Source organism: Maylandia zebra, linkage group LG1, assembly GCF_041146795.1.
Source record: "Maylandia zebra isolate NMK-2024a linkage group LG1, Mzebra_GT3a, whole genome shotgun sequence".
In the NCBI taxonomy this organism is placed as follows: Eukaryota; Metazoa; Chordata; class Actinopteri; order Cichliformes; family Cichlidae; genus Maylandia; species Maylandia zebra.
Genome location: NC_135167.1, coordinates 37,480,458 through 37,768,815, shown reverse-complemented (window position 1 = coordinate 37,768,815; position 288,358 = coordinate 37,480,458). Strand labels below are relative to the sequence as shown.

Sequence of the window (288,358 nt, the reverse complement as noted above, 5' to 3'; positions counted from 1 at the left end):
CATGATAGCAATGCGCGTCCTCTCTCCACGAAGATGGCGCCAGTGTGTACGGCAGGCCATCCTCGTCTCTGTTGTCGATCTCTTTTCCTTGATATTTGTTTATTATTTGTTATCTTTCTGGCACTATGCCACCCAGATGGTTATGCATTACTCACCTATGACCGGGATACTCTGTTGAATCTTCATTTCCCCCCCATGCTAGGTTGGATCAAGGCTGGAATTTGGGAGACGCTACCTTTCCACGTATCATCTCTTCTACTGGTTCATACGGTTCCCCTCTCTGCTCCCCGCCTAAGAAGCGCTATAGGAAGCGGGGCAAATGGAGTGGGTTAAAGGTTCACTTAAAGGCTTACCTTAAAGCATCAGCTGCAGCTAATTCCCTCACCACCACGGGGATTATACGACTTCCATCCGCTTGGGATCCATCATCCTTCAGGCTGCTTAACCATCGCTGGATCTGTCCGGTCGGTAAACAAGCCTGTCCGGTTTCTCCGGTAGTCTCTCTGCCTGTTCGTGTTTGGATTGGGTCTCCCAGTGATGGTGTACTGCACAGGCATTTAAGCCAGTTAAGACGTGCATCCAGCAGAGATAAGATGCTGATCTCTCGGATGGCTTTATTAAACGCAAGATCGCTGGTGAATAAAACCTTCATCTTAAATGATCTCTTCCTCACCTCTCGGCTTGATGCTCTGTTATTGACTGAAACTTGGATTCGTCCTGGTGAGTCCTCTTCCTTTTCAGAGCTACTACCTCCGGACTGTGTATTCTTCAGTTCACAAAGGCCCTCGGGAAGAGGTGGAGGCGTGGCCTCTGTTTTTATAAACAAACTTAAAGTTCGGCAACTGCCCTCTCCTACCTAATCTAGTTTTGAGGTTCAACTATTGGAGCTTGCCGGACCCCCAACGATTCTATGTGCTGTGATTTATTGACCACCTAAATATAATAGGTCTTTTATTTGTGAATTTGCTGACTTCTTAGGTTCATTTTTATTAAGTTATGACCAAGCTCTTATCACTGGAGATTTTAACATGCATATTTGTTGTGCTGATGACCCCCTAGCCAAGGATTTTCTTGCCCTAATTGACTCTTTTAACCTTACACAGTGGGTCAGGGAACCAACTCATCTTAAAGGTCATACCTTGGATTTGGTCCTCTCATATGCTTTGGATATTTGTACTATGGACATTGATAATACTGGTATTTTTGACCATTTTTTGGTCATGTTTGATGTTGAGCTATGTGCAATTGATTTAAATTCTAAAGGCTGTCATCGCCCTGTACGTATCATTAACTCTGAGACTGTGGCTAACTTCAATACGACCTTTCTAAACTTCACTGATACAAACTGTTACACACCTCCATTGGTTTATGATTTTGCCAACGCTATGCTATCCACCTGTTGTTCCATCTTAGATACTGTGGCCCCTATAAAGATGAAACGTCCCAGAACTTCTCATCAACCATGGCTAAATGACACTATACGAGCCTTACGTCGTGCCTGCCGTCAACCTGAAAGGAGGTGGAAGAAAGACAGGCTTCAGATATCCTATGACATTCTTTGTAGGAGCCGCTTTCTCTACCAGAACTCCGTAAAGGCAGCTAAAGCAGCTTTCCTATCAGACATTATTGAGACTAATAGCCACAACCCTCGAATGTTATTCAAAATTTTTAATTCAGTGATAAATCCCTGTCCGGACTCTTCGAGCTCAGCCTCTCAGGCTCACTGTGAGCAATTTCTTAATCATTTTAGTGGAAAAGTTTTATTACTGAAGGCTTCACACTCTCACTCTCTTGTGCTGAATCCTGTTCCGGTTTTAGGATGCATGTCCACCTTTTCTCACTTTGAGCTGTTATCACTCCCCACTCTTAAGGGAATAATTGAACAACTGAGAAACTCAAATTCTGTGCACGATATCCTTCCATCCTGAATTATCAAGGAAGGTTTTGAGGAAATTGGGCCTTGCATCTTATTCTTAATGAATTTATCATTATTTGTGGGCTGTGTCCCGACTGCCTTTAAACATGCGGTAGTGCACCCCGTTCTTAAAAAAGCAATTTCGATCAGAAAGAATCTGCCAATTATAGGCCAATCTCGAAGCTTCCGTTTTTATTAAAAATTTTAGAGAAAGCCATCTTTCTCCAAATACAGGCTTACTTAGTTGCAAATAATATCACTGACAAATACCAGTCTGGCTTTAATCCACACCATAGCACTGAAACGGCCCTGCTAAGAGTCTATAATGATCTTCCTGGATTTGCTGACTCTGGTCGCCCTGCCGTTTTAGTTTTATTGGATCTGTCTTCAGCCTTTGACATGGTTGATCATAATAGCCTCTTGAGGAGGCTAGAGCATGTTTTAGCATCAAGAGCATCAAGGGTTCTGCCCTTAACTGGTTTAATTCTTACCTCACAGATAGATCCTTCTCTGTTGTGATGGGAGGATACTCTCTCTGTTGCCCCTCTCTGCAGTGGTGTGCCCCAGGGGTCTGTATTGGGCCCTTTATTATTCTCTTTGTATATGCTACCCTTGGGCTCAATATTTGAAAAATACAATATTTCTTATCACTTTTACGCTGATGACATTCAAATCTATTGTCAACTGACTGATGATTTGTCAGCATCACTGAACTCCCTGTACGATTTCCTGAGAGAGGTTAAAGATTGGCTGTCAGAAAATTCTCTTGTTTTAAATGAGAAAAAAACTGAAGTTACGGTGTTCGACAGCCATATTCCTCGAGACCAGCTTGTTGCCCTGCTGGGGCCCCTAGCTAACTCTCTCTCTGATTCTATGCGTAACCTGGGTGTCTATTTGGATAACTCCTTTAAGCTCGACAAGCAAGTATCATCTGTAGTTAAATCTGTTTGGTTTTTTTTCAACTGCGCCAGATTTCTAAAGCTAAGCATTATATACCGCACAGGGACCTGGAAAAACTTATCCATGCTTTTGTGACCTCCAGGTTAGATTATTGTAATTCTCTCTACTGTGGTCTCCAAGCCTTCTCTCTTCGAAGGCTGCAACTCGTTCAGAATGCTGCGGCTCGCCTTCTTACTGGAACTAGAAAATTTGACCCTATTACTCCGGCTCTTGTTGATCTACACTGGTTACCAATCAAATATCGCATTGAGTTTAAATCTTGCTACTCACTTTTAAAATCCTGAATAACATTGCGCCCAGCTACCTCACTGACCTCCTCAATTTGTACACTCCTTGTCGTGCGTTAAGATCATCAGGTCAATTACTCCTGGCCCAACCTAAGTTTAGACTGAAGACCAGAGGCGATCATGCCTTTGCTTCAGCTGCACCCAACCTTTGGAATAGCCTCCCTGCTTCTATTCGAGCCTTGGACTCTATCCAATCCTTTAAATCAAGATTAAAAGCATATCTATTTGACTTGGCTTTCCTGACCAGTTAATACCCTTTTAAATCTTTTAAATTTGAAACTTTTAAATCTTTTATTAGATTTTATTAAATTTTTCATTTTTTTAAAATTAATTTTACTGCTGTTTTTGTCTTCTTAGCAGATTTTTGTATTTATCTAACTCTCCTGGTCTGTTAGTGCCTCTATCCTGTCTGTGCTAGTGCCCGATTTGTACCCTGTTATTGACTTATGTTGACTCTCCATAATACTGTGAAGCACTTTGGTGTGCCTTCGGGTTTTTAAATGTGCTATATAAATAAAATTGTATTGTATTGTTTCTCTGAAACCTTTCATGGCTCATGTGCAAAGAGAAGAAGAAACTGCACACTTCACCTATGGAGAAGAAGTGTTACATTGTTTATTATGGTTTTACTCAAAAACACTGACATCATGAGAAATATTAAACAGCATGCTTGTGGAGAGAGGCACAGCAGTGAAACAGGAAAGAGTCAGCACGTTCATGTTCACTTTTCCAAGGCCAGAACATCTGGTCATAGATCCAAAACAGATTGGATCTATGACCTTCATTTAGCCTGGAATGATTCAGCATTTTAAGCAGTCTAAGTATTTTTAATAGCACATATGTTACCACTTTAGGTACAAGAAAGAAATGACAAAGCCTCTGTTCTCATGATGCTGATGTACACCCTGATGTCAGATGCTCCAGTTCTATTCACGTATCATCAGCGTATTATGTGAGGAAGTGCACTTAGGCCATTTACATATTCTCCATCAGTACAGATGCACAGCAGGCAATAGCAAAGACTGATAGGTCCTCTGGTGTGCCAGAGAAGCTCAGGAGAGAATAAAACCGATAGGTGGAGAGTGCTTACAGGAAATGGACATCAGTGCAGAAAGAAGATTCATTTCCATGGGGATGTTTTAGATCCACATCTGAGCTGAGAGGCTGTAGCAGTGCAGCTGAGTGCTGCTCTGTCTGAAGCACAGATGGCGAGCTGTAAAGCACATGAGCTTCTGTTTAACAGCAAAGTTTAACGGTACTTCTTAACTTTAAAACAGAAAAGTATTCTCTCTCTGGCAGTTTGTTGGAGTGATTTGTTCTCTATAAATCTTAAATATTGGAACTGTGTAAACTCGCTGTTTGTAAAATCACTGCTGGATTCTGGTGCACAAAGAATAAATGATTACTTTATATTTCCAAATTAATGGAACAATATTTTACGATTTGCTGAGAAAGTTTTTCTGTATCTCAGTGAGTCTTGTCAACAGAGCCAAGAGCATGTTAAAAAAAAAAAAAAGCAGGAACTTTGTGGGAGTAAAATGCAACCAGTACAGGCCAAATGTGGCTTCATGCAGCTGCACACAGTGCATTTCACTGCATCCTTATCAATGTCAAACTTTCTGGTTCTTGAACATTTTTTCATCTGTCAACACAAGTGAACCCTTTTGAGTTTCCAAAGTCCCCGTTGCCATTAGTAACTGTGACTGACAAGTGCCTTAAGCTTATTTTATAATTACAACCTTTTTTTCTTAAGATAGAAAGTCCTGTTTAAAGATAATATCTACAATATTTTTCCTGTGCCCTAAATCAATTTCCAGACTGATCTGGCAGAAAGTCTGAACATCCCAGGTGAAAAAACGCAGAGTTCTGATTGATGGCTGCCCCACGTGGCCTTGAGCCTTATCCTGCTTCTCAAAAGCTTCTCAGCTGAAATAAACAGGGATTTGTCTTCACGCGTGTAGTCATGCTGTGTTTCTGGATCACAAGTGTTATCACCCAGGGCCCTATTTCAGGAAGCCGGTTTAGAAAACTCAGAGGGAAAAACGATACTCAGGGTTGAGTAACCCCGAACTGTCCAACTCGGAATATTCGGTTTCATAAAGGCTGATAACAATTAGTTCAATCAACGTGGAGTTGCTTTAACCCCAAGTTAAGCGCGCGCACGAGGATACATAAAGCCCTGATTAGTGGAGCACAGATTAAGCGAGTCACCATGGAGATGGAGGGAAAGAAGGCGCGGTCAATGTATTTTACAGCGCTTGAGGCCGAAAATTCTGATGGCAGTATAGGGCTTTGGAGCGTGATGTCACGGGGGTGGGCGATAACATGCAAATTTTGCGGAAAAAAAGTAACACAGCCTCAGCTGCAAAAGAAAGGGAGCATGCATGGCAAAACATAGCCGACAGAGTCAATGCGTGAGTGTTAATTTAAACATTGATCTAGGGATTTCCACCCATTTAACACGTTATTTTATTATATTTTATTTTATTTTTTATTTCATACATTTTATTTTGTGATGTGATGTGAGCGCAGGTGCAACCCAACAGGCCCCAAATGTTCCTGGCAGCAAGTAAAAATGAAATATAAAAATATAGTCCAAACAGGTAAGGTGTAATTGTATTATGAGCCATAGTGCTTGGTCTGTTTGTCTGATGTAAATCAATTGCAGTTAGAGGCTACATTAATTTCCCCTCTGTAAGCACTTATTGAAATTATCTGAGCACATTACAAGTACATATTTGCTTACTCTGTATGCTCAAATGTGACCTGTTATAGCCAACAGAAAACAAGCGGAGGCCTGAAAAACAGGTGGGGGTCCTCCACCACCACCACTCACAGAGGCTGAGCAGTTGGCTTCCACATTTGTGATAATGTTGGCAGCATCACATATGATCTTCACAGTGCAGAGAACACAAATTAGCATCCATTACTATAATGAAATAATTTGTTACTTTGAAATGCTACAGGGAACTATGTACCTGCACATTAATGCTGTGGAAAGACTTCCTGTTCACATAGTCTCCTTCATTTACTGAAGGAGCAATGATTGGAATGTGAGTGCCATCTATACAGCCAATCACGCCTGGGAACCGTGAGAATAAATGTAAAATTTAAGTAGTAGTTCAAATATCACCACATCATGAATTAAGTTTTGTTCATCCTGATACCTGCAATTTTGTGGAATCCCTCTTTGATAAATCTTGTGGGTCTATGACCGGGGAACACCACAAACGAGTACAGGAGACGTTTCAGTGCAACTGTAACATTCCTGACTGCCCGACAGACGGTAGCCTTGGAAACGTGCTCAGCGTCACCAATATTATACAGAAAGCTCCCGTTTGCAAAAAACCGAAGTGCAATACAAATAATATGCACAGAACTGAGAGGATGTCCACGATGTGTCACATGAGCAATATTAGGCCTGAGGATGTTATTCAAATAAATTATAGATTGTGCTGAAAAACGGTAACGTTCACACAGAAAATCATCAGGAAATGATAAAATGTCCGAACGCGCTCTAATCACTCTCTCCCGGTGGAGAGCTCTGCAGAGAATTTGGGCTTCAACATCTACTGGCTCTTCAAGGAAGGGACACGCCATGTCTGACACTTCCTACAGTCAGGTTTCCGACAAAGAGGCGGAGAAAGTTAGGGTTAGTTGAAGTAAACCTGCTAGGGGGCAGGTTAGCTTCACGGAGTGTGTCGTCATAGTAACTCGCTCAGAATTAATCTAAACTCGCTTTGTGAAACCGAAAACCCAGAGTTTTCGTTAACTCATGGTATACTTACTCATAGTTTGCTCTAAACCGGCTTCCTGAAATAGGGCCCAGGTCATGATTTGAATCCTCTGTATATTGTGTTTCCTCCATGTCTTCGATGATGTTCTAACATTATGCTGAGCTCTAGGTGACTGGTGATTGGATGGAGATGAAGAAAGCCATTATTGACTCTCTGCTGGGGGAACATGACTGCAATTTTCTTAAACTGTACCTCAGTGAGGTTTTGTTTTTCCTTTATCGGATGGTATGTGGGTGTCATGGTTCACGAGTCTGCCCGGCTAGCCCCACCAGGCTACATGGTTCGGGCTTCTGCTTTTGGCCCACACTCCTGTTTCCAGTCACGCTGCTGTTGTGCTTATTTGCCATTTAAAGCCGGGACACAGATCCTCTCATCGCTGGATGATTGTGCGACACACGTTAGTGTTCAGACTCTAGCTTTCCTGAACGCTTTTCTTTGTGAGTGTGCGTCTTTGTTGTAACTACCTTCTTCTGTGTACAGTTTCCCCAGACCTGCATCCAAATCTGACGTCTGGGACGTGAGTGAGTTGGTGTGTGGAACCGTGAGGTGGAGTGTGAGAGGGCCATTCCCTTTCCCGGAAATCCCTTTTGGACCCTTGGAACCCCGGATTTCCCCCTCTTGAATATATATATGTATCGCACCTGGTGACTGTGTGAATAGAAACAACTCTTGGACTGTGAATCCCGGTCTGCACCTGAGTAAACTCCTTTGCCCGTGACAGTGGGGCAGTGAACTTTGAATTGCATCCACTGACACATTAAAGTTTCTGAGCTCTAACATGCAACCTCAGAAACAGCAGCACCAAGAGCGCACTCAGCCTTAATCTCGTCCTAGTCCCCTTATCATTATTGCTTTTATATTTTTGTTCTTTAGAGATTTCTATCATCATTTTCTGTGATGTCTCTGATTGCAGTAGGTGGCACTCACAGGGATTGGGGATTCGATTAAACTAATGAGTTCATAACCAACTTTGTTTGACTACTTATCCCGATCATGTCATATGAAGGCTGTGTGCAGGCAGAAGTGGTGAAATGGAGGTGAAAAGTGCATTCTGAAAAACAGCTTTACTGCTGATACCCAGTCTAACTAAACTGAAAATACCAAATAAACTTACACAGACAGGTAGCCAAAGCACACAGCATGAGATGAAGGTAGATCGCAAGACAGACCAAAGAAAACACAGGGCTTAAATACACAGAGGGAGCAATCAGGGAATGAGAGACAGGAGGGAAACACAGCTGGGGCAAATCAGGGCTGATGAGACAAAGGAAGCAAAACCAGATGCATTAACATGAGACACGGACTTTCACAGTAAAACAAGAACCACAGACTGAACCTACAGACACAGACTCACAAGCAGGCACTGCAACAGAGGGAACAGAGACGAAGAACCAGGGCAGACACAGACACTGACTGGACACAGAACAGAGGGAGTATGGAAACCAACACGTAAGAACTACATAATCACACACCAAGAAGAACTGGAGAAAATAGAAATGCAAAACAGAACCCAAAACCTTAACAATAATAAGATGAGAACACAAATAAAGGTACAAAACTGAAAACGATACTCGTCCCCCTCTTAGCCTCGCTGGAGTTTTTTGTTTATGAGTGAAGAACCTTTTTAATCCTGCGAAAAATGACTTCCTATGTTTTTGTTACTTTCACATGAAGAAAATGCTTTACAACCAATATTTACTTGTTGGGTTTAACTTTTTGTTGCCAAACACAAACAGAAAGGAATTTTATTTGTGCTTATAAGATTACTGCACACACACAGTACATGCCCACTGCTGCCCTTCAGTACATTTGATCAAGAGCTGCTGACTGGCTGAGTGAGCCCACCGTAAATCCGTTTATGTTCTCAATGTGAGTTAAACTGTGTGTTACTTTTTGCTGTATGGGGAATAAGCATTGATTTGTGATATTTTTGATATCTGGTGCTCCATCTGACGGCATTCTATCTCCCACTGGCTGCAGTTTAATCTGAGGGGGAAGGAGAGTCAGGGGAGGCGAGCGGCTGCAAACACTCATATCCATGATTACATTGAGTGAAATTGAAAACAGAGGTGAGCTGATACGAGTGATGTGCGAGCGAAATCGTCACTTCTCCCGTTATTTGCGTTTGAGTTTTCATTATGAGACATCACTGAGCCATCTTCCCATCAAGAAATCACCACAGTGTGGCAAGACGGTCTCAGATAACAGCACGTTGCCTAAACCCCAGCCGAGTCAATATTGCATTTAAAGAGCGAATGAACATATGGTGTGCTGCCAGAGACAAAAGTTTGATTCGAATAGCTGCAAAACTTCTTCATCTTGTTTTGAGCGCTTCATCTATTTATCTCAGCGTGTATCATTAGTTTACAAAGCCAGTAACTGTTGACTTAGAGCTTCCACATCTGTCATGCAAGAGTATATTCGGCTTGCATTAGAATGAAGCTTCTGTGTTCTCAGCTAAGATGATTTTCTACATTTACTTTTATATTTGATTATTTTGCTGCTGCTGTTGTTGTGTGGATCCAAGACTGTAAACACACATCAAATGCACACACAGCTTGGAGCAAACACAAGTCAGAACACGCAGCAGTGTTGTCCTTTGTGTGAGCAGCACTGATGGGCTGGCTTCAGACACAAAGACAGCAATGAAAAGCCAGGTCAGTCTGTCTTTGACAACATTTATTTTTTCCTTTTCTACCTTAAAAAAAAGTTGAGTTCATTAACTCAACCACTGATTTTTATTCTTTACAGAGTACCTGAAACCGGCAGTTTCCCAGGTGATCAAAAGCACAGCTGACCTGTTTCCAGAACATTAGTGACAAAGTGACCAGAATAAAGTCTAGGATCGTAGACTTCAGTTAGTGAAGTCAAGCAGAGCATTTTCCCTTTTACAACTTTTGACTTTTGGGACTTTGTGACCCAAACCAAGAGCTGAGAGAGAAACTGAGAGACATGCACAGGCTTCCCAGGCCAGTCACACTGTAAAGCACAGCTTGCATTATTGTGTTTTCAACTATATAATGTTTGGAAAAACATGATATTATATCCATCAAGAGATGAAACTGGTGGTTATGAAACTGGCAGGCTGGGTTTTTACAGACTAGATGTGTCACCTCTGTTGGAAATTAAAAACACAGTTTAGAGGCACTTCTAGTTTTCAGACCTGATAGCTGTAGTCTCTTATTTGTAATAATGCTAACCAGACTAGTATTTTAGTACAGAACGATAGATGGACGAGATATTCAGTCAGTGTGACTCAAGCTTTGGAAGCTGAAAGGAGGGAGTGTGGGAAAGTGCTGGAAAAATGTGATGCAAAGGACCAAAATGACAAAGCAGGCCTGGGCTGAGTAAAACAAAAAAATAAAATAATGGAGATGCAGCTCAGAAGGAAGACATCAGTGAGGTGCTTGGGTTACCACTGTTCTGATAGAGGAGACAGGAACCTGTTTATAGCTTTAAAGGCCGGACTCTGTACTCTGTAAAGTATTATAGCCTGCTAGGCTCCTGTGCATGATGCAGGTAAAGGTAGCTTAGCCACCATTAACACTGTGGCAGCAGATTGTCCCAAGCAGCTGGGAAACCAGAGGGGACTGGCTGATGGTGAGCAGGAAGCCCAAACGGTACACCACCAAGTTCTTTCTCCACTCAGTGGAGAAAACAGTCTGGTTATTGGTGACAGTTCTGAGAAACAGCCTACAGACACCTGCAGCCATTTAGGTAGCTGTAGGTGGCATAAAAGGAACCCAGAAACTGCTGGGTAAGGGTAAACGCTGATACAATAACATTATAATTCACACTGGTGGTAAGGACACTTGTTACATCAACTGGACGCCACTAAAATTAATATTGAATCCAGCTCCTTGTTTGTTTCTTCTTCACTCACCTCTTTTCACGTTCTGTGTGTTTATACATCACTCTCATTGGTTATTATTAATATCTGGCTCTTCCACAGTGTGTCTTTTGTCCTGTCTTTTGTCCCCTGGCTACCCCTCCCTGAGGTTGGTTCTGCTTGAGGTGTCTTCATGTTAAAAGGAGGTTTTATCAATTTGAACAGGAAGAACTATATGTCAGAAATGATACTGTCTAATATAATCAATATTAATATTGATAAAAGAGAATTTATGTCCTGGGTGCATTAAGGAGCTTTAAATATTTTCTAAATCTCTATGAAATCAGTTTTTGCTGCTGTCTTACAGCGCACACTTTGATGACCTCACCCTCACTGGAAAAAGCAAGAGTTTTCAAGGTCAGCATAGATGGAGGCATCCCTGCTTGAAAATCCAATTCTGTAATCAATTTGAGATTGGTTAACACGTAAGGAGCAGGTTTCCATCAGCAGCTGTTCCATTTTGTCTCCATAATTAAATTTGCCTCTCTTTTTAACTGCTTCCCTGCCTCCTTGGTGAGCCATTTCTGTCTTGTGCTCACTCTCTCACACACAAATATCTGCCTTCTGTATCCCACTCACTCTTTTGAATCCCACTGAGAAGTGCACTCAGGCTTGTAAAGCAAATAGCTTCAGTTCCCATCCACAGTAAATATTTTCCAGCTGCCATCGAGGCAGAGGGAGGAATTTAAATATTTATCACCTGTAATAACTGTCACATCCACCCCCAACACCTGCTGTTCAGGTCACACAGACATACACAAGCAGATATAGAGGAGGCAGTAAAAGTGAAATGCACATTTATCATGCTACATCTCACCTCGGCCAGTGTTTTAAATAAAATGCTTCATGCGCAGTATATGTAAATCCCAAATGGATGTGATAGCAGTGGGCGAGTGCTGTTATCACATCCATTTGGGATTTACATAGAAATTCATTCAGTGTACTTCTAGGATAACGGGAAATTATTCCTTTAGCTAGCATCTTGTGCACCTGATTTACCTTTGCTAAAGTTAGAAAGTAGTCCAAGCGGCCTGCTACAGTTTGTAGACTTTAAGTACTTGGTGTACAACAAAAATGTCACTGTGTACTTGATTATTTATTCAATGTATGTACAGTTAGGTCCATAAGTAGAAGTGCCTCTCCACTCTACAACAGCATATTTTGCAGCTTGAATTAAAGAAGTTTAAAAAAACAAAACAATTTTCAGAGGCTAAAAAAAGGAGTTGGACAATTGACTCAAAGGCTAAACATGGGGTAATGAGGTTGACGAATCAAGCAGGTAATAAGGTGCAGTTGATTCCAAGTGTTTAACAGTTCTACTGGACCCTTCACATGGACATTGACAGGTTTAGCCAATCAAACTCTGAATTAGATTAAACAGCACAATAGCTATTACACAAACATCTGATCCAGATGTTGCGGATACATTAATTTGGCTGACTCCTGTTTCTATTTTTGCATTTGTAAATATTGTTGTCATTTTCAGTGTATATAGTACAAGGACTAGTTCTGCTATTTGTTGTTATAACCTATTGGCCCTCATGTTTTACCTATTATCAACACCTCCCGTTTAACTGTAACCTTTCCACTTGATCTTAAACATGCTATTGCCCACCCACTTCTTAAAAAAACTAACCTTGACGCAACCGTTATTTCAAATTTTAGACCAATCTCTAAACTTTCTTTTCTGTTGCTTTTATTCAGCTCCAGGCCTTTCTGGAGACTAATGCCACCTTAGAGTCATTTCAGTCTGGTTTTAAAGCACTACATAGCACTGAAACTGTGCTTTTAAAAGTTCTTAATGATCTTTTATTGACTACAGATTCTTCATTTTAGTGCTTTTAGATTTGAGTGCGGCATTTGATACAGTGGATCACGGGATTCTGCTATCAAGATTGAAAAATTGTGTGGGCATTAAGGGTACTGCACTTAAATGGTTCAGATCCTACCTAACTGATAGGAGTTTTTCTGTCAGGTTCAATTGCTCCTCTTCTACATCCACCCTCCTTACGCGTAGGGTCCCATAAGGGTCTGTCCTTGGCCCAATGCTTTTTTCCCCTATATGCTCCCGCTAGGTTCTATTGTTAGTAATCATGGAATCTCGTTTCACTGCTACGCTGATGATGATTTTCAAATCTATTTTCCCTTGAAAAAGAACTCTGCAGACCCTTTTAAAGTTTTACTTGACAGTGTTGATTATATGAAGTCATGGTTTGCTTTAAATTTTTTGCATGTAAACGATCAAAAAGCTGAGATTATACCTGACCCCCGTTTTTCCCTTAATGTTGACCTTGTCCCACAAGTTCTGTTTGCTAAAGGTTTAGGAGTGTTTCTCGATAGCTCTTTTCTCATTTGAGAACCAAATAAATTCTGTTATTAAAACCAGGTTTTTCCAGCTGAGGGCGATTGTAAAAACCAAGACCAGGTTGTCATCTGCCGATTTCGAGTGATTCATGCATTTATATCATCCAGGCTTAACTACTGTAATAGTCTCTATTTTGCTATTGACCAGGCCCTACTCTCTCATTTGCAGCTCGTTCAGAATGTGGCGGCCTGACTAGCAAATCATATCTCCCCAATTCTGGCACGTTTGCACTGCCTACCAGTACATCGTAGAATCAAATTCAAGATTTTGTTGTTTGTTTTTAAATCTCTGAATGGATTAGCTCCATCTTATCTCTCGGACCTTTTGAATAAAAATACTCCAAGCAGAGCTCTTAGGTCGGCAGATAAGTTGCTCCTGGACATCCCCAGAACCAGACGGAAAAACCGAGGTGATCGAGCTTTTGCAGCTCTGTAACAGTCTGCCCCTTAACATTAGGTCTTCGCCAACACTTGACATTTTTAAAACCCGCTTGAAAATGCACTTGTATTCTCTAGCTTTCAACTATGACTAGTCTTCCATTATATTTTCTATGAATGTTTACTATTTTCATTATGTACAGCACTCTGGTTAATAATAATAATAATAATGGATTGGATTTATATAGCGCTTTTCAAGGCACCCAAAGCGCTTTACAATGCCACTATTCATTCACTCTTGCATTCACACACACTGGTGGAGGCAGCTACAGTTGTAGCCACAGCTGCCCTGGGGCAGACTGACAGAAGCGAGGCTGCCATATCGCACCATCGGCCCCTCTGGCCAGCACCAGTAGGGTAAAGTGTCTTGCCCAAGGACACAACGACCAGGACAGAGAGCCCGGGGATCGAACCGGCGACCTTCCGGTTACAGATATGCTTCCCAACCCCTGAGCCACGGTCACCCCAAACATGGTTCAACCTATGTTGTTTTTTTAAATGTGCTGATAAATAAATTTGATTTGATTTGATCACCCAGAACATACAGAAATACCTGAAGTGTGATCACAGCCTACAAATATGTGAAACATATTGCAAGAAAAGTTATTTTCAGTGAGATCATGGAAAATATTAAATATTAATATTAAATATGCAGAAACCAACCTAAGCATTAATAGATTAATCTGAAAGCAGAAATCACTGTAAAACAAAAGCAGACATTTAACCCAACGTAACACAGATGATTTCATGAATTTTAAGTTAATTTGAGTTTTCTTTTACTTTTAGTCTTTTGATAAAGTCAAGATATTTTTGAAGTTGAATTCTGTGGCTGAAAGAAAATATCCATAATTGAAACGTGATTTTTTTTTATCCATTTAAGTTTAGGTGGTTAGATTGCACTTTTGATTTAACAAGGTTTTAAAGAGTTACAGGGAGTACTCTAACATGCTGTCTTTGTTCTTGGTACAAAATTGTTTGGTGTGCTTCATGTGTACCAAGGACAAATGATTCTTCCAAAAATACTACATGTGAATAGAACACAACTCTGGCTCCATAGTTAATTTCTTACATTTATTGAGCTAATTTTCAAATTTCAGCTAACAAAAAAGGTCAAGAGAAAACAGAGTAGAGAAAGAGACTGTTAACCAAAGAAGTGCAAGAGATGATAAAAACTATGGTAGTTACAAATGCCACTAAAGGAGTATAACAGTATGAGAAGTCACACCCAGTGCAACTTTACAACAACCTCATGATAACTTTAAGCTCAGGTGGGCAGAGGAACATTCAGCCAACTGAAGACATTTTAGGATAAGTGATAAAAACAGTAAAACATCTGTAGTCTCGATAAAACAAAGAGTTTTAAGGAGTCTGTTAATACTAGCATCACTGTAGTATCAAGAAATGTAGAAAAAGCTGAACTTTGTTGATTTCTGGCATAAGGCTTCATCTACCCAGACAAGAAAGCCGATAAACGAGCAGATTTGGTCCCAAGAGAAAGCAGGAATAGCCACAAAGGCACTCCAAGCAGAGCCAGTGAGCCAACTGGCAAAACCAGTCCGTCCCACGGCTGCTATACCTGGAAGCACAACTAGATCTTGGTTCAACTGGCGATCATTCTAGAAGTATGAAGAACTATCACCATTGTCTCCAATGTCTGGACTACCAAGTAGGAAAAGGTCTGGTGGTCATCAGCAATAGTCAGCACATCCTTCCTTGACCTGGCACAAGACCTGAAAGATCACATTGACCGTGATCACAATCTGGTCTTTCCAACAGAGATAATAGCAACTAATTTCACCTCATCTTGTGGTCATTTTTGCAGAAGATATTATCAAAGAAATACAGAAGACAGGGTACCTACATCACAACCCCAGCAAGGTTGTTACATCCTTCTTCAAACACAGAACATCGGGATTGTACCATCAAGTCCTATAAGCGCTAATGATCTTTTTTAAAATGTGCTCGTAGAATACAGAGTCCCTGCCTGTCCCCAGAAGTCAGCGAAACACAGGACTTGAACTAACCTCAGCATACATCAGATGCTGTGGAGCCCTTTTCAATCAAAGCTTGGACTTCATTTTTATGTCTTACTTTTTAATTAGTTGCCTATTCTTTAACACTTCAGGCCTAACACTATCTCTTGGCAGATTTGTTTCAGTCTCAGTGATTTTATTGTGCCTTAGAGTTAGAGTACAGTCCAGGTTGCCCTGCTGTAGAAATTCTGGAAACGACTTGCTGCTCTCGCTTGTCTTTGTATCTTTCTACTCGCATTTCTTTCATTGTTGATGTCATTCATCTGACCAGTCTTTCCTTCTCTGCGTTTCCTTCTCATATGTTTGAAATTATTAATGTTTTCATCTCTAGTATTTGTACTTTAAATACGCTTCATGGTACATATGAAATTAGAGACTGACTTGGAAGGGCAATCAAAGCATTTTCTATTGAAAAGTAAATGGAAACAGATTTGTAGTTTTTGCTTATTTATTACAGTATCACCCTATTATTAGAAAACACTGTATTTAATTATCAGTGGGACTCTATTCGATCACAAACTAACAGCAGACTGACTCCTTTTTACTGCTGTTTTATTACCACCTTGGTACAAGGGGGTAACTTTGAAGAGAACATCTGATTATGAGCAGCCATTGACCTGGTCCTTGACTTCAAAGCGACCATTTGCAGTGTTCACATTTCACTTTGCATTGTATGTTTTCTTAAATTGGTAGTGTATATTGCACACTGTAGTGGCACACTAAAAATGAAACTACTACTAAGGACATGCTCACTATTGCTGACCACCAGACTTTCTCCTACTCTCACAAAAGGAGTTATACTTAGTAGTCCAGACATTGGAGGAGTGAGGCAATGATGGTAGTTCTTCATAATTCTAGAATGATCGCCAGTTGAACCAAGATCTAGTTGTGCTTCCAGGTATGAGCCTTGCTTTCACTACACAATGCTGTCTAAAGTACAGTACAATATCAAACACAGAACAGAAACAGAAAAGGAAACCAAAAGAGAAAGAGGCTACTTGTTTTGCCTGCTTGTTCCTAGCTTTGCGCGAGTTCTGTAGCTCACCTGTTAACTTCTTACCTGTTAACATCCACCAGGTCACTGGTGGTCCTTTGAGGGTTAGGCTATCACTTGTTTTGTTTTTTGTTTGTTATGTTGCTATAAGATAAGAGTTTTTTCTAGAAGAGATACCTTTTAGATGAATTCTCTTGATTCTGAAACTACAAATTTTCTTATAAAAACCTTTTATATCTGGTTGTTCCATAAAGGCAAAAACCCTGTAAAAGTAGTAGGTGTGAACAGGTTCCTGTGTTGATTTTCATAAAGGTAAAACTGCATCAGCTTAGGTGAATCTGCAGCCTATGAAAACAGGGAAGACTAATCCTGCCATGTAAATAAAAAGAGACTTGAAATCCTTTGCTCTGCTTTACAAAGGCAGCTCTGTTGGTATCATTATTGTAGCAAAGGAGCATCTTAATTCAATATAAATTTAAGTGTCTATTAATATGAGCAAGTGACAGTTTTTATTTTTATCTTTTTTAAACTACATCAACAACATTCCTGCAATTGTAACAAACTAGCAGGTGTTAAGAGTGTGAACCTGGGACAGACGTTCTCTCCATGGAAAGAGCTCCAGCACTGAGAGGACACAAAATACACCCGGGTTTGGTCTCTGCTTATAACCTTTCTTTTTTCAATATCTTTTACATTTTTGAAGTGGAAGGGAAGCTTTGAGTTACTCATCCTACAGTTTTTAGGATGAGCAAGGTTTCTTCCACAATGCTAATATATTAATATTTCATATACCTTCACCTTTGTGTAGGTGTAAATCATCATTGGCGACAACTCCAATCGTTCTTCCAAGTCTTGGCAAGTCAGAAGAAAGAAAATAATTATTCTAGGTGACATACATTCAAAGCTATTTACATTTTTCCCCAAAAAGTAGGTTATGCCTTTCTCCAAATATGATGTTAGTTTTACAACCTATGATGACTTAGACTTTTAAAAAACTTAAAAAACTAAAAAGTTTTTGACTTAGACATTTAAAAAACAAGAGGTCATATTGGCAGAACTTCTTGAGTATAAAAGTTTTTAGAAACTTTTGTCAGAGAAAGTGGATGTGTACACGAGCAAAAAGCCCCACAAGGGTACCCTTCATGGGAGCTGCAGGGACAGTTGATTATTAGCAGCGTACTGGATCAGTCTTTCTTTGAAAATGAATAAAGCCCTTAGCACAGCAGGTATATTCGGTAGAGTAAGATCCCGAGGGGCACGGAATACAGGTATTCGAACATCACTAACAGAGAAGGAGGAGCGCTGTGGTTGAAGTTGGATCTTTCCCAAGGGTCTTAGACCTTCAGAGCAACAGTATCCAGCCTTTTAAAGAAAAAAACACTCTGTCACCAGCAGATATAAACAGTTTGGATATTCATTTTGTTGGGAAAAAAAGACAGCGTGCAGAAAGTGGTGCTAAAAAAAATCTGTCACATTTTACATAATAAAGGGTTTTTGCTAGACCCTGATCTTTGCCTGACATCAGGAAGATGAGATTTGCAGACGGTCAGTACTCTGGTTATGTTTGTGTGTACCGCAAACATAACCAGACACATACACCAGATTCCTGTCACCTTCCATGTATGTCTCACATGGCTGGGGAGAAATCTGGGGAAGGTCACGAGCCGTTTGATATTCAGGACGAGCGGCCCGCCAGAGCTTCGCTGCCAATGGAAACTGACAGCACACCATCAGCAGAACCATCAATCAAATGAGAGCAGAGAGTTTGGAAACATCAAGGTCCCCTGGGATGCTTTCACGAGAAAGAAAGGAGGGAGGTTTGCCATTCACACGAACCTCTGTGAGTTCATTGAGTGAGCAGAAATCGCATCTAAAACACCCGTCTGACTGATTCATGTGTTTTATTACGTTTGTCCCTTTGCATCGTTGTCCCAAAACACTGGCGCTGATTCCAGTTTCCTTACAATAAGTTATTATGCATACTGTGTGACAGCACACATCTCTTTCATTCTTATGTGTACATCAAGATATTCATTGGAGTTATGTGTGTCAGGTACAGTCAGTGAGTAGCTGGACAAAAATCCAGATCTTTTTATGCAGCATCAGTACTCGCCCCCACTTAAAAAAAATTGTTCCAGTGTTGCCCATCTAAACTTCCATAGCTTACTCATGTAAACAAAGTATGTATGTCCTGTTAATACAAATTTTTTACTGGATTTTTACTGAATATCAAACGCAGCGCTCTACAGGCAGACTGACAGACTCCCTTGGATTACATAAGCTGGTAACAGAGGGTTTCACTAGCGTGATTTATTATCCAAAGCTGAACAGCAACGAAAGGGGGGGAAATCCACTTTTTGCTCTTATTGGTCAGTCTCATGGAAGTGGTGGAAACATTGTTGAAAACTACAATTCTGTTAGGATGATGTCAGGTATCTGAGATGTAACATTGATTGGCTCAGGGCACTCTGCTCCCTCAACAGCCTCATATGCATCATGTCATAGTCTGCGTGGGTCTCTGTAGTTATTCAGCAGCAGCCCTGCTCCTCTGGGTGGAGACTGGTTGCTCCTTCCTGGCCGGCCACCTGGGGGCAATTATTCCAGCAGCATATAAGACCTGCGTGCTCAATTAGTCATCGCCTGAGTGTCTGCTAACCCATGTTAGTCAGTGGTGTTACTATCGCTCAGTCCAGATCTAGAGTGAACATTTACTTGTTTTTCCAGTCTTCATAGTGGGCTCGTGGAGTGGGTTTCTTGCCTCAGTCATCCCTGCTTACCTGGACCTTGGTCACCTGCTGCTGGTAAATCATTGCTAATTCTTTTGTCACTCACCTGCCTGCCTCCCTGTGCCTCGGCCTCATGCTCACCTGGACCTTGGGCTCCACCCGTCCTCTCTTGCTTCCCTCCACCTGTAACCAAGTAAGGTGACTCGGTTTGACTTTGGGAACTCGCTGATTTACTGCTGGACCACTCTGACTGTGTTCTCCTCTCATTTCAGTGCCCCGGTTTCTTCATAGTATCCCCCCGGCTCAGCTTCCACCCCCAACAGTCACAGCTGTACCACTGTATTCTAGAGCTGACTAGTTTTATCTTACATGTCTTAGTTTTGATAGCACGCCAACTAATATAGTGCCATAGTTTAAATTTGGATTTTATGTTTACCTCGTGGGAAAATAAACTTTTGTTCACCTTGCTTACGGTTTGGATCCCACGCTTGTGACCATCTCATTTTCCTCTGGCCGCTGGGCCACAACACATACAGTAGATTCAATCAATTTTATTCATACAGCACCAAATCACAACAGTCACCTCAAGGTGCTTTATACTTTAAGGTAGACCCTACAATAACACATACAAAGAAAAGCCCAACAATCATATGACCCCCCTATGAGCAAGCACTTTGGTGACAGTGGGAAGGAAAAACTCCCTTTTAACAGGAAGAAACCTCCGGGAGAACCAGGCTTAGGGAGGGGCGGGATAAAAGACATGCATTCCTATCAATGTAAGTGATTTTATTTTTGTTTAATAGGCAAAAAAAATATCAGCATGTGCAGACTCCATGGGTTGATGGTGTAAGTCAGAGTTCTTAAACTAGGGTTGTTTGGAAGCCTGATGACAGAGACAAAAATCCTGCTTTGGGTTAAGATGCGATTAGGTAAAATAAAATGATTGCTGCTTTTTTACAGGTCTGTTCCCTTTGTTGTAGGCACGAAACACAGCTCATAGTGAAATATAAATTTCAAAGTCATACTGTTTGTAAGGAACGACCAGGACGATTGATATTCAGCTTTGCTCATGAGATGGGGCATTTATGGAAGTAGATTCGAGTTACGTTTTGTTACGAGCACCTGTCGGAGACTCCCAACAGTAAATAGAAAAGTCATTCTTAGAGTGTTACTGTATGTGTGCATTAACAACGTGCTGCATGTTTAAAATGATCATCATGTCAAACACTCACAGCATCTGCTTATTGAAGTCATCCTTATCTCCAGGCAAACTGGCACACAAATCCCCAGAAATGAATCCTAATCTGAGAGATCTGAGGCAGGATTTAGCATTGCTTGTTTAAGTCAGTGTATCCAGGACCACACTGGCTGTTTTAATTATAGAAACCAATTTGACTTAGACACTATCTCTGCTTTATTTCATGCACATCAGAGAATTAAAACTTTCTTAGTAACTTCTGCTAAAATATTTCAAAACTGTTCTTTAATCTGCACCTCGTATGTCAACATTGTGCCCGCAGGTTTATTCTGCCATGTAAGTGGTTTCTTGAGAGGCTGAGCGGCAGGCTACTGTAACTCCTTGGAGAACACTGCTCAACAGTTGAAGTGATGTCACGTCATCTCCTGTCAGTCTTTGTTCTTTTAGCCTGTAGAACAGCAAAATATGAAATCGTTGCAGCTGCGAGAGCTATGAAGTCTGATGCCCCGAGCATCTTTGTGTCTGTGTGTGAGACAGAGTTCATGTCTTACGCTGCTGTCAGCTTCTTTTAAAGAAGGCAAGAAATCCTGAGAGTGACAGAAAACACAGTGTGACTGATACATCTGCAGATTTATTTACTATAATAGCAACACTGAGTCCATTTCCTCTGTCAGACTTTGTTGGTTGAGGACACAAATACTTGATCTGTGTTTGCTGAAGGTTTAAGCTCTTTAAGACACTGAATGTGCATCGTGTGTTGGCTTTATGTCTTTAACTCTTATTCTTATTCTGCTTATGACTTTACTCAGACATATTTTTATTATTTATTTTTGTTTGGTGCTGAACATTTTAGAAATTTGTATAATGTGTGGTACGAGGCACTGATGGACCTCTTTAACCAAACAGTCATCTTGTCTACAGCGTCATGGGGAAGTAGCACTCTAGTCCTGCTCGTGGGTTCATTGACAGCCAGAAAAAAAATCCCTTTTACAGTCAAACTTTCAGAATATTATCTGTAATTAGGTCACAGCCTTTTAAGTGTCGCTTCTTTGGCTGTCTTTATTGGCAGGCACACTGTGGGTAAAAACATCCTACATCAATACTCCTTAATCTATCTGTCAATATGACTGCATTCAGACTCATTCTGCGTGACAGGCGAGAAAGAAAATGTTCCCAGGCCTTATCTGGTAAGAGCAGGGTGTTTGTTCAGACAACAGATGAACGTTAAATTGCTCATTATGAGTAACTGAAGCGAGAACCTCACCTTCATTTAAGAAGAACGCAGGTTTAGTTTAACTGCTGCTCGACTCAGCGGTATCACTAAACGCACATATCACCAAACAGAGCTCTTTAACAGAGTATTAATCGCTTACATTAGAGTCATGTAGATCAATAGTAAAAAGAAAAGGAAACGTAGTAGCAATATTCCAGCACTGGAAACAAATTAAACACAGTGAGAAGTTTGCAGCCTGCTACACAAACTAGTTTTTGGTCTGTGTGGACAGCTCCCCTTCATAACAACCACAGGGGGTGAATGTTTTTTTAAAAGCATCTTTTGGATCCTTGTCAGCTTTAAAGTCAGGAGTGTGGCTGCTTTGGCTGATTGGTTTATGAACACATGGAGCTGTAACTGTATGCTAGGCTCTACCACAGTTAATACGAGTCACTGAACTTAACCTCTCCACTGTTAGCTTAGCATCCTGTCATTCAAATATGGCTTAAAACAAACAAACAAGCAAAAACACACGGTGGAACCCAAACACGATTTCTGAAGATTCAGGACATCAAAAAGTCCAAAGTAATGAGTGACATCACAATGGTGTCATCAGACTCATAGACTTATAAACAGTCAATGAGTCACATCTAAATGTAGGGAAGGAGCAGGTGGAGCACCACACCCACTCTGGGTTTTTTTGCACACCTCTTATAATTTATAATTTCTTTTTATTCATAATTTCTTATGTAAACTGTTATTTGCACATTTTTACTATAAATTTCTAAGATAAAATCTGTACATTTTTGTAGTAATCTATAACACTGTAAATCTTACTGTCATTAAACGGTCGGGCATTGCACAGCAATAAGCGTTTCACCACATGTCATACTGTGTATGGTTGTGTGTGTGAAAAATAAAATTTGAATTTGAAGCAACAGTAGGAGGAATTAAAGGGCCCACAGGGCTGATTATTTCACAGTAATCGTACAGATTCAAAAGAAAAAATTATGTTTTAATGTTTCCTTTTGGAAAGCCATGTGGTGTTGGAGGAAAGGAGGACCCAAAATGACTGATGATACGAGTGGCGTTTATTTACAAGTGGTGGAGTGGCAAAACAGGCAGTGAGGGAAGACCTAAACTGGGAAAACTAAATAATAAACCAGAGAACATACGAAACGGGGTGAGTGGCAGAGAGACGCAGACGAGGAACAGGACACCGTGGAACACAGACGAACTGGCAACAGTCAGGAGAACACACAGGGCTTAAATACACGCACCAGTAATCAGGGGATGAGAGACAGGAAGGCAACACACCAGGGAGAAGTCAGAGCTGACGGGACAGGGGAAACGTAACCTGAACACACTCACACGAGACGGGGACCTTCAGAATAAAACAGGAAACTCAGACACAGAGAACCAGACAAGACACTGAACTAAACAGACAGATTCACAAACAGACAGTGTGACACCATAGACAGACAGAACACAGAAGTGGGACCAGGGCAGGCACAGAACAGAAACCTAACAAATAGCGAATCATAACAGAATACCTACTCAGGATAGACAAAAGCATAAAGAAACACAAAACACTGAGTCGGCAGACTCAGGACCATGATACTTTTGTTTGAGTTTTTTTCACATTAATGGTCTGTGTACACACGGACCACACTCTGCTGTGATAAATGTATTATAGACTTGCTGCTGTGCTGGGGATCGCTTTCCTGTTGCATGATCCAGTCTTGACCAAGCTTTAGCAGTCAGACAGACTGCTCATGTTTGACCCTAAAATACTCTGGTAAACAGTTAATTACCAAATGATCACCCCTCCACCACCGTGCTTGACAGAGGTGTTTGACTTTGGTCCCGTCAGTCCAAGGGACGTTGTTCCACAGGTCTTGTGGTTTGTTCAGATGTAAGCCTCTGTAAGCCACGCTGCCATGTTCTTTATAGAGAGAAGAGGCTTTCTTGTGACAACCCCTTCAAACATGCATATTCAGAGTGTTTCTAATTGTGCCTACACGAACGTTTGAACAGTCTGACCATGGGATATATTTGCTGGGAGGACTCCATCATTGTGTGAATGCACATACGATTGCTCCAGAAAAGCAAAGCTGCCAAAACATCAGTGGTCTCACATTTGCTGATGACCAATCAGGTGCATCCGATTATCAGCACATGGCTGATAATTTACCCCTTTAATTCTTATGGGGGCAATAAGAATGTGCTTAATTTTTCATACTGGGCTGCATAAAGTCCAGCGAAAACGTTCTTCACATGACTGTACTTTGGCGTTAGGGTTGTTGTTTTTGTTACATGTTTTGTTCTCACGTTTGAAATGATTGATGTGAAATCTGCAATCTCCTTCAGATTGTGCAACTCTGCAAATAACTCAAAATGATCTTTTAAACCCAGATTAGGCCTTCCTCGACACCTCGATCGGAGGTAAAAAACCAGCCACATATACATTTTGTACATATCTTTCACTAAGTAAACATGCTGGGTGAAGAAAACATTTGATTTTTGCTCCCCACCCCAACCAGCATGAAAGCCCTCCTTTGTCATCTTCATTCTCACACCTCCGCTGTGGTGAAATGTCACAGCTGTTACACCCTGTGACTCATCATCACTGTGACAGGCTGACATTTGCTTCCTCCGTTGTTGCCCTCATCTGCAGCTTCTTATCTCTTAATACAGCGGGCTGTCCCTGCTCTGTTATTCAGTCTGCATTATCAGGGCGCAGACAGGATGAACATGCATGGAGACAGGAAACGTGCAGCAGCAGCAGCTTCACACAAGAGGATGGTACAGAGAAGAGAAATGATCAGGAGGCAGAAACAGATGGTAGACAGTGCAGATGGATAACTACCCAGTCTTGTTTAGACTACAGTAATGAAGCACTCCTGGTGAAAATAAGAAGCTCGGTGTATTTTCCTATGGCAGCTTTCACAGTCGGTGTTATATCTGCAGCAGTAAAAGTATTAAATAGAGACATCTACATGTACATCAGAGGGCTGATGGGTCATTTTTTCAGCACTCAATGAGTAGAGCCGTAGGGATACAACTGAAAGCAAAGTTAATGGATTCTCCCGAGGTTACAGGGAGGAACTAAACACATTTACAGTGACACTGACTGCACAACTGTTTGGGTTAATGGTGGTCAGCTATGCCCCACAGATGAAGGTCACCTCTGTGAATGTGAAGCAGCACTTGTTTGAAATCAGTTCTCACACTGGCTTTGTGAAAGACAACAAACCAAAACATAAATGCAGTGTCTGTGTGACCTATACAGACTGGATATAGTTGACAATATTCTGTCATGGTCCCCGTGTGTACCCAGCCGGTGTCACGGTCTGGCTGGCAGACTGTGGGGATGTGGGGAAGGAGGACCCAGGCGCGGAGCTCAAAGTTCAAGCAGTGCGTTTATTTACAGAGGGTGATATCAAACAACAATAAATCCCCGTGTTTTTCCCCAGACTCCCGTGTCGTGTCCTCCAAGTGCTCTCTGCTCCCGTGTCTGCACTCCCGGTGCTCGCTGCTCCTTAAGCCTTCCACGCTCCTCCTGCGGGAAACAATAGCGGCAGCAGTCAGGACACTGAACAATGGCAGGCATACACTACACGACCAAAACCTAAACTGGGTAACTAACGTGGAGTCCCAAGCAATGATCCCGCGTCGGTGGGAGCTCCAAGACTCTCTTAAGTAGCTCCCCCGACGAGGCCTGATCAGCAGCAGGTGTGTGGCTTCGGGTGTGGCCAGTCCCCTTGCAGGGCCACACCCTCCAGGCCTGACGCCGCCTATAAACAAGTGCTCAGCCACCCACACACACACACATATACACAAGCACAGAGAAGGGGAAGCAACACCAAAATACACAACAATAACACAGGTCCATGACTGCCCAGGGCTCCTGGGTCGCCCAGTCCCAGGACCCTGACAGTACCCCCCCTCTAAGGGTCGGCTCCCGACGACCCAAAAACACAAACCAAAAACAACAGTACAACCAACCCAGGGCGGGCGGTGGGAGGTCCAGGACGGAGGGCCAGAACAAAAACGAGCAACAACCACCAAAGAAATAACCCCCCCAAGGTCACAGTCCCAAAATCCGACCGCGCATCCGGCAGCGGAGCAAAAAAGAAAAAACGCCACAAAACAGTCTCAGGCGGCCCATCAACACAACAGTTCAGGAGTTCACAAGAGTTCAGGGGGCCTACCTCGAGTCCAATGGCGGCGACGTTGCAGCTCCGGCGGACGGCCACGGGTCCGGCAGCAGCAGAAAAACAGTTCTGGGGGCCTGCCACTGCTCCAGTGGCGGCGGCACTGCTGCCCCTCCGGTGGCGAGCCCCGGGCCCAGTAGCGGCGGCGCTGCTCCCCAGGCGGCCTGCCGGGCTCCAGTGGCGGTAGCGGCGCTGCTGCTCCTCCGGCGGCCTGCCCCGTGTCCGACGGCGGCAGCGCTGCTCCCCAGGCGGCCTGCCCGGGATCCAGTGGCGGCGGCGTCGCAGCTCCGGCGGGTGGCCACGGGTCCGGTGGCGGCGGCGTCGCAGCTCCCGCCTCAGCACAACCCACGATTCCCGATATGGCGGCCGGGCTGCTGGACGTGGCGGCCAGGCTGCTGGACGTGGCGGCCGGGCTGCAGGACGTGGCGGCCGGGCTGCTGGACGTGGCGGCCGGGCTGCAGGACGTGGCGGCCGGGCTGCAGGACGTGGCGGCCCCTCCGGCACGCCGACCTCCAGCTCTGGCTCCGCGGATCCCTCCGGACCTCCGAGCTCCTCCGGTGGCAGCGCGGGCTCACCAGGCTCGCTGAGCTCCTCTGCCGGCAACGCCGGTCCCTCCGGCTCGTTGAGGTTCGCCAGTAGCGGTGCGGGGTCCTCAGTGGGTGGCTTGCTGAGCTGCTCCGGCTCGCTGTGCTCCTCCAGCATTAGCTCGCTGGGCTCCTCCCGCTCGCTGAGCTCCTCCCGCTCGCTGAGCTCCCGCTCGGGCATGCTGAGCTCCTCCGGCTCGCTGAACTCCACAGCTGGCGACGCGGGCTCCTCCCGCTCGCTGAGCTCCTGCTCGGGCTTGCTGAGCTCCTCCGGCTCGCTGGGCTCCTCCGGCTCGCTGGGCTCCTGCTCGGCCAGCGCGAGCTCCGGCTCCGGCTCGCTGAGCCGCAACTCGGCTGGCAGCGCGAGCTCCTCCGGCTCACTGAGCTCCTGCTCCGGCTCGCAGAGCTCCGCAGCTGGCAGTGAAAAAGAAATTAGGACGGTGGCTGCAGGCAGATGAGACGATGGCGGTGTTACAGCTGCAGATGGTGAAGAAGCAGCGGGTGGTGTGGAGACCTCTGACCGAGGTGATGTTACCTGCGCCGTCAGCTCGTCCACTGCAGACAAAAACACAGATGGTGAGGGAAATGGAAAATTGTCCGTACTACTCACCACAGCCGGCTCTTGAGATGACCGTGGATGTGGCTGCGGTGAGGAACGCCGGCGGCGCGAACGTCGTTTCCGAGTAGACGTCGGGGCCGGCGTCTCAGGCTGTGAATCCACCAGCTGACCGGGCCGGTGAGCAGCCTGAACAGGAGAGTGGAGGTGGAGCGTGTTAACCAGGAAGTCCGTGATGATCGGGTAGAGCGTATCCAGTACCCACGGGAAGCAAGACACCGTCTCTTTCAGCCGCTTCTCCACAGTGCGATGAAATCTTTCCTCGTGCGCCTCCAGCAAAAGGTCACAGAGTCTATAAACTTTATCCGTAACCTCCCTCCTGAATCTCTCCGATGAGTCCGCTGGGTCCATGCTGGGCGGGATCATTCTGTCACGGTCTGGCTGGCAGACCGTGGGGATGTGGGGAAGGAGGACCCAGGCGCGGAGCTCAAAGTTCAAGCAGTGCGTTTATTTACAGAGGGTGATATCAAACAACAATAAATCCCCGTGTTTTTCCCCAGACTCCCGTGTCGTGTCCTCCAAGTGCTCTCTGCTCCCGTGTCTGCACTCCCGGTGCTCGCTGCTCCTTAAGCCTTCCACGCTCCTCCTGCGGGAAACAATAGCGGCAGCAGTCAGGACACTGAACAATGGCAGGCATACACTACACGACCAAAACCTAAACTGGGTAACTAACGTGGAGTCCCAAGCAATGATCCCGCGTCGGTGGGAGCTCCAAGACTCTCTTAAGTAGCTCCCCCGACGAGGCCTGATCAGCAGCAGGTGTGTGGCTTCGGGTGTGGCCAGTCCCCTTGCAGGGCCACACCCTCCAGGCCTGACGCCGCCTATAAACAAGTGCTCAGCCACCCACACACACACACATATACACAAGCACAGAGAAGGGGAAGCAACACCAAAATACACAACAATAACACAGGTCCATGACTGCCCAGGGCTCCTGGGTCGCCCAGTCCCAGGACCCTGACAGCCGGCCCCGCAAGGCTACATGTGTTTTCTCTCTCTCTCTCTCTCCTTCACTGCTCTGCCTGGGCGGAGCTCACTGTGGGCTCCGCCCTTGGCCCACACACCTGTTCGCAATTAGCTATCATTACCTTTCCACTATTTAAGGCCGGGATGCAGACCTTCTCATCGCTGGATGGTTGTGCAAGACACGTTAGTGATCCTCTCATCTCCCGTGAATCTGTGCTTGAGTGCTTGAGTGTTTGTGACTTGTGAATAATTTCCCTCTCCTGTGTGATAGTTTTCCTCCCCGGACCTGTGACCTTCCTGCTGCGCAAACGTGTGTAAGTTTGCACGTGGAGATGAGAAAGAGTGTGAGAGAGCTTCAATTTCCCCCCTCACTGTATATATTCTGCACTGGTGTTGTAAATAAACTGTGTTTGGAAACGTCAACCTGCTCTGCGCTTGAGTCCCTGCTATCAACCGTGACACATTCTCCTTGTACCCAGCAGAAATTAGCATAGGTTTATTAGAATGGTAAACTTCAGTAAGTTTAAAAACCCACTACAGTAAACATCACAGTTACAGCAAAAAGAAACTGTTGTCAGAGTGAGGGTGGTGGATCATGGTCACCTTACTGTTCATGCACATTCATAAACTTCTATAGTATCAGCAAAATAGCTGATTTCAGCTGGCTCAGATAATAACTCAACACAATAATGCTCAATGCCCAATGAATGGTTAATAAGCTGTTGTTCCTGAATAGCATTTATCCAGATGAACCTGATGTCAAATACGTGCTCTCTAAAAGGGAAGTATCAGAGTTTAAAATCGGAGCTATGCAGCTTGCTACTGCTGTGGGGATCACCTTACACTGACACCAGAGAGATTCCCAATAGGGATAATAAATGCTAAGAGAATCCTGATGTGGGTGTTGATCAGAACGTACCATCCAAGCAATTCGTTCATCCTTATCTAAAGCAATGTAGTGTGTGTGTGTGTGTGTGTGTGTGTGTGTGTGTGTGTGTGTGTGTGTGTGTGTGTGTTTTTAAAGGGAAACAGAATCAGTAAACTAAGCACACCAGTTATGAAATCTCTTCTGTTTACACTATATTTGCGGGAAATATACACCACTGCACCAGATCTGTCGTGCTGGTCTATTAAGATCTATCCGCAGATATGCATTCTGACTACAGTTCGTCTAGGCCAGGGGTGTCCCATTTTATAAATAGAATATAGCCGCACTTCAACTTTTGCTTGAGTGTATTGATCTTCTTAGTTTCAACACCAGGGGGAGCTGCTGTTGATCAAGGCAGTTGCTCCACCAAAAAGGACATCACAGAAGAAATTTACCCCTAAGTTACTAAACATGGCAGAACCAAAGAAGCCAAAGGTAGAAAGTGAGTGCAGAAAATTTCAGACATAGTGGGAGAGTGAATATTTCTTCAAAGAATTCAAGGGGAAGTGTGCCTGTTTGATCTGCACTGAAACTGTGGCAGTTATGAAAGAGTATAATGTACGACGTCATTATGAAACCAAACATCAGGCCTATGCATCCGACACTGGTGCTGAGCGAGAGCAGAAATTAAAGCAAATGGTAGCTCTCCTGCAGGGTCAGAAACAGTTTTTTTGTTCGTGCTCAAAAGGTCCAGGAAAAGGCTCCAATAGCCAGCTATGAGGTCGCCCAACTCATCGCAAGATATGGCAAGCCTTTTTCAGATGGAGACCTCATAAATGTGCCCGGAAAAAGTGCCGGACTTCAACAACGTCAGCATGTCCAGGAATACAGTCGTGCGACGCATTGAAGACTCGTCAGCCAACATTAAACTGCAACTGTCTGATAAAGCTGTGCTTTTGATTTTTACTCCATCGCATGCAATGAGAGCACCGATGCCACAGACGCCGCACAGATGCTAATTTTTTGAGTGGACGAGACCACGAGCGCTTTAGGTGAGTAAAAAATATATTCCACAGTACCCGTGTGTTAATGTGCAGGTACACATGCTTCAAATATCAATAATACGCATCAATTCTGTCACTACTCTGCTTTTGCGCACCACTTTCTTATATGCGTTTTTCTTGTTAACATACAGAGTACACACCGCTGTGCACAGTGCACGCACACGCAGTCAGCTGATCTCATCTGATGCAGATTTGCTCCTTGATCAAGTGACATTTGTCTGGATTTTTGCCACAAGTGGCGATCAGCACCGCAGCTGGATGGCCCGATTTACATACCCAGCACTGCTGGTACTCACCAGAATAATTTACTAAAATTATGGACTCCTGTTATTAAGTCCAGTTCAGTCTGTTAATGTTGATAACGGTTTCAAATGAACGTTAATAGGTGTGTTGCTAAGCCTAATAACTTAAATAACAAACTTGAAATGTACCCGTCCCATTTTCCCCTTTATTGTTTTTTCTCTGTGCTGTAAATCTTCTGTCTAAGAAGAAATCTGAGGCTGCTGTTCATCTGTGCCAGATGGTATGTTTGAAGGATAATAATGGACTGCATTTATATATCGCTTTTCTAGGCACCCAAAGCGCTTTACAATTTCACTATTCATTCACACACTGGTGCAGGCAAACCACAGTTGTAACCACAGCTGCCCTGGGGCAGACTGACAGAAGCGAGGCTGGCATATTGCGCCATCGGCCCCTCTGGCCAACACTTTACTGTAGCGGTAGGGTAAAGTGTCTTGCCCAAGGACACAACGACCAGGGCAGAGAGAGCTGGGGGATCAAACCGGCAACCTTCTGTTTACAGATGAGCTTCCCAGCCCCCTGAACCACGGTCGCCCCATCTCGATCCTCCCTTCTCTATTTACTATTTACTATTTACTGGAGAGCAGAGCAGCGGCGTAAAGAACGTCCTCACCGTACCTGGGTCCATCAGTTCCTCCACAAGCACGAGCAGTTTGGTGAGTTTCACCATTTGCTCCAGTAGCTGCATCTGGATCACGGCTGCTTTCAGCGGTACCACCGTCTTTCCCTCGCCAAGTTTGAGGAACTGCAGTCCCGCGTCGAGCGTTCCTGCCTTTTTTAAATTTTCTTAATAAATGGAGCTTGCCTCCAAAATAAACTAATCTCACTTTATTCTCTTAAGGAATTGGTCTTTACTATGTTCCTATATAGTAGTATATTTTTTCATTAGTATAATATGAAATAAATACATGTGTCAAGTTGTGTGCCAATTGTTGCTGTGTAGTAGAACTAAGACATTAGTCATTACAAAAAATGTATTTGAAATAATATTAAAATTCTCAAACAGAATAACATTAAACATAAATATATAAAATATAACTATTTACAGAGAGACAGGAATAAAAAAGACTGAAGAATGAATGGCCTTGGCTGGACCTGCCCCTTTGAACTAGGTCAGAGCATCACGTCACCATCCTCCTGATTGGTTGTCGCGGTGCAACTTGAAGCTGGAGTTCAGATTTTTCCAACTTGAGCAGTAGACGCGATACGCGCGAATGCACAAAATCCACCGCACAAACTGCAGCGCATATTTTACTTTGCGCTTCAAACACGTCAGTCACGCTACTTGGTCGCGTGAATCAGGCAGAAAAGCGTTTTTGCGACGCAAATCTGCTTGTGAAGTTTCGCGGGACCGCCAGTCGCGCTTTATCGTGCTCCTCCATTGACTTTACATGTAAACCTGAAGCTCTGTTCGCATCTATCACGTTCGTGTGTACGCACCTTAAGGGAAGCATGTATAATGTAAACATAATTGGTCCTAGCACTGAACCCTGTGGAGCACCATAATTGACCTTAGTGTTTGAAGAGGACTCTCCATTTATATGAACAAACTGGAGTCTGTCTATGGTCGACAGTATCGAATGCTGCACTGAGGTCTAGCAGGACAAGCACAGAGATGAGTCCACTGTCAGAGGCCATAAGAAGATCATTTGTAACCTTCACTAAAGCTGTTTCTGTGCTGTGATGAGCTCTGAAACCTGACTGAAACTCTTCAAATAAGCCTCTGCAGATGATCTGTTAGCTGTTTGACAACTACTCTTTCAAGGATGTTTGATATGAAAGGAAGGTTGAAGATTGGCCTATAATTAGCTAAGACTGCTGGGTCTAGAGATGGCTTTTTGAGTAAAGGTTTAACTACAGCCAGCTTGAAGGCCTGTGGTACATACAGTGGGGCAAAAAAGTATTTAGTCAGCCACTGATTGTGCAAGTTCCCCCACTTAAAATGATGACAGAGGTCAGTAATTTGCACCAGAGGTACACTTCAACTGTGAGAGACAGAATGTGAAAAAAAAAATCCATGAATTCACATGGTAGGATTTGTAAAGAATTTATTCGTAAATTAGGGTGGAAAATAAGTATTTGGTCACCTCAAACAAGGAAAATCTCTGGCTCTCACAGACCTGTAACGTCTTCTGTAAGAAGCTTTTCTGTCCCCCACTCGTTACCTGTATGAATGGCACATGTTTGAACTCATCATCTGTTTAAAAGACACCTGTCCACAGCCTCAAACAGTCAGACTCCAAACTCCGCCATTGCCAAGACCAAAGAGCTTTCGAAGGACACCAGGAAAAGTATTGTAGACATGCACCAGACTGGGAAGAGTGAATCTACAATAGGCAAGCAGCTTGGTGTGAAAAAATCAACTGTGGGAGCAATCATCAGAAAATGGAAGTCATACAAGACCACTGATAATCTCCCTCGATCTGGGGCTCCACGCAAGATCTCATCCTGTGGGGTCAAAATGATCATGAGAACGGTGAGCAAAGATCCCAGAACCACACGGGGGGACCTGGTGAATGACCTGCAGAGAGCTGGGACCAAAGTAACAAAGGTCACCATCAGTAACACACTACAACGGCAGGGAATCAAATCCCGCAGTGCCAGACGTGTTCCGCTGCTGAAGCCAGTGCATGTCCAGGCCCGTCTGAAGTTTGCCAGAGAGCACATGGATGATACAGCAGAGGATTGGGAGAATGTCATGTGGTCAGATGAAACCAAAGTAGAACTTTTTGGTATAAACTCAACTCGTCGTGTTTGGAGGAAGAAGAATACTGAGTTGCATCCCAAGAACACCATACCTACTGTGAAGCATGGGGGTGGAAACATCATGCTATGGGGCTGTTTTTCTGCCAAGGGGACAGGACGACTGATCCATGTTAAGGACAGAATGAATGGGGCCATGTATCGTGAGATTTTGAGCCAAAACCTCCTTCCATCAGTGAAGGAGGTTCACTGATGGAAGATGAAACGAGGCTGGGTCTTCCAACATGACAATGATCCAAAACACACCGCCCGGGCAACAAAGGAGTGGCTCCGTAAGAAGCATTTGAAAGTCCTGGAGTGGCCTAGCCAGTCTCCAGACCTCAACCCCATAGAAAATCTGTGGCGGGAGTTGAAAGTCCGTGTTGCTCGGCGACAGCCCCAAAACATCACTGCTCTCGAGAAGATCTGCATGGAGGAATGGGCCAAAATACCAGCTACTGTGTGTGCAAACCTGGTAAAGACCTATAGTAAACGTTTGACCTCTGTTATTGCCAACAAAGGTTATGTTACAAAGTATTTGGGTTGTATTTTTGTTATTGACCAAATACTTATTTTCCACCCTGATTTACGAATAAATTCTTTACAAATCCTACCATGTGGATTCATGGATTTTTTTTTCACATTCTGTCTCTCACAGTTGAAGTGTACCTCTGGTGCAAATTACTGACCTCTGTCATCATTTTAGGTGGGGGAACTTGCACAATCGGTGGCTGACTAAATACTTTTTTGCCCCACTTTAGCTGATTATTAGAGATAGGTTGATCATACATAAAAAAAAAGCCACATAAAAATATAGGAGGGGCTGGGCCACTTACTAGAAATGAGGTGTACAACCTTAACTTTACTGTATTAAAGTTAGAAAAGTCACTTAAAAGTGGTCGAATATGTTATATTGTTGAATATAATTAAAGACAAAACTGCCTTCAAGCAGCTTTCCATAAAGATCTTTATTGATTTATTCAGAAAAAGCTTTGGTAGCTCATTCTCAGAACAGCAGCCTCAGATTTCTTCTTAGACAGAAGATTTACAGCACAGAGAAAAAACAATAAATGGGACGGGTACAAGTTTGTTATTTAAGTTATTAGTCTCACCACATGTCATTAACTTTGGTGGCCCTGAGACGTCAAATGCACTGCAACTTAAAAAAAAATACCTGAAAAAAGAAAAATGCTGCAAAAGCACAAAAAACCCAACAAAAAACATTAAAACAAAACAAAGTGTCTTTGGGGAGACAACAATGTGTCTGTGGAAGTGAGAAGCAAACCGTAAATGGCTAATAGCATATATGTATCAACAGTATTACCGAATTTTTGCACTATAAGGCGCACTTAAAATCCTTTAATTCTCTCAAAAATCGACAGTGCGCCTTATGGTCTGAAAAATACAGTAATTAAAACACATTTTCCACATCTTCTCCCTCACAACACTGATGAACCTTCTCCTTCTTTGAAGTGTGTCTGAGTGCAGTCCTCTGCATGCTGTGGTTTATGTATCTTCTGCTGCTTGTCTGTCACATTATTGTTTTCTTACGCTGCAGTCCCTTTGACATTTCAGGGTCCCCATATTAAACAGCTAAGGTTTGTTTTTGCAGTATTTCTGCTCGTGTTCAAAACTTGATGTACTTTCCTGTCACACAGATCTGTGTTTCAGGACTCATCTGCACCTCAACTGTGTCTCTGAGTCGGACTCAAAACAAGAGTCCGACTCAGAGACATAGTTGAGACATAGTCTTAATCATAGAAATATAGCAGTTACACAAATATTGGACTCTGACATTTGAAAAATGTCCTAATAAAAAACGGTCTCCTCTTTTCCTTTCTAGCTTCTCTATCACTGAGATTATAACAGTGATTTTGTGTGTGTGTGTGTGTGTGCGTGTGTGTGTGCGTGTGTGTGTGTGTGTGTGTGTGTGTTATTCATGCAATTTGCAATCCACATGCCCTCTTCAGACAGACGGACAGAAATAACTGACAGGACTACAAAAATAAGACTCTGTTTTTTGAAAAGGAAACTTACATCAGAGAAAATTTCTTGAGTGATGCAACAGTTGGCACAACAGGACTGACGGTGTGTAGTACATCAATGGATCTGTTATTTGACCTTATGGTAAAACAAGTCATGCACTGAACTGGCAGGAAAACCTGCACACTGACTACACAAAGGCAACTGGTGAGGCTCAAAAGTAGGAAGACAAAACAAAACATGGAATAGGAGGAGGGATTCTGGACAAACAACCTGAAACAGAAGGACAGAATCAACAACCTCAAAAACCCAGCAGGGAAAAAGAATAATGTAAAGACGACCTCCATCAGACGCCAGGGAGGGCAAGAAAGGAGCAGAGAAGGGAAATAAAAACACAGATCAATGAAGTCTTGATTTGTTAACTGAAATTAATATAACACAACATCACAAAAACTAACACACCTGTCAGCGGCTCTTGCTATAGTTTTCGTCTCCCGCTTGAATTACCCAAATGTAAAATGATCGGCTTGCTGCTGTGAAACATGCAAGGTATAAATAGACTGAAGAGTAATGCATTCTAACAGTAATGGGACAAATAGAGCCTATAAATTTAGGACATAAGCCATCACATTTTCCTATTTAAAAATAAGCTCCATTTGTATTCACTTAACATCACTGCCCTGCTGAAAGCCTCTTTACATCAAGCTAATGTTTTCATTTCCCATATCTCAAAGAAACATCTACTACGCAAAATATGGCACTTATTAGAGGGGAAAACATGCTCTCCGGTTACTCATGTGCAAATAAAATGTAGCAAAAACTTCTTGAATAATTGACTGAAGCAAAACTAAAATAAGAGAGGCAGTTATTTCAGCCATCTTCACAAAATGAGAAAAATCATGCTTTTGCAGAGGTTCACAGGAGGACTGTAAGCTGTAAGTGGACATCAGGGACAATCATAGAAGGTGATGGTGAAAACAACAAACAGGGTAAAGCCGGTGAACTAATAAAAAATAGAACTAATAAAAAATAATAAAACCCAAACAAAAATTACTCAAAAACAGCAGAAAAATCCAATAAAAAAACCTGTCAAAGAGCTAAACTATTATCCTGTTAATAATTTTGCCTCCTCACCTACATATCATTCTGGATACTGTAGCTCCTGTGAAAACTAAGTCCTCAAATCAGTAGTATTTGACTCCCTGGTATAATTCTCAAATGTGCACGTTAAAGATTCAGTAAAAAGGACTAGATGTTACAGTCCCTGATAATGCATTGCTTTAGATCAGGGGTCGGCAAACCTAGGCATGCGTGCCACAGTTGGCACCGAAGGGTTAACTGATGGCACGGCCATAGCTGGACTGGCCATCGGCCCACCGGGCATTTGCTCGGTGGGCCAATGATTAAATTTTTTTTTTTTTGTAACGGTATAAACAATGAAAGGTGGTGGATTGGCCAGATGCAGGCCGGTGTGTAAAAATAACTCAGTTGTTTGGTGGTGGCATGCGGAGCTTCCACAGATTCAGTAAAATTTAAATTAAGAAGTGGTGGAGGCCAGCATGTGGATGAGGGAGATCGGAGGCAGGACGAGGAGAGACCCGAGGCGGCCGCCGGTCTGAGTGTCAGGTGAACTGAACTTCAGGTAAGAAGTTATGACCTGCAGTCTATCTGGGTCAGATATAAACCAAGTTTAGATGGAGTTTATTTTCGTTGTGCTGACTTTTTACCCTCAGTTACAATAACTCGTACTGCGTACTAGCTAGCATGAGAGAGTTTCTATACAGCTGGGTGGGTGCTATGATGTTACTGATGTTGAACTTTATTTTATTCATAAGGTTAGTTAGTAGAGTTGCCAACCGTCCGGTAAAAAGACGGAATTGTCCCGCATTCAGAGAAAATATTATGAGTTTCATATTGAGCTGAAAAGGAGCACAGTTTGTCCCGGACTTCAGCTAGAATGGAAAAAGACACAAAGCTGGAGTTATTCTGTGTCTTTGCTGCACAGCTGCCTCTTCTCCTCTCATTCTCTCCCCCTCCCTCTCCTGTTGCTACTTCAATCATGAAACTGATCAATGATCAGCTGATCGGCTTTTCTCTCTTGTTTGCTTATCGCCCACTTTGCGCCAGAAAGAGGAAACCAGCGGATGTCGCGCTAAACAACAGCAGCACGTTTAAGCTTGATCAGCTGTTGTTAGAATTTACTTAATATTAATTTCTAGTATCAGCTGATGTTTGCTGGAGCCACAGCTGTAAAGCTGCTGGTCATGATGTCGGTTTGGATATGTGGTGAGAGGGAAACATGAAGATGAAACCAGGAGATGTCCTTACTGAATCATCAGAGCTGAACAGGTGATGGAGAAACAGGTTTACCTTTTAGATGACATGGATGAGTTGAAGTTATGAACTGTTTCTGAGAGACAAATAACACCAGGATCCTTTTCTAAGTACAGCTGGTAACTGTGCAGGGGTGGGTCTGGCAAAGTTTTGCAAGGGGGGCCAGGTAGGGTATTAACAGGTAGAGGGGGCACAAAGAAATACTTTTCTTTCTTATTCTCATTTAAAATGTCTCGCTTTTATTAAATAATTATTTGAAGCTTACAGCCAAAGTTTTTATCCGATGTAAAATGTATAGAAATCATACATATACCAACAAGACTGTTCATCACTGTCACAACAGCGTTTGTTTTCATTCAAACGCCCTGGGCACGACACGCAGTGAGTTAATCTGTGCGTGTTCATGGAGCTGCATTTTCACCTGCTGGACATCACTACCTGACAAGTTTAACTGTCTTCAGAACATTGCAGAGGCCTTGTTGACAGTATTTGGCTGAGCAGATTTTCTCTCACATGAGTGTCCTTAGGTAGCCGTCTGAATGCTGGACACTCGGAGACCTGTGTCTCTGAGTGGGAGACCAGAGATCATATTAACAGTTACACACTATATAGAACCACTTTATAGAATTATATTTGTTCGCAGACGTTGGCAGCTATCAGCGAATAGTTATCAGCTATTTTGAAACAAAAGAATGGTAAATGGTAAATGGCCTGTATTTATATAGCGCTTTACTAGTCCCTAAGGACCCCAAAGCGCTTTACATATCCAGTCATCCACCCATTCACACACACATTCACACACTGGTGATGGCAAGCTACATTGTAGCCACAGCCACCCTGGGGCGCACTGACAGAGGCGAAGACTTTTTATCCATAACAGCAGATGAACTGTACAACAGAAAATACAAATGCTATTTATGGTCTCCTTACAACAATGATAAGAAAAATAAACTAAGCCAATATGGCATGTTTGTTAATACAGAGACACACATGTTAATATAGAGCGTTATTAAATTTATTGCTAATGCAATCATAAGGCACGCTGACCTCTGAGGAAATTTTAAATGGCACTCGCCATCAGAAAGGTTGCCTACCGCTGGTGTATTTGTATGGCCTGCCAGTTTTTAGGTTATGGTCTTTTCTCTGAGTGCAGACAAATGCAGCACTAAAAGCTCGGGTACTCATTCCTTCCTCCTGAGGTGGCTCAAAGTGGAAAGTTGAGAGTTTGAATTACATCTCTGTTCTCTTGATAAGAGCTCTGCGCTGCCGGGCACCATTGACAGTTGCCTCCTAAGCTCCACATCTCTGCCTGAAGTGAAAGATGAAACAACCAGTAATTACATCCCCTGCGATAGAATGCCACGCCACGCCATCTAAACAATGACTCAATAACATTTTGTCTTTTTTAACCAACAGAAGAGCCTAAAAGTAGAGGAGGGTATCAGAATATTACTGAAGGTTAGAGAGGGAGAGTATTTCGTTTTTATTTTTCCATTAATGACCCAGGTAAGCGTTCGATGGAGCGGAAAAATAAGGCAGATCAATGTCCATCGACCTGCAGCCCATCCCACCACACTTCCCATTACACTGATGCCTCGGGCATCCTAATCTGCTCCCTGAGTAAGAGGGTAACTGGAAATAACATTCAAGAAAGGAGGAGTTGGGAAGGACTATTGATTAATGCCATAAACGATAAAAATATTGATTGTTGCAAGGTTTCAGATGGTAGTTCATTCTGCTCTGTGTTGTTTTATTTATGGTGGGTTGAAAGGTTCTTTTCTCCAAAGAAATTATATTTATAGACACACTGAGAGTACAGAAGAAGGTCGGTAATAGATTTCACTGTTAGTGTCACCTGCAGAAGGCTACTAAACAATTAGCTTATTAAAATGTGTGGAAGGTTAGACAACAGGAGGGATGTTTGGTTGTTCCTGTGCATAATGACTGCCATTTTTATATTGAACTATCATTCACAAAAACTATTAGTTGGATTTTAATTTCTGTGCCAAATATATCAGGACATTCTTGATAATCTCATATTTTTGCTTTCCCAAATGTAACATGTAGCTACGGTTGATGGGGTCATAGGCAGAGATGGGCAGTACTGTAATCCAATTACTTTTTTCAAGTAACAAGTAATGTAAGGGACCCTAACCCTTTACTGTCACGATCCTGGGTCTTATGACCCAGTGTTTTGAGTTTTAGTTCATTTTGATGTTTTAGTTCATGTAAGCCCTTCAGGTTCCTAAGTTCATTTGTTATCATGCTTAAGTGTTTCTAGTTCTTATTATTTCCCCCTCGTGTTTCCAACTATGGTAAATCTCCCCTGTTCTTCGTGTGTTTCATGTCTGTGTCTTACATTGTGAAGTTTGGGTTGTCATGTCTACGTCTCATTATGTTTCCTGTTTTATTGTGAAGAGGTCTGGTGTTTCTGTGTTCATCATGTTCAGTTTTACTCTTCCCCTGTGGCGTAATGTTCATGTTGATCTACTGTGCCTTTCTGTTCCATGTTTCAGATCCCTATGTTCTGTCTCCCCCAGTCTGTTAAGTTCACATGTCTTGAGTTCCATCAGTGTGTTTCCTGTTTTACTTTCACAGTCTGTTCTATGTTAATGTTTCTAGTTTTGCTTCCCTTGCCTCATCCTGCTTAATTACTCTCAGCTGTGCTCTCCTCCTGTGGCTCATTCCCCCTCGTTATCTCTCAGTGTATTTAAGCCCCATGTTTCTCTTTGTCAGTGTTGCATCCTCCATCATAGCTGTGTGATTTTTCCCTGTGGCTCCTTGTGCTTTAGTTTTCCCAGTTTAGTTTATTTTGTATTGTTTTTCGTGTCCCACTCCACGCCAGCAATAAAGCTGTGTTTTTTGAGTTTACCTTTTGTCTCTGTGAGTTTGCGTTTGGGTCCTACTTTTGCCTGCACACAGCCGTATTGTGACCAGTGTTGGGACTAACGCGTTATTAAGTAACGCGTTACAGTAACTACGTTATTATTGTGGTAACGAGCACGGTAACTAGTTATTATGCCAAAATCAGGAACGCGTTACTCGTTACTGGGATTTAGATAGGGTCGTTACTCGTTACTTCGTGTGGTGGCTATCGCGGAGCTTCCACAGATTCAGTAACATTAGCAAGTGGTGGAAGCAGCAGGTGGATGAAGGAAAAGGGACGCAGAAGGAAAAGAGACCCGAGGCGGCCGCCGGTCCAAGTGTGAACTGAACTTCAGGTAAGAAGTTCTGACCTGCAGTCTCTCTGGGTCAGATATAAACCAAGTTTAGGTGGAGTTTATTTTCGTTATTCTGACTTTTTCCGTACTGCGTGCTAGCTAGCATGACGGAGTTTCTATACAGCTGGGTGGTGCTATGAAGTTAATGATGTTGAACTTTATTTTGTTCATAAGTTATTAGAGTTGCCAACCATCCCGTCTGGTATTCAGAGAAAATATTACGCGTTTCTTATTGAGGTGAAAAGGAACAGTTTGTCCCGTAATTCAGCTACAATGAAAAAGGCACAAAGCTGGAGTTATTCTGTGTCTTTACGCTGCACAGCTGCCTCTTCTTCTCTCATTCTCTCCCCCTCCCTCTAACTGATCAATGATCAGCTGATCGGCTTTTCTCTCTTGTTTGTTTATCGCTCACTTTGCCCGAAAGAGGAAACCAGCGGATGTCGCGCTAAACAACAGCATAAACTACCATAAGCTTGATCAGCTGTTGTTAGAATTTATTTAATATTAATTTCTAGTATCAGCTGACGTTTGTTGGAGCCACAGCTGCAAAAAAGCTGCTGGTCATGATATGGTTTGGTTATCTGGTGAGAGGGAAACATGAAGATGAAACCAGGAGATGTCCTTACTGGATCATCCGAGCTGTGATGGAGAAACAGGTTTACCTTTTAGGTGACATGAATGAGTTGAAGGGAAGTTATCAACTGTTTCTGAGAGACAAATAACACCAGGATCCTTTTTTAGGTAGCTGACAGCTGGTAACTGTGCAGGTGCGGATCTAGCAAAGTGTGGCCAGGGGGGCATGTAGGGCATTAACAGGGAATGGGGGGCACAAAGAAATACTTTTCTTTCTTATTCTCATTTAAAATGTCTAGCTTTTAATAAATAATTATCTGAATCTTACAACAAACGATTGATGCATATATACCATCAAAACAGTGTACATGACTGTCACAACAGTGTTTATTTTCATTCAAAGGCTTTATGATTTTTCCTATAATGGTGGGCCGGTCTCTAGTCAAAATGTCCGGGCCAATTTTCTGTCCCAGTCCAGCCCTGTATGCAGCTCATCTGCAGTCTGGTGTTACCTACATCTTCCTATTCAGAAGGCAGAATTTCTGAGTTCTGAGTACAATTGAAAGCGCCATGACTGCAGTTTTTGTGTTGGATGTAAAAGGCGCACATGACTCTGTGACGTAGGCTAGAATCATGGCAGCAGTCAATGACGGTCCAGGCGTGGGATTTCTCTCGTGGAAATATGCACATTATCTTTTCCTTTCTATTGGTAGGTGGCACAGTGCACTGTGGCAAGTAAGCAAGCTAGAAGACTGGCAAAGTTATGGAAGCAACACATTAACAAGAGAATTCTGAGTAAAACCAAAGTTACTTTCCCTAGTAACTAGTTACTTTGAAAGTAACGAGTAACTTGAAGTAACTGAGTTACTTTTGAGAGAAGTAACTAGTAATGTAACTAAGTTACTATTTTAAAGTAACTTACCCAACACTGATTGTGACACTTTACTATTGCAAAAAAGTAATTAGAACGTTACTTTCCCGTAAGCATGCTGCGTTACTAAACTGTGATTTTGTTTGTGAGAGTGTCTTGTGACAATGATGTACGAGCGTGCGACGTCCGTGGCAGCAACAGACGTGTGCAGATCAACAATGGATAATATGGAGTGATGGAGAGAGTACGACCATGCAGCGTTTACAGCGTGGAAGTAATCACATTACTTTGAGTTTGATTCAGTAAAAAGTGACACAAACATTAGCGTCTGCTGTTCACTCTGCGTGGGAAGAAAACTTCTTTCTACAGCGAAAAATTCAACTTCAAATCTGAGCGAGCAGCGAGCACGCCGCCACGGGAACGTAACATTCACAGAGAAACTCCCGGATCCTCCCACTGACATGACCGCTGTGGGCAAACCTCCACCCCCCCCACTCCTGCTAAAGAGTCTTCGATTCTATTTATTTTTACTGTGTTTTACTTGCATCTATTTGAAAAAGTGTAAACACAGAACATGATTTTAGTTTATACGCTGGAATATTGAGAACATAGGTTTAAATGTTAAACAATTTTGAATGATGGATTATGCAGAACAAATAGAATTGGGCTGAAAGGTCTGTTGCTTTATTACGTATTCAGGTTGTTTTTAAAAAGTAGATAATTACTTTTGAAAAGAAGTAATCAGTAAAGTAACAGGATTCCTTTTTTGGAAAAGTAATCAGTAATCAGTTAATAATTACTCCTTTTCAAGTGACTTGACCAACATTGGTTATTTTGCTCAACTGTATTGGATGTTTTGACTGAATTTGGTCTGCGCTGGATCAACATACGATCAAATTCATGACTTTTTTTTGGGGGGGGGGGGGGGGGTTTGTTTGGTTTTTTTTGCCTGTCCCGTTTGGATCTTTAGCCATCAGAATTGTTGGGGGTTGAGGGGGTTGTAGTGACGTGCGTCACTACAACCCGCGGGCTCTGCCGGCAGCCAGCTGTGTCCCGAGAATATAGACACAGACGAACAGGCGCACACAGACACAAACGTGCATTCCCACCCCCATATACGCAAACAAATACTCGGCACTCACCCGACATGGAGACAGACACAAATAGACACTGTACACACATTCACACTCCCCAAACATACTCTATATCCCAGGTCCGGGTACCCCTGCCCCAGAGGGGCAAACTGTACCCGGACCCAGGAGATGTAACCCTTCTCTCTGGGGTGGAGGAAAGCTGACCGCCTCCTTATCTGCAGTAGCATGGCTCCTCACGAAACCCTCAGTGTCTATATGCATTTAAAATTGAGGGTAGGGCACCAGTGCCAGAGGTGGGTTTGAATACACAGACCATCCTCTGGACGCTGTATACCGTGCCCACCCCCAAGGCCCTATATGTATGTGTTATGAGAGTATGAGTAATGTGGATGTCTAGGTTGCGGAATAAAATTGAGGCACAGGCGTCCAGAAGAGGACAGAGGGGGATGCCTCTCCTGCACCCTGGTGACACACCCCAAGGCCCTGCATGTGTGTGGCTGTGGTGGAGCGGGAAGAGGGACGCAGCTGAGGGAGGGGCAAGTGGATTTTCACTCCCAGTTCCCCTGCTGGCCCCAGTAGGCACCCCCACATTCTTCAAGGGGGCCCAGGCCCATCTGGACCGGGGCCCACAGCAGCAGCACCGCTGCTTTATTTAAAAATAAAACCTCAAATAAAAGCTGACAATCAGCAATGAAAGCACGTCTTGTTATTTTCATTTGGGATCCATTGTGGTGGTGTATAGAGCCAAAATGTTAGAATTTTGTCGATGTCCCAATATTTATGGACCTGACTGTATATTGTCTTACAACTAACAGAGACTGTACATTGTTGTTAAGATGTTTAATATTTTTGTATGTATGTTTATATTTCTGAATTATTTGCAATGAAGCTGCTAAAAGAGAAGCATCGTGTCTGAGCGTCGTCATTGACTTATCCCCTTTTCAGCCCCTTTTCAGGGTGTAACATAAACGTTGGATTTTACTGTTGCTCCTATCCATCTGTCACAAATCACACCTAATCCACCTACCCCACCCTGCATGCACTTTTTGCCTCTCTTGTCAAAGTGAAGCTCGGCCCAACTAGGAATGAACTTTTAAAGTCAACCTGGATCCATGTAGAGAAAATATTTGTTGGAAGAATTCTTTACCATTGTTAGATAGTGGGAATCTTTTACAGTACAAAGCTTGTTCATTCATATTACAGCATTGAGCAAAAGAAGAACTGGCTGTAATTCATAATAAAAAACAAAAACCTGAAACCCTGTGCTTCAATCATATCCTGATTGCTTCATTTTAATTAAACCCTTTGTGCTGGTGTACAAAAGCAAAATTATTAAAACAACCCCGCCATCCAAATATTTTTTCCCCACAAATACATCTCTTATGAAACATGACAAACATTAATTCCTTCTGCTGCAATGACGGCCGACTCCCTGGGGGGCAGTTCGACCGAGAGTGGCTTCCTGGGAGTCAGGTGGGTGCAGCGACAGCCAAGCAGCCGTCACAACTCATTCACTTGTAAATTGGGGAAATAACAGAACCAAATGTTCTCATTATTTCTCCTCAGCCCAGGAGCCTCAGTACCAGTCAGTGTTTTGGACCATTTTCAACAACCAGAAACCTCTCATTTCACAGAGAAGTGTGTCCCTGCATGCTCCTTTCCCAGCCCTCCCGCTGCTGACAGCAGGAGACGAGAGGAAAACAGCGGACGCGTATGACCCCGCAGCTGTTTAGGTTTCTTCTAGAAACAGCACATTGGAGATGTGTGTAACAGCTCACAAACACTACTTTGAGTGGGGTCGATACATTTCCTCACTGTCACAGCTGTTTTATAGACATGCATTATTTTCATTTAAGCCAGCTGAGGCCTCAACTGTTCTTACTGATGTGGTCCTTAAAATTCCTCTGGAATTCTGCAGTTGGTTTTAGATAAGTTATATTTAACATTTTCATCAAAGTTGGGGTTTTATATAATTCTAAGACTACAAACATTCATACAGGGAGTGCAGAATTATTAGGCAAATGAGTATTTTGTCCACATCATCTTCATGCATGTTGTCTTACTCCAAGCTGTATAGGCTCGAAAGCCTACTACCAATTAAGCATATTAGGTGATGTGCAACTCTGTAATGAGAAGGGGTGTGGTCTAATGACATCAACACCTTATATCAGGTGTGCATAATTATTAGGCAATGTCCTTTCCTTTGGCAAAATGGGTCAAAAGAAGGACTTGACAGGCTCAGAAAAGTCAAAAATAGTGAGATATCTTGCAGAGGGATGCAGCAGTCTCAAAATTGCAAAGCTTCTGAAGCGTGATCATCGAACAATCAAGCGTTTCATTCAAAATAGTCAACAGGGTCGCAAGAAGCGTGTGTAAAAACTAAGGCGCAAAATAACTGCCCATGAACTGAGAAAAGTCAAGCGTGCAGCTGCCAAGATGCCACTTGCCACCAGTTTGGCCATATTTCAGAGCTGCAACATCACTGGAGTGCCCAAAAGCACAAGGTGTGCAATACTCAGAGACATGGCCAAGGTAAGAAAGGCTGAAAGACGACCACCACTGAACAAGACACACAAGCTGAAACGTCAAGACTGGGCCAAGAAATATCTCAAGACTGGTTTTTCTAAGGTTTTATGGACTGATGAAATGAGAGTGAGTCTTGATGGGCCAGATGGATGGGCCCGTGGCTGGATTGGTAAAGGGCAGAGAGCTCCAGTCCGACTCAGACGCCAGCAAGGTGGAGGTGGAGTACTGGTTTGGGCTGGTATCATCAAAGATGAGCTTGTGGGGCCGTTTCGGGTTGAGGATGGAGTCAAGCTCAACTCCCAGTCCTACTGCCAGTTTCTGGAAGACACCTTCTTCAAGCAGTGGTACAGGAAGAAGTCTGCATCCTTCAAGAAAAACATGATTTTCATGCAGGACAATGCTCCATCACACGCGTCCAAGTACTCCACAGCGTGGCTGGCAAGAAAGGGTATAAAAGAAGTAAAACTAATGACATGGCCTCCTTGTTCACCTGATCTGAACCCCATTGAGAACCTGTGGTCCATCATCAAATGTGAGATTTACAAGGAGGGAAAACAGTACACCTCTCTGAACAGTGTCTGGGAGGCTGTGGTTGCTGCTGCACGCAATGTTGATGGTGAACAGATCAAAACACTGACAGAATCCATGGATGGCAGGCTTTTGAGTGTCCTTGCAAAGAAAGGTGGCTATATTGGTCGCTGATTTGTTTTTGTTTTGTTTTTGAATGTCAGAAATGTATATTTGTGAATGTGGAGATGTTATATTGGTTTTACTGGTAAAAATAAATAATTGAAATGGGTATATATTTGTTTTTTGTTAAGTTGCCTAATAATTATGCACAGTAATAGTCACCTGCACACACAGATATCCCCCTAAAATAGCTGAAACTAAAAACAAACTAAAAACTACTTCCAAAAACATTCAGCTTTGATATTAATGAGTTTTTTGGGTTCATTGAGAACATGGTTGTTGTTCAATAATAAAATTATTCCTCAAAAATACAACTTGCCTAATAATTCTGCACTCCCTGTATTTAGGTTCTTCATATATTCACTTACAGCCTTCAAAATAACATGCACATATGCTGTCCCCACTACAAACTGTTGCACTCTTTATATTTCCAGGTATATAGATATCTAAACATTATATTGTTCAGCACTCCATCCTCTGAGAAGCAGATGATTTGTTGCATTTTACAGGATTTTGTTGTATTTAATATGTAAAACTGAAAAAAAAGCAGAAACATGTGTAACATACAAATTCCTGCCGAGACCTAACACAGTCAAGTTGTCAAGAAATACCACAGCAGAGATGAACCTATGCAATGCTCCAACTGCTGCTGGTGAAAATAATACAAACATCTGAAACTCTCAAAATTAAATAACTTTGAAGTCTTTAGTCATACAAACCTGCTTGTTATTAGTATATGTACCCAATGAGATTAAGAATTCAAAAGCACACCAAGAAAATGGAGGAACTGCATTTCATACTTATTTTACTGAAGTAAATGTAATAAAAGTCACCATGAATTTCGAGAGGCAGAAATCGAAGGTTTTGTCACATTTCTGTGTTCAGGACACAAATAACGCTGGTTAAGCGTGAGCAACAACACTGACTGGTGCAGTCGTGGTGACCCGTTCAAACATACACACAAACACTGGAAACAAAAATCAAACACAAGAGAACCGAAAAAAGGACAAAATTGAGGATTTGAAGTGAAACAAAACAATCCCATGAGTCTTTGCACCGGCTAGTTTAGAACTGCATTTACAAAAATCAAGTATAATTTATTCCCTGAAACCAATTTGCACAGCCGCCGTCCTTGTTATGTAGCACCGCATCGACCAGTACGGTGTGACGAACAAAGAAAAAAAGGAAGAGCTGCGAGAAATCTCCACGGAGACCAACTAAAGCAACATAAATGTGCCCTCAGAGTTCTGGGTCAGAAATCTGACAGCTTTTGCTGCTGTCAAATTTAGACATGAGCTGCTGAGCTGGGAAAACATGCTAAGATAATTTAATGCTTTCATTTTAAAATTTTACACTCCTCGTCCACTCAGGACATCTATTATGCAAAGAGCAAGCACTCAGGAGAGGTAGCAAAAGAGGAGACAGGGGTAGAAGGAAATTTATTACCAGGCATATTAACATTTAACACTATTGTGTTGGCTGTGAAGGCATTTCACTGATAATAATAACTACAATTCTTTACATTCTTATAGTTACATACAAACATACATTTAGTATGTTTCCATGAATAATTACTCCTCAAAGTTTTGATATTTTGGAAACAATTTACACCTTAAATTTCAGTTTGTCAAAAGTGGCTGAGTGTGTTTCATGCTTTTCCTTGTTGGGATGAAGGCTTGAGGGCTTCTTGGCTTGCAACAGTCTGTTCCTGAATGCCCCGGCTCTTCTATCCATTTGGCCTGAGAAAATGTTAAGTGGGCCATCGCCTTCATATGCAAGCGACATTAGTGAGGCAAAAGGAATGAAAAGTGAGACAGCAGCAGAGAAGAAGCATACTGGGATGGGAAACAAACCAGCCCGACAGACGGCCCAATGTCTACCCGCTCTCAGTACATCAGGCACACTCCAAAGGTTGTGTTTGCCTAATTGAATTAGCGCCTGTGGCCTTGTTGATGTGCAGCTTCAACAAAGGCTTAATGGGAGTCAGAGCTTTGATTGGAGCTCTTGTGGTTTGACATTCATTTCCTGGCAAACAACATTATCAGGAAAACCAGTGTCCAGGCTAAAATTAGCTCTGACAAAACCGTAATTGGATTCCTTGTACAGTTAATTGAAATGGGCTAACAGTGTGCGAGCTAAAGTTTGTTTTTGGTTTTCACTTTTACGCCACAGTGGAAAGTCTGATTTTAATGCACTTTTCACAATAAATATTTTAACTCTGTGTTGCTTATTATAAAACATCAAGAAGGGGTAGGGTTTGAGTTTTGTTCTGTAAGAAGAAGATTAATCTACGGATCAGCAGAGGTGGCAACAATACAGACTTTCTGTACTGAAGTAGAAGTAGAGATAACTGTGTTAAAAATACTGTGGTACAAGTTGAAGTACTGATTCAAAAAAAATACAGGCTCTGAAATGTAGACAAGTAAGAAAGTAAAAAGTAGATCTTTTGAGGATGCTGTTTATCTGCAAACTGTGCTAACGGAATCCTCTGCTTTATTAAAGCAATACAATTCAGTTAGTATTATGCATAAATTACATAGTTTTGCCTCTTTAATTACTTAGTATACAATAACCCCTGTTGACTGATTCACCCACTGGATTGCTTTTCATGTGCTACTGTTTCATGTTTGAAGGTTCACTGTGGTGTGAAATAACTCCCCTTAAATGTCTTAAACCAAACAAGCCTGTTTTAAAATGTAAAGAGTGGAAAGTATTGATATGTTTGCTAAAAGCTGTTGTCAATGTAAAAACCTGAAAATTCAAAGTATTTGTACTTAAGTAACTTTGTTACTTTGGACTTCTGTGGAAGACAAATATCAAAGTTTTAAAGAAAATGTAATGCTGAAAAATAATGTATGAGATGAAAGTCCCAGTGTATATCCAAAGTATGGATATCCACTCAGACAAACAGCATTGGTTGTGAGAATAGCAGCGCTGTTCGTCTGCTGATATCTTTTGATTGAGAGTGACAGACAATTAAAATAAAGCTGCCTTGAAAAAGTGTCTCTCAAACTTCTTCTGATGTGCCCAACTTCAAAAACCCAAAAGCATTCATGCCACACACACCAGAATTATTTAATTAGCTGTTTAGTTTTATATTTAGCAATGCTAACAAAACATCACTAACATTAAACAATAAAACACAGGAATCAGAATGAATTGCAGTCAAATAAAGTAGTACAATAGCATTATTCAACTTAGTTTGATTTATTTTTTAAATCTGGTTGTCCACACCCCACCTGGAGTGGCTCTCCCACAGTTTGAAGACCATCTGTTTAAAAGAAGGAGTAAGGGACAGCATTTATATATATGTGGTGCTGACTGAAGAATCACCTGGTAAAAATAGAATAGAATCAATGGTGGAAGAAATGAAGGAAGAGTAAAGGAGCTACGGTGCACTGATATACCAAAGAACAGAGCAAAGCAGAGAAAATACGCGGCCAGGCATCAGGCAATGAAAATCGTAGGAGCAGCTGGAAAATGTACACTCTAACAACTTGAGTTTCAAATTCAATATATGAATCTGAAAGCAGTTGTTAGAGTTTGTATTGTTGATTGTTATTTATGCTTAGAAATATTTAACCATAGATGCTTAGAGGTGTATAATCAATTGTGTAGTGATAAGTTGTGTGATCTTTAACAGGCTACAGAGGCTTGGTGTGCATTCCACACTAGAATGCACACCTACATCCTGGGAGCACGGGAAGAGGTCGCATCTTGTTTTAATTGTTTTATGGTAGGATTAACGTAGCTACGTCTGTTCTAGTCTAAGTGCTTTTCTGTTTAGATGAACTGCTGGACTTCCTCACCGGGGGGGGTCTAGTCTACCCTCTTCCTGACCAAGGATGTTTGACCCTTTGATCAGCAACACACACACACACACACACACACACACACACACACACACACACACACACACACACACACACACACACACAGGCAAGGTACTCTTTGTTTGTATGTAGACGTCGTATGTTAATGAACCTATGCATATTCATGTAACCTCAATAAAAGGACAGTGTTACGGGAGGACGGACGAGAGCGACTGGGGTCAAGCGAAGGGACGGCGCTCTGTCCGGTCTCTCCCGTGCACGAGTAACATGAAGAACTTTGCCTATTTGTGTCTTGCTTAGCAGTGTAATTATATTGTCTTCAACGTTCCAGCGGATGGGTTCAAGCTACAAACCTATCAGCAGTTAAAGAGGAAAGAAGAAGCAGCATCTGTAGTCAAAAAAAGTAGTCAGACTCCTTCTTGTGTTTTTATCTCTGACATTTCTTCAAATGGCTGTCATCAAAGTCCCCTGGGCCTTTAATGAGGCATTAATGCCGCTCTGTGTTTCCTGCATTTCGATTTGGATGGAGGTAAAAACACCAAACACGGCGAGTCACACGCTGACGAGCCTGCAGTGCACTGTGGCTAATTAGGCAGTCCAGACTAATTAATCATCCCAATTCCTTCTCCCCTTTTAAAGGCAAGAGCAGAGCAGATTAGCAGCTGTGTGCTTCTATTATGTGTTACAGTCAAACCTACTCAAGGTTTTCAGAAGACAAAAAGCAAAAAAAAAGAGAAAGACATTTTTTAGATGGCAGTGCTGATCACACCAAACACCTAACAGCATCCCTCTCTTCCCAAATGACTGATCACCATCTGAGAGAAGTCACGGACTTTTTGATTGACAGCACAGATCTTGAAAACGGGATAGGCTTCAGCTCCTTGAGCAAACCAACTGATTACTGTGGGCTAAAATGAAAAAGAGTCCAGAAATGTATTAAAGAAATGGAAACAGTTGCATTCATTAAAACAGCATCAAATATCAGGTCAGAGGAAAAATAGCTACGGCATTCTCAAACCTACCAGAGAAACAGAATTAAGTGCACTCTGCTCCAGCGTTTAAACTTGAACACATTTAGGTTAATAGAATGAATAAAAGGGTCAAAGCACCAGCTCCTGGTTCCCAGAGCTGCACACTCAACCGGGACTCTAAAACCAGGCAGACCAACCTGAGCACTGGCAGGACTTTGTACAAGAAATCCTATGAATCAGTGATATAGATAATGAAGTGCATGGCACAATACAAGGCTAATAGTATGCTGATAACATTCATCAAGAATTCAGTGGGACTCTAGAAGACAATACCGTAGGCCAACTCCAAGGCAATCACACAAGCTACCATGAAGTGTGGAATACCAAGCTGATGTACTGTCCTCACTGGTATTCTGCATAGGCCTTAACCCCCCAAGCCAGCTCATGATAAAGAGTGGATACAGATATAAATTCAGGAGTGGAGTGACCATCAACTCCTGGTCACTCCAAGAGTTGATGGTCATCTGTGTACCTGCTATACTAAGCTGTGTGCCAAGAGTGAGTGAGATGTCTACTCAGTGATCCACCTTACCCGGCTCTACAGCGAGGACATTGGGATTTGACTTGGTTAGTGTGGGTGGATATTTATAAGGTCGGGGACCTGAGGGACTGAAGGGGTAGAGGTGCCAGAAGGCAGAATAGTGGGCATACTGGGCAGTTAGAAGTACCTGGATCTCCCACAGGGCAATGAGAACCATGACGAAGATGCACAAAGGTCAGCTGCAGCCAAATATTTCCAGAAGATAGAATCGATGCAGAGAAGCCAGCTCAGTGGTAGGAATAACATCCAAGCCATCAATACATATGCTCTATCAGTACCCAGCTGGAATAATAAGCTGACCACAGGAGGAGGTAAATTCCGCTGGTGTTAATGCACAAAAGTTATTTTCTCTTAATCATAAACACGCCCTAAGCACCAAATCCATAGAGGCAGGGCTCAACAACAGCTGGCAGAATCCAACCCTAATCTCACCCTATCCAAGCTGCTGCCTCTGCAAAGATGCACCGGAGACTATCCAAGACCTAGTAGCGGGATTTAAGATGCAAGGTGGGACAGTGTACACTGAGAGGCACAACCTAGTGGCTGGAATAGTGTACAGAAACAGCTGCCACATATGCATTAAAAGTCCCCAACTCTGAATGGGAAACACCACCAAATGTGGTCGACAGCATCAGGCCTAAGATCCTATAGGAGCTCCAAACAGACAAGCAGCCATACTGGTGGTTGATAAGCAAATTACAGCTGGGATAGATATGGCAGTCCCATTGGACACCAACAACATGAAGGAGCATGAGAAACCACAGAAGTGCCACAGGCTGAACGAACAATTGGAGTAGATGTGGAACATCAAAGTGGTCCCAGTGGTAACAGGAGCATTGGGACCAGTAGTCCCCAAACTGGAAGACTGGTTTCACCAGATTCCAGGCAAATCATATATGTGTGTGTGTGTGTGTGTGTGTGTGTGTGTGTGTGTGTGTGTGTGTGTGTGTGTGTGTGTGTAAACTGACAGCACAGATTAAAGTTCTTAAGAACTTTGGACAGTTACACATGTTTGTATGAATGCCTGTATATTCATGCTGCAAAAAAATATGTTTACAGCAAGATAATGTTGACAGTTATAATATATCTAACTTTTTTTTATTTATTTATTTTTTTACTATTCCTGCAGCGTGTACAGCAAGATAAGAACTTTCATTTGAGATAAATCCGAGCAGCACAAAGCTACTTTAAAGTCCAGGAAGCCGGATAAACACATTACAAGATGGTAACAGTGTTGATAAGCTTGGTGGGTTTCTCTGAGCATAATGCTGTTTCACTGTGATCAGGCAGGAAATATAGAAGATAACAGGCATGAAAGAAAAGTGACAACAGCTCAGATTTCTCAATACAGCTCGCATCACTGTCAGACAGGCCGTCTGTTCTCGGTGATGGGAAACCTTTTTTTACAGACTCACAGAGACAAATGTGCACATAGATGAAGTTACATTTCAGCACACACACAGCTGAGAAACACGTACAACCAGGTCGTCACTGCCGTCTATATCACTTTGGCGCTGAGCAGTACGAGACCCAGCAGGTGCTTAATCGAACCAAAGGACCCACTGTAAATATAAGAGGAAAAAAACATCAACTTATAGGCATTAACCTCCTAATATCCACATAGTTTAACCACATACAGTGGGGCAAAAAAGTATTTAGTCAGCCACCGATTGTGCAAGTTCCCCCACTTAAAATGATGACAGAGGTCAGTAATTTGCACCAGAGGTACACTTCAACTGTGAGAGACAGAATGTGAAAAAAAAATCCATGAATTCACATGGTAGGATTTGTAAAGAATTTATTCGTAAATCAAGGTGGAAAATAAGTATTTGGTCACCTCAAACAAGGAAAATCTCTGGCTCTCACAGACCTGTAACGTCTTCTGTAAGAGGCTTTTCTGTCCCCCACTCGTTACCTGTATGAATGGCACCTGTTTGAACTCATCATCTGTATAAAAGACACCTGTCCACAGCCTCAAACAGTCAGACTCCAAACTCCGCCATGGCCAAGACCAAAGAGCTTTGGAAGGACACCAGGAAAAGTATTGTAGACCTGCACCAGACTGGGAAGAGTGAATCTACAATAGGCAAGCAGCTTGGTGTGAAAAAATCAACTGTGGGAGCAATCATCAGAAAATGGAAGACATACAAGACCACTGATAATCTCCCTCGATCTGGGGCTCCACACAAGATCTCATCCCGTGGGGTCAAAATGATCATGAGAATGGTGAGCAAAGATCCCAGAACCACACGGGGGGACCTGGTGAATGACCTGCAGAGAGCTGGGACCAAAGTAACAAAGGTCACCATCAGTAACACACTACAACGGCAGGGAATCAAATCCCGCAGTGCCAGACGTGTTCCGCTGCTGAAGCCAGTGCATGTCCAGGCCCGTCTGAAGTTTGCCAGAGAGCACATGGATGATACAGCAGAGGATTGGGAGGATGTCATGTGGTCAGATGAAACCAAAGTAGAACTTTTTGGTATAAACTCAACTCGTCATGTTTGGAGGAAGAAGAATACTGAGTTGCATCCCAAGAACACCATACCTACTGTGAAGCATGGGGGTGGAAACATCATGCTATGGGGCTGTTTTTCTGCCGAGGGGACAGGACGACTGATCTGTGTTAAGGACAGAATGAATGGGGCCATGTATCGTGAGATTTTGAGCCAAAACCTCCTTCCATCAGTGAGACCTTTGAAGATGAAACGAGGCTGGGTCTTCCAACATGACAATGATCCAAAACACACCGCCCGGGCAACAAAGGAGTGGCTCCGTAAGAAGCATTTGAAAGTCCTGGAGTGGCCTAGCCAGTCTCCAGACCTCAACCCCATAGAAAATCTGTGGCGGGAGTTGAAAGTCCGTGTTGCTCGGCGACAGCCCCAAAACATCACTGCTCTCGAGAAGATCTGCATGGAGGAATGGGCCAAAATACCAGCTACTGTGTGTGCAAACCTGGTAAAGACCTATAGTAAACGTTTGACCTCTGTTATTGCCAACAAAGGTTATGTTACAAAGTATTGAGTTGTATTTTTGTTATTGACCAAATACTTATTTTCCACCCTGATTTACGAATAAATTCTTTACAAATCCTACCATGTGGATTCATGGATTTTTTTTTCACATTCTGTCTCTCACAGTTGAAGTGTACCTCTGGTGCAAATTACTGACCTCTGTCATCATTTTAGGTGGGGGAACTTGCACAATCGGTGGCTGACTAAATACTTTTTTGCCCCACTGTATTTCATATAGGCACATATCCAGAAACTAGAAGATATTACTTTTCAAATGAAGTCTCATGTATTCTTTTTGGTTGTACAGGTTTTCTGTGTGATTGATTACAAAAAGGCCACTTTTTGTAATAACTTTCTGCAAAATTTTTTTTGGATCACAATTCCCAGTGTGATCCAAACCCTGCCCCTAATCTGAGATGGGCTGCTGGTGACTCAGTGGATGCTCAGAGGTTATGGTTTTGTTGCTGATGAGTTTATCTGTATTTATTTACAGCACAGATATTGGATGTCTTTATTCTGTCTGTCGCAGCAGATGGCCCCGCCCCTCCCTGAGCCTGGTTCTGCCGGAGGTTTCTTCCTGTTCAAAGGGAGTTTTTTCCTTCCCACCAAAGTGCTTGCTCATAGGGGGTCATATGATTGTTGGGTTTTTCTCTGTATGTATTATTGTAGGGTCTACCTTACAATATAAAGCTCCTTGAGGCGACTGTTGTTGTGATTTAGTGCTATGTAAATAAAACTGAATTGAATTGAATTGAATTCAACAAAGCAATGCTATTAGCTATTGGCATGTGCTGACTGAAATTAGGTAACCATTGAACTTGATTAATGTCAAAATAACAAAAACCTTTATTAAACTTTTAAGATTCTCAAGATTTAAAAGCATAGGGAGGATGTTTTCCTAAGCAGATTTAATGCTGTTTATTTACTTTATCACAGATGGTGATATCCTCATCCAGTTAAATCTGCTTTCATACTGCTGTCTGATAAAACGGTCACAAAGTCCCTTTGTTCATTACACATGTCACAAATTTAGGCTGTAACTTGATAAAGACAAATTTGTTTACCCCTGATAAAACATACCTGTTATGATTCTGGATTTTGGTTCTAATATTTATCATTTACTGCTTTTTAAAATCCTCCATCTCCTTGTACTCCCTTCAGTTTCACGTGTGCTTGTACTTCTGTTTGCCAACCCTTTTTGTGTCACACTTGTGTTCAATCGGTTTAACACCCACTTCAGTAAATGTACCACCAACTGTTTACCAGGTCATGTATGGTTGCAATCAAACTCTACGACTCAAGTTTCTGTTTTTGGCATGCTTTTGGATTTTGTCTTTTGCCCACTACCTTGTGTGTATGACACATATGATACATACTACAACTAAACAAATTCCCTATGTTTAAGTCTGTTATAACAACTTTTTTCATGCCCACGCAATATTTTACGCCTACCCCTTCATCGCCCAGCTAAGATTGCCATGACATGGCGTCCACGCACTGGCAAGCGAAAGCAAGGCCGACCAAAGACCACATGGCCTCGAACATTCATGGACGATCTGAGAACTGTCGACATTGCCTGGGACGAAGCTGAAGCAGTCGCTGCTGACCGACATCGATGGAGATCACTAGCTGCCCGATGTGCCGCCCGGCCTAGGAGGAACTAAGTGCTAAGTAAGTAAGTGGGTCAGAGTATTATCTGATCTTGGGTAAACTTCCTAGGACATTCATTCCAGGGAAAATGTGACATCATGTTAAACCACACGAACACTTCACACCTGAAAATAGCCAGAAATTCAGCTTTCACAGAGATGGTCCCACTTGATCACTTAATCAGCACACAGCTCTTTTAAAGCTAATTGAGTTTGAGTTGTGACTGAACAGTTTGGTTTTTTTCCCCTCAAAGAACGGAAGAATGGCGTGATCCTTTTACTCTGACTGGCATCTAGTTACCATGAGCACACTGATCCCACCTGCTGATTGCTCGTAGGAACCTTCTGTGGGCTGCCCGTCCACAAACTGACAGCGCCTAAGTGATAGAGCTGTAGCATGTCAGGGAGTGGAAAGCCTTTAAACTTACAAAAAAGAAAAAAGAATTGCTTTCTCGTCTGGTGCACAACATGCTGCAATAAATCAAATCAGAGCAGGTCCTCTTTGGTCAGAGCTGAAGTGGAAAAGTTGTGTTTTTGTGTCGGGCTTGTTTGGGTTCACTGTTTCTAAAGAACAAGTCCAATTTTAGCTGTATGTTTCAATTGATTTCAATTTCAGGTTGATCTCATCACTTCCAAATTCTTTGTGTTTTTATTTTTATCAGGATGTTTCAGACATGTGACATTTAAAACATCCCCTATGTGCGGCTCTGTGGCTAAGGACACTTTTGTCTCCTTGTGCACAGTTTGAATTACGCTGTGCAGATTATGTCTAACTAGTTTTAACATATAATACATCAATGAGTTCTGCTGCAGCAGCGATAAAATGAGAACATTCAGACCACGTTTAAAGAATTAGAACAGAATTAAGAGTTGTCGTTTTGTGCAGTAAATCATTTGCACTGGATGTGTTCCATTCAATCTCAGTTCAGTTTTATTCATAAAGCATGAGTTTCTAGGCTTCTATGTTGGGCAAGACTTACTAATGCACCAGCAGAAAACTCATATTTCCAATAAGTGCACAGTGAGAGGATTGAAGGGAAGAAATCAGGTTTCGCAACTGAGCCCTCTTGATTGTACATTTCTGGGCGATGCTTACTCAAGAAGGAAAATATATATAGAGAAACTGGTTTATGAACATATGTGCAGCACAGTTTACTGATAATTGTGCTGATATTTAACACGGAGTAAAAGCATTGTATTTTTTCTGCTTGAGTTTATTGAGTTATGTTGCACAGAGGAGGCGTTGGAGTGATGTGAGAGTGCATGCTTGAAGAGTGATATATGTCAGTTTATTTGGGATCACACATACACATACATTAACAAACCTTCTAATTATAAATTTGCTCAAGAGCTCAGAGATGGCTTGGAACCTCCAACCAAAACCAATACTAGCGGCAACAAAACGTCTTACGACTCTTTAGTTTTTGGTGTTGACTTCTTTTCATTATACTGTGGCAGGAATTTCAAAGCTTGTTCAGTGTGGATCAAAGTGAAACGTGTGAAGAACAGAGAGAACGGAGGGATGATGACGTTGACTTTGGCAGTGGAAGTCTCAATGTTTTTATTTTGATGTTTTGAAATGGTTTGATAGTTCAAAGGTGCTGGGTGTTTCAGTTCTTGTCAGTGCGTTTATGTTAATAACGTTTTATTACACTCAAAGTGTAATATCATAATAATTATCATACTTGTTATTAATCTCTGGCTCTCTTCCACAGCATGTCTTCCTCGCCTGGTTCTGCTGGAGGTTTCTTCCTGTTAAAGGGGGGTTTGTCCTTCCCACTGTGGCCATTGTTGTTGATTGTTGGGTTTTTCTCTATATAAATAATACAGTATACAGAGTAGTTGGTGTTATACTTTAAACATTTATGAAAAGTATTTCCGTATGTCCTTCCTGACCTCCTCCTGTCTTATTGTTTTCCATCAAGGTCAAAGTGATTAATAAAACACTGACTTCATCTCTTGAGTTTAAAACATTTTTCCTACTTGAAGATTTGGAAATGTTTAAAAAGTGTTCATTAATTAATTTAGTAATTAACTGCTGTTTGCTATAAGAATAGTTGCCCAAAGCAGCCATTCAAGTAAAAAAGAGACGTGAAAACCATGCCATTTATTTTTCTGTATATATTACAAGACATGTATCTTCTTAAAGAAGTATTGCAGGGAAAAGGCAAAGTCTGATCAGTATTCTGACCTAGTGGGGTGTTTTTCTTGCATTTTGACCCCGCCTTCAAAAAACCTTGAGGCTATACCATTCTCCCCTGATATCAGAAGTATCAAATCAAATCAAATCACATCAAATCACTTTTTATTGTCACATCACATGTGCAGGCACACTGGCACAGCACATGCGAGTGAAATTCTTGTGTGCGAGCCCCACAAGCAACAGAGATGTGCAAACACAACAACACAAACGAGCAAAATACAAGAATGGCCAACCTGAAACTAATAAATATATGTACAATATATAATAGTGTATGCATTTCTGGATGTGTATACTAAATATTTTCCTACGTGTGTGTGTGTGTGTGTGTGTGTGTGTGTGTGTGTGTGTGTGTGTGTGTGTATACACATTTTTACAAATTAAATAGTAAAAAAATAAAATAAAATAATAATAATAATAATAATAATAATAAAATATATAAAATATACAGAGTTGAATATGTGCAAAACAAGTGGCATTTATATACAGTATGGAGTGCATAATGTTAAAGTTCCATTTGGAAGCTCCCACTTTATTGACTCTACTCTAAAAATCCATGACAGTGAAAAAAATCCTCAGCTTAAGAGAAATACTGGCAGAGCAGTCTGCATGCATGTACAGTACTTATCTTGGGAGGCTGGTCTGTGCACTCAGTGATCCAGTGAGGAGAGGACCAAAGCTATGTGGGAGCTGGAATCAATGGAGTGGAAAATTAGCCCCTAATTAATAAGTATTTGTATTCAGCTCATCAAGCACTGCAGCAGAAGACACCTGTATGCATGCTAAATACAGCCTGCCACATTTCACACACACACACACACACACACACGCACACACGCACGCACACACACACACACACACACACACACACACACACACACACACACACACACACACACACACACACACACACACAACATAAAACATATAAAACTAGGCCACACGCATTATGACTCATTATACAAAGCATTGATAAGTTACAGTAAAGGGATACAGTAGAGGGATTGTGTATTTTATGTCTATGCTTCTATACGTTGCTAACATTATAGCGTTGTATTCTTTGTTATATACTTAAAGCCCTCAAATGTCTTAGAGCATCTGAAACTGTGAGTGCTAACAAAACACTGGTGAATGTTCTAACAATGTTTCTCTCAAGAAAGCACTTTGATACAATGTTCAAAAAACCTGTTGAGAATTTGTATCAAATTAAATAATTAAAAAGAAAAAACGTTGTTGGGTTAAAAAAATCATAGAAATTCTCATGTTGCATGAAGAATGTGAAGAAATATTCACTTAATTTAAAATCTTCATCGACAACTTCTAAAGTAACTTGAATAACAATCAGGACTCAACAAGGTAATCAGCAATCATACAGAAACACTGAGAACTAATATTTTGAGTAGAACGAAACATTTCTGGCTGAGAAGACAGTCCTAGAGTTTGTGTTGTAGGCCAATATACAGGAACATGAACACATGTCAATGACAAACATGTAATTGGTTAAGAAAGCCATATTAGAATAATTCAGTAATTTATTCATTCTAAAAAAGCCAAAGAGAATTAACATTATTGCACAATTTAAAGATTATTTACAAACAAAAGCGGGACCTGTCTGCTTTATTGTCCAGTTAAAAGTGAGTAAATACAATCCATAATATTATAGTTTCAGAAATAGTTACCTTTAAACAGAGGTGTGGTGTTACACCTGCTAGATTAATACGTCTATGCTCTCTTGTAGCAGGCCTTCTCTGGAAGGACTGCAGTACAGAGGCTGTAAAAATATATTTACTTGCATACTTGTGTCTGAAACATGAGGAGGCCAGAGGGACAGAGCAAAATGTGGAGAAACTGGAGTGGAGGGGGGTGAGAGTGGGAACTTTCATAGAAACAACTCAGTTAACAGTTAGATCGTTAAGTACAGGTACAGGTAACATCAAAATAATGGCTGAAAAGATGCTTGCAGCGGAGAAAAGACCACACCCCTTCCACAACATGACTGAGAGAGAAACAAAGCAAGAGGGGAAAAAGATGCATAATGGCAGATAGTAAGATGAAAGAACTAGTGCCTTATGCCGTTTGTCTGTGAATTACAGGAAATAGATAACGAGATCGCTCCATGACTCTGCAGAACGGTGAAATCTTGACTAGTAAAGCCAAACTGTCTCATGCAGTGATGTAACATAATAATCTACAGTTCCTAAAACTTCAGTTATCTCATAAGACAACAACTGTAACGCCTGTTAAATAAAAGGACAATCAGGACAAAGCTGTTTGTCCTGATTGTGACCAAGTATGGGAGCCATTCCTCTCCTGCAGCAGACTCTTTATCCTGTTTTATTGGAGATTTCTCCTGAGAGACACTTTTAAAGTTTTGGAATATCTGATTGCAGCAGAAGCCAAATACAGCTTTCATCAAATACTGTTATTCTGTCAGATGCTGCTGGTGTCACCGAGAGATGCACAAGGTGTCCTGCAGGATAAGAGCCCTTACATAACAGCTGCATGAATACTCAACACTTTTCTCTTTTAAAGGGTGAGAAAGTAACCAACTGGAGGTTTGCAGTGGATTAAGAAGTTTGTCAGCCACAAAGGTGTGTGTTTTATTTTCAGAGGTGGGAAGAAATGAAATACAAATACATTGTTACTGCTTTACCTGAGTATTTCTCTTTCTGGTAACTTTTTACTTTCATTGTCTACATTTTAACACAAATATTTGTTCTTTCTACTTCTTACATTTAGGTTCATTTGAGGTAAGATATTATTTCACAGCACTGTGCACCACATCGAACCGCTCTGAACCCAAATATAGAGAGCAGTAACACATAAAGACAGTCCTATTGCAATATCAATCAACAGTGATTGTTGCACACTGAGAGATGAAAGATGCAAAACCATATAATTTAGGCATGATTTATACCTTTTTCACAGTTGCAGGTAATTTAACATGCAAGGTTTGTAACAGCTCAACAAACATCAGTAAACGCACAAACTGTTTGTTTGCAGCTTGTCACACAGTGTATCTGCTAGCTACAGATCCAGCTGCTGTATTACTCAGAGAGAGAGAGAAGAGTGTGAGATGACTTCACTCAGAGATGAAGGAAGAAGGAAGAAAAACAAAAGAGCAGCCCTTACCTTCACGTTACAGTGAAGGTAAGGGCTGCTCAGAGGTATTTCATATACCGGGAATTTAAAATGAGCTCATTTGGAGTGTGTGATGTGAACTTGTGTTTTTTCATGTTGTAAAACTTTGTGCCAAACAAACTGATGTATACTAAATTTGTTTCATTCAAATACTTGATAGTTCAGTGCAAGATGTACACACTGCTAAAAAAACATCTTAAAAAAACATCTTACAAAACCATCTTAAAAAAACGGTAATATTCCGGCAGCTGGGGCACCAAAATACTACCGTAAAATAACAGAAAATAACTTCCTCGTAAAAATACGATTATTTCCAGTAATGACAATACAGTTTGTTGCGCTAATTTTACGTGGGATCTTGCCTTTTCAAGTGATTTTAAACATTAAATTAGGAACATGTTAATGTGATTAAACAATGAAATTATCTGTAAATAGGAAAAAAACAAATCCTAAAAATACAGTAATATTCCAGCAGCTGGGGCGTCAAAATACTACCGTAAAATAACAGAAAATAACTTTCTCATGAAAATAAAGTTATTTTCAGTAATGAAAATAGAGTTTGTTGCGCTAATTTTACATGGGATTCTGCCTTTTCCAAGTGCTTTTAGACATTAAATTAGGAACATTTTAATGTGATCAAACAATGAAATTACCTATAAACAAGGTCAATGAATGTGGCAATATGAATCATAATATGTAAATGTACAGAAATATACAGTTAACTTAAATAATAATGGATTGTATGCCCTGGGACAGACTGACAGAGGCGAGGCTGCCATATCGCACCATCGGCCATCACCAGTAGGCGAAGAGTCTTGACCATGGACACAATACCGAGAGTGTCCGAGCCGGGGGTCGAACCAGCAACCTTCTGATCACAAGGCGAACTGCCAACTCTTGAGCCACGATCGCCCTAACTAGCAATGATAATAATACTTATGTGATGTAACACAAGCTTATAGGAATCATGTTATATACTTTTCCATAGCATTACAATTGAATTCAACAGTTCAATCTTTCAAATAACGGACAGATATTTGTGAAATCATGATACATTTGTGAATGTATTTTAACAATCTAAATATGCATATGTACAGACAGATACATTTAATAATCATGAAAATTATGTTTTATTGCATTACAGTGATTTAATGATATTCTAGAAGAACAGAACAAAACTGTGAAATGCACAGTAGAACACTTTTATATTAGGATTTTTTCCTACAGTGCAGCCATACCTGTGACCTTGTGGTTGTTAGTTCACATTCATTGGCCGATGCTTAAGAGTCATGTTATTATGTGGCCCACCATCCAATGGCATCTGGTTTTAAACCCTTTCATAGCACTGGATCAGCCCTTTTAAAAGTTTTTAATGACATATTTTTAGCGACTGATGCTGGGGACTGTGTTGTTCTTGTGCTTTTAGATTTGACAGCTGCGTTTGATACCGTGGATCATGCCATTTTATTCTCTCGTTTGGAGCATTGGGTGGGCATTAGGGGCACAGCACTGGAGTGGTTCAGGTCCTACTTGACGGGGCGAACTTTTTGTGTCAGCCTTGGTGACTATGTGTCGTCCTCCGCTCCCCTCTTGTGTGGTGTCCCACAGGGCTCAGTTCTAGGCCCCCTCCTCTTCTCTTTATATCTGCTTCCTCTTGGTTCTGTACTGAGAAAGCACGGCATTCCTTTCCACTTTTATGCTGATGACTGTCAGATCTATGTCCCTCTAAAGAAAAAAGGCAGATACCTTACACAGCCATTACTTCAGTGTCTCGATGACATTAAGGCTTGGATGTCTGTTAACTTTTTAAAATTCAATGATAAAAAGACAGAGGTGATGGTTTTTGGTAGCTCCACTGAGACCCCCAATGTGTATGTAGATTCCCTGGCACAGTATGTTAAGCCAACTGTCACAAACCCGTGGGTCAAAGTGGACTGTGATCTGAAGTTTGATAATCAAATTAAGGCAGTGGTAAAATCTAGCTTCTTTCACCTCAGGCAGCTGGCAAAAATAAAGCCAATTCTTTCACGGCAGCACTTTGAGACAGTGATCCACGCCTTTGTTAGCACTCGGCTGGATTACTGTAATGCACTTTATATTGGGGTCAGTGCATTATATATTAGTCATCTACAGAGGGTGCAAAATGCCGCAGCTCGTCTTTTAACTGGCACTAGAAAGTTTGAGCACATTTCCCCTGTTTTAGCTTCACTTCACTGGCTGCCCATTTCTTTTAGAATTCATTTTAAAATTATTTTATTTACTTTTAAAGCTCTCCATGGCCAAGCTCCATCTTATCTCTCTGAGCTGCTACAGCCTTATACACCCACCCGCTCTCTCAGGTCAGCTGATCAGCTGCTCCTGAAGATACCCAGGACTGGGCGTAAACTTAGAGGAGATCCTGCTTTTGCTGTAGCAGCTCCCAAACTGTGGAACAAGCTTCCTTTAGAGATTAGACAGGCCAGTTCTTTATCTGTTTTTAAGTCACTCTTGAAAACGCACCTCTTTACCCTGGCCTTTGACATCACCTGAGATGTTGGTTTTTTATTTTAGTTGTTTTTAGGTGATTCGATGCTGTTTTATCTTGTTTTTGTTTTAACATAGGGCTGTTTTAATTTTATGTTTTATCTGTTTTATTTATTTATTTTGCTGTTTTCTGTTATTCTATTGTTTTAACTTATTTTCTGTACAGCACTTTGTTCCTGTGCTGGGTATTTTAAAGTGCTTTATAAATAAAATTGGATTGGATTGGATGTCACATTGTTTTCATGGCCACACCCTCACCCCAGGTGCAGAGGCCTATTTCTGTTCAGGAATGTTGTGAATACTTTGAGATTTATATTAATTGCAATTCCTACCTCTACATTTATTTTTTTAAATATATAATTAGCACAGCGTGGCCGTGCAATGTTTTATATGTTTTTTTTTAGTTTTTATTCCTATTAATTATATTTTCACTTGTTACCTCTGAATTATTGAATCAGACCTAGATGACACAAAATTTTCAGCACAATCATAATTCAAATACTCCTTTAATTATTGATTATTCTCACTAATTTTCTATCATTTTATATATTTTTCCATAGTATTACATTCGAATTTAACAGGTCATTCTCTCACTTAACAGACAAATATTTGTGAAATTATGATACATTTGTGAATGTATTTTTACAATCTAAATATGCATATGTACAAAAAAATATATTTAAATTTATATTTAAATTTTACTATATTTACGTAATAGTTATGTTATTTTACCTTTGACATGTAAAATCACAGTCTACTTATGTAAATTTAATGATATCCTAGAAAGACAGTACAAAACTGTAAAATATACAGTAAGATACTTTGACATTACTATTTTTTGGAACAGTGCAGGTTAGCTGTTACTCTGATTACAGTTGAGTAATTCGGGGTTGTCATGTGGGTCATGAAGTTCCTGCAAGTGTTTAGCGGCTGCTGGAATCTGTGCTGATAACATACAGACGTCTGCCATTGCTGTAAAACAGAAGCTCCACTGGAGTGAACAAAGGTCACGTGACTCTTCCATTATTCCACTGAGAGGCTCTGAGTTACATCAAGTGATGTAGGGATGAATCCTAAACTCACAACGCTTAATGAACCACCTTTACTCCAACTGTACACTGTCAACTGATCACAGCCTGCACACACAATCACATCTACTGGAGTGCTCAATAGAAACAATTGTGAGTTGTGAGTCTTTTCCCACGCTGAGCCACTACACCCAGTCGTGGGGCTCCACCACCCTATGACCTCACTTCAACTCCTGACTGTACTCATTTTTCTATTTAGGGTTGGATGAAAAGTCAAAGAAAGTTTGTATTCCTATTTACTAATGTTATTATATTACCGTAGCAAGAGGCACATTTAGCCTTGCACAAAAATAGCTGTTAGATATGTACTTCAAAGAGCTACATTTTACTGTTTTACTACAATCAAACTAATAAATCGACCCCATTCCCTCATATTTACTAACTTATTTGCTTAGGTTTAACAAAATTAATCCATTCTAGATTAAACATGTCCACACACACCATTAGCCATGCATGTTAAAGATGATGCTCACCTAGTGTGTCTGGATGTACTCTCCCGGAGTATTCAAAGCGCTCTATACAACATGCCTCATTCACCCCCACTCATACAAGTACTTCTAAACACAAGTGTAAACATTCACACACATTCACACTCTGATGAATGCATCGGAGGGCAACTTGGGGTTAATTTTGCCCAAGACTGGGGAAGCCAGGAATCAAACCACCAACCTTCCAATCAGTAGCTGATCTGCTCTACCGCCTGAGCCACAGCCACACCGTGGCAGCAGTCTCTCTGCATCTATGTTTTCTATAAGGACATCAATGATTTTTGCACGTGGTCTGTGAAAAAAATTAGTAAGCTGTGATAAAACTGGCAGTATTAGCCCTGGGAATATAAATGGTCTGGCACAGCAAACTGGATGTTAAATAGTATTTAACCAGCAGTTCCCTAGAACTCGTCTATAAGTCTGATTACAGAGGTGTGTAAAGGTGCAGGCCTACATATTTACACCAGCAGGTGTTCTACCTGTGTCATATCTTCTGCATTTTCATTAGCATCACCTGCTGTCCACTACATGTAAGAAAAGTGTGAAAACTAACCTCTGAAATAGAATTTATATTTCATTTATGTCAGAGGCTCATGAGAGTAAAATAACTGGAGTCAGTGGTAGAGGTGCACGAGGACCTAAAAGAAAAATTCCAGGAAGTGTGGCTAATAGCTTTGCCCGAAGCACTTTGAGGCATGCCGCTGGACAGAAGGTCTGGTGATTTCATCAGGCGATCAGCCCTGAGTGGGCTGATGTAGTGATAAACTGCTGAAGACATGGAAGGCAGGCAGACAGGAGATGTGGCCTTGCTGAGAGGATAATATGATGGACAGAAATGGATGCTGAGTGTGAGTGTGTATGAATGCAGAGGGAGACAGGAAAATGGAGAGTGGAGAAAGAAATGTCGAGGGGTGAAAGCCGTTTAAATGCAATCCAACTGAGGTGAATGGCAGCCAGAGGGTGTCTGTCCTGCATCTCTGTGTTCTTATGCCACTCATCCTCCTCAGCCTCACTCTGTTCTTTCTAAGGTCGTGTGATGTTGTTTTGGAAGAAAAGCATTTCAGACACAAACAGGGAGCGTTTGGCTCCCAGAGGTAGCAGGTTTTGTAATGTCCTGCACACGTACGTCTGTACAAACATATTTACCAAAAATGTAAGTAAGAAGAACGCTATGTTGCTGGTTATGATTGCTAAATAACTTCCATTACGAGAGACGCAGATCAATGATTTGATGTATTTCGCACTGGGCTGAGGGTTAGAAAGGAAGCCTTCATTCTGCAACTGGATGAAGCAAGGCATCCCAGTGTTAACATGCTATGGATAAGACCGAAGAGAGACTTTTAATTCATTTGAAAGCCTGATGCTTAGCCTTGTCCACCCCAGCTGTAAAACTCAGAAACCAGTCTTACTTGTTATCATCTATCGTCCACCTGGGCCTGGAGAGGAAATGGCGTGTCACAAATTTAGAGGATCATCATTTAGCCTGGAGAAATAGTTTGCTGCTTTATAAGAAAGCCCTCCGCAAAGCCAGAACATCTTACTATTCGTCACTGATTGAAGAAAATAAGAACAACCCCAGGTTTCTCTTCAGCTCTGTAGCCAGGCTGACAAAAAGTCAGAGCTCTGTCGAGCTAACCATCCATTTAACATTAACTAGTAATGACTTCATGAACTTCTTCACAAATAAAATTTTAATCATTAGAGAAAAAAGGACTCATAATCATCTCACAGATGTAATATTATCTACAGCTACTTTTAGTACCATTGATGTTAAGTTAGACTCTTTTTCTCCAATTGATCTTTCTGAGTTAACTTCAATAATTACTTCCTCCAAACCTCCGTGTCTTTTAGACCCCATTCCTACAAAACTGCTCAAAGAAGTCCTGCCATTAATTAATTCTTCGATCTTAAATATGATCAACCTATCTCTAATAATCGGCTATGTACCACAGGCCTTCAAGCTGGCTGTAGTTAAACCTTTACTCAAAAAGCATCTCTAGACCCAGCAGTCTTAGCTAATTATAGGCCAATCTCCAACCTTCCTTTCATATCAAACATCCTTGAAAGAGTAGTTGTCAAACAGCTAACAGATCATCTGCAGAGGAATGGTTTATTTGAAGAGTTTCAGTCAGGTTTCAGAGCTCATCACAGCACAGAAACAGCTTTAGTGAAGGTTACAAATGATCTTCTTATGGCCTTTGACAGTGGACTCATCTCTGTGCTTGTCCTGCTAGACCTCAGTGCAGCATTCGATACTGTCGACCATAATATCCTAATAGAGCGATTAGAACATGCTGTAGGTATTACAGGTACTGTGCTGCAGTGGTTTGTATCATATCTATCTAATAGACTCCAATTTGTACATGTAAATGGAGAGTCCTCTTCACACACTGAGGTTAATTATGGAGTTCCACAGGGTTCAGTGCTGGGACCAATTCTGTTTACACTATACATGCTTCCCTTAGGCAGCATCATTAGAAGACATAGCATACATTTTCACTGCTATGCTGATGACACCCAACTCTATCTGTCCATGAAGCCAGATAACACACACCAATTAGTTAAACTGCAGGAATGTCTTAAAGACATAAAGACCAGGATGGCCGCTAACTTTCTGCTTCTTAATTCAGATAAAACTGAGGTTATTGTACTCGGCCCTGAAAATCTTAGAAATATGGTATCTAACCAGATTCTTACTCTGGATGGCATTACCTTGGCCTCCAGTAACGCTGTGAGGAACCTTGGAGTCATTTTTGACCAGGACATGTCCTTCAACGCACATATTAAACAAATATGTAAGACTGCTTTCTTCCATTTGCGCAACATCTCTAAAGTTAGAAATATCCTGTCTCAGAGTGATGCTGAAAAACTAGTTCATGCATTTATTACTTCCAGGCTGGACGACTGTAATTCATTATTATCAGGATGTCCAAAAAACTCACTGAAAAGCCTTCAGCTGATCCAAAATGCTGCAGCAAGAGTACTGACAGGGACTAGAAAGAGAGAGCAGATTTCTCCTGTTTTGGCTTCCCTTCATTGGCTTCCTGTTAAATCCAGAATTCAAAATCCTGCTCCTCACATACAAGGTGTTAAATAATCAGGCCCCATCTTATCTTAATGACCTTGTAGTACCATATCACCCTATTAGAGCACTTCGCTCTCGCTCTGCAGGCCTACTTGTTGTTCCTAGAGTATTTAAAAGTAGAATGGGAGGCAGAGCCTTCAGTTTTCAGGCCCCTCTTCTGTGGAACCAGCTTCCAGTTTGGATTCAGGAGACAGACACTATCTCTACTTTTAAGATTAGGCTTCAAACTTTGCTTTTTGCTAAAGCATATAGTTAGGGCTGGACCAGGTGACCCTGAATCCTCCCTTAGTTATGCTGCAATAGACGTAGGCTGCCGGGGATTCCCATGATGCATTGAGTTTTTCCTTTCCAGTCACCTTTCTCACTCACTATGTATTAACAGACCTCTCTGCATTGAATCATATCTGTTATTAACCTCTGTTTCTCTTCCACAGCATGTCTTTTATCCTGTCTTCCTTCTCTCACCCCAACCGGTCGCAGCAGATGGCCCCGCACCTCCCTGAGCCTGGTTCTGCCGGAGGTTTCTTCCTGTTAAAAGGGAGTTTTTCCTTCCCACTGTTGCCAAAGTGCTTGCTCATAGGGGGTCATATGATTGTTGGGGTTTTCTCTGTATCTATGAAGCGCCTTGAGGCGACTTTTGTTGGGATTTGGCTGCAAACACAGAGGGGGCGGGGAGGTCTAAATAAAATTGAATTGAATTGAATAAGGTAAACTAAACAGTATGTTAATATGGGTACTGCTACCATGTTTCCCATAAAAACACCTGCACTTACATCACTGGTAGGGGTGTGTTCTGATGTGATAAACACAGAGAACAGCTCTGTTTTTCTGTCTGATTATTCAGCGAGATTATTCCTGCTTCTGATAAGCAGAGCCCTGACCCCCTCACCGTGAAATCATATGCAATACCAAACTGATGGTATGAAAATTCCAGATAATTCCCAGAGTCTAAAACATTGCTCCGAGGCTGTTTACAGTCCAGGTCTTTGCTGTTGCTCCAGATTTGTTTGGTAAAGTGTGAGTGCAGTTCTCAGATTTGGACGTCCGTCTCTCTCGGCCCACACTTTGCTGCCAGGCTCTGTCGCCTGCCAAGTTTGATACATCTCATTAACAAACAGCCCTCCCAAAAGACTCCCCCTTTCCTCTCTTCGTTCTGTTAGTCTGTTGGTGACATTCTCCTGAGCGTCCGGGTAATTAGAGCCGGAGGGCTGGATGAAGCAGTAAAGAGGTAAACGCAGAGGAGGCTCGTGTAAGTTGTTTGTGTGAATCAAAGCCTCATTCGGGGGATGGAGGGAGTGTTTGGTCATTCCAGCATGAACGGACAGGCGCTGCTGAGCCCTGTTGGCTGTGTCTTGTATCCTCATTGTGCTAATACGGTCTCTCACAGGATTTAACGGAATTTGTCTACAGCCATGACGAAGACAAAGGAGACGAGAGGCAGCTGCTTAGTGTAAACCGTTGCTTTTTGTACGCCGCAAACACAGAGGGGGCGGGGAACGCTAATGCGGTTAAGAAAGTTGGCTCACTGAGCAATTTACCAGCCATTTCACATATTTTACATGCAACCATGAAAAGCTGCGTGCAAAGGATTGTGATTTAGACCTGTTCAATATTCTGTCAGGAAAAAGAATCAAAAAAGCACGAGGCTCAGTTTCAGTAGGATTAAAAGAAAATCAACCCCACAGCAACTGTTGGGCTGATTTCTTTTATCATTACAACCAATTAACATGGTGAGTCATTGGGAACGTGCTCAGAGCTGAGGGGGTAGAGATGGATGGATCGATCCAAATATCGATAGTATCAATACCAACACTAGTATCGGATCAAGACTAGCATGGTTGGATCGATACTTCAAGTTCAGTATGTAGCCCGCTGAGCTGTGCTAATTATTTCTTTGGAAGAAAAATGAACCTGAAACAAGGACTATGAAAAATGTCCGAACTATTTTGTGCTTTAGAGACAGAAAACTTTACCAAGAACCCAGTTTCAAAACACATGAAAAGCTGAAAGTGTTAACTAATTATTGTGGACAGTAACAATCACAGTGATGAAATGTGTTCAGAATTTGCAAATTGAGAATTCAGTTCATAGGTCATGGCGCACTACTCTCCTCCAATCAGCTGCCTGAATAACTTCAAATTATTGGTACTGATATTAGCAATAGTGACCCTGTATTTACTAGATGCCAGAGTGTGTAGTGTGGCACAGCACTACTGTGAATGAGGGAGAGTGTGAATGTTGAATGTTTATGCAAGTATACGCATGTTAAATGACAAGATCTATGTGTTCAAATAGCATCAATGAACACACAACTTCAGGTTTTTTATTTCTATATGATAATTCTTCATTATTAAACAATAAGAACAAGTAGTCTGATGTCCTGCAATCATTATGAAGCTATAGTTTGAAATACAATTACACATTAAGTTTTTGTACAAAGTATCGTATCGGCTCAGTATCGTCGATCCCATCCTGAATTTTACTTGGTATCAGATCAGAAAGGAAATCAGTGGTTTGGCACATCACTAGTATCAGATCGATACTACAGCACAGTAGTACTGATACTTTGTTTCTATCCTCCGAGTTCATCATCTAGCTCACTGAATTATGTTAAGTAAATGTTTTTTTGGAAATGAAAATGAAAAATGTCTGAACTTATTTATAGCACATAGCACATGTGAACAACAGAAGCAGGCACATTTACATTCCAGGTCCCCAGAAAACCCAGTTTCAAAATACACGAGACGCTGAAAGCTGTGTTTTATCGTATTAATTATTGTGGAATGTAAAAATCACAGTGATTTAGTGGTCATTAAAGTGTCTTCAGAATATGCAAATTAATGATTGATTTCAAAAATCATGACACACTGCTACCCTGGTGTTTCTGAAACAAGACAGATGTGGGATATGATTCATTTCATGTTTCTGCCACTCTTCAGCTGAGTCAGTCATCCTGTGTTTGCAAAGATTTACATGTATTTTATTGATATCTCCCATTAATGGAGCGTCATACCAACTGATTAAGGCATGTTTTGAACCTTCTGAGGTCTGAGAATCATTGGCTGTCTTGTCTCCAAAACATGGGGCTAGGGGTGGGGTCTTCATTGATGACAACTTCAAGCTCAGAGGATAAAGAATTTAGACAATTAATAATGAACACATCACGTACTCTTTCAGTTCATGGCTATAATGTTTTAACTGGGGTGTTAAACGTTATTGGGAATATCAAACTGTTGATGTATCTGTCTATCTGTGTGGCTTCACACAAACATGTGCAGTTATTCTTGCTAACGTCCCTGTTACCAGAACGAAATGCAAAGATTTTATATGCTTATCGAACACGCTATCCTTCGTTAAGCATGCCATACTGACCCTATTTTTCTGCTGTTGTAGTTAGGTCCCAGAAAATGATTTATTTATCAGTTTTTCCATCTGCAGTTTCTCTTGAGCACTGTTCATGTGAAGCTCAGGTTCATGAAAAGAATTGCCAGGTTATTGTTGAAAGCCACCCCACATTACACAAACACTGCCTTGAGCAGATAAAATCTGTTAATTCAACAACATTTCTTGGGCTGATCTGTTTGATTAGCTTGCCTACTTCATATGACTATCAATTAAATTGACAATTAGCCATCATAATGTTCATTCAGTTTATCTACATAGGGGTCGGCAACCCTGCCACAGCTGGCACGCGAACTGATGGCACGACACGCTTGAATTAATCTGACAGGGTGCATTAAAAAAGAAATATTCACGGCCGGAAATTAGCTCACATAGACACATTAGTTGTGCCTCTTCTTAATGACGGTATCTTAGCTAACAACCCCAACCACCGGATTCAACTTGTAATTGGCTAAAACTAGCTTAGCCTACCGGTGAGAGGGGCGTTGCTAGGTGGCAGTTTTTTCAAGCGATGTTGAAATTTCCACATTCCAACACTTCAAATGCATCAGGAGCTGTCCGCTCAGTGCAGCATCAGCACCACGGAAATACACGGATATCTGTAGACTCGAGACAGAATTCACAATGTGTTTTTGGGACTTTCAGGTGTATGGACCAATGTTTTCTTTTCTGATCGAACCAGAAAGCTTTAATGAACAGCTGGATTTGTGTCGCATTAACTGGCTGAGTTAATGCCAGTTAATGCGACATCGAAATGCAGCTGATTGATCTGAAAAGCTCGATTCGACTGGAATCCACAGTTGTGCGTGTTCATGGAGCTGCATTTTCACCTGCTGGACATCACTACCTGACAAGTTTAACTGTCTTCAGAACATTGCAGAGGCCTTGTTGACAGTATTTGGCTCAACATATCTGTGTGAGCAGATTTTCTCTCACATGAGTGTCCTCAGGTAGCCGTCTGAATGCTGGACACTCGGAGACCTGTGTCTCTGAGTGGGAGACCAGAGATCACATTAACATGTGTATCTCTGTATTAACAAACATGCCATATTGGCTCAGTTTATTTTTCTTATCATTGTTGTGAGGAGAACATAAATAACATTTGCATTTTCTGTTGTACAGTTCATTTGCTGTTATGATGATCTTGTTATGGATAAAGTTTTTTTTGCTTCAAAATAGCTGATTTGCACTTTGCCAACATCTGCGAACAAATAATTCTGTAAAGTTGTTCTATATAGTGTGTAACTGTTGATATAGATATAGATTATTAAATGTATTGCTAATGCAATGGTTGATTTGTCACACTCATCATCTGAAAGGTTGCCGACCCCTGATCTACATCTAGCTAAGGGGCTAATATTACCTTATTATTGGTAGCAAAATCATACCTGAGTGAGTCCAAATGCTAGATGGCTAGTTTGCTAATTTAATCGCACCTGCCAAAGTGATTCTTGGTGCTATTATGTGAAATAAACCAGCTAACTGTACAAAGCTAAGATGCATAGTTTTATGTAATTGTAGAGGCAGTTAGCCAGCTCGATGCACGACCTACATCTGGTATTGACAGGTTGACAATTAACATTATTACTACGTCTTCATAGTGTAAATATCAACACTTCACTGAGTTCTTTTGATTCCTCAGAGGCATCCGATGGAAGACCAAACACTGCTCAGTAGACCATTTAACACTTTATTGCTTCTAGAAGGGAGATGCGTCCTGCATGACATGCTGCTGCGGACCTCAAAATGCTGGTGTGCCCCTGATAGTTTTATTACAGAAGCTCTCTCATTCTAGTCTAAACCACAGTGTCTCAGTAACTTTCCACCAGAGATGGTCCCCTCTTATCTACTTTTTCTCAGGCGTGAGCGAGAGTCTGCAGCTTTCTACTCCCCAAGGACACGTAGTCTCATGCCTTTATTTTTCAGGGCTGTGTCCACTTAATACTACTACATGACTTTCTAACACTTATTAATGTAAAAGCAGAGCATTATTGAAGCACTGCAAATCATTTTATCTCAACAATAGGCAGAGTTGCCATAATCACAGCATTCAGCAAAACTTTAAACTGATCTTTTTCTGTGATGTACAGAAGCGTTTTAATGGTCTGGGTAAAGGTTGGATTAGAGTTTGTAAAAGCTTTTTAGTTGTGTGTGAAATTTTCTTAAAAGTCTGTCAATGAGTAGAAAAATACACATATATGCACTCCAAGGATTATGGTCCTGTTACTTTGTATGTAAGGACATGGTTTTTACAATGTTTTTAATACACAGTGATGTTCTTTATGCTGTGTGTGGCTAAACAAGTGATAATGAAGTAAATGAGCAGCAGATTAAAAGTGTGAGCTGATGTCGATGTAACCTGTTTAAAACTTCCCGTTTCATTAAAATCCATTTACATCTTCTGATACGTGTTCATTAGTGAGGCACTAATTTGCCAAAGGAATTCCAATTATGGATGGCTAACTTTAACCCCCCCCCACCACCACCGCCCCCACACACCTTTCCTGCTGCTCATCTTGTCACCAGTTGATAAGATTTCACTGACATGAACTTTTCACTCTCATTCATTGCCTTGCCTCAGTCCACATGAATCAGTATTCATTTGTGTTGAACAGCTGCCAAACAGTTGCCAGCTAACAATCAGCCACCATCAGCGCCAAATCATCATTACTGAAAAAGTGATACAGACAGCGGAACATTTTGAGGAGCATGGATTCAATCCAATTTTGAAAATCAGCAATGGTGCCAAACTACAACTCATCCTTTATGAGAGTATAGTTACTTTATCTTCCTGTCTGTTTTCAAGGCTTGGGATAAACTGTCAGCACATAAAGCAATTACATTAATGGCATCTGCCAATGTGCCAAACTGTCTGCACCAGCATCACAAGGATCAAACACAGGAAAAAAAGAATGCATGAATAACTTACAGAAGTCTTTTGTCACCAAGTATGTGCACTTGACCTCTAAATAGAAATAAACTAATGGTTTAATAACTCTATAAGGATAAAAAAAAAATAGGGTAGCATATCAAAATTAAATGTATGCCTGTTGCAGAGCTGAGGGTGTCCATGCCTTGGTAAATGTGTTTGCTTCCCAGTCGACACATTTATGGAAATAGCATCTTTGGATATATTCTTAACCCACACAGCATGAGAGGTGGATGTAGAATATGGACTTAATTAAGCCCAAGCACCAAGCAAGTCCAATCCAATTACATGCAATTCAAAGAAAAAGAGCTAATGTGGGAGTGGCTCAAAACGTGGCATGGCCTCGTCGCTCTCCAACAGATTTAAAGAGGCATGACCAAACCCTGTGAATCTGCGACTCAGTGTATTTTAGCTCAGAGTTTGGTACAGTCGGTAAACATGAGCAGTGTTATAAGTAGTGCATTTATCAGGAAGTGTACAAGAGAGAAAGTTCTGCTGTCAGCACTAACTGATTATCTGTCAGCTTGTCTAATATAAAAGCCTGTCTCCTTAAAAAATTATCTACTGATCTCCCGATGATGTTTGAAGTGTCTCTTTAAGGATACATGCATGATTTTCCCATAGACTGTAAATAAGAGATGGTCCTACAAAGCTTCATGCTGAGATGTGGAACAGTTTTTAGAGCTTGACAGTAGCTGCTCAAGGCAACCAAAGGGTAATGATAAAGACAGAGATTTTGGACAGAAACATGTAGTCTGTGAATGTTGGGACCTTTCACACACACTGACTCCATCATCAATGTCCATCTCTGTTGTTTTTCCCTCTGCAGCAGGGGAGACTGCTACACAGCATGCTGCCACTCATGTGTCCTGTGGACTCGCCTAAACTTTGACACATCCTGTCATCTTGCTTGTACTGCTGAACTGAAAGACAAAGCTCGTCCTTGTGGAGCACCCACAGTGCCCACTGTTTGGTTCACTTGCACACTTGCATACCGCCACTGGATGTGTGAGCTTTGTTTTCATCAGCTTTGTTTCAGCTATGCCCACAAGCAATGGCAATGATGAAAAATCTATAAGATTTATGGAAATTCACACAAGTTGATATGCATGACGGCCAACTTTAGTCCACTTTGTGGCTCCAAGTGGCCACGAACAGGAATCACCTGGGTCAGCAAACCTGTGATTTATGCGACCGCCAGTTCTCCATCAGGACCATGAATTCCTTGTGGCTGGTACTGCAGGGGTCCCTGCATTAAAGCACCAAGGTATCTTCCGTCCTGGCATTAGGATGAGTTGATCTTTCAGACTCAGTCCTGCAAAGCCTTGGTTAGTTTAGTCTCAGCTGCAGCTGAGTTCCCTACAGGTTCCCTACATTTGCTATGGAGAAAACAAATCCACCGAAAGTTAAAATGAGTTGGACATCTCCCATCATTTTCTCTGTAGAAAGGGAAAAGGTCCAAATCATATCAAGCATCCAAGAATTGCGACTGTCACTGATGATGACTCAGAGATGCAGCCTGGAAAATGCTAACTATCAGACAAAATGATTCAGAGAGAGAAAAAATCTATCATGCTACGCTAACACAGCCAGCTGGCTGGTGGCTACACCCATGTACGCTAAACCTAACTACAAGATTCTCAGCTCGCATGATTCGTAGTCACACTTCAAACAGGTGTGTTATTCATTCCAGTTCATTTTAGGCTTTCTGATTGGATGAGGACAATGTCACGTGTTCCTTGTGACCTGTAATTTAAGGTCTGCTCAATGAAAGCAGCTTCGGCTGTGTTCACACAGTGTGTGTTTGATATATGTGTTTGTTCACGGAGGACACAGTGGGTACTATTTCGCCTTGACTGCAGTGTTGCTCTTTGGGAATCAGAAAATAAAGATGTCATCCAAAACCCTGAAATCCTCATTTATGCCTTTGTTTATTTTTAGTTCTGTCTTTGCCCTAAAATGTGACAATGTGTGGATGGAAGAACTGAAGTAAGATGTGAAAACAAAGGGTCTGACAGAGGACTGAAAAATCCTCAGACAGGAGCTCACAAAAGGCTACTTCTACCTTCAAAACCTGGATCAAATCTCAAAGCTTGAAATGTGAGCAGCGGGGGAGAAATACAAAATAAGCAGAAGAGAAACTGTGCTCCATGACAAGTGACATTCCTGCTGTGTAAAACACTGAAAAACATATCCTATAATTGAGAAAAACATAGACGCAACCTCTGTTGGTTGCAAAGCAATGTGATTCAAACAGTGTGTGATACAAGCATCGGGACCGTGATGAGCTCTGCGGAGAATGTCAGCAAGAAAATTGGTTTAATCTCCCTGTTTGAGGCTGAAAATGCTGCTTTCCATCAACTGCAGGTGAGAATAGCTACACCTGTACACTACTGCCATCTACCGGACAGAAAAAAGATGGCAGGCAGATGCAGAAGCAGCAGTGCTGTTTACATTTAGGTCCTTTATTTAACTAAAAGTAATGACAACTGGTTTCTCTCACTCCAACCGGTCGCAGCAGATGGCTCCGCCCCTCCCTGAGCCTGGTTCTGCCGGAGGTTTCTTCCTTCCCACTGTCACCAAAGTGCTGCTCATAGGGGGTCATATGATTGTTGGGTTTTTCTCTGTATGTATTATTGTAGGGTCTACTGTACAATACAAAGCTCCTTGAGGCGACTGTTGTTGTGATTTGGCGCTATATAAATAAAATCGAATTGAATTAATTTGAATTAAATATGTATGGGACTAATCTTGCTTGTAGTTTTGCTATGGTTTGTCATATTTTTAACAGACGGTGGCTGTGTCCCAATTCAGGGTCTGCACGCTTGAAGTACGTATTTTAAGTGCGGTTACATCACCACCACGCGACGACGGCTGTCCCAATTCGAAGTGTACTTCAAATGCATACTCCAAATCCGTCGATTTCCCCAAATATCAAGCGTGGTCCGGTGCACGCTTCGTGGTCCCATATATCCCACAATTCATAGCGCGGCGGTGGGTGTGGATAATTTTGCCGCAAAATATGGCAGAAGGGAGCGGCCGAAGAGGTTTTTTTTTTTTTCAAAACTTTATTGAAATTATAAAGCGAACAGTCAGTCATTCCAGTTCAGTTTGTACAGTAGACATACAAGGCAAATAAGAGTAACAATATACAGTACAATGAAATAAGAAGGATGAATAAATAAAGGATAAAAAAAGAAAAAAGAACAAAAGGGGGGAATGTGACAGACTTCATAACAACTTTGTATTTGAAAGTTGTAACAGCTCATTCGTTAAACATTTCTGAATGAATTTCAATCAATGATAAACCTTTTTTATTGGAAGTTAATTTAAGAGAGTTTAAGTAATATTCAATTTCAATCAAAAACAAATTAAATGATGGCATTTAGTTTTGAAATTTATGTATATGGAATTTCCCTAATAAGATGGAGCGGCCGAAGAGTGAACTGTCAAAAGTACTGAATATGACGTCACTTATTTATGTGCGAATGTTTAATAATGAAAGTCAGTCATATATCCACAAACACAACAAGCTGAAAGTCAGTGATATATGTATATGTGTGTATATATATATATGTATATATATGTGTATATATCAGAGGTGTGGACTCGAGTCACATGACTTGGACTCGAGTCAGACTCGAGTCATTAATTTTATGACTTTAGACTTGACTTGAAAAAATGTTCTAAGACTTGTGACTTGACTTGGACTTTTACACCAATGACTTGGGACTTGAATTGGACTTGAACCGGTTTACTTGAAAAGACTTGATATTTTACCCCAAATATAAAATTTAACATGCATATTATATAGAGATTGAAAATGTGACGTCATTCACGGGTAGAACCGCAAAGGATTCTGGGAACTCGTGGCAAGCGGTACTAGCGCATGCAGGCTTTCAATTGAAATCAGTCACACAGCGATAAAAAGAAACACAAAAATGTCAAGAAGCTGTTGTATTATTAACTGCAATAGCCGGTCGCATGACAGCCACGGGAAGCCGACGGGTAAAGAGATCGGTTGTTATCGGATTACGTCGTTGAAGAGAAATTGTTCGAGCCATGTTTCCAAAGTAACAAAGACGCGACGGATGGTCTGGATTGCAGCCATTCAAAGATCAAATATAACATCCCAGAACACTCCAGCTCACAGGTTAGTCTGCTCCAAGCATTTACACGAAGGTCAGTGTTTTTTAGTAGTTAATACGTCATTTTCATAACATAATTGGTGATATAGGTTACAAGCAAGTCTGGCGCTGAACAGAAATTGTCGCGCTATGCTCCTTTATTTATTGTGCATAAATAGTGAATTGTCCTGACACAATATTGCGTTTCGCTTCTGTTATTATGGTACATTGACAAAAACATATACTTTTATTCACAGGATAAAACAGGTTTTTTGTATCACTAATTGCCCAGTACAATTACAGCATACAGTATTATTGTCACTGCTACATTTCTGTGATGGGTACCAGAAATTATTTCCACTACTAATTAATTACCGTTGAGCTCAAAGGTCCTATTAATAAACGGTTAACGAATGTGTATTTATGAAGACAATTTGTGAGACTGGTAAACTTATGATACGTACGATGGTCTTTCGTTCTACACGGTGCATTTCAAGGTCCTGCACCCATCCGTCGGTAAACTGTACCTGGGCTTGTTGCAGTGACCGGAAGTTACTAAACTTCATGAGTGTATGCACTTACTCCAAGAACCGTATGATTATAAATATGCATATAAATATGCTACGATGAGATAGCTGACTTCATCTAACTAGCAAATGTTTTCCAGGCTACGTTGGTGATTCAGTTTTTTTTAATATGTATGATATTTTTGTCATGCGATTTTAAAGCCGGTCCTACAACCGCATCCAAGAATAACATGCAGCTTATCTCAGAACTGTCGGTGAAAATTATTCTTGGAGCTAGGTTTAATTGAGCTGCATTTTAAAGAGGTGCAATTTCACAATTTGTGTATATTTTCTAAGTTCACTATTTTGTCATGTGTTGAGAAAAACACAGATTAAAAAATTACATGGTCTAATATTTACATTTAGCATAACTGCAACATTATTTTTTTCGTTTTTTTTTTTTTTAAAGACTCGAAAGGACTTGAAATTCAAAGTTTCAGACTTGTGACTTGACTCGGACTTTTACACCAGTGACTTGAGACTCGACTCTGACTTGCCTGACATTACTTGAGACTTGACTTGAGACTTGAGGATAAAGACTTGAGACTTACTTGAGACTTGCAAAACAATGACTTGGTCCCACCTCTGGTATATATATATATCATAATAATCTGACAATACTATAATATTGGCCATATTATATTTACATTACCACAGTGAGATGACTTTAGTCTCATGAACAACTTTAACTAATTGTTATTTACTAACTAATCTTAAATGAAATGAAGCCCAACAATCATGTTTTACAGTCCCGTGGTTTCAGCCTCAGATACTCAACTAATCAAAGTGATGTCATAACAAAAATGAATGACCAACAAAACATTTTTCTCCTTCATTTCTGTCACACAAAGCTGTATGTAACGTGTCTCGCGGTTAGTATCATGGTTGCTAGGCAACCTGAACAGCGAGATGAAGCGTATACCGTCCCATTTCACAAGCCTCTCACTTCCGCACTTCTCATACTTATAGTACGCACCGTACGTAGTACGCGTAGTGCGCGTACTTCAAGCGTGCAGACACTGAATTGGGACACAGCCTATATGTTTGTGTATGTCATAACTATAACTGTGCACGTGTACAATGCAGATAAAAACAATACAAGTAAATAATTACATTGAGCAATAACTATTTATTAAGAACTTTAATACAAATAAAACAGGACATCTTTCTGCAATGATAATAGAAAAAAGAAACATTGAGGTAACCTTGAGCAATAACAGGAAAAACATTAATTTTGACATATTTTAACAATAACAGAAAATCCTCTCATCTTTAGCATTACAAAACTGGTAAAACATTTGTTCTGTTATCTTTTAGCAGTAATAAAAAAGAAAAACATTCATATATGGACCAATAGCTGTACGTACCAGTGTGTTTAAACCTGCGAGGGTTTGTAAAAATAAATACCACCCTGCAGCGGCTGTAACACTCTTGTTGTCTGTCAATAACAATCATTCCACGTCACGTCTGCTGATCTGGTCACAGCTGATAAAACATTTTTCCTTCCTGTATGTTTGGCACTGTCATCAGCTCGATGCACAGATGCATAAGTCAGCGCATTCTCCTCACGCTCGCCCCATCTCACAAGTGACAGGCATCTATGAAGAATACTGGAGTACTTTTTAGTGCTTTTTTTAATGCATTGCATTAAAAAAATCTATGTTTGCATTACTGATAATAATCCTGCTCACACTTGGTGATGATTTGTATATCAGCTCCAGCAGTGCCAGATTCGTCTGCATGCTCTCCAGCATCCTTTCACCTCCTCAGTCTGGGTTTATTCAACATAATTAGTTTGATAGATTTTACTTGAATAAACAAGTTTTGAACTAAATAAATACAACTTAAATTCTTATGATGGACATTTGCAGCAAAAACTTGTTGTACTTCTAAATCATTGGCAAAATCATTTATTAAATTATGAAATTATGAAATAACTCTGGATGCATTTTCAATAACACTGTCGACCAAAATTACCAGAGCCCACTACTGCACTAAGTATGGATGCTGTAGTCTGGTAGTGTTATATAATCAGGCAGCACTCTGCGTTTGTTGTCGACCACTTGGACTTTTTTCACAGTTGCATCCTTCTTCAGATGAAACTTCTTTTTATCACACTCGACGGTATCAGAGACAGCAACCGGGTGTGTGTCTGTTCTCCTCTCTCTCTCCACAATCTAATTCACTGGTGAGATCACCCAGGAAAGGTCCTAAAGGTGGAATCCACTCACCTGGTTGTGAGGTAAATATAAATATGCTTGCAGGATCTCCTCTGACACAGTCTTTCTCATAATAGTCATCGACGCGCTTCTGCTGCTCCTCAGGAGCTTTCACAGTTTCCGGATAACCAACACACCGACGCCATGGGAGCAATCGTCTGTATGTTACGTGTTTGGTGCCATGAGAGCAGTTTGGAATGAATCTATACATGTAAATGTGTTTTACGCTCTGATCATGATCACTTTGGAAAACACTGTCTGATGGGGTTAAGGTTAGGGTTAGGGCTGGAATAGACAGCTGGAGCGAGTGTTACCGCCACGAGCAGCATTCTACTGGATTCAATTATGAATCTGGAGCGTATCGTAAGGATGCTGAAGGGTACCTCTTGCCTTACTATAAGATGCCTCAGGACATGATAAATCATCGGTATGTTGGGAATGAGAAACTGGATGCCTCCTGCTTATGCTGTAAAAAAGTTTGGATGTAATTGTTAAACAGCGTGTCTGTCTTATTGGGAAAGTGCCATACTTCATCAATACAACCTGTTTTGTAGCCTCAGCATCACCATACATACAGCTATGCAGCTGGTTCTGCTCCTCACATGGAAGGACAGACAGAAGCACAAAGTGTTCCTGTCATTGTTTGGAATATACAAATACTGAGGTACTCCACCCAGCTTAAACAGATGCTGCCACTCCTGATCTGTGCAACTCCATTTCTTCATCCGCTTTAGAATCATCATTGCTTTGATGACCTGATGCAATTTCACCAAGAAATATATATACACATGTACACTACCAGTCAAAGTTTGGACACAGCTTCTCATTTAATGGTTTTTCTTTATTTCCATGACTATTTCCATGGCAGATTATCACTGAAGGCATCCAAACTATGAATGAACACATGTGGAATTATGTAATAAACCAAAAAGTGTGAAATGTTTTATATTTGAGCTACTTCCTAATATCCCCCCTTTGCTTTGATTCCTGCTTTGCTCACTCTTGCCTCTCTCTCCATGAGCTTCATGAGGTCGTCTCCTGAAAAGGGTTTTCCAACAGAAGGAGTTCCCAGAGATGCTGAGCACTTGTTGGTCCTTTTGCCTTCACTCTGCGCTCCATCTCATCCCAAACCATCTCCACTGGGTTTAGGTCAGGTGACTGTGGAGGCCATCAGCACTCCATCACTCTCCTCGGTCAAACAGCCCTCACACGGCCTGGAGGTGTGTTTGGGGTCACTGTGCTGTTGAAAAATAAATGATGGGATGGCATGTCACTGCAGGATGCTGTGGTAGCCATGCTGGTTCAGTGTGCCAACCAGCTGTTGAGGATTTATTTTTAACCACCAGCAAAAATAAGAGAAATTAAAAAAAAAAAAAAGCCAAAAATTCTCTTTCCCAGTTTTATTTATTTTTTTATATTTCACATACAGCAGCTCTGTTTGTATCAAAAGCAGTCATGTTTGACCAGTTGAAATGAGAAACTGACAGCCCCAGGCCTAACACACTGATACAGGTACAGGCTGGGAAATAACATTACTGTACTATGATATTTCATAATCATAATTACATTTGATAATTTAAAGGAAAATTCATTTTTTGTAGAAGGACCGTAAACAGGTGCATATTTCTTAGAAGGAATATGTCGTCAGATTGCACATTTTATTTCTGACAGTGAAAGTTTTGTGAAAGTTCATATTATTTAAACTTAATGGAAAATTTAGATCAGTTAAAAAGTTAAACATGGCGACCTGTCTAAATGTCACTGTTGGACAGTTATAATAAACGAACAGTAAAACACAGGTTTCCTTTAATGTGTCCTCCTGTGAGGAAACATACATGTAGCAAAGCTGGTAAAATCGAGACCCTGTTAACCTAGCACCTACGCATTTCAAAAACACAAAAACAACTGTTACTAAAGACAGAGCTGTGCATATCAAACCATGTATCTTACATTATGATGCATATAAATCAGCAGGTACTCTAAAAAGACTGATGCTCAGCAGCATCTATAGCAGTATTTTCTTGTGGCCTGTACAGAAAAATCGATGAAGTTACTTACAGAACAAGGGGCGGCCATGGAGGGTATGCATTTAGGTGATGGATAATGACAACGAAAAATGTAAAGTGATAACACAGAACTATTCAACAGGTAAATGAAGAATTTTCATGTCTGTGAGTCTGCTACGGTCAGATTCATCATTAAACAGTGAGCGTGAGTAAGGACATCTGTATGCCGGCCATTTTTTGGGACTGCGTTGACTCATCGGCAGAGAATTCATATTACAACTCATCGACTAGCATGTGGCCCAGGTGGCACACTTCAAAGAAGTATCCACCTCTTAAGTCTGGCATCATTAGCCATTTCAGGTTCCAGACTATTCCTTGGTTTCCCAACTCAAATACTGAGACTTAAGAATGGCCCAAATTTGTTCATCTTCAATGAAATGTTTACTGTGGCTGCTCTAACAGAGGTTACAATAAAGTTTAACATCCATGAAAAAGAAGATTTACAAATAGAGCTGAACATGACAGGAAGTTAGCTCACTAGTCTCCGTCTAAAGATCATAAACCGTGTTCAGACTCTGTCACTTTGGACTTAAATGAAGACAGAAAACTAAACAGCAGCAATGTTTCAAGGTTTTTGGAAGTTGGCCTAGCTGGTGGCTACCTACAGAGCTACAGTTAGGATAATTATTAACACAGTAAAGGTAAAGGGGATGAACGACAACATTTTTCCCCTCGATAAATTCAATGTGAGCGTCCCCGATGGGCACAGACAAAGGAAACCTTATGGCAGGGAAAAGACGTGGAAAATGAAGAACACCTAATGCATCTGTAAGGTTAGTCATTAAACTGAAACACATGTTTAGTGCCAGTTTGTGCCAGTACAGCACTGACACAAGAGATTTTTCCTTGTTGGGTTGAGTACAAAGGGTAGTTATGTTTGCGGTTTGATGTGCATGTAAGTAAGCTGTTATAACTGTAAACTCCTTTGATGTGCTAAGTAAAAGAAAGACTACTGTACTGTATGTACTGATTACATCTTTAGACATCATCTGGTTACATTGCTCAATAAACTCAAATCCGTGATGCACCAGACTCAAACAAGCTCTCCTCCACACTGCTTTCATTCATAAAATGCTCAACAAACCCCCAACATCCTGGCTAACAGGTGGATTTTCCTGTTTCAGCTAAGCTAGCCAACAACGAAGACCCAGTGGGAGAGAGTAAAAGTGGACATCATATGCTTGGTTTTTTAAGAAAAAAAAACACTGTTGTAGTCAGAGGCAGTACAAAAGTGACCCCTTAGATTGCTGAGTTATCTGCCATAGAGTAATGTAAGTAAGTCTATTAGCTGCAAACAACCACGTTCTGCACTGACACAAGATGGCACTAAACATGCTCTAAAAACTTAAAACACGTATTTCTTAAATCCAGCTTCACGTATAGCAGGGGTGTCCAACTCCAGTCCTCGAGAGCTGCTGTCCAGCGCAGCTGAATCAAATGGTTGGATTACCTCTTCAGCATGCATCAAGTTTGGCAAAGGCATGATAACAAGCCATTCATGTGATTCAGGTGTGTCGGAACAAGGATGCGTCAAAAAGCTGCAGGACAGCAGCTCTCGAGGACTGGAGTTGGACAACCCTAAAAGTTAATTTAGAGTAGAGTAGGGCTCTATGGTGTAAATTAGCCTTAATACATTTCATGTCCACTTTATTATGCTGGTTTGGAAGACACGAGGAAAATTCCTAATCCTAAGCTTCATGTACCCGTTGAAATCTTCTGCACAGAGTGACTCTTTTATGAAGCGTTCCAATAATAAAACTTAAACACCTATTTCTTAATAATAATTGCTTTCTGGCAAGCTGTGAGAACATGGGCTATAGTAAAATTTTTAAATATGAGCATAAAAAGGTGCTGCACATGAATAGCACTAAAAAAAAACAAAAAAAAAAAAAACAACCCCACAGAAGCTCACAATGACTACGGGTTATTAGTGGCTTTTTTATATTAAATAAAACAAGATACAAAGTAACACAACACGTTAAAAAGGCAAGACCCTTGATGAACGTAGTAGGAGCTTGGACCTGGAAGCAGGGTTAATACGTCATCACTTAACAACCAGATAACAAAAGCACTGCTTCACCGTTAGCTCCTGTGTCCACAGTGGAGTCTATCTAGGCCTGCTCCTAACTTATCAATTAAAATTTGCATTGACATGGTTTTTTGTACTCTAACCAATAGACAAAGCATAAAATGGCAAGATTTACATTATTGCTTTACATAATTTATGGCTAAAGTTAGGTATAGAAATACTGTTACTGGGCTAAAGACTGAGACGTGATGAGATGAAGCAGAATGTACAATGGTAATAGGGATGGCAGCCAACATAGGTGGACTGATATGATTAGGACTATGATAGAGTTGAGTCTGCAGGTGGCGAAACCTGCAAGCTTTGTGACCCATTAACCAAATTCAATCGTCTGTAATGTGCTTTTACAATAAAACTTGACCAGCAGGTAAAGCAGGTACATTCTGAAAATGTAACCAACGAAAGTAACCAACACAAACACATCCTGTTTTAACAGAAAAGCATCCTGAGCTACAAAAATATCAGACTTTGTGTAAAGATTGCAAATTAAATTTGAAGTATCAGCATTAATCTCAGTTTTTAGATGTTTCGATGACACACTTGACAAAGAATCAACCAGGAACGGCCACAGACTGAGCCACCTGGGAGGTGGTGCAGGTAATAAAAACGATGTATGATTCTGCATCTCTACATTGTTTCAGCCTTCTATAAATGTATACATTTCTTTAAATTACAGCACAAAACATACAGACGACCCTACCACCCAGCAGATTATGATGATCATCATCCAGGTAGTTTTCTTTCAAATAAGGTCAAAATTTAGTTTTACTAGGTCATTACTAAAAATATAATTAACCCTCTGACATGTAACTAATCATAGATCAGTGATGTGGGCGTAGAGCTCGACTCTGGAGGAAGAGAGTGAAGGATGTTGAACAATCCTGCACATCCATCCTGAACAGGCACATGCACTGTGACTTTGATCACAGAGACTGAAACCTGGATTTTTTCGCTTGCCAGTATCTTGTGTATGTATCACAGAACATTTCTTTTAATATGTAAATAAGAATATTTATATACAATGAACTTACAACAAAAAGAGAAAGAATTATCATTAGATCAAACGAGACTGTTGAATCATCCCATTTCCAAAGTAAAATCACTAGTCTTGTTAACTTCTACTCTTTGGTGTAATGCTATCTGTAAAGTCTAATTGTTGAATGTTGTCATTGTGCTTCTTAAATTTGTAAGGTCTGAGTTCAATCTATAGGATCAAGACATTCCTTTGTCTCTGACCACTGGCTGGAGAGGCTTTTATTGCAGATACATTCTATCTGAAAGATCTGTTTCTTGTGATGTTGCTTCCTGCTTTTATGATCCTTTTGGTGAGCAGGAAGTCATGCATACATAGAGACACAACTTCTCACACACTCACTCAAACACACACACACACACACACACACACACACACTCTCACATGCATACAGATGTTTACACATACACACACATAGTGCCTTGTCTTAGAACCATTTTTGGGGGGTTATGGTGGGCGTTGCTTTGCTGTGATGTGTATTGTGTGAACTGTCTTCCCAATAAAAGGCAGCAAGCGGAGGCCGTCGCCGGGGTCATTTTGTGGTAGGATTCAGAGAATATTCAGGAATTAGAAAAAAAGCATCAAATCCTTAGAAAAAGCCTACGCGTCCCACCAAGATCAGGAAACATTGAACAAAATACGCAAAACAAAACTAGAATTAAATGAGATAATTGATAAAATAAAAATAAAAAAACAGAATTCTTAGTACGTAGCTTACAAAATTACAAACATGGTAATAAATCCGGTCAATTTCTAGCACACCAGCCAAAAATAAATAAAGAAAAAACAACTGTATGTGCTGTTCAAGATTCATCTGGGAACACAGTATATGACCCGAAACAAATAAACAACATTTTCAGGAATTTCTATAAAACGTTGTATTCACCACAAATAATGTGGAACATAAAATCAGCCTTTATGTGGATGATGTGTTACTTTTTCTCCAAAACTCACAAACCAATATCTCTGGGGTGATTGAATTGATAAACTCTTTTGCAAGAATATCAGATTACTCAATTAACTGGTCAAAATCTACAGTCCTCCCGATTAATTGCTCCCTCCATAATTCTTCTTCAACACTACCACAATCGGGAAATATAAAATATTTAGGTATTAATGTTTCTCCCAAGCTTGCAGATCTAACTAAATTAAACCATATCCCACTTTTAAAGAAGGTAGAAGGCGATCTGGCTAGATGGAAATGTCTACCCATATCACTCATGGGAAGGGTTGCCGCTATAAAAATGATGGTCTTACCAAAAATAAATTATTTATTCTCAATGATTCTCACTTCGGGGGTGGGGTGCCCTCAGCCTCTCGGCCTGGAGCTCGGTCACTCTGGCACAGTTGGTTGCAGGCGGAGCTCACGGGCACGTCACTGCAACCCCCCCTGGCTTTGGCTCCGCAGCTGCTGACTGACCCCTCATCTGGGGCTTTCCTCAGGTCTTTCTGGGATAGTGGCGCGGCTGCCCCTCTGTTGGTCTTCCTTGGCCTCTTGTGTTCTGGATGTCTGGAGTTTTGCTCACAGGCTGTACACACGGGTGCTCACAAACACAAACTACACCCTTTTTGGCTCCTACCTCAAAGCACACTGTGCGCTGTCGATCTTACGTGCTGCACAGTAATGTTTAATATTTAGTATTTACTGTCATATTCACATATATCATCCTGATGTTGTTTATTATGTTGCTCTTTTTTTTTCTTCTGCTTGTTTTCTCTTTTTTCTTTCTCAACAGGTGATCCAGGTGATTGATAGATGGATTTTTTGTCCGCTTATTTTGTTGTTTTTTGCCCTTTATCCCCGTCCCTCTTCCCCGCTGTTTTTCTTTCCCTCTTTCTTTTCCCCAGTCAAATCTGTCCCGTATTTAGCAAGTGAAAATAAAATAAACAATTTAAAAAAAAGGTGAATCAAATAGACCATTACGGCAAGGCTGGGACGGTCCATTTGGTAAAGTAAATCCGTTGGGCATCTTTCTTCACCTTTAGACGAAGAAAGAATTCTGATGGCAAAAGAGCCAAACGGGATGGGCAAAAAAAAAAAAAAAAAAAAAAAAAAAGGATTCAGAGTACTTTCTGAGACACCGGCTGGGGCCTCCCTTGCTAGCAAGTAAAAGATGTTCGTCTTGTTTTTGTCGTTAACGAGAATAAGTCTCTAAACTAGTGGGGCTTGTGGAAACACAGACCCAACACTATCTGTGACTTTCTCAAGTCTGAAGCCATGCGTTGTGTTGTTTTTTTTTTATTAAGATTCAGAGGAGCTCACTTCCACAGTCTGGGACCTGTGACTGGTGTGTTTTTGCTGCCTAAGAGGCACAAAAACAACCAAACAGACGTTTGACAGCAAGTCTCATGGATTCATTCACTGTGACTTTCTTCTGTTCTGATGCTGCACGTGGGTAAAAATTCCACAAACAGGGGTGGACACACACACACACACACACACACTCTAGGCAGTGGAGAGACTGCCTTTAGTGCAACACATCCCTTTCTTCACACTGCATAGTTGTTGTTTCTTCCTATGAGGCAGGGTCAGTATTGCTCCTCAAAGCTTGTTTTTTGTAGTATTGCTCTTATTATGTTGAATTCTAATCATGTTAACATGATTTTTCTTTTGGAAATACAGGAGGGATAACACATGTTTAATTGTTTCTTTGTTTTTACTTTTGTAATCCTCTGTGTAATTTGTAAAGTGTGTCTGCTAATCTGAGTGGAGGCTTGCTGCATATTCTTGTTTTACAGGAAAGGGAAAAGTTTAAATGTTGCATTCTTTTTCCAGCATCTAACAGAGTAAAAAGCTTTTAAGCACACACAAAGTAAAATATACAGCTCAGTGTCACAGCCACCAGGTGGTGCTAAAGATTTACTGCTGTGAATATCTGCAGGAGGTGCCGGGACACATGCAACAGATGGGCAGCTGAGGAGGAGGAGGCTGGATGAATGCGAGGGAGGATGGGGGTCACGGTGAAATCATAGAGACTGATTCTATGGCTGTTAAATCTCTGCTGCTGAAGGGAGGAGGACCTGTCGCATGGGTGTTTTAATTACACACAATTTAACCGATAAAAATCATTCGTTATATTGGGTAAAATTAATCAGCTGTCTTCATCATGTTTACTATTTAGTTTGTCTCCTTGGCTACAAGAAAAGACACAACATTAACATCTAAAACAGAGAACTTTGGGGATTTGATGCCTCAGAAGGGATGAGGCCTCAATATAATCTTGCTGACAGCACTGCACAGTAGTTTATTACTCATCAAATCAGATTTAAAAACAAAAAACAACTCATCTTCAGGTAAATTGAAAGAAATGGTGACTGATGAAGCAGAATCTGTATTTATCCTGTGTTATTTCATCAGCTACACCCTGGGCCCTGCAGTGAAAGTTAGGACAGAGTTAATGACAGTCACAGAGGGCAGATACAACATGATGTGAAAGCTCTACAACTCTTCGACACGGCAGACAGCTTGTGCTAAAAATAACATAAAATAAAAGGTTTGCATACACAGGGGGCCACACATGTACACCAGAACACGGCACCCTGGTACAAAGGAGAAGAGCTCATCGAAAGTGTTGTGAACAACCACAGAGTTGCTTTGATGGCAGTACGAACATCATGGCACACAAACAGAACCAGATTTTGCACTGTATGCCTCATAGAGACTGGAAACGAACGCAGACTGGTCCCAGACCACTGCAGAAACAGGAACAGCTTTAATTTAACACATGGATTCATTTGAGTTTTCTTCTTTTCTCAGTTATTGATTTGATATTTCCTTAGTGGGCCTAATAGACTGTATATAAAAGATGGACGACTACCCATCGTTTTTGAACCTTTTTTTTTTTTTTTTGATGATGGATGTCACAATATTTGCTGAGTATGAGGTATGAGCTGATGGTAGCAAGCTTGGTTACCAAGCTGCTATGAATGCAATGCACAGAAACACATGTGCTATCTGCTAGTTAGTAATAGACGTATAAATGACTATAATTTCACTCACCAAAAACAAAGCACAGAGCTTGTACAGTCTGCAACTCACAGCAGCACATACCAGTTGTCACATAATTTCAATAAAGGCAGACAGCCATCAATTAAGCAGCCATGACAATAGGATATATTTAGGGCTGGATCATGTGACCCTGAGTCCTCCCTTAGTTATGCTGTCATAGGCATAGGCTGCTGGGGTATCCCCATGATGCACTGGGTGTTTCTTCAATGCATCATGGGACTTGTGTTAATAGACCTCTCTGCACTGAATCATACCTGTTATTAAGCTCTGGCTCTCTTCCACAGCATGTCTCTATCCTGTCTTCCTTCTCTTGCCCCAACCAATCACAGCAGATTGCCCCGCCCCTCCCTAAGCCTGGTTCTGCCGGAGGTTTCTTCCTGTTAAAAGAGAGTTTTTCCTTCCCACTGTCGCCAAAGTGCTTGCTCATAGGGGGTCATTTGATTGTTCGTTTTTTTCTCTGCATCTATTATTGTAGGGTCTACTGTACAATATAAAGCGCCTTGAAGCGACTTCTTTGGCGCTGTATAAATAAAATTGAATTGAATGACTTTAAGCTAAATGGATGAGTTAAAAAACTACAGATTCCAAAATAAATGTTTGTATTGTTTTGTAAGTTTGGCATTCCAACATAGGAGTCTCTATGCACCGACTCACTTTCAGAGCTAGCATCAAGTGGTGATTAAAGGAAATGCAGTTTTTGTCACTTTGGAACTGGAGATCACGGCTGTGGTGCTGTGCTATGTATCTGAGCAATGACTCATACAGTATTTTCAGTAAATAGCACTGAAAATGTTGCAACTGATGTCACTGGATAGAAGTCAAGAGGACGTTGGGATTATTTGATCATTTTGCTAATATCAGCTGAGACTATGATCAATGTAACATAATATTTCCACAAAGTATCCAAAGTTGTAGAAGCAGCTGTGTGAATGTGGTGCTTTTCATATGCACTCACTCTCACAAAGGATAAGAACAATTTTACTTTGCAAATTAAAATTAGGAAATTATTTTTGCTACCTTTTAATCTTTTGATCATAAAGTAAAACTGTCTGTGGACAAGTCAATGGATCCAACATCATTCTCTCCAACAAACGCAGGAAACTCAAAGCTTTAACAATCAGGTAAACGAAACAAAAAACAAGTATCAGTGTGAGTACTGTTAGAGGTGAGTCTGATCCAGGTTCAGAAGCCTGGATACATGACGTGGGCTAATGAGACCACCTGACTCCTCAGAGCAAACTCACAGACACGAGAGGAGGACGAGGAGGAGGAAAAACAAACTGAGGAGAAGATGAACTCGGGTTTCTTTGTGTCTGTGTCAGGTGTCCAGGAGATGAAGTACAGCAGCTGCACAGTCGCCATCTTCGGCTGTGTAGGACGCCGCCCCGTCCGCAGTGTCTATGGAAACTGGGCGCAATCTGTCTGGATACACCGGCTTTGGTGCCAGTGACAGTTCAGTCGCTGTTCTGCAGGGTCAGTTCGAGGTCAGCGCCGAACAGCTCCTTATAAAGAGGAGGGAAGTGCGATCGAACGATGTCCGGGTAAACGGCTCTGAACGTGCACAGCTTCTCAGTGTGTCGACTGCACAGCGAACGCAACGCTGACGCCTCACATCTGAGCTGATGGGAGAAATGAGAAGAAAGAGGCAAGGAAAGGGAGGAGACAAGGAAACAAGAATAGAAAAGAGGAGACAATAAAGAGAAATTAGGATAGAAGCGGAGAAGTGAAAAAAAGAAGAAGAAGAAGAAAAAGACGAAGAAAGGAAGTGGGAATAAATTAATGTTTAGCTCTTTAGAATAATGTGTAATGTGATCACAAAGAGTCTACCATACACAGTCTCATGAGTATTCTTACACCCTTAACTTCACTGGTGCTCAGTGGAGAAATATGAGTTATACAGTTGTACTTCCACACTTGTCCACAACAGGGCAGCAAAGAGCTATTTCTCCATTAGGCATGCCCCGCTGGATTATATTTACCATGTTTTTGGTTAGTTTTCTCTGCCAGCACATTATTATGATTTTTTGCATCTACAACCAACTCATTGGTGCAACAAAAGAATACTGATAACCACAACAACTTTCAGTTGTGCGTCAAACTGTTTCTGAGTTGACAAGTACATCGACAAGCACAATACAGTGCGTTCATTGCAGACATCACTGTGTATGTTTCTGTAATTATGAATCTAACAGTCTGCTCAAAGACTTTAATCAAAATCATATTTAAATGTTTAGTTATCATTGTTATCTATTCATTTTCAAATTAACTGTTTTACTAAAATGCTGAAAAAAATAGTTAAGCACTTTTTCGGATGTTAAGCTCGAACTTTTCAGAAAAGTCTGTGTGGCTCAAATTTGAGTATAATTTTTAGTTTAGTTCCCGTCTGCATGTTTACGCTCCATTCATGTACTCTGTGTGTGTGTGTGTCACACACACACACACACAGAGGTTTGCATGCACCACGGGTACCTTGTTCAGGACTTCGTCCTCTCTCTGGTTCTTCTGCAGCACATGTTGCAGAGCAAGCTGAGTCTTCTGCTGCAGCTTCTCCACCTGCAGCTTCTCCTGCAGCCACGACCGATCTAAACAAACACACACACACACACACACACACACACACACACACACACACACACACACACACACACACACACACACACACACACACACACACACACAGTTATTTAACTCAACAAGTCAGTGTAGAACATCTGATCAGATGGTGAAGGAAGGACGTACCTGCAGAAAGCAGAATGAACGCTGAGAAGAGAGCAAGCTCGTCCTCTGATAGGTGCAGCGAGCACATGCTCTTAGCAAAGTCGAACACCGCCGTGATGAAATCATCACAGCCTGGGAGAACACGGAAAACACCGGAAACATGCTCAGTGACTTACAGAGGCCAACAGAAACGTCAGATTGCATCAGTAGCGTTGTAGAAAATGTAATTATCACATCAACACATATTTTATTATTTAAGACAATCCAACAGACAAGAACTGCGACATCATTCCTGTGCTTTTGTGATCGATGATCCAAAGAAGCAGCCAAACGTTCCCTGTTACTTTTTTTGGGGTGGCTTCTTTTCTGATGCATCTTGTTTGGAGTAGTTAAAAAATGTTAAAAAGACGCATCTTCAGTCAAAGAGAAGCACTAAAGAGAAGGAGGACATGTGATTTGGAGGCACGGTCTTCCTCTGTGGCAGGCTGCAAGTCAAAGCAGCTGCACGAGTGTTCAAACTTTAGTCTGAGAAAGAAAGAAAAGCAGGCATCTGATTCCACTCTGTCCAGAGGGCACACAGGAAAGGATGAAAAATCAGGAAGAAAACCTGATGGAAATGTGACATTACTTCCTGTATTACTCTGAGCAGTAACCCTGCTCAGAGTAATACAGGAAGTAATGTCACATTTCCATTGCTCAGGTCCCATGCTACACCAACTTTTCCACACATGAAAACCAGGAACCTGAACCAAACAAGCCACCTGGTCCACATGTGTCCAACCTTACAAACCCCTTTCATCAGTGAAAAACAAGGAAAGCACCAGCTTTTGCACACCTGAGGCTTTTTTCCAACTCTGTTTCTGCGTTACACGACCCCACCCGACTCTCAGGAATCAATACAGGAACAGATAAAGCTTCCAAGTACTAAGAGAAGCCTGTAGTGATGAAATTCCAAGAAAATATTTCCCCTGAAAGTTAGCACTGAATCTTGGTAGAGATAAAAGTTATTCACAAAGCGTCTGAGCCCTTAAGAGAGTTCCTGAAGTGAAAAACCGTTAGGAGGGGCTAGGGAGACTTTTAGGAGGCTTAAGAGTTTCTTTAGGAGAGGAAAAAATGGCAGAAGAACCAAGTGTAACAGTACTGGAGGAAGAAGAATATCTGCAGTGTTTAAACCTCAGAGGATGTTCCTTCTCCACCTGCAGACAGTTAGAGATGGAGGGGAGGTTGGAGAGACGGCTGACTTTTTGAACTATTCACTTGGTCTTGCTGTGAGGTGGCAGTGCTAACCACTGCACCTCCGTGCCCCACATTAGAAACTCTCTGAAAGGATTCTCAGAATGTGTGTGGATACCAGCCCAGACCTGTGAGCTGCACTGGCACTTATAAAATCCTCATATTTAGAAATAGAAGTAGTTTGAGTGACTGTGTCCAGTCAGCTGACTGTGCTATAGGTGCACACCTGTAGAGTTTTGACACATCTCAGTTATAAGTAGATCCGACCAGACTTTCTACATTAGCAGATTATTATCAGCTGTTAGAAAGTAGCACTGCCCACACAAATATCTATACTTTTAATTCATACTTTTAATTTATTTTAACCCTAAATTTATAAATTTGGGGTTTTAATTTATAATTGGAGCTTATGTAGGGGTTTTATCGATGATAAAAACCCTATGACACCTCAGTAGAAAATGAACTCTGCTCACCTAAAGCTTTGAAGACTTCAGGACCTGCAAACTTCCCATCGAAGAAGACAGTGTTGTTCTGCGAGTCAAACACTCGGCACATTCGTAGAAAGACGACCTCCAGAGAGCCTGGCAGAGAAAACGAGGAGATGCTGAGGACACACAAACTGAGAGGAAAGGCTCCTCCAGCTGAAAACACCCGGGGCATTAAATCTACTTGCTGGGATTTCCTTATCTGGATTATTGCGACGTCGTTGTTGTGCTTTTCACAAGTTTAAAAAAAGCGAAATGAAAATGAATCCAATCTGTGCTCTCACCAGCTTTCAGCAGTACGATCTGGTCATTCTGGCACAAATCCATGAAGCCGTCGATGCGTTTAGCAAACTCCACCACATACTGAATGGCCTCTGTGATCTTCACAGCACAGAGCTGCCACATCACCTCCTGAGGCTGCACACACCAGAGCAGCAAGAGTTTAACAAGCTCAACAAAAGAGAATTAAGAATTTGTCAAAGTAGAACATCTAACCGTCTCTAGAAAATATAAATGGGCTTAAAATAAAAAAAATATTACTGGAGCAAAGTATTACTGCTTCCCCTAGATGTAGGTCAAAGAATCCAGTTCAGATGTGTTTTGGATGTTTTCTGCGCGGAGTTAAGAACATGCTAAATTATTTTATATCTAAAGGGACCGCAGCAGGATTCTCCAGGGGGACCTAAATAAAGGTACTGAGGAGACAAATGGATAAACTACCCCGCTTATCCTGCTGCCACCATCACCTGACGCTAGGCTTTTGGCTTTACGGATTCATGGGTGGACATATTGAAGCACACCTTGCTCTGGTAGCTTTCCACCTCATCCTGAAGGAAGCTCTGCCAGCTCATCTGCTGCAGCTCCTCCCTGAGGTACTGACATGTCTCCAGGTGAGACTTGGAGACGATCTGGGCCAAGTAATCTGAAACAAAGCAAACGCAGTAGCTGAACGTAAAGCTGCTCACAAATTTTAGGCCTACTCGGATTCCTGCAAAGTCACGGGAGACTCGAGTGTGAGAGACAACAAGTCTAAAAGAAAAGTCTGGAAACCTGTAAACAAGACACGATCAACCTCTGACAAGGTCAAGTTTTACATTTCTCACTCAGAAAGGACTTTTGGTTTTTAGAGTTTACAAATATACCAACACAATGAGGAAGAACTCGAGCCTCTTTTCCATTAGCACCTCCTCATTTCAACTCGCATGGACTCTAATTTTGGTCCTTTTCCATTATGATTGAATACCACCTCACTGTGGGTGGGGTTGTTACAGCAAGGCCCGTGACATCATCATAACACAAGGTGATGGTATACCTGCTGCTCAGCTGTTGTCAGACTCGGGGTAAAGGAAGTTTGTATGCAGCCACTTCCCTCGTTGGTGGGTTTGATTCTTGTGAAGGAGTGGCTCTCATGACTACAGTGATGTCACTGGCTGGCCAATTGCCACACACATATATATATATATATACACATATACACATATATATGTATATATATATACATATACACATATATATGTATATATATATATACATATACACATATATATGTGTATATATACATATACACACATATACACATATATATACATATACACACATATACACATATATATACATATACACACATATACACATATATATACATATACACACATATACACATATATATACATATACACACATATACACATATATATATATATATATATACATATATATATATATATATATATATAGATAGCGTAGTGGTTAAACTACACGCCTTTGGAACAGAGGATCGCAAGTTCGATTCCTGCCTGGGGCGTTTGTATCCAGTAAGGGTCCTAAGGCTAGACCCCCTATGCTAAGCAAGCCTACCGCAGACATGAGCGAGACAGATAAATATGAAGGCATGCCGGCTCGGACGTCGCCCGGATCAACAAGGTCCGCGTCAGGTGTTGAGGAACCAGGGCACCCTGACGAAAAGTGGGCTACTGGAACAAGAAGGCATCGGTGGGCAAGGGACGAAAACAGGGCGTTGTTGGAATGCTACTACGCAAGTAACCCCGGCGGAAGGGGCTACATGAATAGGATGAGGGACCTATGGATTCTTCGATACCCAACATCCACAATGACGGCGAAACAACTAGTAGCTCAGTGTTCCAACATTCGAAAGAAGGGACTGCTCTCACAGCTAGAGATTGACGAGGTACAACACAAATGCTACGGCAAGGAGGAGTCAGGACGCCAGGTCAGGGGGGAGATATCATCACCCCCACCTGAGATTGGGTACATAGCCCCAAGTGCGATAGGAGAAGGATCGTTGAGTGCGAGAGGAACTGACCTGAAAAATAGGATCATGGCCAAGCTTGAAACCTGGATCCCCCGTAGCCGGTTACCAAGATTACGTGAAGTACCCTCAGAAGGTCTGCTAGATGATGTTAATGCAGCACTATGGGCAATACCTACAACCACGATTACCGACACTAACAAGCTGATCTACAATACGGCAGCAGTGATCAGTGAGATGCTTGGCTACAAGTTGAACAGCCACAAGGGGCAGTACCCTCCATGGAGAAGGAGGCTAGAGGGCAAGATCAAAGTAGCACGGAGGGAGGTTAGCCAACTAACGGAGTTGCAGAAAGGTGCGACAAAGAAGGTGCATAAGAAATACAGCAAGCTGTCCATACCTGAGGCCTTGGAAACTGCCAAGCAAAGACTCACAGCCTTGGCCAGCCGCTTGAGGAGGTACACCAGAGAGATAGAAGGCAGGAGAATAAACCAGCTGTTCTCCACAGAACCAGCAAAGGTGTACTCTCAGTGGCAAGGGAACAATAAGAGAACAGCACCACCAAGGCTGGAGACGGAGCAATACTGGAAGAGCATATGGGAGAAGGATGCAACCCATAACGGCAATGCTCAGTGGCTAGTGGATCTGAGGGCAGACCACAGCGACCTCCCTGAACAGGGTCCAGTAACCATCACAGTGGCAGATATCCAAGAAAGGGTCTCCAGTATGAAGAGTTGGACAGCACCAGGGCCCGACATGGTTCACGCCTACTGGCTGAAGAAGCTGACTGCACTCCACGAGCGTCTGGCAGCACAAATGAACCAGCTGCTAGTTAACGAGAGACACCCGGAATGGCTAACTGAAGGCCGGACGGTCCTGATCCCCAAGGACCCCAAGAAGGGACCGGTCCCCTCCAACTACCGACCAATAACCTGCCTCAGTACTACATGGAAGCTCCTGTCAGGCATCATATCGGCTAAGATGAACAGGCACATGGGTCAATACATGAGCGGGACACAGAAAGGGATTGGCAAGAATACCAGAGGTGCAAAACACCAGCTACTGGTAGACAGAACAATCAGCCGAGACTGCAAGACCAGACTGACCAACCTGTGCACTGCCTGGATTGATTACAAGAAGGCCTATGACTCAATGCCCCACAGCTGGATACTGGAATGCCTAGAATTGTACAAGATCAATGGGACCCTAAGAGCCTTCATCAGGAACTCAATGGGGATGTGGCGTACAACACTAGAGGCCAACTCCAAGCCCATAGCACAAGTTACCATCAAGTGCGGGATCTACCAAGGAGATGCTCTGTCCCCACTGCTGTTCTGCATAGGCCTGAACCCCCTCAGTGAGATCATTAACAAGACTGGCTACAGATACCGACTACGGAACGGAGCAGTTGTCAGCCACCTCCTGTACATGGATGACATCAAGCTGTATGCCAAGAGTGAACGAGACATTGATTCACTGATCCACACTACCAGGCTATACAGCAATGACATTGGAATGTCGTTCGGACTGGAGAAGTGTAGTCGGATGGTAACAAAGAGAGGGAAGGTAGTCAGAACTGAGGGGATTGAACTACCAGAAGGCAACATTGCAGACATAGAGGACAGTTACAAGTACCTGGGGATCCCGCAGGCAAATGGGAACCATGAAGAGGCCGCTAGAAAGGCTGTAACCACCAAGTACCTGCAGAGGGTCAGGCAAGTCCTGAGGAGTCAGCTGAATGGTAAGAACAAGATCCGGGCCATCAACACGTACGCCCTGCCCGTGATCAGGTACCCTGCTGGGGTAATAGGCTGGCCAAAGGAGGAGATAGAAGCCACTGACATAAAGACAAGAAAGCTCCTGACCATGCATGGAGGGTTTCACCCCAAGTCCAGCACCCTGAGGCTGTACGCTAAGCGGAAGGAAGGGGGCCGGGGACTGGTGAGTGTCAGCACCACAGTCCAGGATGAGACAAGGAACATCCAAGAATACATTGGGAAGATGGCCCCAACTGACCGAGTGCTCAGTGAATACCTCAGGCAGCAGAAACCCAAGAAAGAGGAGGGAGACGAGGAACCATCATGGAAGGACAGGCCCCTGCACGGTATGTACCACCGGCAGATAGAGGAGGTGGCTGATATCCAGAAATCCTACCAGTGGCTGGACAAAGCTGGACTGAAAGACAGCACAGAGGCACTAATCATGGCAGCACAAGAACAAGCTCTGAGTACAAGATCCATAGAGGCTGGGGTCTATCACACCAGGCAAGACCCCAGGTGCAGGCTGTGTAAAGATGCCCCAGAGACAATCCAGCACATAACAGCAGGGTGCAAGATGCTAGCAGGCAAGGCATACATGGAACGCCATAACCAAGTGGCCGGCATAGTGTACAGGAACATCTGTGCCGAGTATAACCTAGAAGTCCCGAGGTCAAAATGGGAGATGCCCCCAAGGGTGGTGGAGAATGACCGAGCTAAGATCCTGTGGGACTTCCAGATACAGACGGACAAAATGGTGGTGGCTAACCAACCGGACATAGTGGTGGTAGACAAACAGAAGAAGACGGCCGTAGTGATCGATGTAGCGGTTCCGAATGACAGCAATATCAGGAAGAAGGAACACGAGAAGCTGGAGAAATACCAAGGGCTCAGAGAAGAGCTCGAGAGGATGTGGAGGGTGAAGGTAACGGTGGTCCCCGTGGTAATCGGAGCACTAGGTGCGGTGACTCCCAAGCTAGGCGAGTGGCTCCAGCAGATCCCGGGAATAACATCGGAGATCTCTGTCCAGAAGAGCGCAGTCCTGGGAACAGCTAAGATACTGCGCAGGACCCTCAAGCTCCCAGGCCTCTGGTAGAGGACCCGAGCTTGAAGGATAAACCGCCCGCAGGGGCGTGCTGGGTGTTATATCTATATATCTATATATATATATCTATATATATATATCTATATATATCTATATATATATATATATATATATATATATATATATATATATATATATGTTCTTCCTCTACACCCCCCCAATTTTTGCACATGTCAAGGAGCGTGTCAGGCTACATTTCACTGTGTGTTATACTTGTATAACTATGCATGTGACAAATAAAGAACCTTGACCCTTGAACCATCTCTGAGTGCCTGAATTCAAAATCCTGCTCCTCACATACAAGGTCTTAAATAATCAGGCCCCATCTTATCTTAATGAGCTTGTAGTACCATATCACCCTATTAGAGCACTTCGCTCTCGCTCTGCAGGCCTACTTGTTGTTCCTAGAGTATTTAAAAGTAGAATGGGAGGGAGAGCCTTCAGTTTTCAGGCCCCTCTTCTGTGGAACCAGCTTCCAGTTTGGATTCGGGAGACAGACACTATCTCTACTTTCAAGATTAGGCTTCAAACTTTCCTTTTTGCTAAAGCATATAGTTAGGGCTGGACCAGGTGACCCTGAATCCTCCCTTAATTATGCTGCAATAGACGTAGGCTGCTGGGGGATTCCCATGATGCATTGAGTTTTTCCTTTCCAGTCACCTTTCTCACTCACTATGTATTAACAGACCTCTCTGCATTGAATCATATCTGTTATTAATCTCTGTCTCTCTTCCACAGCATGTCTTTATCCTGTCTTCCTTCTCTCACCCCAACCAATCGCAGCAGATGGCCCCGCCCCTCCCTGAGCCTGGTTCTGCCGGAGGTTTCTTCCTGTTAAAAGGGAGTTTTTCCTTCCCACTGTCGCCAAAGTGCTTGCTCATAGGGGGGTCATATGATTGTTGGGTTTTTCCTCTGTATCTATGAAGCGCCTTGAGGCGACTTTTGTTGTGATTTGGCGCTATATAAATAAAATTGAATTGAAATGCATTGAATTGAGTGCAGTTCCCAGTTTTCCTTAATTCCATGGGTGGCAGGAGCATAAACGAATACGCTGTAGCGAGGCGCACAATAACTTTAAGAAGCTGTCACGTACAATATTTTACATCAGATTAGTCTCAATATTGGATCCTAGCAAGTGCCATTGCTCTGATATGTTGCCATGTCAAGTGGCCTCAGACAGTGTGCTTCGAAAAGGTAACCTCGCCCAGCAGCATAACTAGGCTCAGGGTTGGGTTTCATTTGAACCACATCGCATGAAGCATGAGAGTGTGAAAGGGGAGAAAATTCTATAAAAAGTTGAAATTGTCACCAAAAACCAACCCTACTCCCAGACCAGTGGTTCTCTCAGGACAGGAAAAAACATTTTCACCCCCATCTAAACAAACAATGACAGAAAAGCCAAGCTGCAACTTTATTTACATGATAAACTCATTCACAATGAATCTTACAGTCATTTCTGTTTTAAATAAACAACTTTTATTTCAAACAACTATTTAACTTTTGTCACTAGACCAGCGGTCCCCAACCCCCGGGTCATGGACCGGTACCAGTCCGTGAGTCGTTTGGTACCGGGAAGCGAGAGTTGAGGCGCGGGTGTGAAATTGATGATTTTCAGGGTTTTTATCGTTAACTGGAGTTCCCTGGGTCATACCCGTGAATTTGCATTTATTATTATATTTACAAAACACCACAGTTTTTGTCTCGGTCGTATCATTTTATTTTGTTGTATTTATCTGCGACACCTTAATAGCCAGTCCATGCAAACAGTGTCTGACATTGAACCGGTCTGTGGATTTTAGGTTGGGGACCGCTGCACACGACTGCTTCATTCGTCCGCAGCACATCTTCAAAAAAGCAACCAGTTAAACAGAACGTGAACGCCAAACATGGGAAAACTAAAGTCCAGTCTTAGTCTTATAAAAAAAGAAATCTAGAAACTTGTGAGCAGAGATGAAAAATACATAATTTAGTGAGAGTTTAATATTATTCACTGTTAGTGGCTGCAGTCAGCTTGTGTTTGACTGCAGCATGGCTGCAGGGGAGGCGGACCCACCTGAGCGGCATCCCCAATCACGCCTCGCCGGCTTAAAACAGAATGAACTGGGTCCTGTTGTTGTTGTTGATGATGATGACGTGTGTACGCTGTAGCCGCGTGTGTAAGTTGACAGCCGCAATAAAGAAGTGCGAACACGTGGTCACTCGTGCCCCAGTCCTGGGTTTCAGCACCACTGCAAACGATGCACGACACTTTTCACTACACTTCTTTATTGCGGCTGTCAACTTACGCACGCGGATGCGCATATTATTTTTAACGTAACTGCCACAAATTTCTTTGTTCCGCCATAAACATGATTCGATGTTAAACATTAGTTCTGCATGACTTCTCTGCCAGGTAACTTGTGCCCCACCTGTCAGAGCGGCACACACTTTGGAAACCACTGAGATAACATGAAGAGTGAAACTGTTTATGATATTAGCCCAGCCCGTCTTTAACTGTGACCAAAATGAAGGCCAGTCCATGTTTAAGTGATGATAATTCCAATCACAAACCTCCTTCTACATCAAGCCAACACTAATATCCTGAACTCCCAGCTGTATGTTGAACTTTTTACTGTAAAATCTAAAACTGTTGACAAAATGTTTGTGAATGCAACTCAAACCCAGAATAAACACACGTACAGACTGTCCCGCTGTGCTGTTGCTTATCATAAGCACAAATAAAACACTAGAAACCAAAACAACTCAATACACGGTAAAAAACAAAAAACAAAACACAGTCACATAACAAAGACTCACACTGGATGAGGGTGGGGGTTATTACAATAAAGAGTGAATCACAAAATCTCCCAGGACCAAAAAAAAAAGAAAAAAAAAAAAAGATTTCCCCCAACGAGCGCCCTGCCACGTCCCAATTGGCCCTAATTAACAGACAGCTAATTACCACACAGAGATTTTAATGAGCTCTGAAGATGAGTTTCCAACCTCCTGCTATTTTAAACCACCTTTCTGTCTCCGTTTGCCCCTCACTTCTCTCTCTCTCTTTCTTTGTCTGACTCCCTTTGTAGCCTCTCGTTCCATCTCTCCCCTTCTTTTCTTTTTGCTTCACGTATTTCAAGATATTTCCTCATCTTTGTGCAGCTGCCGACAACATTCGACCAAATGATGAGTCTTTTTATTACTGTATTTATTTTGTCTTGTTCTCAGCACTGCACAGTCAGAGGTGGAGGACTTTTTTTTTTAAATTCATGTTGAGAGGCCGTAATGGAAATAAACATGAAACTGAATCTCCAGCTGCTGAGCAGCTGTGTAGGATTAAAACAATGCAAATAACTCCTCTCCACTTCTTTTCAGGTGTGCCCTTCGTCTGATAAAGTGGGTTTTGATATTGGTAAAAATCATACATGTCATGCACCAGTCTACCACACGTAGACCTCCTCATACAGTAACACACTTCCTCTAGATCCACAAAGTGCAACTCCTAACCTTCTCCATCAGCAAAGCAAACATGGTTAAAAGGGGGTGAAGAGATTTGATTTAGCTTCAACAACTCCTCCCACATCTTTGAGGTCCGCTGGGTATCGTCACTGATTTCTAGAATCGATTCGATTCACAAGGTCCTGAATCGATTCGAATCTGGGAAATTTTTCCATTTACATATTTTTGTATCTATAAAAAGGAAGCTGACACTTTCCAGACTTTATCAAAGGTGTGAGCGTCACAGCAGATGCCATTGTGTCAAAGTAGCTGAAGATAAAACACAGAAAAACATGAAGGTGATTTTCCTGGCCTGGGATTTTATAACAATATTCCACAGTACATCAAAAATGAAAGAAAACCATTAATCAACATATGAACATTACCTCTGAAGTTACAGCGGTTTCATTAGAGTCACTGCTGAGCGTTTTGCATTTTGCATCATTTTAAAAAGTTTAAATTTGTTCAGAAGCCTATTGAAAGGCAGAAATTAGGTTTTCTTTTCGTAAGTAAGTAAAAGGAAAAAAAACATAAAATGAGGGTAAATAAGGGTAGTCTTGTGCGTAACAAGCAAGCGAATAATGCAGAAAACAGATTTCGGGGATAGAGAGAGAGAGAGAGAGAGAGAGAGAGAGAGAGAGAGCTGTGCATGAAGTGTGGTGGAAGCAAAACAGCAAAATTCATGACGATGTTTATGTGAAGCGCAGTTTGGCTCTTCAATATTTGGTCAATATTGGGAGATAAAACTAACAGCTTCAGAATCAGCGCATAAAGGGCGTGAACACAAAGCGCGGACCTGCCGAAACATCAGAATCAGCCAGCTGTCGGCTTTCAGCCCCGACCGTGTCCATGCCGTCGGGTGAGAAAGGCGACATCTCACTGATTCTGATCCGCGAGTCCGCGCTTTGTGTTCACGTCTTTGTGCAGAATCCGTGTACCTGCTCTCATTTACTGTTTTAGCTGTTTGGTGGTTGTCAAAATTTTGTGACGTTTCACCTGAGATTCTGGAATTTCGGGCAAAATACATTTATATTAAAAAATCAATTCAGGATTTTAATGAATCGATTTCACGTTATCCAAGCCAGAATCGATTTTAATCGATGAATCGATTATTAAAGCCCACCCCTATACGTCACCTGGTTCAACTGCCTTTCCACTTCATTCTTCTTCTTTCTTCCACCTACACTTCCTGATTCACTAACTGCCCTCCATCCATCCTCCACCGTCTTCCATCAGCTCCGTTCATCTTCTCAACACTCCCTCTTGACTCTTTGGTACATTTCCATCTCCTTGCTTAATCATCCCAACCTGCTGCACAACCTTTCCAGCTCTATCTCATGAAAAAGCCATCGATACAAGTCTTGTGCTCCTTCCTTGGTGTGTTGCCTCCTGTTTTTTTGCTATACGTAACAGACAATTGACAATATTTTTCAGGTACAGAGTTTGTTAGAATTTGTTCTCTAAATGTTTATTTTTACGTTAGTTTCAGTGTTTTTAATTATTTTAATCTGGAGGAACACAAACTGACTGACAGCTGACCTAAAAAAAGGAAGAAATTATGGTTTGATTGTATTTATGTAAAGCATGTTTGTTGACGATTACCCCATCCATCCTTCGATAGGTGCCTACTGAGCCACATCGATGACTTTAATGGAAAAGCCAGACAAGTTTAAGTAAAGGAAGCAGGTCTGAAAGGAGCTAAAGAGGCAGGTTACAGACAAACTCCAGTAAAATGTGCACAAACATCTCACTCTCCTGAGCCCTCCACTCACCGAGCTCAGCCATGGGCACCGTGGGTGGCACGTCTCTGTTGCTGAAGGAGCAATATGGAAAAAAGCCGTTACTGGATCCATAGTCGCACAGGGGCTCCGGTTTGATGCCATTAATATCAAGTCCGGATTGATCCGGAGACGGCTGGATATCCAAGTAGAACCCCCCACCACCTCCTTCCCCTCCTCCTGCAGAGTCTCCCTGTTTGTGGAGGAAAAGATTGACGTAGAAAACACAGGAAATATCGTTGAGTTTATAAACTGTCCTGAAAATAGAGACAACAAACCTTAGATGACAAAGATCCGCCTTCAGGCGAGTTCTGTTCCACGTAATGTCCCCCCTCATCAGGTAGCTCTGTGAGGCCGGTGGAGGACAGGGTGTAGTGAGAGGACAGCGACTCGGACTCGACTGGACTCGGGCTGCCGAGGCTGGGATGGGACAAGAGGTGGTGACCTTGTTGCTGCTGCTGCTTGAGGCGGTGCTTCTGCACCTCCGCGTACAAACTGTCCCGCTGCTTTTTAGACATGCGACCAAACTTTACAGCTGAGGAGAGAAGGAAAGGATTTCAGTTAGCCACCTGACAGAGAATGAAGACCTGGGAACAATGAAACAAAAACATGCTGATTTCTGTGACAGTTCAGCCAAAGTGAAAGCTAGCCGTTATGGTTTCAGAGGCGGAGCACTCATTCGCTTAACAAGACTCACCACCAGTGTTCAAGTAGAGCTGACATTGATTAGCCTCCTTATCTGCCTTCATACTAGATCACCAAGCTGACAGAAACGTAGGATTTCATACACTTCACCCGTTACAATCCAGCAGAGACCTCGTGAGAGCAAGTCAGTCCCAACAGACGCCCATGTTAACTGTGGATAGTGTCAGCCTTGAGTAATATTCTAGATGGGATTGTTTGAAATTTCTCATTCACCTAAATATTGAAGTTAGGGGAGTGGCATCTTTGATCGAACAGCCGTCTGCAAATCTACACCTTTATGCTGCAGACATGAGTCCAACATTACAGAACATCTCATTGTAGAAAACAGAAAGAAATTACACAGACACTGAAACTATATCATATCCTACACTGGTTCATATGTAGTGCTTTTCTAGTCTAAAACAAAAGTTTTTTCATGTAATAACAACATAAAAAATCTATATGATATCAAAATAGGGATGCACTGATACCAATATTGGTATCGGGTATCAGGCCGGTACGGTATAATGTGTGTGTACTCATACTTGTAAAGTTAACCGATGCCAACTTATTTCATGAGTCAGAGGGTGGCTTGTCATTTCTGTTGCAATTTTTTAGATTGGCCGCTGGGGGGACATGTCGTGCTAAACAAGAGCAGGGTTAGGCGAGTGAGGCTGGCGGGTCCAGATAAAAAAAAGAAAACTGGAGGCTGCTGTAGCTATGCTAAACAAAAGGTCAGCCGTGTGGACTTACCTATAATATGTGAAGATGACAGAAGCAAGGCCGGTAAGGTGTCCAGGGGAGGGAATCGTTCAATACAAGCAGTTTAATAAAAGATCTGAGGACACATCATGCACCGAGTTCGCTAAGGCTAACGCAAGACCAGAACAGCCAACTTTAACTCAGGTTTTGGAAAAGCAACGACTTATTGATTTTATTCCAAACAGAAGTGTTTATTTATTATTCTGAAAGCTGGAGACAGAGCCAAATAGTTCACTGATATTTTGTTGAATTACAATGTGGACACTTGTAATTCAATAATTTAACAGAAGTGCTTATTTTTCACTTGAAACTTTATTTTTGTGGTCATTTTTATTATTATTTTAGAGAATAAAATAAAACTCTCTTCCAATTCATTGCATTTTTGAGTGTGTGTGTGTAGTAGAAGTATTGGTAAGTACTCAGATCCAAGTATCGGTATAGTATAGATTTGAAAAATTTGTTATCATTGCATCACTATATCAAATATATATTTTTCATTTACATTTTATGAATTAACTGGATCAGAGTCTGGGTTAGGGTTAACATACACATACAGCACACAGTTGTTGTACTTCAGGGTTATTCTGGACATAGAGGTGGGTTCGATATGTTCGTAACGTGTAGATCTGCTGTGCATGTGTTTGCCTTACCGTCTCGGGACATGCCCACAGCGAGACATTTCTGCAGACGGCAGTGCTGGCAGCGGTTTCGGCTCGTTCGGTCGATCAGACAGTTTTTCTGGCGAGGACACGAGTAGGTGGCGTTACTCTGCTGACTACGCCTGAAGAAACCCTGAGAGAGCACGAAAGAGTTCTATTAAAATCATTGTTTTCATACCAAAATATCTCTATGATTGATCACTGAAACAACAGTCAAGCCTTCATGTTTGTGCTCATGTTGGAGATCATAGAGGCAAAGGATGAAATGTGCGTCACTGTGAGACCTTCCCCCAGTATAAAAACATCAAATCTGGTTACTCTTTGCTTTACAATCTTTTGGCATCTTCAGTGCACTCATGGAGCTACAATTCAAAATGGATTTCCTGAAGGATGCACAGCCCCACTATCACTTACCATTAGGGATGGGCACCGGTATCCGGTGCCATGATGGCACCGGTTCTGACATCAACGGTAGTAACCAGACCGAAAAGCAGCGCACATTTCGGTGCTTTATTTTGGTGCTTTTTTTTTTCCTGAGGTGTCATACACTTTGGATTCTAGCCAATCATTTTACCTTTCCAAGGATAGTAGGCGGGCCCAGGTACGTACGTTCTTTTATGCAGAGCTACAGATTAAAAATGCCCAAGGCGAAGCAGTCAAAAGTCTGGCTGTACTTAACAGCAAAAGATGCAAACTCAGCAGCCTGCAACAAATGCTTTAAGGTGATACTGTGCAAAGGAGGTAACTCCTCGAATCTGATGAAACACCTGGCGATGCATAGCGTTTTTTTTAAAAGCTGAGAAATGCGCCATATTTGATAGACCTCACACCGTGCACATCTACTGCCGGTGTGGTGCCTGTTATCGGTCCCGGAGTTAGCAACATCCCCCAAGAACCCGAAGAGTAGAGTCCTGACCCCTAGCTCTGCCAGTGTAGCAGAAATGATGACGGATGATAATGGCAGCAGCAGCCGTTCTTCTCTGGGTCAGTAGCTTAATGTTGTTCGTGTGTAATTTACGTTGAGTAGGCTAACCAAGTTATTAAATTAATGCACTTAAGGTGAACTAGCAAATACCGTCATACTGTAGTTACATGCGGCTGTCTTCTTGTTTGATGGCAGATGCTCCCTTCACCCTGGCCAAAAAGGCTAAAATGACCAAAGAAAAAGTGGGAAACAGCTAAACATGAGAGGTTTTTGGACAAAGTTGGTGTTTCCCCCATTGATTAAGCACTGCTTCCAGCCAAGAGTGATGCAATAAATCCCCTATAGCTGCAGAAAAGGCTAACATTGTTATCTTTTAACAAACATACTGAAAAACATAGATAAAATCAAGTCTTTCACAAACACGTGTAATGAATGACAAAAATATTCTTCATAACAAAAAGTAATAAGAAAAAATTCAATTTGAGAAAAAGAAACGTTTTTTTTTTACATTTTTCTGCAATGATAAACTAATCCAGACTGCAATGACCAAAGAGACAAATGCTTTAGACTATCATCAGAGTCTGGGGGACTGTCTAGGGTACAGGGGGTTGTCTTGTGTTGCACTCTGGAGTCCAGAGCACAACGCAAATGTGACTTCCACACAAGGACTGGAGCTACTGTGAGATTTTGTAGAAATATAAAATAGAACAAAACTAACTAACCTACCAGCATAAAAACTGAACTAAATTACAGGCCTCTAAACTGCCTCCCTAGGACTGCTTTTTAGTATTTACAATATAGTTAGAATATTTGTAATATGTACAAAGTTACTAATCTAACATTCCTAGACTTAAAACACTTGTTCACACAACACTACATTTCACTCTCTGAAACATACACAGAGCACGGTCTGGTTGAAATATGGAAGTATGTGAAGCCAAGGCGGTCTCATCAGTCTCCAATCATATTAAGAGCCACGGCTCCTCTTCATCAAAGCCAGTTATCTTGTCAAAACTCAGCTTAAAGTTGCCGCTTCCAGGCTCCAACTAATGGCCACTGGTTGATTTAGAGTCATCCTAATCCTAACCCTATTTTTTAAATTCATCTTTAATATTAATTTGTTGTTTTTTCAACCCTATGCTTTTTTTTTTTTAAAGCAAAGGATTAGGCTTTGGAGCTGGAACTGGAGCTGAGGCTGGGGTTGACATCATCACTGATGATGACGATATCTTGGCCAAGACATCCAAGTTAGACAATTGTTAGAGAAGTGTGGGGACGGCCCCTTCCTGTTCCAACATGACTGTGTACAAGTACATAAAGCAAGGTCCATGAAGACATAAACAAAGAAGAACTTGACTGGCCTGCACAGAGTCCTGACCTCAACTTTTGGGATGAGCGCAGACTGTGAGCCAGGGCCAGGCCTTGTCATGCTACATCAGTGTCTAACCTGATGTAGCATTCCTCCTTTCGATTCCAGAAGAATGTTCAAAAATTCCCATAAACATGGTGGAAAGCCTTTCCAGAAGAGTTGAAGCTGTTACAGCTGCAAAGGATGAGGCACATCCCGTCAAACTCTTTGGGTTAAGAAATGAATGTCACTGTGTGAAGGCAGATGAGCAAATGCTTCACAATATAGTGTTCATTGGATGTCCAACAACAGTAACAACAACAAACAAACCGTATCCACCCGTGTACCTCTGTATGAGCCATTTTACAGAGTAATGGCAGACTGGCCTATTAGCATATACAGAGAAATTGGTAAACCAAGGAGCGCAAAGGCTATCAGATGACAAACACATGAAAGTTATTTCTGCTAGCTTCAGTCTGCTTGTCAGCAGCTCACTCTCACAAGCAGTCAGTGAATATATAACAGGCAATGCAGAAATGTGAATGTAATCACAAGGCAAAGACTGGAGACCATGTGCCATGTAGAGCACAAAGAAGCTGTTAACTGTTTATCAACCTGATGGGGGAAAAAAAGCAGAATTTCATTGTATATGCACGATGACAATAAAGTCCTATTCTGTTCTATTCTTTTCTATTTTATTGCATTTTACCTCAAGAAATGTGGGAACCACATAAAACATGTGTGAGAATGCTTTAGAGATGTCAGCATCATAGTTATAGAATAAAAGTCAACATTACCTTCAGCACCATGTAGTGAAAAGGAAACATTCACAGCACTTTGAAAGTGTGAAGAAATACATGAAGCAAACTGGGGTTCAGCCCACGATCACCATATCCCCGGTACGTTTATAGTACCTGTTCACGTTTCCTGATCACACTAGTTTATAGATGCATCACAGATGGCCTATAACCCTTCTTCTCATAGAGCCAATATAGCCTGTATAGATCTGAATGGAAATGCATCAAAATTATAAAATATAAAAATGTCTGTAATTCAAATTATAGTTAAATTAACAAATGATGCCACTCTGTGTCAAGCTCAAGGGAACAGTAGTAACTTTAAAGGGAAAACACTGATTTCTCTCAGATGACATTATGTAATATCATTATGTCATATTAGCAGCAGATCATTTACATCTAACGTGCGACTTAGTGCAGATGTTGTGGTTTGTTTGGAGGCTGCTTCAGCTGCATACTGGCTGTGAAATAAGCCTCCAGCTGTCACATCAGCAGCTGCTGTGGCTGAACACACCTGCCTGTTCACAGAACCGCTCTCACCAGGTAGAATATGGTTTAGAGCCCGATGATCGTGACTGATGTTTCAGACCAAATTCTGTACGAAACATACAAACGTGCCTGGTCAGGTATGGGTATAAAATCATATTGCAATACATGTAACTACTTTAAACTCAAATGAAAACTGGTTTAACACCACAATAAATGCACTGGTGAGCTGTGCCACATAAAAACGCCAGCGATGGATGATTGCAGAGGCCTTTTCCTGGTTAAAGAAAAAAAGACAAAATACGGAGGGTTCAAAGTGCAAACTATTCTCAAACATTAATTGTTGCACAGATGTAACAAAGATCTGTCTGTGATTGAACGACTTGGAAAGGCTTATCATTTAAAGCAGGGACATCAAACATGAGCACCGGGGGCCAGAATCCAAACTGACTCATTGGATAACTTTGGACGATGTGAAGGAGGCCGTACATTTTGGACCCTTTACTGTATTTTAGAGTTGGGTTTAACTGAGGTTATAACACGCTCAAATTGACTTTAGCAGACAACGGGAGGGAGGAGGAGCTTACCTTACAGCCTTCACAGGTGATGACCCCGTAGTGGATCCCTGATGATTTATCTCCACAAATCTTACAGGGGATTATTTCAATCTGAGCTGCAGTGGGAAAATAAAGACAGTAGGTCACACACAGAACATCAGAACAGCTGATATATCACAGTTTGTCATGTAGGTTTCATCTATGTGCAAATAAAGGCGTTTTCCACTGGTCCCCACTTAACCGTCCAACTGTCACTACACCTTGTTACATGCGGTATATGAAATGTTTAATTTCAAAGTTGTCCAGCTGTTACAATGTCGAAACCAGACACAATAACAACAAAATGTACCAGTGTGATTTACTGCCACAGCAACATCATGCAACCCCTGGGAATCAGATCTAGTGCAGAACCGCATTACTGGAAGAAATTCAGGACAAAAAAAATAGTCCCAATTAGCTTCATATGAAAGATTGTAAGACCTTAGCAAACACAAGCCTTAAGCTTCTGTGGTCACAGCTGGAAAAAAGAAAGAGGTGCCACCATTTACAAAAGCTAAAGGAGACTTTGAAAATCTCCATGTAAAATGCTGGAGTTGACTCATCTGTCCATCCGGGTGTAGAACAGTGCGCGCTCTCTGCAGTAATCAGGACAGTGTGCTTGTATGGGCTCAAAATGTTTGTACTTGTAAAAAAAGATTTGTATGTGTAAAAAAAATTTGCGTGCGTAAAAAAGATTTGTATGTGTAAAAAAGATTTCTGCGTGCGTAAAAAAATTTTGTGCGTGCGTAAAAAAGATTTGTGTGTGTGTAAAAAAGATTTGTGTGTGTGTAAAAAAGATTTGTATGTGTAAAAAAAAGATTTGTATGTGTAAAAAAGATTTGTGTGTGGACTTCGCCAAAAAAACCCCTGCAAGTTACAACTACGAATTTTGACCCTATTTTTCTTCCTTTCATCTGATTGGTGAATGTCATGTCAATCACAAATGTAACAATCCAATCAGAGAACAGATGGGTTTGGCTCTCGGAGGGGCGCTTTTTACACACACACAAATCTTTTTTACGCACGCACAAATTTTTTTTACACATACAAATCTTTTTTACAAGTACAAAACCGATTTTCAAGTACAAAATATTTATGACCACATTTTGAGCCCATATGCTTGGTAATCACTGTGCTGAATAATCTGTGTTTGATGGATGTAACTCTGCGATATTTTTATATTAACTCAATATCCTCTGGGACAAATCAAACAAACAGATTTTCTGAACATTTGTAATGTGTAGTCCGAACTATGATAATGTAGTTTAAACATTTCGTCTCACTCTGCTGGGCTCGGCTGGATGTATTTGTGCCAAACACCAGCTGCTAACAAGGAAGTTACAGAGTTAGTTACAGAGCGCCCTCTGGAGGAGCTTTGAAGGGTTGAAGGGTGTTTCTCTTGTCTGTTCTTTACTTCTTTCACTTACTGGCAATTTACCAATACAAAAATATTGGCAAATGTTGTCTAATATCACTCAGGCTCCTGCCAAAATTAGCCCCTAATATTAGGTGAGGAGTTCTTAAGCATTTTACAGGTTACTGTAGAGAGCAGGTACATGCAGCACTGATTAAACTGTAGGAGCTCATCTTTCAGACAGCAGCACAGCTGAAAACTCACTCACTGCATGTATTTATACTCCCAGCACTTTGGAACAGAGTGACAGCTCAGCTCTGAGATGCTATTTTTAGCAGAGCAAAGTTATGTAAGTGAGCAGTCACATTAGCACACACATACACACACACACACACACACACACACACACACACACACACACACACACAATCACAAGCTTTCTTCACGTAGAGACACAACAAACAAGACGCAGAGAAGAACCGCCTTTGTACAATTATTAGACTACAATTATAGAAGATGGAAACCATCAGGTTTGGTTTAAGTATTTTGATCAGCTTCTTCTTCACCCTGAATTTATTTGAAATAATAAAAAAGACAGATTTATTTACTTATCATAAACCCCAAAATTAATAAAAGGCATAAAGAATGCCTCACTAGGTGAATGAAACTAGGAGTGCAAGAAACATTATTTTTATTATATTTCAATCAATTAAAAAAAACATGAATTCTTAATTGATATGTACAGTTTTGCATATTTACTGAGGCGACCTCTTCAAACGTCTTGTTTTGCTTGAACAACCCCATAATAGTCAGTTCAGTACAAAGAAACAAACACAAAAATGACCATAAAACAACATCAATAAAGCTGTTGCATATTTGTTAGTTCCTTCCAGTGACACACGCGCACACACGACACCCAGCTTGTATGGCGTGACTTCACTCTGCTCCCTCCCTTTACACCTGTATGGCGCTGCAGTCTCTCGCCCCTCCCTTACAGAATGACTGGCCACCTGACCCAGTGAATGAAGGGCTGCACGATCGCTGCTGAACCCAGTCGACCACAGCGGGACTCAGATTAGGAAAATCTCCAACAACCCTCCTAAGCAGAAGCCACTCAGAGGACAAGTGGGGTTTGGACAGTTTGGTCATTTCCACAGAAAAACAAAACAAAACAAAGACTCCATGCAAATATTTAAAATGCAAATGACACATTTTAATTTGTTAGTAGAAGAGTTTAAATGTATTTAAAATGATTTTATAATCTGCACGAGTGTGTATTCATTGATAAATGAGATTTATATCCTTTGTAAACCCAGCATGTATATGCAGGTTTTTCAATTTAAGCAATATAAAACAGAAAGCAGCACAGAAAGAATGTTACAGTGGTTATTTTTTAAAACCATTTTTACTTTAATGAAGTCCTACCATTAATTATTGCTTCAATCTTTATGAGTCGACTACGCACCACAGACCTTTAGCCTGGCAGCGATTACTGAGAGGGACTAGAAAGAGAGAGCACATTTCTCCCACACTGCCTTCCTGTTAAATCCAGAATTCAAAATCCTGCTCCTCACATACAAGGTCTTAAATAATCAGGCCCCATCTTATCTTAATGACCTTGTAGTACCATATCACCCTATTAGAGCACTTCGCTCTCTTACTGCAGGCTTACTTGTTGTTCCTAGAGTATTTAAAAGTAGAATGGGAGGCAGAGCCTTCAGTTTTCAGGCCCCTCTTCTGTGGAACCAGCTTTCAGTTTGGATAAAGACTTTCCTTTTTGGTAAAGCATATCGTTCAGCTTATAGATCAGGTGACCCTGAATCCTCCCTTAATTATGGTACAATAGGCCCAGGCTGCTAGGGGATTCCCATGATGCACTGAGCCTTCCTTTTTCACTGACCATGTGTTTCTACACCACTCTGTAATTCATTAAGAATTATTATTAATCCCTGGTTGTCCTCTGCAGCATGTCTTTTTGTCCCTCCCCTCAATACACAACTGGTCGTGGCAGATGGCCCAGCCCGGCCCCACCCCGCCCCGCCCCTCCCTGAAACTGGTTCTGCTGCAGGTTTCTTCCTGTTAAAAGGAAGATTTTCCTTCCCACTGTCACCAAAATCCTTACTCACAGGGAGTTGTCTATTTTGGGGGTTTCCCTATTTAAGGTCTTGTAAGGTCTTTACAATATTAAGCGCCTTGAGGTGACTGTTGTTTTTGCTTTGGCGCTACATAAATCAAATTGATTACAGGCCAAATAAACAATGTGGTTAGGTTTGGGTTGATGCAGGTGGAATTGAAGGCTGACAGAAACAACAACTTCATTGCCCATCTAATGGTATTAAAACAGGGGTGAAACTTAATGTGTTCACACACATGTCATATTTCCTTTACTGTACTGCTAAGTCCACAGAGGTTTTGTCTTTCTACAGACCTGGAAAGTGCTGGAAAGTTCTCAGTTATGTATTAAGATAACTTTTATGAGCAGCATTCATCCTTCATCATCTTAATACAAATCAAATCCAGCACAAACACAATCAGTGTGGTAAGGTCACCATAGAAAGGGACAATCTCAAAACCCACAGTTCAATGGATGGACTTACCACCCATTGATCACACCCGATCACCAGCTTCAGCTCAGAGTGCATACAGCTGTCAGCGCTCCCCCGAACAGTACACCAACCACATGATTCTTAGAAGCCCAAAGGTAGCGCTTCTCAAGTCCTTGGAAATGCACAGGAAGCCCTCAAACCAGATGTTATATGTGGTAAACTCAGCAGCTCATAAAGTAGTGGTTAGCGTGAGCAGACGCATCAGTGGAGTGTGAACAAGATGTTACTCTGTGACCACACGACACTGCAAGCTGTTTGTACTTTAAGTGTTTAAAGTCCATCGAGACACTTTTGTAAAAAACAAAAACAAACACTTGTCATGTGACTCGCTGGTTTTAATAACTGAACTTCGCTACGTTTAGTCAGAGAGAGCCAACTCTACAGGAGGTATGATGTGCTTTCAAATATACAATGCATTTAGAAAACACATAACTCGAAGCACATAACAGGCAGGACCAGTGATCCTGATGAATATTCAGTCTGAATCACGGCTGAGCTAATTAATCATTTCCATCTTCACTTTTTCTAGATTAACACCACTCTGTCCGTACAGCTGGGATTAGAGGCAAGTAGGACAAATTAAAAGCTAATTATTATAATGCTATGCAGAAGGGTTGCTTTTTTTAACTTGCAATACTGATTAAATGTTTAAAACATGTGGCAGCATTGCTCATAGCAAAATTAAATAAAGCACTGATAATATTTACAGGGTCAAATTTCACAGGTAAAGGTTTTATAACAGATCTAACTCGCAATGCTGGGAAATATCATTGAGGGGAGGGCTACATGGGGATGGAAAAGGGCCAAACAGACCTGAAAGGGTATCACAACAGATTACAGAAAGCTCTCAAAGAGAAAGGAATAGTTGGACCGAATGTGGCACATCTGCATTTTCTGAGTCTCGGCTAAGGTTAAGCCTCGCAGTGTTCTACCTTATGTTCACATAGGAGACACTCATCCACATAAAAGTGTCTCCTATTTACACTGTGACTAGTTACCAGATACATGCTGCACAAATAATTTGGCTAACACTGCTCTTCGTTATTATTTGAGAAAGCGACTGTTCGCTTATACTACCTATTTTTGCTTAATATCAACACCATTGATAACACCGATTATCTGCCATGATCATGTTAGCTGGCAAACCATGTTTGGCAAGCTAGCGAAGTCAGCTACACACTGAATGAATCAGAGCCTAAGGGTGGCACCAATATATCTGAGTTACAATAAATGAGTACAGGTAATATAAGGGGTCAAAATGTACCAAAATGTGACAACAGCTTAATGAAAAACCACCTGCATTACAAATGATGAACAAATGATGACTCGGACTGCAATATAACTGTCCACGAACATGTCCTCAAGGCTTTTTATTCAAGTCTACGTGATTTTTTTTTCTTTAAGCAGAGTTCTACAAACAACTCAATTCAATTCAGTTTTATTTAGGGCTGCTCGATTATGGCAAAAATCATAATCACGATTATTTTCACTGAAATTGAGATCTCGATTATTTGACGATATTTATTTAACCCTTTAAGACCTACTATAGAACCAAGTCCGCCAGAGCATATATTTTTTTTGTTACATGTTGTAGTGCCATTTGTGGGAGCATTTCAAGTTGCTATACAACTGTTATAGCCCATATTTTAATAATATATATGCATTAAGTATATAGTAACTACATTACTTGCAAAAAAGTGCAATAAACTACAAAAGAATTGAAAATCGTTTTTTTTTTTTTTTTTTACATATATTTCTACTTGGAGAAATTTATGAGGCTTATCCCTCAAAACTTTAAATACAAAAAAGTTGCAAAAAATAGTTTACAACAACAGGAAATTTATTTTGAGTGTCTTCATAGTTTTATTTTGGAGATACACCAATTTTTATATACTGCAGGAAAAACGAAAAAACAATCCTTTGATGCAAATTAGCAAAGAAAACAGCATGTGCATCAAAATAAACTATTTCCAGCAATGCAATTCGAGTTCTAAGCTTCCCAGAAACTATTCAGAAAAGTCAAAGATGACCAGTATAGGCTTTTAAGGCCTACAAGTAAAAAACTACATTTTCTGCAAAATGGTGTCACTTCCGGTTTCGGCCAGGAAATGGCGGACATGCGATAGTTCGCGCTGACGTCTGTTTCACTGTAGGAAGTTGTTGGGTCTGTGTTTCCACAAGCCTCGCTAATTCTAGAGACTTATTCATCATGAAAAAAACAAGACAGTCGATCGATCGATTATTTGCGCAAGGGAGGCCTCGTCTGTGTCCACCACGAAAATGACCCCCAGGATCTGACCTCCTCCTGCTACCTTTTATTGAGAGACAGTTCACACAAAACACGTCAGAACAAAGCCACGCCCCCTTGGTTCTAAGACAAAGCATTTTATGTACATGTGTGAACTTCTGTAAGAGTGTGTGTGTGTGTGTGTGTGTGTGTGTGTGTGTGTGTGTGTGTGTGTGTTTTATGTGAGAATGTGTGAGTGTGTGTGTGTGTCAGACCTCCTGCTGACCAAAGGGTCGTAAACCCAGGAAGTTTACATCAAAAGAAACAGATCTTTGAGCCTGCTACAGCCACAACTTAGCAACTGCTAACTGCAACTCCTTCCTCTGCTTCGCTTTCCCTGTTTTACCTGCTACACTTACAGCTATTCTTTCTACAAGCATTTTACACTTAACTTCCACTAATGTCCCTTCAAATCCATATTTTTCACACCAACAACCTACATACTGCGTGCTGCCCGGTGAAAATTTCTCCATAAATTTTACATCCCCTTCTAAGGCAGACTTACACATTTTATTCCCCATTACAAGACAACAATCAGCCACACTCACGCAGACCACGTCTGGCCCGCACACACACACACAACATAGGCCTATCGCTTGCGTCTGCACACACAGCTAGCGCTCTCTGTTGAAAACTCTCAAACGCCCCATATGGCGGAGAATTCAACCTTCGGACACTCTCTAACGCCCCAAATGGCGGAGATTCTGGACTCTCTTCACGGCGGAGTCACCGAACCTAGGTTATCTCTACGCCCCACACGGCGGAGAAGCCTGCGTCTCTCTCACGCGGCTAGCGCGCTCCCGTACCTGCAGTCAACGCAGGGTCACGTAGCTGCTCTCTAAGGCCTTCTGTACTCACTGTTTGTTTACGTTCATGGGAAGAGTCTCTGGATCCCGTCAATCGTCATCCATCCCGAGAGGAGGTCAGGCGCAAACTTCCCGGCCTGGTGACAAAGCAAAGTGAAACACCAGGGCTTTACGTCAATCATCCCAGACGTTGCGGTGGCGTCCTCTCCCTCTCCTCGGTGGATGCAATGTGTTCGGCTCCGGCTCGAAGGACCAAATAAATGTTGGGTCTGTGTTTCCACAAGCCCCGCTAATTCTAGAGACTTGTTCATCATGAAGAAAACAAGACAGTCGATCGATCGATTATTTGCGCAAGGGAGGCCTCGTCTGTGTCCACCACGAAAATGACCCCCAGATCTGACCTCCTCCTGCTACCTTTTATTGAGAGACAGTTCACACAAAACACGTCAGAACAAAGCCACGCCCCCTTGGTTCTAAGACAAAGCATTTTATGTATATGTGTGAACTTCTGTAAGAGTGTGTGTGTGTGTGTGTGTGTGTGTGTGTGTGTGTGTGTGTGTGTTTTATGTGAGAATGTGTGTGTGTGTGTGTCAGACCTCCTGCTGACCAAAGGGTCGTAAACCCAGGAAGTTTACATCAAAAGAAACAGATCTTTCAGATAGGATGTATCTACAATAAAACCTCCCCCAGCTTAGAGTGGTTGGAGAGGTGGTCAGGATCAAAGGAATGGCTTTGATCCTACTGCTTGAACTAAGACTGTACAAATTTAAGAAACACAATGGCAACATTCAACAATTAGACTTAACAGAAGTGTTACGAACAGCTGATCGGATCGGCAAAGCGTGTTTCTGGAATATTATGTTTTTGTTCCTGCAAGCGCTTTTTATGCAATTTTTGCAAAGCTTTATGTGGAAGGAAACCATGACCTAGGACAAGCTGATGGTATAAGATGCAAGTACAACTCCTCTGGTTTCATATGCAAAACAAATTATTGCGCTAGCTTAGACGGTTCAGGTTCTACAGGGATTTAAAAATAGTTACACAAAATGGAGCGTGCTGCTCTGACCAGCTTTAAAGGGTTAACAATAACAATGTATTGAATAATGACTTTAAAAAATAATATAAAATAGTGTGCAACACCACTGAAGTTTTTTTCACCTCTCTTTTCAACCAACGGCAGTCACTCTCCTCTCCAAATAACTTCTGCTTAGCTTTCCGAGCTTCCCTCGGGTCCTCTTAATTAGCGGTCTCAAACCTTTTTTGCGCCACGGACCGGTTTATGCCCGACAATATTTTCACGGACCGGCCTTTAAAGTGTCGCGGATAAATGAGGGAGGGGCTAATAATCGGCTCAGTCATTTTTAATGATCGTTGAAAGCCCAGATCGTAATCGTGATTAAAATGCGATTAATTGAGCAGCCCTAGTTTTATTTATATAGTGCCAAATCACAACAACAGTCGCCTCAAAGCACTTTATATTGTACAGTAGATCATACAATAATAAATACAGAGAAAAACCCAACAATCACATGACCGCCTATGAGCAAACACTTTGGCGACAGTGGGAAGGAAAAACTCCCTTTTAACAGGAAGAAACCTCCGGCAGAACCAGGCTCAGGGAGGGGAGGGGCCATCTGCTGCGACCGGTTGGGGTGAGAGAAGGAAGACAGGATAAAGACATGCTGTGGAAGAGAGACAGAGATTAATAACAGATATGATTCAATGCAGAGAGGTCTGTTAACACATAGTGAGTGAGAAAGGTGACTGGAAAGGAAAAACTCAATGCATCATGGGAATCCCCCGGCAGCCTACACCTATTGCAGCATAACTAAGGGAGGATTCAGGGTCACCTGGTCCAGCCCTAACTATATGCTTTAGCAAAAAGCAAAGTTTGAAGCCTTATCTTAAAAGTAGAGATAGTGTCTGTTAGGGGTGGGCGGTATAAACGATATAAATTTGGCCAACTGTAGAGATTTTGACAATACCACGATAGCGCATGTTGATGGTGTCATCAAGTTGCGCCCGTTTTGGTCGAAAGCATTGCAGCAGCTAGCAACAACATCATCTGCCAATTATGCCGGGCGACAGTAATAGCAAAGAGACAAAGCACTTTTGGAAGATGGGGAAAGCCGAAAACTGTGCTTCCTCCACTTCCGTACCATTGATTCCTTAACCGCTGAATTCTCTCGCAGCTGCTCTATTCCCATGTTGTTGCAGTATACTAATGACTAACCTTGTATTGTGGATGGATTATCTCAGTTGTTCTCCTGACTGAAGTTTGGTCCATTTACAGCATCCTGCCATGCAATTGCATTTGTCCCTAACCACCAAAAACCCTCACGTTAATTTTTATCGAGTGGAAAAAGGTTAGCGGCCATCCTTCAACTTCACTGTGCTAATGTTATGCTAACATAGCTGTTTTGCTAGCAATCACGTAGCACATCATTTTAAACCAGCTAGCCGAACTTCAGTAACCTTACGAACGTCACTGCTGTTTAGTTTTCCATCTTCATTTATGTTGGAAGTGATAGCAGAGCTGTACTTTTTAATTTTTTCAGAAATCTCTCAGTCAGAATATGCTATATCATGTTTAGGTGGAAACTAGCGAGCTAACTTCCTGCTAACTTCTAACTCTGTTACATCTAATAAATTCTGTTTTTATGGATGCCTGGATGTGAAACTGAATTGTTACACCTGGTAAAGCAGCAACACTAATCATTTTATTAAAGATGAAAGAATTTAGAAAGTTTGTAACTCTCAGTGATGCCGCAGTGTTCGTTTGGGACCTGAAGCAGACTGAGTTTTGGACCCTGATTACTCCGCGAGGCTCCTTGCTACGGCAGCTGTAATGCTCCGGGAATCCATCAAGCGGTGTGGCTTCGTAGCTTAGCAAAGTCAGACTAAAACATTTTTGACAAATTTCTGCACCTGTGTACTACATAAAATCGGTTCGAGGTCAGTGAGCACAACCAGAATTCACAGAAGGCGCATTGTCAATTTTTGAGAAAATTAAAGGAATTTAAGTGTGCCTTATAGTGTGTAAAATACGTTACAGAGAAGAGAAGAATATATCGCGATATATATCGTTACCATACATGCTTCAAATTATACCGCGATATGGATTTTAGGCCATATCGCCTAGCCCTAGTGTCTGTCTCCAAAATCCAAACTGGAAGCTGGTTCCACAGAAGAGGGGCCAGAAAACTGAAGGCTCTCCCTCCCATTCTACTTTTAAATACTCTAGGAACAATAAGTAAGCCTGCAGTGTGAGAACGAAGTGCTCTAATAGGGTGATATGGTACTACAAGGTCATTAAGATAAGATGGGGCCTGATTATTTAAGACACAAGATGGGCTTTACGTCTACCAACAACTGCTCACACTGCCAAACCAATTCACCGGACAATTATATCCATGCTCTTTGGTTCTGTCCACCAGTTCAGAAGTTTTGGCGCGAGATATGTGAAGACTTATCAAAGTGTCTGAAATGTAACATTCCAACTTCCCCCTTAGTGTGTTTGTTGGGCAGCTTAGATAATGTCACTTCAGAAAAGAATATCGCCCATATGGTTTTCACTGCCCTATGCATAGCCAAGAAAACAGTCCTCATGAACTGGAAAAATAAAAATAATCTTAATTCTAACCAATATAGAAATTATCTATTAGATTACATTAGTCTTGATACAGCCTCTGCCACCACATCAGATCAATTGCTCTGGGCCCCTTTGATCAGCTCCATCACCTAGTGGGGGTGGGGGGGGTCATAGTTTGGTCCCGCCTTCACTGTTGTGATTGGTGTGGGGGTAGGGACAGGCTTAGGGCGTCGGGGGGTTCCCCGGAGGCATCTTCCTTGGGGGGCTCAACCCGGGGTAGCGGTCATGTCCGGTTAGGGGCTCTGTTGGCTCTCAGGTGACTGTTTCCTCGCGGCTGCGTGCAGCGGGGCTAGGGGAGGGTCTGTGCTGACAGACGTGAGTTACTGACCTGGTAGCCTGGCTGCCCCTGGGTGGGTCCGGGATGGGCGTGAGGTTCTGGGGGCGCTCCGTCTCTGGGCTGGGGCCTGGGCCGGGCCTCGGGGGCTTGGGTCCTGGTTGGTGTGTTGCCGGGGTTGTGGGCGGGTGGGTGCATGGGGGCCCAGTCCTGGAGCAGGGTGCCGCCGGTGCATCGAGCCACCTGGAGGGCTCTTCAACTGGTGGGGGAGATTGTCACATCTTGCAGGAGCTTTCCTCTCTTCAGGAGCTCTCTCTGCAGGAGGGGGAGATACAGGAGAGGTGGAGGAAGATCTCAGCCTGGGTGTTTATTGTCTTATGTAGTCTGGAAGATGAGTGGATGGTGGGGTGGGTGCAGTTTTCTCTGTGGTGGGGTTGGGTGGACTGTCCCGGGCTCTGTGGGGCCGGGAGGCGCTGCTGCACTGGGCCCCGGTCTGGATGGGCCTGGGCCCCCTTTCCCTGGCGGGTCGCGGAGTATGGGAGTGCCTACTGGGGTCAGCGGGGGAGCTGGCCCCAGGGAGGGGTCACTTGCCCCTCCCTTCCTTCCCTCCCCATCTCCTGCTGCCTCCCTCTTCCTGCTCCACCACAACCACCCACACATGCAGGACCTTGGAGTAGGGGTATGTCACCAGGGTGCAGAGGAGGCTACCCCCCCCCCCCCCTCTGTTCCCTTCTGGCTGCCTCTACCTCAATTTTATCCCACAACTTAGACATTCACATTACTCACACTCTCATTACACATACATATAGGATCTTGGGGGTGGGCACAATACACGGAATCCAAAGTACCATCAGGGTGTACACCTCACCCCTGGCGTCGTCGCCCACCTCTCAATTTTAAATACACGTAGACATTGAGGGCTAGCAGGAGGGACCATGCGTTTACCTGCTGCTCTCTGGCAGGTAGCTCCATGCCCTCCTGGGTTTTAAATGCACCTTAGAACACACATGCATCAACACTACAATGAGCGGGTGGAGGGAGGTTTGGAGTCTTCTCTCACCCCCATTCTCTGCGGCCTGCTGGAGCGGGGGGGCTGGGAGGAGGAGTTGGCCGTCCGACTGCGGTCTGGAGTGTGGGGCCTCCCTGCTGCTGCCGAGTCGGGGCGGTCTGCCTCCCCCCACCGCAGGGAAAAGGGTAACACCACCTGGGTCTGGGTGCAGTTCCCCCCTCCAGGGGCAAGGGTACCTAGACCCGGTTTGTAGAGTACGCTTGGGGAGTGTGATCGTGTGTACAGCGTCTCTTTATGTCTGTCTCCACGTTGGTTGAGTGTGGAGTAAGTGCATATGAGAGCATGAGGGTGGGAACGGATGTTTGTATATGTGTGTGCCTGTATGTCTGTGTCTATATGTCAGGTTGGGTGTCAGGCGCCACCTCTCTGGGGACATCTTAGGCCCTCCAAGGTTTGGAGGCCTATCTCCCCCTTCCACCACTTCCCCTGCCAGTGGCAGACTCCCTCAGACATCGGTGCGTTGGTGGATCTTTGTGTCCGGGGATGGGCGTCCAGGTACACACCGGTTCACTCCTTGGCGGCCGCTTATCGGGGCCTGGAGCCTGGGGCTCGGTCGGGCCACTTCGGAGGTGGGGTGCCCCCGGCCTCTCGGCCTGGGGCTCGGTCACTCAGGCACGGCTGGCTGCCGGCGGAGCTCACGGGCGCATCACTGCAACTTCCCCTGGCTTCTGCTCCGCGGCTGCTGAGTGAGCCCTCATCTGGGACTCTCCTCAGCTCTTTCTGGGACAGTGGCGCGGCTGCCCCTCTGTTGGTCTTCCTTGGTCTCTTGTGTTCTTGGGGCCTCTGGATGTCTGGAGTTTTGATCTCCTCCATACCTGCTTCATGCCCTGGAGGACGGGGCTGTGGCCCCCCCACACCCTCTAGCAGATAATTACATGAAGGAACCTTTTAAAAAAAAAAAAAAAAAACAAGCGCGTCCATGCTCACAAGTGTACACACGGGTGATCACACCCACAAACTACACCCTTTTTGGCTCCTACCTCAAAGCACACTGTGTTCTGTTGATCTTATGTGCTGCACAATAATGTTTAATATTTAGTATTTACTGTCATATTCCCATATATCATTGTGATGTTGTTTATTCTATTACTCTTGTTCTCTTCTGCTTGTTTTCTTTTTTCTTTCTCAGCAGGTGATCCAGGTGATTGATATATGAATTTTTTTTTTTTTTTTTTTGCTGCCCATTCTGTTGGTTTTTGTCTTTTGCCCTTCTCCCCCGTCCCTCTTCTCAGCTGTTTCTCTTTCCCTCTTTCTTTCTCCCCTTCTTTCCCCCAGTCAAGTCTGTCCCGTATTCAGTAAGTGAAAATAAAACAAACAATAAAAGGTGAATCAAATGGACCATCACGGCAAGGCTGGGATGGTCAATTTGTCAAAGTAAATCCGTTGGGCATCTTTCTTTGCCTTTAGACAACAATGATGGCAAAAGAGCCAAACGGGACAGGCGAAAAAATAAAAAAATAAGACATTGTATGTGAGGAGCAGGATTTTGAATTCTGAATTTGACAGGGAGCCAATGAAGGGAAGCCAATACAGGAGAAATATGCTCTCTCTTTCTAGTCCCTGTCAGGACTCTTGCTGCAGCATTTTGGATTAACTGAAGGTTTTTCAGGGAGTTTTTAGGACATCCAGATAATAATGAATTACAGTAGTCCAGCCTGGAAGTAATAAATGCATGAACTAGTTTTTCAGCGTCACTCTGAGACAGGATATTTCTAATTTTAGAGATGTTGTGCAAACTGAAGAAAGCAGTCTTAAATATTTGTTTAATATGTGCATTGAAGGACATATCCTGGTCAAAAATGACTCCAAGGTTCCTCACAGTGTTACTGGAGGCCAAGGTAATGCTATCCAGAGGAAGAATCTGGTTAGATACCATATTTCTAAGATTTTCAGGGCCGAGTACAATAACCTCAGTTTGATCTGAATTAATAAGCAGAAAGTTAGTGGCCATCCAGGTCTTTATGTCTTTAAGACATTCCTGCAGTTTAACTAATTGGTGTGTGTTATCTGGCTTCATGGACAGATAGAGCTGGGTGTCATCTGCATAGCAGTGAAAATTTATGCTATGTCTTCTAATGATGCTGCCTAAGGTAAGCATGTATAATGTAAACAGAATTGGTCCTAGCACTGAACCCTGTGGAACTCCATAATTAACCTCTGTGTGTGAATAGGACTCTCCATTTACATGCACAAATTGGAGATATTATGGTCGACAGTATTGAACGCTGCACTGAGGTCTAGCAGGACAAGCACAGAGATGAGTCCACTGTCAAAGGCCATAAGAAGATCATTTGTAACCTTTACTAAAGATGTTTCTGTGTTGTGATGAGCTCTGAAACTGACTGAAACTCTTCAAATAAGCCATTCCTCTGCAGATGATCTGTTAGCTGTTTGACAACTACTCTTTCAAGGATTTTTGATATGAAAGGAAGGTTGGAGATTGGCCTATAATTAGCTAAGACTGCTGGGTCTAGAGATACTTTTTAAGTAAAGGTTTAACTACAGCCAGCTTGAAGGCCTGTGGTACATAGCCGATTATTAGAGATAGGTTGATCATATTTAAGATTGAAGCATTAATTAATGGCAGGACTTCTTTGAGCAGTTTCCTTGAACTGTTTGGAGGAAGTAAGTATTGAAGTTAACTCAGAAAGATCAATTGGAGAAAAAGAGTCTAAATGAATATCAATGGTACTAAAAGTAGCTGTAGATAATATTACATCTGTGGGATGATTATGAGTCCTTTTTTCTCTAATGATTAAAATGTTATTTGTGAAGAAGTTCATGAAGTCATTACTAGTTAACGTTAAAGGGATGGTTGGCTCGACAGAGCTCTGACTTTTTGTCAGCCTGGCTACAGTGCTGAAGAGAAACCTGGGGTTGTTCTTATTTTCTTCAATCAGTGACGAATAGTAAGATGTTCTGGCTTTGCGGAGGGCTTTCTTATAAAGCAACAAACTATTTCTCCAGGCTAAATGATGATCCTCTAAATTTGTGACACCATTTCCTCTCCAGCTTATGAGTCATCTGCTTTAGGCTACATGTTTGAGAATTATACCACGGAGTCAGGTACTTCTGATTTGAGGCCTTAGTTTTCACCGGAGCTACAGTATCCAGAGTTGTACGTAGTGAGGAGGTAAAATTATTAACAAGATGATCAACCTCTGTTGGAGTAGCGTTCAGATAGCTGCTCTGCTCTATGTTGGTACAGGGCATTGAAGATGATAACAGTGGGCGGATTATATTCTTAAACTTAGTTACAGCGCTTTCAGAAAGACATCTACTGTGATAAAGTCTACTCTCCACTGCTGTGTTATCAATTATTGTAAATGTAAATGTTATCAGGAAATGATCAGCCAGGAGAGAAACACTGTTAAATGTTCAGTTTCTATGCCATATGTTAAAACAAGATCTAGAGTGTGATTAAAGTGGTGGGTGGGTTCTTTTACATTTTGAGAGAAGCCAATTGAGTCTAATAACAGATTAAATGCCATGTTGAGGCTGTCATTTTTAGCATCTACATGGATGTTAAAAATCACCCACAATAATTATTTTATCTGAGCTGAGCACTAAATCAGATAAAAAGTCTCAGAAATCAGACAGGCCCAGGTGGACAATAGATGATAACTAAGTAAGACTGGTTTCTGAGTTTCACAGCTGGGGTGGACAGGGCTAAGCATCAGGCTTTAAAATGAATTAAAAGTCTGTGTGGATCTTTGGTTGATTAATAGGCTGGTGTGAAAAATTGCTGCCACACCCCCCCTTCGGCCTGTGCTTCGAGACTTCTGGTAGTTAGAATGACTCGGGGGTGTTGATTCATTTAAACTAACATAACCATCCTGCTGCAACCAGAGTAAATCGATTTGTTGATCAATTACTAAGTCATGTACTAACAGAGACATGGAGGAGAGAGACCTAATATTTAATAATCCACATTTCACTGTTTTACTCTTTGGTTCAGATGTGGATACTGTATTGTTCTTTCTTTGTGATTTTTTAATGTTTAAGTTGTTTGTTGCTGGTTTTTAGTTTGTTTTTTGTCTGTTTGGGAGCTGACACAGTCTCCATGGATATGGGTTTTTTTTGGGGGGGGGGGGGGGGGGGGGGTAACAGGAGCTGCAGAGAGGTGTGTAAGACTGCAACTCTGCTTCCTGGTCCCAACTCTGGATAGTCATATTTTGGGGGGGGGTTTAATAAATTTGTCCATATTTCTAGAAATGAAAGCTGCTCCATCCAAAGTGGGATGGATGCCGTCTCTCCTAACAAGACCAGTAGGGGTGCAACGATATTCGTATCGATATTGAACCGTTCGATACAGTGCTTTCGGTTCAGTACGCATATGTATCGAACAATACAACATTTGTAATTTATTTTATCAACTTTCCTTCTGACGATGCTGTCAGTGTTGAGCGCTCAGTGAATCTGCGTTCGACTACTCCGCCTAGGCTGCACTGTCGAGCGCAGATCCACTGAGCGCTCCACACAGACAGAATAGTCAGAAGGAAGAGCGCAGGGCAAGCTAGCGAGACAGAAGTTAAGCTCTCCTTGCAACATGGCAAGTTGAACCTCTCCCACCCTCATTCAGATCTGGCGTTTGGAATTATTTTGGTTTTCATGTGACGTATGACCCTGAAGGTAAGCACGTCATGGACTAAAGTAAAACAGTATGTTGCATGTGCCACGCAATGCTCAATTACATGGGTGGGAGCTAGTGTGTTAGCGCAGTTAGCTCGTTAACGTGTTGGCCGTCTAGCCCCATGCACAGGGCGATCGGGGTAGCTCGTTAACGGAGATTTGCTGTGTTGTGGCGTTAAGGTCATTTTAACGAGGTTAACCTGAAAGCACTAGTGGGAACACAACGAATATGACTGCACATTTACACAGACATCATCCTAGTGCAAAGACAAAAACAACAAGCATGCATGCTACAAACTTTACCCGAGTCATTTAGACAGCCGTTAGCACATGATTCTCCTTATGGGGACTTGATATGTTTAATATGCTGCTGAGAATATAGCCCAGAAGAAGCGGATAGTATAGCTTTTATTTTGGAAAGAGCCATTTCTCTGTAATAAACTCTTTTCCAAAGATGAGTGATTTCTCAATCAGATACAGGGCTCGCAAAATCGCTAGCCCGATGTCCTGGGGCTAGCGATTTTTCCAGTCGGGCTACCAAAATCTATCTCTGCCCTGCCCGTCCGGCTATTGTAGGAAGGAAAAATATATGTCAATGCTTTTGAATTCTTTCGGAAATGTAGCTGGGTAATTATGTCATTGGCATCGGTGAGCCACTGTCAATATGTGACATATTGAAATCGCGTTTGAATTTGCGCTTGTTTTTTTGCTTTCACTTTGCAATCGCGTGAACTGTGTATAGAGAGCGACAGTACTGATTGGTGAGTGATGATAATTTGTGCACCAATTCCTCTGACATCGTCTTATCAATCGTTAGCTTACTATGCAAACATGACAAGTGAAATCTCCTGCAGCAAGCTTAAACATGTGAGAGGTTGATCGCGCAGAGAATCGCTGAGCTTATGTGAGTGCGTGTGTAAAAGCAGCAGTATATATATTTTAGTTCTGCTGAGCCAAATAAGACAGGTCAGGGTGAAGAAGTGACAGCCAAAGAAAAGCTTACCGCAAAACGGAAAAGTTATGACAAATCAGACTATAAGGCAAAAAGAAAGTGCAGCTTTATGGTTTCATGGCCAAAATAATTTCTGTGGTTGCGATATGATGAGCTAAATAACTAGGGGTGCAGATAAGTGGTCCGCAGGTGCGCATTCGCTGTCAAAATAAAAAACACGCACAAGGGTTAGGGTTAAATTTAAAAACTGTACTTTTGAGTTAAAATATATATTTATAATTTTAATAAATGACAAATTAAAAAGGCATGAACATTTTATTTTGTATCGAAAAAATATCGAACCGTGACACCAAAGTATCGAACCGAACCGAACCGTGAATTTTGTGTATCGTTGCACCCCTAAAGACCAGGTTTCCTCCAGAAGGTTTGCCACTTATCTATGAAGCCCACATCGTGTCTTGGACACCACTCAGACAGCCAGCAATTTAAGGAGAACATGCGGCTAAACATGTCACTCCTGGTCTGATTGGGGAGGGGACCAGAGAAAACTACAGGAAGACAATTGACTATGGTTGCCGTTGTCTCTAGCGTCACATGTCTGAGAACAGAATCACCAATTACCAGAGTTTGACCCCCAGCGGGTGTGTCACCGAGTGGGGAAAAACGGTTAGACACATGAACAGGTTGGTCGTGTACCTGGGGCTTCTGTTTAAAACTATGCTTCCTCCTCACCGTCACCCAGCGGCCCTCTTTCCCCAGCTGCTTGGGGTCTGCCAGGGAACAGCTAGCGGGGCCTACTCCATCTTCGGCTGTACCAGCTACAGGGGCCTGGCTAGCTAGGGGTGAATGAAGGGTGCGAAGCCGAGTCTCCAATTCAGTAATCCTGGCCTCCAGAGCTGCAAAAATGATACATTTGTTACAAGTATCATTACTGCTAAAGGAGGCCAAGGAGTAACTAAACATCTGACACAATGAGCAGGAAAGTGCAGGAGGGACAGGTGAAGAGGCCATGCTGCTAGCGAGTCGGCTATGAGCTAAGCTAAGCTAGCGAAACAGTAAAGACACAGTGAGTGAATACTTTGCCTATAAGTTAGGTAGTGAGTACACAGAAAGTGGGCTTTGGGTGAAGCACGTGAAGATTATACTATGAAATAAGAAGGTATCTAAAAGTTCTTAATTAATTTGCCGAGCAGATAAGCTACTCAAAAACACCACTGTGTTTGAGCAGGAACAGGACATTCAGTAAAACATTCAGTAAAACAAACAGCTGAATAGCATTTCTTCATAAATACAGTACTTGGACTTCCAAAATCAAAACAAGACAGAAACATGACTTTTCTGGTTTCTCCTGTTTTGAGGTGACGACAGATCAGTATAATTGTCTCATGCACTCAAATTCATTTCAAAGAGTACACAAACACCACATGAACTTGCCCAAACACATCTGTGTCAACAGTACTGGTCATATTCATGCTTGCTGACATGAAACCATAGTCAGGCAGATTTAGATCTGAATAACACAGTCAGTCCTGACTTCTTCCATTATTAGGAAAACATGGCTACCACTTTAAACATAATGGATCCCAGATTTCATCACCCATCAACACAATCCTAATCCTTGATCATCATCCCATTGGAAGATTGTTTAGAAATGGACAAATGTTGGTCTCTCAATTCATTTGTTGCTGTTGCGAGTGTTAGGAGTCAGACCTCGTCCTCCTCCTTCCACCTTTCTGACAACATTTCACCATTTTATTTTGGTGAAATGTTGTCAGAAATATCTACTCACTTAGACTGCACTAAGGATGACAGAGACCATGAACACTGTTTTATCTGAGAGGAGCAGAGAAGATGAAAGGTAGAAAAAGGGTGAAGCAGAAGCTGAGCTCTCTCTGAGGGAGCTTCATACACAGGTCTAACTCTGTACTGCTTAAACCGATTCACAAACAGAGGCTTCGCCACATGCTCTGCAGGTTGACGGGTGTTTTCACAGCAGAAGCTTGAGCAGACGCTGACAAACATTAAAGCTTTGTGAAAGTTTATGGCTGCATCTATGACAGCTGATGAGTCATTAAAACAATTTCCTCCGAGGGTTACTGATGTAAAGAGTGAGAAGAAGAAGGTGGGGGTGGCACGTTGTCACAGCTTACTTATCAAAACCAAAGGTCAACTTAAGCTGCAGGGTAAAAATCAATATCATGATAATTATCACTCCTTAATTTTATTTAAACCCCAGGTCACATAAAGGCTATTTCATCCTGATCATTCTGGGATTTATTTCCACCAACTGCTATTATTACTATTTGTTACATTTTCTTGCTCTTTTTTTTTTTTTTACATCATTACAATGTCAGACCATCAAAATTTCACAGAACCCAAGATGATGCTTTTTCATTGCTTAGCCCTGGACCTATATACAATCAGTTTACAGCAATTTAATTTAAAAAATAAAAACAGAAAAAAAAAGCAGAAAATGATCATGTTGGAGGTGCTGAAAGACTGAAATTAGCAGCTTTTCCTCACTAAATGGCCAAAGTGAAGGTGATGTAAGCTCTTCTACAGTTGTGTACTTTAATATTCCCACATTAATCCATGTGTCTAATCTTCTAATGAACTACGACGGCATATGAAGCTCAATGATGGAAGGAAAATCTTTGATACTGAAGTTTCAAAGTTGTGAGAAAAACGTGGCAGATTTGTAATGGATAACTCGGAAAACAGTGTTTTTTGGTTAAGGAAACTCATCACTTTGGGCATCAGGTTTGCCATGCACCATGCCAACGTTGACCTAATTAAATTATGCTTTTGAATTGGGTTTAGCAACAAAGAAATGATTCTCAGCTAAAATCACAAACATCATATTATCATAAGCATGCAGACTTTGCAGAGATGCTGTTGTGACCTGGGTCTATCCAAAAGAAAAGAGCAGACAAGAACAAAAGCACAATGAACAGATGCAAAGATATTACTGGTTACACCTTTGAGCTATTCGAATGGGACTTGTGGTACCACAGGACACAATCTGACTGATTATTAAAGCAACTGATCCCCACAGTGTGGAGACTCAAAGAGGTCAACATCTTAGGCAACAGCACTAAAGTTCCATATGCTATTTGGCAGATGGACTCTTAGGATAAACCTTATGGTATAGGGATTCCTGGATGCATTGATGATTTCCGTTGTTGGATGGAGGCATCAAAAACAAATAACGATGCCAAGGTTGTTGCTGACTCATATTTAAAGCGTTGTGCTTGGGTTGTTGTACAGAGAAGTTTTTTTTCACATATCTGCCACTTTAACATAAAAAATTTTGACTCTTATTTTTTCCTACCTTCAGTGGCCCTAACATGTACCCAGCACTGTTCTTCATATTATACATTTTGCATGATCTTCTACATATTTTTAAGTTACTTGATGAATAACTTGCTTGCATCGGTGGTTTTTAATATAACATAGTAAAAAGACCACTTGGAACAAGGATAAACTTGCGTACCACTCAACATATGAATTTCCACTACTTAAAGACCAATTATGATGTCATCTTCATCATTTTCAATCCAGTCCTTTTATCTCAACAATAAGAGCAATTTTTATTTGCTAAGCTACCAAAGCACAAAAACTCATGTCCACCGATCAGGTGATCACTGAAAGGTGAAGTAAATAACACTGATCGTCTCGTCATGGTGGCACTTCTAGAGAGCAAGTGAACATTTGGTCCTCAAAGTTGATGTGTAGAATCACCAAAAACAGGCAGGCGTAAGGACTTGAGCGCCTTCAACAGGGGCCAAATATTAATGGCTAGATGAGTCGGTGAGAGCATTTCCGAAGATGCTGCTCTGGTGGGGTGTTCCTGGTCCGCAGTGGTCAGGATCTATCTAAAGTCATCAGAGAAAGGAACAATGGTGAACCAGAGTCATAAGCGGCCAAAGCTCACTGATGTGCATCACAGATTATTACGTATGGCGCTGCGTAGCAACAAACAAAGCAGGATGCTCACGCTGACCCTGTGGACTACCAAACGAGCCAACAATGGGCATCTGAGCATGAGAACCATGGACTAGTGGAGTCCATGGTTTGATGGGTCAGAGCTGTTAATAGCAGCAAAAGGGGGACCAAACACAGCATTAGTCAGGTGTTCATAATGATCTTCTTGCTGGGTGTAATTCAAGAGATGAACCCATGTTGTGCCTACACATAGGAAATAATCATGCAAAATACATTAAAATGCATCTTTAGGCACTTTCAGGTTGTCAAAAAAACAATTTGTTGACATTTCTTTAGTTGAATCTAGAGCTGGGCGATAGAACGATAATGATATGTATCGCGATATAACTTTTACTCGATAGAGAAATTAAGCTATCGCGATAGACCTCGCCGCTCTTGTCCCCTTAAAAAAAAAAAAAAAAAAAAAAAAAAGGTCAGCCAATCCAAATTAAGTAGCGCAGAGCCGAACCAATCACAGCCGCAGCGTCACGTCGCGTGACTTGTTACGTACAGCACAAGTGCCAAGCCGCACGTGTGTTTGTTTGGGAAGCAGCCAGCGGGTAATGGAGCCAGCGCGTAATGGAGGAAATGAGTGTGCCGACTAGAAAAATCAACCGAGCGTGACCGAAGAGAAAACAGATGATGGTTCCAATGCCGGAGAGATTGTCGAACGGAAGAGCCATAGAAGTTCCGTAGTGTGAAGGTATTTCGGCTATTTCAAGTCTGACAAAAAACAGAGTAGCGTGCACTGTAAATTGTGCCGAAAGCAAGTCTGGAAATACAATAAACTGGTGCATGCGTCACACTGTGCGCCACGTTATTGTTTCGGTGAAATGAATTTCTACAATACTGTTACTGTTAATTCTACTCTCTGCAGTGTTTAAATGCTTACATATACACACAGTTACTGTCCCTCCACACATACGACTCGGTTCTGCTTCTATGCCCCAGCTTTGTTTACTTTTTCCCACCGAGGCTTCTAGACTTCTGATTGGCCAACATTTCTGCACGGTTAGGAATCTAGCGCCACCTGCTGCTTTGGCATGTTCATAGCAGCGTTTTCCTTCATTTCTGCCTTTATGTGTGGACGGGATTATTTTTTAAAACGAAAACGTAAAATCTCCGTTTTCAAAAATACCCGTGTACGTGTGGACGTAGCCTCAGTCTCTGACTGGAAGCGCTAATTCATCATTCGGCTTTTGTCAGACTAAAGTAACTGTTAAAACTGTTTGAAAAGCTAAGCTATACAACAAGGAGAGATTGAGAATTTCCTTTTAGTTCTCAGTTTATTTGATATTGACAAAAGTTAGTCAGTTTTGTCTGTTCTTCTGTAAAACAAACTAAGATTTGTTTTTAGAATTAATATTTTGTTTCTAAGTGGAATTGACAATTTAGTCTGTTTCGTTTGTTCTATTTTGAAACTTAAACGCTTTAGCGGCTGCCTTTTGTGTAGTTTGCAATATTTGCCTTTATTTACAGTGGGGCAAAAAAGTATTTAGTCAGCCACCGATTGTGCAAGTTCCCCCACTTAAAATGATGACAGAGGTCAGTAATTTGCACCAGAGGTACACTTCAACTGTGAGAGACAGAATGTGAAAAAAAAATCCATGAATTCACATGGTAGGATTTGTAAAGAATTTATTCGTAAATTAGGGTGGAAAATAAGTATTTGGTCACCTCAAACAAGGAAAATCTCTGGCTCTCACAGACCTGTAACATCTTCTGTAAGAAGCTTTTCTGTCCCCCACTCGTTACCTGTATGAATGGCACCTGTTTGAACTCATCATCTGTATAAAAGACACCTGTCCACAGCCTCAAACAGTCAGACTCCAAACTCCGCCATGGCCAAGACCAAAGAGCTTTCGAAGGACACCAGGAAAAGTATTGTAGACCTGCACCAGACTGGGAAGAGTGAATCTACAATAGGCAAGCAGCTTGGTGTGAAGAAATCAACTGTGGGAGCAATCATCAGAAAATGGAAGACATACAAGACCACTGATAATCTCCCTCGATCTGGGGCTCCACGCAAGATCTCATCCCGTGGGGTCAAAATGATCATGAGAACGGTGAGCAAAGATCCCAGAACCACACGGGGGGACCTGGTGAATGACCTGCAGAGAGCTAGGACCAAAGTAACAAAGGTCACCATCAGTAACACACTACAACGGCAGGGAATCAAATCCCGCAGTGCCAGACGTGTTCCGCTGCTGAAGCCAGTGCATGTCCAGGCCCGTCTGAAGTTTGCCAGAGAGCACATGGATGATACAGCAGAGGATTGGGAGAATGTCATGTGGTCAGATGAAACCAAAGTAGAACTTTTTGGTATAAACTCAACTCGTCGTGTTTGGAGGAAGAAGAATACTGAGTTGCATCCCAAGAACACCATACCTACTGTGAAGCATGGGGGTGGAAACATCATGCTATGGGGCTGTTTTTCTGCCAAGGGGACAGGACGACTGATCCGTGTTAAGGACAGAATGAATGGGGCCATGTATCGTGAGATTTTGAGCCAAAACCTCCTTCCATCAGTGAGAACTTTGAAGATGAAATGAGGCTGGGTCTTCCAACATGACAATGATCCAAAACACACGGCCCGGGCAACAAAGGAGTGGCTCCGTAAGAAGCATTTGAAAGTCCTGGAGTGGCCTAGCCAGTCTCCAGACCTCAACCCCATAGAAAATCTGTGGCGGGAGTTGAAAGTCCGTGTTGCTTGGCGACAGCCCCAAAACATCACTGCTCTCAAGAAGATCTGCATGGAGGAATGGGCCAAAATACCAGCTACTGTGTGTGCAAACCTGGTAAAGACCTATAGTAAATGTTTGACCTCTGTTATTTCCAACAAAGGTTATGTTACAAAGTATTGAGTTGTATTTTTGTTATTGACCAAATACTTATTTTCCACCCTGATTTACGAATAAATTCTTTACAAATCCTACCATGTGGATTCATGGATTTTTTTTTCACATTCTGTCTCTCACAGTTGAAGTGTACCTCTGGTGCAAATTACTGACCTCTGTCATCATTTTAGGTGGGGGAACTTGCACAATCGGTGGCTGACTAAATACTTTTTTGCCCCACTGTATCTGAAAAAGTCTCATGTTCCTTAAGTACATCTACCCTGTTGAACTTATTATGGGAAATAAATATTTAAATAAAAACAAGCTGCTGATTATTTCACATTTTACTTGTGAGCAACGGCACATTTAAATCTTACAAATATAGTTATTTGGCTTATATCGTGATAGATATCGTTATCGCCTGAAATGAAAAAAACATATCGTGATATGAAAAAATCTCATATCGCCCAGCTCTAGTTGAATCTATGGAAAAGAAAATGCTAAAGGCAAAAATACAATAGTACTTATTTTTCCAGACCACAGACTAATTCCAGATGTTTGACTTTTCCAACAGCCTGATCAAAGAAATGTTGGTCACGTGGTTATGTATCCCTGTCCCCGTGTCAGGGCTAGACGAGTGGTGATTAGTGATAATAATTCTAATTGAGGGATAATGAATAATGTTGGCATCTCTTTTTCTCATTGAAAAATTAATCCTGATTTGGACACTGAAGGCTTTCAGCTCAGTCGTAGTTATCTGCATCTCCCACATGTGGACTTGGCTGGATGACCCAGGTAAATTAACAGTAATATGAGTGTACATGGACGGAACTTTTAGGGTAATGTCTTTGTATTTGTTATTCATCTGAGACAAACACACTACGGACAACTGATTTACTCACCTTTCCTTCAAAAGGTTGGTCACTGCTAAGGAGCCAGCCCCAGACCTTTCCAGACTTTGTCTTTCCCTCACCAGCTGTCTCATAGGCCAGGCTGTTATTGTGACGCTGATCCAAGATGTGGAACATGTCCCTAAAATAGGTTTCAGCACTTTGAGTCTGGGTGGGCAGAGCAGGTCATCTACTAATGGGAGGGTTGGTGGTTGTTTGACCCCTTGCTTCTCCAGTCTGCATGCCTAAATATCCTTCAAAATAAGATTTTTTTTTTCGGATTTGTGTCAGCTTTCCGGTGCAGATCCCTCCCATTGCTCATTATGCTGTTGAGCATATCATAGGACACTTTTCTCAGCTGGCCTCTGGCTGATATATGAAGTTAAAAATTCTGTCCTCTGTGATTTAGCTTGCAAAACTGAATCACTGTATTAAGTGAGTGACAGATGAAACGCTGCTGCTGCCAGCGTGAGTTTAGTCCTCAGTCCACCACACTGCAAAGGCCATGCTCACTCCCAGGAGGACCCAAGATCTCGCCTCAACTGCTCTTGCTCAGATGTTGCTAACAGGCTCCGTTCTTTAATCTCCTCGTCCAGCTTCCAAATTTTCAGAGTCGATGTAAAAACGGCAGACATATGGTGCCACACATGGAGCACCAACACGCCCATTCAGGCTGTGAGCAGATGAAGCAGCAGCTTGTTCATCAGCCACAGTTGGTGGTTTGATTAGTCACCTCTCTAGCAGGTTGGCACACTAATCGCCAAACCGTGAGTCTCTGCTTCACCTCCACATGCGTAACCATCCATATTTCTGTTTCAAAGACCTCACTGCTGATTTGGACTGCACTGGTTCATACAGGGGGCTTAAATGAACCGACAGAAGCCACATTTCTGCATGTGAGAAGCCACAATGACCCGGTGTCTGCCACTGTCATGCAGACACAATGAAGAAAAAAGATATTTAACCTTTTTTTTGAAAACAAAGAAAAGGGAACCATGTGAAATAATGCCCAAATTTTTTACTCAGTTGTATATAGTATTTGTATTTGTATTCTATTTTTATCTTATTGTATATTTATTTTATTTTATTCTACTGTATATAGTATTTTATTTTATTCTATTCTGTACAGTTGTGTACTGTATTTATTCTTATTGTATTCTAATTTTTGCCTCATAACTTTTGCACTGTCCACTTCCTGCTGTGACAAAACAAATTTCCCAAGTGTGGGACTAATAAAGGTTATCTTATCTTATCTTATCTTATCTTAAATAACTAAAAACATGGAAGAATTTTAACAATGGGGGGAAAACATACAAAAATGAATGATTAAAATGAAGAGTTTAGTAATAAATAAACATGAAAGAAGATTTCATTTTTCTTTATTTTTTTCATTATCTTTTTGTCTTTTTTCCCACACCTCCTGCCTTTTTTTGTTTCACTCTAACGCTGCACCTCTTTTTTACTTTATTTATCAGTACACAACAAATATCTTACTTTCACTTTGAACCAGGAATCCAGATGAACTTCCAGAGTTTTCCCTCGGGATGCTGCATTTGCTTACTGTACAGATACCACAGTATAATGTGTAATTAGCAAGATAGCAGCACTAAGTGAAGGCTAATGAGCAAGAAAGAATATCACAAGAGCCACTGCTGTTTACTCCAAAAATGCTAAAGCCTGAGCAAAACAAATCCCTAATGGATAAATTATCAGAAACTGAGCTCTAAAGAAAGAAAAAAATAGCATTTCTCAGACACTGGATCAAAGCAGCGGGAGAGAGGAGGGCCGAGCAGACGCCGCTCAGCCTCAGAAATGTGTCAAGGTTTGTTTGGTGGTTAATAAAAGGGCCTCCTTCTTTGTCTTCTGTTGAAATGCATGCGTGGTTTTACATTCTGCTTTACTGAGGAATTTATTTTTACAAAACGTGTTTTGTTTTTGTGTGGCGTTTTATCATTTACTGTGACCAACTTAGTTGTTTGGGGGGGGAAAGCTGCTACTAAATGCAGAGTGTAAAATCCAGGCCAGACTTGGATCCATCAGAAAGCTGGATGAATCCATTCTGTGTCTTAAGAAAAAAAAAAACTACTTCCTACAGGAAATATAAAACAGGCAGCTGCCATTTATATATAAGGCCAAACTGTAATGGACAGTAACTTATGGTTACTTATGATTATCGCACTCCTGAAAAACTACAGTCCTATATTCTGCTAGAGGCAGTGATTCATACAGCGCAGAGCAGAGTTCCTGGTCAGTTGTAGCATGCTGATTTATAAATGACAGCTGACAGAGTGTGATATGTCAACAGATATTTCCTAAAAGACTCTATCATGTGCTCATGGATAAATCCTGGATATCTGTGAGGTTTAGATAGCCAGCGCTGTCCTGTAGGTATTTTAATAGCTACTGTATCCTGCACATGTTGGGAGATATTTATAAACACAAATGAATGCAGAGACAGTTTGAGTGTGCAGCACATGCGGCACAGTCATGCAATGCATTCACAAAATGTTGCTAACGAGTTTGTGTAAAACGTTGCTGGTTCAGAAACAATGATGTCATCAGCTCCATGTAATTTCATCTGATGTGCACTTGGAGCTACGGCTGCTGAATTAATGGAACTGAACTGAAATTTCCATTCTGGCTTCCAACAGAAAAAGATGACTGAAAACAAAAAGGCCTTTGGCCAACAAGATCTATTAAGAGGAACTAAAAGCCATTAAAAGTCTTCTGTTCTGGATCACGAAGGGTCTGTCACCTTGGTCGCAGCTCTAAATCACTCCCTGCGTGCGTACAGCACGGGTTTCCTGAGATGTGTAGCCTGAGCCGGGTACAGGCCACAATTGGACCTGCTGACATAGGCAGTGTAGGATACACAACACCGGGGAACCATGGTTATTCTCACACAGCCCTTTTCTGCTAGTACTCGGTCTCAGTCTCTGTCATTTTCCATTACAATTGAGTCCCACCTTATGTGCGTCAGACACATGTTGTTTTTTCAATTATTGCCATCATTGTTTTTCAAAAATGGTGGTTTTGATTTTCTTGAAGGAGTTGCTCTCACAACTCACAGTGACATCAGTGACTAGCCAATCGGTGGCATGCAGTCTGTTGCGATCATGGTTTTCCAAGCGCATGGAACTCCGGCGAGTAGGTTCTTAAAAAGGAACCGGCACCAGGTACTACCACTTAATGGTTTTGGCTTCCCTTCATTGGCTTCCTGTTAAATCCAGAATTGAATTCAAAATCCTGCTCCTCACATACAAGGTCTTAAATAATCAGGCCCCATCTTATCTTAATGAGCTTGTAGTACCATATCACCCTATTAGAGCACTTCGCTCTCGCTCTGCAGGCCTACTTGTTGTTCCTAGAGTATTTAAAAGTAGAATGGGAGGGAGAGCCTTCAGTTTTCAGGCCCCTCTTCTGTGGAACCAGCTTCCAGTTTGGATTCAGGAGACAGACACAATCTCTACTTTCAAGATTAGGCTTAAAACTTTCCTTTTTGCTAAAGCATATAGTTAGGGCTGGACCAGGTGACCCTGAATCCTCCCTTAGTTATGCTGCAATAGATGTAGGCTGCCGGGGGATTCCCATGATGCATTGAGTGTTTCCTTTCCAGTCACCTTTCTCACTCACTATGTATTAACAGACCTCTCTGCATTGAATCATATCTGTTATTAACCTCTGTCTCTCTTCCACAGCATGTCTTTATCCTGTCTTCCTTCTCTCACCCCAACCGGTCGCAGCAGATGGCCCCGCCCCTCCCTGAGCCTGGTTCTGCCGGAGGTTTCTTTAAACCTCCGGCAGGGAGGTTAAAAGGGAGTTTTTCCTTCCCACTGTTGCCAAAGTGCTTGCTCATAGGGGCTCATATGATTGTTGGGTTTTTCTCTGTATCTATGAAGCACCTTGAGGCGACTTATGTTGTGATTTGGCGCTATATAAATAAAATTGAATTGAATTGAAAACCTTAAAAACTGACTCGGGTCGAGCAACGCCGATCCCAGTGGGCACTAGTGGGAAAGGGCTAAGAGTCACATCGAGCTCCAAATACCAGACAGCACTTTGTTATTTTATATCATAATTTATATTTGAAGTTCAAGGAAATCAACATGCGAATCCATCCACTGGAGCCCTTTTGTAAAATCAGCGAGCCCAAGCATCTTCTTTTTTTTCTCTTTTTTTTTTTTTTTTTTTAAATCGCTGAGATTAGAATTATTGTGCAGAATTTAAAAATGCTTTCTGCCATAATCGACAATATTTCTAAACTGTTTCAAATATTCTTACTTTTTTCTGTCTTTTCTGTTTATGTAAACAACTGCGCGCACTTTTTGATCACAATGTCACCAGTGATGTCACCACGCTCCCCCTCCCCCTAAGAAACAGTTAAATAATCTCCTGGCTGTTGTAATCCTCTGACATAACAGGCTGGCTAAATGCCTCCTGCAGTGTTTTCTCACAGATTGGGAATCTGGAACAGACAGCATTAAACCACAGACACACACACACTTTGCAATTTTCAAGAAAATACAAATCAACTTGAACAGCTGTAAAGTTTCTTACTAAAGGAGAAGCACCTGGGTGTTGGCTAAATGAATGATGAGCTAAATGTAAGCATGTGTTTCAAATCGTTCATGAAATAAAGAAAAATGACGGTTTTGAATCTGCTGGGCAGACTAAAGCACTGACAGTTTGAACTCAATTAAATAATCGTGTCTTTATGACTTATTGCAGACACATTAAACATGACAGTCTGGCCTCGTATCAGAAGCGGCGACGCATCACAGTGACATCAACAGCTGGATTTAAAAATTTAGCTTGAAGCTAAACTCTAGATGAACTCTGCAGATAGAGGCTTTTTAAAAGATTATGAAAGACCTGAGTTTGCACTTCCAGTTCAACAACCCTTCAGGGAATTTACCCCACAAATCTCCTTACAAAGGGCAGTGCACTTCTAGGTCTCGCTCTCAGTGGGGAAGAAGTGATCAGCCAGACCTCCAGTGTTTGTATTTGATGGGAAAACTTTTACCACAGTAAAAGTGCTGAAGCCTGTGGCAAGATATTTCACTCTGCATTCAGAAGACCAAAGTAATTTACAAAGTGCACTTCATTTTTGATTCACTGAGACCCGAAACACACAGAGCAAGGGAGCTGAAGGTCCATTTCCCATAAACCTCTATACACCCAAAAGTGCAACCACAGGGTTTGCCCTTCCAGTAACCATTAAACAGAATGCAGGTTTAAGGCACTTCCTTTTTATGCGGTGTGTAATGTCAACATATAAGCATTGTTGCATCTCTACACAAGAAATAAAGCAAAGACCTAAAAGGAAAAAAACCCAAACCACAGTTTTGATAAATTATATTAAATTAGATGACTGACTGCTAGAAATGCAACAAAAACAACCCTGTAATATGTCAAATGAGACCGGAGCGTGCCACACGTCTGTGATCATGTGATCAACCCCAGGGCAGATCATTGTTTTGAGACCTTATTGCTAACTCACTCTCTCTCTCTCTCTCTCTCTCACGCATCCACACACACACACACACACACACAGAAACTGAAAAATAATATCTTACAGCAATAATCAATAACACCAACAGCATTTTTCCAGCTTCTGATCAGTACCATGGACAACAACTGCAGTCAGAGGTCAGGCAAATGGACACATTTAACATAAGTTTATGCTACAAGCTCACAATGAATCGACTACTCAGCTACAGATTGAGCCTTGCTATTGTAACCTGAAGACAAGTGTAAAGTCTGTAAGCATGGAACAAATGAGAGAAGCCCATGAACCACAGGTCCTCACAGGCTGAGTGGACAGGGGATTGTACCAAACAAGCACATTCATTCATAGAGTTACTCAATCAATAACTGTTTCCACTGGACTAATTTCTATATAAATCAACCACACACAAGTCCACACATACATAGATATGACTGCATATTTTCAACATATAAGTCGGAACAGCCTTTCAGTTCTTGACAAAAACACAAAGGAAATACAAGCAGTGGATTTCCCAGCATGCTCATCAGCCGTCCAAATGTTTCAGAATGTATACTGCATACATAAACTTGGGCTTTGGTCATGAGACAGAGCCACAAATGTAGTGGAGCTTTTTAACTCTGTCCCATTTTTATCTAACTGAGGAGAACGTGCACATTCAGCAAGTCTAAGTTGGTTTGGGGGGCTTTTATGCGCGACTGCCCAGGAACACACCGTCTTGTAGTCCGCCCCTGCCCACACCTCGATTTTCTTTTCCATTTCGATGTGGAGCAAAGAGCTCCACACACAAAAGCACATGACGAAACCTGGAGCAATGCCACAAGCTTTAAAAAAGAAATAGTTAATCCTCGTCCCCACAACTTTCATTTACACGGAGCGCATCTCAAGACCGTATCGTCAACTTTCACAGACACCCCGTCTGCTGTCCGCCTCATCCTCCACCTCCCATACTTTAAAGTCCCACTAACTTGACTCACATTTCCCAAAATAGCATTTCCACGATCAGTGAGGGTGTCGTGTTTCTGCGCTCCAACAGTTATCAGACACAACAACACATGTAGAGTAGCGCTGACAGCTCGGTGAGGATGAGCGCACACAAACCAGGGAAACCATACAAAACAAAAAGCAGAGTGGAGCTTCTCCGTGGACCAACAATCATGTTGAAGCGCTGAAAGAAAACTCTAAACCCAAAGTAAAATGACACACACACACACACCTTTTACACTCACCTTTCATGGCAGTAATGACAAAATACATAGTTATAATCCAGGCTCGTGGAGAGAACAGTAACACAGCTCCCTGTGTGAGACCAGCGGCAGCTCTATCAGCACTGTCATCCTTCGGCTGCTCGGCACAGCATGAGGATACATGTGACTGCAACGTCATCGTTCTGGCCCCGCCCCATCACTTACCTGCACCTCTTATTGACACAGCTGTCAGCCAATGAGAGGACACTTTTAAAACACCGTGAGCGCACAATCTCAAAATTATATAAAACCACACAACAACAAAAAAAACCCAACACAAAAATATGAACCACTGATGAGAAGGAACACAGAATAAGATAAGATAAGATAAGATAACCTTTATTAGTCCCACACGTGGGAAATTTGTTTTGTCACAGCAGGAAGTGGACAGTGCAAAAGTTATGACGCAAAAATTAGAATACAATAAGAATAAATACAGTACACAGCTGTACAGAATAGAATAAAATAATATACTATATACAGTATAATAAAATAGAATAAAAATATACAATAAGATAAAAATAGAATACGAATGCTATATACAACTGAGTAAAAATACAACGATGCCAGAAAAGATTATTGCACTTAGTGTTATTTCACATGTGTGGATGTGTGTGTTTGTTCAAAATGACACCAAAGAAACACAAAGTACCACAGAGGGACACAAAATCAACAAAATGACCAATCTGCAACATTCATGTCAGTCAACTTTTGGTGTTGTTCTTACATCATCATCATGATGTTTGTCCAGGATCAACATTGCAACTGACCAGTCACATTGTATAAGCAGTTAGCATTAGCCAAGAAGTTAGCTAATGCTATGAAAAACTATTACTAGCAAAAGAACATGAGTAACCTAAATTTGGTTAATAGCAAACATAACTTGATAATACCTAATAATAATTATTTTTTAAACCCTGAAATGCTGAGCACTTGTTCCAGAAGAGCGTTTTACATAAACAAAGACATTTTTTTCTCCTTCTTCCACATTCCAAAGATATGGCATCGCAACAAGGTGAGAGGCCAGTTGCAATGTTGATCCTGGACAAACATTATGATGACGCATGAACAACACCAGCAATATCAGGTAGACCGTAGTCAGGCAGCCTAGTAGTGCTGTACCACCTGTGAGGTGCTGATCCAGCAAAGAAAAAATAAAATCTCAAGAAGAGATGCTTTTAAATGCCTCCAGTCATACTTTTAGAACAGTTTTTATTTGCCCTTACCAGTTATTCGCTGGTAAAGTAATGGCATTATGGTCCTGATCAATATTATAATTATAATGTTGCAATCTAAGATACTAAACAGTAACGTCAGTGAGGTAATCCAGACTGATTCCAACGTCAACGATTCCAAAATTTGTTGCAGTACAAACATGCTTGTTAATGCTGTACAGTTGGACATTTAAACAGGAGAGTGTATGGAAACAAACACTCGAGAAACACTCTGCAGAAGGAAGCCATATTCTACACCGACTGTATTTTTAAGTCATTTTTGGTGTTGCATCATTCCCCTCCTCTCCACCTCACACACACAAATCAGCATGAACACAAAATTACTACAAAATGCAGCAGTCTCTTACACATAAATTAAATAAAATAAAAATAAGAACATTTTTTGGTTTCTTTTATTTATAGTTATGTATTTTCCTCCATTTGGCTTCCTGGTGAGGCAGAAGGTTTCATTTAGACGGGAAGTTTATCAGATCTCTTAAAAGCAACAGCTAAAATGAAATGGGGTTTCTCTTTCCTCTCAAACAGCCTCGACTCTAACTGAGACGTTGGAAAGTTTTCTTTGAGATGTCAACATAACCGTGGTGCATCATTTCTACCAATTTGTCAGCTGCAGATTAATGCTGCCAGTTTCACTTTTTACCACATGCCAAAGATGTTTGACTGGTTCTCTCTGTGACAATAAGTTATTAAACAGGCTTTCTCATTATTGTGCTATCTTTGCATTTTGGTCATTATAGCAGCGAGATGGCACTGCTATTGTTAGATCAAATAGAAGAAAACAACATTCTTCACTATCACTGTGCCCCATAATTTAAAAAGAAAAAAAAAACTGTCATGTCGCAGGTCAATTAGTTCAGATAGTTTTTGGTAATGAAACCCTGGCATGAGATCTGCAGCGGTGCAGACACAGATACATCACAAAGAGACAAATGAGATGCACAATAATGCCTAAAAATAGCAAGATTATGTCAAATAAACACAAAACAACACCCAATCACAGTTTTGCATTTGAAACAAACAGACATAAAAAAAAATGACTTAATTGTCCACAACCATGTGAAAAATGACATAATAGAGACAGGAAATAACACAAAGAAAAAACGTAAAAATAAAATAAGAAAATGACAATAAAGGCACAAAAGCCCTGAAAGTGATTAGCAGAAAAAATGGTGGAGTTCGTGTTCAGTTGGAGTTGGATTTAGAGTTGTATTGCTGTACTGAAAAAAAAAAACACTTTTCCCTTTCAGGAGAGACGCAGAGGAATGTGACAAAGAAAAAAGCACACAGTCATGTGGTGTCGTGCTGCTGCCCTCCATCGCTGTGGTTGACAAAACAAACAGTTCAAAGAAACAAGAGGTAGGAGAGACATGAAAAGGAAGGAAGAGAGCACAATGCAAAGACAGACAGAACGAACAGCAAAAACTAAGCAAAGAGGAAGATAACAGAGGACGACGCAGCTTCAGCAGAAATCTGTCAGCCAGTTACATCCAGGCCTCCAGCAGCACGAGTCTAAAGATATCCACCAAACCCGGGTTTGGAGTGCAGAGAACAAAGGACTAGCATGTCTTATATGGCAAAAACTGGTTCATAGATTACACACACATTCACAATAAAACTGACATGAATGTTGAGATTTTCTTAATTAAGTTATTGCTAGTTCTGCCTCACATTCACAAGATTTTCAAAAAATTTGATCTCCTGAGATTCAAACATTATGTTCTCAATTTCAAAATCTTAGGAGGTCTCTTAAGTTATCATGTTCACAGGTTTTCAGAAAACTAAAACCTCTAACCATCAAGTCTTCTAAATATCTTGTAAATCCTCGGATGAGTTAGAATCAGTTTTTCCTACGTTGTCTCAATCTCCAGTGATCATCTAAGTGCTTAGAGCAGCTGGTCCTAGCACACTTCAAATCCTGTCTCCCCCCCACCCTGGATCCCCACCAATTCACATACCGCCAGAACAGGAGCACAGAGGATGCAGTCTCCATCGCACTGCACTCTGTCCTCTCACACCTGGACAATAACAACACCTACGCCAGATGCTTTTTATAGACTTCAGTTCAGCATTCAATACAATCCACCCCTCACAACTCATCAGGAAACTGACAGACCTGGGCATCAGTTCCCTCATCTGCAAATGGTTACTGGACTTCCTGACCAACCGCCCCCAACATGTCCGGCTGGATAACCGCTGCTCATCTACCATCACAATGAACACCGGTGTACCACAAGGCTGTGTGATGAGCCCTTTCCTCTACTCCCTCTTCACCCACGACTGCAGACCTGCTGATGGTTCCAACACCATCATTAAGTTTGCAGATGACACCACGATGAGGCCGCCTACAGGGAGGAGGTGGATCGTCTGGCTGAGTGGTGCGACAGAAACAACCTGCTGCTTAACACCGAGAAGACCAAGGAGCTCATCATGGACTACAGGAGGAATGCTGACCCACATCCACCCATCCACATTAAGGGGACGGCTGTGGAGCGTGTGAGCAGCTTCAAGTTCCTGGGAGTTCACATCTCCGAGGATCTCACCTGGACGACCAACTGCTCCAAGCTGGTCAAGAAGGCTCACCAGCGCCTCTTCTTGTTGAGGACTCTGAGGAAGAACCACCTGTCCTCAGACATCCTGGTGAACTTCTATCGCTGCACCATCGAGAGCATCCTGACCAACTGTATAACAGTCTGGTACGGGAACTGCTCTGCCTCGGACCGGAAGGCGTTGCAGAGGGTCGTGAAAACTGCCCAGCGCATTGCCGGAGCACCACTTCCTGCCATAAAAGACATCTACAGGAAGCGGTGTCTGAAAAGGGCTGGGAAAATCATCAAAGACCCCAGTCACCCATCACATGGACTCTTCACCCTCCTGCCCTCTGGGAGGCGCCACAGGAGCCTCCGGACTAAGACCACCAGGTACCGGAACAGCTTCTTCCCCACAGCTGTCAGACTCCTGAACTCTGCCTCCTGACATCTGACCCACGTTAAACTCATGGACTGAACATACACACACCCACAATGGACAACTGTACCCTCAAACACACAATAATAACATGGACTGAACCACCACTCACAACCACTAGCACTTTATATAGCCTCTGTAGAAACTATCTACACCCTCACTTATCTTAACTGCACTACTGTATAGCTCTGTGTAAATAATCATTCTGTACATTCGATAATCTTTAATCCTACAACTGTTTACAACTTGCATAGTTCCCATTTCTGTATAGCTGTATATCTCAGATTCTGTAAAGTTATTTATTTCATATTCTGTATAGTTTTTCATATTTATATTCATATCCTGTACATAGCTTGTACTCACTACAGCCTGTACATACTTATAGTTATAGAATATTCACAACATACTTCATACCGTGTACATTATAACATACCATAATAGACCCATTTCTGTAATATACTCACATATCTATATTATTGCTAATATATATTGTAATATATCTATATCACTAAAGCACTTCTGGATGGATGCAAACTGCATTTCGTTGCCTTGTACCTGTGCATGTGCAATGACAATAAAGTTGAATTCTAATTCTAATTCTAATTCTAATCATGTTCCCAAATATTGGCGACCATGCTACCCGCCCACTCGGCGGGGTGACGGCAAACCCATGTCAAGCACTTTAATGCCAAAGCAACAGGTTTGGATATAACCCTACAGAGATGTCGGGAACAGTTACAAACATTAACAGAGCACACAGTCTGATGCCAAGCAAGGAGATGAAGGGACAAGGAAAACAGTGTAAAAGATCTGTTTTTCCCATCGCATAAATATAGAAATGGAGTTTCTGAAATGCATCACCCTTGTAAAAGTTTATTAATTATTATCATTTTATTGTTATTATTAAAGGCTTGTTCAGATAATCAGATGCAGAATTGTCAAAAATAAGAACCTATTACTCCAATTAACTGTTATGAAAGGTCCACCTTCACTTTTAGCTTTGGATAACCACCAACAGTTTTCATCTTTATGGAGAAAAATTCATACTACAGCCAGATAATGAGCCAAAACAAACCTCAAAGATCTGAGAACTACTTGAAGACCAAAGACGACCAAGGAGTCCTGCTAGTCATAGACTTTCATACACAGTTACCCAACTTCAACACCACTGAACATTTAAGGGGGTACTAGAAAAAAAAAAGCCATGCCTTTGAAGATATCACAAATAAGCTCTTTTGAACATTTTCAGGCAATGGATGGATTGTGTATCCAAAATTCTGCTCAGCACTTTTTTTCAAAGAAGTTCCTAAAGTCTTTAAAAGGAAGATTATTAAATTAAGCAACACAAGTTAAAAACCCAGAGTCCATATGAGAAACATACAAAACCAAACTAAGCAGAAGAGGATGAACTCAGATACATACACTGTTAGCATGGGAGGAAAAACAGATGAATGGCCATCAGACAATGGGAGAAACATACCTATTGACACACCCAGGGCACACTGTCCACAAATGAAAGCAATGAGGGAGGGACAGGCAATCACAAAGGAGGGAAAACAGACACCAATGGAGACAAGACAAAGGTGGAAACCATCAAGAGAGGAACCCATGAGCAAAGACATTTACCAAACCAAAACAGGACATGGGAATAATTACTAAGACATAGACCACACCAAAAATGGACCACCAAAGACTCCAATCTGGTCCGGTGGACAGCTCTGGAAAATATGAAGGACCTACCTTCATACTACTACGTATGGTGAAAAACTGGCATCCCAGTGCCAGAAAAGTTTGCTGTTGCATATTGCAGAGAAGGGATAGTAGAGCAGTAAACTGGCAACCCGGTGCCAGTAATGTTTATTGTTGTTTTTTGCAAATAATAGATAGGATAGGTTGTAGAGAAGCTGGCAACCCGGTGCCAGAAAGGTTTGCTGCTACATTTTGATAATGAAGCATAGAGAAGAGAGGAGGTGGCATCCCAGTGGTTGAAAAACTTGCTTCTGCATTTTGTGAACAAGGGATAGAGAAGACAGCACCTGGCATCCCAGTGCCAAAAGTGTTGGTTCTGCACTTTGTGAAGCAGGCATTGACAACAGTAAAACTGCCATCCCAGCGATGGAAAGGTTTGCTTCTCCACTTTGGCGAAGCAGGGATAGAAAACAGAAAAACTGGCTTCCTAGTGCCTATCCAAGATAAACAGCAATGGAGGGGCAGCAGAGCATGGAAGTAGTGACTGGTTTCCAGCAGCGCATGAAATTGTGGTAGGGGGCGGCTGCATGGAACAGTGATGGGATGCTTCTTTTTCTGTTACCAGAGCTTGTCTATGCTACATGGCGCTGGTGGGTGGGTCAAGCTGCAAGGCGCACAGCAGCTGCTGTTGGAAGTTTTATATTTGCTTCTGGTCAACTGACTTTTAGATATGTGAGTGTTAAGAAGCTACAAAGTTAGAACAACAATGAAAAAAAAATGCCTCTCTCTTTTAGTATCCGAGCTACAGTCCAGTCTTGATCCTCATCAGAAGAATACTTTTATGAGACCTTCCTGGAACATAGGAACGGCATGCTGTCTGAGTCAGCGTTGACATGTGTCGGCTTTTTGGGTAAAAGTCACTTTATATCTGGATGGAGTGAAGAGAGGAGTTCTGATGTACGGAAAGATGGATGTAGCCAACCGGATTGCCGAGCGGTGAGAAAAAGTGCTATGAGGTTCCCAAGGATGACCGGTGGAGTTTGGTCTCTCTGAAGCACCTGACATGTTGTTCAGAGAGTTTTGGTTTCTTGGATTGCCTGAAAGAGAATCCAATGAAATAAAGATAGAGAACCGGTAGGGGCATATATAGAGGTTTGGTCCCTCTCCTAAAATTCAGATAAATTATCTCCAATATGTTCATAGGGATACATTGTTGAGTTAAACTTCATTTCCACTGACAGAAAGGGGAGTTCCACAGTTGCATGTTGAAATATCCATGAGCGAGATGCTCCATGTATAAATGGGTAAATGTGGCTTGTAACGTAGAAGTGCTGTAGGCACTCAGTGGTGAAAAGTACCACAACAGTCCGTTCCATCTAATCATTCAGCTAAGACCAATCTTCAAACTCCTACAGAATATCAGTGCCTGAGGAAACTATTTTGGATAGCACTCTGATCGTTGTAGGATTTCCCTTTTTCAAGCACTAACCACTTACACAGTTCGAAATAACAACCTGAACCTATGAGTAAGTCTCACAAAGCACCTACCTTTAGGTCATAGCTTATAGGAACTTTACAAAATGCCTCCAGTTGACCTGCAGCAATATCCCCTCTAACACAGCAGTGTGGTGTTTAAGTGTCTCTCCTCCTCTCATGTTGTCTCAGCAAATCTGTGCAGTGACAGAGAACCTCCCTCATAAAATAAAGCTAAAGATATATTTACAGGGCACCTCACCCACCATCCCACTCAGCTTCATAAAACAAATCCCAACTGAGCTGTGGAGCATCAGTGAAAACGATTAAGCTTCCTGAAAACAGCCATGCTGAGTAAATATCAGAGTGCTGTAGGCGAGAGTGTCTCCTGCCAGCAGAGAGAGGAAACTGAGGTGCAGCAGGAGTTTCATTCTTCCTCCAAATTGGCAGAACACGGGAATGATTTATGCTTGGAAAAGCCGCTCAGCCGATGTCGGAGCTCTCCACCTCCCCTCATCAGGCCCAGTCAGTAGATTCACAGCAGCATGTTAGGAGCTGTTTGGGCAGCGCCTGGAGGATCAGCGTTCCTCCCTCCGACAGTCCCACGCACAGACGACTGCAGGAGGATCTCACATTCATTATCCAGCCTTATCAGCTCTAATGAGAGAGACTCCACTCTAGCAGAAGTCCCCTGTCACACATTTGTCCTCATCTATCCTTCACTCTCACAGTGCTTGCATGTTTTACAGTAAAAACTGCTTATAATGTTGTGGGGGAAACACGTTCAGTGTTCCACAGTGAATGGAAACTTCATTAAAAACTCATCGAGTGAATCGACTTAGACCACCTACCCTCAGAATCTTAGTTCAGGGGACAGCGGCCAGATTGCAAACAAAGGAAATCTATTCATGCAAAAATTTTGATAGTCTTTTGGCCCTCATGCTTTGGATTTAGTTTTACATTTGCTGTCTTGTTCTTACTGATTAGTCTCACCTATTCTTCAACACTCTCCAGTGTGCCTAAAAACGAGGAGCATTCATGTTATTAATACAACTTCTAGATAAAACAGTTTTACCAACCAATACACAGTGATGCAAAAACAGAACTCACATGAGTGTGTCTTCTTCACAGCTGCCGACAAACCTGAAAGACACAACAGAGATAAAGTGTTGCTTTTCCCCTTTTTTCAAATGAACAGATCCAGATTTTCCAATCTCATGTTTTTGTCTCTGGTGGTTTTTGCATTGGAGTCTGTGTTGTGCACAGCATTGTGGTAGCTATTGTTGCTAATGAAAGTAGAATGAGAGACTATTAGCTCACTGTCGATGCAAGAGCAAGTGTAAGTATCTCATCTTGTGGATTTTTGCTGGGAATTTTTGTTCTTCCCATAGACGTCACTCCACAGAATGTTAGAGAGAACAGAGTGTGTTTGGGAAAGTTTCATACTTTGCCAATAAAATGAAAAAACAAACCCAAATCAAATGTTTACCTCCTATAGTTTCCCAAAGCTGAAATACACATCCACATTTATGAAGCTGATGTGACAGATCCACCATCCCCTACAGATCACTTCTGCGGGAGTCTGTCTACGGCGGTGGCTTTCCTACAACTAGTTGTACATTTCTGTACAATACTGACTTATTAACCATGACACTATAACCTGAAAGCATATCCTATACCTTTACTATTCTGGCTTTAACTGTTCCACCGAAGCCTGAACTCATTCACCACCCTGCTGTGTCCGGTCACGTTAACTTTGTATTTACTTTTTAGTTAGAATGAATTTAGGCTGATCTAGGAACTGAATTTTTATCTCAGTAAGAATATAGGTTCATTTTTTTTAAAATGTGAGTAAACCCAAAGTTTGATGGTGGTCCACAATTTTTCCCCTCCCTAACTGCATTGTCAGCCCTTCAACCATGAGGTAATTGACAGTCTATAAATTTGTTTATAATTACATCTGCTGCTGCCATGGAGGTTTGAGGCTCACAAAGAACAGTGAACACCCATAACAACCAAGAAAGAAATGGCCTTTGAGTTTCCACAGGCATTTCAGTGTGTCATCAAACATAAAGTGAGGCTCATTATTTTGGGGTAAATGTGGACACTCAGCAGCAGAATGATGCAAAGCTGCAACAGCTCTTCATACTCTAGCTTCCTCCAGAGGGCTGTGGGAGCGACGGGGTGGTGGTTGGAGACGCTCTGGGGCCACAGTGACTCGACCCTCTGATAGGCTCGCGTTGCCCATCTGGACGAGGTCACTGCAGTGACTGTGTCGTGTGTGTACGTGTGTGTACACTAGTGTGTATGTGTATATCAGTAGTGACAGGAAAGGGTTGAGGTGGATTTACGACATTTTTAGAATATTCAGCCTAGATTACAAAATGTTTGTGAGAGCTTAAATAATTTTATTATAATAATTTACAAAGGTAACCTGCTTTTTTAAGATGTTTTTTCTTTTAACACTTTAAAGTTGAACTGAACCAGTACTTCTTCTTCTTCTTTACACTGAAGATAGTTCTTAATGACATTGGCTGGGTGTTTGGGGTGGTTGTCCAGAATACATTTGGGGCCAATAAACAATCATTTATATTTCTGAAAGCGTTCTTTGTTTACAGCATTTTTCACACCTGCCTAAAACTTTTGCACAATACTGTATTTTTTTTATATATATATCTGCTTGGAAACCAGCCTTTTTTCTGTTGATCAAACTGTAATTATTTAAAATTGTTTCACCTTCACAATGTGTGAGTTTCTCAGGACTGTCTTCTAAAACAAATAGTGTCAGGCTAGAGGAAGTCAGGGTGGATGGATGGCTCAGTAAAACAACTTCTATGACAGATGAAATCATAGTGTAAACTGTGCTTTTCTTGAGTTTTCCTGTGTATGTGTTGATCCATCATAACACAAAGACGTGAAACACTCGGTGTGGCTGGGTTCATCATGGCGGAGGGAAAAAGCATTGTGGTGGTTCTCTGAGCGTTTGTGCTGCAAGTAAATGTTTAAAATCAAACTTCAAAATTATAGGTACAAATGTGTGTGTGCTATGCATATTTTTTCATTCAGCGCAGGAACAGTTCACCTCTAATGTCAAGTCCTCCCATCAGCCATCTGGTCGTCTACCATCACACATGCACACAACACAACAGGACAGTCAATCACTGTCCAGCACAGCCTGTGGAGGTGTGCACACAGCCCTGACTCTCCTTGTTCAGTCCTTGCAGTCACCTAAGGGCGTATAAAGAAGCCTTTAAAACCATGTAGATGTTTGGTTTTGGTTTTTCAGATTTTATGTTCTGGACAAAGTTCAAACAGCAGGTTTTTATACCAGATACGTCTGTTTCTGCTATCTTTGTTTTTTTCGGGGGGAATGCACCCATGGTTTACACAAACCTTTCTTCAGACAGACAATAATACTGTTGTAAAGCTGAAAAACTAATGGGGCTGAGGAAAAACAGTCATTCTGAAGCAGGAGTATCTCAGGGATTTAAGAGCAGTGGACAATGTCATTACTCCGTCCTGTTCACATTTATTTTCATGAACACTGGAAGAAAAAGTGCCGCTACCATCTTCAGCAATGAGATATCAGTTTTAAATTGTTGTTTTACCTCCAGCTACTTCCTGAAGGGCAAAAATGATGCTGTGGTGTTAAAGTGGGAAATAGTGTCTTTGTGATTGAGACTGACAGCAGTTTGTCCTTAATCTACCAGAGAACAGTTTAAAATAAAGAGTGCAACAACCTTGACAGCTTATTAAAAGCGAAAGGAGAAAACTGACTCCTTTTAGAGAGAAGTCACCTTTCCACATCCAGCCGTGGGGAAATTCAGAGTATTCAGATTGGTTCTTTACAAGCAAAATTTACACCCGGACGTCTGTATTGTCATTTAACTTGCCTCCTGTTTGTTTGAGATTGTGGTGAAACTCTGGTGGCTTTGTGTGCATCAGAGCATAGACTGTATATAAAAATGAATGTAGTTACCATAGTGACAACCATTGATAGCTGACATTTTTAAACAGTTTTTCCTGGGCACTCACGGTCCTCCTGCCACATTCCCAACTGCCACTCAGACTCCACCGTCTCTCCGCTTGTCTGAACGTATCCAACCAATCTTAAAATATTTCATTGAGAGAATTAACCATATTCATTCAACTCCATTATCGTGGATGTTTTACAATAAGATCCTTTCAACCCCCACCTAGCATAAGTAGAGTTCGGCTTATTTAGCTTTATTCATTTTTTTTTTTTTTTTTACAGTGATTACTAACATTGGAACAACAGAAAAGCTGCATTTTCAGAAAATTACAAGGCCGTATGTACTCTTTATACTGGATGCCTAAGATTTACATGAATATTTCTGGTGTTCAAAATATTTTTCAGACTCACTTATTCTTAATGTTCACAGCAACCACATAATTTAACATTTATTTTTGGGGACGGGCTCAAACTTTTTTTGTATGCAAAACAACAGCTTTGACAAATTAATCACTGCATTTCACAATGCATTGTGAACACAGTGTGAACTGGTTAAAATAGGCTCTGGGACTGAAAATACAATCATATGGAAACACTAAAAGAATACTGTGTTACCTCAGGCACACATCCAGACCCTGCTCCTGGTTCGTCGGCTCTCTGAAAGGATTTCAGAGTCCACGGATGTAGTCCCAACTCTGCCAACGTGAGCCCAAACTGCCCCACTAACCTCCTGAAAAGATTCAGTTCCTGGATCAAACCATAAAATTCTCCCTGCTGCTTTTTGAGGGCAAATCTTTCACAAGAACACAAAGCTTTCAGTGTGTATATACATTACATGACAAGTTCACATCTGAAAAATGTGAAATTTTTCACATTGTTTTTTCACACTGTGTGTGGAGGCCTGTACTCCAGATGAGCATTAGGAGGGTAAAAGGCTTCGTTTTTGTTTCTGGGTCAAATTTTTCACTACTCTTCAAAAGCCGTTGTTTTGACTTTATGGCAGAAAGTGTGTACAATGAGCTACTTTATGTACCCCTCTGTGCACCCAAACATTAGTAGCCATGGGGACCATTGGCATTTCAAACAGACTCACTACATGTGACGGGAAGGTTTATAACCCAACTTCTGACTTAAATACTTCTAAATCCTGTCTCAGTTAGGATTGGACAGGAGTGTGGACACATTTAGTGGTTGATAGGGTGCCTGGGTTGTCGACCCACAGTTTTCAGTTTTACATTATTATTGAACTTTGATTTTCATATTATTTATCAATTCTGTTCTTTTGGTTTCTGTCTGTGCTCCATAGTTGCTCGTTCTCCCCCGTCTGCTGTCTCCCCTTGTCAAGTCTAATTACCGATTACTTCCCCAAAAAGTAATCCCGTTACTTTACTGATTACTTATTTTCAAAAGTAATTAATTACTTAGTTACTTAGTTACTTTTTAAAAAAATTATTTACAACCTGAATAGGTGATAAAGCAATGGCTCTTTCAGCCCAATTCTACTTTTTCTGCATAATCCATCATACAAAATGTAATCAAATGGAAAAGTCTCTTTTTAAAACTTGTTTTATTAGTTTTAATCTTTTAACTTTACGCATCAAGCAAAAATTTAATTATATGCAACATTCTCTGACTGGAAGAAATTTGTTTAACATTTAAACTTATTTTCTGCACATTCCAGCACATAAAATATATATATATATATATTTTGTGTTTACACTCACTCTTTCAAATAGATGCAAGTAAAACACAGCAGAAAATAAATAACATCAAAGACTAGTGGTCCTGTTGCTCTATTTTCACCTGTAAAGCAGGAGTGGCGTAGGCAGAGGTTTACCCTGGTGCAGGTGTGCCGCAGCGGTCAGTGGAAGAATCCGCGAGTTTCTCTGTGAGTTTCCCATTACGTCGTAGCTACTCGGTGCTTGCTTGGAAGTTTAGGGGTTTTTTTTCGCTGTAAAAAGAAGTTTTCTTCCCACGCACAGCGGACACTAATGTTTTTGTCACTTTTTATGGAATCAAACTCAAAGTAAGGTCAGTACTTCCACGCTTTAAACGCTGCACACTCATACTCTCTCCCGCACTCGATATATGATCCATTGTTGATCTGCACACAGCTGTTGTCACGAACGTCGCACTCGCTTATGTCACTGTCATGAGATGTTCTCGCAAAAAATTCACGGTTTTAGTAACGCAGTAACGCAGCGTTCCTACGGGAAAGTAACGGTAATCTAATTACAGTTTTTGCAATAGTAATCCCTTACTTTACTCGTTACCTGAAAAAGTAATCAGATTACAGTAACAAGTTACAAGTAACGCGTTACTGCCCATCTCTGCTCATGAGTAGTTCCCAAACTGCTCATTGTCAGTTTGATCTTAAAGACATTATTTATTCTAGGTTAAGCCCTAGAATAATGTGGTTCTCAAACAACAGTAGCATCAGTATACAGTGATGTACACGAGTTTGCTCCTGATGGCGGCTGATAACACTCACAACTAAAGTTTACATCCTCTCCATCCAATCTGCTTCCTATCAGATTAGTCAGAACCAATGCTGTGGTATTACTGAGCAAACCTGAACGTGCACAAAGTCATGTACGCAGCAAGGGAAAAAAGAAAAGAAAAGAAAAGAGAAAGGCGAGGAAATGTGAAAACAAATGATTCAGATGATTTCATTGATCATCAAACCCTGGCCTGGAACACAACTTGATTTAATGTGGCCAGAAAATGCCTCATCAGCAGAAATACACTTACTCCATTTCCAGCAGTTGTCGTCGTTTATCTACAGTGACCTTTGACTTCCTCCGAAAATTAATCCTGTCTGCACACCAACACAAATACACACCCGGCACACAACTTCATATTTCAAAGACGTGCAATAACTGCTGTCCTCAAGCACCTACAAGGCTTTATCACAGAATCTGGGTCAAGTTAGAATATTCATTAGCTGTGGCCTTTCAACTCTGGCTGCAGGAAGAGGAGAAGCTCCAACCAAAACATTTTAGGCTGTAAGAGCGACACATTTACACAGAGCAACACAACAACCTGAGAAAAACACAACAGCTGTGTGAACTTGTCAGTGTCTTTTTTTGTTGTTGTGTAATTAATCTCTTGTGTGTCTCTTGGTGTGTATTTGTTTTATTTTTGTGCTTTATCGGATCATACAGTGAAGACAGACAGGAAAGCAGAGGGACGGGGGGGGGGGGGCATGGGCCGCGGTCAGACTGATTTCCACTCGTAGCCTGTTGTTGACATTGTAGCTCTTTTTTGACCACTTTGTATTTACTTTGTATCTCCTGGTGGATTACTTGGGCTTCGTTTTAGCCAGTTGCATTTAACTTTATTGAAGTTGATTTGTCTCTTTGGCAGCATGGTGGTTAGCACTGTTGCCTCTCTGTGTTAGCCTTACCCAAGGTGTACCCTCCCTCTCACCCTGTGGTTGCTGTGATAGGCTCCAGATGACCCTGATGGGGATAAACTGATACCTCTTTTTGACGATTGGTGTATTCCTGTTGTCTTTCTGATTTTGTCAATTTTTGGATCATTTATTTCTTTTTGAACTATTTTGTGGGTCTTTTCGATTCGTGATGTTATTGGTACAATAACACTGTAGGGTCTTAAAACTTGCAATATATAGCACCTTGTTGTTGCTGTGAATTGATGACATATGTAATCAAACTAAAATTGAATTAAATTTGTATTTCAGAAGTTATTTTGTCCTCTCTAACTAACCTTTTTGAAGTCAAATCATTTTTTTCTGTCTTTGTGGATGATTTGTGCTACTCTGTAGCCATTTTCTAGCTTTCTCTGAGGATGATTAATGTTCATTTTCTTTTCCAAGACTCTTCAGTATGAACACTCTGGTGACAAAGTGTTGATTTTGGCCTGTTATCCAGCAGAATCTGGATCAGAAGGATTTAGTAAACATTAGGAATAACTAGGATAACGTACTTTCTAAGGCTTTAGGAGTACACTGGGCTCGATGTATTAGAGTTTCTGTCCAGCCCAGCCTGAGCTGTGGAAACAACAGGTTTGCAGCTGTCACAATTACACGAGTCTGGTTTGACAAATACATATAAACATCTGTCTGCAACACTGGTGGATGCTTGTGAAGAACAGCCAGTGATTCCCTCAGTGACTGGCATTCTCCACCTCTTCAGTCTGCTCAGACTGCTCCTCCCTCTTCCTCTTTCAGTCTTTTTGCAGTCTGTCACAGTGGATCACACACTGACACACTGACCCAAAACCTGCAGCTCACTGCTGAAATATTCAAAGCTTTACAGAGGAGAGGAGTCGACTCTGACTGCCTGTTAGCAGAAAGAAGACAGCCAGGGAATCATTATGGACAACATTAAGGTCACAGTCACGCTCTCTGTAAGCACGCGAGTACAAAAGCCAGCTGGCACAAAACCAATGCAAACCCCACAGCTGACACAATGTTAAACTTATTGTTGTGTTTAACTTACAGAGGAAGGTCTAAGAAATCATGAAGGAGTGAAAAACAGAATTAAAACCCTCTTTTGTTTTATTATCTGTCCCCCAGTGACCCCCTAAATGTGTCATTTTGCCTGAGTAACCCTCCAAAATATTATTTGATATCATCCAGGACACAAAAATGACTTTAAAAATGTTGTTTTCCAGAAGAAAAGATGGCAAATTTTCTTCTGAAGGTCGACTATAACTAAACAAAGGATTATCTACTTTTGATTGGTGTGCTGCAGAATGATGTAACAACAAGAACAACTTGAAACCTGTAAGTGACAACCACACCTTTCCAGAATTATTATAGATTTTGTCAAATAGACGTTTTTCTTTTTGTTTTATCGGCATGCCCGGCAGTCCTTCAGAGGCTGAGGCGGACAGGAATAATATGTGAGCTTTGGAAAAATAAAGCAAACAAAAAGCATTAAAATAAACAGTTAAATGAATCTAATCAAACATAGAGTATGCACTCAGTACTGGCGTGTTTCTGTCATCTCGCTCTCCTCCATAATTCATCTGTAGAGCTGAGCAGAAAGCGGCGACATAAGGAAACACATGAGGGACGTAGAAGCTTCTTCCAGCTGGATGCCCCAGTGGACAGACGAGGTTTTAAGAAGAAAAGCTGGCGACAGAGTGAGAGGATCCCTCAGGGCTCTGATGGATGAAGCAGGGAAACATTTGCTCACAATGAGCTGAGGCTCAAAACTGCAGGAGAAAAATATTTTTAAAAATGCTCTGACAACAATCTACTCAACCAGAAGCCTCATAAGCAAGAGTAGCTTTACTAACAACACAAACAAGAATACTTTGATTCTATTCCCACCAGTCAATGCTTTCATTTCACTGGATATTTTTTGAGCTGGACTGTGATGAAGTTTGGTCTAAAACCAACATTTGACTGAAAGTCTCTGGCCACAAACAACACATTCCAGAACATTCCAGCGCATCTCTTACCCTGCAAAGCATCACCGATGATGCTTTATCGGTGACTGTAACCCCTCAGTGATCTCTTAAGTCATATTCACTCATTTTAACTGTTCAGATCTGTATTAGCAAGATTTCTATTTATGTTCAAAACCTGCACATTCAAAATGCATCACAAACCTGTGTTTGTAGCCTCATGTGGCTTCAATGAAGCTGACAGATGACCAAAAGGAAAGTCAATAATATTTCTGAATTAGTTAGGAAACTGGCAAGACCGCAAACATACTGATATTAATTCTCTCTCTTTATTGTCCTTCTGGCTCCGTCATGAAGCCAGGAGACATCTCTGCTTTTCGCGGATGGTGTGGTTCTGTTGGCTTCATCGGGTGATGGCCTCCAGCTCGCACTGGAACGGTTCGCAGCCGAGTGTGAAGCGGTGGGAATGAGAATTGGCACCTCCAAATCTGAGGCCACGGTCTTCAGCCAGAAAAGTGCCCACTCCAGGTCGGGACGAGTTCCTGCCCCAAGTGGAGGAGTTTAAGTATCTCGGGGTCTTGTTCACGAGCGACAGGAGAAGGGAGCGTGAGATCGACAGACAGATTGGTGCTGCTGCTGCTGCTGTGATGCAGATGCCGTTGTCATGAAGAGCTGAGTGTAAAAGCGAAGCTCTCAATTTACTGGTCAATCCCTAACCTCACCTATGGTCATGAGCTGTGGGTGGTGACTGAAAGAATGAGATCACGGATTCAAGTGGCAGAAATGGGCTTCCTCCGAAGGGTGGCTGACCTCTCCCTTAGAGATAGGGTGAGGAGTTCAGCCATCCAGGAGGGGCTCAGAGTAGACCACTGCTCCTCCACATTGAGCCTCCTGAGCGAGGTGTTCTGGGCATGTCCCACGCCTTGGTGTTCCCCAGATAAGCTGGAGGAGGTGGCTGGGGAGTGGGAGGTCTGGGCTTCTCAGTTTGGGCTGCTGCCCCCGCGACCCGGCCCCAGATAAGCGGAAGAAGATGGGTGGATGGATGGATGGATGGATGGATAGCTCTGTCATGGTCTTCAACCTGCCTCACCCATGTTGCCCCTGACACATACTTTACTGTCATTTATTAGCAGCGAAGTATTAAATTCTTAAATATGTGATTAAAGCAACAAGATTTCTAAACATTTACTCATCAACCACTTCATTGGGTACATCTTGCCAGTACTGGGTTTCTCCTTTCTACCATTAGAACAACCATTATGCTTCCTGGCATTGATTCAACAAGGTGCTGGAGAAAATCTCTAGAGATCAGCATGATAACACAATGGCTTCGTGTTGTTTAGACCACATTATTAAAACCTGCCATCCAAATATCACATCAGAAATCAAGGCTCATCAGCACAGGTATCATTGTTCTTCCAATCTTTCACGTGAATTGTTCCCGTTCTTTGCTGACAGGTTTGGCACCCAGTGTGGTCTTCTGCTGCTGCAGCCCATCTGCTTCAGTGTTCAGTGTGTTGTTCATTCAGAGACGGTTGTTTGACTTACTGCTGCCTTCCAATCAACTCAAAGCAATCTAACAATGTCTCTGTCCTGTTTTATGGACAGAAATTTTCAGTCAGAGAAGTGCTGCTCATTGGCCATTTTCTTTTTTCAGACCATTCTCTTATTGTTTGGGAAGAATTACCTTGTGAAGTAGCCAATGAGGCTTTATAATAATGTCTTCACCGGCACCCTGTTAAATCCTTCTTGAATAATCAGGTCCAGTTTTATCTTAATGACCTCACAGTACCATATCATGTCGATAGAGCACTTCCCTCTCAGACTGTGGGCTTACCGGTGCTAATAGCATATTTAAAATTAGAATGGGAGGCAGAGCCTTCAGTTTTCCAGCCTTCCAGTTTGGATTCAGGAGAAAGACACTATCTCTACTTTTAAGTGCAGAGAGTGTTTCTTCTTCACTCACCTCTTTCCACTACTATGGGTTTATACACCACTTTGCATTTAATCATTAGTTATTATTAACCTCTGTCTCTCTTCCACAGCATGCCTTTTGTCTCCCTCCTCTAACCTCTAACCAATTGCAGCAGATGGCCCCACCGGTCCTTGACTCTGGCTCTTTCCCCTGGAGGTTTTTTCCTGTTAAAAGGGAGTTTTTCCTTCCCATTGTCACCGAGTGTTTACTCAGAAGCTCATCTGATTTTGGGGGGAAGGGGGGGGGGGGGGGGGGGGGGGCGTTCTGTACCTTTTTTAGCCTTTTTAGAATATAAAGTAGTGACTGTTGTGGTGATTTGGTGCTACATAAATAGTTATTTAGGGATAGGCAAAAACACAGTTACCAATGTTTTTGCTGCCTCAATTGTTTGCCTTGTTTTTTGATAAAATAAAGACAGCTAGATAATAAACAAATATATTTTCATTTCATTATATTTTGTGAAAATTGTACACAAGAAAGCATCTTATAAGTGTATGAGGGAGTTTTGAAAATGCTATTTTCTTCGTCATCAAAGTGGGTTTTGTGGGTGTAAAGTAAAAATAACTTTGTCTACAGGAAAACTCCGCAGGGCACCTTCAAAACACGATCTTAACCAGACTGTGTTTGAGACAATTTAATAACCTAAAGAAAACCTGTAAGCTGTAAGCTGACATGTCAGGTCACTGTGTCAGCTTACAGTCGACTAGCTGACAGTTCGTCTTCCTCCAAAATATATCTGACACAAATATATCTGACACACAAAAAAGTCAAATTTACCCCTCCAGGCTGCAGCAGGTACAACCTGTGCTGTCAAACACCGCAGTCAGAGTTGCTACGCCGTGTCTGAAATCTGTTTTAAAGCTCTGAAGGATGTAAAACACGGCAGGCTGACACACCAAAGATGAAGGGAATCTGTTTCTGTCTCTCTCAACAGAGATTGCAGCTCCTGCATCATATAATTGTTCAGAGCGAGTGGCTCCTCGTACCAATTATAGCGCATTAGCAGCAGCCACCAAAGTCATTTCACCGCCACTCATCAGGGAGCTCACAACAAAAAGAAAGAAGAAGAAACACCCTTTCTTTCGCTGCCTTCAGTCGCCCGCAGCATCAAATGAAATGAGGGTTTAAGATGGTGGTGATAAAATGTGATTTAAGGATTAGAGATGTGTGTGAACTTTCAGTGACTTGCTTAAAAATGACAAGAGGAAGTAAAGCTTCCGCCAAAATATCTCCTGAAATGAAACAAACAAAGATGATTAAAATAAAACCGCCTCATGTTGAAAAAAAGGATAAATCAGTCTGCGAAGGATATTAATGACTCATGCAGCCATATTTTTAACATGAGTTTTCATATTTTACCTGCCAACAGTACCCACAACACTATGATAACATGTATGTCTGTGGATTTAAAGTTCATTTTAGATGACATGAAAGATAAAGAGCCATGTCCTTTGTAGTTTTCAAAGTGCATCTCAACAGCAGAATCGCTGCTGACTGAAAGCAGAAAAGTCCAAATTAAAGCAGCAGAGCACAAATCCAGAAGTTTCTCCCTGTCGTGGGTTAAACACTTCCCAGAATTCAACTCAGATCATGGATGTGCAGTGCTACACACCCAAGTCTTTCCCAATCCACTTCCTGTTATGCACTGTTTGTCTCTAAGTTCAAAGCGAGGCTGATGGCGTCACTATGACATCATCAACGGCCCAGATTTACTTCACATAATTTAATTAAACGCAAATGTTTCTTAAATTTGCACCACAGACTCTCCACTGTGACGTGTCCTCAGTCATTATCCAAGGTTAAATTGGGACAGTTTGTTGTAAAACCTTTATTTCTGTAAGCAGCAGGTCTGTGTAGCAGTTGCTTACAGGACCCACATAAAGCTTAACTACTCTTTTGTTTTAGTAATGTCGGTCAGCAAAGAAAAGGCAACACATTAACGTTGTCTGACAAGCAGCCAAAAAGTGCGTTCTGGAAAATATCAGGCTCAAGTGCTGAAAACTGCAGCTCCTTGAATGGGAGCCATGACATTACCCGCTGGTTTCTGAAGCCTCAGTCTGAGTGTTTTTTTTTTAAATTTATTCATTTTTATTTCATAAATTGTACACATGCAACGTGCAGACATTCTGTCAATTAACGCTAAATTTAAAAAAATACAAAAGCAAGTCATGTTATCTGTTAGATAATATTAATATAAATGTTCTAAAAGGTACCAATAACACAAACAGGTCCAACACCCACCTGCTGTAATGTCAATCACAGGAACCACACGTCTCACTTCACTAAGATGATTGTGAGGAACTGAAGTGAGAAGCTTTCCTTAGAAGCACAAACCGCTTTCTGTACCAGGCTGTCAACACGACTTTTAAGTTTGAGGTAACAAGGATTCATGGCAGTGACTCACTTTTCTGGTCAGAGTCAAGCATCCAAATGTGTTGCCACGGTCGACTGTGTTACCTGAAAATATCTTGTAACCCACCAAAACTTTTTAAAATTACATTTCTAATTAACAAAAGAGACTTCTGGTTCCAAATATTTTCACTGCTGCTGATTCACTTGATGTTAATTTTCCATCAACAGTTTTCATTTGGCACCTGATAACAAACACCTACTGACCAGTCACCACACAGAGAAATAAAACAGATAAAACACACAACTTCAGTAAATGATAATCATAACTTCATTTTCTATTTGTGTACCACCTTTTTGTCATGGATTGGGGCAGATTTAGCCAGTAGTGTTGGGAAAATTGTAAAAATTGGAATTATGAATGCACAAAAGTACCATTTAGATCCAAACACACTGCCAAGCAGTAAAAGCATACCTGGATAATAATACATACAGTGTAACACAATGAGCCATGGATTGGCCTCCTGAGAACTTGGACTTCAACATTATTCAAGCAGTTTGAGATCAACGTGACAGAGAACAGGACCAAATGCAGCCATCGTCCAGCTTTGGTGTTTTAACCTCCTAAGACCCGAACTCTTCCATGGCATGCATTTTTAATTTCTCTTTGATATTTGGGCATGTTGGGACCTGATGAATGTAAAAACAAAGAATTGCCAGATTTTTTTTTTTTACCTGATTTTTGTTTCTGACAAGAATGAGATGCACATATGAGGATATTTGTTTAAAATGTCAATAGAACAGTGTCAGTATAGTGTCGTCGTAAGGGGATATCAGGCCCTTGTAGAGCAAAATTTTGTATTTTGGTTTAGACAACCCAAAATGTGATGTCCACATATGTGGACGCCAGGTCCTAGGAGGTTAAATGTCTTTGAAGAAGACCCGAGAGTTCAGACTGTGTTGAAGAATAAAGGTGGTCACACCAAATATTGACTTTCAAGCTATTCGGAAATGTAAAAATTCTGTTTTTGCCTTATATAATGGATTTCCCTTTACGTTTGCACGTTTCAATAAATTGCAGCACATATTTCTCATTTTCCCAGGATTATATAAAGCAATATGGGGTTGCTCAAAACATTAGTAAAGTACAATAGTTTGGCAACATAATTTGTGATCAGTTAACGTGCCCACATACACTCTAAAGTTCCCTGAGCTGAAGATGTACAAAGTCTATAAATGACAAAAGTATAATGAGTGTACAAACACACTCACAGGCCCACATAGCTTGTGGTAGTTGTTTCCTGTTTAACCGCAGTAACGTTCACTGCCACCTCACACAGCCTCACATGAAAGAGCAGCGGCTTATCACCAGCAGCCAAACACAACTGACACTCTGCTGTTGCAACTGAAGCTGCTCCGACGCAGGTACACAACCCAGGCGAGTGCCACCAATCAACCAAAGCAGCCGTCACACATGATTAGAAAGTTGTCTGTGGTCGCTTATAGTCACAGCTCTGCTTCATTCGACATGCTTGTTACCTGACTAAAACATCTTAAACAGTCTCAGTACAGAATAGTCGGAACAATTCATTCAAAATCAGGAAATCGTTCAGCAGTTTTGCACTAACAGAGGGAAGTTTTGGTGTTCATGTAGTTCGAGGACTTTGTATATGGGGCTGAGCTAAAAATCACTCAGACATGAGACGCTCTTCTTTCATCTAGCAGCTGTTTAACACGTCTCAAAAATAAAACCTGTTTAATTTTTCATAAAAGTCACAAAGGCAGTCGTCTCAGTTCGTGCAATATTTTCAGCATTGATGTAATCGGGGGTCAGAGACATAAGGGAAAGCTATTGTTTACAATAGATTTATGGCATGGCAACCATTATTAATCATTTTATTTTCCTACGGCATATTTTTTTTATTTATTGTGCACATCTGAACACTGCGTAACACATGCCATCACTAGAAAGAGCCTGGCACTACATATCTGCTAAACTTCCACATTTGGAGTCTTGGAATGTTCGGAATACTCTCATGAAGGCAGCGCTGATGCTGACAAACAGAGACGTGTGTGAGTGCAGTATACTGGTGTAGGACATCATTTGGAATCAGCATATTTGTTCTAAGTATTGAGACTAATTCTGTGTGAATGGATTAAATAATTAAGGGAATGATGACTGTATTAGAAGCATTTTACAAGATAGTTGTACACACTAGATTATAGCCTGGAACGTCATGGTGGGTGCCGTCTATGTTAAAATATATTCCAGCTATTCCGAGCTGACATTATAAGCAAGGCATGTTTACGAAGGAGAAAGCGAGGGTCTGTGACACCATGCATGCACAGACCCTCGGTTTCTTGGGTAAGACACTGAACCCCAAAGGAGGAGTGTGAGCACATGCAGTATAGTTAGAAAGTGCTTAGAATACAGTGCTGTATGAGTTTGTGTGTGAATGGGCCATTGCAGCTTGTAAAAAATAAATCCTCCAAGTTTCTACTTACGCTGCACACTCATTGGCCAATAACATTTTTGCTTAATTTTTTAACTTTATGAGTTTAAGCCTTTATTTTTTCTTTATTGATTTTTGGAAAGACCGTAGAGAGAGAGAATGAGGGGGAATGACAAACAGGAAGTGTTTTGCGGTGGGCTCAGTTCAACGCCACTGCAGCCTTTCAATTCAAATCAATTATATGTATACAGTTGCCTGAAGGTGCTTCATATTGTAAATGGAAGTACAATAATACAAAGAAAACTAACAACCCCCCCCCCCAAAAAAAAAAAAAAAAGTCAGATGACCCCCATGTGCAAGCACTTTGGTGACAGCGGGAAGGAAAAGCTCACTTTTAACAGGAAGAAGCCTCCGACAGAACCAGGCTCAGGGAGGCACAGTCAGGTGCCGAGATCGGTTGAGTTAGCTGTTTAAACATAGGGGAACTAGAGCGGCAACTTTAGTGGTACTGATTCAAGTACAATGGGTGCCATAATTTACACTTCAAGGTAGCAACCCTTAATTTATGGGAAAAAAATGTGTTCAATAAAATCATAATGTATGGTAGAAGGGGCCATTTTTCTATTCTACCCGATGATACAGACCTATTTGGACACCAGGAGCCGCCTCTTGGAACTATTTGAGGTTTGAGCTGCTTGAATAATAAGATGTGATTCACTGATATCAGTTGCTAGATAAATGTTCAAAAATTGTGTGATGTAGGCAACAGTGGCCCTTAGATTTCAAACATATTAAAACCTACACGAACACCAGCAAATAGAAAAATGCTATGAAAAGACACACTGAAGAAAACCAAACAGAAAACTGAATACAACACAACAGTGGAAAAACAAAACACTGTGGAACTGATGTGGGGGAGACATTAGCATGGCAACAGAACCCAGAACATGTGAAGAACCCTTAAAAGAAGTGGAGGATCTTTGAGGCCCACCATTGGAAAAAGTTGAAACATATCAATTGGTTTTTCAATAAAGATTTCCTCTTTTGTCATCCTGACACAAAGGGGGAAATATTGACACATTAGTTGGCTGAACAGTAATGCTTAGATGTGCTTTTCCTGGTTGTTAGACAAAAAAAAATAGTGTGTCAAAACCTTTTGATATGTGTGAGGTATTGATGCACACCTGCTAGAAGACACATTCATTTTTAGCTTGTATCTGTCCAGAACTGATGACACAAAAATACAGCATAACATACCTACAGAGCCTCTTGGTCTCCTCAACTCACACACCATAACCACCTCCTCCCATGCTTATTAAATATATTAAATAGATGGTTTCATTCTGAGAGAGAAGCATGCTGCTCAGCCTTCTGTGCCCGTCTCCAAGCTCACATATGCACACACACATACATACGATATCCCACTCATGCCTTCAAGGCCCCCATATGTACCTGATAGATGATCTGATTGAAAGCTGTTCAGACATAAGCAGAGAGCCCTACACATGACAAACATGACAGTATGGAGCCTATGCAGCTTCAGTGACTGATTTAGAAGGTCAGATAATATATGGCTGTCGCTTTAATGCTCTCTTGACTATAAATAGACACATTTTGTATGTTAAATCTATATATTCGAATAATCGATTTGATAATGGATGTAAGGGTCACCAAAGCTTTGCAGGAGAATATCCTCAGTTCAAATGCTACTGGATCTGCACAAGGAGAATTCATGGTAATTAGACTTGACATATTTAGTTGGTTATTGTGTTTGGAACTCAGTGGGTATATAGCAGGGGTGGGCAATTCCAGGCCCCGAGGGCCGGTGCCCCTGCAGGTTTTAGATGTGTCCTTGAACCAACACAGCTGATTTAAATGGCTAAATTAACTCCTCAACATGTCCTGAAGTTCTCCAGAGGCCTGGTAATGAACTAATCATGTGATTCAGGTGTGTTGACCCAAGGTGAGATGTAAAACCTGCAGGCCCTCGGGGCCTGGCATTGCCCACCCCTGGTATAAAGGCAATCTGTACACTATTGTTAGATCAAATTAGACAAAAATCCTTCCACCTTTTGAAACTGAAGTGATATATTGGCATATGGCCCGAGTGTTGCTATGCCACGGTGGCTTAGAAGTTAGTCCTGGTCTAAAGCAGACCCTTAAGGCCTTAACATACCGGACACGTAAAATTTCTTAATGCAGCTGTTAACACAACCTGCAAAAAAACAGGATACATTTTCAGCATATATTTGTTCAGATGAATGTAGCTAAATCCAGTGGAGTGGTTTGGTTTAAACTAGATTAAAACCAACAATGGACTTAAAAAATTATATATTTAAAAATAAAATAATTAAACATACTAACCGAAAATGGATTTAGCTACATTCTTGACCGTGTTTCCTGAATGCAGTAGCTAGCGATCTGATTGGAGACCAAAAACGGCCAATCAGAATTTTTGCATCCAAGTCTGTGATTGTTTGGTTTTGTGGCACACTTACAACGGTGTACAGAGAGTTGAGCGTGCACGGAGCAGAGATGTTGTGAGCGAGCGACACAGTGAGAGCAGGTCTGCAGATGTCTGTGAGCACACAGAGCAAAGATCTGAGCAAGAGGTGCTATTATAGTGTGTGTATGTGGATAATAGCAAACACTGAAATATATTTCTTGCACGCAGCAATGAAATTTGTTCTCAAATTAAACGTTTCTTCTTTCAAAATAATTTTCTCCTCAAAATGCAACATTTGTACTTGCAAATTTTTTTTACAGAACAGAGGCACAAAAATGACGCCATAAACTTCAACTTTTTTTTTCACAGTGTGTTTTCTATGGATGAATTTTTCACAAAATTCTCTGAGTGTAGAGGCGTTAACAGGCGATACTCCTTGTTACATCCCCCAGGAGGATGTCTCTTCTCCCTATTAACCCTTTGTTTTGTCCAGGCTCCACCTCCTCTGTCCTGATTGGATGTTGCGCAGAGTCCGGCTAATTGGTAATCAGCAGAGCACTACTTAAGGCCTGTGGAGCTGTGCTTCTGTGCCCTCTGGCCATTTTGGTTGCCATACTTGTCCAGGCTTGCATGCCTTTGTATTTTGTGTGAGCATTGTTGTTTCATGTTCAGACTGCTTGTAGGGGAGAGCTGCCTTTTGTTTTGACACCCTGTTTTCTCCTGTTTATGTGTTGTTAGGTAGGTTATGGTTATAGGTTGTATATTTTGTTTCTTTGGAGTTAGGTAAGTTTCTTTTATTTCTACGTCAGGGATGTTTTGTTTGTTATGTTGGCCTTGGCTCTCCCTGAACCCACCTCGGTCTGAACCCACATCCCATCACCAGTATTAAATAAACCTTTTAGAATTACCATCTTGGCTCCTCCTTTTCTATCCACATTTATGTTCGTCCCTTCAACCCCCTAGACTAGCCAGGGGACGTAACATAAATTGGCGGCTCGTCCGGGATAAAAGTCCTGGTTAATCCATTTGTGGATGGTGAAGGTTTGGAGTTTGTTTCTGCTGATGTATTTGGCAGAGGTAGTTAGTATGGCAACTGGTGTTTTCACTTTGAGTGCATTTTTGAGTAATCCTTCTTGGGAGGAGCTAAACGTATGTAGAAAACATGATTTGTTTGCTATAGCAGCACACTTTGAGTTAAATGTATCAAGGCAAATGGTGAAAGAGGACTTGAAAACTGCTGTTTCAAACAAACTTGTAGAAGAAGGCCTGCTTCCTGTTTCTAAATCACCTCGTTTGCCAGTTCCTCTTGACAGGTCCCCTAATGAAGGAGTGAAGCCTGCTGTGTTAAAGGAAGAAGGGCAAAACCCTGCTGCTGGGGAGCAACAAACGGTGGAAAAGTTAAGCACTAATGGCTCACCTTCTTTTGCTACTCCATCTTCTCCTCGTTCAAGACAAGAAGTATTACTCAAGGTACGTTTGGCTAAATTACAATTGGAGGCTCAGGATAAAGCCCAAGCTCGTCAGGCAGAGTTGGAACTTCGCAGGTTGGAGTTGGAAACAGAGACAGAAAAGGTGTTATAGCTGAAAAGGTTGGAGCTGGAGTTGCAGATTGAAAGGGAGGTCAGACTGCGTCAGTTGGAGTTGCAGGCACAGACTTCAGGAAGTACTACTCAACCTAGTTCTGCAAATTCATCTGTTGATGAAACAACCTCCTCCCATGTAAACCCAGGTGGTTTCAATGTGAGTAAAAACATTGTGTTGGTACCTCCATTTCGTGAATCAGAAGTTGATACATATTTCAATGTGTTTGAACGTGTTGCGGCGTCATTGCACTGGCCGAGAGAAGTTTGGCCATTGCTTCTTCAGTGCAAATTGGTAGGCAAAGCACAAGAAGTCTGTTCTGCTTTGTCTTTGGAAGAAAGTTTGAAATATGATGTAGTGAAGTCTGCTATCCTTGCTGCTTATGAACTTGTTCCCGAAGCGTATAGGCAACGCTTTCGCAATCACAAAAGAACAGCAAATCAGACTTTTGTAGAGTTTGCTCGTGAAAAAGCTACTCTTTTTGATAGATGGATAACAGCAAGTAAAGTTCCTGACTACAACTCCTTACGTGAACTGATACTGCTGGAAGAGTTCAAAAATGGCCTGCCAGAACGCATTGTTGTACACCTTAATGAACAGAAGGTTTCCACTTTGAAAGAAGCAGCTGTGATAGCTGATGAATTTGTGCTGACTCATAAAACTGTTTTTGTGCAGAAACGTGAAGTTACCACCAGAGAACCTCCCCCACGAAAGGATCCTTCAAGCCCACGACAGACTTTTGCTCCAAGGACTGAAAGGGAATGTTTCTATTGTCATAAACTTGGTCATGTTGTTGTTGAATGTCCCGCTTTGAAGCGCAAGAACCAGTCACCAAAAGGAGTAGGCTTAATTAAAACCATCTGTGCTGAGAGAAGGGATCAAAGTGAAGGAGTTGATCCCTGCTTCAAACCCTTCCTCTTAGATGGCACTATGTCATTGACTGGGAAGCCTGAGGATGAAAAACCCATTCGAATACTCAGAGATACGGGAGGGTCACGATCTGTGATTTTCTGATGTATTACCCCTGAGTGACCATTCCTCTTGTCATGGTAGTATTCTGATTCAAGGAGTTGAAATGGGCTATGTTGAAGCTCCTTTGCATTATGTACACCAAATCAAAGTTGGTTAATGGCATCTTCTCTGTGGCAGTACGCCCCTCATTGCCCATAAAAGGGGTGCAGTTTATTTTGGGAAATGATATTGCTGGTGGAAAAGTGCAACCTGTTCCCGAAGTAACAAATGATCTAGAATCAAACTTGAAGAGCAACGACCTAGCAACATGTTTTCCATCTGTTTTTCCTGCTTGTGTTCTCACCAGGGCTCAAGCAAGACGTAAAGCTGCAGAAATTGATTTGTCAGACTCTTCGTTGGCTCAGGCTCTGGCTACAGATGATTTGCAAACCCTGATTGATCTTAAAAGTGGTTCAAAGGATACTACTGAGAAGTGGAAGGATCTCCATCTCCCACAGTTAGACTTGCCAGTCACACGTGAAAGCCTTGTTGCTGCTCAGAAGTCTGATCCCTCATTGACTAAATGCTTTACTTCTCTTTCTGAAACAGGAAATAAAAAGGCTTCTTATTTCTTGGAAGATGGGGTCTTGATGCGCAAGTGGACTGCCCACCCAAGTTTAACAGCGGACGTAGAGGGAAGCTGTTCTGATGACTGTGACTGGAGCACTACTTATCAGATTGTTGTGCCTCTTGAGTATCGTCACTACGTAGTCTCCCTTGCACATGAGCACCCCCTGTCTGGTCATTTGGGAGTTACAAAAACGTACAACAAGATACTCAACCATTTCTTTTGGCCAGGATTGAAGGCTGATGTAGTTGAGTTTTGCCGCACTTGTAAAACATGTCAGATTGCAGGAAAGCCAAACCAGACAGTTCCTATAGCTCCTCTTCATCCTATACCAGTACTTGGTGAACCTTTTGAACGGGTCATTGTGGACTGTGTTGGTCCATTGCCCAAGACAAAGAATGGTAATCAGTTTTTACTGACTGCAATGTGTACTTCGACTCGTTTTCCAGAAGCTGTCCCACTCAGGAGAATAACTGCACCTTTGGTGATTAAAGTTTTGACAAAGTTCTTCACTACTTTTGGTTTACCAAAAGTAGTCCAGACAGACCAAGGAACTAACTTTCTGTCTAAACTTTTCAAGCAGGTCATGCAGACTCTGGGGATTAAGCATGTTGTGTCAAGTGCATACCATCCTGAGTCTCAAGGAGCATTAGAGCGCTGGCATCAGACACTCAAGGCAACTTTGCAGAAATACTGCTTGGATACTGGAAAAGAGTGGGATGAGGGAGTACCCCTGATGGTGTTTGCCATGCGTGAAGCTAAGCAAGAGTCCCTTGGGTTTAGCCCAAATGAACTAGTGTTTGGTCATTCTGTTTGGGGACCTTTGAAGTTGTTGAAAGAACAGTTCTTGTCAACAGATCATGTTGTGAAAACTAATGTTTTGGATTATGTTTCACAGTTCAGAGAGCGCCTCCATAAGGCCAGGTTGGCAGCTGCAGAAGCCCTCTCCTCTGCTCAGGGGAAGATGAAGAGTTGGTATGATAAGAAAGCCGTTCCTCGATCTTTCAATCCAGGTGACAAGGTTTTGGTTCTTCTACCAACTGCTAGCTCTGCATTGTCTGCCTGCTTCTGTGGACCATATCAGGTGGATAAGAAAGTAAATGACACTGACTATGTGATTAAAACACCAGATAGGAAGCGTAAAACACGCTTGTGCCATCTCAATATGCTCAAATCCTTTCATTCTAGAGCTGACTCTTTCTGTGGCACCGCAGATAAGCCTGTGGCATCTCCGTCAGAGCAAGTCTCATCTCCAGAAACTCTCTTGTTGAACTCTTCCTCAGGATTGAGGTCAAGTTTAGATGAAGACGGGCTCAAACTTTGTGATGCCAGCTACCAGAATGCCAGAATGCTTAATTCTGAGGTACTGTCCCAGTTGTCTATATATCTGTCCCACTTGACCCGTGAGCAACAGTTGGACATTGAAAGGCTCGTCAACATTCATTTAACACTCTTTGGGGACATGCCTTCCCGTACTACTGTAATAGAGCACGACATTGATGTTGGGAATGCAGTGCCTATTAAGCAGCATGCTTACCGTGTGAATATGGCGAAAAGGGAAATGATGAACACAGAAGTAGACTACCTTCTGAAGCATGGATTGGCTATCCCAAGCTATAGTCCATGGAGTTCTCCGTGCCTGGTTACGCCAAAATCAGATGGAACACCTCGCTTTTGCACAGATTTCCGCAAGGTAAATGCAGTAACAGTACCTGATTCCTTCCCACTGCCCCGTATTGAGGACTGTGTTGACAGCGTCGGATCTGCTGCTTATGTGAGTAAGCTTGATCTTCTTAAAGGTTATTGGCAAGTACCTCTGACAGAGCATCAGAAATCTCAGCTTTCGTAACACCTCATCACTTTTTACAATATACAGTCATGGCATTTGGAATGAGAAATGCTCCTGCTACCTTTCAGAGGTTAATGTCAACTGTATTATCTGGTGTGGCGAACTGTAATGTTTATCTTGATGATGTGGTCATCTATTCTTCCAACTGGTCAGAGCATGTCGACACTTTAACCACTGTGTTCAAGCGTTTAGCTGATGCTTCCTTGACCCTCAACTTGGCTAAATGCGAGTTTGGTAAGGCTACAGTGACCTACCTTGGAAAGGAAGTTGGGCAGGGCAAGGTTCGCCCTATCAGTGCAAAGGTTAATGCCATTCTTAACTTTCCTGTGCCAACAACATGCCGTGAGCTGCGTAGATTTCTGGGGATGGTTGGTTACTACAGGTGTTTCTGTAGGAATTTTTCTGAAGTCGTAACACCACTGACAAACCTGTGCAGCCCGAAGGTACCATTCATTTGGAGTCCTGAGTGTCAGCATGCTTTTGAATGTGCAAAAGGTCTTCTGTCGAGTTCACCTGTTCTTGTTGCTCCAGACTTTTCGAAACCTTTCAAGCTTGAAGTGGATGCCAGTGAGGTGGGGGCTGGAGCTGTTCTTCTTCAGGATGATGGACAAGGAGTGAGTCATCCTGTCTGCTTCTTTGGCAAGAAGTTCGATACTCATCAAAGGCGGTACTCGACAATTGAAAAGGAGACTCTGGCCATGCTTCTGGCTCTTCAGCATTTTGACGTGTATGTGGGATCTACTTCCCAACCTGTGGAGGTCTTCACTGATCACAATCACAATAGCCAGGGGACGTAACACTCCTCTTTAACTTTAAAGTGGAAGCATTATTATCAAAACTGACATTGTGTTCTAGTCAGTAATATTTGAAACTACTGACTGAGCCCATAAACTCAACAGCAAAGTGTTTGCTGAGGTCATAGCCAGAGATTAATAACAAGTATGACTCTCTGCATTGAATCATATCTGTTATTAATCTCTGTCTCTCTTCCACAGCATGTCTTTATCCTGTCTTCCTTCTCTCACCCCAACCAATCACAGCAGATGGCCCCGCCCCTCTCTGAGCCTGGTTCTGCTGGAAGTTTCTTCCTGTTAAAAGGGAGTTTTTCCTTCCCACTGTCGCCAAAGTGCTTGCTCATAGGGGGTCATATGATTGTTGGGTTTTTTTCTGTATGTATTATTGTAGGGTCTACCTTACAATATAAAGTGCCTTGAGGCAACTGTTGTTGTGATTTGGCGCTGCATAAACACAATTGAATTGAATTGAAACGATCAAAAGAGCTGAGGGCTGTTTTCCCAAAAATTTCTATGCAAGCTGTGCAAGAGTCGGCCCCTGCCAGAGAAAAGCTACAAGCTTTAGGCACTTTGTCTTCACCTTTTATACCCAGAAGCCATTTCAGTCTTTTCTGTACAAATTATTCTCACAACCACATTTATAATCAGATTATAGTTTAGAGTTATAATGCTAGCACAACAATCAGACTACACTGCAACAGCTCAGAAGGATGTAGTAACAGTTTCTAAGTTCTTGTATAAGTCAAATAAAACTGAAATTCCGTGTGGATGTGTGTGTGATGATCTATTTGAAGTCAGACGGGAAAGTCGCTCTTTGTAGCAAACTCTGCGTTTCTACAGTGTCATGGTTGTCACAGTGTTCAGTGTGTTTCTGCTCCAGCCTGGTCTTGCTGTGTCCGCCCATTCTGGGTGGAGCCCAGAATCCACACCTGCCTGGTCATTACCGGCAATCAGCAGGAGGTGTATTTTAGATCAGCGTCTCCACCACTTCTCCACCAGTCCGTCACGCCAAGTCACCATTATTGTAAATACACAATAAACCAATGAAAAGCAATTCCTGCCTCCGCACTGTATTTTGCATTTGAGTCCACGTTCTCTCTCTCTGGCCACCCAGCACTAACAGTACGGACTGGCCACTATGGACCCAGCAGACACAATCCCGAACGCACTCACCAAACAGGGCACTGTAATAGGCCAACAAGAGTGAACGTTACAGTTAATCAATGTAAACTCATTAGTGATAAGCAAGGGGAAACCCTAGCCAGCTGCTCAGTTTTCCCGCAGCCGTTCCTGATGAGCCCATTTTCCGTGACCCAGTTTCTCTCGCACCTGATGCTTTCTACGGGGAATTGGGTGGGTGCAGGGTATTCCTGTTGCAATGCTTGCTGGTTTTCAAGCATTGTGGAACTGGCCAGTAAAAACAGCTAACCTTGTCCATAATATTTTCAGGCTCCATGGAATTTGACTAAAAATAATCTCTGACTGTGGCCCCTTCACTTCTCAGACCTGGAAGACCTTCTGCACCTCGATTGGTGCCAAGGTTAGTTTAGGTTCTGGTTTCCACGCCCAAAACAATGGTCGAACAGAAAGGTTAAATCAAGAGCTTTAGACCATCCTCCGAAGTGTCACCTCCCATAACCCAGACACCTGGTCCTCACACCTCTCTTGGGTGGAATACACCCAGAATTCACTCACCTCCTCTGGCTCTTGGATGCCAACCACCACTATTCCTGGAAAATGAGTTGGACCTAGGTGTTCCTTAGGTGCAACACCATATGGAATGCACACAACAAATCTGGGTGCATGCCCGGGAGGCTTTGCTGGCAGCATCATTATGATGACCAGTGCCGGACGCCTGCCCCTAGGTATGAACCAGGTTGAAGGGTTTGGCTTGCCATCGACGATGTGCCCCTTAAAGCACTGTCACGCAAGCTCGCACCCTGTTACATAGGCACTTTTGAGATTGAGACAGTCATGAGCCCACTAGCCGTTAAACTCAAATTACCTACAGCTCTTCGCATTCATCCTACATTCCCCATCTCACAGATCAAGCCAGTTCACTCTAGCCCACCGGTTTCAGTTTCATCTGGAAATCAGGTTGGAAGTAGCTTTATCCTGGACACTCACTTAGATTTCCTCCACTCACGTCCACTTCCCTGCAGATTCAAGTAAGCCACTCACCACACCCACTTAGTTTTCTGATCCTCTTACCTCTGATCATTAACTGTTCTTTCCTGTGTTGGAGTGTCTGTTCCCAGAGACCCTAATCACTTGCATGGCTGGACCAGAGCTCCCAGATTCACACCACATCACCATTACTGTAAATACACAATAAACTAGTGACAAGTAATTCCTGCCTTCGCGTTTGGGTCCACGTTCCCTCTCTCTCTCTCTAGCCACCTGGCCATAAAACTATTGAAGGATTTCAATTTCATTTGGAATTGCTTGCTCAAATTAGAATACCAATTATTATCCAGCCTTGCTCAGACAGTGGACTCTGAGCAGATAGAAAAACAGTGAAAATGTCATTTTTGCTGTATTATTCGCCTCCCACTAGCTTTTGCAGTTGTCGTAAATAGTGTTGTTGCAGGATTGTTTACTTCCACCCACACATTCTTCACTTGTGAGATCAAGAGGAGGGAGCGAGGGTTAAATGAATAAATTAGACCTCAGCCGCATTCTTTGCAAATGTGTGGAAAAGTGTGGTTTTATGTGATGGGTGGGGTTAGCTAGTCAACAAATTTGATTGAAAATGCAGAAAGGCATGACTGAACAATAATGCAAGGGCATTGAATGTAACTTGGAACATGCATTTTTCATTTAGTTGCATTGTTAAAAGAAGGGCTGTTTCAAGAACTCCAGAAAACACTGAGCTTAATATGTAAATAGATCTGCCTTTTAGACAAGTGACATGCTAAAGCTACTAGGTTTTTGACAAGATCTATGTGCATGTGTGTGTGTTTGCGTGTTGGGAGGCCTCGGGGGTAAACAGCTCTGTGACAGTGCAGTGTGTGTTATCTGCACTAGCTGTTCCGTTGTGCAGATAGATGAGATGCTCAGGGACTGACGATACTCCAGCTGCATACATGCCTGTGTGAGATTCCATCTCTCTTTGTTCTTCTATATGTTCATGCCCTCCACATTTGCAATAAACCCAATGTTGTTTATCAGCGTTTTTTTTTTTAAATATATCATTCCACTGTGATTCTCAGAAAGACATTTTGTGTTTACAAGATAACTATGCGAAAGCAAAGGTTTGATTTTGTGATTGTGACTCATTTCAGTGTGTTGAGTATCTGTCTTAGGATGATGAGCACAATCTAATGTTTCTGTCAGGTGCATTTTAAGGGATCTCCCATGCTCATTTTCAGAGGTGGAAAGTAAGTATAAATACTTAGTTACTGTACATAAATAAACTTTACTTGAGAAGTTTTAAAATGAAAAATGTTACTTTTACTCCCCACATCTTAAAACACATATCTGCACTTTCTACTCCTTACAGTTTTGAAACAGGCTTGTTACGTTTGATTTAACATTTGAGGACAGTTTTTACTTTACCTCACTGCCGGGCTTCAAACATCAAACTGATTTGAGCCTAAACAGTCAGACACATGAAAGGCAGTCCTGTTCATGTATTAATCACCAGGGAATAAAAAGATGGCATAAAAAGACATAAAAAGAGATGAAAGAAGCGAAAAAACATGTGCCACAGTCAGTGTTTCATCAGGAACTCAGTGGGATCAACAACACTAGAGGCCAACTTCAAGCATATACTATGTCACCACCAAGGAGGTGCCCTTTCTTTACTGCTTCTCTGCATAGGCCTGAACCCCCTCAGTGAGGTCATTGACAAGACTGGCTACGGATACCGACTACGGAACGGAGCAGGCATCAGCCACCTCCTGTACACGGATGACATGAAGCTGTATGCCAAAAGTGAACGAGACATTCACCAATCCACAACACAAGGCTGCAGAGCCAATCAGATGATTTGATGGTTGGGGGGGGGGTCATTCCCCATACATATGGAACATGTAACGGAGTGTACAGATGGCAGAGAACTACTTGCTGTGTTGGTGATGTTAGTGAGCTGTCACCAACTACAGAAACCAACTCAGCTCTTATCAGCAATTTTATCTTGCATTGCAAAACAACACAAAGTGCATGAGGGAAAAGACTCACACACTGATTGTTGTTCTGCTTGTCTCTGAAACCTGTGGCGACAAATCAGACAGGTCCAAACATTTGTGGAAGTTTAAAAAAGTTACAAACTACAAAGTAAACCCTTTAACCAGTCTTTAAACAAATATCAATTCATCTGAAGAGATTTCAAAGCAGATTTAAATATTTTTACTTGACAGCTTCCTTTGCTCTTTCATGTTTTCTCTGCATTATTGTAGCATCTTTACATCGCAATATAAAACGCACTGAGGTGACTGTTGTTGTGATTTGGTGCTATAAAAATAATATGTAATGTAATTTCATCAAACATTAATACATGTAACAAATATGTAGATATCATTATCCCAGATATACAGTTTTCCTGATAGCAGTTTTCTCTGTGATATAAGTGCTTTACTAATAATAATAGTAGTAATAATAGTAATACCTTTCACTGTGATGTGAATGTACAAACTGTACTTGTAAGTATAAGACATACATAAGGTTCCTGCGCTCAGCCAAAACGTGAGCCTGCAAACTTTGACCTTTTTTTAAAATTGATGTAAACCCCATCATCTCGTATTTCATGACTTTTCCTAAAAAATCTTTATTAATTTAGCAACTCAGATTCATTTCTATACACATTTTAATATGAACACTACTAACACACGAGCCAGAGCTAGCGAGAGCCGATGGATGAGAATGTCTATGCAGAGCAGCAGGTGTAAACTGTGCAGCACTGATAAGAGTCCAGAGAATCTAAATCGGACGGGTTTCAGACCTGAGGAGCACCGCTGTGCACAGCTGCTGGTAATCAACTTTTTTTGTTCTACACTGACAATAATTAACACATTTCAATGTGTTTTTTATTTTTTGGTCCCAGCTTTTTTGGTGTAAGTAAAACCACACCTTATCTACTTTAACATTCTTTGATGTTAGAAGAATTTAATTATTTACATTTGTTGGATATTATTTTGTTTGATGTGCTCTTTTTATTAGTAATTATAATATATATTACATTTTTATGATCTGCACTGAAATAATCTAAATCCTAAACTTCAGCTGTAACACTTCTCACCCACTCTCTGCAATGGGCTCTGTCCTGTGCAGTACTTTGCCCTTACCTTATGACAGATGGGACTGACATAAATCAAAAGGCCAATTTTCATCTCACAAGGTTAACACCAACTTATTTAAAAGTATAGTGGTGTATGGAGCCATGTAAATTTGACATTCTTATAATGTCATTGACTAAATCAACACCAACTGCAGAAACAACACCTCCCTCAACTTTTATCTGCAATATAAATCTTATCTTGCATTGCAAAGGAGCACAAAGTGCACGAGGTGAAAGAATCACACGCTGACTGCTGTTCAGTATATCTCTCATGGTTACCTGTCTATGTTATGTCTCACCTTATGACCGTTGTAATAGACTGAAAAATAGTAGTTACTGTAAGCCGTCTGGCAACATATTATATACTTATCCCCACAGACTGAGCTCCTAGCTTTCGAGTGGTATCTTTACTATTAACATGACCACAGTTATGATTTATGACAACCAACACACTTTGTAAAGGGCAAACCCCCAAAACAAAGTGATCAAAATCAACTCTTGAACAAACAATCATACTAAGTGCTTTAATGTTTGGCTAACATTTATTTGATGTGTCCTTTGATTGTTTTTAAGTTAGGTTCATGCCCTGTTTGTTCACGTGTGTCGAGGGACACCATGGAGCTTCACCTTTTGTCATGTTATTCATGTTAACCTGTGACATGTCTGTGAAGGTTCTCAGTCATCCAGGTCATCGTAGTCAAAGGAGCTTGCAAAGAAAAGCATCTGGACTTCTTTAAGTTGCTTGAAGACGTTTCACCTCTCATCCTAGAAGCTTACTCATCCGTTAACCTGTGACCTAAACCCACAAATACGAAACAAGTACATGAGGTTTTGCCCAAAAATAGAAGTTGTGACATAAAACTTGTCAATAATCCAGGTGAATCTCCAGAAAGCAGCTAAAATAAAGTCAAAGCAAAAAAGATGAACATGGAATGCTAAAGTATGCAAAAGTTTTTCTAATTCATTAAAACAGGAGTAAGAATTGTATCCATTATGTTGAAACACCTAAAGATTTTCTACTCCATCAAACCAAACAGTGTAGCAATTGGACCTGATGTTTTCAGGTGTTATGGCTGTGCTCGTTCCTGAAATCATTGTGTTAACTCACCAGTGAACACATGCTCTGTGTGTGTGCTCAGTGTTACATCAGAGAGTCATTATGTAAGACTGACATCTGCTGGGAATAGAGTGGGTGATGGTAATGGGCTGCAGCTTCATGGTTGCGTCCCTGTGTGTGTGTGTGTGTGTGTCTGTGTTTGTGGGTTTAGCTTGTTTGTTTGGTGCTGTAAATAATCATTTACATATATAAATACACATTTGTAGCTGTTTTAGCAGCAAGCTCAGTGGGCAGTGACACACCTGAGCAACATCAGGTGTATTCTTAGTTTAGTTAAGTTTATGTTGTATTACTGCCCAGCAATAAAGCTGAGTGTTTTGAGTTTACGTCTGCCTCCGAGTCCTGCATTTTGGGTCCTTCCTCCCTGCCTGCCTGCACACAGTCATGACAATCACACAGTATTATTTTATTCTAAGTGGTCATCTTCATGTTACTGGACAAAGAAAGATGTGATTTGTGCAACTGATGAATCTAAGGTGACCACTTCAGTTTTTTCTCATTTTTGGCTCAAATCTGCTCTCCACCTAATTATGATTAAAATTTTATGGAGTCGGGCCCCTTTCACGATTATCAAACAACCCATAATTTTAGGGAAAAAACAGAATACTGAGCTGCCTGCTCATATTTCTACAGATGAACATTTGCTGCTTCGATTTCTTCATCTTTCTTGCCTCCAAACTCTTCCAGCTTTAGACACCAAAATCCTTCAGTGTAATAAACAGGGGAAATGAATTTAACATGTATTGAATGGCTTCCATCTTTTCAATTTTCAGGGGGGCCGTCAGGCTGAGTTTAAGAGCCCTAAACTGGTAGACGATAAGTTAATCCTTTTATCCAAATCCTTGCTGCAGGGCGACTGAAATAGATGCTGAAATGGGAGCTGAGAGAAATCTGGAGACAGAGGAAAGTAGAAAGGATGTGATGGGAGAGTAAGGAATGGGAAAAACCAGATGGAATTAATAAAGATGAAGGACATGTTCGTTTTTATTTGAATGAGAGGTGAATGAAAATATTGTTGGAGTAAAAAACATCGTTATACAGCAAGCAGAGGGGGTTAGAGAGAGATGAGAGTGTCCTGCACTAAAGTTGGAAATTTACAGTTAAAAATCTTTGAATATTAAAGTCAGTTCATGTGGAAAAAAAGGTTTCTTCAAACACCAGATGCTTTTAAGAATGTGGTGATTCTGGGCTAAAATCCTCAGTATTTCCTTAGTGCAAGGTATAATTTGATGCAGTCATAATATGTGATTACACGAGGTATCTGTGGTGTGAAGTGGTTAATCCAATACTGTAATACTGCATTGGAGCGATCAGTATTCTTCCATATGGACGTCATTTACTGCAGTATATCTTAGCTGTTCCTAGGACTGCGCTCTTCTGGACAGAGATCTCCGATGTTGTTCCTGGGATCTGCTGGAGCCACTCGCCTAGCTTGGGAGTCACCGGCTAGATATGGTCGGGCTCACCTCTACGCATTGCTTGGGCTCTGGAACCAGTCTCCTGGAGAGGGGCTGGACTCTGTCTCAGTCTGGAGTTGCCCCTGGTGAGAGGCGGCGGGCTGGGGTGGGTATTCTAATGCGCTTATGCGCCGAGTGGCAGTTCGGAGTATCCAGCCTTCTTAGAGTCCCTGGGGGGGGGGGGGGGGGGGGGGGGGGGGTGCTGGAAGGTGCTCCACCTGGAGACTCTGTTGTCCTGCTGGGAGACTTCAATGCTCACGTGGGTAACGACAGCGAGACCTGGAGGGGCGTGATTGGGAGGTACGGCCTCCCTGATCTGAACCCGAGCGGTGCTTTGTTATTGGACTTCTGTGCTAATCACAGTTTGGCCATAACGAACACCTTGTTTGAACATAAGAGTGTCCATAAGTGCACGTGGCACCAGGACGCTCTAGGCCGTAGGTCGATGATCGATTTTGTAATCGTATCACCAGACCTGCGACCATATGTTCTGGACACTCGGGTAAAGAGAGGGGCAGGCGAGGACGCTGGACAGACCTGGTACACCTAAACGCATAGTGAGGGTGTGCTGGGAACGTCTAGCAGAGGCCCCAGTCCGCGAGATCTTCAACGCACACCTCCGGCAGAGCTTCAACAGCATTCCGAGGGAGACTGGGGACATTGAGTCCGAATGGACCATGTTTAGCGAGACGCTAAACATGCCGAAGCTGCTGCACTGAGCTGCGGCCGCAAGGTGGTTGGTGCCTGCCGTGGTGGTAATCCCCAAACAAAATGGTGGACACCCGAGGTGAAGGGAGCCACCAGGCTGAAGAAGGAGTCCTATTGGGCGTGGTTAGCCTGTGGGACTCCAGAGGCAGCCGACAGGTATCGACAGGCCAAGCGGAATGCAGCTCGGGCAGTGGCTGAAGCAAAAACTCGGGTGTGGGAGGAGTTCGGCGAGGCCATGGAAAAAGACTTTCGGACTGCCTCGAAGAGATTCTGGCGAACCTTCAGGCGTCTCAGGAGGGGAAAGTGGTGCTCTACCTGCACTATGTATAGCGCTGGCGGAGCGCTGCTGACGTCTACTGAGAAAATTGCCAGATGGTGGAAGGAATACTTTAAGGACCTCCTTAATCCCACTGACACGTCTTCCGAGGAGGAAGCAGAGTCTGGGGATGAGGGGAATGACCCGCCAATTTCCGGGGGCGAGGTCACTGAGGCAGTTAAACAACTCCTTGGTGGCAGAGCCCCTGGTGTTGATGAGGTCCGCCTCGAGTTCCTGAAGGCTCTGGACATTGTAGGGCTGTCCTGGTTGACACGCCTCTGCAATGTTGCGTGGAGATCAGGGGCAGTACCCGTGGACTGGCAGACCGGGGTGGTGGTCCCCATCTTTAAGAAGGGGGACCGGAGGGTGTGTTCCAACTACAGGGGGATCACACTCCTCAGCCTCCCTGGTAAAGTCTATGCCAGGGTGCTGGAAAGGAGAGTTCGTCCACTAGTCGAACCTCAGAGGAACAATGCGGTTTTCGTCCTGGTCACGGAACACTGGACCAGCTCTTTATCCTTGAGGGTGCATGGGAGTTTGCCCAACCAGTCTACATGTGTTTTGTGGACTTGGAGAAGGCATTCAACCGTGTACCTCGGGGTGTCCTGTAGAGATGGCACGATACCACTTTTTTATGTCCGATACCGATACCGATATCATAAATTTGGATATCTACCGATACCGATATGAATCCGATATAGTGTTTTTTAATCAACAAAACTGTTTTTTTTAAATATCTTGCTGCATTTTGTATAAGTTCATACTCAAGTTTAAAACAAAAACTACACTAAAGCTATTCTGTTATACCTGTATGCAAAAAAAAATAAATTTCATAGTTCAGCAATACTGATCAATCTAATAAACTTAAACCTACACCATCCTCCCTATTCTGGTATTTTAAAGAGTACTTAGCGTAAATATTAAGCAACCTAACTAATAGGGTTCCAACTCCCAGCAACAACAAAAATAAATAAATAAAAAATAGGGAACCACCCCTCACGCTCCACCTCATGATGCTTAATCGACGTAATCAACCTTAATTTGATGCAGTGTGAAAAAATAAATGCACAGAAATCAATTATTTTTCAAGAAATATTAAATAGATTCAACATCTTTCTTCAACAAAATTGCAGACTGCACAGATGGTACCTTCCCAAAGGAAAAAGTACTATAGCTTACTAGGGTATATATATTAGACTTAATAGTCACTATATACAGTAATTGACTTCTATTCATTTTACATCAAATTAAAACTTTGGGTGTAAGATTCGGATAATTATTTATTAAAAGCTCGACATTTTAAATGAGAATAAGAAAGAAAAGTATGTCTTTGTGCCCCCTTTTCCCTGTTAATGCCCTATTGGCCCCCCTGGCTAAACTTTGCTAGATCCGCCCCTGCAGTTACCAGCCGTCAGCTACGTAGAAAAAGATCCTGGTGTAGAAAGTAATAATAAATAAATTCTAACAACAGCTGATCAAGCTTAAACGTGCTGCTGTTGTTCAGCCGCTGGTTTCCTCTTTCTGGTGCAAAGTGGGCTAAAAACAAACCAGAGAGACGGACTCGCGACAGAAAAGCCGATCAGCTGATCATTAAGCAGTTTCATGATTGAAGTAGCAGCCAGAAGAGGCAGTCGCTCCATATATCGTTTGGTAAGCTTAACGCAGGAATGCTTTACAAACATTCAGAGATGGACTTACACACTTGCTTTACTTCTCTCGGGGATAACTTTGTCGGAGATGAAATGCCGGGTTGCTAGCGAAGCTCCACATGCTATCCAGACCACCAACAGGTCCCGCATGCCACAGCCGCTCTATCACGTGATGCATACTGCTCCGACGTGCTAACGTTCTGAGGTGAGTTACGGCGTGTTGCAAGTTTTGTGAGGTGCTTTCGTGATATTTAATGGATCGGATTACATTTTTTATTTTTCTCCGATATCCGATCCAGTAATTTAGGTCAGTATCGGACCGATACCGATACGTAATATCGGATTGGTCCATCTCTAGTGTCCTGTGGGAGGTGTTGCGGGAGTATGGGGTGTCTGGCCCATTGCTACGGGCCATTCGAACCTTATACAACCGTTGCAAGAGCTTGGTTTGCATTGCCAGCAATAAGTCGGACTCGTTCCCGGTGGGTGATGGGCTCCGCCAGGGCTGCCCTTTGTCACCGGTTCTGTTCATAATTTTTATAGACAGGATTTCTAGGCGCAGCCAAGTGGCGGAGAGCTTTCGCTTTGGTGGCCTCAGAATCTCATCTCTGATTTTTGCGGATGATGTGGTTCTGTTGGCTTCATCGGGTGATGCCCCCTGGGTGAGGTGTTCCAGGCATGTCCCACCTGGAGGAAGCCCCAGGGCAGACCCAGGACATGCTGGAGAGATTATATCTCTCGGCTGGCCTGGGAACGCCTTGGTGTTCCCCCGAATAAGCTGGAGGAGGTGGCTGGGGAGAGGGAGGTCTGGGCCTCTTTGCTTAGGCTGCTGCCCCCGCGACCCGGCCTCGGATAAAGCGGATGAAGATGGATGGATGGATGGATTATAGCTAATAGCTTAGCTCTTAGCCAAGTCAGCATGCTTCTTCACGTGTTGCTCCTCAGTGTGCCAAACACTTTGGAACAAGCTGCCTGCTGACCTGGGATCAGCTACACCTGTGTCATTTCTGTATTTTATTTGTATGTTTTCACTTCTTTTTAGGCATTGTAAAACCTCCACAGGCTTTTATCTTCTGTGTTAAGCACACTGAGTTTAGGTATAATGAAAAGTGCTACACAAATAAAATTGCCAGTAAGCTTAGTTTCCATGTAGAAAGTGAGGGCACTGTGGATGTTTGGATGAATGCAGTAAGTTGACTTTTACTTTACTTTAAACCTCTAAGTTTGTAAAAACCTCATAACCTCATATACTTAAAGATACACTTTGTCCTCTTTCAACACTTAAACCGACTTTTTCACTTTTCAGTAAAGACCCTTATTTTATAACACACACTGACACTTTAATTGATTTAACCCTCTCAGGCTCAAATTAAACTTTTTGTTGCTAATGCACAGCCAAGTCCTGCAGTGGTACTTCTGAGTAAAAAAAACTAATAAAATATGTATGTGGGGTAATCAGGTTGTTAGTTTTTAACTGTTGCAAATCTGCAACGCCTGCCTTGAGAGGGTTAAGTGGTTACATTTGCTGACAACTTCCTTTATATACCTAAAATGACCCTCTCCACACTGACACCTGATTTTTGTAGAACCCACAACAAAATCTATGTAATCTACATGGTCACGGGCTATTTCAGGTGCAAACATTTTAGTCTCACAACTTTCATCATGTCAGGTTTCAGCATTGTCCCTCCAGGAATTTGCTGATATTTATGAGTCCTTATATTGATGAGATCATTATTTTCTCTTACTTTGAGACAATGATTGTTATGTTCTTGCTGATAAATCCGTGTGGCGGTGTTGAACAGGCCAACCACGATAGTTGTGGAGTGCGTCGATCTGATGTGTAGATGCATTTATAGGCAGGTTAGGGTTTCAGAGGGGTCTGCACTCACAACAAAGGGCACTCCATTTGATGCTTTACACTCTTTTAAGTTTTCATTTCTTTACATTCAAGCTATTTTGAATCTTAAATGGTTTTCAGTTTTTTAAAGCATACAATTATAAAAGCTCACAGTGCCTTTTTCCTTTAGCCTGAAAGAAACTTGTGTGTGTGTGAGTAAAACAGCAAGCAGGTGTAACAGCTGTTCATTCATCCCGATGGTTCAGTCGACTCTCATCTGAACGGCAGCAGTGAAAGCAGCTGTGGAGAGACTGAATAAATCACGGGAGCTAAAAGCAGGACAGCAGAGACAGAAAGAGGCAGGCTTGCTGGTCCCCGAGGAGAGTCATACAACACCTGAAATATCTTTGTTGCCCTGCAAAGGCCGCAGGCTGTGGCGCTGCTGGCTATGCCAAGAAAAATGGATCTAAAGTCCTTGCTGCTGCCCCAGAACAAGATCTCTGCAAAGCAACATAACTTATTGGACTGTTCATTATTGTTGCACTTTTAGTTTCTAACCTCTGTCTTTACTGTGACACGCACTCTTTTGTAAGTAGTTTATACATATGTCACGCCTACAGTGCTATTACATATTACTCAAATGGCTCCAACCACCCAAGATCTACAACTGAAGAGGAGGTGGTGGGGTGGGTGCAGTTTTCTCTGTGGTGGGGTTGGGTGGACTGTCCCGGGCTCTGTGGGGCCGGGAGGCGCTGCTGCACTGGGCCCCGGTCTGGATGGGCCTGGGCCCCCTTTCCCTGGCGGGTCGCGGAGTATGGGGGTGCCTACTGGGGTCAGCGGAGGAGCTGGCCCCAGGGAGGGGTCACTTGCCCCTCCCTTCCTTCCCTCCCCATCTCCAGCTGCCTCCCCCTTCCCGCTCCACCACAACCACCCACACATGCAGGACCTTGGAGTAGGGGTATGTCACCAGGGTGCAGAGGAGGCTACCCCCCCCCCCCCCCCCCCCCCCCCCCCCCCCCGCTCTGTCCCCTTCTGGCTGCCTCATCTGTGTTGACCAGGTGGTGCTGAGTGGAAGGAGACGGGGCAAAAGTGATGATTAATGCTAAATGGTCTTAAGACAGAGAGAGAAAAGAAAAAGAAAACAGGTGATTAAAGAAGAAACACCCAGTGCATCATGGGAACCCCCGGCAGCCTACGTCTATTGCAGTATAATTAAGGGAGGATTCAGGGTCACCTGGTCCAGCCCTAACTATATGCTTTAGCAAAAAGGAAGGTTTTAAAAGTCTTAAAAGTAGAGATAGTGTCTGTCTCCTGAATCCAAACTGGAAGCTGGTTCCACAGAAGAGGGGCCTGAAAACTCAAGACTCTGCCTCCCATTCTACTTTTAAATACTCTAGGAACCACAAGTAAACCAGTCTAAGTGCACTATTGGGGTGATACAGTACTATGAGGTCACTGAGATAAGATGGGGCCTGATTATTTAAGATGATCTACGTGAGGAGCAGGATTTAAAATTAGATTCTGGATTTAACAGGGAGCCAATGAAGGGAAGCCAATACAGGAGAAATCTGTTCTCTCTTTCTAGTCCCCGTCAAGACTCCTCCTGCAGCATTTTGGATTCAGTGATGAACTGATCAGTAATCCATCAAATGAATCCTTTTCTCTGAGCCATTTAAGAATATTTGGTTTTAATGTCATTTTCAAAAATAAAAATAAAAACCAAGGGCAGCACAGCAGCACTGAGTTCAACTCCATCACCTGACTTTGTATGCAGAGTTTGCATACAAAGTCAGGTGATGGAGTTGAACTCAGTGCTGCTTGTTCTCTTTGTTCTCTTGTGTCTGTGCGGTTTCTCTCCCTCCCACAGTCAAAGCACATGCAATTTGTAGGGGTTAATTGGGGGTCTAAATTGCCCATAAATGTGAATGGTTGTCTCTCTCTGTGTTAGACATATGTCAGATGGGCAATTTGTGTAGAGTGTACCCCCCTCTTGCCATATAGTAGCTATGATAGACTCCAGAGAAAAGACTATGGATAATTTTAAAAACAAAAGTGCCCGAAGCTTACGTTAACCTTCTGACAGGACCAAAAAAGATTGTTGCATTTGAGAACCTTTGCTAATGTGTGAATCATGGGCTTGCATGGTTGAACAGTTAAATCTAAAAACAGTCATCAGTCAGAACCACATCAAAGTAAAAGAGATCTAAAGTAACATATTTTCTCCACTATTGCTCATTTTCAGCTAATAGTAAATGTTTTGATCATCACTACAAAACTTATTTGAGGATATTTAATTTTTATACTCCATCTTTTAAACGTTAAGCAAGTTCAAAGAAATAACACTTTGGGCAATTGTTCAGTTAGGACTGAAGGTGTCCAGGTAGGGTGCAGCAAGATACAAGAGAGAGACAATCGACACAGGACAAACAGGCAGCATAAATATTTAAATGGCACGTTGTCATATTCTGGTCCATTTAGGGAGTGTTTAAGGCTACGTTCACACTGCAGATCTTAATGCTCAATTCCGATTTTTTTATATCAAATCCGATTTTTTTGTCAGCTTGTTCACACTACAGATAAAATGCGACAGCAAACGTGCTCTAGTGTGAACGCTCAAAACGGCCCGCATGCGCAAAAGCAGACGTCACACACCACGCGCTCTGTTTAGAGCAAACAGTATTGTTTGACTGATGGCCCTTAATATAAAGACTTCGGACTTTACGTTTCCCAATTTTTGCTTTAAGTTATTCTGTTATTTACATAATAATGTAAATAACCTAATAATTATCCTTATTGCTGTTTTAGAGAGGAGCGGTGCTTCAAAGGATAGTTGCAGATTTCTGTCAGAATCTGCCGATTATACAGTACAAATAAAATGTTCACGCTGTCTTCCCAACAGTTTCACTGACATCTACACGGGATGGCCAGGAAGCATTTGCGATGTCTTATTGGGTGCTTCTCCTGCGCTGATAATTAGCGTCTGTCTTGTGTCAGTGACGTAAAAGACGGATTTAATGCGACATGACCGTTCAAACAGCAGTCGCTTTCTAAAACATCGGATATGTATCTGATTCAGTACCACATACGAAAGTGACCCAGATCGGATTTGAAAATATCGGATTTGTGCCGTTCACACTGTCATACCATGATCGGATATGGATCGCATAGGGTCAAAAAAAACAGATTTGATGCGCTTTTGCCTGCAGTGTGAACGTAGCCTAAGTGGTTTCTATCAAGGTGCCTTCCTTTGATTTTGGACAAATGTCCAAAACTTGTATCCAAAATAATTTTGTTACTCTATTAACTGATTTATTGTTTCAGCAGAGACTTTGTTGCCGTGTCATGATGCAGTGAAACTGCTACTGTTGCACGGCAGAAACTAATGCAACATCCAACATGTTGATGTTATTTCTCCTTAATTACTCACACGCACACCTCTACATGGTTTCCCTGTGGATTTAACCGCCTCAGTTGGTACAGCCCAGATTGATGCTCTTACCAGACTAAAAGTATTGTTAGCCAGTGACCAATGGTGTGATGGGAATCAGGGAGGCTTGCTGGAAATTGGGACTTTGCAGGGATGTCATTAATATCTCCCTGGGCTCGTGCTCGACTCGAAGCAAAGCAGCCGGGAGGAGCTTCGGGGCTGCAGGGCATCTTTATCTTCCTCGAGTGAGCCGCAGCTTGCCGAGCCAGGTGAGAATCCATCATGGCTATTATTACCTGAGGCTCCACAGTACATCTATCACACACACACACACACACACACACACACACTTGAAAACACACAGAGAGCAGTGTGTTCTCTTTCAACAAGCTCTGATCTATGGGGGTTTTACTTCAGATTTTATTTATATTTTTTAATGTGTGTGAACTATTGTGCATTTCTGTATATCATTAAAAGTGTAGTCTGACTTGTGTGTATTTAAAATCCAATCCAGTGGAGAGGCTGTATAAATTTTCTAATCTCATAAGCCAATATTTCATTCACAATAGAACATCGAAAACATGACAAAACTTGTTACTGGTGTTCAGTGTTGGGACTAACGCGTTATTAAGTAACGCATTACAGTAACTACGTTATTATTGTGGTAACGAGCACGGTAACTAGTTATTATGCCAAAATCAGGAACACGTTACTCGTTACTAGGATTTAGATAGGCTCATTATTCGTTACTTTGTGTGGTGGCATCGCGGAGCTTCCACGGATTCAGTAACATTAGCAAGTGTTGGAGGCCAGCAGGTGGATGAAGGAAAGGGGAGGCAAGAGGAGAGACCCGAAGCGGCCGCCGGTCCGAGTGTCAGGTGAACTGACCTTCAGGTAAGACGTTATGACCTGCAGTCTATCTGGGTCAGTGTCACGACCTGCGGGGTCGGCAAGGCACTGATCAGCAATCTCTCTCCCCCTCCCCTGTTTTGCCGGGGCGGAACTCATGGCGGGTTCATGCCCTCGGCCCACGCCCTCCCGGATCATGCACACCTGGGCCTCATCAGACCAGCTGGTATATCAGAAGGAGGAGATCAGCTGTTCAACGCTGGATTGTTGTGAAGACTCCTGTCAGTACACGTCGAGCCCTAGTTTCCCACACTTCCGCCTCAGAAAGTAACATTTGTCTCTCTGTTCTAGATTCCCCGGACCCGTCCCCGTGTGGAGCGTGTAAGAGGTGGCTGGTCACTAGCGGAGAGAGGTTTGCGTGAGCATGTGTGTGATCCCCTTGTTTTCCCTGGAGCCCTGGAACCCGTCCTCGCACATCTTGTATATAGCACTGTCCTCGCACTGCCTGTAAATACACTTGGTGAAGATTTTTGTGAATAAACTGTCTCTGTTACGACACACTCCGGAGTCCTGCGAGTGGATCCTCAGAGCAACCCGTGACAGTAAGATATAAACCAAGTTTAGGTGGAGTTTATATTCGTTATGCTGACTTTTTCATACTGCGTCCTAGCTAGCATGACGGAGTTTCTATACAGCTGGGTGGGTGCTATGATGTTACTGATGCTGAACTTTATTTTGTTCATAAGGTTAATTAGTAGAGTTGCCAACCGTCCCCTAAAAAATGAAATCGTTCTGTTTTCAGAGAAAATATTACGCATTTCGTATTGAGGTAAAAAGGAACACAGTTTGTCCCGGACTTCAGCTACAATGAAAAGACACAAAGCTGGAGTTATTCTGTGTCTTTGCTGTCAGCTGCCTCTTCTTCTCTCATTCTCTCCCCCTCCCTCTCCTGTTGCTACTTCAATCATGAAACTGATCAATGATCAGCTGATCGTCTCTCTTTTTTGTTTATCGCTCACTTTGCGCCAGAAAGAGGAAACCAGCGGATGTCGCGTTAAACAACAGCAGCACGTTTAAGCTTGATCAGCTGTTGTTAGAATTTATTTAATATTAATTTCTAGTATCAGCTGATGTTTGCTGGAGCCACAGCTGTAAAGCTGCTGGTCATGATGTTGGTTTGGATATGTGGTGAGAGGGAAACATAAAGATGAAACCAGGAGATGTCCTTACTGAATCATCAGAGCTGAACAGGTGATGGAGAAACAGGTTTACCTTTTAGGTGACATAAATGAGTTGAAGGGAAGTTACGAACTGTTTCTGAGAGACAAATAACACCAGGATCCTTTTTTAGGTAGCTGACAGCTGGTAACTGTGCAGGGGCGGGTCTAGCAAAGTGTTGCCAGGGGGGCAGGTAGGACATTAACAGGGAGAGGGGGGCACAAAGAAATACTTTTTTCTTATTCTCATTTAAAATGTCTCGCTTTTAATAAATAATTATCTGAATCTTACAGCAAACGATTGATAGATTGATGCATATATACCATCAGAACAGTGTACATCACTGTCACAACAGTGTTTGTTTGCATTCAAAGGCTTTATGATTTTTCCTATAATGGCGGGCCGGTCTCTAGTCAAAACGCCCGGGCCGATTTTTTGTCCCAGTCCAGCCCTGTATGCAGCTCATCTGCAGTCTGGTGTTACCTACATCTTCCTACTCAGAAGGCAGAATTTCAGAGTTCTGAGTACAATCAAAGCACCACAACTGCAGTTTTCGTGTTGGATGTAAAAAGCACACATGACGCTGTGACGTAGGCTAGAATCATGGCGGCGGTCAATGACGGTCCAGGCGTGGGATTTCTCTCGTGGAAATATGCACATTATCTTTTCCTTTCTATTGGTAGGTGGCACAGTGCACTTGTGGCAAGTAAGCAAGAAGACTGACAGACTGGCTGGGTATCCAGTTACAGAAGCAACACATTAACAAGAGAATTCTGAGTAAAACCAAAGTTACTTTCCCTAGTAACTAGTTACTTTGAAAGTAACGAGTAACTTGAAGTAACTGAGTTACTTTTGATAGAAGTAACTAGTAATGTAACTAAGTTACTAATTTAAAGTAACTTACCCAACACAGCTGGTGTTAACAAAAAAATAAGGTCATGTTGAGTTTGATGGTCGCACACATCTCAGTGTCCCATTCTTGACTGAGAGATGTCAGGGTTCCTGGGCCGTTGACCCAGTGTTTTCAGTTCAGACTTTGCCTCTATTTATTTTCCATGTGTTTCCTGTTTTATTGTGTTAGCCTTTTCTCTCTGTGCATTATGTTCTGTTCCACTTCCTGTGTCATGAGTTACATTTAGTTCAGCTGTGTATTTAAGTTTCCTCCAGTTCATTGTCTTGTCATTGTCTAATCCACGTGTGTGTGTTTCCCGCTTCCGTTCAGTCAGCCAGTCATTCAGTTTCACTCAAATTATGTGCTTATAATAAACACCATCCACATCCTCAATCTGCCTGCAAGTCCTGCATTTGGGTAATCTCTTCTGTCTCTCCACACCGACACTGACAAGAGATGATTCTAGATGCTCAACAGTTCTTGGTTTCTTTGAAAGATTTTTTTTATTTTTTTTTTATTTTCTTGATGGTCACAAGAGACAACAGATTTATGGGTGCAAATGGGGCAAAACAGCATGTGAATGCAGACCCCAAATAATGCTGACAAGTGTTGTTAGATGACTCACAAAAGTTGTGCCCTTTTCTAAACACAGATGCAAGCAGTTCATTTTAATATCACATGCCCACAATTTAGTGCAAGGTCACAAACTAAGATTACATTTAGCTACCCCTCAAACCTCATAAACTCATGTTGATTTTGTTGATCTCTGAAAAAGGGTACCGTATTTTTCGGATTATAAGGCACATAAAGCGAAACAAAACAGTCAGATAAGTCAAACTTTACTTAACTCATTCTTTTTTCTTCCTCCATACCATTGATTCATTAATTCTGAATTCTCTGCAGCTGCTCTATTCCCATGTTGTTGCAGTATATTAATGACTAACCTCGTATTGTGGATGGATTATCTCAGTTGTTCTCCTGACTGAAGTTTGGTCCGTTTACAGCATCCTGCCATGCGACTGCATTTGTCCATCGGGAACCCTCACGTTAACTTTTATCAAGTGGAAAAAAGATAGCATTCATCCTCCAGCTTCACTGTGTTTATGTTATGCTAAGTGATGTTGTTGTTGCAGAAAGGCGCTTCGGCTTTGCGGGCCAAATTTTACGTCTACCCCCTTATCACCCAGCCAAGATTGCCATTGCATGGCTCCCACGCACTGGCAAGCGAAAGCAAGGCCGACCAAAGATCACATGGCGTCGAACGTTTATGGATGATCTAAGAACTGTCGACATTGCCTGGGATGAAGCTGAAGCAGTCGCTGCTGACCGACATCGATGGAGATCATCAGCTGCCTGATGCGCCGCCCGGCGTAGGAGGAAGTAAGTCTAAGTCTATGTTATGCTAACATAGCTGTGTCGCTAGCAATCACGTACCACATCATTATATACCAGCTAGCCCAACTTCAGTAACCCTACAAACGTCACTGCTGTTTAGTTTTCTGTCTTCATTTATGTTGGAAGTGATAGCAGAGCTGTACGTTTTCATTTTTTCAGAAATCTCTCAGTCAGAACATGTTATATCATGTTTAGGTGGAAGCTAGCGAGCGAACTTCCTGCTAACTTCTAACTCCATTAAATTTAATAAATCCTGTTTTCATGGATGCCTGGACGTTAAAATTAATTGTTACACCTGGTAAAGCAGCAACGCTGATCATTTTATTAAAGATGAAAGAATTTAGACAGTTTAACTCTCAGTGATGCAGCAGTGTTCGTTTGACTTTGGGACCTGAAGCCGACGGATTTTAGGACCCAGATTACTCCGCGAGGCTCCTGACTACGGTAGCTGTAATGCTCCGACAATCCATCAAGAGGTGCGGCTTCGTAGCTTACCAAAGTCATACTAAAACATTTTTTGACAGATTTTTGAGTGCGGAAAATACGGTAATTGTATCTCAGTTCAGTATTTCCACAGCCAGTGAATCAAGATATCTGACAGAATTTGAAGTACAAGATACCCTCTGAGGTTGACATTGGTGATTACCCCACCCCTATAAAATAATCATAATATATTTTGTTTTGTTTTAAATGTTTTCTCAAGTCTTAGAAATCAGGGAACAGGAAATAATCATTCTGTCATTCTGATGCTGTTTAAAAACTGAAAACTGTATTCTCTAAGAATTGTAACATTAATGTTTCTTAAACACTGGGTGTTGATTGTGATTGTGTGTCATGTTCAGTTGCCTGCTTGCATAAAGGTTCTTACATTTACCTCTTACCTGAAGTGACGTAACAGTAAAAAATAATAGGAGGTTTGTAACATTAAACATATAAAGCCCTGCGACTGATGACGTGGATGTACAGACGGTGGGAGATCCCAAACAGTCTGATTAGCTCGTGCTCTATTCCTCATTCTCAGTTCAGGGTGAAGTTCAGCCTGCGGGAGAGCAACAGCCGGCTAATGAAGGAACAGGCTGTTTGCTCTGCCACCACAGGAGGCCGATGATTGAGACAGACACAAAAGGAGGGGGCTGGTGTTCTTCAAGAACTCTGGTTATTTAAGACGCAGACCGAGAACAACAGGAAAATAACTAGAAAAACACTTGAACCAAAGAAGAGATCACTGTGACACACAAAGTTGTCTAACTTTAAGAACAAGACCAGCACTTACACATTCGAGAAAGTGAATAGAAGATTGGTCACTATGAAATCTGAGGAAATGGTGGATGCTACTTCTTCACGTATGACCAGACTCTAAGCCACACTGTAAGACTGTGTTTGTCATTCTTAGAATAAAAGCCAGCTTCTTGCTTTTAATAACACGTAAACACCAAAATGTTGGCAGACCTCAAAAAGTTAACACAACTGAATCGCTTGCTGTCGTTTAGTTGATTAACTTAAAGACAAATGTTGTCAGAATTTGACTTTGATTACTTATCATTATTGAGTACTGAATGATTGATACAGAATCATACACACTCGCAAAGTAAACAGAGGAGGCCTTGTTGAAGCCCACTGCCCAATAACAAGTCTGATGCTATTCGATTGTATTGGCACAGCTTTTCCCAGTGTACAGGGCTAAGAGACACACGTTGTGGCCATAGCACCATGTAATTCAACAATTACACAACAATTACAAACCCTCACAGAGTCAACAAAACAGACATTGACAAATTCTTCTTCATAGAAAACAAGTCCCTTAGATTCAGGAGTTCTTCAAAGTGCTCTTTCCAACACTCAACAGCACAGCTAGTGAAAGTGACACCATCTGTTCTCTTGCTAAACAGAAGTTTTTGCTTTTTGCAACTGCAGGCAATACCTGCTGATATGTACCTGCTAAATTACCCAAGAATCAATCAGGTCAACACCAGAGTCCCTGGGAGGGATTCTTTCTAAGACCCCTTAAAATCTCACCTACAATTTCAACAAAGCCTAAAATTAATGGCTTATCTTTTGGTTTAGTACAGCCAACAGCTAAAGTGTGTGTCCCGTAAATGGACTGACACTAAGCTGACTCAAACAGCTTGACTTTGGGGGAAAAATTCAAATAAAGACTTGCATTTCTGCTCACATATTATACGAGTAAGCACAGCGTTAGCGTTAGTATTCTATAGGGGACACTGCACTCACTCCCATTTGTATTCCAAAGGCTTCCCATCACCTGAATGTTACCCCATCTTCTAAATCCACCAGGAGTAAAACCAAACAGTTTTCACTTCATTTTAACAGTCTGTCCCTGGTTTACTGCTTTGTAGCCCAAAATCTGTCCGCACATGCATGCACTCACACGCTCTCACACGCACACTTTGTTCTGACTGGTTTCATTTATCAAAAGTGTTTTCAATGTAAAATCAATGTTTGAAGGACAATGAAGAGTAAAGTGAAAGTGAAACAGAAGATGCATCTAAAGGCTCATCTGATGTAATTATCAGTGATGCATTAAACCAAATCAGATGACATTTACAGAATAACCCTGAAGGCAGCACCGTTTATAGGATCCTTCTCCTGGACTGTATAAGAGACACAAGACACTGAGTTATGTGTCACTTGCATGGACTGATTAGAAAAGATGGCAGCCACTGTGAAGTCACCTGTTGGTTACTAATGTCTAATCCTGACTTGTAATCAGAAGGTAGACTACAGCATAACCTGATTCATTGTGGATTTTAAACTAAAGATTAATTAAATTAATTAAAGATTACCAGATCCAGGTCTTACGACATGCTGTATTGCAAGAACTTAAACTAATTGGGAAAGGTAAATAGCCTCCTTTTCATTTTCTTCTATATAGTTGAACTTATCTTTGCAACCAGAGGGTGGTGGTAACACTAATGCCTCACAGCAAGCGGGTTCAAACCACATGCATGGTTGTCTGTCTGTGTTAGCCGTGTGATATATTGGCAACCTGCCGGGGAGTACATAAGACTCTACGACAACTGGGATAGGCTCAAGTCACCCTGAACCCAGTCAATGGAAATACAATAAGCTTTGTAAAGGTTTTGTTTAACACAGATAGCAAATGTTCCTACAGATCCATTTTTTTGGCTAATGTGTATTTGTATCAACAGCTCCTTATTAACGAGCACACACCATCAGAAGAGCAGAATGACATTTTTTACAGATGACGTTTGCCACTAACGAGCACAAACAAATCCTGAGTTTCTCAGATGATCAACATGTTACTCAAATCACCGACATGATCATTTGTATTGAATTCCAAACAAGGAAAAACGGACCTATTAGTGATCTCAGACATGTGGGCCCCTCGGTGTGTACTGCATGTGTTGTCTTGATGGTGTTTATTGTATACTTTAGAAACAGCTCTGAGGGTTCCTGTTACATCAAGATTTCATCAGCCTGACATCACAGACCAACAGTACAAAGCTGTTTCTGGAGCCTGAACACAGCATTTGGTTCATCAGCTGCCTCTGCAACTCTAAACTGTCAAAGAGAAATCAAAGGCCAAAACACTTCTGTTCAAACACCAGTCAGACAAATCAAACACAGCTGATTCCCATTAGAGAAATCATGATCTGTCCATGTTCAAGCCTACAAGACATAAGCACCAAAGGCCAGAAATCCTGAACCTGCTGTGGGAAACAAATCAAGGAGGGGACAAGTGATACCATGTGATATGTGGTTGCATTTTGTAATTCATTTTTGTATGTTTTGTAGAGTTTTTGTGTGTAATTTCGTTAAATAAAGGCCTTAATTTTCTGATCTTCTGACAGATTGAGAGTAGTGTAAGTGCTCAAGTTATGCCACAAGGTGGCACCTCCCATAAGTAATAAAATCACACATGAAATATGATTTTTTTGTGATTTTGTTTATATTATTTGACTTTATATCGGTTTCTATTCCACTTTAGTCTGATGTTGGTAAGGTTGGTAAGAGAGGAAAACGCACGACCTGTGGACCGTCTCACTGTTTCTCTGTTCTTTTCAGAATAAAATATACTCTGTTGGCAGGTTTCACAGAAGACACTTGTTACAAAACCAACGTTTTTACAACAAATACCTCATTGAAGTTTTGAAGGGCCCCCTTGAAAACTTCAAAAGAGTCCAGGCCCATATTTGCATTTATTTCCTTTTGAAGTGGATGAATTAAGTATCTGACAATAACATTAAAGCTTGTGCTCCCAAATCTAACTCATTTTGTTTTTCATAAATCACTTCATCTGTCATGAACTGGCCATGTGAAGCAGGCAGGAGAGGACCCAAACACAGACTCATGGAGGTGAAAATGAACTCAAAAATACAACTTTATTAACTAAACTTGGAATATATATATAAAAAAGTAAACAGGCAGGGAGGCAGAACACACGGCGGGGAATGAGGGAGAATGAAACGCTGGACAAAGGGAAACAGAAAGCTTAAATACAGGAGGACTGAGGAGGGAACAGAAAACATGGGGAACACAGCTGAGACAAATTAGACACAACAAGACAGAGGAAGCAAAACTAAACACATTGAGACTGTCAGAATAAAACAGGAACATATGAGACGTAGACTGTAACAATAGGGCATGAAACACATGACGGACTGGGGAAACGTAGGATAAACATGATAGACGTGGAAACATGGAAGAAACACAAGGAAGGGAAACAAGACAAAAAGACACACACAAACCCACATAAACCCAGACACATCAACCACCTGCAACTCAACCTTGGTGAGTGGCTTATTTGACTATGCTTTATAAACGTCCTTCTAATTTCCAATCTATAACAAACCCAGTGTGCAGTGTTGTGTGTTCAGTGTGGGAAAAGTGTGATTCCGTGGAGAATAATCTGCTCTGGCTCTGTCACCTCAGTATGTATGACTGAGAGGAGGTGACAGTGTCTCCTCCTCCATCTGCTCCTAGCAGACTGAGAATGTAAAAAGGTGGCCCTCTGCCCACCTCTCTGTCAGAAGGTGAGAGCCAGGATAACAAATCAAACACCATCACGTCTTTAAGAACAAGGAGGATGTACAGAGCTGTAACGAGGTATATCATGAAGCTACGGGAAAGAACTGTTGAAGCTACAGTGCTATGAAAAAGTATTGGCCCAGTATTCAAGTATGTATGCAGCCACTCCTGGTTTTAACCATCATGAAAATAAGATCAGGAGGAATCTTTGTCTGCATTTCTTTGTAGGCATTCATACTCTTCACACTGAACAGGAATATCTGGAACTGTCGGGATCGAGTCACCAAATGAAACAAATAACAACCACTCAGATGCCAAATGACAGCATAAAGCAGAGGTCAATGTGAAATTAGGATTCAAACTTTGTTATCTACCTGTTATCTTTTTACATCAATTAAACTACGTACATACAAGGGTGTAAGTGAAAGCAGCTTCCTTGTAAATGCACTGGAACATGAGTTTATGAAAGATGTGCCTTTGCTAGTAGAAAGATGGCTGCACACTGCAGAGATTTTAACAACATATGGGCTTCTACGTATTTAGTTAATAAAATCAGAACTTCAGTTTGTGGAGAACAGAAAGCTGTGTTTGAGTATTACAATTTGAATTATTCACAGCTGAAATTTAATGGAAGAGAAATTACAGAACAATATTGCATCTGAAGGGCTACTAAAGAAAAAAATACAGTCCTCTTTAGTGTGAAAAATGAAGGATAAAGCAGGGTACGCTCACAGTAAGACTAAATTGTGGATGATATGTCCGTACTGACATTAGGTAGGGAAATGCATTTCCCATCAATATCTCACTTATCACATCATAGTTTCAAGACAGTGATAACGTTTAGCTCGAGCGCACACACTGGGACTAATCCATGCAGTGTGATGCCTCAAAGACATTTATGTCATTTATCTTTAAAATAATTCATTTGTATGTATTTAAATTAGAAAGAACAGTAAAAGGGTTTAAAAAAATGTTAAGTAAGAAGATTTTATTTTGAAGGTGAACTTGCTAATAACCTCACTTCCTGGTGAGTTACCTGTATTGGTTCATTTCCTGTTTACTTCCTCTTCGTGGTTGCTCTAAGAGGGAGAGTGACATGTGGTCATTCTCTGAGGCTTATCCACAGCGATCCACTTGGGAACATTGTTCAGGCAACGCTTTAAGTGTATATATTTCATGATGAAGGTGTTAAGAAAGTATGAATAGCAGTAGTTGTTAAAAACTACATTTTATTTGTAGTTCATGAAAGTCGATTTGTAGGTGTTAAAAAAGGCATTCGTTTTGATGATCATTACTGTTGCTCAAGCTAATACGAAGATGTAAAGTCATATTTTGAGTTCTTTCGTAATGCAATATTTATGTAAACATGGTCATTTTTTCTATTCTGTATTTCTTTTCATCTACAGTTTTCACCGCTTGTCAAATGAAGATTCTGAGAGTAAAAGGTCAACTCTACTCGGACTCCTGTATTCATTGACAAAGGTTTAGCTTGGTGTTTAATCAGAGTTGCTACACTCTGCAACAGAACACTACACAAAGTCTATGTGGAAGGTAAAGAGACCAAGGTTTTGTTCACTTGTCTTAGAAAATGAAAGCTTTTTAAAAGTTCTGATCTCTTCAAAGTTGCAGATTCTCATGATGACATCTGTAGCCGGGACGTCTGTCCTGTACCACATAAGTGTTTGTTGCTAAACCTCAGAATGCTCTTTTGTTGACGTAGCACACCTTAAAAATGTTAGTCTTTGTGTACCTTTGTGTATCTCTCATTAATACTTTTTCATTTTCTTTATGTGAATGGTAAAGAATTTTGAATCTGCTGCCAATAAATATAATACTACAAACAAACTGAGGAAAGAGAGGAAATGTTCACTCTGAGAATTGCGATGCTCTAAAATTACACATTTCATGTCCATGAATTTTCTTTCTACAGTATGACATTAACACAGTGTCATAAACAGTTGGTGTGAAAAGACACAAATGACAAAGACAAAAAGCCTTTAACATTAATACACAGGCAGGAGATTCTCTGCTAGGAAGAGAAAGAAGCTAAGTAATATACTATGAGAACATAGAAGAATGAAAGAAAGCCTCTAATGTAGGACGTAAAAACAGTAGTGCAATGGGAAATGTACTGCGAGGCAGCAGAAAGGAAGATTTGGGTATGAGTAGAAAAAGGAAAAAAATCAGAGGGAAAAACAGCCTTTTAAGTTCAGGAAGCAAGAAGTTTTCCTACTTAAGAAGGAATTAAATAGGAAGGATTTGAATTAGGTAGCATGGATGAGCAAAGCATCCTTTCCAGTTAAGCAGGGAGGAAGAAATAAGATTTCCTTTTCAAATGAGACAAGATGAATGAGAGCTTAGAGTTAGACTGAGGAAAGTAAGGAAAAATTAATTTCCTCTCCTTTTCATTTTCCTTTAATTTACATAATGTTAACCCCAGACTTGATCTAAAGCTAACCTGATCTATGACAGTGTGTAAATCTGCAAATACTGGCTTGATGCATTTAACAGAAATGATCATTTTTCAGTCAATAAATGATGAATTTAAATTAATGATAAATTATAACACAAGGTTGTTTCCTTTGTGGAATAATGACTCCATAATGTAGTGATTTACACACACAGTCACCTAATAAGTGAAAGCCCCGTGGTTTAAGACCATGAGAAGGATGCGTCAGGATGAGCATCCGATGTAAAAAAACAAAAAAACCAAACAAACTTCTAAATTAAACATGTGGATCCATCCAGTGTGGCAACCAACAGTGAATGTGGGAGCAGCTGAAATTTGTTTAATAGGCAAAAATCTTAATTTGTGTTTCCTTTGTTGAGGAATTTTCCTTCTAACTTCCTCCAAAACACTCAATCTGAGCCGGTCCTCTGATGTACTCATTTCTAATCTTGTCCATTTTGAGGTGCGGTTGGTCTGGCTGAAGTGTGGGAGGTCCCTGATCCACCCAAAGGGTGGAGAAAGGTCCGCTAAACCCATCCTGGTGTCAGAGTTAGAGCCTTCAAGCAAAACAGTATTTGTGCTGGGCTATGACAAAAGATTCTCCAACGAGGCTGAATTAAAACAATTCTCTGAGGAAGAGTGGGCCAATATTCCTTCACAGTGATATTTTTAAATTTGATAAACAAATCAGCTCCGTAGTCAAGGGATCTTTTCCTTTCCAACGCCTTCGATGCTTGTGCCCTACCGGGGATGATAGCAGTCAACTGGACCAGCACAGATGCTGCAGGACCGGATGCGCTGTCTACGCCGGCTCTCTCTTACCCTTTACCCGCCCCTGTTGCTTGTCTCGTGTTTCTATGGTGTATTGATAGTCATGTGCTTTTGTGCTGAGGTGTTTTTTCTTTATCAAACTGTTCTCCCACTAGGAGCTCAGTCTGAGTGGAGTTTTTTTTCTCCTCCTCTTACCTCATGTAGTGTATTTTCGTTGTTTTTTTCCTATCAGCCTACCTTCTGACATGTCTGCCCAATGTGATGTTTGTGTAAAGTTGGTCAGAAGGTTCCTTTGTGAGTGCGCATGCACCATTAGCGTGCTGCCTGCTGTAACCCCTAATTTCCCTCGGGATGAATAAAGTATTCTGATTCTGATTCTGATTCTGATTTTTATCATCTATGGATTTTAGCTAAAGTCAAGTCCTACCTGTGCAGGAACGATCTAGAAAGGGTGGTCCATGCTTTTATTACATCACGGCTGGACTACTGTAACTCCCTTTATGCTGGTTTAGATCGTTCCTGTCTGCATCGCCTCCAACTGGTGCAGAACGCTGCTGCTCGCATGCTGACCGGTTCCAAAAAGAGAGACCACATCACTCCGGTCCTCTGCTCTCTCCACTGGCTCCCAGTTGCTTTTAGGATTGATTTTAAAATTTTACTGTTGGTTTTTAAGGTTCTTAACGGTACTGCACCTCCTTACCTGGCAGAGCTTCTTAGCATTTACCGCCCCAGGAGATCTTTGAGGTCAGCAGACCTGATGCTTTTAGATGTTCCCAGGTACAGACTAAAGACTAGGGGAGAGAGGGCTTTTGCTGTGGCTGCACCCAGACTGTGGAACAGTTTACCTCCTCACATCAGATTCTCCACAAGCCTAGGAACTTTTAAAACTGCTCTTAAAACTCACCTCTTCTCATTGGCTTTTAGCAAGGTTTAACTTACTGTTTTAATTTATTGTTTTATCAGTGAGGTGTTTTATGTACTTGTGTTTTATTGTATTTTATATTTGTATTTTATTGTACAGCACTTTGGTCAGCCTTGGTTGTTTTTAAATGTGCTTTATAAATAAACTTGACTTGACTTGACTTGACTTGACTTGACTGATATTAAAGAGTCACAGCCAGTCATCGCAAATGCTTGATTGCAGTTCTTGCTGTAAGGCTGGCACAGCAATTAGTTAGACTTCTACTACAGTAGGGGCGGTTAGGTTTAGATAGCTTCTTCTTTGTTTGATATTAAAATGTGTTTGTAATTTCCAAAAAATATGCAAACAAATAAGAGCAAAGGGGGCAAATAGTTTTTCATAGCTTCAACACCTCTTTCCCATAGTTTCATGGTATGCCTCGTTAACTTTATCCCTCTGTAGTTACTACAGCTCTGCACATCCTTCTTGTTCTTAAAAATCGGCACAAGTACACCTTCTCTGTTCCTCAGGCATTCCTCTCATTCTCCACACTTCCATACCTCCACAGGTATGTCATCTGGACTACCTGCCTTTTCACTCTTCATCTTCTTCATAGCTGTTCTCACTTCCTTCTTACTCAGCGGTCCCCAACCCCCGGGCCATGGACCAGTACCAGTTTGTGAGTCGTTTGGTCCGGGCCTGTGAGAGTTGAGGCTCGGGTGTGAAATTTATGGTTTTCAGGGTTTTTAATCATTATTTTCTTTTATAATTTTTATCCTTAACTCTGTTTCCCTGGGTCTTTTCCCATGTATTATGAATAAAACTTTTTTTGGTACAAGTACTGGTTTTATTTTGTTGTATTTATCTGTGACACCTTAAAGGCTGGTCCATGAAAATATTGTCGGACATAAACCGGTCTGTTTAACAAAAAAGGTTGGGGACTGCTGTTCTTACTAACTGTCCTCCTCCTTCATCCTTCTCTCTCTCTCTCTCTTTCTTTCATTTTCTATATTCATGAATTTCTTAAAGTACTGCCTCCATCTTCTCACTGCCTTCTCTTCTCATCTTCCTCTCCCTTACACAACCCTCCACATTTATCTGAGCCTGACCACTCCCACCACCCCCCATGCCCGTGCCCCCAAGTGGCTGGGCTAGACCACGAGTAAACTAATACAGACAACAACATTGAAACAATGACTGAGGGAACATGGGAAGCACAGGAAAGAAGAATCTTTAAAACACACACAGACGCATGCACAGACACAGAAATAAAGAACAGAACAACAGATGATGTGAGATTTTGAGATTTCCCTCTAAGCTCATTTCAATGATGTAAATATAGCCTGCTTGTAGTACCTTCCACTGCCTGACGGGGCGTGTTTTGTAGTGAAGTACATAACTAGGGTGGAATGAAATAGTTGTCAGTGGTTATCATTATCCTTTAAATGATTAATCACAATCTCTGTGATATTGGGCTGTTAATGAACCAAATGATTCTCCCGGTGCTGTATAGCTGAAGTTGATACCCCACCACCCATCCTACATACGAATCATCAACTGATAGGCCAGAAATATTACAGACCCCAAAAATTCAATTTCCCCGAGTTAATTTACTCCACCAAGCAGGGAGGCAAGCATCCAATCTGAGTTTAATTTCTGCAGGAGTGAGAGGTGACAGAGGAGAGGTGACACTGAGAATATTAATGAGGACAAGCTTTTATTTTGTAAAACATTTTTCAACCAAAAAAAGTTTATTATTTAAATGTCGCTATAAACCACTAAAAACTCACACACTTTTGTGGTGTAATGACACATTTTTTTGACATCTGACCAAACAACTTGGTCTAATTACAGTTTCTGTGAATAAACAACATACAGAAAACAGCTGTCAGACTGGTGTGAATGATAAGCTGTACAGACCTGATATTGGAATTTAAATGGGGTTGGAAATGCCAGCCTCCTGCTCACATGTGTGGTTGCGAGATAACTTACACGCACTGCCCTTGGTGAGCACTTGTATTACTGACACTGTGGGGATAAATCCGTTAGCACAGTCAGAATTTGGAGGATCAGCCTCCTTTTTGTAAAATCAAGTCACATAAATGCAAATAAGGGTTAGTGGGAGGAGACCAGAATACACTTGCCAAGTATTAGGTACGTTTAGCATAAGGCTAGATTAACATTGTATTAGGATTAGGTTTGGTTAAAATCAATTAAACCTAATCCTAAACCATGGAGGGTCTTAAATAGGGGTGGAAGTTAGAGTTATTGGGCTAACTTTAGGTAAGGGTAGAATAAAGTTAACTTGACGTTAGGGAGACAAAACATCACTTCAGAGAGATTTAACCAAATAAAATGGCTATTGAAATCAGGCCTACTCCATATGGACTCTGGCCATTACCTCCAGAGCAACTGAATCTGCCACAGTTTGTGGAACACCATCTTGCTCATCATGAGTCCACAGGAGGGTTGTGGTGCATTCAGGCTCAAGCCTTGACCTTATTTTTGTTGTACAGTGCTTCTTCACCAAGCCCTCTTTCCCAAAAACAGTCAGGCATGTGGACCTCTACATGAACCCTTGTGCTCACCATCAGCAGTGCTCACCGAAAAGGTGTCGGTAAGATCGTGCACGATCCGGAATAGCGTTCTCGTATTGTTCCGATCAGCAGCTTCCTGTGCTCCGTCTGCTTTCCGCTTGACCCATTCGCATTCATCCCTTCAACAGCTTTGCTTCACCTGCCGATCGAGGCGTCGGTACCGCTCCTCTGCAGCTTGCTGTTGTTCATCTGATGTCGTCTGTTCCCAGGCAATTTTCGCTCTTCGTCGTTCATCGACTAGCTGCCATGTTCGATCTCTGATCCAACGTTCCTTGAAGGTCCCTCTTCGCCGATCAATGGCATTCTTGGCGCTGGCCGCCACGACGGTTTGAAGACACTTCCAGTGCGCCTCCAGATCTTAGGCTTCTTCCAAGGCAGCAAAGCGATTTTGGATCTTGACACTATATTGGTCGCAGAGATCGCAATCCTTGAGCTTGGCAACGTCGAAAGGTTGCACGCGGCAAGCATCTTCTCTTGTTCGTTTGAGCTGCAACTGGATCTTTGCCATAACAAGATAGTGGTCAGAGCCAACATCCGTGCCACGCCAAGTGACAACGTCAGCGGTAGCTGACCTCCATCGCCTTGATATGCAAACATAGTCGATCTCATTTGCTGTTTGATCAGCCGGGCTTCTCCACGTCTTCTTATGAATTTGCTTATGACGAAAGTATGAGTTCCTGATGCAAAGATTGTTCACCGCACAGAAGCTAATCAATCACAGGCCATTGTCGTTGGTGTTTGTGGCAGATCCATGCAGGCCAATCACCTGCTCAAAGCCATCTCAATCAGGTCCAATCTGTGTGTTGAAGTCGCCCATGAGTATGAATGAGGTCACCTCGTCCAGGACCGTTTGAAGCTCGTCGTAGAAGGCGTCCTTGTCCACGTCATCAGCGTCCTCGGTTGGAGCATAAACTTGAATCACTGTGGTTTTCGCATGGGCGGAAATAAATCTAGCCACGATCAGTCATTCAGAGCCTGGTCACCAATTGGCCAGTGCGGCCGGCGCTCGTTCCGATAGGGCTAATCCCACACCTTTAATGTGATCGGTGACATGTCCCGCGTAAAGTATGATCTTCTTGTCACTGTCGCCCACTTCCAGTCCATCTTACCTCGCTCAGGCCCAGGATGTCCAACGTGTATCGCTCAAACTTGTGTAGCACTTGTGTTAACCGTCCACTGTGGAATAATGACCACATAAACTAGTTGAACCAGCATATAAAGTTCACCAGGGAGGATAGGAAAAATGACAGATTAGCCTTCTGGGAGATTCCTATCAGCAATAGGGGACATTTAACATGTTGATGTGTACCATAAACCAACACATACAGATCTATTAAAAGTTTGATTCTCATCATCCAATGGAGCACAAACTTGGTATCATCAGTACGCCACAACACAGAGCGAACTGCGTAGCAAACACCCAGGCAGTAGGAGAGCACGCTGTGGAGCTGTAGAAGGCCAGCAGCAGTTTCTTGTCCAGGTTATTCTTCCTCAGGATTCGGAGGAAATGCAGCCAAGGTTGGGCCTTCTTTACCAGGGCGTTGGTGTTGTGGTTCCTGGTGAAATCAGCGGAGATGTGGATGCCCAGAAACCTTAAGGTGGAGACAGATTCTATCAGTTCTCTAATCTGAAGTCCAGTATAATAATTTGTTTTAAAGATGTTCAGTTTCAGGTTATTTTCTGAGCACCAGTGGGATGAGTTCTCTACCTCCGCCCTGTATGTTACAGATATGAGCCTAACCACGGTGGTTTTATTGGCATACTTGATGATGCTGTTGGTTGGGTGGGTTGGTGCACAGTCATACGTGTACAGGCCATACCGTAGGGGGCTGAGAACGCAGCCCTACACAGGGATCCAGGATTAGTGGTGAGGATGTCTGGTATTATCGTGTTGAACACTGAGCTGTAGTCCATGAAGAGCATCCTCAAATAACTCTTCCTGTTCTCAGTGCTCTATGAAGGGTGATGGTGATGGCATCGTCCATGGAGAGGTGAGGAAGCCCTCACCAACAATAATGAAAAACTGTGTAACTCCACCATGCACTTAGGTCTTTTCATGTTTTTTTATGTGTGCCTTAAACAACTCAAAATTTTTACTTTAAAGGTACATTAAGCACTTTTGGAGAACACGGTCGCAGACAGTTACAAATTGATCTTAGTCTGTTAACTCTAAGATGCAGAGAAGTAAAAATATCTAACTTTGTCTTCTGATAAAATCAAAATGCTTTTAATACTCTTTAATATTCCACAAAGTTCTGTCACCTGAGGAGAAAAGTTCCCTGGCGTCTTTTAAAAAAACACCTGGGCTTGTTTTCACTTTGTGCTGTCAATCATTATGTGAGACTGCATGTCGGGTTTTCTCCCTAAATATCTCATCTGGGAAACAGAAGTAAATCATTATGATAAGCTGCTAAGCTCCTCAAGGTGAACGAGAGAGAAGAAGATGAAAATAATAGTAAAAAAAAACTCCTCCAGCAATGTGAGACATCACTTTCGTTCACTTCGGTTAACATTGCTCAAAGTTACCAAAGACAAATAAAGCATCAAAAGTTGATCCATCACGACACAGCAAAAAGACACACCGACCTCCTTCAGAAAAATGATTACACAAAGACGGCACTGTGTGTGTGTGTGTGTGTGTGTGTGTGTGTGTGTGTGTATCAGGTCAGTCTAAGAATACCAGCTCAGACCTGCTAGTGTAAAAGATGGGAGAAACTTCCTCATCAATCAACAGCTGTTAAAACTTTGCCCCACTTTCATAGTATAAGAAGGCCGCCGTCTGTCCTTCACAGAGATTCTCAAACACAAGCAGGGTCAAGGTGAGCAAAGTCCCCATTGAGGGACCTGATGGAGGAAACAAACTTCTCTCAGATGCTTCAGCACTCATTTAGGCTTTCAAAGTACTAATAAAAAAAGATTTATAATCCTGTTTCTTTCTTAAAGTGTGATACGTTTCCCCTCAAAACAAGTTGTTCCAATAGAGCATTTCAAAAAATAATGTTTCTCCAAATGCCAGCAGTCATTAAAGACATATTAAAGAAAAATTGCAGGAATTTGGGAATAAAAACAAATAATAACCAAAGAGGAGAAAAGGTAAAACAGAGTGAGCATCAGGGTTTAACCCCTCTTTCAGTCTTAGCCAGTCAGACTGCATGAATCCATAGAAGTGTCAAGTTTTGCAAGATGCTTGACCCAAACCTAACTGCCAAGTGCCTTGAAAACCGAGTGCAAAATAGAACAGAAAAAATGGAAAAACTATCAAAACCATAAATCATTACATTATGTGGACAGTGCTGTCCATACACGTAGTAGTATGATGTATCTACTTTTCCCCCTGTATGTTCTGTGCCTTTCTCCCACTGAACCTTCTCTTCTCCCTCTCTGTGACACAGTGTAACTGTGGTTACAGTCATATCACACTTTGTTATCACAGAATAGTAAAAAAGATGGATGTAGCCAGCATGTTTTGTGGATTTTCGAGACTTGTATGGCCTATCAGACAGCTACAGTGGTGGTAGAGTTTGTCATCTACCAACCAGAAGGTCAGTAGAATGAGTTCCAGTACTGGATTCTCACTTGATTCCAAATATCCAAGATACTTAATGATGTGAACTGTGTCACTTTTAAAGCGCTATACAAATACAGGCCATTTTACCATTTGCTTTTAGATAATCCACCCACTGTTATCATCTTCAATGCCCTGTACCAACACAGAGCAGGGCAGCTACCTGAACACTATTCCAACAGAGGTCAATCATCTTGCTTATAATTTTGCCTCCTCACTACGTACGACTCTGGATACTGTAGCTCCTGTGAAAACTAAGGCCTCAAATCAGAAGTACCTGACTCCGTGGTATAATTCTCAAACACGTACCCTAAAGCAGATGACTCATAAGCTAGAGCGGAAATGGCGTGTCACAAAATTAGAGGATCATCATTTAGCCTGGAGTAGGGATGGGTACCGGTATCCGGTGCCATGATGGCACCGGTTCTGACATAAACGGTAGTAACCAGACCGAAAAGCAGCCCACATTTCGGTGCTTTATTTCGGTGCTTTTTTTTTCCTAAGCTGTGATACACTTTAGATTCTAGCCAATCATTTTACATTTCCGAGGATAGTAGGCGGGTCTAGGTACGTACGTTCTTTTATGCAGAGCTACAGATTAAAATGCCCAAGGCGAAGCGGTCAAAAGTCTGGCTGTACTTCACAGCAAAAGATGCAAACTCAGCAGCCTGCAACAAGTGCTTTAAGGTGATACTGTGATACTGTCAAAGGAGGTAACACCTCAAATCCGATGAAACACCTGGCGACGCATAGCATTTTTTTTTTAAGCCGAAAAATGCGCCGTATTTGATAGCTTGCTGCAAGACCTCACACCGAGCACATCTACTGCGGGTGGGTTGCCAGTTATCGGACCCGGAGCAACATCCCCCAAAAACACGAAGAGGAGAGTCCTGGCCCCTAGCCCTGCCAGTGTAGCAGAAATGAATGACGGGTGATGATGGCAGCAGCAGCCGTTCTTCTCTGCGTGAGTAGCTTAATGTTGTTTGTGTGTAATTTACGTTGAGTAGGCTAACCACGTTATTAAATTAATGCATGTAAGGTGAACTAGCAAACACCATCATAGCTACATGTACATGCGGCTGTCTTCTTGTTTGATGGCAGATACTGCCTTCACCCTGGCCAAAAAGGCTAAAATGACCAAAGAAAAAGTGGGAAACAGTTAAACATAAGAGGTTTTTGGACAAACTTTGTGTTTTTTCCATTGATTAAGCACTGCTTCCAGCCAAGAGTGATACCATATATGCCCCATAGCTGCAGAAAAGGCTAACATTGTTATCTTTTTACAAAAAAAACAGCTGAACATGAGAGGTTTTTGGACCAATTTTGTGTTCTCCATTCTTTAAGCACCGGTTTGAGCACCGTTTAAGCACCGGCACCGTTTCAAAAGTACCGGTTTAGCACCGGTATCCCTAGCCTGGAGAAATAGTTTGCTGCTTCTTAAGAAAGCCCTCTGCAAAGCCAGAACATCTTATTCGTCACTGATTGAAGAAAATAAGAACAACCCCAGGTTTCTCTTCAGCACTGTAGCCAGGCTGACAAACAGTCAGAGGCACTGTTGAGCCAACCATCCCTTTAACGTTAACTAGTAATGACTTCATGAACTTCTTCACAAATAAAATTTTTATCATTAGAGAAAATATTACCAATAATCATCCCACAGATGTAATATTATCTACAGCTACTTTCAGTACCATTGATATTCATTTAGACTCTTTTTCTCCAATTGATCTTTCTGAGTTAACTTCAATAATTACTTCCTCCAAACCATCAACGTGTCTTTTAGACCCCATTCCTACAAAACTGCTCAAAGAAGTCCTGCCATTAATTAATGCTTCAATCTTAAATATGATCAACCTATCTCTAATAATCGGCTATGTACCACAGGCCTTCTAGACCCAGCAGCCTTAGCTAATTATAGGCCAATCTCCAACCTTCAGATGTCTCCTGTATTGGCTTCCCTTCATTGGCTTCCCGTTAAATCTAGAATTCAAAATCCTGCTCTTCACATACAAGGTCTTAAATAATCAGGCCCCATCTTATCTTAATGACCTATTAGAGCACTTCACTCTCGCTCTGCAGGCCTACTTGTTGTTCCTAGAGTATTTAAAAGTAGAATGGGAGGGAGAGCCTTCAGTTTTCAGGCCCCTCTTCTGTGGAACCAGCTTCCAGTTTGGATTCAGGAGACAGACACTATCTCTACTTTTAAGAGCAAACTTCAAACTTTCCTTTTTGCTAAAGCATATAGTTAGGGCTGGATCAGGTGACCCTGAATCCTCCCTTAGTTATGCTGCAATCCCATATGGAAAAGAAATAGTAAAAACATATATGATTTACTCATGAAAGTGGCCACTTTCATGAGTAAATCATATAGTGAATCATATAAGGCTTACATGATTTACTCATGAAAGTGGCCACTTTCTCATTACTTTCATATATATTTTTTTAGTAAGTATACAAAACATACAAGTTTCATTATATAATTTTTCAAGAGATCTTATATGTGTTTTCACTCTTGTATGCTTTTCATACAAGTTCCATACAAGACAGATAAAAACTTTATAAGATTTATATATATCTTTTCCATATGGGATAGGTGTAGGCTGCCGGGGGATTCCCATGATGCATTGCATGTTTCTTCTTCACTCACTATGTGTTAATAGACCTCTCTGCACTGAATCATATCTGTTATTAATCTCTGTCTCTCTTCCACAGCATGTCTTTTATCCTGTCTTCCTTCTCTCACCCCAACTGGTGGCAGCAGATGGTCCCGCCCCTCCCTGAGCCTGGTTCTGCTGGAGGTTTCTTCCTGTTAAAAGGGAGTTTTTCCTTCCCACTGTCGCCAAAGTGCTTGCTCATAGGGGGTCATATGATTGTTGGGTTTTTCTCTGTATGTATTATTTTAGGGTCTGCCTTACAACATAAAGCGCCTTGAGGCGACTGTTGATGTGATTTGGTGCTGTGTAAATAAAACTGAATTAAATTTAATGAATAGTGATATAAAGGTACCAGTCAATTTATCATACTGGCTGCTGTCACCTGTACACGTGGTAGGCAACTGAGAATCCACATAAACTCGGTTTTGGTGATGTGAAATGTGAAAATATTTTAGAAGTGGATAAGAGGATGGAGATGAAAAAGGCCCTCCTGCGCTGCGCTCACCCAGCAGGGAAACAGTGATTGGTTGACTCCAGCGGCAGGTACCTGATCAGCTAAGACACAAAAGCGGTAGATCAAAGTGATCTCTGCAGTTTTGGCCTGAAGCTTAGAGAGCAGAAAGCAGGCCACGCCGTGCCTTAGTGTGAGTAATGTTCACTGCATCAACCTCTCACCAGGTGTGTGAGCACTGAGAAAACAAGGCAAAGTGCTCAGTAACTGCTATAAAGGTTTAACCTGATCTATTGTTATAATTCAACTTTCAGCTAAACGACTCCCTGCTGCTCTCTGGAGTTTCTGAGTAAACTAGATGTTTGGCATGTTTAAAAAGAGAATTAGAATTATCACTATTATGATTAATGCTTGAGTTATAATGACAGGGAAAAAAGCAGTGACACATTCATAGAAACTTGTCAAACCACCCCTGTAATAAGCAACAAGACTTTTTGTTGGGTTGATAAGCAATCATGACTCAATGGTTATGACGGCAGCTGTCCATGGTGCTGAGAGACACTGAAGACATGACACCTTTTCCAAATGGTTTCTAAATGCTGTACTGAGGAGAGATATGTTCAAATGTGAGGAAAAAACATTTGAATAAGTTGTTCATTCATTTATACAATGGCAAATTATATATCATGAAACTCTTGTCAAAGGAAAGTCTAATCTGACTAGTGCTAACATTGTATCAAACAAGCTAAAGAAGCATTTAAAAACCAAAAAGTACGGTGGCCCTGAGAGCCAAACAGACTGCAACTTAAAAAAACACCAGCAATAAGAAAAACGCTGCAAAAGCTCACAAAACACAACGGAAAAGGAAAAAAGAAAACAGAAATAGGAAAAAACAGATTTCCAAAATCACATGGGAAGTGTTTCTGGGGAGACAATAACCCGACGGACCAGTTGCAGGAACCAAAATATGCTAAGAATTGTGCTGGGAGACAAAAACGTGGAGGATCTATCGGTTTGGTGAGGAAAGAAAAGATGAGAGGTAAGTGTGTTAGGCTAACTATCATCTTAACATGATAAATGAATCATGATAAAACACACCTACCCTACCATGTTTTGGGTTCCTGCAACTGGTCCGTCGGGTTATTGTCTCCCCAGAAACACTTCCTTTGTGGTTTTTCCTATTTCCGTTTGCTTTTGACTATTTCCGTTGTGTTTTGTGTGCTTTTGCAGCATTTTTCTTATTGCTGGTGTTTTCATAAGTTGTAGTCAGTTTGGCCTCTCAGGGCCACCATAAAAAAGCCCTGAAAGAATCTTCAAAAGTCCATGGAATTTCTACCAGTGTGTATAAGGACAATTTCACATTTACAGTTAGTTTATTCTGGCCCCAATCAGTTGATGAGTTTGTAAACTTGTAGTTTTCTCTGTGGTTTTTTTTTTTTTTTTTTTTTTACATTAAGAAAAGTCCAAGTGAACTTCAAACAAATCAAAACACATCACTACAAATCTGCTTAATGGCCAGATGTTTCTGGGGCAGGAGGAACAAAAGTAAATACAGAAAGAAGGTGCAGTATTGTGGACTGTTGAAGAACATGGAGAATTTGCATTCATATCACAGCTAGTTACTACCCCATACAGATCTTTCTAGCTACATGCTAGAATTCAAAGCATATGTGGCGACAGGAGGTTTTAATAGTTTAGATTTGCAACACATACCTGCTTATTGGGTTGAATCGAGGTAGGATCACGTTCATTTAAACGACACACTCTGGAGTTCATTTGGAACCACACCAAGAACACCTCCTCGAAAGAATCTCAATGTGGCTGTTTTGGTTCACACCCAAGTGTGATTAATGTGTTCACATCTGCACAAATGAACTGCACCAAGAGGGAAAATAACCCAGAGTTCGATTTAGATGGACTAAACCCCGCAGGTGTGAAAACACCCTCAGTGTTGACATAAAGCAATGGTAGTAGTGGAGCTTATTGCAACGGAGAAGAAACCTCACACAAGAGCAGTGTCCGGTGAACAAAAAACCCCACCAATTACTTTCCCTTGTGTTGCACTTGTGAGGCTACAACTTGCGAGTACTGAGAATTCCTAAATAAGCTTTATGTTTAAAAATAGCTCCAATCACAATGTATCCTCCAGTGTTCATTCAGTTTTTAGTTAATTTATATTTAAAGGTCAATGAAATCCATTTTTAAAGAAACACATTTTCTGGAAAGTTCATACATGGTGTTTATATCTTCTATCAGATGTTCCCTAAAGAACATAAACATGATCATGAAATGTAATATTTGATCCTTACATCCTGCTTTTAAAGTCCAGTTTAGTTACTTTTGGCCTTTTCACTGTAGAATGGTAAAGTGGTACTTATATAGCACTTTTTATACTCAATTTGACCAGTCAAAGTGCTTTTCTTCACACTCACATTTTTCTAAGCTCTGCTACAATCGAGGGCAACTCACAGTTCAGTGTCTTGCCCGAAGATAGCCCTTGGATATTGATACATGCAGACTAGAGAAGCTGGGGATCGAGCCACTGACCTTCCAATTAGTAGACAATCCACTTTACCTCCTGAGCCACAGCTACGCAACTGTTACTAAGAACTATTGCAGAAAAGAATACAATGAATGCACTCCAGTTTATTTAAAGAGGACTAAATGATCACACAGGGATTCTTACATGGCATTCCTGTGAGCTACAGTGTCAGAGTGCAATGACGGCTCCTGTAAAGATGCGATTGCAGTCATATGTTGTCATCAGTGGCTGCAGACGCTTCACTCTATTCTTCATAGGAGATGTCACGAGCGTGACGAGGCCTCAAAACTCAAGCGCAGCTTGTTTGGAGCAGCAGCAGCAGGGTGAGCTGTGTGCTGACATCAGATCAGGCTGTCAGGAAACACCTGCTTTGATCTTAGCTGAGCGGTTTAGTTTTACATTTTAAAGAGCTGCAGGCTGCCAGAGGTTGGGAGTCTCTACAGTCCAGGAAGAGATGAAACAATGCTGGGGAGCTTTAACTGGATTTATAGTGTGCCACTGCACCAAATGTACACATTAGATTCTGTTTCTGCTTTTCAATTACTGCCTGCTTTTTTATTGAAGGTTAGATCCTTTTTCCAGCCCTGGTTATTGTCTTGGTAGAGTTTACCTATGCCTTATTATCTCTCGTTGCTGTGTCAGAGCCTTTATAAATATATACCCACATTCCAGAATCTCACTTATTTCCTTGTGCTGGTCCGGTTATCTGTGTCATCCACACTTTCTTTCTGAAAGGAGAAAGTGCCACACATGTAGACGCCCATATGGAAAAGAAATAGTAAAAACTTATAAAAGACTTGCATCAGATGTGGCCTACTTCATATAGTGAATCATATACAGTGGGGCAAAAAAGTATTTAGTCAGCCACCGATTGTGCAAGTTCCCCCACCTAAAATGATGACAGAGGTCAGTAATTTGCACCAGAGGTACACTTCAACTGTGAGAGACAGAATGTGAAAAAAAAAAATCCATGAATCCACATGGTAGGATTTGTAAAGAATTTATTCGTAAATCAGGGTGGAAAATAAGTATTTGGTCAATAACAAAAATACAACTCAATACTTTGTAACATAACCTTTGTTGGCAATAACAGAGGTCAAACGTTTACTATAGGTCTTTACCAGGTTTGCACACACAGTAGCTGGTATTTTGGCCCATTCCTCCATGCAGATCTTCTCGAGAGCAGTGATGTTTTGGGGCTGTCGCCGAGCAACACGGACTTTCAACTCCCGCCACAGATTTTCTATGGGGTTGAGGTCTGGAGACTGGCTAGGCCACTGCAGGACTTTCAAATGCTTCTTACGGAGCCACTCCTTTGTTGCCCGGGCGGTGTGTTTTGGATCATTGTCATGTTGGAAGACCCAGCCTCGTTTCATCTTCAAAGTTCTCACTGATGGAAGGAGGTTTTGGCTCAAAATCTCACGATACATGGCCCCATTCATTCTGTCCTTAACACGGATCAGTCGTCCTGTCCCCTTGGCAGAAAAACAGCCCCATAGCATGATGTTTCCACCCCCATGCTTCACAGTAGGTATGGTGTTCTTGGGATGCAACTCAGTATTCTTCTTCCTCCAAACACGACGAGTTGAGTTTATACCAAAAAGTTCTACTTTGGTTTCATCTGACCACATGACATTCTCCCAATCCTCTGCTGTATCATCCATGTGCTCTCTGGCAAACTTCAGACGGGCCTGGACATGCACTGGCTTCAGCAGCGGAACACGTCTGGCACTGCGGGATTTGATTCCCTGCCGTTGTAGTGTGTTACTGATGGTGACCTTTGTTACTTTGGTCCCAGCTCTCTGCAGGTCATTCACCAGGTCCCCCCGTGTGGTTCTGGGATCTTTGCTCACCGTTCTCATGATCATTTTGACCCCACGGGATGAGGTCTTGTGTGGAGCCCCAGATCGAGGGAGATTATCAGTGGTCTTGTATGTCTTCCATTTTCTGATGATTGCTCCCACAGTTGATTTTTTCACACCAAGCTGCTTGCCTATTGTAGATTCACTCTTCCCAGTCTGGTGCAGGTCTACAATACTTTTCCTGGTGTCCTTCGAAAGCTCTTTGGTCTTGGCTATGGCGGAGTTTGGAGTCTGACTGTTTGAGGCTGTGGACAGGTGTCTTTTATACAGATGATGAGTTCAAACAGGTGCCATTCATACAGGTAACGAGTGGGGGACAGAAAAGCTTCTTACAGAAGACGTTACAGGTCTGTGAGAGCCAGAGATTTTCCATGTTTGAGGTGACCAAATACTTATTTTCCACCCTGATTTACGAATAAATTCTTTACAAATCCTACCATGTGGATTCATGGATTTTTTTTTTCACATTCTGTCTCTCACAGTTGAAGTGTACCTCTGGTGCAAATTACTGACCTCTGTCATCATTTTAAGTGGGGGAACTTGCACAATTGGTGGCTGACTAAATACTTTTTTGCCCCACTGTAAGGCTTATATGATTTACTCATGAAAGTGGCCACTTTCTCATTACGTTCACATATTGTTTTAGGAAGTATCCAAAACATACAAGTTTCATTTATATATTTTTCAAGGGATCTTATATCTGTTTTCACTCTTGTATGCTTTTCATACAAGTTTCACACAAGACAGATACAAACTTTATAAGATTTATATATATCTTTTCCATGTGGGAGAGCTTTGTCTGTCTCATATCTCTCTGACACGTCTTTGATCCACTGCCTGAAGATTGGCAGAAGTTAGCAGAGTTCCAGTCTAGTGCAGTAGATGTTTCTGTGTTCCTAACAGTTCATGTCAAAAGCAAGCTCTTTGGCCGTGGAGGCTATCGAGATGGAGGAACTCTAAACATTATCTTAATTCAGGGACACATTAGTGGTCAATACCACACATTTACTTTATTCCTGACTTAGAAACAGTGCATCTAAAATAGTTTTCAATTTTACATCACAGAATTTTGAGTTTTTAAATGTTTCCAGAACCTCACACACTGAGATTGCTTTCAGGGTTAAAATGAAAATATAAATTAATTCTGGATGTGCTCTCAGAGTTTATATACCACATGGTATATTTTTATAGGCAGTTCAGATTTTGCTAATATCAAAGCCCTGCTTCTCTGTTTCTGTATCATCTGTGAATCTTGCTGTCGGGGGGCAGTGAGGTTCAGCTGCTGCGGTCATTCTAGTATGGCTGTGTCAGGTTAGGTGTCTTTGCTCTGAAGCATGAGTCATGTTTCACAGGTAAAGAAGGCAGCATTCTTTTTATTGTCCAAAATCTAGTAATTGGTTTTCTTAGTCCTTAGTCCTGAACAGACTAACTGCGGCCTGACACGAGGCTGTGGGACCCCCAGGGAGCGACGTGTACGTCTGTGCACGTACTCGCGTGTGTGTTGCATCTTGCCCTCAGCTCTTTCTCTCTCTGAAGGTATGTGCTGTGATATAAATCAAACAGACAGATGTCTCTGGTGAGATCAGCGATTGGGTCCTCGCTGCTTTAACCCTTTAACTGATTCCCACAGACGAGTTAGCAAGGACACATGCAGGTCAGTCATTTTGTTTCATGAATGCAAAATGTGACCAAAGTGTCTTCTTGTGACTGCTTAATGTTAATACAGCCAAAGGCAGACGGATGCTTAATCGGCTGTTTACAGGTTATTTACTGTGCAGGTGGAGAAAAGCAACATTAATTGTAAATTACTGTAGTGGTAATGACATTTGATCAGATAATTGATAAATTCACAATACCCTTTACGTATTAAATTAATCATCGTGTACCTTTGAAGGGGCAGTCCACCAATTACAATTAAAATATGAATCTAAAGACCAAAAGCACTGCAAAAAAAAAGGCACAAAATTCAGAATTTCTCATACTTGTTATGTAAGGCAGCGGTCCCCAACCCCCGGGCCTCGGACCGGTACCGGTCCGTGAGTCGTTTGGTACCGGGCCGCGAGAGTAGAGGCTCAGGTATGAAACGTATGGTTTTTAGCGTTATTTTGTTATCGTTTTTATTGTTAACTCGGTTTTCCTGGGTCTTTTCACGTGTGTTATGAATAAATCTTTTTTTCGGTACCGGTACTAGTTTTATTTTGTTGTATTTATCCGCGACACCTTTCCGTGAAAATATTGTCGGGCATAAACCGTTCCGTGGCGCAAAAAAGGTTGGGGACCGCTGATGTAAGGTATATACAAACTAAAACCGTTTACAGTTTAAACAAGTAAAGGAAGAAACTGAAAAAGATTCCCAGTGATTTAAGCCTGTAGTGTGTAATTTTAACCCACCTGCATCGATTTGGCGCTGGTCGCCATGGTTTTCAGGGTTTTTAATCAGCTCATACTATCTGCTACTGCTTTCGTACCTGTTAGGCTTCTAAGCAGGTACTAAAATGTGACGTCGTCAGACTGCATGTCGCCGATTGGCTGGTCAGTAGCGTCACTCAGTGAGTCATGAGAGCGTCTCATTCACTCTCATTCACTAAAGTCAAAACCACCATTTTGGAAACCCAGCAAAGATGGAAATGGCTACAAAAAACAACGCCATGTTCCCCAGGTCTGACGCAAAGCCACGGATCGACCAGCAGGTATATTCTTGCCTCAATGTCCACCTTTATTTCAGCGTCCGTGTCTTATATTAACTGTGTCCTGGGACGCTTGGATACGCAAGACACACATGACAAACACCACCAGTGTTGGGGAGTAACGTAGTACATGTATTGGTGTTACGTATTTAGAATACAAAATCTGTGTAACTGTATTCCGTTACATCTGGGATTAATACAGTTTCTCTGATTCTGATTGCTGGAAACACAAACAAAACATGTAATATTGTAAACGTCCTGTTAATGTTGGTGGCGTCAGTTACACCATGGACCCAGAGGCAGCAGTGCACGGGCAGGAATGCGTTTCCGACACCACTTAATAAGAAGAATGGGACAGACGAAACTTCAGTATCTTCGATGTACTATTGCTGTGTGATTTTTATTACTATTACTGAAGGCTACTCCCCACCGAGCTAACATTGTTAGCTGGTGTTAGCTGAGGTTAGTTCTAGAGATGGCACGATACCACTTTTTTATATCCGATACCGATATCATAAATTTGGATATCGGCCAATACCGATATGAATCCAATCCAATCAATAAAACTGTTTTTTTAATATCTTGCTGCTTTTTGTATAAGTTCATACTCAAGTTAAAAAAACAACAAAAACACTAAAGCTATTCTGTTATACCTGTATGCAAAAAATACACTGCACACAAAATATTTCATAGTTCAACAATACTGATCAATCTAATAAACTTAAACCTGCACCATCCTCCCTATTCTGGTATTTTAAAGAGTACTTAGCAGAAATATTAAGCAACCTAACTAATAGGGTTGCAAACTCCCAGCAAAAAAAATTAAAAATTAAAAAATAAGGAACCCCCCACCCTCCACCTCATGATGCTTAATTGACGTAATCGACTTTAATTTGATGCAGTGTGGAAAAAATGCCCAGAAATAAATTATTTTTCAAGAATAATTAAATAGATTCAACATCTTTCTTCAACAGAATTGCAGACTGCACAGATGGTATCTTCCCAAAGGAAAAAGTACTATAGCTTACTAGGGTATATTAGACTTAACAGTCACTATATACAGTAATGGACTTATATACATTTTACATCAGGTTAAAACTTTGGATGTAAGATTCGGATAATTATTTATTAAAAGCTAGACATTTTAAGTGAGAATAAGAAAGAAAAGTATGTCTTTGTGCCCCCTTTTTCCTGTTCATGCCCTATCGGCCCCCCTGGCTAAACCTTTCTAGATCCGCCCCTGCACAGTTACCAGCCGTCAGCTACATAGAAAAAGATCCTGGTGTAGAAAGTAATATTAAATAAATTCTAACAACAGCTTATCAAACTTAAACGTGCTGCTGTTATTCAACCGCTGGTTTCCTCTTTCTGGTGCAAAGTGGGCCAAAAACAAACAAGAGAGATGGGCGACAGAAAAGCCAATCAGCTGATCATTGATGGTGTCACGATTGAAGTAGCAGCAGGAGAGGGAGAGAGAGGCAGTCGCTCCATATATCGGTTGTTAAGCTTAACGCGGGAATGCTTTACAAACATTCAGAGATGAACTTACACACTTGCTTTACTTCTCTCTGGGATAACTTCCTCAGAGATGAAATGCTGGTTTGGTAGGGAGGCTACAAATACACACAGCCGCTCTATCACGTGAGGCATACTGCTGCCACGTGCTACGGTTATGAGCCGAGTTATGCCGTGTCACAAGTTTTGTGAGGTGCTTTTGTGATATTTAATGGATCGATTACATTTTTTATTTCTCTCCGATATCCAATCCAATAATTTAGGTCAGTATCGGACCGATGCCAATACGTAATATCGGATCGGTCCATCTCTAGTTAGTTCACAGACTGCAGACTGTTAAATACTCATGTTCACAAGCTTGTAAGCACGTTCTTGCTAGTCCGGACTTCATAAATTCAGACTAGAACACAGAAGTAGCGATTGTTCCACAATTGGAACAGCAGTGTACTTGATGACATCACAGCTCCATCCCCTCTTAATTTAACTGTGATTAATATTTGCAATGGAAATTACACATGATGTAGTAGATTTGTTTAAGGGGAAAAAAGATAATTTAAAAGAGTATCTTAAGCACTTTGGCAAAATTTGCTTTTACGTATCATCTGTTTCACAATGTCTCACAAGCTTCATACAGAAACACAAGCTTAATCTGTCTCAATAAAAGCAGTACACATGTATGCCTGATAAAAACAAACAAGTGAGATGTTAGAACACTTTCATTTTTATTTTACTAAACACTCAAACTTACAATAGACAGCAGCTTTGGAAGAGAACTGAACAAATATTTAAAACATAATCTGATCATTTTTAGGATCTCGCCATATTAACATGTTGTTTTTAGACTTGATGGATTAAAAACCTGCTAGCTGCAAATAATCATATGCAGTTCCACATGATTATTAACATGATTATTAACAGACAGAAAGAAAACATATTACTGATGCAGAAATAATTTTCTATACGAGATCGCTGCAAAACGTGCAGCCTTACCTAATGTCCACCTACTGTTACTCATTTTATATTAAGATTTAAACATCTAGTTGGTATTGGTATGGTGAGTAACCTTCAGTAAAAGTAATAAATCACAAAGGAATAGTAAAAGACATGACAATATATTAAGCAATCCAAAGTAAGGCTGTGCAATATGACCAAAATCTCATATCCCGATATAAGACATCTACCGTCCCAATAACAATATAAATCACAAAAATTTAACATTTTCTGTAAATTCTCTGAATCTCGGGCAGCTCGACTTGCGGGAAGTGTTTTTGTTTTTTTGGAGGGGGTGTTTTGCCTGTCCCGTTTGGATCTTTAGCCGTCAGAATTGTTGTCTGAAGGCCAAGAAAGATGCCAAGTGGATCATCACGGCCTTGCCATATTGGTCCATTTGATTGACCTTTATTATAATTATGTATTTATTTGATTTGATTTTTGGTTGTTACAGACGGGACAGACATGACTGGGGGATAGGACAGGGAGAAAGAATGAAAGAAAGAGAGGGAGAGAAAGAAAAATAGAGGGGAGAAGAGATGGTGAGAAAGGGGGGAAAAAAACAAGAAAAACAAACAAGACACCTGGATCACCTGTATGGAGATAAGGAAAAAAAAACAGAAGAGAGAACAAACAAAAAAGAGCAACATAATAAATACAACACCATCTCAATAAACTAGCTAACAGTAGATAACAGTAGATACTAAATATTACATGTTATTGTGCAGCACGCAAGATCAACAGCGCACAATGTGCTTTGAGGCAGCAGCCAAGAAAGGTGTAGTTTGTGTCTGTGCACACCTGTGTGGATCGCCACTCTTTTATTCAAGAGGTTTCTCCATGTAACGATCTGCTAGGGAGTGTGGGGAGCCATAGCCCCGTGCCCCAGGGCATGAAGCAGATATGGAGGAGATCCAGGCCCCAGACACACCACAGGGGCAACCGTGCCACCCTCCTGGGAAGAGCTGAGTAGAGCCCCAAACGAGAGGTCACCCAGCAGCCACGGAGCAGAGGCCAGAGGCGGTTGCAGTGACGTGCCCGCGAGCTCTGCCGGCAGCCAGCTGTGCCAGAGAGGACAGAGGCCTGAGGGCACCCCACCCCCCAGAAGGGGCCCAGCCAGGCCACAGGCGCCAGGCCCCGCCAATCGGCCGCCAGGAGTGAGTCGGTACATACATGAGCGCCCAGCCCCGGACACCAAGGACCCCCAACACACCAACGTCTAAGGGCATCAGCCACCGGCAGGGAGTGTGGTGAGGGGAGATAGGCTTCCATACCTCGGAGAGCCTGAGATGTTCCCAGAGAGGTGGAGTCTAAGACCCAAGCTGACATATAGACACAGACGAACAGGCGCACGCAGACACAAACGTGCATTCCCACCCCCATATACACAAACAAATACTCAGCACTCACACGTGGAGACAGACACAAATAGACACTGTACACACATTCACACTCCCCAAACATACTCTATATCCCAGGTCCGGGTATCCCTGCCCCAGAGGGGCAAACTGTACCCGGACCCAGGAGATGTAACCCTTCTCTCTGGGGTGGAGGAAAGCTGACCACCTCCTTATCTGCAGTAGCAGGGAGGCCCCGCACCTCCTCCCAGCCCCTCAGCCCCGACGGCTAACAGAACGGGGGTGAGTGAAGATCCCAAACCTTCCTCCGCCCGCTCATATGTAGTGTTGCTGCATTTAAAACACAGGAGGGCATTGTGCTTCCTGCCAGAGAGCAGCACGGCTCCTCACAAAACCCTCAGTGTCTATATGCATTTAAAATTGAGGGTAGGGCACCAGTGCCAGAGGTGGGTTGTTTTAACCGATGCATGAAACGATACATTTTTAGATAAAAGTTGTAACGGCCGCCGTTTTCTTTGTGAGTGTTTATTACACGGCGTGCTGCGGAGAAAAGCCTGTTCTAACGTTTGAGTCTAAGGTTTATTTTTTAGCACCTGGCGGCTCTTTTTTACTTCTCATCCGTAAACACTCTGCATCCTCTTTCACGTGATTTAGTTTATTTTGAAAAGTCTCAACAGGATCTTGAGCTTTATTGTGAAAGGTTTATGTGGAAAATAAACAAGCGGACACGCGATGGTTTTTCCGCCGTTGTTGCTAACGACAACGCATAAAAACAGGCGCTTGTTGTCCGTAGTGTGGTTATATTAAATATAAGAGAAAGAGAGAACTTTAATAAATTAATATAGCCACTACAGTGACCATCAAAACGATGAGAAAATATTGCTGTAACTGTAAGTTTATTTTGCGACACCACGAAACAAACGATATCGTAAAATGAAACGATAGATGTTTTTATATCATCATCCGATATATATCGTTATATCGAACAGCCCTACATCCAAAGTATACAGAATATGTTACAAAATACATTTTGGGGCAAGTATTCTGTAATCTGTAGTGAAATACATTTTAAAAGTAACCTTCCCAACACTGACCACCACGCACATAAGGAGGTACTACATTGTAATGGAAAACCGAGTTGAGTCATGGAAAAAAAACTCTTGTTTTTGGGTTCAGCTGTTAATGAGAAAATTTACATAATTTATCAGGAAATACAAACTCGAAAAAGATGTTTTTAATGAGTGTTTAATGAGGAGGAATGATGATTTTGACTAAAATACAACTGAAATGTAGAAATGTTTATTTGTTCAAAGAAGTAATTATTAAGGAAAAGTGCTTCCTGTAAATGACGGGCGTACCAGTCAAGTAAATTTTAATTGACCAGTCTCCATTAAATGTAATATTCTACATTGCGCTTATGTAACAAAATTTCATGGAAATTTTCCTTGTGTGTTTTTTTTTGTTTGTTTTTTTTGATGGGTTTAGCCCCACGTTCTCCTCCCAGAGTCGGTGTAAATGAAAATTAACTGGAATCTAGGCTGCAAGAAAAAAAAGATTTAAAGAGCCCAGTTTGTGGAATTTCTGACATGTGTATTTGGGTTACAACAACATTGTGTTTCATGGCAAAACAGTAAAATTCACTGTTTAATAAGAGGTTCTACAAATTAACATCAACCAGTTGATGAAGCGGCTGCAGCTTAAAGTGTTACCTAATGTAAAGATTAGAAATACTTCGAGACGCCGGGATTGACAGGCACTCCTCAGCGGCCACGGACACTGGGGATCATAAGTTTGTCACCTTGAACATATGGCTGGGACAGACTGCAGATGAGACAGTGTGAGTAATAGAAGCGCTTTCTTTTGAACTCAGTGAGAAAAACAAACATCTTTGCATCATGCTGCTCCCTGGTGGTTTCTAACAGAGATACACAGCAAAAAACATTTTTCTTTTTTCTCTTTGCTGCAGAGTCTTCAGGGATCTACCAACAAACACACACACACACACAAACATGCACACACACACACGCACACACCTAAGATCATCTGACAGTGGGTCAGAAAACATAGCTATGAAACTGTGCAGAGGTTCAGATGTACATTACAAAAAGGTCTTCCATAGTTGAAACTAATGGAGCTTCCAGTTAGACTTGTTCATGGTACTAATGAGTTCAAGAGTCTTATTCAAACAACACTCTGCAGCCTAGAATAAAATATTTGAATTACAGATGTGCAGAACTCCAATGGTGGTCACCTAAGACACAAATAGGATCGGAAAGCAGGAATCATTTATGTGGCGAATTGATTTATTAACTCAGTAGTGCCGTTATTACGCAGCTTCAGTCAGAGGAGCCTCAGCTGCCTCTGTCAGCACCGTTAGCACGCCATCTTCTCTACGTCACTGTGAGACATTCAGCACCAATCCGAGCATACAATACGACTGTCTTCAACACTAATCCTGCTCCAGAATTATTCCCAGTCTTTACTTCCAGGCGTTGCCAAACGTCACGCCAAATCTCCACCCAACAACTGAGATAAACACTTCTGACTGATGAAGACAATGACTCTTTCCACACTCAGTCCAAGAACAAAGAGGAGGCTTTGTATGCAAATCATCCCCCCCCCCCAACCCCACCCTACAGTGCTGGATATAAAAATGCACTGACATCAAAGGCAGTGTCTGACATGCCTCGCAGAAAACGGCTGATCGGTTAAACAATGGTTCACTGTGATCCTACGGGGAAACTTCACCTAACATTAGCACATACATGCTCCCACATCATAAACATCAGAGTAATATTAATACTGCATTTATGTGGTATTTGTGGGAAATGTGGGAATGCAGGATAGCTGTCAAAGCTGTAAAAAATACAAATGTCCAACTCAATCATTTCAGACATCAAACGGTCTTTAATGTGCCAGCACAAAGTCAGAGTAATGATTCACCCATAGTAGAATAGTGTAGGTCCACAGTGAAAGTTAGGTGCTCTGCCCAAGTGGGAACCTCACGGGATGGAAATAAAGCAAAGTGGTAAAACCTGCAATTCCTCTAATGGCCACCTGAGGCAGGCAAGTCAGTCAGTCCCAGGTTAAAAGGCTTTACAGCAACAAAGATCATGTTCGCAGCCTGAAACAAAACAGGTTTGGGCCACTGTGGATAGTTTTCCCTGATCACAGCAGATAAAGCGTCATGGTGTGTGACTGCTGTGTTAGCACATGAAGCTGACTGATAGCTGATAGCTTTCTTCTTGGCTTTACCTCTACTAAGGCACTAACCACTTATTACCTTTTAGTTGCACTAGACAGCCACTCATTTTACCAGAGTAAAATACGACCAGGAAAAATCTGTGCTTTTCTCTGTCTGCACGATCCGACTAGGAAGGCAACTATAATAGTTCGATTTCAAAGGCAACAAAGCCGATCCAAGAAGGCGCCAAAGTTTTGGTGAGTAAAATTCTAGTATTTTATGAATCTGTTTCTTAGAATAATTCAGACTTATGTGTGTGTGCTGCAGTTTAAGGTTTAGATTACAAAGTCTACAGACAATGGGTGACATCGCAGTAGCTACATTCATCTTTTATACATCTGTGTTCCTGTTGTTATTATGGAAAAAAATGTTAGCCAAGGTGTAGCCGGGAATTACATTTCTGGGTGTGTGAAATGCAAATTAAGAGGACAATGTTGTAATTTCCTAATCCATACACAAATATGCCAGAACAGCATTTTCTTCCATACTGGGATTTGATGATGACAGATCTGCAGCTGAAGGTTTTGTCATTTATGAAATCATGAATAATTAGAGCATGAATATGACAAATATCAAAACATATCAAGTTAGCATATCGGCAGTCTGTGGGCAGCTACACGCAGCCCGTCTACCTGCAGACAGGCTCTGCTGTTAGGCAGGGGCAGTGTCAAGAATGTGTGGTGCAAGCAGTGAGTGGGCCACTGCTGCTTCTGCTGTTGTTGATCTATCACTCAGCGGTGGAGAAGAGCAAAGGTATAATATACAAGAGCTGGGTTGAAACTGAGTGTTAAAAACTATTCAGTGTCCACTGCAGCCGCTGTGTGTGTTCTTCATACTATAGTTTAAAAACCCCACAACCAGTCTGACCAGCAGTGGATGAAAACGCCTCCATGAGCAAATATTTCCACAAACACTTAATCATAAGTCTGCTGCTATGAACAAAGTGTGTGACATAAGCCATTTACAAAAGTGATTTGCTTCTTGTCAGAGTATATCGTGATGGTGATGCTGCACACCCAGCCTGCTCCGGGGCAAGTTAGGTACCAAATAACTGCCCAGTGCCCAGCTTTCAGAATAACAGAGTCACAAATCATCACTTCCTTTAGTGTCCATGATAAGCATCAATGAAAGTTATAGATTCTGAGTAAAGGTAACTTCATTTTCCCCTGCCTGTAACAAAGCAACTTTAAAATTCTTTTGCAGATCTTTATATGTTCACATAATTCCATAACAGCCAATATAAAAGGTTTATATACACAAATGTTCAATAAGGATTTATCAGCTGTCAAGTAAAAGTGCCTGGGCCCTTTAAATTTAGTCAGGCAGTGAATCCTGACCCAAGCAATGACAACATGGAACTTTCTGTGTTCTAAAAAAAGATCAAACTGCTACAGGCTCCAAATTAGTTTAAGTCTGCTATCAGCAAGACAAAAATGAAATCATCCCAATTGTGACATTTTAATTAATTCAATTCATTAACCAGTAAAACTTACTTTAATGAAAACATAGAGGCAGCTGGGATTAGCCGGCGGTGTGACGTGTTTCTGCTCTGTCAGCTGTCAGTCGCCCATCACTCAGACAGATCAGGCTCATTATTTTATCATTAAAGGCTGACAGTATCTGAGGCAGTGAGCGATGGTCATGAAGCTTCTCCTCAGCAGGTTAATTATCTCTGACATCCTCTCAGTAACCACATTGAATTAAGGTAATGAAAACTAAAACCTTTAAATCCAGTCCCCCCGACCTCATCGCAACATCGCTACAGAGCGACATTTTAATTCAAAACTGTCCTGCTTGACAGTGAGGTCTTCTTTTTTTTTCTTTTTTCTTTTTTTTTTTTTTGGCCTGTCCCGTTTGGCTCTTTTGCCATCAGAATTGTTGTCTAAAGGCAAAGAAAGATGCCCAACGGATTTACTTTACCAAATTGACCATCCCAGCCTTGCCGTAATGGTCCATTTGATTCACCTTTTATTGTTTATTTTATTTTCACTTACTGAATATGGGACAGACTTGACTGGGGGAAAGAAGGGGAGAAAGAAAGAGGGAAAGAGAAACAGCTGAGAAGAGGGACGGGGGAGAAGGGCAAAAGACAAAAACCAACCGAATGAGCAGAAAAGAAAAAAAAAAGAAGAAAAAAAAATGCATATATCAATCACCTGGGTCACCTGCTGAGAAAGAAAAAAGAAAACAAGCAGAAGAGAACAAGAGTAATAGAATAAACAACATCACAATGATATATGGGAATATGACAGTAAATACTAAATATTAAACATTATTGTGCAGCACATAAGATCAACAGAACACAGTGTGCTTTGAGGTAGGAGCCAAAAAGGGTGTAGTTTGTGTGTGTGATCACCCGTATGTACACCTGTGAGCATGGACGCGCTTGTTTTTTGTTTTTTAAAAGGTTCCTTCATGTAATGATCTGCTAGAGGGTGTGGGGGGCCACAGCCCCGTCCTCCAGGGCATGAAGCAGGTATGGAGGAGATCAAAACTCCAGACATCCAGAGGCCCCCAGAACACAAGAGACCAAGGAAGACCAACAGAGGGGCAGCCGCGCCACTGTCCCAGAAAGAGCTGAGGAGAGTCCCAGATGAGGGCTCACTCAGCAGCCGCGGAGCAGAAGCCAGGGGGAGTTGCAGTGACGCGCCCGTGAGCTCCGCCGGCAGCCAGCTGTGCCTGAGTGACCGAGCCCCAGGCCGAGAGGCCGGGGGCACCCCACCTCCGAAGTGGCCTGAGCAAGCCCCAGGCTCCAGGCGGCCGCCAAGGAGTGAGCCGGTGTGTACCTGGACGCCCATCCCCGGACACAAAGAACCACCAACGCACCGATGTCTGAGGGAGTCCACCACTGGCAGGGGAAGTGGTGGTAGGGGGAGATGTCCCCAGAGAGGTGGCGCCTGACACCCAACCTGACATATAGACACAGACATACAGGCACACACATATACAAACATCCATTCCCACCCTCATGCTCTCATATACACTTACTCCACACTCAACCAACGTGGAGACAGACATAAAGAGACGCTGTACACACGATCACACTCCCCAAGCGTACTCTAAGCCCCAGGTCTAGGTACCCTTGCCCCTGGAGGGGGGGAACTGCACCCAGACCCAGGTGGTGTTACCCTTTTCCCTGCGGTGGGGGGAGGGAGACCGCCCCGACTCCGCAGCAGCAGGGAGGCCCCACACTCCAGTGAGTAATGTGAATGTCTAAGTTGTGGGATAAAATTGAGGCAGAGGCAGCCAGAAGGGGACAGGGGGGGGGGGGGGGGGGGGGGGGGGGTGGCCTCCTCTGCACCCTGGTGACATACCTCTACTCCAAGGTCCTGCATGTGTGGGTGGTTGTGGTGGAGCGGGAAGAGGGAGGCAGCTGGAGATGGGGAGGGAAGGAAGGGAGGGGCAAGTGACCCCTCCCTGGGGCCAGCTCCCCCGCTGACCCCAGTAGGCACCCCCATACTCCACGACCCACCAGGGAAAGGGGGCCCAGGCCCATCCAGACCGGGGCCCAGTGCAGCAGCGCCCCCCGGCCCCACAGAGCCCAGGACAGTCCACCCAACCCCACCACAGAGAAAACTGCACCCACCCCACCATCCACTCTTCTTCCAGACTACATAAGACAATAAACACCCAGGCTGAGATCTTCCTCCACCTCTCCTGTATCTTCCCCACCAGTTGAAGAGCCCCCCAGGTGGCTCGATGCACCGGCGGCACCCTGCTCCAGGGCTGGGCCCCCATGCACCCACCCGCCCACAACCCCGGCAACACACCAACCAGGACCCAAGCCCCCGAGGCCCGGCCCGGGCCCCAGCCCAGAGACGGAGCGCCCCCAGAACCTCACGCCCATCCCGGACCCACCCAGGGGCAGCCAGGCTACCAGGTCAGTAACCCACGTCCGTCAGCACAGACCCTCCCCTAGCCCCGCTGCACGCAGCCGCGAGGAAACAGTCACCTGAGAGCCAACAGAGCCCCTATCCGGACATGACCGCTACCCCGGGTTGAGCCCCCCAAGGAAGATGCCTCCGGGGAACCCCCCGACGCCCTAAGCCTGTCCCTACCCCCACACCAATCACAACAGTGAAGGCGGGACCAAACTATGACCCCCCACCCCCACTAGGTGATGGAGCTGATCAAAGGAGCCCAGAGCAATTGATCTGATGTGGTGGCAGAGGCTGTATCAAGACTAATGTAATCTAATAGATAATTTCTATATTGGTTAGAATTAAGATTATTTTTATTTTTCCAGTTCATGAGGACTGTTTTCTTGGCTATGCATAGGGCAGTGAAAACCATATGGGCGATATTCTTTTCTGAAGTGACATTATCTAAGCTGCCCAACAAACACACTAAGGGGGAAGCTGGAATGTTACATTTCAGACACTTCGATAAGTCTTCACATATCTCGCGCCAAAACTTCTGAACTGGTGGACAGAACCAAAGAGCGTGGATATAATTGTCCGGTGAATTGGTTTGGCAGTGTGAGCAGTTGTTGGTAGACGTAAAGCCCATCTTGAACATCCTATGACCTGTATAGTGCACTCTATGTAATATTTTGTATTGAATTAATTGAAGACTGGGATTTCTAATTAGATGAAAGGTTTTTAAGCAAATCTGAGACCAGAAGTTTAGGTCTAAGTTAACTGATAAATCCGCTTCCCATTCTGCAATAGGAAGTGATATTGATTCATCTGTTTTAGAAAGCATTCTATATATTTTGGATAGAAATTTGGGGGTTTTAAGAGTAAGAAATTGAACCACACTTGGTGGTGTTTGTAGTTCAACTTGACCCGGTTTAAATTTCTTTTTTACTATGGATTTAATTTGTTGATATTCTAAAAATCTTTTCTTGTTGATCCCATATTGTGTAACTAGTCTGTCAAATGAAATAAATTCTGTTCCTTCTAGTATATGTTCTAAATATTTGATTCCTTTACCACTCCAATCTGAAAAGTTTATCATATTATTGTTTTGTAATATGTCAGTGAGGTCTTCTTCTATTTTCGTTCTGTAATGCTGCCGGGAAAGTATGATCCCCACATTAGCACCACCAGCTTCAGCACTGGTAATGTCAAGGGTTATGTATATTAGGACAATAGATAATATTGTCTATTAATAAATGTATCCATTTTTCAGGGATTACTTGAAAATGTAAAATTCAGGACCTGAACTGAAAAACAAGACATCCACATTTACTAAGTAATAACTCCATGATGGCAAGGCCAAAGGAAGCAAAGAGGAATTTTTGTCTTTCTAAGAAGAATACTAAGAATAACTATTGTTAGAGGCTGCTGATATGAATGTCCTTACAACCTGAAGTAATAACCAGCACAGGCTTTATTTTTACACTTGTCTTTACTAATAAGGAGAGAAACAGCTTTCAGATTGCAGATGTGTATTTTGCGAGCTTGGGTCTCCAAATCATTTTACATATTCATGCATTTATTTTCACCCACATATGAAGCTTCGGACATCCCCTGCAGAAGCATTACTATTGAATAAGAGCTGCAGCTCTCACACTTAGACCTCAGAACCTCTCCTTTCAGATGCTGTGTCTCACTGACCGGTCAAACAGTTATATACATGTTTTCACTTTCATAAATGTCCGTAACAATCTCACAGTGGAAGCATTTGTCTCCAAACTGAAAGGAAGTGCAATTTACATAGACAGCTGCCACAAGTCCCATAACTTCATTAACAATTGAACAAAGTATTTCCTGATGTGATATTGTGATCCTAACTCTTGGGTGGCAGAAAGCAGTGAGAGACTTAAAATACAAACAGTGAGAATTCGAATAACAATACGGAATAATTTCAGTTCTAATTACAGAGAAATATTATCAGACTTTAACTAAAGCAAAAATGTTGTACTGGTCACATGTTTATGAAACCAAAAAAGAGTAATAAATTTATATAGAGCATGCTGGAAAAAGCAAAGGACTCGCTGAACCACTGTTTAGAAGAAGAAAACACTTCAAAAGTAAACCAACAACACAGAGAGAGACGTGTAAGGACAGAGAAACTCGACCCGCCTGATGTTAATTTAAATGCCTTCAGAACCATTTTAGAGATTTGTACCACAGGCTTTTAACTAAATTAAAGTCTTGATAATGGTTTAATTCATGGCTGGCTCATTAGTTGAGAACTAATACCATGGTTTTATTTTCCAGCTATATTAAAAATACCTTAAAAAATACCTAATATATAGTACATATACTGAAAGTTACAAAACTTTCAGATAATTTAAATATAGTTGTAAAGGTGAAAAAGACTGAGCCAGAGATTTCACTTCATCATCTATTACAACGATGTGAAATTAGTGACAGTGAAACACAAAAGCCTAAAATGAGCGCTAACTCGATAAGCGAGCTACAGAAGAGTTTGGTGGAGCTTGTGGTGCTGATGTGACTGATGCAGGGTGCCTCTAGGCGTGGTGAAGAAGGAGTTTACATATTACAAATACAGTTTCACATAAATAAATTGGTGTGCGTGGAGTGTAAGCACTGTGTTAAATACTTTTAACTCAAGAAGTACATTTACATCAAGTGCAGTTTTGAGTTATTATTACTTTACTTGAGTCTTTTCAATTTTTTCCAACTTTCCAAACTTCACTTTTTTCTAGAATGAAATGTACTTTTGTTTGACTCTGATATTTATTTGACAGCTATTCTCTGTAATATGTGCAATAATTCCCTTTTTGATTAACAACACTGATCACAAGAAAAAGGGCAAATACATCCAACATGAACAAACTTTTGACCACACAGCACACAATTAATCTACAGGAATGTAGTGTCATTGATTGCTGCTTAACAACTTTGTTGACTTTCGGTCGATAAAGAATCTAATTGATACAGTGGGGCAAAAAAGTATTTAGTCAGCCACCGATTGTGCATGGGGGGGGGAACATTTTAAGTGTTCCCCCACTTAAAATGATGACAGAGGTCAGTAATTTGCACCAGAGGTACACTTCAACTGTGAGAGACAGAATGTGAAAAAAAAATCCATGAATTCACATGGTAGGATTTGTAAAGCATTTATTCGTAAATCAGGGTGGAAAATAAGTATTTGGTCACCTCAAACAAGGAAAACCTCTGGCTCTCACAGACCTGTAACGTCTTCTGTAAGAAGCTTTTCTGTCCCCCACTCGTTACCTGTATGAATGGCACCTGTTTGAACTCATCATCTGTATAAAAGACACCTGTCCACAGCCTCAAACAGTCAGACTCCAAACTCCGCCATGGCCAAGACCAAAGAGCTTTCGAAGGACACCAGGAAAAGTATTGTAGACCTGCACCAGACTGGGAAGAGTGAACCTACAATAGGCAAGCAGCTTGGTGTGAAAAAATCAACTGTGGGAGCAATCATCAGAAAATGGAAGACATACAAGACCACTGATAATCTCCCTCGATCTGGGGCTCCACGCAAGATCTCATCCCGTGGGGTCAAAATGATCATGAGAACGGTGAGCAAAGATCCCAGAACCACACGGGGGGACCTGGTGAATGACCTGCAGAGAGCTGGGACCAAAGTAACAAAGGTCACCATCAGTAACACACTACAACGGCAGGGAATCAAATCCCGCAATGCCAGACGTGTTCTGCTGCTGAAGCCAGTGCATGTCCAGGCCCGTCTGAAGTTTGCCAGAGAGCACATGGATGATACAGCAGAGGATTGGGAGAATGTCATGTGGTCAGATGAAACCAAAGTAGAACTTTTTGGTATAAACTCAACTCGTCGTGTTTGGAGGAAGAAGAATACTGAGTTGCATCCCAAGAACACCATACCTACTGTGAAGCATGGGGGTGGAAACATCATGCTATGGGGCTGTTTTTCTGCCAAGGGGACAGGACGACTGATCCGTGTTAAGGACAGAATGAATGGGGCCATGTATCGTGAGATTTTGAGCCAAAACCTCCTTCCATCAGTGAGAACTTTGAAGATGAAACGAGGCTGGGTCTTCCAACATGACAATGATCCAAAACACACCGCCCGGGCAACAAAGGAGTGGCTCCGTAAGAAGCATTTGAAAGTCCTGCAGTGGCCTAGCCAGTCTCCAGACCTCAACCCCATAGAAAATCTGTGGCGGGAGTTGAAAGTCTGTGTTGCTCGGCGACAGCCCCAAAACATCACTGCTCTGGAGAAGATCTGCATGGAGGAATGGGCCAAAATACCAGCTACTGTGTGTGCAAACCTTGTAAAGACCTATAGTAAACGTTTGACCTCTGTTATTGCCAACAAAGGTTATGTTACAAAGTATTGAGTTGTATTTTTGTTATTGACCAAATACTTATTTTCCACCCTGATTTACGAATAAATTCTTTACAAATCCTACCATGTGGATTCATGGATTTTTTTTTCACATTCTGTCTCTCACAGTTGAAGTGTACCTCTGGTGCAAATTACTGACCTCTGTCATCATTTTAAGTGGGGGAACTTGCACAATCGGTGGCTGACTAAATACTTTTTTGCCCCACTGTAAGTGATATGATGATGGAATTGGAATCACTCAATTCATAACAAATTACATTCCCGCGTAAAATAAATAATACCATTTTTTAAAAATCCAATCAAAAAAATTAGACTGTCTTAGAAAAGGTGGTCTGATATATATACAATATATGTGATATACAACAGTCACATCTCCCTAAATAATGTCCCACAAACATACTGATATGGGCCATGCCTACTGTGTGCCTGTGTGGGCAGGATGTTCATCATGGAGACCCGAAAGGTCAAAACTGCTTCACCCCACATTGGTGCCCCATTACGGTTTTCTGTGGATAGCTCATAGAGGGCCTTCAGAAAACCACCAATGGGACAAGCAAAGGGAGAAATTTGAATACAATCAAGTCCCCTGAGTATTTATCCCCTTTATAATTAATTAAGAGTGCTTGCGATCCTGGGAGTAAGGATGGGTTGGTTTGAATAGGGATGAAATGGCTCAAAGTGCTGAAGAAAATGTTTAAGAGAACAAACATTCTGCCAATTTACAGCTTTGTCTGTGAAGGTTCTCAGTCATCCAGGTCATCGTAGTCTAAGGAGCTTGGAAAGAAAAGCGTCTGGACTTCTTTAAGTTGCTTGAAGACGTTTCACCTCTCATCCGAGAAGCTTCTTCAGTTCTAAGAGTCAAATGGTGGAGAGTCCCAGATTTAAGCCCAGTGGGAGTTTCCCCCTAAAGAGGGACAAAAGGACCCCCTGATGATTCTCTACCATACTTGAAATGTGCAATTCACTTGTATTTTTATTTTTATTTTTATTCCTATTTATTCTATTCATCCCCTTCGTATATTTTATTTATATTTGTCTCTGTATTTATATATGTGTGTGTATGTGTGTGTGTGTATATATATATATATATATATATATATATATATATAGGCAAGGCATACATGGAACGCCATAACCAAGTGGCCGGCATAGTGTACAGGAACATCTGTGCCGAGTATAACCTGGAAGTCCCGAGGTCAAAATGGGAGATGCCCCCAAGGGTGGTGGAGAAAGCTAAGATCCTGTGGGACTTCCAGATACAGACGGACAAAATGGTGGTGGCTAACCAACCGGACATAGTGGTGGTAGACAAACAGAAGAAGACGGCCGTAGTGATCGATGTAGCGGTTCCAAATGACAGCAATATCAGGAAGAAGGAACACGAGAAGCTGGAGAAATACCAAGGGCTCAGAGAAGAGCTCGAGAGGATGTGGAGGGTGAAGGTAACGGTGGTCCCCGTGGTAATCGGAGCACTAGGTGCGGTGACTCCCAAGCTAGGCGAGTGGCTCCAGCAGATCCCGGGAATAACATCGGAGATCTCTGTCCAGAAGAGCGCAGTCCTGGGAACAGCTAAGATACTGCGCAGGACCCTCAAGCTCCCAGGCCTCTGGTAGAGGACCCGAGCTTGAAGGATAAACCGCCCGCAGGGGCGTGCTGGGTGTTAGTTTATATTTATATATATATATATATATAGTCAGAACTGAGGGGATTGAACTACCAGAAGGCAACATTGCAGACATAGAGGACAGTTACAAGTACCTGGGGATCCCGCAGGCGAATGGGAACCATGAAGAGGCCGCTAGAAAAGCTGCAACCACCAAATACCTGCAGAGGGTCAGGCAAGTCCTGAGGAGTCAGCTGAATGGTAAGAACAAGATCCGGGCCATCAACACGTACGCCCTGCCCGTGATCAGGTACCCTGCTGGGGTAATAGGCTGGCCAAAGGAGGAGATAGAAGCCACTGACATCAAGACAAGAAAGCTCCTTACCATGCATGGAGGGTTTCACCCCAAGTCCAGCACTCTGAGGCTGTACGCTAAGCGGAAGGAAGGGGGCCAGGGACTGGTGAGTGTCAGCACCACAGTCCAGGATGAGACAAGGAACATCCAAGAATACATTGGGAAGATGGCCCCAACTGACCGAGTGCTCAGTGAATACCTCAGGCAGCAGAAACCCAAGAAAGAGGAGGGAGACGAGGAACCATCATGGAAGGACAGGCCCCTGCACGGTATGTACCACCGGCAGATAGAGGAGGTGGCTGATATCCAGAAATCCTACCAGTGGCTGGACAAAGCTGGACTGAAAGACAGCACAGAGGCACTAATCATGGCAGCACAAGAACAAGCTCTGAGTACAAGATCCATAGAGGCTGGGGTCTATCACACCAGGCAAGACCCCAGGTGCAGGCTGTGTAAAGATGCCCCAGAGACAATCCAGCACATAACAGCAGGGTGCAAGATGCTAGCAGGCAAGGCATACATGGAACGCCATAACCAAGTGGCCGGCATAGTGTACAGGAACATCTGTGCCGAGTATAACCTGGAAGTCCCGAGGTCAAAATGGGAGATGCCCCCAAGGGTGGTGGAGAATGACCGAGCTAAGATCCTGTGGGACTTCCAGATACAGACGGACAAAATGGTGGTGGCTAACCAACCGGACATAGTGGTGGTAGACAAACAGAAGAAGACGGCCGTAGTGATCGATGTAGCGGTTCCGAATGACAGCAATATCAGGAAGAAGGAACACGAGAAGCTGGAGAAATACCAAGGGCTCAGAGAAGAGCTCGAGAGGATGTGGAGGGTGAAGGTAACGGTGGTCCCCGTGGTAATCGGAGCACTAGGTGCGGTGACTCCCAAGCTAGGCGAGTGGCTCCAGCAGATCCCGGGAACAACATCGGAGATCTCTGTCCAGAAGAGCGCAGTCCTGGGAACAGCTAAGATACTGCGCAGGACCCTCAAGCTCCCAGGCCTCTGGTAGAGGACCCGAGCTTGAAGGATAAACCGCCCGCAGGGGCGTGCTGGGTGTTTTATATATATATATATATATAATATTCTGTAACTCTGTAACTTCTGTCGGTGCTGTGCTTTTTGGAAATCGAATTTCCCAGAGGAACCCACCCGAGGGATTAATAAAGTTCTATCTTATCTTATCTTACCTAATCGCATGAGCCAAGGTGTGAAAACGGGTGTGGGTCACAATCAGCCAGGGTTTCGGGTGAGCTCATTGTGAAACCTGGCCCCACCCTATCATGTGATTTCCTGAGGTCAGGTGGCCCAGGGTGTGACTGGGCGTTAGGTAGAGGATCATCAGGGGGTCCTTTGTCCCTCTTTGGGGGAATACTCCCACTGGGCTCAGCCTGTGATCTCCTGATCTCATGTCATCCTGTAATCTCTTACGAACTATCTCCACTGCTTCCGTGACTGATGCAAGAATAAAGTATGGAGAAGGCGTGAAACAGCTCATGATCCAAAGCACACCACATCATCGGTAAAATACAGTGTCGGCAGTGTGATGGCTTGGGCATGCATGGCTGCCAGTGACACTGGGACACTCATGTTTACTGATGATGTCACACAGGACAGAAACAGATGAATGAACTCTGAGGTGTTCAGAGACTGTCTGCTCAAATCCAGATAAATGCAGTCAGATTGATTAGCCGGTGTTTCATAATACAGATGGACAATGAGCCACAACATACGGCCAAAGCAACCCAGGAGTTTATTAATGCAAACAACCTGATCTTAACCCAGCATTTTACTTGTTGAAGACTAAACTTTGGACCGAAAGGCCCACAAACAAACAGGAAGTGAAACCCACTGCAGTAAAGGCCTGGCAGAACATTAAAAAGGAGGAAACCAGCATCTGGTGATGTCCAAGTTCAAGACTTCAGGCTGTCAAAGCCAGCAAACAGCTTTCGAGCAACTATTAGAAATTAACCTTTTATTTTCAGTTAGTTAATTTGTCCAATTACTTTTAAGCCCCTGTAATAAAGGGGTTGTGTTAAAGAAAATACTTTAGTTCCTCACATTTTTATCCAAACTTTTTGTTCAACCCACTGAAATTAAGCTGAAAGTCTGCACTTCAACTGCATCTGAGTCATTTCATTTAAAATTGATTGCGGTAATATACAGAACCAACATTCAAAAAAATGGCTCTGTCCAAATAATTATGGACCTCACTGTAAATAGCAAACACAAGTGAATCTAAACTCTGTGACATGAATCACGCTTAACTCATGGCTCATTTAAAAGATTGACTGATCCAAAAATAAATAAAAAGAAAACGTACAGTAACACTACTGTGGTCTCCTACTTCAGCGTCATCACCACAAAGCTGCTGTGCTTGGTGAATTTTCCCAGCAGCAGTAGCGGTTTTTGATAAAGGGCGAAACGGGCGGTTGCCCGGGGCGGCATCACAGGCATCGGCAAAAAAAAAACCAAAAAATTGCTCGTATTCATGCTTCCCCGATGTCAGCCAGCGCATATTGGGAATGGCATAGGCACCGATCGGTTTTCTATCGCCCATTTGCTGGGAGTAAGGGCGCCCTCTGTTTGCGAGGTGCGCCTGCTGCTTGCGGCACAGGGAGGAGAGGGCGGGGCGGGGGTTCTCTGGCTGGTTGGAGTAGCATCTAATAACCAACTCGCAAAATAAAACAAAATAAAAACAAAACAAACACGAAAACACCAGACATCATGATACAGACTTATTATTTGCACCGATGTTTTTTCGAAATTCTATACGCGAAAAGTGAGTGCGAGAGCCCTCGGTGCGCCTGCTCGCTGCTGAAGTCAAAGTAAACTTTATTGTCATCTCCACTACATACAGTCCAGTATATAGAGAGACGAGACGACGAGGCTCCAGTTACAGCAGTGAAAGTAAACAAACTATAAATATAGGAAGAGTAAGAAAATAAATATAACTTTAGGACTGGGATAAAGGGATCAATTACAATTTAAAATTTATATTTTACAGTTTGAGGTTTTAAAGTTTCACACACAACCTGTCGAAAGGGGAGGGGCCGGCTGCTTCGAAATAGAGCACATTTCATTCATAATGATGTAAATCCAAGCCCATTATGTATTCTTGGTTTGAATCCTGGGTTGTGTGAAATCCCAGAAATAAACCCTAAACACAGTAAATCTGTGAACTAAGGTGTAGGTCTATTAGGTTATGTTGTGGTGATCCTCGGGTTGGGGGATGGGTGTTCATACTGGAGTGCAAAATTAAAACCAATGGAAGATGGACAAGAAAAGTTGAAAAGGAAGTGTTTGCCCAGGGCGCCAAAAGGGCTAGGACCACCACTGCCCAGCAGCATCTGTATTCTCAGTACATCCTTACATCAATCCTGGGTCTTATGACCCAGTGGTTTCAGTTTTTGTGTTTTGTTATTTTGTATTATGGTTTGAGTACACCTTGTTAGTTTAATGGTTTAGTCTCTAGGTTGTTATGTTTAGCTATTTGTTGTCAGATTTCCTGGTGTAATTGCTCCTATGTCTCCCTCTGTGTATTTGTCTTCATATAGTTCTGAGCTCCTGTGCCTGGTTTCCCCTCGTGTTCTATCCCATGTTTCCCCAGCCCATGATGTCTGTGCTCTCCCCGTGCTCTCTCTCTCTCCCCTCCTGTCTGTGTCTCTGTGTTCTTCCTGTGTTACGTTTAAGGTCCACATCTTGGGTTAGCATTTTCAGTTACATATCCTCCCTGTCTTGTTATGCATAATTGTCCTCAGCTGTGCTCCCCGTGTCTTCCCTCCTCACTCATAGAGATCGAAAATGTGACGTCAAAACCGGAAAGGATTGTAGGTACCAGTGGCAAGCGGTACTAGCGCACGCAGGCACAAGAAAACAGTCACACAGCGATAAAAAGAAACACAAAGAATGGCAAGAAGCTGTTGTATTTTTCACTGCAATAGCCGGTGACATGACAGCCATGGGAAGCCGACGGGTAAAGAGATCGGTTTTTATCGGATTCCGTAGTGGAAGAGAAATTGCTCAAGCTGTGTTTCCGAAGTAACAAAGAGCCGACGGATGGCCTGGATTGCAGCCATTCGAAGACCAAATATAACGTCCCAGGACACTCCAGCTCACCCTTCCAGGGGTAAGCAGCATACACGCCGCCGGCGCCCCTCTTCATGACCGGTTTCCAGTACCTCCGAGCCGCCAAACGTGGTGAGTGAGAGGGACTCTTTTTTTTTTTCACTTGCTGAGCCTGAAAACGTTGATGCCATTACATTTGGGACTGTTGGTTCCAGTTCAGAAAGTTTGGGGACTGTTTTTCACACCAGTGCCAGCTCAGTGGAGTCTAACAACCCATTTTGTTTTGCTCCTTCCCAACTAGTTGTAGCTACTGGGACTGTTAATGTCTCCATGGCAGCTCAGCTCGAGACTCCCCTTCCTGGGGCTAATTTTATGTTACAGAACTGCGTTTGTCCTACTCCCTCTCAGCCTGGAGAAAGAATCAGCCTTTCATGTGTGATAATTCTGGTTTAGTGAATATAAAAGACTGTTCGTCTCCTGCCTCTACTCAGCATGCAACCTCAGGTCCTGCCGTGAAAAGAGACAGAGAATCCAGTGCCCCTTCTGCTGGTAAAAAAACAGTTTCCTCTGAGGCTGTTCACTTTGAGGTGAACTCGGCATCTGTTTACCCAGTGTTTTTAAAGTCTAGGTCGGCTAACTCAGGTTCTGTAATCTTTGAAAGTGTAAACTGTGAGACAGTTTCCGTGGAGGCCACTTCTACTGGCCCAAAGGACATAAAAGACTGTCTGGGTCCTGTTCCTTCTGAGCCGGGAGTAATACTGTCTGAGACTGTTTATGTTAAGCCTGTGGACCAAAGGGACTGTTTTTCATCTGCTCATTATGTGCAGAGAATTTGTCGCACGGGGACTGGTCTTTCTGAGCCAGCTCCTCTGTCTCTTTGTGCTCCAGTTCTTGGGACGGCTATGGCTCAGCATCCCCCTGCACCTGTCTCTGTTTCTCAGGCGGGGAGGGCTGAGTCCCAGTTGGCCCCCGCTCCGGTTTCCAGGCCGGCTGAGGCCCTGCTGGCCCCTGCACCCGTATCAGCTCCTCAGGTGGGGGCCAGCAGCTTCCCAGTCGCTGCCGAAACCTGTGCCAACCCCTGAGGTGAGGCCCACCAGGACCCAGCCGATCTCTGCACATGTACCTACTCCTCAGGTGGGAGCGGCTGGTGTCCAGCAGGTGCCTGCACCCTTCATCGTCATTGCAGACTCAGAGGAACCAACACCACCACCTGTCCTACGTCCACACCAACCATCACTACAGTGAGCAGCTCAGTCGCCACCTGTTCAGTCACCAGTGTCCCCGCTACCCGTAGCTCAGTCCTCAGCTCGGCTCCCTGTAGCTCAGCCATTAACTCTTTCATCAGCAGCTCCATTTGCACCTGAACCATTAGCTTAGCCGCCCTCAGTCCAGTCCCCTGTAACAGTTCAGTCTCCTAATCAGCTACACATTCACCCACCTGGTCAGCTACACATTTGGCCAGGGGTCCCAATACCCTCTGGCCCTGCATCAGCTCCTGCTGAAAGCTCGGGTGAGCCCATCATTCACTCCGTGGCTCCCACGCCGCCGTCTGCCTCATCCGCTGGGGGTTCTGGAGAGGCCGTCCAGCACTTCCTCGTGTCCGCTGGAGGGTCAGAGGGGCCCGTTCAGCAATCTGTCTCCGCTGGAGGGTCCGAGGGGCTGCTTCAGCCTTCGTCTGTCTCTGCTGGAGGGTCCAAGGGATCTTATCCAGCCTGTAGCGCATCCACCTGCGGCTTCCATGCCGTCGCCTGCAGCGCCTCTGCCTCTGGCTTCCACACCTGGTCCTGCCTCTGCCTCGCCTGGTCCTGCCTCTGCCTCACCTGGTCCTGCCTCTGCCACATCTACACCACTGTCCGATCCAGTTCGGCCTGAACCACCTCGCCTTTGCTGGCCACTTTCCAGTAGAGATGGACGAGGGTGGGAATGGATGTTTGTATTTGTGTGTGCCTGTATGTCTGTGTCTATATGTCAGGTTGGGTATCAGACGCCACCTCTCTGGGGACATCTCAGGCCCTCCAAGGTTTGGAGGTCTATCTCCCCCCACCACCACTTCCCCTGCCAGTGGCGGACTCCCTCAGATATCGGTGCATTGGTGGTTCTTTGTGTCTGGGGATGGGCGTCCAGGTACACACCGGCTCACTCCTTGGCGGCCGCTTATCGGGGCCTGGAGCCTGGGGCTCGCTCGGGCCACTTCGGAGGTGGGGTGCCCCCGGCCTCTCGGCCTGGGGCTCGGTCACTCAGGCACGGCTGGCTGCCGGCGGAGCTCACGGGCGCGTCACTGCAACTCCCCCTGGCTTCTGCTCCGCGGCTGCTGAGTGAGCCCTCATCTGGGACTCTCCTCAGCTCTTTCTGGGACAGTGGCGCGGCTGCCCCTCTGTTGGTCTTCCTTGGTCTCTTGTGTTCTGGGGACCTCTTGTCTGGAGTTTTGATCTCCTCCATACCTGCTTCATGCCCTGGAGGACGGGGCTGTGGCCCCCCCACACCCTCTAGCAGATCATTACATGAAGGAACCTTTTAAAAAAACAAGCGCGTCCATGCTCACAGGTGTACACACGGGTGATCACACCCACAAACGACACCCTTTTTGGCTCCTACCTCAAAGCACACTGTGTTCTGTTGATCTTATGTGCTGCACAATAATGTTTAATATTTAGTATTTACTGTCATATTCCCATATATCATTGTGATGTTGTTTATTCTATTACTCTTGTTCTCTTCTGCTTGTTTTCTTTTTTCTTTCTCAGCAGGTGACCCAGGTGATCGATATATGCATTTTTTTTTCTCTGCCCATTCTGTTGGTTTTTGTCTTTTGCCCTTCTCCCCCGTCCCTCTTCTCAGCTGTTTCTCTTTCCCTCTTTCTTTCTCCCCTTCTTTCCCCCAGTCAAGTCTGTCCCGTATTCAGTAAGTGAAAATAAAATAAACAATAAAAGGTGAATCAAATGGACCATTACGGCAAGGCTGGGATGGTCAATTTGGTCAAGTAAATCCGTTGGGCATCTTTCTTTGCCTTTAGACAACAATTCTGATGGCAAAAGAGCCAAACGGGACAGGCAAAAAAAAAGAAAAAGAAGAACAACTAAACTGTCACTAGGCCAACACCAGAGAATCTGGGATCGTCAGGAGCCCAAGGCATAAACATCAATAAGGAAGAACCACACCAGAGTAACAGTGCACAAAATTGTATATTTGAAACACTGCAGCTGCCAAGAAATGTACTTAACACAATAAAATAAGTACAAACTATTTCCCCGGTAATAACAAACTAAAATAAAGTGCGTGCTTACAAAAAAAAAAAAAAAAAAAGAGAGATGGACGGATCCGATATTACATATCGGTATAGATCTGATACTGACTTAAATTACTGGATCGGATGTCCAATCCATTCAATATCACAAAAGCACCTCACAAAACTTGCGACATGGCGTAACTCGGCTCATAACCTTAGCACGTCGGAGGAGTATGCGTCTCGTGATAGAGCGGCTGTGGCATGCGAGACCTGTCGGCGGTCTGGTTGAGCATTTGGATCCTCGCTTCACGCTGCCAAACCAGCATTTCATCTCCGAGAAAGTTATCCCAGAGAGAAGTAAGGCAAGTGTGTAACTTCATCTCTGAATGCTTGTAAAGCATTTCCCAGCGAATACTGGGAGCGACTGCCTCTTCTCTCTCCCTCCCTCTGCTGCTACTACTTCAATCATGAAACTGATTAATGATCAGCTGATCGGCTTTTCTGTCGCCCGTCTCTCTTGTTTGTTTTTGGCCCACTTTGCACCAGATAGAGGAAACCAGCGGCTGAACAACAGCAGCACGTTTAAGCTTGATAATCTGTTGTTAGAATTTATTTAATATTACTTTCTACACCAGGAGCCTTTTCTACGTAGCTGACGTAACTGTGCAGGGGCAGATCTAGCAAAGTTTAGCCAGGGGGCCAATACGGCATGAACAGGGAAAAGGGGGCACAAAGACATACTTTTCTTTCTTATTCTCATTTAAAATGTATAACTTTTAATAAATAATTATCCGAATCTTACACCCAAAGTTTTCATCTGATGTAACATGTATAGAAGTCCATTATTGTATATAGTAACTATTAAGTCTAATATACCCTAGTAAGCTATAGTACTTTTTCCTTTGGGAAGATACCATCTGTGCAGTCTGCAGTTCTGTTGAAGAAAGATGTTGAATCTATTTAATTATTGTAGAAAAATTATTGATTTCCGTGCTTTTTTTTTTTTTTTTTTTTTACACGTGCATTAAATTACAGTTGATTATGTCGATTAAGCATCATGAGGTGGGGGGTGGTTCCCTTTTTTTTTTTTTTTTTTTTTGCTGGGAGTTGGCAACCCTATTAGTTAGGTTGCTTACTCTTTAAAATACCAGAACAGGGAGGATGGTGCAGGTTTAAGTTTCTTAGATTGATCAGTTTTGCTGAACTATGAAATATTTTTGTATTTGTATTTTGCAGTGTATTTTTTGCATACAGGTATAACAAAATAGATTTAGTTTACTTTTGTTTTTTAAACTTGAGTATCAACTTATACAAAATGCAGCAAGATATTTAAAAAGAACATTTTATTGATTAAAAAGCACACGGATTTATAGCGGTATCGGCAGATATCCAAATTTATGATATTGGTATCAGACATAAAAAAGTGGTATCATGCCATCTATACTTTCCAGGTCTTTAGGGCGGCCCCCTGAACAAGGTCGTCGCCGGGCTGCCTTCCGCATGGTCGGCCTCCGGACCTGCTCTGGCGCCGCCACTGCTTGCCGCGTGGCCGGCCGCCACCGCTGCCCTTCGGCCTCTGGAGTTGCTTCACCTGCCCCGCCGCCGCTGCTTTTCGCATTCTTTTACTCTTACCTGCCATCATCCCTGGGAGTTGCCAGACAAAAGGTGGTGGACAGGGTTTGAAACCACTAAATGCAAAGAGGGATAATTGGACCGCACCACCACTTCCTGCTGAAGGGGAGAATGTGTGTTTTCTTTAATTTAAAAACAAAGTAGTTGTACTTAATTAAATATTTGAATTTAGGGTTTAGTAGTTTTGATTTCCTTCTTTGGTGTTTAGTTTATAAACAAACCAGACTATACTGCATTGTTTGTTGTTTACGATTGTGTTTTGTTTATTTACCCTTCGTATGTCATAGTGGTCTGATCAGCCATTATATAAACCCCTGTGTATCATTTCATGTTGAGGTCAGTCATGTTTGATTGGGTAGTCCTTTGCCTGGTTAAGTTTGCGGTCCTTTGCCTGAGTTGAGTTTTGTTTCTTTGACCTCTCTTATGAGCTCAACATTTATTACTTTTGTAAATATAATTTTTGGGGGTTAAATAAATGAAAACCCTATTTTTCTAATAATTCCTGTGACTCCTCCTGCTTTTTCAACTCGGTCCATCACAGTCCCACAGGAAAAGAAGACAACAGGGGAGAGAAAAAAGAAGATAAAATGACAAAGACATGATGACATCAAAGCTCTGTGGACACAAATGCTGAAAATATGAGGACAAAACAACTGCAGAAGTACAAAACTACGAACAGATGTGGTCTTATTTGTGTGCCTCCAGCTTTTTGAGGAAGGCTAAGAATTTTAAACCTGCAGTTTCAGAACGTCTGTGACAATAATAATAATGTGTACTTTATTGATCCCCGTGGGGAGATTCCTCTCTGCATTTAACCCATTCACTCAGTGAAGCAGCCATTGGGCGCCCGGGGAGCAGTGTGTAGGGATGGTACCTTGCTCAGGGGTACCTCAGGGGAATCGAACCCTCAACCTTCTGATCAAGTAGTTAAATATGTCATTGTTGTTACCTGAAGAGGCTTTTGTCAGTTCAGACCAGGCACCCACACTTGGTCTGCATTACCCACCCGTGACGAGGGTCCACTTGGATCCATGTGACATACATTTTATTTTATCATCTGTAGGTGAACGCAGCATTCTCTTTGGCCATGAGTAAAATATGAATGGGTGACGCACTTTTGTTCATTTGTGAGACCGCATACAAGTAAAAAGTTAAAAAGTGTATGACACTACAACATTATTAACAACAAGTAAAGGGTCTGGTACTGGTTTAGCACTTTTCTACTCTAACTGAGCACTCAAGCTGTGTGCACCCGATTACACGAGCTTTTTCCCCTCCCTATACCAAAGTGAGTTTTCTAACATTAAGACACACACGAATGCATCAGGGGCAATTTGGGGTTCAACATCTTGCCCAAGCATACTTTAACATGTAGGACGGAAAAGCCAGCTAACAAATCGCTGATCTTCTGATTGGTGCGCGACTCACTCTACCTTCTGACATCCCAATAAAAGAGCCATGAAAACAGCATAAACACAGCACAATGAATGTGAAGGATAAGGATCAGCTTTATTTGTCAGTTGCAGTTGCCTGCAGCTGAAACGACAGACCTAGTCGACCATACACACAATACATACAATATACAAACTTACATTGGGGAGACAGGACAGGCTAGGCAGCAGAAAAACAGATAGACAGTGAGATATGTAACATATAGGGGCAAAATTAAGTAATCAGAAATAAGGGAAACAGAAAAGCTGGTGAAATCAAAACAAAGTGAAATCAATGTGACAGAAGACACAGAATGAGAGCTCTGCTCCTCTTCTCCCAAATGAGTGTCAGAAAGTTAGCGTTCAGCTTTAAGGCTCTTCACAGCTCGGTTTTTAAAGCCTTCACTCTCCCACACTGAAGGCTCTGGCTCTGTGCCCCTTCTGCCAGAGACCTGTTACGTAACACGCCCGCTGCTTTCAAGTACCGTCAGAAATAGCAGTACTGCCACCAGAGTGTACGACTGAGCAGTGTGTGCTTTCTATTTCAACTACGCATACGTTTTGTTTGAATTGATTTAAATGAGAAAAATGTGCTTCAGCTCAGTTACTTTTCTGGATTCGCAGCACCTTGTTTATACCAATACGTAACATTTTATGACCTTTTCAAATCGTAAATTAACTTTTTTCAAACATGAGTTGAACACTTTACACTTTTGGACACTCACTTGGCATTGAAGATTATAATTCATTTTTTTTATTCCAACCATATTTTGGGCACATTTTTTTTAATGTTGTACAGTTTATGTACAAAGTGAGAAAATGTAGTTAATTTTAATCCTCATAAATATTCTTAAATTTGCTTGTTTCTTCTAAAAGTTTATTTGGTTCCAAAATTGATATTTTCCAGACATTGTTTTCTAAATATTTTGACAGTTTGTTGTTAATTGCCTCGTAGAGTAGTGGATTACACTCACTTTTTCAGCTGGAGAAACAAATCCTCTTTGGGGTCACAAAGGACATCTGACAGCGTCTAATATTATCGTCGATATTTTTATTATAAATGTTCTTTTTTTAAAGGATATGTTATTGCTTTAATGTTTTTTCAATAGTAATGCCAAATGTATGATCTTGTGAATGATTTGCAGGGCTCAGTGCACTTTACAAACACTAAACAAATACAGATAAACTGCACACCAAAAAGAAATAGGTTCACATTTTAGGAGCACTTGCTTGTGTGTTTTATTTTGTAGGAGAAATCCTGATTTAATTTCAGACATTCAAAAAAACAAAAAGGAAACAACAGACAATGACTTTGAGATGAGGGACTCAAAGTGTAAAACTGTTTAAACTTACTTTACTGCCCAAGTCTTTATGTTCTGCTTCCAAGCAGCCAGACCTTTGTGTATTTTTTTGTATTAGTCTCGAGGAGTAGTTCTCCAGGCTTTCAATGTTCTTATTCTTGACATTGGCTGCATTTTCACTAATTTCCAGTTCAGATTTTTAAACCACTTAACACTGAATGTGACTCATGACTCAAGCATTAAAAGGGCATCTAACTCAAGGGCAAACTACTGAAAATATCAGACAACTTAACAACAAAAACATTTTAAATAGTATCTTTACAGACTTTGTTACAGTGATGTATTGTAAAACATTACAATAATTTACATCAAATTATCAGTATCAGGTCTAAAATCTGATCTACAGCTATCAACAATACCTGAAAGTCATGTTCTTAAGGAATAGGAAGAAATTCAGCAAAGGCCTGACACAGGACCGTCTGTCGGCTGTTCACATGAAAAAGGGTCTCAGTGGAGGAGCTGCTGTTCGTAAAGAAGGAAAACAGGAAGACTAAGCTGATGTATTTCATGTTCCACAAGAACCTGACTGAAAATCAGTGTCAATGAGGTTTATGGAGTAAAGAATCCACATTTGAATTTTGGTTCAAAATGTCTCAAGTATGCACAGAGGAGGTCAGGAGAGCACATCACAGCAGGAGGTCTGTTACAGGCTGAAGCTGCGTTTCAGGCAGTAGTTTGGGAAATCCTGAAAACTGATGGAAAGCACCTGATTGGCAAAAGCTGTATTTTCAGCATGATGGTGATCCTATACATACTGCCAATATAAAAGCATACTTGGATAGAAGGAGACAAAAAGAAACACTATCATGGGTTGGCCTCCCCAGAGCCCAGACTTAACGTTGTTGAAGCAATGTGGGGTCAACTGGACAGGAAACAGAACAAAAGGCAGAAACATCCAAAGAAGGAAACCTGCTGAACTATTCCTGGGGACCACTTAAAGATATTACAGGAACGTTTGCTTCAAAGAGTTCAGACTGTTCGAAGAACAAAGGTGGTCAGACCAAATATTGATTTTCAAGATCATCAGAATTTCCATGTTTGCAATACATACAAATACTGACACATTTTTGCAATTTTCTTAGCAAAATACAGTGAAATGAGGCGTGTCTCGACACTTTTTTACAGCTCGTTCCTGCAGCACTACACTGTAATCCCTAACAGTTGTTCTAGCTCATAACTAATAAGCTCATAACACTCAAATGTCGTTTTGTAGTTGAGCAAACTATAAAGTATTGAGCTCTGTTGGCTTTTATGCAACTTTAATTGAATAGGGCTCAATATTTTTTAGCTAATTTGTTCGGAACGCTCAAAAAGTTTAAGAAGCATATATTAGTGACGTTCTGGTGGGTGGAGTCTTGTCGCTCCCTCAGGAAAGCTGAGTCAGCCATCTTGAATTTACCTTGATGCAGGGAAGATTTGGCCAGCCCGTGTGGATTAAGAGTCCCCAACTTCAACCTACCACGACCACCACCTTATTTTTTTTCATCAACTGCCCTAAATTTGGTAAGTCTAACGTGTTTTTGTTTTGTTTAAATTTAATTTCGATAAACATTCTTTTTTATTTTTTTACTGGAAATACATTCGTACTTTGCGCACAGTGAATGTTTGTTATAAATGAATTCGAATCCAAGTAATTGTAATTTTAGAAGTTTTCGAATGTGACAAATACGTAATGTTATTTCAAATTAGAACGGTGTAACGTTTTGGCGGTTTTCCGTGAGGGACAACATTTCCCATAATGCATTGTATTCTTGCCCGGGAAGTTGACGGTGGCAGTTCTAGCTCTATGCCTTTGAACTTTCTACTAAAATTTTCTACTGTCCGTTTCTACCGGTTGTCGTATTCGCCGGTAATGCACGTGCGTATTGTGAGTATACTTATTTCAATAAGTGTCCGTGTTACACAGTCAGTAGTTTACGCTGTTGAGCTATGTGTGTGTGCTAGCATGAAGCGAACAATAATAAACAACATGAGTGTGTTATCATGATGGTAATTAGACACATGTTTGTATTTTTTTCGTAGTCTCAAATGTGTGGTTGTGAGATAATCTCGAAGTTCTTTTAACAGTTTAGAGGGGTATTCCACTAAGCGAGCTCTACAAGTCAAGCCTTGCGGAAAAATGCATCGCCTGATTCAGCCTAACATTACACACTGGTCAAACTCGGTGCTACGAACGAAGTTCACCTAAATTGTTCGCGCTAATTCGACAAGGCTCAACCAGCCAGACTGAGGCGCCTCCTTGACACCTTTAAGCCAGACCCTATCGATCTTTGCTAGATAAATTGAAATGAAATGAAAATAAAGAGCCGCGTTCTGCTCCCAGGCTAAGAAAGAATCATTGATGCAGACTGTGCGGATCACAAATACTCCCTAACCTGTAAGGCAGGGGTGTCCAAACTTTTTTCACTGAGGGCCACATACATAAAAATATAGGAGGGGCTGGGCCACTTACTAGAAATTAGGTAAAAAACCTTAACTTTAGTGTATTAAAGTGTATTAAAGATCACAAAATCACTTAAAAGTGGTCGAATATGTTATATTGTTGAATATAATTAAAGACAAAACCGCCTTCATCACAGCTTTCCATAAATTGATCTTTATTGATTCATTCAGAAAAAGTTTTGGTAGCTCATTTTCAGAACAGCAGCTTCAGATTTCTTCTTAGACAGAAGATTTACAGCACAGAGAAAAAACAATAAAGGGGAAAATAGGACGGGTAAATTTCAAGTTTGTTATTTAAGTTATTAAGCTTAGCAACACACCTATTAACATTAGTTTGAAACGGTTAACATTAACAGACTGAACTGGACTTAATAACAGGAGTGCATATAATCTTAGTAAATTATTGTGGTGAGTATCAGCTGCGCTGGGTATGTAAATCGGGCCATCCAGCTGCGGTGCTGATTCGACGTGACTCGTGCCAAAAATCCGGACAAATGTCACTTGATCAAGGAGCAGATCTGCATCAGATGAGATCAGCTGACTACGTGTGTGTGTGCTGTGCAAAAAATGTTTTTGAACATTAACAAGTCGTCTTTGTGCACATATTGTTTACAGATATCAGACTGCAAAGAGCGCTACAGAGAGTCAGCATTTCACCAGTTGTCAGTGGGTGAGTTTTATAATTTGTGTCCTAATTTAAATAAAAAATAAATACAAAGAAACTAGAGAATTTTGCCCTGAATTATTCAAAATTTTTAGATTTTTTTTTTGCAACAGAACAGACAAAATTAAATTACTGTGTGAACTTGTTGGCATAATTATGTTCCACCTAATTTAAAAATTGACATGCATTTTAAGTACAATGCGTGTAAACAGTGCATTTTGAAAAGCCAAAAGTGCAAACAGGGCTGAAATGGTTTTGACTGCAAATGTTTTAATTGCAGGGGTGAAGTTGGCCCAATGGAGTGGAAATGCAAGTTGTGTTCTGCAACTTCAAATACTCGGGGACAATTATTTTGGCACTACACTGTATTGCATACCCAATATTCACGAGTGTCCCCCCTGCCATGTCTCTATGACAGTTGCATTTGTACTTTTCCATCATTCGAGGCAATGAAAGCTCATCTGTCAAGATCACATAATGATTCACATAGAGTTGATGCAACTGAAGGAGCACGTAGTTGTTTTATATGTCCTTTGTGTAACTTCACACAGCCCTTTTCTGAGGGAATTCTGTTTGGTCACTTGAGAAATCATTTACGAAGTCATGAGATGGTACCATGCCCATTCAAAAACTGTAATTACAGAACAAATAGTTACTCAGCATTTAATGCACACAAAAGTAGAAAGCATAGTGGTGATTCAGGCTTTGGTGAATGTGTTGTATTGGCATACAACGATAGCGCCCCAGAGCTAGTTGCAGCAGAAAGTCTTCGGGAACCTGCTGAAACTCACAGTCCAGGGTCTGCAGACACATTTGATCTCGATGAGATAAACAGTCAGTGTGACCCAGACATGTTAAAGGCCCAGCTGAACCATAACTTGGCATCGTTATTTCTAAAGATGCAATCTATTCTTCATGTGTCAGAAATGGCATCTCAGGAAATAGTGGAACATTTGACTCAGATATTTTTCTTGTCCCAACCGATACTCAAACATGACATCAGAGAGGTCTTAGAGAGTCATGATATCACTGTCAGTGAAGCAATTCTAAATGAGGTTGTCAGTACTGTTATGGACTGCAATGTTATTGTCAGTGCCACAGCTAAGGGGAAGCCGTTGTCCTCAACCAAGAGAAGGAAAACCTTCATTGAAAATAATTACCCTGTGGTAAAGCCTGTACAGTATCTGCTACAGCCAGGACACACAGCAGTACATGTTCCCATTCTCAAAATGATACAAAAAATCTTCAGTCATACAGATATTCTTGATAAAATTAAAGAAACAAAGGTGGCACAAAACGGTGTCTATGTAAGACACCAAGATGGTTTGTACTTCAAAGAGAACACATTCTTGTCTTCAGATGAGTTCAAAATAACACTAATTTTGTACATTGATGATTTGGAGATAGCCAATCCACTTGGCACATCGCGCAAAATACACAAAATCTGTTCAGTATACTGGATGCTTGCTGATCTTCCCAGTAAATACCGGTCAGCCTTGCATGTGATTCAGCTTGCTGCTTTATGTAAAGTGGCTGACATCCAGACATTTGGGTATGAAAAAGCACTTGGTCCTTTGTTGAGAGACCTCCGTACCCTTGAACAAGATGGGATATTTATTGAGTCTATTGGTAAGGTAGTCCAAGGAACAGTCATGTGTGTGGTGTGTGACAATCTTGCAGCCCATGAGTTGGCAGGCTTTTCAAAGTCTTTTAGAGCAGAACACTTTTGCAGGTTCTGCACAGCAACACAAGTTAAACTTCAGACTCATGAAGTTGCAAGCGGCGAGTTCAGTCTTAGGACAAAAGAGAGCCATAATAGTGATGTGCATGCCGTAATGCATGGGGTCAGTCGGAGTCAAAATGGTGTTCAGGCAGATTGTGTCCTGAGACAGCAACTAGAGCATTTTCATACTGTCACTGGCTTTCCACCTGATGCCCTCCATGATCTTTTGGAGGGCATTGTGCCTACAGAGCTCGCCCTGTGTATTGGAGAGATGATCCGTCGCAAATACTTCACCCTTGAATATTTGAATGACAGAATTCTGTCATTTCCCTACCAAGGAACAGACAAGCTTGAGAAACCTCATAAAATACCACAGAGCTTTGCTTTAAAGAAAAGCATTGGTGGTAATGGCCATGAAAATGCCACATTGCTTAAACTGCTCCCTTTGATTATTGGAAATGCTGTTCCTGAAGAGGATGGGATATGGACTGTGCTAATGGACTTAAAAGAGGTAGTAGAGTTATCACTGTCTTCAGAATTCACAGAGGAGTCCATCCAGTATTTACAGTCGAAGATCCAAGATCATAGACAGATGCTGAAAGAAGCCTTTCCAGATTTCAAACTCCGTCCTAAGCATCACTACATTGAACACTATCCTGACCTTATACGTCTTTTTGGGCCCCTTGTACACTTGTGGACAATGAGGTTTGAGGGAAAACACAGTTTTTTCAAGAGAGTTGTACACGATACACAAAACTTTAAAAATGTGTTAAAAACACTCGCCGACAGGCATCAGTACATGGTAGCATTTCATCTCAGTGCCTCAGGATTCTTCAGACCTCACCAGCAAGCATCAAATGTCTCCTCTGTACTGGTATCAATGCTTCCAGATGTTGCAAAGACATATGTTAAACAAATAACAGCAAGCAATGTTATTTACAGCACATCAAAGATCTGCATTGATGGAACTGATTATAATGTAGGAATGTTTTTGTCTGTTGGACAAGAGGGAGGACTGCCTAAGTTCTGTAGAATTGAACAGGTTCTCCTGGTTAATAGTAGTGTTGTCTTTCTTTGCCAAAGGCACATATCGCACTACATTGAACACCTGAGATCTTACGAACTTTTCCCAAATAATCTGGCTGTTCACACCCCATCAGAGCTAAATGACAAAACACCTCTCTGTGCTTACAACGTAGATGGAAGATTGCTCTTGACACCAAAACGTTTCATATTATTACATTGAAGATTTATTGAAGCAGGTTAACAGCTGACTTCAACATTCTCTTGGAGCTGTGCTGGGCAGTGGGTCCATGAATAAACTGCCTCACTCCAGCAGGTGTCCTTCCATACTTCCCATCGTTCAAGTGAGGCTATGGACTTGTGTACATTGTTTGTATCACGTTTACTCTCCATAAAAATTAATGTTTGTTCTTTTTTTTTCCCTTTTTCTTTTTTTTTTCTTCCCCTAGGAACCAAAAGATGGCTGCTGCCCAGAAGCATGTGCATGTTGAACGAGACACCGCCCTGAAACTTACTCTACTTGAGCGACCAAAGTCAGTGGAGGAGCTGAAAGAAATAATTCAAGAGAGATTCAAGCCAAGACTGGATGGGGACTTTAGCCTTCACTATGAGGATCCGGACTTTGATGGTGATCTTTGTCTCCTTGTGGACATCCAGGAGTTACCAGAGAAGGGCACATTAAGAGTTGTCAGACCTGAAAGCGACACCTTCTCTACTGCATCTTCTGACACAGACATACTCCCACATGTACCTGCGATACAGCGCCAGAAGAGTTGGCCTGATGAATTTGTTGTTCCTAGTTTTGGTTATGAAATGGATCATATACTAGAAGAAGGAAATCGAGTTTATGAAGAATCAGGAAAATTGCTGAAGTTAAAGAGATCACAGAAGAGTGAAATCCTTAGAAAAATGGCAGAAACAATCTACAGTTTTAAAGCATACGCACATGACAAGGAATTGGCAATGGCTGCTCAAGCTTTGATTAGAGCTCATCCATGTCTCAGAATGACAGCTGGTGAAGACGGGGCGTTGGGATGGAAACGCCACATGGGGTACAAGCTTGCATCTTACCGTAACAATCTGGCCAAAGCTGGGGTTGCAGAAGTAGCCATCAACACAGGGAGGCGGAGCCGAAACAACCCCAACAATGATCACCCCCATCAAAACATAAAGAAAGCTCGAAAAGCTGAGGTCAACTACATCACTAACCTACCGAAGGATCAAACCCCAGCCTCTCTGGAAAAAATGAGAGAATAGATCATGCATGAAGTCGAAAAGACTGAGAGAAACTACTTGGTCATAGGCAAGCTCATGGACACAACCTATGCCCTACGTCGCCAAGAAATTGTTGGAGCTGTTGTAGCTCCACGAGTGAGAGACGTCGTGGACAGATGGCCAGCCCTACTTATAGAGTCACAGGTAAAATAAAATTAAAAGTGTGTGTGTGTGTGTGTGTGTGTGTGTGTCTGTCTCTTTACTGTTCTCCCAGTTTTTAAAAGTCTAGATTTTCAAACAATTTACCAAAAAGCAAATGGCAGATGTAAAATGACAACACATCACTGTGATGTTTTTTTTTCTTTTTTTCCCCATTCATAGTAAACAAAGTCTCTAGAAGTTTATTTATTTAAATTTCCTTTAGATAACATTACAAAGAATGACGAATAACTTTCTATTTTGGCCTTGGTTCTGATTAGAATTTCTCTGGTTTTGCTAACCTGAGAACTTTTTAAAATACATTCACAATTCTGTTCCTAATTCATCTTTGTTCATTTCTGTGTATTTCTGTTCATGTACAGGTGGTGGCAGAGTTCCACCGAATCAACAATGTTAACCTGCGCACTCAATTCTACAAGGAGCTGGACAGACACACCCCTAGACTCATCACTTTGTTCCGAGACAAGGCCATCAAGACTGGCAAGATTGCAGAGGAGCTAGCAAAGCTCATGAGAATTTATGACATTCGGGTAAATTTTTCATTTCACATGATTCAGGATTACATTAACCGATGGTTTGTACACAGCTGTAAGAAGCCATAGTGTCAATTGCTTCAACTGTGCTCCGAGATTAAGTGATTATGCCATGGATACAAGGTTGTCATTTTAGGAGAAGGACATCTTGACAAAATCTATCCTATCAAAATATCCAAAAAAATCCAAAATACAGAATTTACCATCTATGGCTAGGGTAGGGTAGGGTAGGGTAGGGTTACCCTTCTAGATTGACAAGTTTAGCCCGTTACACAAAAAGTTTGGACACCCCTGATCTATAACAATGACAATCAGAACATGGCTATCCAACACTTTGTTTTTACTCTGCATTTGTGTAAATACTATTCTAATAGATATTGTATGTTCATCTAGGAACAGCATGATGTAAATACAAGACGGGCCCTCGTCCTTCGTGCACTTCCTGTGTACCTGCGTGAAGATGCCTCCATGTTATTCAGGACTTGTGATGTAAGTGTACTGGCCTCAGCATCAACCCCTTTGCCTAGCTGTTCAGTCAAACATATGACATCGCTCAGAACTCAAGGAGAACCAGGGTGTATATCAGGAAGGAGGTTCAACACAGTCCTCATCTGACTTGTTTTCTCCCATATATCAACTATTGTTGAATAAGATTGCAAGAAGATTGTTACGCATAAACCAGAAAACATGAAAATAGTTGAAAGATTATTATACAAAAAAAATCTGCAGATAAAAACTATCTCCCTTTTAAAATTCAAGTGTTCTATTTTTTTGGAGGTGCCATGTTGTGGTCAGAGAAATGTTTGGTAAATAACAAAAACAAAAATCTTGGCATATATTTATTATTGAAAACATTTATTTAAACATATGTTTTGAAGTCAAACCGAAATTAAGATTATTGTAATGCATCATGATGTATCGCCATATCAAATTAAATCATTGACATTATAATCCTAAAAGAAACGTGTGACTTATGAAGATTCACACCTCTAATCAATAGCATGATTTGTGTCCTTGTGGGGCTGAACTCATTCTTGTATTATTTTTGTTTTGCAGTCAGCAGATGGTCCAGACCTCACTGACACTCCTGTGGCTCTGCTGACAGTTGTCACGGATGACACTACTGATTCGGCCCTCTTCAGTCCCGAAAGCATCTGCATTGTCATTGAGGATGAAATACTTGTGAATGGTCCCACAAATCTGGCTGAGTCATTTCTCCTGCTCTTTGGGTACATCTATGCACTAGACCTACAATACCCAAAGAAACTTGAGCTTACATTCACATTTATCCAGAAGGTTGTGATGTGCCTTGAGGACAACAAACCACTGAAAGGGCGTCTACTGACGCTGAAGAATGATTTGTTCAATGAGTGAATCACTCAGAATGGACTACTTGTTGAGCTGAGTATTGAGGAAGCTTTTTTTTGTTTGTTTTTTTTCCTAATCATTGGGCTTTTCTACTTCTAATTTAAAGTGAATGACTGCTCATTTTGGGACTATTCATGTTTAACGTTGTGTTGCCTAATACCTCAATGCACTACCTGATGTTTGTTCCCAGTTATGTACAGTTGTGTAAACCAGTACATGGATGCCTCATTTCTCCTGCTTTTTGGGTAGTTCTGTGCACTAGACCTACAATACGCAGACTCTCGAGCTTTTATTCACATGTATCCAGAAGGTTGTGACCCTTGGAGTCTTTTTCTCTTGTTTTATTTATGAAGCACTTTTTTATGAGTGAGCTCTGTTGTTTGTGCCTTTTTAAAAGCACATTGTGTTTAATAAAAAGTTGTTAAATTGTTAGTGTTGTTACTTTCATGTTTTCTAACACTTTTAGCTGATTATAATTTACTGGGCAAATAGTTCAGAATTATTTGTAAGTGTATTTCCCACAGTATTTTAAAAATCTTGAAGATTAAGTGTTATTTCCCATATTATAAGTTAGAAAATATGAAAAAGTTTGAGTTCATTTCCCACATCATATGAGTTGCAATATGTAAAATATTTTGAGTGTATTTCCCACCTTAATTAAGTTGAAACATATTGAACATTTTGAGTTTATTACTCCCTAATTATAAGTTGAGGAATATCAACATTTATGAGTTAACATTGAGGTAATTTAAGGCAACTGCAACTACAATTTTTATTTTAGTTAAACTTAAAACTTTTAAAAACATCACTAGAAAATTGTTGTGTAATCTGTTACACAACAATTTTTGAGTTCTGTGAACTTATTAGGTTTTACAGTGTATAATCCACAACATGTTCTCCATAGAGCTCCATAGATACATGCTCTACAACTAGATTTTGAGATTTTGTGTGATTGCCATTTATTAAAACATCCATCCAGTTATTTCAGGATTGCCAGGAATCTAATCCAGGTATCACAGAGCAAGAGGCAGGCTTCACCCACGTCCGACCGTTAATGCCTACATTCACACTTGTGCTCAATTTTGGAATCACCAGTTAACTTAACCCCATGTATGTTTTTCGACTGTGGAAGGAAGCCGGCGTACCCGGAGAGAAAACACACAGACGCTGGGAGAACATGCAAGCTCCACACAGAAAGCCCCCAGCCTGGATTCAAACCCAGGACCTTCTTGCTAACCACTCCTGCTAATCACTGTACCCCCATGCCAAAGGCTCAGAATAAAAGAAAACTACTTATTAAGAAATGTAAAAATGACAGACAGAGCCTGTAAAATTAGTAACGCATGATAAATATTGTGAGGTCCTTTCAAGGGAGTGAAAGCCAGACATGAAGTCTACATCAGCATCAACACAGGAAATGAAAATGATAAAAACCCTGCAACTCTTCACACTTTGCCGTGGAAGCTCAAACTTGGTGTCAGTCAGTGTAACAACACTCTGCCCAAATGAACCGTCACACCTCAAATGTGTTTGTGTAAATATGCTGCAAGGCAGTTGTGTCTGTTTACCAGCACCTCTGGGGTCAAAGGTCAGGTTCAAGTAAAATTTCAAGTGACTTTTAATAAACCCAGTCTTGTTGTTTTAGATCAAAAGTTCTATTCCATTGTATTATAACTTGCACATTAAAGAAACTCATATCCATGTCTTCTTGGTTTCCAAAGCAGCTTCAGTTATTTTGACTTCTTTGCATGCTGATGAAACGAATGGATATTCTGCTTTGCTGCAGAGCGCTGGTGGGGCTGGATCCTGAACAGAATGACTGTCAAAGCGCCTCACGAGCCACGATAACACAGCAAAAACCACAATCAGGCAATTGTGATGTAAATTATTTAACACAGTCATTCATTCATTTCACATAACGAACTTAAAAATCACAGTTGCTTTAATCATCCATCTCTAACACACCATTTCATGACTGATGTGTTATTATGTAAGTGTCAGTTACAGGAGTGAGCTGCACTGACTACCACAATTAATGTGCTGCTGCATGCTACAGACCATGCAGGAAGTTTGTGCAGCCGTGAAATTCATGTTTTTATAACTGTTACTCAGCACTGTTTAGCAGTTACAGTTTCCAAATCAAGCTGTCTAGTTGATAAATGAACAATTCACTGGACATTTCTGATTGGTCAGCACCGTCACGGGCCTTTCTGTGTGGAGTTTACATGTTCTCCCTGTGGGTATGTGGGTTCTCTACAGGTACACCAGCTTCTTTCAAAGTCCAAACAGATGCATATTAGGTTCCTGGTCAGTCTGTGGATGTAACTCTGTGTTAGCCCTGGGTCATATTGGTGACATGTCCATGGTGTACTCTGCCTCTGAATACAAGAGGCAAAAGACCCTGTTGTGGATAAATCACTAAGAACATTTACAGAGGGAGTTAACGTAGAAGCTGTAAGAAAAGCTTCTGTAAGAAAGCTTACAGTTTGCTTAATCACACAAAGAATCTTTGTCATAATGAAGTTAAACTTTTGAGTTTTAGGTTTTTAATATGGTGTAGATCTATGGTGTACCAGTCAAGCCTAACAGACCTCTCTGCACTTCCTGTTAAAAGGGAGTTTTCGCCAAAGTGCTTGCTCATACGGGGTCATATGATTGTCTCAAACCGTGACAGCAATTGCCAGATTGATTTATCTCAACCTAAAGATGCCTTTTAAAAAGTCTACATACCTCTACATTACAAAGTAAACACATAACACACAGTGTAAAATGATCTCATCATCAGGGACCCGTGGTGCATGAAGTGACTAGTGATAAAATCACTAGTCACTTCTAATGGCCTATTCAGTATCTATTAAGTGAGCGCAGAGGAGTCAAGGTGTCAGTCTATTGTAAGTACTGTTGAAAGGCGCTGAGACTGTACGTCCAGAATGTGCTCACTGATTCTGGTTGTGATCCCGCATGGTTGCTATTGAATTATTCCAGGCTTTCACTGACATTCAGTCAAGCCTAAGCAAGAGAGGCTTAGGTAAATTTGTATTTAAAAGAAGAAAAATTAAACATCTTGAACTGAGCGCTAGTTTCGCTTACCAGGCTGAGTAGGCACCCATATGCTGCAAAGCCACCACAGACATGCACTTCCTGCATGTTGACCTCTTTACTTTCTCTTCGTCCTTTCCTGTCTGCTTCACTTTCTTATCCAGCAGTAATGGCTGAAAGGCCCAAAAACGTTAAAACAGGAGTGTCCAACTCCAGGCCTCGAGGGCCGGTGTCCTGAAGGCTTTAGGCCATGTCCACACGAATACGTTTGAAAGTGCATCTTTCTCTCTCTGTTTCGGCCTTCCATCCACACTGAGACGGCGTCTTCGGTCAAGCAAAACCGAGCTTTTTGAAAACGCCCTCCAAAGTGGATACATTTGAAAACACTGTTTTCATGTCGCAGTGTGGACGGCGAAAACGGAGGCTTTCGAAAACGATGACGCATTTTAGTCATGTAGTGCAGTCATGTGACCAATTCAACTAAGATGGCGGACGGCATCGTACAGCAGTTGTTTTGTTATATATATATAAAGTGAGTCTATATTCCCACTCGTTTTTGCAACTTTGTGCTCTAGTGTTACTCGCAGCAACTCCACCTCGACATTTTGCCGCGACGTTTCACAGAGCCGGAAAGTAAATAAAGGGCAGGTTGAATCATCTTATGTTTCACACATCCGCAGTACGGGAACATAAGCATTTTCAGTGTGGATGAAAAACAATAGTGTGGATGTGAAGATAGACAAAACGCCGTTTTCATCAGATGATTAGTTCATTCCCAGGCCTCTGGTGAACTTCAAGACACGATTAGGAGGTCATTTAGCCATTTGAATCAGCTGTGTTGGATCAAGGACACATCTAAAACCTGCAGGACACCAGCCCTCGAGGCCTGGAGTTGGACACCCCTGCCTTAAAACATCTTAAACCATCAGAATTTTTAAGATGTTTTAAAAAAGGAGAAGAAGTATTCATGTGATATGACTTGTTTATATTTGTTGTTCAGCGGGTCCTACTTATGTTCTCCAGTTACTGTAGGATAAATCATTCATTGCTCTCTTTCTCCCCACACTGGCAGAGGTGTGTCTGAAGGCTGAAGCAGTGAGAGCTGCACCAAGACCTACTGTACACCACACACTGACTGATGCACACAGAGCTGTGGGTGGATAAAGCTGCACTAGCGTACCAGCAAGACTCTGTGCAAAACCTTTTATGTAAAAAATATGCAGTAAGCACTGCTCAGGAGAAAATGTCTACATTGTGTCCTGAACATGATTATTCATTTCACAAAACAAATGTGAAATGTTATCACACCAGTTTTTAGCCATTAATATGTGCTCGGATTGAACAGCAGGCTGGGACGAGTCCCAGAAATCCCGAGTCCCTGATTTCAGGATTGACATTCAGTGACAAATTGTACTTTGAGCACTGAGAGGACCCGTCGCTATTCTTTCATGGAGGACCAGCTTCATCACCTTATCAAGACTCTAATTCTGCATCTCAACGGGAACCTTTCCTTTCTTATTCACACACCCCACAGTCATCTCAGTTTTTACAAGTCAAACTTGAACACAGCATCTGACCCATTGACTTGGCTTTATTTATTTGGCTTTATTTACCTTTCATTGTTTACTCTGCCCCTCAGGGCTCTGCTTTGACTGCATGTCTCAGAAACAGTCACACTATCTGCCCGTCTCCATTTCAACACCGCTCAAACACTCACTGTGATTTTTCTCCTTCTCCTCAAACAGCTGTTACGTAACCGACTCTGCTCCGAGAAACTCAATGAAGTTCGATCTGACCGCCTCTCTCTCTCCAGGCTGCATACCAATAATGAGCAGCAGGAAAATCTGCCGTCAGGTCCGTGAGCTGCTCACAGGGGACGTATGGCTTCATTCACTGGTATTAATTACTGCATGGAAGTGAGAGCGTGACACTCTGTTTAGGTGGCCATCAAATAATAAAAACTTATAAAATATAATTCTGCTGCAAAACATATCCACCAATATATTTGTGGTTGTTTTCAAAGTCTTTGTAGTAGTTTTAGCTGTTGTGAGACTGTAGCTGTTACTTTGAACCTCTTAGTACTTGTTTCGTGGTTATTTTGAGACTCCGTGGTCGTTTTAAGTCCTTCTTTGATTGTTTTGAGTCTGTGGTTCTTTTAACTGTCGCTGATTTAAATCTCTGTGGTTGTGTTGAATGTTTGGCTGTTTTCTGATTCTTTGGAGTTGTTTGGAGTCTCTTTGTGCCCGTCTTCAGACCCTGGGGTTGTACTGAGTCTCCTTGTGGTTGATTCTGTGTTTTGGGGGTTTTAAGTCTCTGTAGTCGATGTGGACTTGTCATGAGACTTTGTGTGATCATTTTAAGTCACTTTATTTGGTTATTTCAAGTCTCTTTGTGTCCCTTTGACTCTACTTCTTACTCATTTAGATCTCTTACGATCTTTTTTTAAATGTTGTAACAGCCTCCAGTTCAGTCTTTTGTTAAATGTACTGTTGCAACAACTCGCAAATCGTTGTTTCTCAACAAAAATTGTCATTTTCTAAATGACAAGGAATTGACATTTGCGCCTCATAATTTCAAATCTGGATGACACAGCTGGAGCAGCAGGGTTTAACAAATGAACCAGTTCTGATACGGTGCTTTTCCACTCTGACGACACACAGCACTTTTTTCTATGCTTTCTGTCAAACACTCACACACTGATGGACAAAACATGGGGTTAGCCCAAGATATCTGATGGACACACGGGGATGGAACCACCAGGTGAAGCACCACCTGCTCTGCCACCTGAGCCACAGCCACCCCACAAAAGAGCCACAAATCACTGTGTTCCTGTTATGAATCAACAATTTCTACTTTTGTTCAATAGCTTCATGTTCTTTGTTACTGACCTGTAAAAAGAAAAAACATTTTTGGAGCGGGCTGATTGTTGACATGAAAGGTGTACATAAGCTGCTAACACAGTGAGAACACGTTTGTCTTAAAAACTGAAGTCTTATAAAAACGATTTCCTTTCACTGGAACAAAAAAATAGCAAAACGGCCAAACAGGAAGGGTATGACATTCATTCACTTTCACGTTTTAAGTCGATTATTTTATTATTTATTAATTAAAGTTAAATAAAATGCCTTCAGCTCAACATGACATTTTCCGTCCACATCAAAGTGATGTTCTCACACAGAGGTGTTAATGTGCACGTGTCAGTGGATGTCTGCGCTCCAACACATCAAACTGCTACACAAACCGTTTGAAGTTGCTGCTGCAGCTCAAACACACTCACAGCTGTGACAGATGTAGCCGAGATCAATAACAATAATCATCATTTTAGAATTAGCAGTCCTACCTTTGCCGCAGCTGGAGCCGGAGGAGCTGGAGCCGCAGGAGCTGTGTGTCCTGGGCGGTGTGAGGTGCGGAGTCTCCAGGCTCGCTGATGTAGCGGGCTCGGAGCCGCTCCTGCTCGCCTCGCTGGCTGAATCCTGCGGGGACGACTCCATCCATCAACCGAAAACAAAAACTCCCTGAAACGAACCGGATCTCCCCCTGTGGTTGGTGCCTGCTACTGAAATATCAAAACCCCCACGAACGGCTGGTGGGGTGGTGTGTTTGAACAGCGGCAGAAGCGCGACTGCTGAGCGGCCGTCAGGTCGCTACTAGGAGCGCCGTTTGGAGGAGAAGAAGCCGGGCTGAGAGAGAGGGAGGGCGGCGCTGTAGAGAGCTCGGCTGCCCTCCCTGGAGGCTGACACATGGGCAGGCTGCAGTCTCGAAGCGAGCGCTGTCAAAGTAGCGAGCAGGTTGGAGTGTTTCTGTTGCAAAGACAGCTGGGCTCCTGCACACTGTGTGAACCATGTAAAAGTTTCTGACTGTCAGTTTCTGACACATTATCAGTAAAATAGCACCCAAAGTAAAGGTTCTTGCTGTGAACACATATGAATATCCGTGTAAAGGTCCTCATTGCTATAAAGCAATGCTGTCAAGCGTACAACTCAGGGGCCAGAACCCCTCAAACAGTTCAATCCAACCAAAATTGCTGCAAAACTGTAAAAGAGAAAGACTTTTCACTTTTCACTTTTCACTCCTTTCACTCCGCTCTGTGAACCCTTCCAGCTGTCTTACTGCCTCCCTCTTTAAGAAAGACTTACTTTCATGTCTTACTATCTTCCCACTGTCACTCAAGAATCTGCAGTTTTCCACTTGATTTAACTCAAAACCTTTTCGTATATTTCGAGATATTTTGTGAAAAGGGTTGGCGTAATAAGCAAATGCTTCAGCCAATACCTTTTGATTAGCCTTGTCTCATGCTTTCTTTCTTTATGGTAGATTTTTGTTCTGTTTTCACTGTTTTTTTTTTCACTGTTTTCACTGAGATTTGAATTTGAATGCTAATCAATAAAATCAAATCAAAATCAAATCAAAATGTATGAAATGTATATATCTACACCACCGCAGGGATGCGCAGAACATATCACTGCAGTTTGTTACCTATCACTTGCATTACAATGGAGCAATGAGGGACCTTTTTTGGGTCATACATACTTGATAAAAGCAAAACCTATCCTTCAAAACTTTACCACCAAACAAGAGAGCTTCACTCTTTGGCCGTGCCAAAAAAATTCTGTCCATAAAAGTTGAAAAATGGAATCTGTGATAAACAGCAGCCCTGTCTCTAAACTCTAACGCTCGTCGGCACAAGTCTGATTGTCAGCAAATCAAACCGGGCTGCAGCTGTGACAGAAAGGCTGTAAAATGTGCTCGATACCCCCCACTCAGGAAGGAACACCACAGCATGCAATCATTTGCCTTCTTCAAGACCACCAAACTCCCACCATCTAGTATCCATGAGAGGTTAAAGACCTGCTCCAGTTTTCCACAACAGGGACAAAAACATATTGTTCCCTTTGAATTGGAGATCCAACAAACAGGCAGACTGGTACGGTGGCATAGACCTTCTAAAGGAGGTTAAGGAGTATGATACTCCTGAAGCTGGAGCACACCTTCTCATATCCCATCTTCAAAAGAGCGATCACCAGCTGACTCTGTCCGTCCATCTCATATATATTTTATTTGCTGTCTCTCTTTGTGGAGTTACTAAGTACTGTGCATGTAGATGGGATGGACAAAAACATGGCCACTAAACAGCGTCTCCCTGACAAGTGAACAAAATGAACTTTTGAAAAGTAGAATTGTTGCACAGTATATCATAGACTGGATATTTACTGCACGCCGCCTGACCCGGGTCATAGTGATGATTGAACACAGACGGCTTTCATCTGTCTGTAGACCCTCCTGCAGCCTCGCTCCGCTCTGTGAACCCTTCCAGCTGTCTTACTGCCTCCCTCTTTGCCTTTTCATCATCGTCAGCTTCTCCTATCACTGATTTCCTTTCTGCCAAAAGCTTCACAATGCCTGGAAGACTTTAAAGGGAGGATATTACTACAGATTTCATCACTCTAATTAGTTCAGATGAATTTTTTTTAAAAAGCTGAATATTATGATTATTTAGAGGACGAAAGCGGCTGACAGTCTTTTTTAGCCCAGAGTGAAAAGCCTCAGGAACATTCATACATTTTACTCCTCTTCATAAAGAAACAATTCAGCAGTTCTTGTGAACCTCCTGGATTATTGTACTGATGCTCTGAATTTTAAGCATTAATCTGGTATAATCACCTATAAATTATGTACTTGACACATGAGGTAATTGTGATATCTTTGATGCCAATTTTTTCCTGTGACAATGACTATAGATAGTTTTATGCAGAAGCTTTAAAATGATCACATGACCACATGTCACAATTTAAACCAGACCTTTGCGTTTGATCCCGTTTGTGATAATTCACTGGAGAAAATTCCAAAAAGCACATTTTGAGTAAACTTTAAAGTGTATTATTGCCATATAGCCATAGGTCATATTTTAACATTTCCCAAACTGTTAAATAAGATTATTTTGGAATTATTGTACCAATTCTTGTACTGATGATAATTAAGACCATAGTTAGTAGACACTGTACATTTAAACCATTTGGTCAGCCTTACCCTGTCGGCATTGAAATCACTGGACGTAATAAAGAACTGAGTGATTCTAGTGTTGCATGAATTAGACTGTTCCAGACCAGAACGTGATCCCTGCTCGTTTCGACCCACCGCAGATGGACGCTGAGAGACTTTAACGTGGGAAATATTCATAGTGTGAAAGTTTGGGAACGGATATGTGGTATTTTTCATCTCAGTTTTTTTTAGATTTGATTGATCTTGTGGTTCAGCATTGACTCAGAACAATCAACTCCTTACTGAAGTCATGTAGAGAGGCCAGACTGTTCTCCCGTTAGAAACAAGATACATAGATTGTACCAAAGCTGATTCATGATTGGTTTTAAGGTTCAGCATTAACTTCAGTTAAAAAAAGAGTCAAACAGGCTGATACAGAGAGGAGGTTGGACTTGATGAATGGATCTTTAAATGTGGACATCGCTATTTTTCATTTCAAACTGTTGTTTCCTTTAATCATATGTGCTTCATTTTAACTAGTGCTGCAACATTATGAAATACTAAATAACTGGGAAACATTGTGATTGCAAATAGAAGTAAAAAGTGTGCAAGTGTGAAAGATTAGATGTATATCAGTAATTGCGACTTTCTTAGTGTAAAAGTTGACGTGATCATCTGCAGCATCTACAAAATAAAAGCCTGTTGTTGTTGTAAAGGTCAGTGTGTCAAACAGTCTTCATAAACACACAACACAGCTGTCTGTACTCTGAACTCTGCCAAAGATTGTTTATAATGTGAAAAAGATCCACCACAGTGCGCTGTAATCCACACGGATTCACTAAATCACAGGTGTCCAACTCCAGGCCTCGAGGGCCGGTGTCCTGCAGGTTTTAGATGTGTCCTTGATCCAACACAGCCTTTAAATCTAAAGGCTAAATGACCTCCTCAACATGTCTGGTAATGAACTAATCATTTCATTCAGGTGTGTTGACCCAGGGTGAGATCTAAAACCTGCAGCACACCGGCCCTCGAGGCCTGGAGTTCGACACCCCTGCACTAAATAGTTCATTGAAAACAAATTCCAGCAAATAAAGAGACACTGTTGACAGCATTAGTCGTGCTTTGGTCCTGGTACCTGTGACTGTGCCTCAAGGCCTGTTTAACACCCGGCATGTCTGCTGTCCAGAGCAACGTTTGGCTCAAATTAACCAACAAAGAAAATCTTTTTGGGAAAGAGTACAAAACGTAAACGTAAGTGTCAGAGCCCCATCAGTCCTACAGAGCTTTTCAAATCACAGTAAAATCTACAGCTGTTTTTAAAAAAGCGTTTTTATTCAGATTTAGTTACATTTGTCTTGTGTGTAATAGAGTGTAAGAAATTGGGTTAAAAACAAAACAATTAAAGTTACTGTAGAATAAAACTTTTTTTAAACTTTATTTGAACACTGAAATAAATAAATGTGTATCAGTGTATGTGTTCTTAACAGAGCTTAAAAACTGAGCTGTCAACCAGTTTGTTTTATAGAATATACTATATTGGCATCTGTTTTGGCAGTTCCTAATGTTCAAACTGAAGTTTGGACAAACTGTGATTTTTTTTACATATTCCACTAAAACCATCAGCTGATTGCATCGTATCCCGTCCAGTGTTTTTCTTTGAATACAGATTATTTATTTGTGCTTTACAAACTGAGCATCATCAGTATGGCTTAGGTTGTTTGTAGTTTTGTTTGCATTGACAAAAACGATATGCATTTCCCTGCAAACTGCCCCCTGGTGGAGAAAGCCCACCTCAGCAAAACCCCTAAATGAAGAGCAGCCTGAGGCTGAAGGCAAGTTGTTGTGTGACCGGTTCAAAGGGTGTAAATCATCAGCTTTACTTTTAAGCTCAGTTCTCTCTTCACAGATTATAGGCCGACAAGTGATTTACAGTTTTTTAAATACCAACAATCATTTTTTTTTTGGCAAATACTGGAAATCACTTTTTGCAATTGTGCTGCAATTTTCATAAATCTGATGGTAATTTGCATGGGATCTAATCTTTTTGCACAAGTTTCCATACGAATATTAGTAAACAATGCAAATATCAGGAGCCTGATCCATGGGATTCATGGGAGCAGTTAAGGAAATGCTCCAGAATGTTAGCGTTACTCCCCCATAGTGTTGAAAGGATCTGTTCCTTTCTAGAGGTCCTGGGTCGATGACCCAGTGTTTTGTTTATTATTGTTGTTCTATAATTTCTTTGCTTTTCTGACTTGTGTTCTGATTTGATATTTGGTTTTTATCATTGTTATCACGCTTAGTGTTTAAGCTTCTTTCTCTGTATTTCTAGTGCTCTAGTTCTTTGAGGAACCACGGTGGAACGGTGGTTAGCACCGTTACCTCACAGCAAAAAGGTCCTGAGTTCAATTCCACCATCAAGCCAGGGTGTTTGTGTGGGTGTTTACTCTGGCTTCCAAAGAAATGTAGTTTGTGGGGATAGATTAATCCAAATTGCCCATAGGTGTGAATGGTTGTCTGTCTCTGTGTGTTAGCCCTGTGACAGACTGGTGACCTATCCAGGGTGTACCCCGCCTCTCGCCCCATTACAGCTGGGATAGGCGCGTCCCCTGCGACCCGGGAAAGAATAAGCGGAAGTGAATGGATGTATAGTTCTTTGCTATGTGATTTCTATTTCTTAGGTTTTCCATGTGTCCATTTTAGTTAAGTGTCAATTCTGTGTATTGTGAATTGTCTCGTTTCCTGTTTTACTTTGAAGGTTCATGTCTGATGTCAGTGTGTTCCGTTTTACCTCCCCCCTGTCTCGTTAGCCCTAATCTCTTCCAGCTGTGTCTCCCTCCTGTTTCCCATTCCCTGATTACTCCCCGTGTATATAAGCCCTGTGTTTTCCTTGCTCTCTGTTGTGTTATCAACGTCTCCTTGCTGTCGGCCTTTGGTGTGTGTTCCTGCCTGCTAGTTTAGTTTTATATTCCCAGTTCAGTTTAGTTTTATATTCCCAGTTCAGTTTAGTTTTATATTCCCAGTTCAGTTTAGTTTTATATTCCCAGTTCAGTTTAGTTTTATATTCCCAGTTCAGTTTAGTTTGTGCACAGCAATAAAGCTGCTTAAGTTCACCTTAAGTCCTGTTCTGCCAGCCCGCACACAGACCCTGACAGAATGACCCGACCAGATAATGGACCCAGCTAACTCGGTGTTCATTTTGAGAATAATCACTTCCCTCTGGGTTCAAAAGACTGTGCTCCTCATGTTCCTTCAGAGCCAGGAGTTAAGACTGTTTCATCTGGGACTGTTTTGCATTCTAATGCAAGCTCAATTAAGGACTCAATTTGTTTTGCCCCTTCTAAGCCCGGATTTATTTCTGGACAATCTGTCTACTGTGAGCCTGTTAATTTTGTGTCAGCCACTACTGGTTTTGTAAATTTTTAGCCGGTCCAGCTGGTTAGTGAATGTTCTGAAGACTCAGGAGCACCTACACCACCACCTATTCCACTTCCACCACAGTCACCAGCGCAGCCTACAGCTCAGCTGCCCTTTTTGTTATCAGCTCAGTCAGCCACCTGGGCTGTAACTCAGTCAGCCACTCAACCACCGCTCCGCTTCCACCAAAACCACCACTTCAGCCGGAAGCTCCATTTTTACCTCAACCATTACCTCAGTCATCAGCTCGGTTTCCTGCAGCTCAGTCTCCTGCTCCGTCCCGAGCATGGTTACCTGTTCCATGGTCTCTAGGTCAGTCACCTACTCAGGTTGCAGCTCAAAGATTAGCTCAGCCATCAGTTCAGTCTTCACCTGCTTCTCCCGTACAGGTAGCTATCGTAAGACCATCCGTAAAGGACTGTTTTTTTTTTTTTTTACCACTCACTCTAAGCAGAGTGACAAACCCATTAAAACTGTTAAGTTCCCTCAAAAGCTGGGCCCCTTAGAGTTAGTTACTCTCTCCTGGGCCTAAACCCTCAGCTGACTCTGTACCCCTGGAGGCTAAGAAGCCAGCTGAGGAGAGTCAACACCCTGCGCAGCTCCAGCCTGCTCTGTGCCTGCCAGAGGTCCCCACACCTGTGCCTGCCTCCACTGGAGGGTCCGAGGGGCCCGTTCAGCAGCCTTCTGTTTTCACTGGGGGGTCAGAGGAACCGCTCCAGACTCCTCCTTCCGCTCGGGGGCCGAGGAGCCCGTCCAGCCATCATCATCGCCTGCAGCGCCTCCACCTGCGGTTTCCACACTGTCGCCTGCAGCATCATCCTCGTCCGGTCTTGCGGCTGCCACGCCGTCGTCCGGTCCAGTCAAAGTAGTAAAAACTACGCTCACATTAACCAGTGTTGTCTTAAATGTTTTGCTGAATACTGAACAATGTTCCTTTGCGAGGGTCTTCATTGAAAACCCGACTGCAACTAACTTCCTGAAATGCCGTCCACGTTGCAACAAAGTGAGTGAGAGGAGTTTGCGGAAAATGCAAATTTATGCAGTGTGTCTTATTAAAATGCATCTGGCTAAAATGAAAGAAAATATTCAGTGAGCGCTAATGCACGGCATTATAATTTTAAAACTTGCCTTTGTAGTTTGTTTCATCAGGGCCGGGTGTGATGAAATGATTGTGACACTTTATTAGCAATTCATGTGGAGATAAGAGGAAGATACTGTGTGCACATGATTCACTTTCGTTACAGGAATGCCAGAATTTTTTTTTTCTTTAAAAAGAAATCTGACTGTCAGATTAACAGCTGCTCTGTTACAATTCAATAATAAAACAATGGCAGGCCCTGCATGAAGAGCTGTGCATTAAAACCCCTGTTTAAGATTTATCTCTTTTTTTTGCACTTTGTGAGATTTTCACTAGTGGAGTGAAACACAAGATTTTCAATGCATTCTTCAATCTAAGTAGATATTCCTCAATATACCTTTCATAAAGAAAAAACAAACAAACAAACAATAGAATTGTTCGTTTCAATTCAGTTTTATTCATAAAGCAACAAATCACAACTACAGTCGCCTCAAGTTGCTTTATATTGTAAGGTAGCCCAACAATCATATGACCCCCTATGAGCAAGCACTTTGGCGACAATGGGAAGGAAAAACTCCCTTTTAACAGGAAGAAACCTCCAGCAGAACCAGGCTCAGGGAGGGGCGGGGCCATCTGCTGTGATTGGTTGGTGTGAGGGGAGGAAGACTGGACAAAGACTTGCTGTGGAAGAGAGACAGAGATTAATAATTAAATGCAGAGAGGTGTATAATTATTTCAGAAGCTGCATACTTTATTAATCCCTAAGGAAATTATGTGGGTTACAGTTGCTCCAGTATAAATAACAGAAACAGACCAACAATACAATATGTTACAGGTTTAAGAAATTTAAGAAATAGCACTAATATATACAGGTCACTCAATAAATATCAAGGATTGACAGACGTGATTATAAATAAATATCAAGAATCGAAGGAGCTTGCAAAGAAAAGCGTCTGGACTTCTTTAAGTTACTTGAAGACGTTTCACCTCTCATCCGAGAAGCTTCTTCAGTTCTAAGGTCAAATGGTGGAGAGTCCCAGATATAAACCTAGTGGGAGTGACCCCCCACAGAGGGACAAAAGGACCCCCTGATGATCCTCTAATCGCCTGAGCCAAGGTGTGAAACTGGGTGTGGGTCCCAATCAGCCAGAGTTTCGGGTGAGTTCATTGTGAAAACCTGGCCCCACCTTATCATGCGAATTCCTGAGGTCAGATGGCCCAGGATGTGAGTGGGCGTTAAGGCGTCTGGGAAGGGATCTCAAAACTGGATTATAGATGGCAGAGAGTTGGTGTCGTAAACCACCGCCTCTGTTCAAAGATGGTCGCTCACAGTGGACATAGATGGCTTCTTTCACTCCTCTTTCAAACCATCTGTCCTCTCTGTCCAAAATGTGAACATTGACATCCTTGAAAAAGTGTCCTTTATCCTTAAGATGCAGATGGACTGCTTAGTCTTGTCCTGTCCATCTGCATCTTAAGGATAAAGGACACTCTTTCGAGGATGCCAATGTTCACATTTCGACTACGATGACCTGGATGACTGAGAACCTTCACAGACAAATATCAAGAATGTTGACAGGAATATGACAGAGTAGAAAAGAGTGTGTGCAAAAAGGGTGTAGCTATTGCAGTGTTTACAGTGTGTTAGATGCAGGAGTTGTACAGGGAGATGGCCACAGGTTTCACAGTTTCTCACTGCTCCTGTGGCTAGCCAGCACGTCATGCAGTAGGTTGGAGGTATTATCCAACATCGTCTTTATCTTGAACAACATTCACCTCTCCAGCACCACCTTAAGGGATTTGTATTTGTATTATTATTTAATTTTACATTAATTTATTGTACAGGGTGGGCCATTTATATGGATACACCGTAATAAAATGGGAGTGGTTGGTGATATTAAAGTCCTGTTTGTGGCACATTAGTATATGTGAGGGGGCAAACTCCTCAAGATGGGTGGATCAGCAGTGTGGGAGGTAAGTGACGAAGTGACGGACAAGGTAAGCGACTCATGTTGTAACTGACGTCAGACGCCGGAGATTTTGGCGGAAAATTAAAGCAAATGGTAGTTTAGATTTGAACAAATTCATTTAAGCTTCAGTATTACCAAATACACTTATCAATTGTCTTATAACTAACACTATTTGTCTAAATAATCTCCAACACCCTGGAGAACAACGAGGAGAGTTTAGAGGCTCTCCAAGATTATATTGATCAGTGCTTTCAGGATCTCGTGATGAAGAAGACCCAGTGTGCAGCTTCCCCGGCCAAACCTGAGACGCCATCGTCGAAAAGACAACGCCCGGCAGATTCCCCCGGCTCAACATCGCCAGCCGGCAAAGATATTGCCGACATACTGGAGTCAATCGACAAGCGATTGTCCAGTTTCGACGCAAGGCTGTCCTTGGTGGAGATTCTTCACCGAGAATTTAAATGCTTGCGAGAATCCCTGGAGTACAGCCAGCAGCAGGTGGAAACGCTTGCTGCTGAAAATGCCACGCTAAGGGAGTCGGTGAAATGTCTCACAGATAATGTTACCCAGCTCAATAGAGAAAATAAAAAAATAAAAGAAACCGTTATCGATCTACAAGCTCGTAGCATGCGTGATAATCTGGTATTTTCTGGTATTCCAGAAGCCGCTGGAGAGGACGCGGAGACCACGGTAAAAAGCTTCATCAAAACCCACCTGAAGCTGCCGGAGGACACTGTGAAGAACATCGTCTTCGATCGGGTACATCGCCTCGGCCCCATTCGGGCTACGGCCGGGAGACCACGTCCTATCGTGGCCAAATTCGGCCACTTCAAACAAAAGCAACATGTGAAAAGCCGCGGCAGGGAATTAAAAGGAACGGACTTCAGCGTGAACGACCAGTTCCCCAAAGAGATCTTGGAACGACGCAGGGTCCTCTTCCCAATCCGACGCGGCTTCATCCAGAAGGGCTCCCGCGCTGTCATCGCTGTGGACCGGCTGTACGTGGACGGACAGCTCCACCGCGACCCCGACATCACTCCGTGGCTGTATTAACCTCACACCAGATAAGAATCAGCTGCACCATTTCCCTATCCACTCACACTAACTTGCATTAACATCTGCATTAACATCTGTTTAACTTACCAGTATCAAATCGCATCTTAAAGTGTGACTTCATAGCAGAATTAACACCGTCACTCTCCGTCAGTGATTTAATTGGAATGTTTACGTTTTGTTTCTGTTTTTTTTTTTCTTCTCATTTTTTTTCTCCTCTCTTTTCCCCCTCTTGGTTTTATGCTGCTCACCCCTGTCCTTGGTTTCTTTCTTTATTCCTTTCACTGCCTCGATCACCTGCTTCGACACTCATCCACAAACATCCTTTATTTCGACACATACGCACCATGCGCTCAACGGCAGCACATTTTACTTCAGTCAGACAGCGCACACAGTCGTTTAGGATACACACACTTAAGCCAAGCCTACTCATATTAGTAATTATGCATACACAAAGTCAGACTCAGGGAGCATCTCGCCACACATTTTTTCTCTCTCTCCTTCTCTTTATTTATGAACAAGTGACGTATTCTCTCCACCTGTCTAAGCGACGCACACAGCATACATCCCTAGTTATACACAAACATATATGGGTACACTGAGGTTCATTACATGGAATATAAATGGAGCTGGCTCCAGAGTAAAGAGGTTAAAAATATTTAACCAACTCAAAAAACTACAGGCGGATGTTGTCCTTTTACAAGAGACCCACAGACCTCTTAGAGGTTCGAATGAACTTAAAACACCTGAGTTTCCTAATGTGTTCTCAGCTTGTTATAATTCTAGACAAAGGGGAGCAGCAATTTTAATACATAAAAATATTAATTTCACAGTACTCGATACAGTTATAGATCCAGAGGGCATATTCTTAATCATTAAACTATCTATACTTGATAAAAAGCTATGTATTGCAAGTGTATATGGTCCAACTGTTGATGATCCCTCATTCTTTCATGGTTTTTTCAGTGCACTCTCTGAACACTTAGATGGCACACTTGTTCTTGGAGGCGACCTCAACCTTGGACTAAATGAAGACATGGATAGGCTCAATACAGCGGGAACTCAGCGTAATTGGCAGTCCATAAATATAATCAAACAGTATATGAGCGACTTTGGTCTTTGCGATGCATGGCGCTCCCTTCACCCCACCAGTAAGGAATATACTTTTTTCTCACATGTCCATCACTCCTACTCTCGTCTGGATTATTTTTTGGTCAGCAGCTCACTGCTGAACGACATTTCAGACACTGAGATTCACCCTATAGCTGTCAGCGATCATGGTCCTGTATCTTTAACACTAATGCACAAGAATAATACTACGCCAAGAAAAAACTGGAGATTTAATATATCACTACTTAAAGATGAAGACTTTATTAAATGTTTTAAAAAAGAGTGGACTTCATATTTGGACTATAATGACACTCCCGAAACATCAGCTTCTGTTCTATAGGAAGCAGGGAAAGCTGTGATGAGAGGTAAAATAATTTCTTTCTCATCACATAAAAAGAAAAAAGAAAACAAAAATATTCAGGAATTAGAAAAAAACATCAAATCACTAGAAGAAGCCTACGCGTCCCACCAAGATCAGGAAACATTGAACAAAATACGCAAAACAAAACTAGAATTAAATGAGATAATTGATAAAAAAACAAAATTCTTAGTACAAAGACTACGCTTACAAAATTATGAACATGGTAATAAATCCGGTCAATTTCTAGCAAACCAGCTAAAAATAAATAAAGAAAAAACAACTATATGTGCTGTTCAAGATTCATCTGGGAACACAATATATGAACCGATACAAATAAACAACATTTTCAGGGATTTCTATAAAACGTTGTATTCACCACAAATAAACCCATCTAAAAAAGAAATTGATCAGTTTTTGGACAACATAACTCTTCCAAAATTATTGGACACTCAAGCAATGGCACTGGATTCACCACTGACACCAGGTGAACTCCAGGAAGCCCTGATAAGTATGCCCAATAATAAGGCTCCAGGTCCAGACGGCTTTCCTGCAGAATTCTACAAAGAATTCTGGTCGATTCTAGCACCAGTTTTCTACAGAACGTTGTTGGAAATTAAAGAAAAGGGCAGACTTCCATCAAATATGAATTCTGCAAACATTAATCTCCTGCTAAAACCAGGCAAAGACCCTGTATATCCCTCAAGCTATCGTCCAATATCCCTTATAAATGTAGACCTTAAAATAATCTGCAAAGCTCTCTCAAAGAGACTGGAGAAAATAACCCCCCTCTTAATTCATCCTGACCAAACTGGTTTCATAAAAGGTAGGCACTCATCAACAAATACACGTAGATTACTTAATTTGATAGACTACTCATACAGTAAAAACCTAGAAACTACAATATTCTCTTTAGACGCAGAAAAAGCATTTGACAGAGTTAACTGGAAATTTCTATTTGCAACTTTACACAAATTTGGTTTTGGATCCTCTTTCATAAACTGGTTAAAAATATTATATAATTCCCCAACAGCTTGTGTTAGAACAAATGACCAGACATCCTCCAGCTTCTGTCTCTTGAGGGGCACCAGGCAGGGATGCCCACTCTCCCCTTCACTGTTTGCAATTTTTATTGAACCACTAGCAGCAGCAATTAGACAGAATTCAGTAATTAAGGGCATAAAATGCAAGAACGTGGAACATAAAATCAGCCTTTATGCGGATGATGTGTTACTCTTTCTCCAAAATTCACAAACCAATATCTCTGGGGTGATTGAATTGATAAACTCTTTTGCAAGAATATCAGATTACTCAATTAACTGGTCAAAATCTACAGTCCTCCCGATTAATTGCTCCTTCCATAATTCCTCTTCTACACCACTGCAATCGGGAAATATAAAATATTTAGGTATTAACGTTTCTCCCAAGCTTGCAGATCTAACTAAATTAAACCATATCCCACTTTTAAAGAAGGTAGAAGATGATCTTGCTAGATGGAAATGTCTACCCATATCACTCATGGGAAGGGTTGCCGCTATAAAAATGATGCTCTTACCAAAAATAAATTATTTATTCTCAATGATCCCAACTAAACCGCCACAAGATTGGTTCAGATCTCTAGATTCATGTATGTCCAAATTCCTTTGGAAAAATAAACCCCCACGTATAAACTTAAAAACACTACAAAAGACCAAGGATAAAGGAGGACTAGAACTGCCTAACTTTCAGCACTACTTCTTAGCCAACAGGCTTCAGTTTATCTCAGGATGGCTAAAACATACCCTCTTAGATGAACCTTGGCTAGATGTAGAACAAGCACTCTGCAATAATCTAGAGATCTCAGACCTACCATTTATCAGCTCAAACATCCAACGACATGAATGCTTTAAAAGCATCAACATCAGCTCTTCTCTGACAGCATGGTGGGAGTTTCTAAAATTGACGGCGTCTTCATTAATCCCATGCAAACGTACACCTATCTGGAACAACCCTGACATATTACAAAACAATAATATGATAAACTTTTCAGATTGGAGTGGTAAAGGAATCAAATATTTAGAACATATACTAGAAGGAACAGAATTTATTTCATTTGACAGACTAGTTACACAATATGGGATCAACAAGAAAAGATTTTTAGAATATCAACAAATTAAATCCATAGTAAAAAAGAAATTTAAACCGGGTCAAGTTGAATTACAAACACCACCAAGTGTGGTTCAATTTCTTACTCTTAAAACCCCCAAATTTCTATCCAAAATATACAGAATACTTTCTAAAACAGATGAATCAATATCACTTCCTATTGCAAAATAGGAAGCGGATTTATCAGTTAACTTAGACCAAAACTTCTGGTCTCAGATTTGCTTAAAAACCTTTCATCTAATTAGAAATCCCAGTCTTCAATTAATTCAATACAAAATATTACATAGAGTGCACTATACAGGTCATCGGATGTTCAAGATGGGCTTTACGTCTACCAACAACTGCTCACACTGCCAAACCAATTCACCGGACAATTATATCCACGCTCTTTGGTTCTGTCCACCAGTTCAGAAGTTTTGGCACGAGATATGTGAAGACTTATCGAAGTGTCTGAAATGTAACATTCCAACTTCCCCCTTAGTGTGTTTGTTGGGCAGCTTAGATAATGTCACTTCGGAAAAGAATATCGCCCATATGGTTTTCACTGCCCTATGCATAGCCAAGAAAACAGTCCTCGTGAACTGGAAAAATAAAAATAATCTTAATTCTAACCAATATAGAAATTATCTATTAGATTACATTAGTCTTGATACAGCCTCTGCCACCACATCAGATCAATTGCTCTGGGCTCCTTTGATCAGCTCCATCACCTAGTGGGGGTGGGGGGTCATAGTTTGGTCCCGCCTTCACTGTTGTGATTGGTGTGGGGGTAGGGATAGGCTTAGGGCGTCGGGGGGTTCCCCGGAGGCATCTTCCTTGGGGGGCTCAACCCAGGGTAGCGGTCATGTCCGGTTAGGGGCTCTGTTGGCTCTCAGGTGACTGTTTCCTCGCGGCTGCGCGCGACGGGCTAGGGGAGGGTCTGTGCTGACGGACGTGGGTTACTGACCTGGTAGCCTGGCTGCCCCTGGGTGGGTCCGGGATGGGCGTGAGGTTCTGGGGGCGCTCCGTCTCTGGGCTGGGGCCCGGGCCGGGCCTCGGGGGCTTGGGTCCTGGTTGGTGTGTTGCCGGGGTTGTGGGCGGGTGGGTGCATGGGGGCACAGCCCTGGAGCAGGGTGCCACCGGTGCATCGAGCCACCTGGGGGGCTCTTCAACTGGTGGGGGAGATTGTCACATCTTGCAGGAGCTTTCCTCTCCTCAGGAGCTCCCTCTGCAGGAGAGGGAGATACAGGAGAGGTGGAGGAAGATCTCAGCCTGGGTGTTTATTGTCTTATGTAGTCTGGAAGATGAGTGGATGGTGGGGTGGGTGCAGTTTTCTCTGTGGTGGGGTTGGGTGGACTGGGTGGGTGGAGGGAGGTTTGGAGTCTTCTCTCACCCCCATTCTCTGCGACCTGCTGGAGCGGGGGGGCTAGGAGGAGGAGTTGGCCGTCCGACTGCGGTCTGGAGTGTGGGGCCTTCCTGCTGCTGCGGAGTCGGGGCGGTCTGCCTCCCCCCACCGCAGGGAAAAGGGTAACACCACCTGGGTCTGGGTGCAGTTCCCCCCTCCAGGGGCAAGGGTACCTAGACCCGGTTTGTAGAGTACGCTTGGGGAGTGTGATCGTGTGTACAGCGTCTCTTTATGTCTGTCTCCACGTTGGTTGAGTGTGGAGTAAGTGCATATGAGAGCATGAGGGTGGGAATGGATGTTTGTATATGTGTGTGCCTGTATTTCTGTGTCTATATGTCAGGTTGGGTGTCAGGCGCCACCTCTCTGGGGACATCTCAGGCCCTCCAAGGTTTGGAGGCCTATCTCCCCCTACCACCACTTCCCCTGCCAGTGGCGGACCCCCTCAGACATCGGTGCGTTGGTGGTTCTTTGTGTCCGGGGATGGGCGTCCAGGTACACACCGGCTCACTCCTTGGCGGCCGCTTATCGGGGCCTGGAGCCTGGGGCTCGCTCGGGCCACTTCGGAGGTGGGGTGCCCCCGGCCTCTCGGCCTGGGGCTCGGTCACTCAGGCACAGCTGGCTGCCGGCGGAGCTCACGGGCGCGTCACTGCAACTCCCCCTGGCTTCTGCTCCGCGGCTGCTGAGTGAGCCCTCATCTGGGACTCTCCTCAGCTCTTTCTGGGACAGCGGCGCGGCTGCCCCTCTGTTGGTCTTCCTTGGTCTCTTGTGTTCTGGGGACCTCTGGATGTCTGGAGTTTTGATCTCCTCCATACCTGCTTCATGCCCTGGAGGACAGGGCTGTGGCCCCCCCACACCCTCTAGCAGATTATTACATGAAGGAACCTTTTAAAAAACAAAAAACAAGCGCGTCCATGCTCACAGGTGTACACACGGGTGATCACACCCACAAACTACACCCTTTTTGGCTCCTTACCTCAAAGCACTGTGTTCTGTTGATCTTATGTGCTGCACAATAATGTTTAATATTTAGTATTTACTGTCATATTCCCATATATCATTGTGATGTTGTTTATTCTATTACTCTTGTTCTCTTCTGCTTGTTTTCTTTTTTCTTTCTCAGCAGGTGACCCAGGTGATTGATATATGCATTTTTTTTCTCTGCCCGTTCTGTTGGTTTTTGTCTTTTGCCCTTTTCCCCCGTCCGTCTTCTCAGCTGTTTCTCTTTCCCTCTTTCTTTCTCCCCTTCTTTCCCCCAGTCAAGTCTGTCCCGTATTCAGTAAGTGAAAATAAAATAAACAATAAAAGGTGAATCAAATGGACCATTACGGCAAGGCTGGGATGGTCAATTTGGTAAAGTAAATCCGTTGGGCATCTTTCTTTGCCTTTAGACAACAATTCTGATGGCAAAAGAGCCAAACGGGACAGGCAAAAAAAAAAAAAAAAAAAAAAAAAGATGGGTGGTGACCATGGTGGCCATTTAGAAGTCGGCCATCTTGGATACAACTTTTGTTTTTTCAATGGGAAGAAGGCACATCAAACTTATTGGTAATGTCACTATGAGACCACCCATCTCCCATGCTACAGTTAGCAAACTGCTTGCTAAGTTTCGTGAAACTGTTTCAGTGTTGGATTTGCCAAAATGTGGACGCAAGAAAACTGTCACTAATGAAGAAACATCAGTGGCTGTCCTAGCTTCATTCAGCAAGAGCCCACAGCGTAGCACTCGCCGCATGTCACTGGAGAGTGGCATTAGTCGAACATCCCTTTGGCGGATATTAGCTACTCACAAATGGCACCCTTATAAACTCTAGCTGCTGCAGCATCTCGACGAGGATGACTCAGATCAGCGCACAGAATTTGCAGAATGGGCAAAACAAAAATTGGAACAGGACCTTCAGTTCACGCAGAAGATTTTGTTCAGTGATGAGGAAAAGTTTTATGTGAATGGTGAAGTTAACCAACAAAACCACCGCTATTGGTCTGACACTAACCCACATTGGATGGATCCCTCCAAGACTGTTGGACCAACAAAAGTGATGGTTTGGTGTGGTATATGGGGAACAACGATAGTGGGTCCATTCTTCATCAATGGAAACCTCAAGGCCACTGGATATTTGAAACTGCTACATGATGATGTGTTGCCCTCTTTATGCATTGAAGCTGGCACGTTCCCTGAGTTTTTCCAGCAAGATGGTGCACCACCACATTATGGGTGCCAGGTCCGAGCATTCCTAGATCAACAGTTTCCTGGAGTTTCCAGTTGAATGGCCCCCAAGGTCTCCCGATCTGACCCCCTTAGACTTTTATTTTTGGGGTCATCTGAAGGCTATGGTGTGAAGATACGAGATGTGCAGCACCTGAAACTACCGATACTGGATGCCTGTGCTCGCATTTCTCCTGCGGTGTTGCTATCAGTGTGTGAAGAGTGGGAGAAGAGGGTTGCATTGACAATCCAACACAATGGGCAGCACATTGAACACATTTTATAAGTGGTCAGAAACTTGTAAATAACTCATGAAAGAATAAAGTTACGTTGAAACCAAGCACACCATTGTTTTTCTTGTCACATTATCAATAAGTCTGATGTGTCACATGGCCCTCTTCCTATTGAAAAAACAAAAGTTGTATCCAAGATGGCCGACTTCTAAATGGCAACCATGGTCACCACCCATCTTGAGGAGTTTGCCCCCTCACATATACTAATGTGCCACAAACAGGACTTTAATATCACCAACCATTCCCATGTTATTACGGTGTATCCATATAAATGGCCCACCCTGTATTAATAAATCTATTTTTTCATATTTATACTTGCTGCATGCATGGGGGAAATGTTAGCTGCAAGCTTTATGTGTGCATGTTGTTTACAGCAGTGCAGCGACCCCCTTGAGCTTGAGCCTTTGGGTCGATTGCATTGTCTGCATTGTCCCTTCTTCTCAGCTGTGCTGCTCGTTGCTGTTAATTATTTTGTGATTGACAAGTGCAGTTTCACAGATAATCCCAGATAATTCTTCATTTTCAAACATGGGTTCATTGAGATTTACAAAATCCCCAAAAGTTGATTCTGTTCATCTGCACGTAGCATTCCCGATAAACAGAATCTACTTTTTGGGATTTCCTTCTCTGGATCATTGAGCATGCATCGAGACATTTACAAAATAGATTTAATGTTGTATTCAGAATAACCTAAAATGAGTAACTAAGGCCACAAACTCGGAAGAAAGTGTTTAAAGAGGTCAAGTCATAGTTTGACAGGAAGTCCTTTTCCCAACCACAGCTAACACCATCTGGTGACCTTCGATTCAAAAAGCAAGCTCAAGGCATTTCAGTCTGGCTTTGTACAGGGAGTGCAGAATTATTAGGCAAGTTGTATTTTTGAGGAATAATTTTATTATTGAACAACAACCATGTTCTCAATGAACCCAAAAAACTCATTAATATCAAAGCTGAATGTTTTTGGAAGTAGTTTTTAGTTTGTTTTTAGTTTTAGCTATTTTAGGGGGATATCTGTGTGTGCAGGTGACTATTACTGTGCATAATTATTAGGCAACTTAACAAAAAACAAATATATACCCATTTCAATTATTTATTTTTACCAGTGACACCAATATAACATCTCCACATTCACAAATATACATTTCTGACATTCAAAAACAAAACAAAAACAAATCAGCGACTGGAGCTCTCTGCCCTTTACCAATCCAGCCACGGGCCCATCCATCTGGTCCATCAAGACTCACTCTCATTTCATCAGTCCATAAAACCTTAGAAAAACCAGTCTTGAGATATTTCTTGGCCCAGTCTTGACGTTTCAGCTTGTGTGTCTTGTTCAGTGGTGGTCGTCTTTCAGCCTTTCTTACCTTGGCCATGTCTCTGAGTATTGCACACCTTGTGCTTTTGGGCACTCCAGTGATGTTGCAGCTCTGAAATATGGCCAAACTGGTGGCAAGTGGCATCTTGGCAGCTGCACGCTTGACTTTTCTCAGTTCGTGGGCAGTTATTTTGCGCCTTGGTTTTTCCACACGCTTCTTGCGACCCTGTTGACTATTTTTAATGAAACGCTTGATTGTTCGATGATCACGCTTCGGAAGCTTTGCAATCTTGAGACTGCTGCATCCCTCTGCAAGATATCTCACTATTTTTGACTTTTCTGAGCCTGTCAAGTCCTTCTTTTGACCCATTTTGCCAAAGGAAAGGACGTTGCCTAATAATTATGCACATCTGATATAGGGTGTTGATGTCATTAGACCACACCCCTTCTCATTACAGAGATGCACATCACCTAATGTGCTTAATTGGTAGTAGGCTTTCGAGCCTATACAGCTTGGAGTAAGACTACATGCATGAAGAGGATGATGTGGACAAAATACTCATTTGCCTAATAATTCTGCGCTCCTTGTATTTCTAATCTGAAAGCTAAATCCTCGTTTTTACTGTCTATGCTCGGAAGCTACATATCTTTGATATACAGTCTATGGTCACAATGTGATGAGAAGGAGGAGAAAAGTGCAGAAATTTAAATGAGACGCTTAATGATTCTGAGTAAAACGGGTGAAGATGGAGAAGAACAAGGCAAAAATGTGCTCAGAAGAAAAGTTTGACGAACAGGGAAAACTATGCAGTGGTACCAGGAGCAGATTTAAAAGAAAGTGCAAGTTGCAACCCCCTGACTGTAGCTCAGGGGGTTGGGAAGCATATCTGTAACCGGATGGTTGCCAGTTCGATCCCCGGGCTCTCTGTCCTGGTCGTTGTGTCCTTGGGAAAGACACTTCACCTACCGCCTACTGGTGTTGGCCAGAGGGGCCGATGGCGCGATATGGCAGCCTCGCTTCTGTCAGTCTGCCCCAGGGCAGCTGTGGCTACAACTGTAGCTGCCTCCACCAGTGTGTGAATGAATAGTGGCATTGTAAAGCGCTTTGGGTGCCTTGAGAAGCGCTATATAAATCCAATCCATTATTATCATTTTCATCTGGACAAACTTTTTTTCTATGGATTTAGGAAAATATCATATGCAGCTGAGTCTCATGGCTGCGTCTCTGAAGACTGTAGTGTGTCTGCTGTCACATGTAGGGATTAAAAGGTTAAGAAACAAAAAGGTCTGCTTCCCAGGTGGTTCAAGCCATTCACACACACGGTATCCATGGAAAACATGTTTGCTGGTTAGGTTTAGCGCTGCGCTGCCCCTGCCCATCTGGAATGTCACACAGATAAAATGCAATCATCTTTTTATTAAGTCGGTGTTCAGTTTATATAGTGAACATATGTGACGTGTGACGTGCTTTATAAACTCCCAGACTCACTGAAGTTCAGCGACTCCAGAAGCCGATCACGCAAGAAGAAGCAGGAGTTCCTAATAAAAGGGGAAATATTCATTGGAACGGTTTCACAGCACAGGACATCGTCTCCAGGCTTAATAATTCATACTTACAGAGGAGCATTGAATTATTGAACTGAGCTGTTAGTCCAGTGATGACTCACACACTGTTATTCTGAGAAGAGTTTCAGTTTTGCCTTTTCTTTCTGCGTTTTATCAGCCCGGCTGTTATGTACCAGATGAGACGGACGTGTGTTTGTTGCATCTTCCTAGCTGAGCTTTATTCTGATGTTAATTCAATTCAGTGTTAATTTTACGATCAGTTGATTTAATTATTGGGTTTAGCTGTACAAAGCTTCCATTTAGATATCTGGATGTCACGGTGGTGGGTCGAGTGAGGAGAACCCAGGAGGAGACACAGGCGAGGAGACGGAACTGAACTCTAAACGAAAGGCGAGCCTTTATTAGGGCTCATACAAGGAGGCAAAAAGCAAGCAGCAAGGACAGTGTTGAAACTACACTAGAACCTAAACAGGGAAAAATGAAAACTAAGAAAATTGTGATTCAACTATGAAAACTAGGAAGACTATGACTATGAACACTCTGAACACTGTGACAAGACATGGGGGAGGTAACACAGACGACCTGACAATGACTAAACGGAAACAAATAGACTAAATACACAAGAGGTAATAAGGGGAAGTGGAAAAACACGAGGGAACAGCTGCTATCATGAACATCATGACGCCACAGTGGAAGTGAAACTAAAACAATGAACATGCACCACAAGACCCCTTCAAAGTGAAACGGGAACCATAATAAGACACAGAAATGACATGAGCTATACAACATGAAACTCACAGACATGAGACATGACAGATTAGACACACTAACCAATGAGGGAGACTTAAACACGGGTGAGACACAAGCGGAATCTGTTAAACCATGAACTGTAACTGCACCCTAGCCATGACAGAATTTAGGTCAGCTGAATATGAAACTAGAACACAAATTAACAACAAAATACAAAGAAACTCAAAACACTGGGTCTCACAAGCCAGTACCGTGACACTGCCGACAAACAAAATCTGGATCTGTGCAGCTGCTAGTATTCCCTCTGCAGACCGACACTGTGCCAACCAAACTCATCGGCTCAGCCCTGCTGTACTCATTGTTGGTATGTGAGCCTGCAGAGGTGCGTGCTGCGTCCTTAAAAACACACAATT

General features: G+C 42.1%; 4 protein-coding genes and 1 long non-coding RNA gene across 9 annotated transcripts; 3 read left to right on the top strand and 2 right to left on the bottom strand.

Annotated features, from left to right (window-relative positions):
* Positions 1-25,217: 25,217 nt before the first annotated feature.
* On the bottom strand, positions 25,218-28,083 carry LOC143419360 (uncharacterized). Of its 3 annotated transcripts, XR_013099324.1 has the most exons (4): positions 27,905-28,083; positions 26,196-27,817; positions 25,464-26,108; positions 25,218-25,376 (listed from the first exon to the last, which is right to left on the bottom strand). XR_013099324.1 is itself a non-coding variant. In XM_076885804.1 (2 exons), exons 1-2 carry the CDS (start codon positions 27,595-27,597, stop codon positions 25,765-25,767), a joined length of 1,746 nt encoding a protein of 581 aa, XP_076741919.1. In that variant the 5' UTR covers positions 27,598-28,083; the 3' UTR covers positions 25,218-25,764. The 3 variants fall into 3 exon arrangements, 1 of the variants encoding a protein (XP_076741919.1); XR_013099323.1 differs by having other exon boundaries at positions 26,196-28,083; XM_076885804.1 differs by having other exon boundaries at positions 25,218-26,108; positions 26,196-28,083.
* A 63,685-nt stretch (positions 28,084-91,768) lies between these two features.
* LOC101476376 (nuclear receptor ROR-alpha A) lies at positions 91,769-266,922 on the bottom strand. 3 transcript variants are annotated; one of them, XM_076885794.1, is made up of 12 exons: positions 266,665-266,922; positions 153,140-153,172; positions 112,564-112,649; positions 108,412-108,553; positions 106,594-106,850; positions 106,310-106,508; positions 96,733-96,854; positions 96,217-96,349; positions 95,921-96,028; positions 94,236-94,346; positions 93,966-94,078; positions 91,769-93,115 (listed from the first exon to the last, which is right to left on the bottom strand). In XM_076885794.1, the coding sequence occupies exons 1-12, from the start codon at positions 266,813-266,815 to the stop codon at positions 92,951-92,953; spliced, it is 1,620 nt and encodes a 539-aa protein (XP_076741909.1). In that variant the 5' UTR covers positions 266,816-266,922; the 3' UTR covers positions 91,769-92,950. The 3 variants fall into 3 exon arrangements, with proteins under 3 accessions (XP_076741909.1, XP_004566445.1, XP_076741912.1); XM_004566388.4 differs by lacking the exons at positions 153,140-153,172; positions 266,665-266,922 and adding an exon at positions 144,651-144,784; XM_076885797.1 differs by lacking the exons at positions 153,140-153,172; positions 266,665-266,922 and adding an exon at positions 123,606-123,986.
* LOC143419356 (uncharacterized) lies at positions 202,647-205,158 on the top strand. The gene is made up of 2 exons (XR_013099319.1): positions 202,647-202,759; positions 202,970-205,158. It is a non-coding gene; the product is annotated as an uncharacterized LOC143419356 (long non-coding RNA).
* LOC143419823 (uncharacterized) lies at positions 252,409-258,207 on the top strand. The gene is made up of 3 exons (XM_076887393.1): positions 252,409-252,601; positions 254,156-254,210; positions 257,400-258,207. The coding sequence occupies exons 1-3, from the start codon at positions 252,502-252,504 to the stop codon at positions 258,205-258,207; spliced, it is 963 nt and encodes a 320-aa protein (XP_076743508.1). The 5' UTR covers positions 252,409-252,501.
* On the top strand, positions 258,219-260,715 carry LOC143419355 (uncharacterized). Its single transcript, XM_076885786.1, has 4 exons — positions 258,219-258,369; positions 258,747-258,914; positions 259,311-259,406; positions 259,974-260,715. The coding sequence occupies exons 1-4, from the start codon at positions 258,262-258,264 to the stop codon at positions 260,289-260,291; spliced, it is 690 nt and encodes a 229-aa protein (XP_076741901.1). The 5' UTR covers positions 258,219-258,261; the 3' UTR covers positions 260,292-260,715.
* Positions 266,923-288,358: the final 21,436 nt, after the last annotated feature.

What these genes read in the sequence shown, in the direction of transcription:
- LOC143419360 (XM_076885804.1), bottom strand. Translation starts at nt 27,597, where the DNA reads ATGATCCCGCCCAGCATGGACCCAGCGGACTCATCGGAGAGATTCAGG. An exon ending in CCGCCACTGGAGCCCGGCAG is followed by an intron (nt 26,109 to 26,195) that starts GCCGCCTGGGGA and finishes GAGCAGTGGCAG; the next exon opens with GCCCCCAGAACTGTTTTTCT.
- LOC143419823 (XM_076887393.1), top strand. Translation starts at nt 252,502, where the DNA reads ATGCAGGGAAGATTTGGCCAGCCCGTGTGGATTAAGAGTCCCCAACTT. An exon ending in CATCAACTGCCCTAAATTTG is followed by an intron (nt 252,602 to 254,155) that starts GTAAGTCTAACG and finishes TATTGTTTACAG; the next exon opens with ATATCAGACTGCAAAGAGCG. An exon ending in ATTTCACCAGTTGTCAGTGG is followed by an intron (nt 254,211 to 257,399) that starts GTGAGTTTTATA and finishes TTCTTCCCCTAG; the next exon opens with GAACCAAAAGATGGCTGCTG.
- LOC143419355 (XM_076885786.1), top strand. Translation starts at nt 258,262, where the DNA reads ATGGACACAACCTATGCCCTACGTCGCCAAGAAATTGTTGGAGCTGTT. An exon ending in CCCTACTTATAGAGTCACAG is followed by an intron (nt 258,370 to 258,746) that starts GTAAAATAAAAT and finishes GTTCATGTACAG; the next exon opens with GTGGTGGCAGAGTTCCACCG. An exon ending in TGTTATTCAGGACTTGTGAT is followed by an intron (nt 259,407 to 259,973) that starts GTAAGTGTACTG and finishes TTTGTTTTGCAG; the next exon opens with TCAGCAGATGGTCCAGACCT.
- LOC101476376 (XM_076885794.1), bottom strand. Translation starts at nt 266,815, where the DNA reads ATGGAGTCGTCCCCGCAGGATTCAGCCAGCGAGGCGAGCAGGAGCGGC. An exon ending in GCGGATCTTTGTCATCTAAG is followed by an intron (nt 106,509 to 106,593) that starts GTTTGTTGTCTC and finishes CTCCACAAACAG; the next exon opens with GGAGACTCTGCAGGAGGAGG. An exon ending in GTTCATTCTGCTTTCTGCAG is followed by an intron (nt 94,079 to 94,235) that starts GTACGTCCTTCC and finishes GTGTTTGTTTAG; the next exon opens with ATCGGTCGTGGCTGCAGGAG.